This window comes from Homalodisca vitripennis, chromosome 1 (genome assembly GCF_021130785.1).
Source record: "Homalodisca vitripennis isolate AUS2020 chromosome 1, UT_GWSS_2.1, whole genome shotgun sequence".
Classification (NCBI taxonomy): domain Eukaryota; kingdom Metazoa; phylum Arthropoda; class Insecta; order Hemiptera; family Cicadellidae; genus Homalodisca; species Homalodisca vitripennis.
The window spans coordinates 75,311,440-75,521,790 of NC_060207.1; the positions used below are offsets into that span (position 1 = coordinate 75,311,440).

Genomic DNA, 210,351 nt, shown 5'->3' on the forward strand with positions numbered 1-210,351 from the left:
TTAGAATATGATGGTATTATATGATATGAACATGAAAATATTATGTGTGTCTGCCTTATTTTAATTTATTGGGAGTACAAGAAGGAGAACTTATTTATTTACAAATTGAAGGAAATAATAATATATATTTTTATAGGACGAAATCAATACTTGAAATCCATTTAGTAAATAATGGATAAATTAATATTAAAAAGAAATCAATGTTTGAAATATCTCTTTAAATGCCATGAACATTATAAATCACCTACGTCTCAGTCAGCCGCCATCAGGATGAATGTAGACTAATTAATACTTTCCAATATTGCCCTAAAAGTAATTATCAAGTTAATCTTTATTTCATAATACGTTTTCAGTATACAGATCTCGACAACATTAAATATCACAGTCATTTATGTTGTGCTTATCTCAAAAGATTTCTTAACTTTCAAATTTGTAATAGTCTTCAAAGCCTATCCCTTTTTGTAAATCCATTATTGTACAAAACCAACAAGGAATACGTAACAGTCGTTATCATAATACAGAATAATAGAGTTAGGTTTTTGTGACAACACTATAATCAAACAAACAGTAGGGGTATTGAAACTTCTGAGATTGATAAACAAAGGTAATTATTTGTACTTCTAGCATACAATAAGTACGGTTTGCTCTTCTGTAACGAAGGGCTTTTAACACGTTGTAACGTGCGTTGTGCAACTTTCTGTTTTGATCAAGTGCTTCAGTTAAGTACATCACGAGTGATGGATTGAAACTGGACCAGAGAGACTTATACTAAAAAACGTTTATAAGTTAATGATTAATTATAATACAATAATTACGTCTAATTAAAGTAAGTTTTTGACGAGATGAAGATGTGAAGGACACAGGGTTTCTTCAAACAATTGACATTGTCCAGAACACTACATTTCGAGATCTGCAAACTGATCTCTTCTTTAGTTGTAACTATCTAATACACAACTACAACGTCGGTTAAAATAAAGAAATCATACTTCACCAAAACATTGTGACACGCAATGTCAGGAACAACACACATGTTATATGTCAACTCCGTGTGTCTCTAGGACTTGCACTTACAAAACAAACACTAATTATTAACACTGAACTAATAATGTTTGAACTAAACTTAATTAAGTGTCTGTCTTAGAGACTGTGCATAGAGATGTAAATGAAATGTCTGCTCCTGACTGCATCTTTTACAAGATTGTCGTATGTGGTAGGTAAGACTAACCCGAGGAAGAGGTCAGATCGCAAATCTTGAAACGTAGGTATTGTTAATGATGGCACTGAGTGATGGCAAATTATCGAAAAATCCTGTTACCTTCACAATGTCAAAGGCTAAATATGGCGAATTTTCGGTTAGGCTGCCTAATGTTATAATATTATTCTTCTTTTCAACAATATCTTAACTTTTCCATAATTTTCTTGCTACGAATACAAGCTAACGTAATACCAAAAAAAGTCTTTAGTCATACTTTTTAAGATTTTATAATTTTTTGGTTAAACAGCATGGTTGTATGCCCTTTCACAGAACACTTAACTCTTTTTACTTATTTATACAAGTGTACCCACTCATTGTACAAAAGTCATGTATTTTATTGAAATACTATACGTTTTAAAACTAACTTAAATATATATGTATTTTAATGGTTCCTGTTAGTACGATCGGTGCGGGTGCTTCGATATGCGAGTGTACAGCCGAAAACATGTATATTTAAGAGAAGCCAACTAACCTAACCGGGTCGAGTGGACACGGGCTCGTCTATGTGGGCCAATAGCATTCAGACAGCGACAGACCTTGCGGATTGCTACACCACACAAGCGGGCTAGGCTGGCTGGGCCGGGCGGCAGGCAAGTTAGAGTTGATCGCTCAATTGTGTTGTCTTGAGGCAAGTTCCTTTACCGCTGCTCTCCTTACGACAGATTATAGAGCCGTTTCTGTCTTCCTCGTCGGAGTTTCACACGTAGGCCTGCAGTCATAGAGCAGCGACGTTGTTTTAGAACAACTATCAACCGGTGTATTACTGAGTTTTATCACGTGATTGAAACTCTTTTTTTCCCATCTCCCAATTACACTTCTTCCTATACTTACTTACCTTTCAGATGCGTATCCAAGACGCGATCCACAATGCACGCACGCATGCATTCATACATACATACGCATTATTAATGATCTTTTCTTCCTTTTATTCTTGATGATATACAGACGCCTTTACACTTCAAATTATCCCTCTTCCCCAAAAGAAATTATTGGGTACTCCCCTGAAACTTTGGTATTACTAAAAACAGTCACTCATATAACCCTTAAGCAAAATAGATATATTGTCAATTTGAGGTACTTTTTATATCAATAAATATAAAACAGCGGATGTTCATAAACATAGTTGAAGTGGATTTTGCTTATTACAAGGAATAAATTAAAAGATTGCTATAACAAATCTAGTAGATGACACTACAGATTTAACTCTTACTAATCTTAAAACTCGAATAGAGCAAATTTATCTTAAATACGTGACACTCACTTACTTTTACTTTTGTATAGATTATCCATACATTCTAAATTTTACGTATTCCATAAATTTAGAAAAGTTTATATACTGTCATATCTAAGTTTTCTGGTTGACATCGTTGTGGAAACATTGCAGACTCAATCCAATTTTTGAAATACGAGCTATATTAGCCTTTCATCGAGAGCCATATTCAGTCCTATTGAGGAAACAGCGAAACACATAAAGTACACGAAATGTCAGGATACTGAAAAACCATAACACAGTTTAAATTGATCATAAAAACTATATGACAAATGAAAAGTAAAACATTTCGTACTATTATGTAAGGATAATGATATACATCTCACAAAAAATTCAGAAAGAAGATAACTATCACAAGATAGCAATTGTTAATATGGTATGTGATATTGTTATGATATGATCGCTGGCGCTGTTAGTCCTAATAGTGGATGGTTATTCTTCGGTTAATCACACTATAGTTCAGTCTCTTTCAACTCAATAAGCCTATGTGTATTATTAGCAGTTTCAGTTTAATTTAATTATGTTACCATAGACGCGGTCTGATTGACGGTATGTCACCAGTTGTATATGCTTGGAATCATAATTAACCTTAGATCTAACAACGGAGATGAAACGAAAATGTTAAATGGTTTTTTGTACCACAAAGTAAAAAAGAGAGCTTTTAATAAATCTGTTTAGTATCAAAATGCTTGGGCGTGCCGAACACCGTAAGTCTATTTTGTTCTTATTCGTGGTTAAGTTTGGAAAAATACAATTGATTTTAGTCAAGCCACCCTTTTTATATTGATTATGTAATGTAATCACGAACTAATGCGCACTTCACCAGGTGTGGAGCGAACACCGAACAAAATGTGGTGAACGCGTTACACATTCCTGTCCACATTGGGGAACATGTGACATGTACAGTTCGCCGGTGTATACTATCCGGCGTTAAGTATGATTTAGGAGCATGGAGTCAATTATTATATCCAAAACTTTCTGGTTACTTGTGAGAATTACACGATTAGGGTTTTAGCATTTTTAGACCTTAATGTTCTAGTTTTGACTCCACGCAATCCACATAAAGTTTTAGGAATTCTGTTGCATATGCGCTTGGATTTCACATTAGAACATCACTTATAAAATTAGCATAGCAGTGTTTATGTTTTGCCGAGCAGTTGTCATTGACAAGAACTCTTAATTAAAAACCATTAAACGCGAACTAGTGTTGGCCTATTCAGGGCGCGATGCTTGTTTTATTGCTTTGTGATGTTGGCAACACTTGGAGATGACGCGACACTGGGTAATGATGAGGCTGGCTCGTTAGGAATTCCATGAAGGAATCCGGATACGTTTGTTAAGTGACGATTGTGATATGACAATTATATGATCAGTAGTCTTCGTTCTGTGATATTCGGACAGTTAAATCATTGTTACGTCATTTTTTAACAGATTGTGTATAAGACACTGTGAAATTATAAAACATGAAATTGTACACAGCAACCTTGATTTCCCCAATATGCTCCATTAAATTTGTTTGTTTAAAATTATTAAAACGCCGCGCCGCGTGGTTGTAATTGAAGTTAAAATATGCATTGGTCGTCATGTATAAAATTGCTTTACTCTTGGTGACTCGTAATGTTTTATATTAGTATGTAGACTGATTAAAACAGTAATTTTAGTGTGACTTAATTACTTCGCTGGCACAACGCATCTAGTATTAATGAAGAGCAGATTAACGAGAGGCCAGTTGTAGTATACTCATCACATCCACTTGTATCTGGCCGTCAGTAATTACGCGAATGTACAGGGCGCTTCAATAATATGTTAACATTTAAATGGTTTATTAAAATATTTGTTTCTACCTTTTAACTGTTAACATGACATTGAAAAGCCCGTATTACTGTTTGAAGAGAACTGGGAGCCGGCTTATTTCACGATTCTTTGTGTTGTCATCGTAGATCTATCTGCTATGTTGAAATAATAAATATTGCCGAAATACGGCATAAATATGTACTTGACAATATTTACTTTTCTACAGATTAGTTTTGTTCAGGTAATGAATTGGTGTTCAGTTTGTTGTTTTATGGTAAACATCATATTATAATCTTACCTCTTTACATTTAAAAAAGTAAAAGTTGTTTTGTTTATTAAATTTTCAAATTAAAATTAATCATACATTTTATGAACATTTAGAATTTATACGATTCTCTTTATGTTTTTAATTAAAACGTTTTTCTAAAATAAAAATATAGCCTTCATACCATTTTTGTGTAAGTGTTTAATTTTAATTTGTATCAGATAAATTACTATCAGGTTTAAATATTCAAAGGACAATTTATATTGTTGTATTTATATATCTTTCAAAATAAAACATACATATGGTTTAGTGTTAATTTTGTAATAAATTGAAATTAAATGTTTAGTTCATTTATAAAAATCGGTTTTGTGAGATAAAAAAACATTTGTGGGATACATTTGAACCAACTTGTGAAATGGTTTTGATGCTTTGAGCTAGTCGTACACAAAACCGTAACGGTTTTTGTCTCGTATTAGTTCCATTTTAGAGTCCCGTGGATTAGATGTAAATGAAACCAATAATTTGCTTCTTTTTGCTAAAGGTTCGACTAAAACCCTCTAAGTAATTTTACCCTCTAAGTAACACTCTCAGTTCGCTGGTGTACGACTGATAACGAGCAAGCGTCACCGTGTCGTGTGCTGGGGTGTCCCCGAGCAGTACATAACTCGCCATAGAAGTAAATATTTGTAAGTGTTGTAGTTGTTAACTGTGTCCTTGTACCCACTGGTCGGGTCGATCACACCGTAGCTAGTTTACACATACCTAGGAAGAACCAAACAGTAATTGTATCTGTGTGTGGACGAATAGCACGACTCGCCGGTGACTAATATTGACACTAGAGGCAGGTCAGTTACACGTGCAGAAATGATGTGTGGACAATATCGGGTTCAACAGGAAGACGACGGCGCGAGGCGACCTTCCGTAGCGCACACTGTTGTGTGTATAGCGCAGCAGTGACAGTCAACAACACCACGACTCAACCGTGATCCGCAACACGTAGGTGTTAGCTGCTGTGTGTATAGCGCAGCAGTGACAGTCAACAACACTACGACTTAACCGTGATCCGCAGCACGTAGGTGTGAGCTGCTGTGTGTATAGCGCAGCAGTGACAGTCAACAACACCACGACTCAATCGTGATCCTCAGCACGTAGGTGTGAGCTGCTGTGTGTATAGCGCAGCAGTGACAGTCAACAACACCACGACTCAACCGTGATCCGCAGCACGTAGGTGTGAGCTGCTGTGTGTATAGCGCAGCAGTGACAGTCAACAACACCACGACTCAACCGTGATCCGCAGCACGTAGGTGTGAGCTGCTGTGTGTATAGCGCAGCAGTGACAGTCAACAACACCACGACTCAATCGTGATCCGCAGCACGTAGGTGTGAGCTGCTGTGTGTATAGCGCAGCGACAGTCAACAACACCACGACTCAACCGTGATCCGCAGCACGTAGGTGTGAGCTGCTGTGTGTATAGCGCAGCGACAGTCAACAACACCACGACTCAACCGTGATCCGCAGCACGTAGGTGTGGGCTGCTGTGTGTATAGCGCAGCAGTGACAGTCAACAACACCACGACTCAACCGTGATCCGCAGCACGTAGGTGTGGGCTGCTGTGTGTATAGCGCAGCAGTGACAGTCAACAACACCACGACTCAACCGTGATCCGTAACACGTAGGTGTGGGCTGCTGTGATCCGCAGCACGTAGGTGTGGGCTGCTGTGTGTATAACGCAGCAGTGACAGTCAACAACACCACGACTCAACCGTGATCCGCAGCACGTGGGTGTGGGCTACTGCTGCTGCTTGTGACCACATCCAACACAAGGATACTTGGGAGGGATGCCAGGACTCAAAATAAAACAATAGGACTTTTAACGTGGCGTAATTGATATCCGTTAAGTTTTTTTTTGTAGATTTTATAAAATTATATATTCATAGACTTTTAAGATGAATTTCGTAAAGACAGAAAAATGACAGATTTACCATTCCTGACTAATTGTAGGAATATAAAGTATCGTTAGGAGCTAGCTTATAATCTGACCAATCAAATTGTAGTAGAAGGGATGGGCCAGTTTGGATAAATCTAGAATCGGATCATTCAGACTGTAGTGGAAGGGAGTGACTACTTTGAATAGAATAAGTCAATTAAACTGTAGTGGAAAGTATGTGGACAGTTAACGAAATTGTGTATCGCATCATTCAACTATAGTGGGAGAGAGGGACTGTGGCCGAGGCGATTACAATGCTTGAACGTTCACCATTAATGATAAGGCAAGTCTGGTTGCTGTCCTGAAATTATTTTCTTGTCAATACTTTCTTTTGCCGTTAAGCTGATTTATGATTCAATATGCTATTCAAGTGATAAAATATATCTTTTGGTTCTAAAATAAAACTGATTATTTCCCATAACGCATTTAGTTTATTTAGTGATTTAAGATTTACTATTTAACCTCATTACAATGCAATTCGAATTGTTTTATAAATAAAACATTATTTTAATTTAAATGCACTAGTCTGTTTTAATTGAATTTGACGAGAATTGAGTTGATGAGTTAATTAAGTTAATAAAGAATAATATACTAAATTTATAGTAATAATTCAAACAAATCATTTGAATCTTTAGTACTCTTAAATATATATATATATATATATATATATATATATATATATATATATATATATATATATATATAGAGAGAGAGAGAGAGAGAGAGAGCGCATATCTCTGCAAAGAATTCAATGGCTAGATTTGAGTTGTTATTGTCTCTCCAAGCAACCCAAATGCCAAGAATTTTGTCATTGCTCATGAACTACATAATACTAGAAAAATTGCAATCCTGTTTAAAGCGTTACATTTTTCAAAAATATTGTCTGCAGATCCTAAATAAAAGTGTCCTGAGTTAAAAGGGTTAAGCTTACAGATCCGTGGTAGTACATTCCCTTTGTTTATTGTGTGTTTTATTTATTCATTTATATAAGTGAAACATAAAATAATTTCTGTATATTATTATAATATATTAAATTTATCTTGAAATTTTAGTTAGTCAGTTTCAGTTTGGTAAGTGTCGACGTAATATAAAATGCACTATTCTTGTAACTATCGACAGTTAGTACACCCGGCTTCATGATGTCTGCATTGAAAGTTTAAATTCCTGATATGAATCTCAACAGTTTTCTATGCAGCAGGGAGCGAGTTGTACAGTTTGAGAACCGAGGAATAGGTTCCCAGTTTGTGCATTGATACACGTAGCAGGATAATTAGAGAATTTATATTTTTTAAATGGGAATAAATTGTTTGTTTTTGTAAAAGCAGATAATTTAAGGTTCAAAGTTTTTGATTTGAGTGTTGAAACCAAAACAAACGAAATTTAATCTGTTTGTCAACAAACTTATGATATATTTAGCTATGATGCTATCTATAAGTACACTCCAGAAACTTCTGTTGAAAATGAACCAATTTTATCACTTTCTCCATATACTCCTTATATACTCTTTATCTTTTACGATTGTTCACCGTGAAACCGTTAGGCTGATAATAGTTTTAGATGTTGCTGAAGTAAAGGTTGTGTGAATTGTAGAAGCCAATGTTGAAACGGAGTGCGAATTTAGTTCATGTGACGGCGATAATAGCAGATGAGTGTGATTGGGCGGAAATTGGACGCCTATGTTGGGAAACTCCGCCCGGTCCGCCTATCTCAGTGCCCTGCTGTTCTGCTGAGATTGGTAGGCTAAAATGATGAACTGGTCAAGTGAACATTGACGAGATCCTTGATATTGGTTCCTTCGATCTCTATTCAGTTCTATCTCCGTGCCTTTGCTGTTCTGCTGAGATTGGTAGGCAAGAATGATGAACTGGTCAAGTGAACATTGACGAGATCCTTGATATTGGTTCCTTCGATCTCTATTCAGTTCTATCTCCGTGCCTTTGCTGTTCTGCTGAGATTGGTAGGCAAGAATGATGAACTGGTCAAGTGAACATTGACGAGATCCTTGATATTGGTTCATTCGATCTCTATTCAGTTCTATCTCCGTGCCTTTGCTGTTCTGCTGAGATTGGTAGGCAAGAATGATGAACTGGTCAAGTGAACATTGACGAGATCCTTGATATTGGTTCCTTCGATCTCTATTCATTTCTATCTCCGTGCCTTTGCTGTTCTGCTGAGATTGGTAGGCAAAAATGATGAACTGGTCAAGTGAACATTGACGAGATCCTTGATATTGGTTCCCTATGTCAGTGTCCTGCTTTTCTGCTGAGATTGGTAGGCTATTACGATGAACTGGTCAAGTGAACATTGGCGAGATCCTTGATATTGGTTCCTTCGATCTCTATTCAGTTCTATCTCCGTGCCTTTGCTGTTCTGCTGAGATTGGTAGGCAAGAATGATGAACTGGTCAAGTGAACCTTGACGAGATCCTTGATATTGGTTCCTTCGATCTCTATTCAGTTCTATCTCCGTGCCTTTGCTGTTCTGCTGAGATTGGTAGGCAAGAATGATGAACTGGTCAAGTGAACATTGACGAGATCCTTGATATTGGTTCCTTCGATCTCTATTCAGTTCTATCTCCGTGCCTTTGCTGTTCTGCTGAGATTGGTAGGCAAAAATGATGAACTGGTCAAGTGAACATTGACGAGATCCTTGATATTGGTTCCCTATGTCAGTGTCCTGCTGTTCTGCTGAGATTGGTAGGCTATTACGATGAACTGGTCAAGTGAACATTGACGAGATCCTTGATATTGGTTCCTTCGATCTCTATTCAGTTCTATCTCCGCGCCTTTGCTGTTCTGCTGAGATTGGTAGGCAAGAATGATGAACTGGTCAAGTGAACATTGACGAGATCCTTGATATTGTTTCCTGCGATCTCTATTCAGTTCTATCTCGGTGCCTTGCTGTTCTGGCTAGAGTGGTAGGTTAGAATGATGAAGTGGTCAAGTGAACATTGACGATATCCTTGATATCGGTTCATTCGATCTCTATTCGGTTCTATCTTTAAAACCCCCATCGTTATTGTTCAAAATCTTGAGCAGTGTTATAATAATATCTTCACTTTGCATGAATATTTTTTTGCATGAATGTTTTGGTATTATTTATCCACCTTGTGTTCTAAGTCTCTTTTGTTGACGGCGTCCTGTGTGACAAACTACTCAATAACTGACAGAAACCAAACATTTGAAGTATTTTAAAGTCTAATAATCTTTAACAGTGGAATCCTCTGCATACCATTCCGGACTCTAGGATTTATCCACTTCCGTATAAAGGCTCTCTTGAAATCAGTGTTAAGAGCAACTGTAAAAGATCGGTCCATTCGGTAAAAAGTGTTTTAAAAAGTTTAAATCTGTTTAGTTTTCAATGTACTTAGCATAATAATTTTCATGTCATACACATTTATTATCTAGGCATGTATGTGTATTTTAATAACTAAATTAAGTATTAGATTATATTTCGGATTTAATACAGGATTTACTAGGTACAGTTGGTCGACTCACAGCGGGCGCCGCGCCGCTCCGTCCCTCCCACCTAGTTTGTACATGGTTGTCTAGAGGAATTCCTGTAATGTATTGGAACATATAAACTAGCTGCCCGTTTTTTCTCGAAATTTATTATTATTACGATTTTTAATCATAATTTATAAAATTTTATCAGAACCAACTGTTAGCCCACGACTGCCCAAGAATTGGAGCGGTGCATTCTAATTTTGGTCAGTAACATTTTAAAGTTACAACTCTTTTAGTTTTAAGTTTTGACATATTTTGGATCTTGTGTAACCATGCAATGAAGGATATTCCATTTGCTTCTGTTCAGTATATATATATATATATATATATATATATATATATATATATATATATATATAATAACGCGAGTGGTTTAGATCGTATGTATTTACAAACGTACATAACCTGCGGGTTACCTCTTGCATGGAAATTGTACCACACTTTCAATGTGGGAATGAATTTTAATGTTTGTTCCTCTTTAACATTTTTATGAAATGCAAATACGTGTATACTTGTTTTACACATTTTTCCTCGTTGTAAATTTTAAATCTCATGTTAGTGTTCAGGTCTTTGGTCGATTTCTGGTTTCAAATCTAAATGCCAATTTCTTTCAAATGATCAACTATTAAAACTTGTCGGCATTTGTCTATGCTCTAACGTTCTAAACACTGGATAGCATTTTTACTTTTCGTGTTCCTGACGAGTAGTACTGATATTCTATATTATCAATGCAAACTTTGGTTTAAAATTCAATACAATTGTTTTATTAGTTTTAATTTACTTTTCATTATTTTTCACAGTCTTAAACTTCACAGTGCGTACAATTTGAACGTATTTGTGTTTGTTTTTTTGTGATGGGGAATATTATGAGTTAAATAATATCTTATGGATAATACGTTTATATAATATACGTAGTAAAATCCAAGCATATGTCAAAAAACCCAGAAAATCTTCTGCTTTCGGTTCAATTTAGCATATGAATAGTAGATATAATATACATTTAAAGGTTTGTAAAATTCTGGACACACTTAATAAATTGAAATAAAGTAGCAATCTGCCGTATTAAGAAACTATCCTTTTGCAAGATGTAAGAGACGATTTTTTTAAATTTGCGATTATTTAGTTTTTATTATGTTTTAAATATATATATTTAGTAGAAAGTAATCATAATAAATTCATTTAAGATCAATCTGGAATAAATATACTTCTTATCGCATTAAGAAGATGACCAACAACACATTATCTTGACTATGTCTATAAATAGTATACTCTTACACCGTTCCACACAACACGTACTGAAGTTAACGTTCTTGTGAAACAGCGTCAATTGATCCATTGTTGTTTATCTACACACCCGTCGTTATCAGCAGATAAACATCCCAACTCCTCTCAACATTGACCCAGTTCTGTCTAGGGTACGTTTATCAGTATGATATTCAGGTTAATAAAATTGTGTTTGTATGAAACGTGAGAGGGTTTTTATATTGTTGTGGATGACTCATTTCAAATAATACAATCGTAATTTTGTTTTTAGATTCACTTGACCTGGATAGATCGTTTGTGTTTCAAATGCAAGCTGCACGTAATATACTTTTTCACTGTCCTGAATAGATTAAAATTTTAATTTCAAGTAATGTTAAGGTAAAAAATTGTTTTATAGCAACAATAACCGATAAGATTTAGTGGAACAGTTTGTGAGAAGTATGTTAGACGTAAAAGAAGGATTTATTTCCACTTTCCCTTGGCCTAGTTCTGGAGGGAATCTGGGTCGCCACCCCCAGCCAAGCCGCCCCTAACTCCCGCCCCCGTCGCCACCCCCGACCCAATTCATGACGTTGCTAGATGTGCTAGGACTCTGTTGTCTGTTAATTCACCACTTAGTACTGGACGCGCCAGCTGTTGTGGCCGTGACCCGTTTGTCACGGCATAATCAACGTTTTGGTGCACTCCGTGATGATATAGAGTAGCCTGTTCGAAATGGCCATTAGGGGATGGCGATGTCGGTGAAGGGTTATGATTGGAGTAAAAGATCTTTTGTTGTGGGCAAAGCCGTTAATGTACATGGTGTTTGTGGGTGACCTTACTGGGATTTCCATTTTTAAGTCGAGACACCGTAAATATATGAGTCTAAAATGGGTAGGGAATCTTACGTTGCTTTTTTTAGGTTAAGATACTGGGTTGTAATTTGGCATGGTTTCTTTATTCCATACTAATACTTATTTTATGGAGGAAAAAGTCTAGAAAAAGTGTTGTCTGGTTTTAAATGGGGCATAAATTAACCTGTTCTAAACAATAACAATAACATTCACAGCAGAAAAAATCGAGTGAAATATTTAGTGTTTCTGGTGAAATAATTAGTGATTCTGAAATCTATTCGAACTTCGGATTGCTATTCGATATGATTATATAAAACAAAAGCTATATGTAACCACGAGTTTTAAAATTATTTGCTATTTTTACGTGTTTTCTTTAGAATTTCTTTAGTGATGGAATTTGGTGTGACTGTCCGACTTTAACCTAACATTCAGATTGGTTGTTATATCTCGTATGTGTAACAATTAGAAATTTTCATTACAGCTAGAACCTATTTCAGAAACATTTTCAGACGACAATCGTATAAGATGAAATATGTTTGTTAGTTTCACGTTAGCTACAGTCCTTTTAACTATTGCTGAAATATGTAACACACATTTTCGAAACATAGTGAATCTTTATGATATAAAATTTAAAAAGAAGAGGGCGATATACTCACACCTCCCCCTCGTTAAACTAAAGATGGATTTGGGCCCCCAAACTCAAATCCTGGGTAAGTCACTGCCCCCACCATTATTAATTGAAATCATTCTGTAGTCCAAGGTATTTAAGATGTATTAGTAGTGCGACCATCTCGACTTTAGCCCCATAAGAACAATTTTAAAGTCCAAACTCTTTTTTGTCCCTGTTTTTATAATAGAATCAAATTATGGGACTTATTTATTTTAAAGTTTTAAGTATACTCTCCAAACGGCTTATAGTTTCTGTATTACAAAGGTAATAAAGCTTAACATCTGTTTATGTTTAATATTTGAAAGTATTGTGTTTTATTTATACTTACTAAGTTATTTATATTAATCATATATGTTTATGTTTTCGTTTGGCAGTTGACAGCTCTTCATTAGACATAACACATTGTGTCTCATTTATTGGTTTATTTTTCGGGTTTTCTACGTTATTTATTAATTATTGGCTATTTTTTAAATAATATTTTTTCATAGCTTAGTACTAACAATATATTTTATAAGAAAAGCCAAAAAGCGTGTGGGTGTTAAGCACCTTACCTTTAAAGGAGATCTCTAATAATACTACGACAAAAATATGTGCATGTGCGTAATAGTGTTCTTCGTTTCTCTACTGCCATTCCTTCGTTATATATAAATTCCTTTTAAAATTAATACTTGTGCGTAACTAAACTCCCTAGAAATTGTGTGTGTGTGTGTGTGCGCGTGCGCGTTCGTGCGTGCGTGCGTTTATGTATTATTACAGATTATTTATTTTGTATAATTGAATAAAAGGCACTGACGGCGCTTATCGTCTCCCCAACCAACCACTGGCTTCACTACTGTCACTGCTGAGATGAACGGCATGGTATGAGGTGATGAGATAGTATGCCTTGTAGCCAATGTGGCATGTGCAGAAGCAGTTATACAAACGACATTTTGAGGTATATTACTTCAATTCTGCGATGAGACGAACGGTATGGCATGCGGTGATGAGATATTTAATATGCCTTGTAGCCAATGTGGCATGCAGCAGCTGTTGTACAAGACAGATCACGAAATGAGCGACCTTTAGATAGATTTGACAAGCTACCTGTTCAGGTCTATTGCCTCACTACGACCGACAAAAACTAGACTGGGGCGGCTGGGGACTCCGGCCGCCATCTACGGCACTTGACTGGCACTCGTTCGTTACCTCTGCTCAGGATCTCATTAATCAGCTGTCTCATATCTCTGAGATAATTAGGGTCATTTGGGACATTAGTGTTAAACTACTTATCGCGTTACAAACTTCTATAAATGTTTGTAAACATATTAGTTATTCGTACGTGCATTTGTATACTTGCTTTAATAGTGCAGCCGCGATGCTCTGGCATTAGTAGAAGAAGCAAAGATGAGAACCCTTGTTGATAATGCCTATCCTGCTTCGTCCTGAAGGTGGTGCAATCGATTTTGAAAATTGTTTTGTGTTAAATTAATACATCATTATTGTTTAAGATAACTTCCGTGAACAGAGAAAGAGTAGAGAACTGTATTAATCGCTCTTCGTGAAATTAAAATGCATTTTAATTAGGCAATTTTGTAACCAGACTCAAATAAAATAAAAACTGCTGGAGACAAAACTATGAATTTTTACAGTACGTGTAAAAGTTATAATTATAGAAAGTGGCATGTTTTTATAAATTATTGTTCATAAAGGAATATTATATTTTTTAATAAATACAATTTAAGAAAATTGCGTTTTTTGTAATATGTTATCTTAATTAAACCAATGTTTATAAGTAGAAAACATGTCACTCCCTTAAGCTATAACTCATGTACAATATTGTAAAAATTCCATATTCTTATTTTCAGCCGTATAAACACTTATTATTGGTCACATAACTTTGAGAGGTGTTTCATTTTACAGATATTTATAATACACATTCAATCGCTTTTATTTTTTTGTAGTTTATATTTCTTGAATATGAGGAAAAGATCCGGATCAGGCACAGCGAGAGAGCTCAAGTTTCAGGGACGAAGAGCTCTTATTTTTATAACAACCATTAAGTTGCTTGGAGATCCAGCACTCCTCCGCTTACTGCTCGAAATTGTGTGAGGTGCGAAGGACATCTATAGACTTGTTAAGAACGTCCGATTATGAAAATGTTCGAGTCTTGCAATCGTGTACAGTGATAATGTAGCGAATTTAGTTCGAGATTGTGTTTCCTACAATATACATCACTGATCTCCAGGGGCCGAGATCAACATCACGTGAGAGTCCATAAACCGTGGGGTCTGGGGCAGAGAGACGCGATAGGATGTGGAGATGAAGATTTATGGCAACCACTGTCACTGAACTTGTATGCTTACTTGGGGATTACTTCATGTTCAAGTAAGGTTGTCAGTTAACAGCAAATTTGAACAGCTGGGATATAATGTAGGCTGCCATCATGTCTACGTATAATTTCTCTGTAGGATACATAAAAGATACCAAATACACGTTACAAGAGTTAAGTCTCCTTTTCTTAGCATTTGTAGCAATAGACCAGGAGTATTTATTTTATTTATTTTTTAATTTGTTTAGTGCTGAGCGAAACAAATCTGTCTTTTATCTCCCTTTCTACTCAGAGTTAATTAAGAAACCAAATTTTTATTTTGACTTTGGTAAAATATAGGCATGTTCAAGTGGATCTAATTACTATTTGGATTTTAAAATGAAGTTTATCGAACATTCTGTGTTCGGAAACTGGCAGAATTTCAAAATGGTTGTATGTTATGTATCGTACTTTAGACCTGAAAAAATGCAGGTGAATTAGCGTAGCTTCTACATTGGTTTGTAATGTTTTGAAAAGATATTGAAAAAACCTTCAAAAGAAAAGACTATGCTGTTTTAGCCTCAATATTGTACGTCTTGGACAGAATCAGCTTCACAGAATTGTTATCTCCACTTGCGTAGCGTGCAAACACTCCACTCACACACACTCCACTCAATACGTAGTTGTCAGCAATACGCAGGTTATCATCACCTGTTTCGCCATCTTCAAGACTAGAACAGGCTTGTCTTAGCCTCAACATTGTACGTCTTAGACAGAGTCAGCTTCACAGAATTGGTATCTCCACTTGCGTAGAGTGCAAACACTCCACTCACCACACTCCACTCAATACGTAGTTGTCAGCAATACGCAGGCTATCATCACCTGTTTCTCCATCTTCAAGACTAGAACAGGCCTTGTCTTAGCCTCAACATTGTACGTCTTAGACAGAGTCAGCTTCACAGAATTGTTATCTCCACTTGCATAGCGTGCAAACCACTCCAATCAATACGTAGTTGTCAGCAATACGCAGGTTATCATCACCTGTTTTCGCCATCTTCAAGACTAGAACAGGCTTGTCTTAGCCTCAACATTGTACGTCTTAGACAGAGTCAGCTTCACAGAATTGTTATCTCCACTTGCGTAGTGTGCAAACACTCCACTCACACACTCCACTCAATACGTAGTTGTCAGCAATACGCAGGCCTATCATCACCTGTTTTCTCCATCTTCAAGACTAGAAACAGGCTTGTCTTAGCCTCAACATTGTACGTCTTAGACAGAGTCAGCTTCACAGAATTGTTATCTCCACTTGCGTAGTGTGCAAACACTCCACTCACACACTCCACTCAATACGTAGTTTGTCAGCAATACGCAGGCTATCATCACCCTTTTCGCCATCTTCAAGACTAGAACAGGCTTGTCTTAGCCTCAACATTGTACGTCTTAGACAGAGTCAGCTTCACAGAATTGGTTATCTCCACTTGCGTAGCGTGCAAACACTCCACTCACACACTCCACTCAATACGTAGTTGCCAGCAATACGCAAGTTGTCATCGCCTGTTTCGCCATCTTCTAGACTAGAACAGGCTTGTCTTAGCCTCAACATTGTACGTCTTAGACAGAGTCAGCTTCACAGAATTGGTATCTCCACTTGCGTAGTGTGCAAACACTCCACTCACACCACTCCACTCAATACGTAGTTGTCAGCAATACGCAGGCTATCATCACCTGTTTCTCCATCTTCAAGACTAGAACAGGCTTGTCTTTGCCCTCAACATTGTACGTCTTAGACAGAGTCAGCTTCACAGAATTGTTATCTCCACTTGCGTAGTGTGCAAACACTCCACTCACACACTCCACTCAATACGTAGTTGTCAGCAATACGCAGGCTATCATCACCTGTTTCTCCATCTTCAAGACTAGAACAGGCTTGTCTTAAGCCTCAACATTGTACGTCTTTAGACAGAGTCAGCTTCACAGAATTGTTATCTCCACTTGCATAGCGTGCAAACACTCCAATCAATACGTAGTTGTCAGCAATACGCAGGTTATCATCACCTGTTTCGCCATCTTCAAGACTAGAACAGGCTTGGTCTTAGCCTCAACATTGTACGTCTTAGACAGAGTCAGCTTCACAGAATTGTTATCTCCACTTGCGTAGTGTGCAAACACTCCACTCCACACACTCCACTCAATACGTAGTTGTCAGCAATACGCAGGCTATCATCACCTGTTTCTCCATCTTCAAGACTAGAAACAGGCTTGTCTTAGCCTCAACATTGTACGTCCTTAGACAGAGTCAGCTTCACAGAATTGTTATCTCCACTTGCATAGCGTGCAAACACTCCAATCAATACGTAGTTGTCAGCAATACGCAGGTTTATCATCACCTGTTTTCGGCCATCTTCAAGACTAGAACAGGCTTGTCTTAGCCTCAACATTGTACGTCTTAGACAGAGTCAGCTTCACAGAATTGTTATCTCCACTTGCGTAGTGTGCAAACACTCCACTCACACACTCCACTCAATACGTAGTTGTCAGCAATACGCAGGCTATCATCACCTGTTTCTCCATCTTCAAGACTAGAAAACAGGCTTGTCTTAGCCTCAACATTGTACGTCTTAGGACAGAGTCAGCTTCACAGAATTGTTATCTCCACTTGCATAGCGTGCAAACACACTCCACTCACACACTCCACTCAATACGTAGTTGTCAGCAATACGCAGGCTATCATCACCCTTTTCGCCATCTTCAAGACTAGAACAGGCTTGTCTTAGCCTCAAACATTGTACGTCTTAGACAGAGTCAGCTTCACAGAATTGTTATCTCCACTTGCGTAGCGTGCAAACACTCCACTCACACACTCCACTCAATACGTAGTTGCCAGCAATACGCAAGTTGTCATCGCCTGTTTCGCCATCTTCAAGACTAGAACAGGCTTCCTTAGAGATATGCGTTTATTGATGTTAGTAATATGTACCACTAACGTTCAAATGTGTTCAGAGAGACAAGTTATTTTCTAAAATATGTACCCTCGCTTTCCAATTTTGCCTTAATTAATTTATACAACTATTTCAAATAATATATAACATGTAACAAACATTCCACATACTATTGTTATTGATTCACAAATTTAAAATTTTAACTAGAAATTTAAAAGTTCCACCATATTGTGCAGTAATAAACAGAATACTCAATTATCAATAAACCGAAACGTAATTATCATACAAATCAATGGCTCAAACGGTGTTTTACAATGGAAAAAAAATATTTTGAATCTTAATACAATACTATGATTTGTTTGGATTGCTGCTAATATACTAATAATTTTAATACATTTTCTTAAAACGAAAAATCTAATTTGTCCGTTATTTTGTATAAATAGTATCACTGTTATGAAGATTCTGTCAGTGTATTGAAATAAACTTTTATCATGTTAAATTGTATTACTTTGCTATCCACACGTTATTTTAGAAACACTACTTATTATAATTTAGTACAGATAAATTGAGTGTTTTAATGAACAAAAAGTTCCACTTTATTATAAATTTCTGAACCACAATCAGTGATACAATTTGTAAACATCTCATATATAAATTATAAAAATATATTATTGTATCTTCGGCGGGGCTATGAACCAAACGTGAACCACTATCAGTAGTGTAACAAGCGTTTGGTGCCTTGTGATCACAGGAAATAAGGGACATGAATGGGTGTCACAGAGGCATTAACGTTCTTACACTGTATTACGTGTTTAATCTGTTAACGTGGTAATAAATTTCGCCCATGACCCAGTTTTACTTTAGTGGCGTCTAAATTGTTAGTTCTCTGCGTGTATAATCCGAATATAACTTTCATGTAAAGTGAATTTATACGGAGGTACCAAACATTGTTAAATACTCTCATTTTGGACCAAATCAATGAAAGGTGAATGCGTGGGCCATCGCTTCGAGCTGTCGGGTTCAAATCTCAGATAGGTCATTAATACATAATTACTGAGCAACGTGATATACGTGCCGATGATAGTTCAGTGTGTGGTGGAAGAAAGTAAATACGTCAGCAACTTTACTGTCGAAATTTTTAAGAGCCACGTTAAGTGATCAGCAATTCATAATACGTTTTTCAAACAAATGAAACCCATAGTGAGATACCAGGGGAAACAATTGATCGCTTCACACGCTTATTGCGCCGGAAGCTTGGCGTGCCTCTTGGTTTTCCCGCCTTTGCCATTGCAAGATTCGTTACCAACTTACAATGCTGGTTGAACATTTTTGTTTCGAAGTACAATGTTTTATAAATGACAAAGGTTAAGGTAACTTGGTTAACAAAAATTAAAGAAATTAAACTTTCTAATTGCAGGTTTAAAAATACACTTAATTAATTTAATTAAGAAAACGAAAACTTGATTAATTGTTTTTGCGCCTTGTGTTTACGACTGACGTTAAAGTACGCGTAAAAATAAATCTATTTCCATTTGAATTTGTGTATTGGATTACAAGTATTGCAGAGGTATTATTTTAATAACTGATAAATATAGCCGTACATACTGATTCTGGGCTTTTTTACCCTAATCTTTAGCGTTTTACTGACGCTTTCGATCAAAGATTAAGTAATTAAGACAAGTCAACAGAATACGGAGGTGTTACGCATAATCCGCCAATGGTAATACTTGGCCGGTACGTCGGAAGCGTTGTCAGTTTTTGTATTTGCTTTTGACATTTAGATTTGGCCTTACCTAGTAGGTCATTGTATCTAGTCTTATCTAGAAAAAAACAATGACATTGACTGCTGTCTATATTCCACAACGCCGTGAACCTGTGATCGCCCGGTAGGTAAGCAGCCCGCACTCAGTTACAGGAGGGGGTCAGATAATCGGTTTATAATGACAGTCCGGTGTGATTATATGTGTGTAGCCACGACGAGTCATCCGGCCGAAGTACAGTGTGGACCTGCACTGGACTGTAGTATCCTCAGGTTCCACTACAGTAGATTTCCAAATAATTATAAAGTATTCTTGGTATTATTTCAATTCTCTGAGAAAATTTCGTTACACTTGCTATTCATTTATGATCTGTATGACTATATCATTTGTTATCATGGCGAGAGTGGCTATTTTATGACGTGCGCATACGATATCAAATATTTTAGTCAACAATATTCGTTACATTTTGTCAGACAATTAACTTGTGGTCTGTCTCAAGTAGTTAGGTTTTTAATAATAATAATTAGAAATATTATCGTTCGTAGATTAGGTTTTCAATATTGTTCACATGTCGCCTACTTTGCTGCGTCTAGAATATATATAAACTGGATGTATATTCAATATTATTTGTTTTAATATTCTTTGAGATTTCCATCGTCCACTTTTCGGCTATTGAACAATAACTTCTAATACCTATTCTTTCCGCCACCAAACATTCAAAACATAAGTATTTTGTTTTTGAAAATTCCCACTGTTATGAAGAAAACTACAACGTCCATAAAATACCTAATTTTCATCGTTGATTTTTCAACCGAAACTACTGGAAACACATTCCATTGTTAGTGTTGTCTGGGTAAACATAACCAAGGCGTGTATAAAGCTGTTGTCATAAATCTTTACAAGATCTGCCAGGAAGTAGAGAAGGACTGCACATTGTGAAATAGGGGCACTAGGTCCGAGCAAATAGAAGCTATAAAATAAAGGTCATCGATAGATGTGGAAGGAAGGGCGAGGTGCGAGGAAGGGAGTCGCGGCACGAGCGGCGGTTCAAAGAGCCAAGGGTGTGTTGACAAGCTTGCCACCCTTGATTTACAAGGGCAGCTCTCTCTTTTACAAGCTCTTGTAAATACCGACAGCACTACTCAGTTGACAGAGGTTGGGAGAAATTTGCCCCATGACAATACATAATATGCCTTAAAAGACCAAAGTATACATTTCACCAGTAAGGGTAAACGCGCACTAGCACGGCCAAGACCAAGACCAAGACCACGACCAAGAACGTGCAGCCAGGATAACCTGAAATGATGTGGAGCAACGCGCACTAGTCAGACCAAGACACGACAAACGCAAGACAGACGCACGACCACAGCTGTACGCTCTGGCCGCACAGACCAAACGCGAGACCAGCTTGACGTTGCGGCCAGGCTTCCATGAGCTGTTATAGAACAACGCGCACTGCCTACGGCCAGTCTGCGACCAGGAGTAGTTGAGAGAGGTTGTGTGTGCGATTGATTTGTTTATGATTTGTGAACAATTTTAGTAGACAGTATTGTAAAATGGCAACAGAATCAGTGTTTGATACAGAACGTTTGATACAGGAGGTAAAGGAAAGGCCTTGTTTGTGGGATTTTTCATCAGATGATTATGCCAATAGAATAATGAAGAAGCAAAAATGGGAAGAAATAACATTGCTATTCGATGGCGATGTCTGTACAACAGCGGCACAGAAGAATGAATTATGTAAGTAGAAAGTGTTTTTTTTAACCTGCCTCTCTGCTCTCAAGGGGTGTATCCAGTGTTTTTTTTTTTACCTTTTACATATTTACGGTACACATACACGGCCACTGCTATTTCCCCGACATCCATTTTCAGACTGACTGTTGTCTGTTTAGTACATTACAAAACTGTCTTGGTCTTGGTCGAGGTTGTGGCCGTGCTGTTCCAGACCAGTACTGGTCTTGGTCTTGGTCGTGGTCTTGGTCTTGGCCGTGCTAGTGCGCGTTTACCCTTAAGTGCGATTTTGTCGAGTAAAAAAAAGCACATATTTATAAATATGTATTTCTTTAACCATCGTAGCTGTTAGCATACCCAAAATCAATAATAAACTAATTGTTGTTATGATATTAAATCCAACGCAAATTTTCAGAGTTAATAAACTATTACCAAAACACAGTCATTCCAATGATTTTTCCCATGGATAAAAATGATTTCTGGAGAAATCAAGAAATCCACTTTTTAGTATAGCAAACAATTTGTTGAGATAATTAAAAAGGGGCTTCATACTGCCACTATGTAATGCTTTGGGTCCAAAGTTTAAATTACATATAACAAATCTTCAAGTAATATACTGAGATTACAATGATGATTATCTTGGGAATTAAATATTGGCTCTACTTTGGCGAAAATTACCAACAGCATTTATAATGATTTTAAATAAACGATACATTTTCAAAAAACAAAACTCGAGGCTTACACAAAACGAAAGTATTGAAGGGCGAGCAACCTACGGGTGGGGTAACCTAGAAACGCGGGTGGTTGGCCTGCTTACAGATATATCATTTGTATCTTGATTGTATCCGTTTTATCTTGATTTAATTCTTTGCAGTCGTAAACTTTATAAGGACTCCACTGTATTATCTGCACTTATACAGATAACGTTGACTATCTTCATTAGGACTGATAGGGCTTTTATTGTGATTGCCATGATGCTTATTGCAAGTCATTTGGTAGAATTGGAATGTCTTAATTACCGCGGGATAGTTCTGAGCAGAACTGGACAGGTAAGAGTAGCTGATGACGAAAATCTATCCCTCTCTCGTTACACGCGTGTCAAGGCCTTGTGTTCGCGACCTTGACTCCGTTTACTTCAAGTTTTGCCGTATTTTCAGTGTTGTACGTTGCGCGTTTACGTCAGAATAGTCATCACTTAATACATAGTAATTACTTTATGAATAATACAAAAATTATGTTGATATTTTTGGCGGAATTGGTTAGCATTTCCATTACGGCAATATATCCTGTATGGGTCATATAAATATTCACTGAATTAAATCCTTATTTAGACTTCTTGAAAGAATAAAAGAGGGGTGCTCTCTTTTGTGGCATTTTATTCAAAATGGAGGATTTTAGTTGCGAAAAATAATTTTTACGATAACTGTGTCGAGTGACACATGAGAAGAATGGTGCAAATTAGAATATTTGAAAATTGACTCTATCCAAAATAGCTTTAAATGGAATTCATAATTGTACCTTTTGTTCGTACTATACCAATATTGGTTATAGTAGTGATCAGATGTCACCTTTATTGTGTAATTTGTTTTATCTCACTCAATGGGCCATTCATTCCATTTGACATTTTCAGTTATTCCCCACCTCAAATTTCAGTTAGAGGGGGTTGAAATGTAACTAAAACGTCCTGAGGTCATGTTATGGCCGCAATGGAAATGTGAAAATTTTCTCAATCGTTCAAAGGTCGAGGAAGGTTTTTGTGATATTCGGTATAACATAATTAAATATTTGTTAATATGCATGTACCAAGTCTTCTATTTTTATATTTAATTGAAATTTTTACGGCGAAGAAGCGAAGTCAGTACAAAGTTTCCCTTCGAGGCGTAACGTTTCTCAGAAGGCTGAGTGTAAAGTAGTACCTAATCAGTTTTTTCAATATTTTTCACAGTTCGATCTGCATTATAGCGGGTATTGTTAGCACACCAGATCACACTCTGAGTCCAGATTATTGGGTCAATGTCAGCACTGATAACAGTGATAACGTGCCAGACAGCAGCGGTGTCTGGCTCTACTCTCAGATGTAGCTACCGCACGCAGTATGGTGTACGGCCACTCCAATTATTCTTCTTAATTTTCTGGATTTATTTGTTTGATTTTGTAGATTTAATTTACTCGGAACATCGATGGGTAAATTATATCTCCTAAATTCTTTCAACATTTTAAAATGGGATTTTTTAAAGTAATATATATTTATTTTTTTAATTCAATTTAATTGAACAGTTAGAGAATTTTTAGGGGCCACCTTTCAAGAAATGGACGATTATATTCATAATATTTCGTACATCCTTGATTAGGAGTTACGTACGTACAATTTGCTTACTAACCGGTTATTTAGCGCAATACAGGTAAAACAGTTATTTTATGAAAAATACGTTTCAGAATTGTGGATATAATAGAATTTGGCCGAAGCGGGTTACAGGTTGGAATCTAATCGGTATAGCCAATCATATGAGATTTTTATGCTCGAGTTCGATTCGCCTTGTCTACCAAATTATACTCTAGATTATACTGTTGACCCTTACTACTCCTTCTCATACGTAACACGTACACGGTATGAGAATGAGTCCTAGAGCATAGCTTTGACCAACCCACCACAAGCCGTAATAGAAATACACTGTATGTACTACATAGACAGTTTTCGAATGAGGTCGTCGGATGAATACATCTTAAGTAATGTTGCGATATACACGCGTATTCCATGTACGGTTGTAAATTTATACAACTAATAACAGTTAGGGAGCGCTCTATCACGATCGTGCACGATCATGGGCTCTGCGTCACGGGGCCCATAAGAGTTTTCGGGAGTATATGGCGATAACGGAGGGAAGTTGTTTATTTTAAAATTATTAACGTATACCATGAAGCATCATATACATAACAACCAACAAGTCAGGCTCTCCCTCTGCTGATGATGATTAACTCTAGATTGCGCAATGGGTAAATGTAACAAAACCTTTGCATGTTCAAAATTTTGAGAAATGTCCACTAAAGATGGAACCAAAACTCAAAATTTTAAAATTGCAATTCCGTACACAATTTAAAAGCATTTTGTAAAATAAGAGAATTCAAAACTTAGACGCAATTTGGAAGATTTTATCCTATATGAAATAATTCTTTTCTTAGATTTCAGGATAGAGTGTTTTGAGTATCAAATAAACGCAACGAAATGCAAATACGATTAAAATAAAAATATAGGAACAATCTTTAAAACCCCAAAAAATATTGTTGTATAACTTCGGCGTTATCAGTGCTAAATGTGGTCTGTCCTGTATTTTATCTTAAAAGTTATTTTTGCGCTCATTACATTTTACTCACAATGTCCTTTTCAGAATGTTTAAATAGGACGTGCATTATTTTAGTACGAGTATGTTAATATAAATGTTAAATTAATATTTTTATCTGAAAATACGGAAATTGAATAAATGTAATACCACCAGTTGCATCAAAATGATTGTTTGTTACTTTTCCAACGATATGATACAAAAGATGTATTCCAGAGTTTCCTATCTATATAATATAGTTTGGTTACCCTATATCTACGTTTCGTTGTTTGCGAATGTTAAAGAAAATAGTTTTGTAATTGTGTACATAGTTTTCTATCGCTACCTATTGCTTCTTTGGTTAAATTTTGGATGCTAAAAATGTAAACATAGAATTAAATGTTACAAATTATTATAGAAACGAAATAAGGCAAATTCAAACTAATCATTCAGACACCTGTTTCGTCATTACAACGGGTTAAAAGGATAACTCTAAACATCTTAATCATTTTAGATCAATTGAAGCATATGAAAAAAGTTTACCTAGTGCACTCGCAGAAAGTACAATTTGCATCTCAAGAAACTGTTTTTGAAAATATATATAAAACATATCTGTAAACATGGATCATGTAACATTTCGTAAACGCGTGCGATTTGTTAGTAGACCTACGAAAATGGGTTTTGCAGCCTCCATCAAGAAATACTTTAGGTATTAGAAATCGTTTTATTATTAACTTTACTTGCATTTTAATAATTAATATTTTTTTTCGGCTATGTTAATTTTAATCTTTGGACATTCTCGTTTTATGTCATTATTTTTATAAATATTTCTAAATTTGCATTCCTTTATTGATTGTTGAATTAGAAGAAAACTCAAAATCCTTATCGTTCAGAATTTTAGTTAATTGTACTTGTTTTAACATGAAAGATTCTACGAGTGTTTGAATTGTAATTTAGATAGGTTATTTACCTAATACATGTACTCAATTTGATGTGAAATAGTTAGTTTTCCTAAAATCTAAATTATATCCCCCCTAAAAAGAAAAGTAAGTTTCATGAGATGAAAACGAGAGTGAAACAACTGAAAGGAACCGGGAGGCTCAAAGAATCGTTTAGTTTGTTTGTTTAGACTGTCAGTGTGGTGTGTAAGGTTAGTGTGTGTGGAGGGATGACGCGCGGTGGTAGTGGGGTGCGCGTATCTGGGTCACTAGGCCGCCCCCCTCCCTGGCCAACTAGGTCAGGCCCGTCACTTTCACTACACGGCGGCGCTGCGGTCTCACTCGCCGTGTGACTTCGCTAGTGCGCGCACCTCCGTACGTTCGTGTCGTCCCGCGAGTGTAAGTGATGTGCTACCGGTACCTATCCTCTTGATTATGTTATTAGACATGGAGCAACACTCCGCCCTCGCCTCCCTCAACATGTCCCACTACAGCCTGAGCCCCGGCGGCGGCGGTGGAGGCGGCAGTCCCGGCACCGTGCCGCCCCCGCTGTACGGTTCGCCGCCTCTCTATACCGTCTCGCAGCCCCAGCACGAGTCGCCTCCCTTGTACACCCTGTCCCAACCGGCCCATCCGTCCACTCCTCCGTTGTATACCTCTAAACCCGTGGATACAGCGTGTCTGTTCTCGTTCCCAGGGGTGGGTGCCATGGACGTGTACCCTCAGACCGCCTCCCAACCCTCGGGCTCCGCCGCCAACAACGAGTTGCCCGACACCAAGGAAGGCTTCGAAGAACTGTGTCCTGTGTGTGGAGACAAAGTGTCAGGATACCACTACGGGTTACTGACGTGTGAGTCCTGCAAGGGCTTCTTCAAGCGCACTGTTCAGAACAAGAAGGTGTATACGTGTGTGGCGGACCGTAGCTGTCATATCGACAAGACCCAGAGGAAGCGATGTCCATTCTGCCGCTTCCAGAAGTGCCTTGAGGTCGGCATGAAGCTTGAAGGTATGTACCTGCATCTCGTAACTTATCTTATGAGTAGGGACTCCTTGACCATAGCGTAGGTGAACAAAATACTCTGAGTAGCAAGATCATAACTAACTCATTTAAAATTAAATGTCATTTCAAAATTTCGTTATACATTTTATGAGAATAGATCAGGGCTAATGTAATCACACTAAAGAATCACAAAACAAAAATTAATCTATCAGACACGACGCTCATAACGTTGTTTGTAAGTGATTTAATATATTAACCGTAGCCCCGAACAATCACGGTTGTAACACGGAGAGCGCGGAGTAACTGGGTCAAGAAATGTACCATTATAATATTTTTTAACTACACTACAATATTATGATGTCGAATTTTTAACATGTTATTATTATTATAAAGTTACTAACAAATTTAAAGTTAATAATGTTCTAATATTTCTTTTGGATATAAAACATTGAGTGAATAACTTTTGCTTTTTATATAAAAATGTGTGAATCATTTCATAGTATAAAGCACTAAAATGATGACATTTACTCAAACACCAGAGGGAGGAGGCAATACGATTGCCGATTTGTTTAATTTGTAGCATTTTATTCAAGTGGCCCTGACACAAATAGTCAAAGGCGTCGCACAGGGACGCAGTTTGCGCATGCGCCAATGTTGCTGCGGTCTCGTTTACTTGGTTACAATAAATGGTGCGCCACAGACTCGCTGCTAGGTGTTCGTCATTGTAATCATTACGTACTGCGTACTTGTACATTGTTTCAGCAGAAAATTGTTCATTGATAACTGATAACAAAGTAATTTCGTTTCTGTAAACTCAGCACTGAACTACTGTATACTCTTCATGTAGACCGAATCAATGTATAATAATTATGAACTAGCTAAATTTCTTAAATGTAAATTGAATTTGTTCCCTTTGATTTTGCCAGCTGTTCATATAACCAAATGAAAGAAAATATTAGGGTTATTAAAGTAATTCCGATTTTACTAATTGATTACAATGTTTCTACATTTATCTTTAATGCTTTTAGTTTAATATTATATCACTAAACAGTAAGATAGCAGTACATTCTTATTCACCCTAAATCAATTTTAAAATCGTCGAAACTTATAAATTATAGTTTAATTAACTATTAAATTCGTATCAACATTTTGTGTTATTTAGTGATGATATCGTTATCGTGATGGCATGTTTTATAAAACCGGATTAAAAATGAGGTTTTCAATAATACTTACATCCAGCAATACCTTAAATGTTTATATTTTTAAATTACTTTATAATATAATACAAAATCAATCTATGCGACTTAGGGAAGTATATTAAATGATTGTAAATTAAATTTGTCATCAATAATTTCACATTGTGTTTATTCACTAAAAAATGGGGTGTGAATGTTTTATTTAAAAATAATTTTTAAGAGCCGTGAATGTATTAAAATTCACAGATTTTTAGTTGGTTAGTAAAGTATAATAAAACCCTAGTTTCCTATTAAAACGTGTATTCATAAAAAAAGAACACGTTTAAGTTTTTAACACTATTTAATTATTAAGAATATTAGCTCAATTCGTAGACACAATCTGATAAATTTGTTTAGAACTAACCACAGACGAATTAAATATATTTAACTTTTAGTCTATTTAGTGTTTGTAAAATTGTCATGTTTAATTTTAAATTCTATCACGTTAAAGTCTATTATCTAATACTTATTAATCATAAAATACTCCCGTATAGGTTATTAAATATTCCGGTGTATGAAAATAGTAATAAGTAGTAAACATAATATTTGAGCTATTATGTTGTTGAAAATTCCATATAAGTAAGTAAACTGTGATTATAAGGTCAGAAATATAATTATTTGTCAAATTATAAATACATATACAGTAAGGCCTTTAGATCACTTACGTTCATAAGAAAGTTTGCACCGTTCAGTATAACCTAAATTGTCTTGAAAAGAAACGAGTTTTATGATGAATAATATTTTTTATAGGTTTGAGAAATCTTAAAAATCAAACAGAACATTACAGAGAAACACGAGTACGTAATGTAAGACACACGTACTACTATACTGCCTTATCTTAAAACCCAGCATAGATAAGTACTTTACCCGTAACAATTGGACCTGGCTGTTAAAAATACTATGCGTATAACCACTGTGATTTAATCTGTTATGTTTAGTTACTTGTCAGGAGAAGGCTCTTAAAATATAAGCGTGACATCGCCGTTAAAGAAAATTATATAATTTAGTGTATACCTTCATTTATTAGCTTCTTTAATACCATCGCTAAAGTTAATGAAATTGAAAAGTATGAGTAAAGAATAGGCTCTTTTGTATTCCTAAAAAATTGATTGATTTTGAAATATTATATTTACTGGAGGTTTAGTAACATAGTTGTGTTTTTCCAGCTCTCCGTAAAGGTCACAGTTTAAAGATGCTTTCTCTTTAGTTTTACCATTATGATATAAATACACACGCTATGTTCCAGCAGATATATAATATTTATTTATTTGCCTATAAAACAATGCCATGATATCAACACAGCCGTGGTACTAACACAAACACAAACAATCAGAGCAGTGTCGTGTGTAGGGAAATTAACCTTTAGTTACTTGCAGCACGCTCGATATAATACTTCGAAATCTTCAACTGCAAATTACTGTTGTTGCCAATTAAATACGGTGAAACTGGCGGGTTTGGAAATATGGTTTCTATTTTCACTATCGTCATTATAAAACGTATCTTTATTTTCCATGTATTTTTACATGATAAATAATAAAGTTAAATATAAAAAATCGATATTTGGAATATATGTTATTGGTAGAAAATGGTTCAGATATTATATATAGAATTACTAAGTCGGTATCTACTTGTGTTAAATTAAAATTATCAATAAACGTAAGATTGACTTGTCTGCACATGTAATTAGGGTGAATGCATGTTCTATTGATTCGCTGCACTTTGTCCCGGAGGATTCCGCGCAAAGACTAATACAAACTTTGTGTGGCCAAAATGTATTCTGTTGTTTTGTTCATGTTTAGTTCAATCGATATAACTACCGGTACTTATATATTATTAATTATGGATTCATTTTCTCTCAGTAAAAGTGTAGATTTATTATTAAAAAAAAAAAACAACAACAAAGAAGGATGTATTTAAATATTTACTATTTGTGAAATGCCATATATACACCACAGACGTTTAATGATATTACTTAAGTAATACTTTTAACTGTAAGGTTATTGTGCTTTCAATTTTATCATTTCAATACTTATACTATAAATATGCAATACTTGTCGCCATAAATGAATTCCAGATCTCAAGTTTTGTTATTTCATGAAAGAAAATTAACATAATTATCAAGTATTTACCAGTAAAAACTAAATAAATTCTAAAAATTAAGCAAATAAACAAGTGTTTTACGATACATGACTTCTAGTGTCCTTAAGTGTCACAAGTCCTTCATTCCGGGTTTTTTTTTTTTAATTAGGGTTGCTTAAATATTCTGAGTTGATATGGCATACATCATAGGGTATTAACAAGGAATGGAAAAAAGAAATAAAACACTGATATTATTATACAGATATAATATTATGTCCAGTTTTTTCAATGGCGATGAGATTCGTTAGTGAGGTGGTTTAACTAAATATAGTTCTTACTTTGTGGTCTCATTACTATCTAAGACAACTTGTCAGTAATACAGCCGTGTGGAAAAAGAAAACTGTATCATTTTGAATGTAGAATGAATAATAATATTTAGTTATTTTAGGTAGAGTTTGTATATCAGTATTTTGCAATCACCCTCATAGTGCCATTTAAGAAAAGTTTCTATATAACTATCAATATGGCCCAGAGACGTAAACCACCCCCCATTAAAAACGTATATATAGCGCGGCTTGTAGAACGAAACAGTCCCCCAAAAAAGACCAAACAAGTTGAAACTTGTTACAAGAATTATACCCTTCTTATTTATGGCGTGAAATATGGGTAGTGTAAAAGTTTGTCTAGTTTATACATAAAGTTGTTTGTTAACCTTTAAACATGCTCCATAGTATACTACAATGTCACAGTACCTAGTTAATAATAGCAATTTCCTCGTTTTAATGGTAGGTTACATTAGATAGCGAAATGGCGGTCTTTGTACCCGTTTCACCACGTACGGTCCTATCACACGTGAAACGTGTTGATACACACAGAGCACGTAGTGACAGATATCAGGCTCAAGGCAGTCACTGTTTCCCAGTGGAACTCTGTGTTGACGATTACGTGTGATAAACAGTTGGCAGGGTAAAGTACAGGTTGGCCGGGGCCGGGCCTCGCTGACAAATAGGTCCGATTTCCCAATTTGCTAGGCAAGGCAGTGAAAGTAGTGTCAAACATAGGCGGCCGCCGTGGCTGTGTGGCGTGTAGCTATGGGTGGACACGCACAGGGACGTACCCGCGGAGGGAGTTTGCAGGTAGTATGTAAGCGGCCTACTGAAAATGTAAATTAACGCTATACATTCTGACCATATTTATTTTATTTATGCTTTTGCTTTTGCTCTAAATGAAATTATGTTACGCTCTTAGGCACAAGAGTACAGTACGTTTATTAGAGAGAAATACTACGGTGTGTTAATAGTCTAGTTATCGTCAAATAACTCAAGTGGTTGGTGCCAAAATGGTTTTCTAATTTAGTAACGCATTACAACTGGATAAATATTGCACTGAATAAGTATCGTATATTTACAGAGAAGTATATGTCATTATAAACGTAAAATATCATTAAACATAGTCATAATTACAATACGTTATAGATGATCATAAATTATGATATATTACAATAACAGCTAATGCCATAAATAAGTACAATAAGTGCAAAAATAAAACTTACATGAACTGTACAAGTATAATAAGCTATATTCTGTAAGTAATTTTCAGAACAGGCAGGAGACATTAGTTTTGTCAATGAAGGTAGCTACAGTTGATTTCTACTTATTATTCAGTTATTTTTACCTTATTAGCAATTCTTACAATTATGGAGTCTTCGTATAAACTGTCGCTGCGATTTTGTTTCCCATAACAAATCCATGGAAATTGAGACATCATATAGTTTCAAGATGCGTCTGTTATAAGTTAGATACAAGAAACGTTACAGACGTTGTTTGGGAGAGTCAAACTTTTGCTTGGAAGTGTAATATTAAACTGAAGAACTGTTCAATCTCCAGTGCTGTAAGTATAATCTGTTGGCGTAATCACGAAATCTTCGCACCAACTCTTTTAGGACATCCTATAACTGTCATCTCTTTTGAAATTTTGAGGCATTTTAAATATTTTAATGGTCTTGATTGTTCACGAAAATAGCTTGTCACCCATCGATTAGAATAATATTCAAGTACAGTAGTTTAATTTTACCACTTTATTATACCTGCCAGTTTTAGTTCAATCCATGATTCGACCATTGCTCTTTATTTTTTACTATCAAATAAATTAAAACCGTACATTGATGTAATTATTGACTAAGCAATGTAGAAATATTCTTTCAATTCTGGAATGCCTTCTAGAAAACTATGTTTGCTCAAAAAGCTTCTTGAAAGTATGGTTAATATTAAATCAAAATCCGGTTGACTCTCATGCGTTTAAATTATAAATATTCATGCATAGTCGTTGTTGTGGATAGCAGGACTTCTGAAAAAGTCATTTAACACATGTTGTCTACTTTGAGTGAAGTATAATTATTTTAGATAAATTCAACTAGTCAGGAGTTAAAAATGGCATTTCCAAGCAGAAAAGTTTTGCGTTTTGAAGCACTGATAGTTAATCGCACGAATGTATGAGAATAGTACTTCAGCGGTATAAAACAACCCTCCTCGTTATTTGATCTCAGAAACTTTCTCCCGTTCCCCAACGTTGTCTTGGTACCCTCGTACATCGTCTACGAGGAGAGCAGACCATCGTACCTTGTCAGTCAGGAGTCAGGTAGGCCACGTGACAACATGTGCTGCTGCTATCAGCGCCAGATAACGGGCTTATATAACGCCAAAGCGTCGCGTCGTTCGCCAACCGACACTCGGTCGTTATAATTTGTGTTAAAACCTGTACAGTCGTTTACCTTACTCAACTATTAATCACTAATTATGACGTGCGCATTACACAGACATGGTTGACCAACGGTCATCGGCAACTTCTGTTGAGTTAAGATGAAACCTATTATATAAATCGAATGTTGTTATACAAGGATATAACACTGAATTAGTAAAATAATAAATTTGGTGTTGCTTGATTAAAGGTACTCTTTTTAGCCAGGAATGTATTAATACGTTGGAGATCCGTCTTGCTTCTGATTTTTCTTACCCCAAGAAACAGTTTTCAACAAAGTTACAATTAACCATTTTTAATAATATATCACACGTTCTTATTATATGAACATTATATGAATGTTGACAAAAAAAGTCACGTACCCCCTTTGAGTTTTAGCGATATGTTTGTTTTTCCAAAAGAAAAAATGTGTTTTTTGTGAATTCTATTTTTTTAGTTCCAGGCTTTTACGGCCCATACCATATAATTAAGTTTCCCGATCGCACCGCGTGCTGTAAGTGCTGTATTAATATAATCTTATTAATAACTACTTTCTCCAACTAATAGTTCTTTGTAGAACCGGACATTTCCACATTTGGTCATTGAGAAATCTAATTAGTGGTATTCCCCAGGGTTTACTGTTTGTCCCTGGATGTTTACAGCTGGGCCTAGTCTTGCCTTTCCAGATATAGCGTGGCGAGCAGTAGATGTGGCGGTGGTGTCATCTACGTTGCTAAACACACAGGCCATCGGCTCTCCTTGTTGTATAAATACTGAACATGTCCGTGTTATATGTGTATGTTACCAGACAAGAATGTAAAACAAAGTCTTTGTTCACCCCCTTGACACCAGGGCGATGTCCTAGAAATCTCTAATTAAACGCGAGACAAAAACCTTACAGTAACTATAAAAATACAACAAATACCATAGTTTCATTTGAAATAATTTTATTATTTTTAAAATATTATATGACAACCTTTTACAGTGTGGTAGAGATACCGTATATTTTATGATTTCATTATAAATTAAATTCTATAGTAACATTAAAGTTTTTAAAATACACTTAGGAAGCAAGGTAATGTAATGTGTACATAGACCTGACAGGAAAATGGGTTAAAATAAAAATTACCTTTAATATGTACTAATATATAACAATACTAGTTTGTACAGATAAATGAAAAACTAATTATCACAAAGATACATGGTGATATTTTGACAAAATTACAATTGCTTTTAGTGCATCCCGTGACTTCTTTAGAAGTTGTGTAGTTTTGTAAGGTAATCAGCAACTATAAACAGGTGGTTCTAAAGTAATGTTGAAGGTAACTACAGCTTCATTAGTAGTGCGGAGTAGTATAGACAACTCTGGGTAGTAGTGGAGCCTGGACGACATCTGGATCTGGGTCAGATCCGATCTCTACATTGATTAAGCACACCAGCACTAGCACACCACCACACAACGGTACTACACGCACTTGCTGTGCCTCGCCTTTGCTGCCTACCTCGTTGTCGTTAAACCATTATCGTTCATTCCATCGACTCTACAACGATTTCAATGATTCATTTCTCTTGAATATCATTTCAAAGTGGGTTTAATTTTTATTTTTGATACAGTGTACTTTTCAAGACCGTTTTGTATAATGTAAGGGTGTTGCTGAATTGGAAAGCAATTACATTTTAGATTATTTTCAATTCGATGTGTCGTTTGTTAGTTAATTATTAAAATAAAAAAATAATTTCTTTGATTGATTTAAAGAAGATTTTAAACTCTTGTGATAATGATTAGTATTATAAATTAAATGACAGGATAGCAGGTTTTTGGAAATTTGACATCGTTTTACGTTACTAAAATATAATAGTACGTTTCGAGTATTGAGATCTATCGTCTTCTTCAGATGTCGAAGAGAGGGTATTTGAAGAAGAGGATGGATTCCAGTTCCCGAAACTCAGTGTTCTATTTTTGTTACATATAACTAACTGAACATGGCTAATTTCCAAAAACGTATTATTCTTTTAAATTATCCATTATCAACTTGATTCTTTAATAAACTACTGTAGGTACTTGCTAAAGGTGTAAACATTTGAGATGTTTTAATTTACTCGGCATTTTGGAACATTTTAGAGTTTTAAAAATCAATGTAAAAGTAAAATTGGATTCGATGTTTCAATATGTACTAATAGAAGTTAAACCGTACATTGGCCAGTGAAGTACTTGACTTGTCGGAGAGAACGACAGAGCGCTGAGCGGGAGTGTAGTCCAACCGATGAATGGCCCCCCTCCCGTCTCTATTTACGAAATGGACCCAATTATGCAACCAAGGCCCACTCCAACATTGTTTCGCTTATTTTCGCGGCGGTGAGGCAACCCGGCGCCGAGCGCCACCTGCTCGTGTCGCCGTCACCATGACCTGGCTCTCGGGCTTAACTACTTTATCCGGCTCATGTGAAGTGTTGCATTTTCGGGTAGTTAAATAGGAATGATTTTTACAAGAAGGAGAAATTTCAAACCGGGAAGGGGAGATTACTCCTATTATCGAGTTTTACGTAGTGAAGGACATTGCGTGTGTTAAGCTACAGGGCGGAGAAAAAGTTCAAAATGTTTCTAACTACAACTGATACATTCGTAGTTCTGGTATGCAACCTTACTGAAAGTTCAATTGCTAGAAACGATGTGAGCGATGGGCTAGTCGGGGTAGGTAGGTCTTGGAGGATGGATAGACTTGTGTAAATGTATGTGTGTAAATGAAGCTAAAATGTATGTTTACCAAATTTGCTGAGTCACCAAGTAAAACAGTATAAGCCATCCTGTAGCTGGCCAGTAGTAATTTATTTTCCAAATGACCGTGCCACTCAGCGTGTTAGTAACATGTGTGCACCTGCCACTGCCGGAGTGCGGAACTGCCAAATAGACATGTTTCTGCACCCAATGGCTAGTGAGCAGTGACAGTGAGGAGGTGTGGACGCGATGTATGAGTCGCACGAATAGTCAGTCAGTATGCTACACTAGCACATCATAACGAGAGTAGGCTACAAGCCAGACAAAGACGTAGGGCGTGGCTGTCAGTGATGCTGAGGCAGCTCCTACCTCTCCGTGCGCTGCGATAACTACTGGCCCATTTCCAACTTGCACACATTTTCAAAATTCCAGTTGTAGTTTTAGTTTTTGATGTAATAATTATAATTTAGATACTCCACAATCATTGTAAATCAATAGTAAGTAATTGCAATTTTAACTGTGAAATGGTGCATTGGTTTTTCCATTAAATAATTAAAGTGAATTAGCTCTAAGCGTAATAAAAACGTATTATAAATATAAAACTACTGGTGGACCCAATTTGTCACATAACAACACGATATTTACTTATTTTGTATTTGTTCTAATAAAGTCCCTGAATAAATCTCATGATATGTTGAAATGTGTGCGTCAATATTACGCTAGAAAATAGTATCGTTGTGACCAGCAGACAAAATAAATCAGGTTGATGGAGTTATCAGTGTCCAGATATGGTGTGTAAGTGACATTCCATAAACTGTCCACAAAGTCGTTGTTTGTAAGATCATATCCTGGCTCCAAGAATCTTGAACTGGTATTCAGTTGTTGGCAAGTTCACTTCTCAACTTGTTCAAAAGTGTACAATTTTATCTCTGCCCAGAATTTGTAACTATCTACCTCAGGAAATAAGCTATATAGGTGAAAAACTTGGCTTTGAATATACTAGTTTAAATTACAAACAAACATGATTCAAATACCTATTAAAGACTTCATCTAGTTTCACTAAACTTAATTTTGAAGTGTTAATACTGAAATGTACTACAGTGTGAGCAAATTAAAGTTTATTGGGTTGTTTTTACAGCTGGCTTGGAAAAATATATGTTTAACATTTTAAGATAGACCCATGAGAGCTCTCCTGTATGTATTCAAAGTGAAGCGGTGTAGTGTGATATGTATCGTCTTATAATGTGAAAGAGGAACTCATTCTAATATTATTATAATTATAATAATCTACTGTATTATAAAATACAGTAATAAGATAATTATTCGGTCTATGTTTGAGATTCTTGTATTTAATGGATAATATATCAATAGAAGCACACAACTCAATTACTTTTAATAATATATTGCTCGAATTGACACATCTGCGTGTCGACAACTCGGTTTGAGATCTGTCGGCTGCGACACATTTGCAGTGTTGGTGAAAAATTCCATCTACAAAAGACTCGACCATTATCGAAAACCGGTTATACACACAAAGAAGGTGAACAATCTCAATATGTATGGTTCACCTTGTAATGTACTGGTTCACTGCCAAACCCGGACCCCGACTTAAACACTGCCTCAGGTGACACGATCAAGTTTGCCCAAATATTGACTCGGTGCCAGTTACGACTATGGTACTTTATATTCCAATACATAGCTAAAATATCTAATTCGACTGTAAAATACTGCAAAATGTGACACCATTCATTATCTGTGCTGTGGATAAAAGCACAGAAAATTAATAATTCAGTAAATTACAAAATGCTAACATAAGAAATAAACCAAAATGAATTTTTATAAACTAAATTGGAATCAATCCAGTTTAAATGGCAAAGTCTTGATACATTAATCTACAAAATTGAAATATAATTATCTTAGTCGTGCTTGAAGCATTACATGAACACAATTAAGTCTCCGATTTTAGGTTTTCTTATCGAGTTGAACAAACTGTAACGAATAACGATTATTATTTATCAGTAATTATAAAACTGTTTATTACTTTTAATTACAACCGACGTTGCCTAGGGCGATTTTTTTTAAAATAGGCTATTCGTTAAACAACAGCACAGTCTCAAAAACTGTTCTTCAAACAGTCAGTTCGTAAATCTAATTTGTTTATCCTCACAAATAAATTCACCAGGAAATATCATTGTAATAAATATTGCCAGTTTGGTCCTATGTACTATCAAGTAACACCATACGCGTCTGGTTGGAAATATACTTAAAAAATATCCAGCAACAATATGTTTGTCGAAGATCTATTTAATTTTGTTTACATAAACTGTATGATTTGATTGGATTAATTATTTTTATGTTTTAATTTACTTAATTATATTATTGCAGTTACATTCTATTCTCTTCTCACTATATACACTACGCTCTGAAACTATATACAAAACGCTCGATTGTGTTGTGATTACAAATGTGTACATAAATAAGAAAATTATGACATAGATGCGCCGTAATCATATTAAAAAACGGAGAATCAAATTTTAGTGTTAATAGAACAACTCAGATTCTGACATACAACAGTGTTTGAGACATAAAGTTATGAATAGAATATTTCCATGTAGTTTAAATCTTCCTTGTTGTTTATGATACCTCAACATTAAATAAATTATTGTCCACAAACGTTGATTTGTTTATGTGATAAAGTTGGCATAGTTGAGGGAGGGGTAACAAGGCAGGCCATATACGTATTTTATATGCCGGGTGTACCAACCAATACCCCACAGCTATAACCTGTAAACTGTTGATCATTTTCAAATCTAATATCTAATAAATGACATCGTAAGAATGTTTATTATTACATTTTTATGTTTTATTTAGTGTACATTACAGTTACTCCCCCTCCATATCCACCAAAATATTTTAACACGAATAAGCCATCGAGTGATACCTGAAATTAAAGGTCTTAGACCTTTAGAGGCAAAACCTACGTACGACACAACCTATCTAAGTTTTAACTTCAACTGGATACTAGGCATACGCAGCGAGTGTCATGACTACCTGTACAGGGTGTTCTGCCTAAACTGTGTTGGTCCTACATTTGTTGGCTATAGATATATTCCTCCACAGCGAGGCCGAATTATGTCCAGATTTGAATTGTCTCGGCAATTTGAACCAGGAATATTTTATGATACTATATTAGACGGAATTAAATTAGCGAGAACATTTTCACAATTCTGTTTGTTTTGTCATGATCTACAAGATTAAACATCACAGCATGGGGAAAGTGAACGTCAAATTATAGTATTCCCCCTATTTTCAGGAGGGGTTAGAATCATTGATCATAGAATATTGAGAGTAGGCCTATGTGTGACGGCTGCGGCAGCGGCAGCGCCAGTGCAGTGCAGTATACCCGGCTATCTATTGAGGCCAGCCATTGTGAAACATTTAACACTCTCACTTGCCGCTTGACTGTTTCACTCTCCACACTCCTCTGTTAGTGTAGGCTACCGACTACACGAAATGGCAATTTTGTTCTCACTACTGATGATGCGGGTACTTTACACCACTTGTGCACTTGTGGTTCACGGAGATGGTTGTTAGCTTTGTCAGAATTTCTTTGTCTAGCAACGATACAAGTGTAACTAGTATATTTAACATTAATATCAATATTTTGTGATGAAATCCAAATTAAACGCGAGCTATTCAATAATAGTGACTTGGTGTTCCATTATATCCATATGGAGGCATATAATACTGATCACTTTTCAACAAGAATGGTTTAATATTTTGAAAATTGAATACAAGTACTGTAGTATGTTATACTTATTGCGTGTTAAACATGTATGGGACTTTATTTTATTAATACTATTTATTCCCAACTAAAACTTTCAAATGGGATAACAGTAATTCGACCAATTTATTATATGTACATATTATCTTTCAGAAACGGTAAATCCTTAAAAATCAGTTTTAGTCGACTATCGCACTTCTCGAAGTTTGTACAAACGCAACATTAAAACAAATTTCGAGTGATAAAAAGCTTTTTAATCTTTTGAACAGTGTTTAAAAACATATAACATTTAGATTTTGTGTATTGAACTTCCATGTATGAATGTGATTCATAAAATCACATTGAACGTTTAGCTATAACTCTGTAGCTAGATGTCATAAATAGCTTTCGATAGAGGGAACGTGGTCTCTTCTCTGGCTCGAGACTAGTAAACTTTGTTCAGGGCGAGGACGCGGTTGAGAGTGTCGTAGACGTGTTACTGTTCGCACGGCGAGGTGCCGCATGCATTACACCGAAATTAAGCCGGTTGTATGCCCGGGTAGATCCTGGACTGTGACGTCAGCAACCTTGATACCTGGTGACGTCACGTCACCAGTTGCTACCTGGAACCGGCTGACTGGTAGACATCAGGCCAACTACAGTGGTGTCATGTCTATTTCCTATCCTCCAATTCCTATATAACTACTATATCTAAGTTTTTAGGAAACATTAAAAAGTAAAAATAATTATTGTGATTTATTTCAAAAACTTTACTGACAATTGATGATTTAATTTATTGTATAAACAGAATTTTCGGGATGACAAAGAGTATAAAGTGACTACTCAATAATAAAAAGTCAAAACTTGTTATGTTGAAAAATATAATATTGGTACAGATAAATTGTAGTGGTATTATAAATTAGCGAGGACGTTGAGCATACATAGTTTCTTCGGACCAGATGTGGATACCTTATGGTTCCTATGGCATCACTGGAACGAAACATCTAAAGTCGCACCATAAGTTATATTGTCAAAATGTATGTAGAAGTACGTATAAGCTGTAAATTTCTATCTATTTATTTTATGACACTTTTTACCAAAGCAAGAGGCCATTCAACAGTTTTATCGAGCGGGCAACAACCTCATAAGTCGCGAGATATTGCTGTTTGAAAAATCACTGCGCAAGGCAATATCCGACGTGTCTACGTTAAACAGCGGGAAATCTTACAGTGCAATGATGGGTGTAGTGACTACAGAATTAGTTGGAATTTGTTCAATAAACATAACATAACCTGTAAACGTACTTGTACCAATTATTCCTATGCTGTGTAAACTGTCTGATAATAGTGATTTCGGGTGGTTGAAAACCTAGAAGCATTGAAGAGTAATTCTATTATGTAGAAATAATAAGTACTTGGTTGTATTCTGTATGCACATATAATTTATACAGAAACGCCATAAAACACAAATATATGCTGTCTGTTTTGTCTGCAAAACGGCTAATGACTATCGGATACCAATGCGGTTGTTTCTATTTCGATACTGAGTATCGAATCAATCCGTGACTCGCAGCTGTTGAGCACTAGCCAGTCAACCCTTGAGCCATATACCGATATCAATATTGACGTAAAGCTTTACAACTCAACATCGAGTCCGCATTAAACAAGCCCACTTCTTGTTCTAATACCGGATGCTATTGCATACTTTGTACTAAAATAACTCTCGATATTGTATGTGAAAGATTAAACCGCCTTGTGTATTCGTAAACCATCAGGCGGTATTTGTTACATAGAGTATGTAATTAGTTCAATAATTTCATCAGTGTTAAAACACATTATATTGGGATGGTACCGTCATCTTATGGACATAATGTTATTGTCGTGACTGTTAACTCAACAAAGTTCAGATTGATATAATCTAACATTTGATACAGTAACCTGAGTGTTAGACATGGGTCTCTCTCCATCTAACGAATTATGTATTAATAGCACGTTACAGGTTCGAATATGTGTATTTTGATAACGTTACCATACAACTTTAAAGAAATGCAACGAATTAAAATTGTCACCTTATATACTTTAAAATACTGGATCCTAAAACACCTTTATTTGGTATAAATTTTACACACTAAAATTTACCGGGGGGTACATTAGAAATGAAGAAAGTTAAAAGCATTTAAATTTTAATATTTTGATTACTAAACTGTGTAAAATGAACCACCATATCCGGGAGTAGCACATTTCTGACTGTCGTATCCGTCCGTATGTGTGGCCGTGACGAGGATCACACACATTGTAGTGATATACCTGTGACGTCACCCTGGCGCTCTACCTAGATCTACAACATGCGTGTGAGTCACGTGACACTCGGTGGCAGAGAATAGAACACGGCTAAAACTGTTCCAAATGGCCGCATGCACATGATCTAGTGCTAGACCCTAATTAGTGGCCCATTTAACTTAACTGTGTCCGCGCAGCCTCCGGGTCTGGATCGTCCATACTGTACATTTCAGAAACAAGAATGCACGATTTCAAACATTTCATTAAATTATTTTCAGCTCAGTTTAATAAGTTTAGTTCAGTCGTTAGTACTTTTTCTTTGAATTATTTTTGAGCACATATAATTTTAATTATACACCTTTACTATTTTACAATGTTTTTGTATGAGTTAAATAATACGATACATAAATATGAATATTGACCTTGTTGATATTAGACTTATTAGAGTGCTTGGGATGATTAATATCACATTTAAACTATTCGCACGTCGAAATAATTAAACTAGTGTAACTGTGCATTTTTATTGTGTATTTAATTTGGAATAATGCGATAGTTCATATTTATTTTAACATTCCTTATTCAGGTATGGGATGGTCAATAAAAATGTTTTATGTTTCATTTATACTTTTAACAATGATATTTTTTGTCTCTATATAACGTAATTACTACTAATGTCTTCGTAAAATGTAAATATTAACTTTTAAGTGTTAAAAATGTTGTGATATGTGCTGATTAAATAGAAATTAATCATTTGATAACTTAACACAAAGTACGTGTTTTACACAATAAGCTGTAGAAATTGTAACAGTGTTACAACGAATAGAGTAAATGAGGTGCCAATGCAAATGTTGGCTATTTTGAGGTGGAGAGCTGAAAGTAAACAAACAAGGTTTATTGGCTGAGGTCGAACTGGCCAGAGCACGCCTGGGGGTGAAACGTAGTCCAGCATTGCACAAGAGATGGTGGTAATTGTAAGGGCTCTGTTTTAGAGTTGACAGGTTTCCCGGATTTTGATCTGTCATTCATTGACTGAAACATCGTACACCAACACGAAGACGTAGTTTTCAACCGTGGTCCCTTCCGGAGAATACAGCTTTTAATGGGGGCATTTGTGACACGTAGCGTCTTTTGGACGTGCACCATTTTGTTTGGACAGTCATCCCTTCAGTTACGGCTAACTTCCGATACTAGTACAGATTATCTTCTATATTAACAGTAATAACTTTATTCCACAAAAATAAACTTGGAAACGTCATTTAAATAGCAAGATACTCCTTTAAACTCGCTATTTAAACTCTAATTTTTAACTGGCTTCATCGTTTTTCTCCTTGCCGTGAATAAAGGACCGAGAGTGGACAGCGAGTGTACCGTCACTGTCTCGGAGGTTACAGTGCCATGGAGGGCAGGGGCTGTGAGGCTGGTCGTGATCTCGCGGACTGCTAAAGGTCGACACCGTCAGGACTCAAGAGTGAAAGGAAACCTTCACACACTCCTTGCAGTGCGCTCAGACTACAACCGAACTTAGTCCTGTGTTCGGTCTATTTCGCTGTTTTGGACAAATTTGGGAAGTAACACTTCATCACAAACTTCTCAGTGAAGCCTTGCAACTGATTTTGGTCTAGACTGTCTTCGTTTCCTTCGCTTGGATGCATGCATGTTAGCGTATGTTGTCAAGTCAGTAAGGTAGTTGTAATAAGTCAATGACGATTGTCTTCCTGGAAACGATACTATGTACAGTCCTGTTCTTTTCTGATAAGTTGCATAACTTATTAAGGATTTTATATCAATAACAGTGGACTTTGGTGGAATAAGTGTTCAGACTGTACCTTTTGAGGGAGGCTTTACATTCTTTTGGGTTTCATACACAATTACACATTGGGTAAGTACACATATCCAGTGAATATTGCGAATTAATCCAAGAAAATAACTTTTTAAATATTTAGTCGCGTTATATAGTACCAACCATCGTTCGACTTGATGCGTCATCTGCCGTGAGACGAGTAGTGCCTGGTAACCAGGGAGCGTGAATATTCAGATATTCGGAGGTGATGCCAGCTCGGCCACGGCCGGTGAACACACGTTTCCCACAGCGTAACAACGTGGACTAACAGGCCGGACGTCCGCCCCACAGACCCATCATCCAACAGCCGTCCACAACAGTTCCCATCGGCCAATTACACTCAGATTCTGTAAACTAGAGTCGTTGCGTGACCACAACACAATTATGAGCAGTTCATTAACTGCGTGAACATTAAAATGTTAAAACAAGATTTTTCTCAACGGATTTTTTAAATATATCGAAATTCAAATGATCCTGAGGAATTGCTAAAGATCCAATCTCTCAAGCATTTCGTAGTGATCAATAACTTGTTATTTCTTCCATCCATTACATACCTCGGTAATAACATCCAGACCTCCCAATAGGCATAATCACACGTTTGCTGCATTTTGCTCTGTTGAAAGCGTTTAGAAACAAATTGCGTTTTCTGTTGCAACTCGTTCATTTCTAAAAATATATTTGTTTTTAAATTATGTCATGGTCACTTTTCTGTAATCATTGAACTTTGGTACACGTATAAAATGTGACTTGGCTGTGGAATGTTAAGAATGTTGTTTAGTAGGCTACGTTATTAAAATGACGAGACTGTGAAATGCTATTTACTGAGGTCTCAGTGACTTTAGACATTACTTTCTGATACGACACAACGTAAATTTCAAAAGCTGCTGGAAAACTTCAACATTTTTGATTTCATTACTTCTTGTACATATATTTTGTCGAATTTCCTGTCTCAGATTATATACGAAAAGACCTCTAAATTTAATGGATAATTTAGGGACTTATTGAATATATTTAAAACATATTCAATAGCTCAGTGTTGGGGGGAGGGGGAAGGAGTGGGTATGCTATTGGACTTTAAGATGTTAGATAGACTATACATGACGCGAGTAACGGCCATTTTAAACCGTCACCTTACAAGAGCTAATGTTTCTGTTATCACCGTCCAATTACCTGAGCGGTGCAGGAGGAAGGCGCGCTACGCGTACAAGTACACGTGGGGTTCGATAAGACAGCACTGTCCGCCACCCACGCTATAATTATTTATCGACTAGACACTCGAATTTATAGATCGACCACAAGATTCTTTCATCCCGCCCAAGCTAATTTGAATTTAAAATCTACTAACACCATTAAGCGTAACGACCGTCGCTCAGTGTCAGGAGTTGGCAGGAAAATCATTAGTCCATTCGGCATTTACTAGTGTTCGCTGTCGACTTTTAAAAATTTCTCTCTTGTTTTGTTGAAACGGAATCGTTGCGCAAACAACGACCTTGACTCGTTCTTATCTGGTTTGATTGTGTGTTAGAAATAATATTTTTTCGGTGGCGTTAAACAGTTGATTCGTTTATTCTCAAAGTATTTGAATTGAATTCATTTGTAAAGGTCGCTTGCTTGTTGAACGTTTCCTAACTGCTCTGTACAGTAGTTTAGGTTACTTCTTCCAGGCAATGCGTAACAGTTTACAGGATTACCTAGAGAGAGATAGTTACTTTTTATTTTCAGGGAGTAAAGTAACACATCCCACATTGTTGCTGTTAAAACTATCAGGTCATGGTGCCAAATAAAAACTTTTTTGACTTATTGATATATCGCCCTAACAGATTAATAGCTTCTCAGCTTATTATTCCGGGATCCGGGTTTGAATTCTGATTCGGACACTGCGTTTTCATTCGGTAACAATCAGAGCCCAGTTCGAACTAATGTGATGAACCTAGCGTCCGGCTTGGAGCGTCAAACATAGGAAGAGCTACATATGTTCTTACAGAAATCAGGCCGCAAATGTGTATATTCAAAAATATGTAGTACTTAGAATATAGGCAGGAATGGAGTTGATGTATGAAAATTATTGGTCATTGAAATTGTGATACACCCACGGGAGAGACGTTCCTTGTCACACTCGAAGGAATTGTTGTTGGCCCCGCCTTGTGTTATGAAACATCCCTCTGAGGTGATAAGGTGCCACTATCATACATTTTTTGGTCCGATTAAAAAAAGAAAAAATGTTCTTTGGAGCTGCATATGTACGTATAGCTATAAAGGTATTACTACAATTGCGTCTATGATATTCAAATAAAATTCCCAGTTGACTGCGCGCAAAGACTCCTTGAAAATGGATTTCTCGAAAATGGTGCATTGTGTCAGAAAGGGAAAAGGAAAATACATCCCTTTACAATTTACGAAAACCCATGATGTACGAAATATTCCAAGAGTATTAGATTACAGCATAGAAGGCCTATTTACAGTAGAATATCTCAAAATTATCCCTAAAACTTCTTATGTTCAATATCGGATTCTGCACTAACAAGTAATAAAATCTGGATTTTAATACCATTCAATAGTGTTGTCTCCAGTAAAATTGAGGGGTCCCGGCTGTCAATACATAGTCTACTATGAATATCAGACGTTCAGATTTACAGAACATCTCATCCAGTTATTTATTCATTATTTATGTTTTGAAACGTTGATAAAACATATATTTATACATACAAGTTAAAAGCATCAAATTTATCAAATATTTTTTAATTCTCAGTTTTATTAATGTTGAGAAGATCTGTACGCTATTAAATTATATATTTAAAAATAAATAGTTTTAATTTTTATTCTTGTTGACTTTATTTGAAATAATGCCTGAAAAATTCATACATACTGGGCAAATGAAGCCTATGTGTTCGATTACGTTCGGTACCGATTCAGTGGTTACATTGCCTTACAAGTCACACTTCGTCTGTGTTTCAAGACGGAGAAGTGGCAAGTAGCTGTGGAGTAGGGTCCGAGTGATAATAGAATTGGCAAAGTGAGTTGGTAGGAATGTGACCCATTTGTGGTGGCGCAATCTAGAGCGACTGCTCTTATCTGACCCACTTATCCTGTTATCTGGCTATTGATAAGACACCCCCCCCCACTCCCCACGGGTATTGTTTACCGGAGGCTGGTGCTACAGTGCGAGCCTCTGTGTTGGCCGAGGTTCCGTCTCGAGTCTGATAATCTGCCTGTAGATACCACACTATCATCGACACAGCCGCAGCCACTTGCTAAGGCTCCTCCCTCCCCTCCCACTCTCCTCTACAACTCTCCCGCCCTCCTTCTTCAATTGCTTGTTTGTCGCCTCTATTCCCAGCCGATTAGCATTGTTAGTTTCATTTTGGTTTTTTACCAGACCGGGTACAATTATTTCTTTAATAATTACACGTTTGCGTCTGCTGTTTGTAGCAATCTTTACTCAGTACGTTTTTCATCCTCTTTTCAGGTTGGGATGTTGATTCTACTTATCACTCGAGTCAGTACATGTAGAAGCTAAAAAATGTACAAAAGTTATTGATTTTTTGCAATGTGCTTGGATTTATATCTAGATTTACAACAACCATAATTTATAGTTTATACTGGAAAATGAAATTAGTTACATTTATACAGAGGATTTACGGTTTTTTGCCAAGTAAAATTTTATTTTGAGAATCAGGACAGCACAACAATTGCTAATACAATCCTTCGAAATAAATAAATATAAAAGTCATTTAAAAAAAAAAAATTAATTTCAACAGAAATAATCTTATTTACATTTATTTTAAAAGTCTAGTCGTGGACCTTGTGTGTTATGTCTATTAAAAGTTATTACTGTAATCGTTTGTAAAATATTCCAACCATTTGGCTGATAGGCTTATTAATTCCTATGTCGTACAAACTTTTGCTGAAATCATGAGCATTTGGAGTGTATAAATAGAACTCATTAACCATCTCCGCGGACCTCTCTCCTGTTCCCAATAAATTTGTCGAATAGCTCGATTTCTTATGTTACGTTTTACATTATGCTATATTGATCACTTAACCTTGCTTACAAAATTTAAAACACTGAAAATATAGAGAAATAACATAATGTTTGTGTATTTGATTTTATGAAATGCAATAACTTTCTTTAATTTAATATCGTGATATATAAATCGAAACGAATGCAGAGATGTGGACGAAAAAATCTAGGCATTAGTTGTGTTATCATAGTGTATAGTTATCGATAATTGTGTGGCTAAAGCCAGTAAAGGAGCCTGACAGTGTTCTGGTCGGTTTTGGCGGGAGAGCAGGTTGGCGCTCGTATTTAGCACATGTACGCGGCGCGGTGTATAGTGCGGTGTTGCGCAGTCGCCAAATGGCAACAGTGGCGATGACGAAACGGAACCGGTACCGCGAGCCGCCGCCGCGCTATTACAGCCGAGTCTCGGTCGCTGCAGATTCACTCTCGCCTGTCTCGTCTCCGCACAGCCACTTGTTGCTCTCTGGGGCGGTGGACTGCCGCAGGGATCATACACTGGAACTTGATAATTCAATTTAGTTGTGGGTTGTGTTTTTGCGTTCTTGTCAAGTAGGTGGTGGTGTGGAAGTGTTACGGTTTTACTTTAAAAATTAGCACTTTATTAGGCCACAAGGTGCAAAGAGTAAATGAGTAGTAGCCAAAATGAACAAACATAACTTCCAGTCGACACGTTTAAATAAATATTTTTAAATCGTATTTTTTTAAGCTACCACACGCCAGAGATAGTTTAATATGAATCTGTTATGAGTGAAGGATTTATGAATCTTTGATCTTCCAAGGGATCAGTTGCATCTTTGCAGACGGTTTGTCCAGTAAACATTGAAAATCAAATAAATCCCACTTATTTATGAAACTTAACTACATAAATTAACTACTATAATACTATCAAATTCGTCTCTTTCTTCGAAAACGTTACAAGTAGGTTAACTTCATTTTAGAGATTGATAGATAAAAGATATTTGAATTATTTATAATAAGGACATATTTTATCATTAGCTATTTTCGGTGTTTGTGTCTTTACATTTTCTTTTCTTCATTTTGGTGGTTTCTACAGGTCTCGAAAATCCCGGTTCGAAAACAAAATTCAAGTGTAATGTACTTGAACTTTCCTCTCGTATCCGTATGGATAGCAGCTAAGTGTATTGTGTCAGAGACCTGGTGTACGAGTCAACGCTAGTTATACTAGTGGGGGGGGGGGGGGTGCTCTCACGCTCTTTGTATCAAATGTCAACATGTAGGCGGTATCTGAACATCGGCTTCATCTGTTGCAGACTTCCACGATTAGCCTTTGCTCTCGCACAGATTTACAGTGATATCAATTTTCCATACTTCACACATTTCCGCATTTAAATTTTAACCTAACATGTTTTTGAAAGTAGGATTGCTCTCAGACCTACCTAGAGAGGCCCACTGACGTACTTAAGGGGATCGATGTCAGGATGTATTTCCTGAAAGATTAAAATGCTTAATAATTTCCATTTCGATATCCCATCTACTGATAACTTATATTCTGATATAGATAAAAATTAGTTCTTGATAGTCTAGCTCTTTAATTGGTTCTTTACTTACAGTACCATTTATTTTGTATAATTTGTTTCAATAATAGCTATAGGTTTCGTAGAGTGTAGTATTCTATTCTAATTCAGGCCAGTGGACACTTAAATTTTAAAGAGGATGTCGGATTTCGCCCCTTTCCCCCTTTGATTGCCAGACAACGTATTGATTACACGTACACCAGGACCAGGTTGTTGTTCAGCTTAGTCATATGTTTAGACTATATAAAATCATAACAAGATTTAGTTTTTATGTCCAGTTAATTTCGTATTCAATAAAATAACAAAATGTACTACGTACAGATATTAAATGTTTCATAACCAAACTATTAATTTATGTATTGTTTATAACTTATCTATTTATGGCTATTTTGGTCGACTATACAATTAATTGGAAAATTATTATTGAATTTGAAAATTGTTCTCAGAATAAAACCACATATTTATACGCTAATTGGGTATTAATTTTAAATGCTAACTGATTGATATATAACCATGCTGCTCGCGTATTGTTAATTTAAAACTTAAACTATTGTCAGCTTGATTGACTGATAATAAAACAAATTTTTCACAATTATTTATGTAAATTTCGATCAAGTAATTTTTAATTCACAAATATGTTACATTTTGGACATTCCTAGTTGTGGCAGTATATTTCCGCATACTCCTGCTCACGCGCTTATCTACGAGTTTTTGTTATTTGCTGACGAGTAGGTACAGCGGCACTGGCGGCAGCGGTTATCACGGTAGGGGGCCCCGTGTTGGGGGCTTACCTGTGCCGCCGCGCCGGCCGCCACTTGACCACCTGTTTGCGGCTGTCCTCCAGACTGTCGGCCGGCACCAGTTTTCATAGTTTTGTTATACTTGGAGAGTTGAGAATTGTTGAAAACAAAGATTTTCTCTTGGGTAATAGCAGATAACGCATTGTAACACCTCGTAAATCAAGGAGACACCCTCCTCATTATTAGTGAAGTTGACCCACAACATAGTGGTTGTAATTCCTGACTTAGGCGTGCCACAACGCTTTGGTATGATTTGTTTATTTTAACCTAGCTTGTAATTATGTATTAAGTTAGTTATTCACCCGAAGAAGAGATCAGATTGCAGGTCTCGAAACATAGTGAAACTGATTTTTTGTTTCACTGACGGAATGTCCGGAAAAATCCTGTTTCCTTCACTCCTCATTATCAACCAGTTTTGCATATTTTTCCAAAACGTCTTTTTCACATTTAGTTCTATCATAAGTATTGGACAGAACTCAATAATTACACAGTATATTATTATTTCATTCATCACTTCCTGCTTAGTAAATCTGTTCCTTATAAAAGAGTTTCAGTCTTTTTTTATTTTCCTAAGTTTCTACTCCTGCAGTAGCTTTAATATCTTATGTATTGCCCAATTATCCCAGAGTTTACATCTTCTTCTTTAGAATTTATTTTTCCCTAAAGGACCAATGTTATGCAGTTGATACCAGAGAATTTTGTCTTTAATTACCGCATCAAAATTCTCATTTATGTATAAGACTTAGCCTCGTTGCCCCTGGCGCCCAGCTTATTCACTGATGACTATGGTCTCACGGTATGCGGAACATCACCAAAAGACCATCTTCAGAAGGTCTCTCCAGCTGTCGCCCAAGGAAAGTTTCATCCACCTTAGATTGTTGGATTGTGTAGTTTGTGTGGAAACGCGATCACACACTGGTCCGGGTACCAGCAGATCTCAGATATTAGGCAAGCTTAGACACGGAGGGAATGAATATAGAGGTAACGCCCGCCATCATTATACATTTTTAATATCAGTTACATAAGCAGATACCTGCACACAATAAATATGCATTGCATATAAAAAGAATGACACTTAAGAAAATTTAAAAGGTGCATTTATCTTGTGATTTTCTCAACTCCATAGTTAGTTTGATATAATATCCGGTCACTTAAAGCTTTTCAGCTCTTCTTATCAAACCATTCCATGTTTGATGTTTATATTACGCCTTATAGTTTTTAAGCTCTCAGACGACCTGGCTGTTTAATATTAATAAATATTCTGAACAATAATACGACCATAATACTATTTAGCCATTTTTAATACACATTTAAAGCCTGTTTTTCAATGACTTAGTAGACAGCAGGCAGCCCAGTCTTACTTTAAGATATAAAGTTATGTGTTGGCCAATGATCAGATGGTCAGAGTCCTTACTTTGAGGTCATTTGTAGTGTCCAACTAACTTCTTTGAAGTCGCTTCATTGTTTTACTTCTATAATGTAGCACAATTGATTTGATATCGCATAAAATGGAGAAGTGCTACAATTATGCTGTTTTGTGATCATGTTTTTGCGTGATGTAATAGTTCTATAATCAACTTCTTTGAGGTCGTAAGTAATCGCAGAGGTTTCGTATAAGTTATTTGCCTTTGCTACAATTTAAACAGAAACGAGCAGGATAAAAGGTGGAGATAGGAAAAGAAAGATCGATGGCAAGGACGGTGGTACCAACAAATTTGACCTCACATCACCCTAGATTTTGGAGGTCGAGTACAGTGGCGTAGTACTGCAGCCAAAGTTCTTGGGGACCGTATGTCGTGGAAATCAAACCCAACACGGTTTGTATTTCGTTCTCATCCTGGTCGCCGGACTGCAATAACTCTTTTCCTGAGAATACCCTTATAAGACTACGCAGCTCGAACGTTAATTTTGTAGTGCCTAAAAATAACCACGATGGCGCCTACCGATGTGAACTTCAATACGTTAATTTAAATATACAACTTAATTGAAAGACTTTCTCTTCCTATAGTAATTAGTGAAGATACGGGTAATGGGGTAGAGGTGGCCGTAGTCCAGGTGCTGCAGCGGCAAGTGGTAGAGGACCCAGGACCGGTTACGCAGGGCTGCCACTAGCGCCGCACGGATGGGTACCAGCAGGCTAGCCAACCTTGAGCTCCGGCTACCCACTGCCTACCTGCTACTTATATAACTTCACCTTAACATTGACCCAATATAAGAACTGTCGCTAGTTACCTACCCCCTCCCCACCACCAGCGTACTTTCTGTTGACACGTTTACTTTCTTTTGGCCGAGAAATGGTTTGATGGTTGCAGTCGCGTCAGTTCCATACAGTGTCAAATTAAACAATTACTTTATTCGGCAATACTTTGAATCCATTCAGTTTGGTTCATTTATTAAATTCTGCATTTGAGATTTTTAAATAATTATATTTGTCTTCACATTGAAAAGTTATGGTGAAAAGTTATCATGTACTTTGCAAATTGTATTGGTTTACTGGAATAATTTTTACTTCCCTTGAATTTATTACTTCCATTCATATTATTCATAATCTTTTCATTTTCATACATTCCGTTTGTAAATATACAGTTGTATACCCTTTTGTTAGATCCATTAAAATGATTTAGAAAAATGTACACGGTCTTTAAAATCTCGGCATATGACAATGATCAAATGTTCATTGTACTAAGTCTTGATAAATGACACTTTGCGAGCCTACTTAATGCGTAATATGACAGTAAAGCGATGTGCGAACTGCACGCAAAGGATATAAAGGATCCGCTCTAAATATTTTGGTTAGCGTAGGGTAAGATTACATCAAATATAATGTAGGCCTGTGTGATGTCAACGAGCATATACAGTCTATTGACTTGTGAGCATTCCCCGTGTAGCCTAGCCAACGAATGCGGAATTCCATGGAGGCTGAAACCTTGAGAAGACGTTCACCTTGGGTGGGATGCGACTTCCCAGTCACAACAGAGGAGGACTCAGTCAATGGATGCTAACCGTCATCAGTCGTTGCTTCCGGGTGGTGAATTGCTGAGTTAGCTCGGGTCACAGACCCGTGCTGATATGACAACAGGCAGTAGTCAATGGCAACAAAGAGTTCCGGGTGACTCGGTGCTGGGTCAGCAGTGGTGTCGCCTTGCTGAGTTTCTGAACACAGGGTCACGGTTACTCGCTGCTCTGACCTTGGTTTGTGTGGCAATAGGTCGTGTCCGTGTTAGCAACTCTGCCGCTCCTCGGAGAATGAAAACAAATAATCATTCGCAAGGTCGCTCTACAGTCAACATGTTTCGTTCAAACCCTTTCAGGGTTCAATGGGAGACTTGTACAACAGAATGTTTCTTCGAGACTCACGAGAGTCAAAATTGAACCCTTTGCGTAATTCTATTTACAGTTTTCTGGAGTGTGAAATTATATAGAGGTAGATGTGTGGTTATCTATTCAAACTACTTGACAATCAGACTAATGTTTGGGTAGGATATTGGATGTCGTGTCGCCTGGACCGACATAGAGGCTCATGGATTCTGGATAGAGGCTCATGTGTTCGAATCACACCGTTGAGTGGTGAAGGAATGAAATCTATCTGGCATTGAACATTATATTTTAGAAATTAACCAGGAATATTACATCAAGGGACGGAATCCCCTGGTTCACTGAAGACTTCCCCTCGTTGCCATTTGTATTTGTTTGAATATTAACGACCGTGGCTAAGGATTTATTTACCTTAACTAAGAACAAGGTTTTATGTCATTCGCGTTACTTGGGTGCGACAGCGTTGCTAGCCATATGTAATCCTGTTGGCCGGAATATACTTCTCAATTAGTTTGTTTATAAATACAATTCCTTGATTACCACGCAGTCCAAATATGTACTCTTTAGATGCAAAGCCTGGAATAATTAAGATTTGAATTTGGTACGTCTCGAAGCGCAGCTGGTGAAGGAACTTTCTACCCAGATGTCATAGGTATGCAGCGGAGATTCTTATACACAATGGGAACGCTAGTCCATGCAGGACTGTACGAGTCTAGTTTATCGAGGGACTTGGAGAGCCGCCCCGAAAGGTCACAGTTCTCCAGTACCGCATACTTCCCTCCCACTGCCGCCTCAGCGCCGGGCCGTGCCTCTCCATGCCTTGGTACCGAGTGTAAAATATCCTGTAAGGAGTACATAGTGCTACAGTCATGCAGGGCTGTACGAGTCTAGTTTATCGAGGGACTTGGAGAGCCACCCCGAAAGGTCACAGTTCTCCAGTACCGCAAACTTCCCTCCCACTGCCGCCTCAGCGCCGGGCCGTGCCTCTCTATAACTTGGTACCGAGTGTCAAATATATCCTGTAAGGAGTACATAGTGCTACAGTCATGCAGGGCTAGACACCATTATTGTAAGTCGCTTTTGTTCAGTACAGATAAAATATTTCCTGTGTGTTTGTGCATATTTTCCTCCGAACCGTTGTTCAAACAAAACGTTGTGCAATGATAAACAGTGTTTGTGTGTGGTGTGCGAATTCACGTAGAGGTGAAAATATTTATATTAGAACGGCCTTGAGCTCTATTGCTGTATTGACATAATATCAAGGTTGTTTTCAAGATAGCTTGAGAGCTTTTAAATATTTTTATTTCGTGAGTTCTTTGAAAATTTGAAAAGTGAAGAGCAATTATGTCTCTAACTTTGTATGTGTATGTCCTTATATCAATTTTTTAAGGATCTTATACATATACATTGTGATATTTCAACGTTCTTTAAAGAAAAGAACGTGCAAGTATGCAGAGGATCAGTGATTATGCTCTGTATATGAAAGTTTGCTCATGCCCCGTAATTGTAATAGGATTGAGGTAAAATACCATTGTTACTTGTTACTATAGTCAGTACGATAAAGTGTCAATGATCCGTTATTTATTCTCTTCTTCATATCCTAAAACGTGAGAGTAAAATGTATCAAAAGTACATGACCAGCATCACAGAAAATAGGAAATTCAAAATGTCTCCGAACATGACAAATTTAACTCTGTAACTCTATGCTGTGGTGCAGTCCTGACATTTGTTGGTTTTCGAAATGTTTAACATAACATTATCCGAGAATATCCGAGAACCGTCTGTGCAATCCTGAGATTGGGGAATGCTAAGATTAGTTAAACAACGCTTGTTTGAATATTGTTTGTACTATGATATATAATGTTATTGATTAGTACGCCGAGAGCGGTGTTTCCCAGATCCCAACAGGTGGCGAGGGGCCCAGGGGATGTCCACCCAGAAATAGTGATGCTGCAGGGCGACTGTTGGCCAACTCTTACCCAACCGGCGGGATAGGGATGTTTGTGTACAACTTTCACCACTTGTTTGTCCTCTGTCACCCAGGCTTTTGTGAAACTCCCGGAAAGTCACATTTACCCCTGACGCCTGCTTATGGGCCGCCTTGGTTCATAGTGTTTGTATCGCGTTCGATATACGAGATAACCAGCATGGTGTGCGTGCGTCGCGTAGGTTAGCGATGTTGAAACATTCAGAATATGTTGAAGAACATTCATAGTCCTCAAATTGACTGAACATTCAAGTTGCGACAGAAGGCTCCAGTCGTTATGTAAAACTTGAACGTTGAGGTATATTTTATATTTAGTTTTATCCCGGATTATGGCAAGGATGGCATAATGCCAAGTTGATATTGGAATTTCGATTACATACTTTACTTGTCGGGTTTGTATTAAGAACAGTTTTCTATTTCCATGAACTGTCTGCATTTTATTGAACTTACAATTTCAATGCATGTGATAGGCTTTTAAAATATAATTAGATCTTGAATCCATGTCATGTTACTAGTATAAACTCTCATGGCTTTGTGGTTAAACCATACCTCCTGTTGTTGAACTTCTTGGGGTATACAAAATCGGGAAACAATACATTATTGTCCAGACTTACACTGAATGGACACTGAATAAACAAATTGAACGCAATGGGTTTCCAAGGTTTATTTACGAGCACCAAGTGAAGCTCACAGCTCCTACAGACTCTAAAGACCAGTCAGGAGAAAGAGACTCGACAGTAGACGTGAAAAAGAACGTCTGTCATCATTCAATACCTCGAGAGACCTTCTGGCAAAAAACATCCTCCCTCCTTTATCTCATAGTGATTAATTACCGATGCCAAGTCAGTGTTAAAAACGATCCTCTCGGTGTCTTCGCGAGCGTGAGGCTGTGTCTGTCCCTTATCACATCATCCCGGTAACGGGTGAACCGTTCAATTGTAGGGTCAGAGGGTGGGAGGTATATAATTAGGTGGTCTAGCCTAGCCCGGGCCGTCCTCACCGACAAAGGGCCAACTTTCTCCCACGTGATATGACCGCCGCCATATTTCTTTGTTTTCGACATCCGCCCAGCAGCGACTAGCGAGCGTCGGTATCATCATTAGTATGGGAGTAGGGCCGAGTCGAGAAAGTGGGGACTGTGTGTGGCCTACAATCTCTAGATTATTATCGGAATGGGTAACGAGTTTAATGGCATCTTTTAAACACTTTTATGAGTGCCGTACTTTTTTTACTTATTTACGATGTTCCCACAGGAACGTGCTATCTAAGAATGCGGGACTTTCTCTTTAGAATTTCCAATCATAAATTGAGATGCAACGTTTGTACCAACCGGCCAGTCTGTTCCTTTGTTTTAACATTTGAAAACTTGAAAGCTTGCATTTGGATTAATAGCGTCTTCAATAGTTGAGATTATTTTTCCAATTGCAAAGGGATGAATTATCATTTTAGTCGTAGAAGTTCAAAAAGAAAAAAAGTTTAACCCACGCAATATAGAATATTTAGAAATATTTCCGGATATAATAGAATACAACAAAACATTATTTTGTTGTTAGTAGTACATAGTCGCTGGCAACATGATGATCTGTGAAATACAAATTTTTAATAAGGGAAGTAGATACTTAAATTCCAAGAAGAAATTAACTCACTGTTTCCCAGTAAGAATTAACTGAAGTTTTAACAAATTTAATTCCAGAAACTATTAGGAAAACGCATATATATTGTAGCTGCCCAGTTCCAGTTGTGGTGGAGACTTGAACGGTGGGTCGGTCAGGCGTCGCGCCTCGCAGTGGAACTCCAATTAGAAATATTTCAAGTGAAATTATATCAGTCGGACGAAAAGTAAGAACAGTGATCGCCGTAAATGAGTGACTACATCCATTTGAAGGTCAACCGGTTCACGTTGTTGAGCGGAAAATTGAGACGCGTGAGAAACCTAAGCGCGTGACTTGTTTAAGGTCACGCTAAATGAATGCTTTATAGCGGGCAAAGTATGGGAAATTTGTAATCAACAGCTAAATAATTAAATAAATAATAAATCAGTCCTGTACGCTTTATTGTGCTGAAAAATTCATAATTTGTATTACAATGTGATATGTGCATAATGTTTGGCAGTAAGAATATCTAAGACAAGTTCGCACAATCGTCAAAAATAAGTTAAAATAAAATTTGAGTCTTCATAAATTTGTTATGCTATAAGGTTAACAAAGTAACTTTTTAAGTAGCGGATTAGCGATTTAAATTAAATAAAGCAATGCAATATTAGAATGTGATTTCTATAATTTTGGAGATTTTTGATAGTTATTACATGATTTTACTATTAAATGAATGCCGCCGAGTTAACTTTCTTACGGTTTTTTTTTGTTCATTTTAGTTTATTTCAAAATATTGTCCGGAAAATATCGCCGAAGACAATTTGTAATACACGAAGTGCCGCCATTTACTGTAACAATATATTTATTCACTGGCAAAGATTTGATTCTAAACATTTTACTGATATTCATTAGTTAGAAGAAGTATAAAAATAGCAACCGTTCGTGATTATCGTGCATTAATGTTATAATTTCGGGATCGATAAGTGACGACCTTGGAGATGTAGGAGCGCCGCGCCGCGGCAGATAAGCGTGTAATCAGCGGCGCAGGACCTTGCGGCAGGATTCGCCGGCGATGGCGTAACATCTGCGGGCATCGAGGCCAAGGGCAGGCCACCAGATCTCGCGATCCCGCACCGCACACCGGCTCCACAGCTATGCAAAACACACTTTCGCTTCCTTCCACGGCCGCCTTGACCACGGTTGTCGGCCGACACCACGTCACGCACACCCCCTCCTACTGATTCTGCGACGATAGTATCCCCTGTAGATCTTACAGCCGTCTGCAACTCCTTTCTTGGTCTTACCAGCAGATTCGCCCACGGGCCCCGTATTATGGGCGGGTTTATCTTTCGCTGAGATTTATTTCGCATGACATCATCGTGGAAATTTACAGCATTATCGCGTGCACTAGCTAGCTCTCTAGTATTGTTTAAAAAAGCTTTCTGCAACTGAGGGTATTTTAATACAAAAAAAATTCGTAAATGACTTTAGCGGATTGAAAGATTTGTTAGCCAGAATTTTGTCAGTAATATTACTCCATATTATTAAACAACTTGTACATTATTATGCATAGCGTACACCTTTATAAACTTATAAAGAATTTATACTGCTTTCCTTTATTATAAAAAAAACCTTTTATAAGGTTTTAAGCAGCAAAAACGCCATTTACTGCATACAAACTAAATTTATATTAAAAACATGACTCGTTCGGAATACATACTATCTGGAAAGAGTTACAAATTTGAAATGTTAGATTACTTACACTTTTAATGGACAATATTTTTATTCCAGGTTGCAATTTCTTGTGCTTTTGCGCCAAGCTTTCTGCAATCTAAAAGCCGTGTCGTAGTATAGATCACTGCAATCTGTGATCGACACCTACCTAAAGAGATCAAGTAAGATCAAAACTGATTTTTCAGTAGCATTCCGTGGATCGATCGTACACTAATACGTTTCTTGTTATAATGGCAACGTAAACATCTTTGCCTCTTGTTATTTATTGCAATATGTGCTTTATTATATTGTGTAAGTTGGACAGGCATGAGTAAGCGGGATGAAACCTCAGGAGGCTTATTATAATTCTACAATTGGTTATATTGCACAGCCACACAGGACGGCTACAGGCTATGTGTGTGGCTAGTGTAATGAAGCGAGAGAGGTGCTGGTAGACGGTGTGCGCTTGAACCAGTACCCCGACAGTAGACTGTATGCTAATACAGTCCCAAATTGAGCCCTGGGTCCGCTCTCTCCGCGCGGTGTGTTAATCTCATTTAATTGAGCTTTAATCGGTGTAATTGAAAAGAAACACCACTCCATTGTTTCCTGTGCAAATGGAGAGAGATGGTTTGCAAAATTAATCACATATGAAAATTCACCACAGTCTAAACACCCTTTAGAATATGTTTGTTAAAAAGTGTAAAGTGTTCCTTTTATAAGCAAGTATAAAAATTCTCTTGCGTTGATATCTAATAATCAGTCCTATGATGACACAAGTTTAGCATTTTTATCTATAGTATGATAGGAAATTTTGTAATTCGGTGTTTGCTAGGTAAAACTAAATAGCTACATAAGTAGATTATTTAGGTGTTGCATTGCCTTTATGGAACCAAATCGAATCAATTAACATACTGAGTGCGGTAAACGATTCGTTACTCTACTTGAGATTGAATCGTCTTAGTGCGTAAGTCTGAGAGACTATAGAGTCATTGTGAGATACGGCAGAATTGATTAGCAAAGTTGAGAGTGCGTTTTATATCCTTGTCAGATAAGGTCCAAACTAGGTGGATTTTTCACAATTAAAGATGCAAAAAAAATAGAACAAGTTGATATAGCCAATAAAAGAAAAGATAATTATATAGCACAGATACATTTTACTGTTTTAGTGTATGATCACTAATAATCTGTGACTCTTGCAGGGATGCAACATGTACGATTGGTGTCGTATAACAACGTACAGTTTTACGATCAATTTAGACAGTTTCCAAAGCTCATTGCGTTTGATATTGTTGAGTTCAGCCTGGAGGTATTCAGTAACTCTCGTAAGGGGATGTCCGGATTGTTAGTTTCCCTCCCCGTTATGGTTTCTCCATAAGTAATTATACAGGGCGGTATTCCCAAGGACTCTCTCCTTCTGCTGCTAATATAAACTCTAGGCGGACACTTCTCACAAAGTAGAAAGTAAAAAGAATATCTCCAAATTTTGCTCAATTTCCCCTCCTAGTTCCGGCCAGTAAAGATGACTAAGATTTCATCACAGCCGGTGAAATGGCGGCACTGTAATTCGATCTACTGTTGTAACCGGGGTCTCCCCAAACCTCCTCGGTTCGGAAGTACGGACCGGGGGATCCTGGGAGTGACAGTCTGTCCTGTGACACAACGGTTTCATCACAGCCGGTGATGCAAAGCCGCCATGCTCAGCATACTAACCTCTATTGCGGCTACGCTAGTGAAAGCCAACTGATACCGTACCTTTGCACCCGGCCAAACTCGATACCACGTTCATTGTGTATCAGAATTTGATAGATCGGTGCAGTCCAAAATATAAATTTATGAGGGGAACGAACTCCTGACTGCATTACTTTCCTCAGAATTCAAATCTACATAGATAATATGGTTCACTACATTTATACTTAAGTATTAACATCTAGAAAAGCCATTTCCCCTGACTTTCCTTATTTCCTCGCTTGCAATTAGAGTAATATCGGGTTTGCTTAAGGTTATTATCCCAGTTAAAATACTCAATCCGTAAGACTAATTGAATTTTCTATATCAAGTGAATTCTCCAGTTGTTCTACCTTTCTAACCCAAAAAGCACATGTAACTCCATCTACATCAAAAGACGGAATTCCATACTATAAAACCATTTAAGCTTTAAAATAAAAATTCCCAGACTAGTCCTCAATCTTGATATCCGGGAGAAGCTTTCCGGGATTATAAAACTTTTATCTGAATATTGTATACTGAACCTTTGTCTTCCTCCTCGTTATGATTCCTAGCAATTGTCGTTAAATTTATACCAGTTGTTTTGTTCTCATGTGTCAAATCCTATTCATGACCTCTCGACCTTCCTCGGACTTGTGGGTATCTCGAGGCCAGAGCCTCACCTTCAGTTGACGTGTTCCAGAATCCTTTATTCAGTACATTTCCTAAGGCTCCCCTTATACCCATGGTCGAGTAAGCACTATTTTAAATTATTTACCCAATATTTAAACCTTAAATCTTTTACAATTTACAGTAGAATTAACATTGATTTTCAATTTATTTTGGTCCTACGTAAATCATTGTGATCAAGTGATAATTAGTTTAGTTTTACAACAGTCAGGACAAACTACACTATTTAAAATAATATTCGTTAGATTAATTGAAAGAATAGGTAAACAGTTGAATTGTTACATACTGTACTAGTGTGATAGCAAGGAAACTTCAGGTTGTTTGATCCATTCGTCAATAAATTAAGTTATGTATGCCTACACGATCAAGTAGACAGCGGGTATAGTATTAGTGCGTGTGTGCACAAGTAAACGGTGATCACAGTACACAAGAAACGATGCGGGAAGCAGGTGAACAGTCCAGTGGAAGCCCGACCGCCTCGTGGACTGTCTGCCTCAGGTTCAAACCGGGTCACACGTGCACGCCGCTTACAAAACCCCACTTTCTCGGCCGGGGAAAGGGAAATCTCTGACCTTGGCTGCACTTTTTAACTGGTCTCTCTCTCCCGTAATCGGCCGCTTGTGACGGCCAGCCATTATTCGGTTTTATATAACAGGCCCCAATTGAAGTCTCGCCTCCATTACAGGGGCTGACGTTGCGCAACAGGCCATCCGTAGCCACAGCCCGCTTTCTTCCAATAACCCTTTCTCTGAGTAGACGCAGCGGGCAAGGGCACTGGGGGAGAAAGCTCATTTACAACAATATGTAGCCTGTAAGTGGTTTCGTGGTGTAATTTGTGACCGGAATAATGCAGCGCTCTTAATTGAGTTCTACGCCTAGTAATATTGTATACGAGATGTAATGTTGTTGTTGTTGTTGATAATATATAACAAGTTTCTTATAAACTGTTGTATGGTGTTGTATTATTGTAGCAATTGTTTTCTCATTAGTATTTACTTATTACTTTGATAGTGTCAAACAGTCCGATACTAACTCAAAATACTTACATAAAAAAAGATTATCACATTCTTTTTAGGTATCGTTTCTTCTTAACAATTCGTCGAGATTCCTAACTTAAGCTATTTTTTAAGTATTGTCGACCAATGAATTGAAAGTGACTGCCGGAGGTATTGCCTGATAGAATACGCGGGCTCGTGCAGTGACAGATGATTCGCTATGCGGTACTCTCGCTTCTTGTTGATTCATTCGGTTATTTCACGATAACCTCTATACCCAGTAAACGAGCTTGACTTTAGAGATTAATTTATTTAAAATTAATACTACCATACAATATGTGAACTCAGTCCAGTTATTAATACCCTGGTACACATGTAAATTTGATATTTTTCAAACTACTATTTACATGATGCAGATAAGTGACGTGTAATAACATATTATACGATCGTTTCATTGTGTAACAATGCTGTATGTCATATACTATAAATCGTTTTCTTACAAATGTTTATTTTTTCAGGTACGAGTCTTCTAATTAAGCAGTCGGTATATGTGAGTAGACGTCTATAATCACTACAATCACAAGAAAGATAATCTAAGAGAATTAAAGTTAAAAAAAGTTGTACATTTTTTTAAATTAGAGTTTCTTATGTATCAAACTCAACATTTTTTTAATGGCCTTCTCTGAGAGCATAAACATTTGTACGAAAATTTGAGTAAATAAAACGCCACTTTTAAATTCCCCAATGCATTTCAGTAGCAATGAATGAACTGAAAACAATAATAGAAACGTAAATAACGTAAATTTAGCGGATTTAATTGACATAAATGGAAACATTGGAAACCATTTGCACGTACAATATACAATAGTTGTGTATGATCGGGGGTCGTGGTTGTACATAGTTCAATAATGTATGGTTTACTGTGAATAAGTTTAATGACGCAAGTATGGGGACATACTGTGGTATACATGACAAACGTCGTTGCACGCTCCATCTGCTACCTAGTCTGTACTAGTCCGGGCTGCATCATCAGTATCTCTCTACACCGCACCAGCCTTGTGCAGATGTGCCAAGATAATGAATGGACTCGGGGATTTCCCTCAATGTTGTCTCCCTAAATACGAAATACTGACTTCGTAACATTTTTGAACATTATATTGAGTGTCTACTATTGTAACCTGGCATCCCAAAGATTATACGTGTACTATGTATTTTTCGAATAGATTTGTAATCGTCTAGAAGTCTTCTTTAATATGTTTTACTTTTAAAAAGTAAACTGTCCTAGTGACCCGTAAGGAATGAGTCACCTTATGGAGGCGTACATAACCCGGGCCAAGGGGCAGGTCACGGGTCAGGATGGTATAGCCAGAGAGTTGTGTTGCCGCTGAGGTGCGGGTGGGGGTGGGGCCTGCCCGGCTGCCCTTTGACCTCCACCTTTGTTTTGTCTCGCTGCCCTGTTGCCCGCTGCCGTGCTTTCCAATGTATAATGTTGATATTTAGAGTGTCCGCCCACATCAAAGCACAGCGGTGACGGTGTGGCAACCTCAGGCCCACCACCACCTCTGTCCGAGTCGCTTCTGGTCGTCTTCGATGTGATCCGCGTCACCACGTTCAGAACATCCCTCGTTATGTGTTCCAAGAATAGTATAAACTTGTCGTGTCGCTTCTAGTGATTGTACCAGCACAGGTTTAGAACAGTTCATGAGTGGACTCATTCTGAGAAGATGGCATGGTAGTGATCTCTGAAATCGTGTTCTCTCTATCAATTACTCACGGTTCCTTGACCAAGTGGACGTCCCAATAGGAATCAACGGGTGCATGGCCTAACTGTCACATCAGCAAGTCAGTTCTTCTCGTGGTATCATTATTAATCGTAGTTTGATACATTGAAAGAACTGGATATCCGTTACTTCCGATCCGTTAGTAGTTATATCAAAGGTTATATCAAAAGCTGTTTTATTATTTAGCTGTTGGTTAATGGGAATGTTTCCAATTCACCTACAGTTGTGTTAAAATACTAGTTGAGATTGCTGTCAAATGGATGTCTCTCACCTGCGATTTGGTGTTAAATCTTTATAAGCTTAAAGTAGCTATATATTCTGTTGTTTGTGGAAGTCATTACTTGGGTTTTCAGAGAAAATCATAATCACTACTTAAAATGTGAATATGACATGGTTCAGAGGGATCATGCAAGTGACAATGGTGAAGTAAAGCTGCGCGAGGCGGCGAGTGAGTGCGGTAAAGCGGACGGATGGTGTTCCTGTGTCCTGGGAAGGATGTGTTGAGGCAAGCACGGCCGCTGTGCAAATCACCGTGACGGAGCAAGCGCGGCAACGCCGCTATTGCGCAATCTTTCAAGGACACGGGAAAGTTGCAATCGTAACCCACTGTGCTCCCGGTCCCGGTCGGACATTGGGCACAGGCGCATGCGCATTCTTCCCCCGTCATTTGCGTGGCGATCGCGTGTTCGGTACGGGGTTCGTTAGTGTAAGCGTACCTGCGCGCCGCGGTGGGAGGACCATAGACCTTGGAAGATCACGACAGCGGCATTCCGAGTCGTGACAGATGCGCGCCCTCCGTTCACCGCGGCTCTCACAGGTTCCCAGAATACTACACGATCCTAGCGTTTCCCAGAAGAAAATTCTACAATTCGGATCTACAACCGATCACACCGTCCAGCATGTACTGTTTGCTTAAACTTCTCTCTGTTAACGTTCTAGTTCCACGTGACAGAACTGGGACTTTGTGCCAGAACCAGTTTCCTTCCCAGATCATAAACGGGTTTTTCAATCACGATGCCACATGTCCCACTTGATCCGACTTGACAGAGTGTCTATGAGAGAAGTCTCTTCTCGGTATAATTAAGTTGTTCTAGATTAATGCAGGATTTGACATGTCGGTTGCTACATTTCCAACCCTTCTAGGAGTGATCTAGATATTAATCGTGTTTAAGTGTGAACAAACCAAGATAGAGTGCATCTTTAATTTTGGATTCAAGAATTGAATCTGTTCTCCTGTCTTCAAAGAAATGTCTCTGCGACTCTCCGGAAGTCCCATGACTCAGCGAGCACGCTGGGCTAGGCCGGAATGTGACTGTGGCCGGTGCCAGAGGCCAACACTAAAGACGATTGTTGGAAAGTGTGTGCGCGATGAGCCGCTATATTTAACGTTTGACTGCGGACCTTGGCCGGAGCTCTGGAAGTGTAAGGACAGTGCAGCGTGCAGCTTGCAGTGATGTATGGGTACAGTAACAAACTGACCTGTCACGAGATGCTCGCTTCCGACCGATAATAATGTATTACTGTCAGCAGTCAGTTACTCAACGTTTTATACGACTTGAAATGTTGCAATGGCCTTCACAAAATCTTTCTGACTCTTGCGATGATTAATCTGATAGTCCAATTACTAAATGTAGCTTAAAGAAATTCCAGTTGTTGGGACGTATTAAGACTGATGTTTGAAAGACACGTTTAAGTTCCAATGCCAAACGGGACGATATATGATACTCTGTTTTAGATAAATAGCCCGCTCAGACAATTGAGGTTGACCTCCATCAACTGAAATGACTGTAGAGGCTATATGACATCGGTGGTGAGAAATGTATATTTCTTGCACTGGTTTTACATCTATACATAATAATTACAGGCAAACATGTTATCTGCAAGTTCAAAAACCGCTATCATTAAATTTTATATATTTGGTTTATTGGTACCTCTAAATCACTCCGCATTCACATTTTAAATCTACAGAGATTGGACATGTTGAGTATTCCGTTGTTTCATATATGTTGAATATTTCCAAATTTAAGGAAGAAATAACCCCATGTTTCTGCGTACTTCCGATACAACTTTTCATGGAGATGAAATTTCATTTACTGCAATTTCAATGTAACTTTGCTCATAAAGGGCGCCCTGTGAGTTTCTTACTAAAAGATAGATTTACATACGAAAGCAGACATAATCTTGCGTAGTTTCTTCTGGGTAGAATATATAAATAATATTGATTTAGCTTAGACGATTATCTACTTGTACTATAAAGCCATGATCTATCGTTTTCGAACTCATGGGACTGAGATGTTGCTCTGTGATCTAGTTGAGGTGACATGCTATTGTAAGGCAATAATGAAGTTCAAACAGTATTGTACTAATAAGGTCACGATTGAATAACGATTACGCTCCAACGCAAGAACATAAGCAAGTTACGACGACCGTGTACTGCAAGACCACGATCAAAGAGAGATGATTATCTACTGTATCGCTACTGATATGATGCTATACTGCAAGATCGTAGTCACGCCTACAGGATGCTCTACTGTAAGATCTCACATTCTAAGATATGTAAGATGATGATCAATCTGAAATGACCATTATCGAGCAGGTATCACATTCTACTGTAAGATGATGATCAATCTGAAATTATGCTTTAATGTAAGACCACGATCGAGCGGAGACCGTACGCTCTGCTGTAAGACCATGATTGAGCTGAAGTAATACTGTAATGCAAGACCGTGACCGAGCTGAGATGATGCTCTAATGTAAGATCATGATCGAGCCGCAGGTCGCCGAATGCGGTCAGAGGGATCTGTGTCAGTGTCCCTGCCGTGTTGCCAGATCTCCCTCCGCTAGCCCAAGTGGATGCTGGCTAAGTTACACGCCAACTGGCATAATCCACTGCTCAGCTTTTCATTTCCAAAATTAGTTTGTGATAAATCGGCTTCGTTATTATTGCCGTGATGAACGCTAATGCCTTATGGATTATTTGACATTAATAGCTAAAAAATTAACAACTCAGCATGGGTTCATATTCCAAATAGATATTGAACATTTAAATAGAAAATTTTTGGAAAGAAATACTAAATTTTTCATAAATCTTAGTTTAAGTAATTATTTATTTTCCTTTTTAGTCTTTGTAATAGAAACAATATAAATAATAATAATAATAATAATAGTTGTCTCGTGAGATTTTTAGCAATCAACGTTCTCTATTGATTGTCCACACCATAGAACAAAAAACAATTGCTCAACATTTGCAAGAATTTTGTTAGGTTACACGCGGTTGTTAATACACCTTGTTAAAACTTTTTACGTCACTTGATTTAAATTATTTAAACCAATCGTAATTGTTCTTGTTATTATTTAAGACATAAAGAAGTTACCAATTTGAAAGAGTCGTTCGTAAAAGGAGATTTAATAAAAAGTTACGAGGATAGCGTGAGTAAAGTGAAATTAATGTATAAACCTGGCTTTTCTGGCCAGTTATAAAGAGCCTCGATGAGTTTAGTGAGACATCAAACAAAAAACAACTGCTCTTTTTCGTATTGGATAGCAAGGAGTCCGAGACTTGCTCATGTGTTTTAGTTGAATATACAGCCCTCATCAACCCTGTGGAGAAAATGTTTTCTGTGCTTCTTTTTTGATACTTCGTGGGCTCTTGGTTATTATTTGTTGGGCAATGATTTCTGTCGATGGTGAAATTCTTTCCATACCCTGGAAATCGACAAGAAGAAATCTATTCATACTTCTGAGTTGTTTCTTGTGGCACGATTCAAAACTGTTTAATGCTATGTGTTTATTCATATACTATATACAACGGCTATTCTGAATCTGTAAGTTTAGATGATTGATGTGTGCTACCGATTATAAAACTGTATAAATTAAATCACACTTGCATATAGGCGTTCAGTGGTTGCCGGAAGAAGTTAACTTTTCAGCAATATTCAGCTTAAACCACAATAGAGTAAAAAGACAATTATTGCCAGACAGTTAAGGATCTGACTCGATATATTTATTACGTCTCTGTGCCAGCCAGCGTATACCAAAATTTCATTATTGGTGGTATTAGGTTGGGGTAGCATTATAAAAATTATTGCATGTTTATTTGAAATTTCACGTATTTAAAAATGGTAGTTGTCAAACGAATAAAAAGAACCTAAAAGTTACACGTACCTAAAAGTTTGGTGTCTGATCCATTAAAATTACATTAAAAAACAACTAGTATGCATTTTTGTTGAAGAATATAGAATAATTTTTAATTCATTTAAACGTAAATCCGTAATAAAATCAATTTTTCAGTTATCTTTCTTTAGATAATAAGCAAATGTCATTATTGCTGTCTCTTTTACACGTTTAAATGTTTCTAGGATTATTCTATAACTATGTTTGTTTTAGAGTAATTTTGCATTAAAATTATTAAAAATGACTTTTTGGTATTAGCGAAAATGCAATGTTTGCAAGCCTGAGTCAGGTCCTAATAATGCCATTAGTATTGTCATGCATTGTTAATTAAAATAAAGATGGTCGAACAAACAAATTGTAGTTGTAACCGAAGTGCTCAAGAAGTAATGAATGCCCTCAGACATGTCAGTCATTTAAAGTTAAATGAAAATTGACATTCCGTTTGTGGTGACATTGTCGGCCCCACATCACACCACAGTGCGCACCGCCCGCGCCTGCCCGTCGCGCCAGGTAGCCTAGGCTATCTGACCATCTCCAGCGTTGCCAAGTCTCCAGCCCCTCCAGACGCGTCGTGTTTTTGTTTACCGTAACGGTACCTCCACCCTCGTCCCTTCCAATACAACTTTTTGTCACTTAGGATCCGTCCGATTAAATTGACAAATATCCCCTCCCTCACACCACCTTTCTCTTCCTTGTCCCTCTAGGGGTTGGCTACAATTTCATTCCAGGAATTCCATTTCTTCTCAATTAATATTGAACATTACTGGAAACGTTACAGCGATTATTTCTTATCTTTAAGCTTCTTACCGGTGGTTTTCAATTTTTTTTTAACTACATACAGTCTTATGCTACTGCACATTTGAAGTGGCTTGTTAATTTAAAAGGGCAATAAGAGAGAAGTAATACATTTGAGCTGTAAATTTATGTTTGGGTATTTGGATTTACAGTAAAATCATTTGCTTCTGTATAGACCGCTTTTATTATCAGAATTTCTAAACTTTCAGTTTCTCTCCTAAGCTTATCCTAAGATTTATAAAATGCCCTGATGGCATCAAGAATAGCTTTTTCTATATATTGATGTACAAGTTTACATTTTTATGAGTTAAACAAATACAGTTGGTTCCATTGAAAGAGAGTAAATATTTGACTATACAATAATGATAGAAGTAGTTAGTTGATCATTAATGCAATCATTTAAGTGTAGTGAACAAAATAATTAATGCAGTTGAATGAGGCGACCTTGAAGTTCCTTGGTTGTATGAACCACCCGTTGAAAACAACTAGTAAATGTTATGGCAGCGATGTTTATGAAGACAGAAACAGGTGTGAGTTTCTTGTGATGAGAAGTTAAAGATCGATTAGTTGTGATACGACAGGAAAGTTAACCCGGGGAAGGTTGGACGTTGTTTGTAAGGGTGGAGGGGGACGACAGGCGTGTCGAAACGGAATAGAAATGTCAATATTACACCACGTCAGAGAAAGTCTGCATACATCTAGCACTCGGTGTGAATTTCAATAGCTCTGGAACCTTGTCAGGGCAGAGGTCCTTGTTTTAACAGCGATCATTTGTGAGCACAGTTGAAAACTGAGTTTCGTCAGCAATAATAACTTTACTGTTAAATAAGCAAAGTCTGCATACATCTAGCACTCGGTGTGAATTTCAATAGCTCTGGAACCTTGTTAGGGCAGAGGTCCTTGTTTTAACAGCGATCATTTTTAAGCACAATTGAAAACTTGCAGTTTCGTTAGCAATTGCTTTACTGTTATTTTGTCATTTAAAACATGTTACATCATGTCTAAAATTACCGGATCATTGAAACTTAAACATTTTAAATATTGTGTTAAGCTATGAAGAATGCTCTCCAGCAGTTTTTGAAATGTGCAAAAATAAAGTGCAAAAATATTGTTTCCTTTATTGCTTTAAACGTTCTCCATCAAATGCCTAATGGAATTAAAGATTTTCAGATTTATAATTTTATTCATCAGATGAATAATAGGAATATTTTAATAAGCGGCATAATTAGTTATATATTTTTAATATACTCGTATTTTTATTATCATTTAAAATTTTTCATTTTTAAATATGAAATGCTTCAAAATATTACTTGGCGTACTTCATTATATTTCTCAATAGTTAATTATATTTGTTTAGTAAAATGTAATTTAAGAAAATTATTCGTTTGTAGTAGTTTTTTCCAAGAAAGAAATTAATTTCTTTTGAATAAAAACATTACCTTCAGCTATATTTCAAATACACAAAGTAAAAAATTCATAACGTTACTGTCTTTGGTTTTTCTTTGGTAACTTATGATCAGATTCCTCTGCAAGTTCTGCTTCAAATACCATTCCTCGTGAAATAAGCAAAAAAATATACTCCACTATGAGCAAAAAATGTTTTTATACTTTTTTTGTCTTTAGAAAAGGTATTACAAAAGGCTTTTTGTGATACAAAAATGTTAAAAATTAACCAAATTAAAAAACTTATCGACCCGAAAACAGATTGCTATACCCTTTATATGGTACATATTCCGAGCGCAAAGGGAAACTTATACTGAACCGATCGTGCATGTGGAATGTCTGAGGGATACTAAATTATGAAATCTTTGTCAATTTACGAAGTAGAGTAAGTTTTGAAATAGGTTAATGATCCAATGGTAATCAGTGTCCCAGAAGTTCGTTAGCATTGTTTAGACTTTGCTGAAAACGTCCCTGCTGGTCCAGGAGCGGTTACACAGAATCTATTATAACGATCAGGTGTTATAGCAGGCCATTGTTCCGCCGCACAGCCCAGCCCGAGATATGCCAGTTACTGATAATTCTAAGTAGGTATAAACTATTCCATTAGTCTCGATAACCGGTTGTGTGACGTGTTTACAGCTGAACTGGTTCGCGGTACCGCGCGTGTTCGTGAGCGCGTCTGCCACATGACGTCATCCATTCGGCACGCATCCTATGCTTGTGCTCGGTAAGATCTGAAAAGATGCATAACATGGGAGGTATCTGGAATGGACAATTTTCTTGTCCTTTCTAATGGTATCATATATTACTAAATAATTGTTTCGGAGAAAACTGTTGTTAATATTCTCCTTATCTGACAATAAGCATAAGATATTTCTAATTTCCCATTTAGTTTTTACAATCAGAGAAATCAATAAGAAAAAAAGTTACAGTCGTGGCACTTGGTCGCCAAATATTGTGTAAGATACGTAGATCAGTTCTTTATTTACAAACTACCACACAACTGGTTTCACGGTTTTCCAATTCATTTTATTTAGTACTCGTGGATCCCAGACTATGTGTTGTCGGTTACATTCCATTTTGTCCCAAATCTTGGAATACAAAATGCTCCCGGTCTTGTGGTCGGTCCCGATGTCTGATAACACCGAAGATAAGTAAAACCAAAGTTTCCTGCACAGCGTGACGACCGGATCTCGCGCCAACTGGTCGTGCCCAAGTAAGAGATATTATTGTATCTACACTATAATTTTGGGGCGAATACAACTCGGTCCGCAGTCTAGTCTGTAAGGCCAGTGACGTCACCTCGTTCAAGTACAAAGTAGCCTTTCCCGTTGTCATTGCGTAGGCCGGGACCGAGAACCTCTATTATTGCATTGCCCCACAGAACGTTATAGGTCATTGAATCCAACAATTTATAGACAATAGTTCTAATTCGATTGTTTTGTCGCAATATCTCGGAACTTAATTTTCTCACGGCTTTTATAAATAATTGCTATTTCAACTTCTCAATAAAACCTTTTGTATTTCGGCTTCGTTATATAACATGTGTTTATTTTCAGTTTGTCAAAGAGGACAAGAAGGAAAATCAAATAGTGTTTTGAAACTTTTGCAATCGACAACGGACGTTTCTACATCAGCAATGTCATCATCGGGTTAAGACCACTTAATGCGAAAACAAGCAAACAACACTTTAAGAGTTGTACTAGGAAAGGCGGTGTTGACATGCTGTTGATGTTTTCACCTGATTGTTAATGTTGAAAGTTGCACCAAATAATAAACATGTCCCAAAAAATTAATAGTTCGTTTTTTATATAGTTAAATCGTAAGAAAATATTAACAGTTTTTGTTTTTTTCAAATGGTTCAAGAAACTTTTTAACTGCAGAATCCTATCAGTGGTATTATTAAATAATGTCATGCGTTTGTTATTTTCTTCGTATGTTTATCGCAATTAATACCATGTCAGTGTACGGTTTTTCAATGTTGAGAAATACGTGCTTTTTAAAATTAAAATTTCTTAGTAACAACATTTTCATTATTATTATTTTTAAGTATGACGTATTGTTAAGAAGCACAAGTAGTTTTCAGTTGACTTAGGTATGTATACACACAATTTGACTACATTCACCTCTCAATAATGGGTTAATCTCTAGCGAGTTAGAGTGTACAGTAGACCTCTGGAGAGGAGCTTGACCTCTGTGATTTGGCCAATGTGAGAACAGAACCGATTTGTTAGTGTTGGCCACTATGTCTGGCCTCCTCCTATATTTCTGCAATAATAATGCAAATCTGATATAATTATCCAAAATCTAATTGTTCAGTTGTTCAAAGTGAAATATTACATAGATTAATACAATATTGTTTTTAGATTTTTCTACACATTGGAGACAATTAATAGACTGAAATATACTTTTAAAATGTTATATATATATATATATATATATATATATATATATATATATATAATAAAATGGTCTAATTAATCGTTGTTGGTTCTAATTACCGATTTCACAAACTAGCTAACGACGATATATTGTTTCCCCCCCAAAATTCTGTTCTTTCTTTGGATAACAACATATTTTACCACGCTTAAAATGTATATATTTGGTATTTTATGCCGAATCCTTGCTTCTCTTCTGTTATCTGCTTTTGCGGTGCCAAACATGGCGTATGTGTTTCAGAATTTTGTTTTTGGAGGAACAGATTTCATTAGTGGTGGTTTTGTACCAAGCGATTATTTAGGACGTTTATAGTGTTCAATTCTTCTCATTTTTTCACTGTACAACATCTTGTCATAGCGATTGTGGTAGAAATAATACTGTATATACGTCATGTGATTGTGGAAATAACTAATATAAAGTTTAAGCGTATATCACTTGTATTAAATTTCTTATACGGACTCGGTATATCTTCGTACAAGTAAACTTGTCAGAAAAGTATCATACTTCAGTAGTGAACCGGAAACCAGTTACTTTCTCTCACATAATACCGTGGCATTCCTAGAAATGAGTTATCTCTGGATCCGCGTCAAGCTTAGGCCTACAATCGTGACAAGAAGGTTGTGATGTACTCGACTAAGGTCCTACGGCCGCATAACACATTCAGAATGAAATGTCAGCAAGTTTTTATGACAAGGAAGAGAAGAGTGGCGCTGAAGAAAGGACATGAACAGACAGACAAACAACAGAGTAGTCGGTAGTGGCCACAGCTAGGCCAGCGCGGTAAACAGGAAGCTAGTACCACTGCGCTGTTGTGAGCTCAAGGATACGTGTGAGTTGTCAAGTGTCCAGGGGTTCCGGGTGGCCAACAGTGATACAAATCTGGTCACATTCGTTTAGATGCAGAAAGAATATACGTTATATAAGAATATATTGTACAGAAACTTATTTTGATAACTCTAGAAAAGGAGTTAAAGGTTAAAGTCCTGCAGAATTTAGAACATCTTCAAATCAGACCAAAAGAACTGTACGAAGTTAAAGGTAATTTTAGATATTATATATGTTTCAAATATGACGGGAGTGATTCTTATTTATGGAAAAGTCAGTTTACCTTTATAAGTTTTACCAAGAAATATGTTATATATTCCACTTCTAAACGTAATCTCTATGAATTCCTAAAAAAACTTTGTCACCCACTAAAACTAAACCTTTTTTGATTCCTTGTACGTAGTATGTCAACATTTTACCTTCAGCTGTTTTTATGTGTCTGGCTAAATAGATTTCCTACTTATCCTGATATTTCCTACTTATCCTGATATTTCCTACTTATCCTGATATTTCCTACTTATCCTGATATTTCCTACTTATCCTGATATTTCCTACTTATCCTGATATTTTCTACTTATCCTGATATTTCCTACTTATCCTGATATTTCCTACTTATCCTGATATTTCCTACTTATCCTGATATTTCCCGAGTAGAAAATATTCTTGTATTTTATTTGGAGGGAAGTTACCGTAAAGGGTTAGGGCTTAAAGTAGACCTACTGTAAATTATCCCAACGAAAAACCGATTCCATTTCCTTAGAGCCCAAGCATCCAAAGGGTTATGAAGCGCTAACTCCTGATAACTTACCATGCATCTATTGTAGATAAGTTCAGACATAGTATACATGTAGTACTGGTAATAAGTGTATATTATAAATCTTGAAGTAATTGTTACGTTTCTTGATTAGTATATAAATTATAAACAGTAAACACGAGGTGGCTTGTTTGTTGTGGAGGCAGTGTGAAGTACGTGTTCTTGTGCCGCAAACTGTGAGAGCAGACATAGTAGGCTATACATGTTGTACTGGTAATCAGTGTATATTATAAATCTTGAAGTAATTGTTACGTTTCTTGATTAGTATATAAATTATAAACAGTAAACACGAGGTGGCTTGTTTGTTGTGGAGGCAGTGTGAAGTACGTGTTCTTGTGCCGCAAACTGTGAGAGCAGACATAGTAGGCTATACATGTTGTACTGGTAATAAGTGTATATTATAAATCTTGAAGTAATTGTTAACGTTTCTTGATTTAGTATATAAATTATAAACATGTAAACACGAGGTGGCTTGTTTGTTGTGGAGGCAGTGTGAAGTACGTGTTCTTGTGCCGCAAACTGTGAGAGCAGACATAGTAGGCTATACTGGTAATACCTTAAGTGTATATAAAATCTTGAAGTAATTGTTACGTTTCTTGATTAGTAGTATAAATTATAAACAGTAAACACGAGGTGGCTTGTTTGTTGTGGAGGCAGTGTGAAGTACGTTGTTCTTGTGCCGCAAAACTGTGAGAGCAGACATAGTAGGCTTATACATGTTGTACTGGTAATCAGTGTATATTATAAATCTTGAAGTAATTGTTACGTTTCTTGATTAGTATATAAATTATAAGCAGTAAACACGAGGTGGCTTGTTTGTTGTGGAGGCAGTGTGAAGTACGTGTTCTTGTGCCGCAAACTGTGAGAGCAGACATAGTAGGCTATACATGTTGTACTGGTAATCAGGTGTATATTATAAATCTTGAAGTAATTGTTACGTTTTCTTGATTAGTATATAAATTATAAAACAGTAAACACGAGGTGGCTTGTTTGTTGTGGAGGCCAGTGTGAAGTACGTGTTCTTGTGCCGCAAAACTGTGAGAGCAGACATAGTAAGGCTATACATGTTGTACTGGTAATCAGTGTCATATTATAAATCTTGAAGTAATTGTTACGTTTTCTTGATTAGTATATAAAATTATAAACAGTAAAACACGAGGTGGCTTGTTTGTTGTGGAGGCAGTGTGAAGTACGTGTTTCTTGTGCCGCAAACTGTGAGAGCAGACATAGTAGGCTATACATGTTGTACTGGTAATTAAGTGTATATTATAAATCTTGAAGTAATTGTTACGTTTCTTGATTAGTATATAAATTATAAACAGTAAACACGAGGTGGCTTGTTTGTTGTGGAGGCAGTGTGAAGTACGTGTTCTTGTGCCGCCCACTGTGAGAGCAGACATAGTAGGCTATACATGTTGTACTGGTAATCAGTGTATATTATAAATCTTGAAGTAATTGTTACGTTTCTTGATTAGTATATATAAATTATAAAACAGTAAACACGAGGGTGGCTTGGCTTGTTGTGGAGGGCAGTGTGAAGTACGTGTTCTTGTGCCGCAAAAACTGTGAGAGCAGACATAGTAGGCTATACATGTTGTTTACTGGTAATCAGGTTGTATATTATAAATCTTGAAGTAATTGTTACGTTTCTTGATTAGTATATAAATTATAAGCAGTAAACACGAGGTGGCTTGTTTGTTGTGGAGGCAGTGTGAAGTACGTGTTCTTGTGCCGCAAACTGTGAGAGACGTGCGCTGGAGATGTTGAAGATAGTGTCTGGGTTTCCTGCAATTATTCAAGAGCGGTCAACCGTGTGGCCACGCTGCACTGGTGTCGGCCCTGGCTATCGAGGCAGCAGGTGCTACACACTATCAAATATTTTTCCTGCTAAATAGACATTTTTTCAAATTAAACATTACAATTTTTGAAACTGTCGTTATTTCATGAATAGTAAAATAGCCGTTATATTCTAGTAGCAGAGAGCCAATTTCTATTGGAACATAATCTGGATGTTCTTGAGATCGACTCAGGAATTTCTCCTAAGAAGGTAAATCGTCAGCCACGATAGTTTTGATAAAGATCGGAATAGGAGGGTATCAAAAGGATTTAAAATGCCGAACTATTTAGTATCGTATTTATTTAGCTTCATACATTTAACGACCGTTCCACACATAAATACTACTATTTTCGCAGTCAGACAACTGGGAAAAGAGATAGAAAGTCGTCACTTTCTGCCATATAGTCGGTCTGCTTATGGTTAGCTGGCGTTCATTTAACATTTATTTACGTATCTGATGTTTGGTTTTAAGTAAACAAAACTAAAAGTCTTAGAAATGTTAAACGCTATCGTAAGATGACTTGATACGCCTCCACTTCTACCTCCAACATGGTTGACGATCCATAAGAGACGTGTATCTATTGATTTCAAGAAAACATGATACATTTTGAAGTCAAAAGACGTGGAAAGTGATAATTATAGTGAGATACGAGGCCATATAGCTTAAATTTGTGTTTGTTTTAATGTTTGAAATTAACGTTTAAGTTAAGGTCTTAACAATTGCTCATGTGGATTCTAACTTCGGCTGGAATAATCTTGTCTTACTGCTGCATATAAATTTAAATAACCACGTACTGTGGGCCCAGTGACGTGTGCTTCAATAAACAACTGAAGTCGTCATGGCAGTAGTACTTATAACTGAGATGCGCGCATTCGAGGAAACCCCGGAACGATATTCGCGAAGCACCACGTGACAGGTACAAGTGTTTGTTGGTGGCAGAAGTCGTTATGTTTGCTTCCTTTATAACAGACAAACATGGGAGACATATGTTGCTGATAACAAACGTTTATGTGTTTGTCTCGTCTTGTATCGCCTCGTGCCAGAGATGTCCAGCTCCTGACGATTAGTAAAACATTAGAATACGTGCGGAGTATTCACTGTGGCGTTTCCTTCTTTCCACTAAATATACGTCACAAACTTCGGTCATAGCGTCGTTCCGAGAAGTATTGAATACAACTTATTTTACTTCTTCATTCACGGAGACCATGATTAAACATTAGCAATAGCCAACTGACACCTACGATCCCAAAATAAGCTACTATACAACATTTATTAGATTATGGATGAATGATCTACTTTCGCTGGCTTCACCTAAATCAATTGAAAATTCACAGACATAATGGCAACGCACAAAACCCAGATGAACGGGTATTGATATTTATTAAGCTGAATTGGAATTTTAATTAATTCAAAATTGCTCATACATCTCAGTCATTATCAATCATAACTCAAGAAATATCATAAAAATATAGAGTAATAATAATTAGGTCGACGAAAAATATAAAATCCACAATAGACCATACGTTTAGAAACGAAGGTAGAAACAAAAGTGATGACAATGTTGTTTAAGAGATATTACAGACATATTCCCGAAAATTTACAGCCCATTTTATTGCCATGTCTCTACCGCCATGTCATTCCCTGGCAGTAGTAAGTAACAATAGTGTTAATGACGTTGTAAGTGTGACGCGACTATAATGTTTGCATTGCGAGGTGGTCTTTGTTCTTATCACCCGAGCAAACACTCCTGCTACCACTCCACTATCTCTGCCACCACTACTGTATTGCCAATTGCACACCACCTATGCTGCGACTGTATCCACTCCATTCTAGTGCTGTATATACACACCAATCCATCCTGTCGAAGTAGAATCCTTACTCTACGTCACGCCATAGCCTAGCAGTAGTTACAATTCTGTTAGTGACGTTGTAAGTATGACGCGACTGTAACGTTTATATTGCCAGGTGGTCTTTGTCTTATCACCCGAGCAAACACTCCTGCTACCACTCCACTATCTCTGCCACCACTACTGTATTGCCAATTGCACACCACCTATGCTGCGACTGTATCCACTCCATTCTAGTGCTGTATATACACACCAATCCATCCTGTCGAAGTAGAATCCTTACTCTACGTCACGCCATAGCCTAGCAGTAGTTACAATTCTGTTAGTGACGTTGTAAGTATGACGCGACTGTAACGTTTATATTGCCAGGTGGTCTTTGTCTTATCACCCGAGCAAACACTCCTGCTACCACTCCACTATCTCTGCCACCACTACTGTATTGCCAATTGCACACCACCTATGCTGCGACTGTATCCACTCCATTCTAGTGCTGTATATACACACCAATCCATCCTGTCGAAGTAGAATCCTTACTCTACGTCACGCCATAGCCTAGCAGTAGTTACAATTCTGTTAGTGACGTTGTAAGTATGACGCGACTGTAACGTTTGTATTGCCAGGTGGTCTTTGTCTTATCACCCGAGCAAACAATCCTGCTACCACTTCACTATCTCTGCCACTACTACTGTATTGCCAATTTCATACCACGTATGCCGCGACTCTTACCATTTTAGTTTTACTCGTAACTATAGTCCTCCCCCTCCACCATCATCGTAGTAGGCCCAACGCGACAGTTTGTTCGACCATCAAACGGTGAATTCTGTTATATATGACTATTTTAACCCTAACGAATTTGAGACTTTTAATCGAGCACAGAAATACTTCTGACCGTGAGAGAATATTAAGATTAGCTGAATATTGAAAATCAAACTTATTCGTGTAGTGTCTGGGAATTGAGAGTATTAATTAATACTGGAATTTCAGAGCTTTGGAATGTCAGCGGGAGTAGTTTGTTACAGTAAAATCCCAGAAGTGACGCGATTGCGGTTGGGAATATTTGTACTCGTATTTTATATAAAGAACTGTGTAAATTACTGTATATTCTAAAAGAATCTTCATCGATCAGAACAAACCAGAGCTCTGTAGCAGTGTCCATGTCGACCAGGAACGTTCGTATGGACAACTGCAAAAACTTATCATACCTCGATAACTGGTTTAAAGTTCTGTCCCTCACTACTTGTTAACTTAATGTAATGCAATCGCCGTTTGGTTTGGATAATTATTGCAATAACATTTGTATTTATAACCTATTAAGATATAATTTTTAATAACGAGGCAAAGACGAAATTGTAGTATTGTAAAGTATTATTTAATGGGATAAAGCTGAAACAAACATGGTTGAAGACGAAGATATGAATTTATACGATATGTTTATAAAAAGGCTGAAGGAAGATTGGCGTTTTCTTTATTATAAAAAGGTTAATTTTGATAAAATTTCTGTTAAAAACCATCCCATACCTTAGAGTTATAACAAATATACATAATGCACAAAATTAAAATTTAAACCTCATGTTATTTATGTCTGGATACAAAATTTCCCAACCTTTTCCTTCTTAGATGTCTATAATTCCTCTTGGAGTGATAAACAATGTTTTCATGTACGTTCTGTGTTCGGGGAATTTATTATAAAGGGCTTTGGCATTTAAAATATTTCAACCAAGACCTGATTACACCTCGTCAAGAAATGACAGTTCGCCGTTATTTTACAGATCCGGAAGTATCGGACAAAGACTTGGAAACTGTCCAGATTCTATGGAAGCGTACGGTGGATGTAAGGAACGGTGAGATGAAGAGACTGCGTGCACATGTACGGGCCGGAGTTACTGTCCGAGTGCGGTGTGAGGCAGGCTCGCCTTCTGCATACTAATCACAGCTAATATAAAGATTGGCCCATCAGTCGTATATACTGCAGAGGCCCTGCCACCTGACTTATCTACTGCGTCGTTGTAATCGCCGTCGTCTCGGAAATTACAAACCAATAGCGATTTTATCAACGTTTTCAAAATTTATCTTCCACTGCGATTTAGTGAAGGTCACGATCGGTGCGGGATTTTCGCTTACTTAAGACAATAGAGTTGCGCCTTGAGTAAGCCTTGACCTGAGGTCTACCAGGCTGGACTGGTGTAAACAAAACATTCAACAAAAGAACAATGTGATTCTTTGTTTAGTATTTTGTGATGGGATATTTTGACACAACATTGCCATCTGATGTTATATTGCGTGCAGTGACCTCGCATGTTTGCAATATTGCAGTGTCACTTTACCCCCTCCCATCCTACTTCTTTCTATCAACCATCATTGTAGGCCTCACTACCATGTATATAGATAGTAGTATGTTTATTACGTTAAAATCGTAGATTTCTGTTTGTGTAGTAAGAACAGAAAATTATGAAGTACAAATAACAATATATAAAATATGACCAAACTCGTGACTAGGTTATTACTCGTGACTATATTTGTTATTTTCAATGTACAACATTGGGTGAAGTAAATGGAAAACAAAATCAAAGTAAAACTAGCTATGAACTAGCGTTTAGATGGCAATATAGAAGGTCCTATACGAGTTTGTGTGGTCTGGTAGACAATAGTCGTGTGTCTACTCCGTGTTTTCATATTCCCATAGGTGTATGATGGTGTGGAGGAAGATCCGATGGTACAATGCTCAGTTCGGCAGCAGTTCCCATGTATGGGAGCCGATAGCCACTGCGTTGTCCTTGGCGGATTCTCAGGTTTGTCTGCTGCAAGGATATCAGGATACAATCTTGTAGTGAGGGTCCGGACACGACGGGATGATGTGAGAATCGCCGGACAATACAATCACCAGAGTTCACTGACTAAGTCGTCAAACAGCAATTTGCCTGTTAACACTTCTTATGTACAAGTGGTGGGAATCGAGTGTATTTAAAAGTTGAGAGCAAAGATCTCGTTTTTCGTGTTCGTTCGTGTAACAGTCATAATTTAATAATCATTAAACTTATTATATCTTACTTCCTAGGTAGGGGAGGATCCGTTAAAAAATTATTTTGCTATGTTGGGGAGACAGATGATTTTGATACTACAGTATTTTAACAAATTTAATTTTAATCAACGGGAAAAATTTCCCTTGGATAAGTGCTACAAGTTTTACTTTAATTTTCAGACTGAAGGAATTTGTGTAGGGAAGAATTCCCTAATTGTTCTATGGAAATGTGAGTTGTGTTAAAAAGTTATTATTGGTAGACATGTTTTCAGTGGACTTTGGTCTGCGGCTTGTCGCCGATTGGCACAGAGGTGTCAGCTGTCCAAGTGAGAGCGGCTTGCCGCTTGTGTCAACGCACGATAATTGCTGTTGTAACCGGCGTGACAGGGGGTGTGGACAGAAACCGAAAGTTCAAATAGAGGAGAAGCTACGAGACGCTGACGGTGGCTCGACTCCGCTACGATCCAATATCCAATTCAAACACTCACTTCCTGCCATTGTGGGTGACGCGATCGTGTCCGCTACCTCCCGCCTTCGGTTACAGTTAACAGTAAGATCCCTGCTCAAACTGCTGTTTAACTCTTATACGTGTTAAATGTACTTTTCCTGGGATCCACCTCGTTTTAAATCAGCGTGGTAAATTCTCCTGTGTTAATCATTTCGACTCAATGAGTAGAGCCTGATAAGTACCTTACATTAAAAGTATCTATTTATGTATGAATTATAGTGATTATAGTATTGTTAATAGAGAACTGTACATTATTTTAGTAGCACAAAAGTTGTTGAGCGAATACAGACAATCCCGCGCAACCCTTTACACCAAAGTTGTCCATGTACTTCAGTGTGTTATTACATATTGTTAATGCATCCATTGGACTGTTTGACCGTAAAATCTATACAGTTCTTCCTTGGAGCAAGAGGAACCTATGTGCTAAGTTCCAAGTCTTTAGGACTTTTCTATCACAAGTGTTTTCGCATAGACGGACATACAGACAAGGGCACGATTTAAAGAAGGGTCGTCATTAAAAAGCCTATGTACTGTAGCTGTTAAAGTATATCTAAATTATATGAATGTAGAAGCGTACCTATTGCTCCATGGTGCAAAATATAGCAATGAAAAACAAATCAAGAACTGTGTCATGATAACGAAATTAAAATTATCTGATTTCTAGCTTTGTTGTTAACAGGAGTTTTTTACATTTAGAATCACGAAACCGTCGGTGAAGTGCAAAGTTGTACGAGTAGATGAATGAAGTTATGTTGGAGATCGGAACTGTGCGGTTATACCAACAACGACATTGTGGATCGGTATTAATTTAAGACCGCAATGGTTTGTAGCAAAGTAAAATGTATTCGAATTTGCGCAATACATGTATAATTTCCCCTCTAATATTTAGTTTTTGGAATTTGTCGTGGGGAGGAAAACATTTAAATGGACGAACAACACATTTCTTATGGATATGTTCTAACTGGCCAGTTTCGGGTTTCGTAAATTCATATGTCAAGAGAGTCAAGTAACAGCATTGTAATATTGTGGAATATTGAATAACTTCACTGTATAAAACAACAAATACTACTGTGGCGGTCCTAGAATATTGAATGAGCAGCGCTGTATCACGCGAGTCTCCTGCCTCTGTTCTACTGACTGAAGTAGTGGCCGAGCCTGTTCTGGTGAAGGTCGCCTGTTATCAGTGACTAGGTCTTGTGTGGGCGTCTGTCTGTCTGTCTGGCCCTTCCACGGTTTCCTTGTGCATTCTACATAAACTGCACTGTCTTGTGATGCGGAGTGTTTAATTTAGCACAATTTACAAGTTTAAAAAACTATGGGTAGAGTCCCAAATGCATCATTATCTTCTTTCCTGAAACCGATATAGTATTACCAGGGGATATCACTGAAAGGAGAAATAACGGTTCCAGTTAATTAAGATTATGAGGATATCCGCATTATTCAGTGTAATTTATAAATTATTGTATTAATTGACAGACCTGTTTGGCCGCAGTGTGGAGCTGTCAGATAGACGGTTTAACTGCAGGATAAGAGCTAAAGCCGCCCGTATAACAGAAATAGATTGTTCACGTCCAATACATCGATATTGCCGTTATATCGTCTGTTGTCTGTGACGCCGGCGCCATCTTCTCTACTGTGTTTTAACTACCGTGGATTCAACTCGAATTTATACATTTGTTATGCCACCACATCTTCTCAACTGTCAAGCTCGACATTTACTGTATCCAGGATCTGGCAAAGAGGCAGGAACGATCAATGCGGGGTCTAACTGTCAACCCTACAGAGTACCATAAACAGAGGTATAGTTAGGATGGTTCTGGTGTAACGGTTTACTTGTTAGCGTATTTTAAGAAATTAATGTTGATATATTTTAATGGATGGGGTTAAATCACTACTGGTAAAAAACTGATGAAATATTTTATAATGGCCAATGTATTGAATAACATTCTAATTTTACACTTTTTTATGAATAAATTCCTCTAACTGTACAGTTTTTATTGTGACACCTATATGAAGGGGCTTAAGTGACATAAGCTTAGAAGTGAAAAGTGATATTACATTTTTTTATTTCGCATCGCTATGAATGAATTGTATTTCTAGGTTTGTTGCTATTTTACCGGTTCTGAGTTTTATGAAATCCTACAGAATATCTGTGTTTGCCTATACACTACCTGTATCTGAGCTATTGATACGTACATATTCAACTTTTCATTTTCGATACCGCACTATATAACGAGTATCATTAGTTGGGGATGTGTTAAATAGGTGAGACACATGTCTAAAAGCTCAACTCTTGAGTTAAACGTACACACATAGATAGCGTGTTGCTGCTCTTGTTATGTGTAGGACTGAGGGTAGCAGTAGACAAGTCAATGTAACCCACCAAAGCATAAAACACAACTATGTGGAGATAACTCCAGGCAGGTGATTACTCGTACTATTGCCAACAGCAAGTCAACATCGTAACTTGATCGTCTCCGCATTCCGGGAACAGGGCTCCCTATCACCAGCTGTTGTTGTCAGGTCGCCGCGACGTGGCGTTGTCAGGATCGATGCGATGTCGGTATTCTGCCACGGTCGATGCGCTGTGGGGTAGGTCGGGGTCACCAGGGGTTGCCGATTGACCTTGACTGCCCTCGGGCCGCGGTCACGCCATCGCCACTATTTGCAAGTCATATCGGTCAACCGGCGCATGCGCCATCCCCACAACAACCTGCATGTTGATACAGAAGTGCTATTGCATGCACGCCTTTCTCATCAGATTGAGTCACCATAATATACCTGTTTCATTTTCTTGGCTGTGTAAAAGTCAAGTGCGAACCTCCCGCTTAGCTATCTGTAGTTTGACATTTTTTGTCAGTAATATCAGCGTGACTCACAATTACCATTCAGCCAAGCGTAATATGTGTGCCACAATATCTTTTATAAATGTCAATGAATACTTAATTAATATCACACGTTTGTCTTATAACATAATGAAGTTGTGATATCCAGAAACTTGTAATTTAAGAAAAAAACTGTTTGGAAATATCTTTTTCTTAACGAGATAAAATAAGTTTAAAAAACATGTCACTTCCTGAAGCTGTAATTCATGTACCGTATATATTGTGAAAACTTCACACTATTATCTTTAGACGTTTTTAATTTGACCTGTTTAAAAATTGCTTCGATTTCTTAGTTAATGTGCCTGTAATTTCATGTGGATGGTGAAAAAATGATCTAACTTTTCTGTATTCAAGGAAAGTTATCTTGAAGGGCTATGAACTTAAAAAAATATATATATTTTGATGCCCAAAATTGTTTGCACTGCCTTATTGAACTAAGACCAATTGAGATAAGGGAAGTTTTTCGATTATGCTCAGTGTGGACGCAATTCGGTCCCCAGTGTTTGTGCTTGGTAGACTACCATACAAAATATGTATGCAGTTGTTGGACAAGCCCAGCTCTACGCCGAGCCACGACGCGGCAGATGACCTTGGAGCCGCCGCCGCCACGGCCACGTAATAATAGTCTACTTTGTGCGTCGCGGCTCAACTCTGAGGCTCTGTGGCAAAAATAGAGGACCTTGACATCGCGGATCAGATCCTGGCCTAACTCACATCCTCGTACACATTACTCCACTGCATCGCGCATAACGGCATTTTATCTCAATAATATGGATTTCTCTGGATACTCTGGAATCTTAGAAAAAATTGATGATCAATCCTCCTCCTCTATGCATGCAGCAACAGTACATCATACATGGCTTAGTCCAGCATTAAACTGAGCCATCTAAGATCCGCATTTTGAAGATCCACAAAACAATGACTTGCTGTTCAGAAATCTGTTGTGGATTTTGAACATGTTCTTAAAATTAATGGCAATATAATATGTTGAGTATTCATTGTAGCATTATATGATAATAACTTGTCTTGTGTGGAATAGTGTAAAGATAAAAGTAGAAGTTATCTTATCTGACGGTTTCCTTCACCAGTATGTTCATGTGAATTGTCACTTGGAAGCTCCGACTGACACGGTGATATATACAACTCGAGTCTTGGAGGAAAATGTTAGTGCTTAAAACATAGGCTACTCTCTTCGCCGGGGCTCGAATCCAGATCTTACTTTCCGAGCGAGAAAGCTGAACATTCCACTACAGAGGCCGCACTACAATTACATTGTGTTTAAATACCGCTTACACTTACATGATTAAAACTTAAAAGTACGATTTGTTATTAATTTTTTGTTTTTATTTATTTATTTTTTGACTCAATAATAAGAAACAACTCAGATATTTCGTGAAAGATTTTTTTTCATTTAGAACGAAGTAGTTTCGAAGTTTTAGAGTGATTTTTGGAAGCAAGATGTTCCGCTGGAGGTCGAAATATTTACGAAAACCAGTATGATACATTTTCCAATAAATAACTATGAAATATTGAATACAAAAATATAGTAGTTGGATTAATTATATTGCTTTACACATTTTCACATTTATAAAAAGTGTCCAATTATTGGAAAATGTCTAGGCAATGACTGTATGCGGCGTGATGTGAGTAACTGAACGGGATAATACAGTTAGGGTCGTATTTGATCATATGGTATACAGTATTTTGTAAAATAATCCTATACTCCCGAACTTTAATTAAGTTTTGTTTATGTCGGTTTACTTGAGCATGTATTATGTACTTTTATAATCAATGTGTACACCATCAACAAACTGCTATACCAAGATCAAAACGTGTAAAGCGTAGGCCTACATTCACCCATATAGGATAGAATTATTTGGTAAAGTAGTCCTACAACTTCCAGTTTACTTCATCTTTCCTGAGAGAATCTGTAATTCTTCCATTTAGATATTCTTCTCAAGGTGGTAGCTGAGTAACTGATAACAACCGGCTGGTTGAATTAGATTTTTAAACATATAGAGTAATTTCAATTCGAGTAGCATATGAGAGTCTCAAATTAGGCATCACGTTGAGACGAATTGGAATTTTAGATTAGGACAGGACGTTTTTGTTTGAGATTAAAGTATTTAGTTGTTCTGAAATTCGGGTATGATTTGGAAAGTTAGATGGATGTGGAGAGAGAAATATTACAAATTTCTGTTTTTGTTGCAGCTGTGCGGGCGGACAGGATGCGGGGTGGCAGGAACAAGTTCGGTCCGATGTACAAGCGAGACAGAGCACGCAAGCTGCAGATGATGAGACAGAGACAGATCGCAGTGCAGACCATCAGAGGGTCCCAGTACGCGCTGGGAGACGGTGTGACGCTGAGTTACCCCGGCAGCAGTTCGCCGTTCGCCAGCCTCCACATCAAACAGGAGATACAGATCCCTCAGGTGTCTTCTCTCACGTCCTCACCCGACAGTTCGCCTAGTCCCATAGCCGTGGCGCTGGGTCAAGCCGGGCTGGGAGCAGTGGTGACGGCGGGGTCCGTCACACAACCACAACCCCAGGCCGGTACCAGCAACCAGCCGCCCGAGGCCAAACTCTGGGGTCAGCCCAACTCTACCACCCCCTCACCCCACTCACACTCCCACTCGCACTCGATATCCCCCAAGACGTTCCAGTTCGACGGGGGCTCGTCCGGCTCGAGCCAGAACAAGATCTCCTCACCCATGATCCGGGACTTTGTGCAATCCTTGGACGACCGCGAGTGGCAGAACTCTCTTTACGGCCTCCTCCAGAATCAGACGTACAATCAGTGCGAAGTGGACCTGTTCGAACTCATGTGTAAAGTGTTGGACCAAAACCTTTTTTCCCAAGTCGATTGGGCGAGAAATTCGGTATTTTTTAAGGACCTCAAGGTAAGTGTAAGTGTCTTTATATTAGTGTTGAGCAGATAAAAATAAGATAATATAGTATCGATCTGCCATTATAAAATATGCTCTATTCCCAGCATTGAGCTAGTTAAAATCAATCGCATTTCGTTTTTTCTTGAACGTAAAATGTAAAATAATATGGCAGACTTAATTTAAGTTAATTTTACCTACATGGTTCCTTAATACGGCACCATAGACATATAATTTATTAGCCAAAATTAATTTTATGAAGAACCGATCTAGAATTCACTTTTGTATTGACAGATTATTCAATGAGAGGCACAGCTTCCTCACAGATTATGTCCCCGTATTTAATTCCACAATTTATGTTAAATCTGCGAGAAACATTAGTAAATAATAATGAATCAATTATATATAGCATATTTTAGATAAAAGTGAAAATATATGCCCTCTTTCCAAATTTAACATTTCAGCTAATATTGTTATTAAATGAACATGAATTTAAAAAAATTAGAATTATGGAATATACCTAATAAAGTTATTACTCAGTTTTACAATTGATTTGTTAAAGATAACAGTTTATTGTTCATTTGAGTCGCAAGCATTCAATCAAATATTTCTGTTCGGTGTAGTAATCAATTACTTTCACTAAAAGAGCCAACAAAGTATACAGCTTGTATGACGTGCAGGCCGTTAAGTAGCAATGGATGTGTAGTCTAAAAGTATTGCTTATCAACTGAAAGTGAAAGCTACTTTTCGCAACTGAGCGCAACGGCAATTCTTCATGGCTTGCCATAGCACTTGCTTCACTCCTGATAGTTGGCTGCCACGTCGCCATCGTTGTCCTACCTTTACCTTGCCCTTCTCTTCATGGTTTGCTGTAGCACCTGCTTCACTCCTGATAGTTGGCTGCCACGTCGCCATCGTTGTCCTACCATTACCTTGCCCTTCTCTTCATGGTTTGCTGTTGCACCTGCTTCACTCCTGATAGTTGGCTGCCACGTCGCCATCGTTGTCCTACCTTTACCTTGCCCTTCTCTTCATGGTTTGCTGTAGCACCTGCTTCACTCCTGATAGTTTGGCTGCCACGTCGCCATCGTTGTCCTACCTTTACCTTGCCCTTCTCTTCATGGTTTGCTGTAGCACCTGCTTCACTCCTGATAGTTTTGGCTGCCACGTCGCCATCGTTGTCCTACCTTTACCTTGCCCTTCTCTTCATGGTTTGCTGTTGCACCTGCTTCACTCCTGATAGTTGGCTGCCACGTCGCCATCGTTGTCCTACCTTTACCTTGCCCTTCTCTTCATGGTTTGCTGTAGCACCTGCTTCACTCCTGATAGTTTGGCTGCCACGTCGCCATCGTTGTCCTACCTTTACCTCGCCCTTCTCTTCATGGTTTGCTGTAGCACCTGCTTCACTCCTGATAGTTTGGCTGTCACGTCGCCATCGTTGTCCTACCTTTACCTTGCCCTTCTCTTCATGGTTTGCTGTAGCACCTGCTTCACTCCTGATAGTTGGCTGCCACGTCGCCATCGTTGTCCTATCTTTATCTTGTCCTTTTCTTCATGGTTTGCTGTAACACCTGCTTCACTCCTGATAGTTTGGCTGCCACGTCGCCATCGTTGTCCTACCTTTAGCACCTGCTTCACTCCTGGTAGTTTGGTTGCCACGTCGCCATCGTTGTCCTACCTTTACCTTACCCTTCTCTTCATGGTTTGCTATAGGGCCTGCTTCACTCCCGATAGTTGGTATTCCATGTTGCCATCGTTGTCCTACCCTTACCCTTCTCGTCTATTTATTCTATATGCTAACAAAAAGGCTCATGTTGATATTAAAAATAGTAATTCATTAGATCTATTACTGTCTGCCTCTTCTCGTATGTATTTTATAGCTTCAATGTGTAATTTGTTTTACATTTTAAATGCGTCTTTATCTTGTCTTCCTATACATATATTTTGCTTAAAGCTCTTTTCAATTTAATCACTGATCTACCCTTACCTCACTTTCCCAGTATCGACACGTTACTGTTTACGTTAAGATTTAAATTTCACTGTTTGCCCGCACTTGCTGATTCCCATGATGAACTTCATGGCTTACATTAGCATACATCACTCACACAATGGCGGGATTGTCATTGTATTGTTTCACCCTTACTTACTCTTCTCTCGTATGAACCTCATGTCTCATTACACACTAGCTTGTCATCTCATTGTTATGCCTTTATCTCTTACAATCTTTATGACTTCCACTAATATATTTCCCTCAAATCGCAGGGTTGTAATCTCATCGTTCTACCCTTACTTGGCCTTCTTTTCTATAAACAAGCTTCCTTAGAATACTTCGTTTCAATAGTGGGACCCGTATACAGCTTATTCTTCTACGCTTACTCGCCTTTGTTAGATTTGAACTTTGTGGCTTTCATTACAATACTTTACCCCAGTATGATAACTACCACCACCAAATACCCGCATGAAAGGCAATCTCCTTCTATTATTACATTTTTCTCGTGGTTTTACCCTTAGTTACCCTTTTACATATAACGTATATAGACATCATAACCTCCAATTAGCATACTTAAGGCGTTGTTTGCCTTTGCGTTGACCTATTCTTAAATGCCCTATCTCGTATGTAGGGACATCTAACCACCATTAGTATACTTTAGTTTGTGATGGTTTTGTATTTCTTAGTTTACCCTTTTGGTCGTTGACAAACAAGCTTAGTTGGTTTTGATTTTTAATTTCTAAATTTCATAAAATTGCGAGCAGTTGGCTACATCAAAACCAGTTTTTGTGGACGTAGTAATCAATTTTTATCCTGAAAAATAAATATACTAGTACTAAAAGAGAAAAGTCATTGATATATTATTTGAATTTGATTCCTTAATTTTTGAATCGTAGGAGAGTAGCATTGAGAGGTTCACTGTAACCGGATAGCTAGAAATAAATACGAATTGTTAGTAAAATATGAAGTTCCTGTCGAAGTTTGATGGTACCGGTATATGATACTTCCCTCCACGTGTCTCTCAATGTAGCGCAAAGTCAAAACACACTTCAATGGTCTAACTAGGACTAGGCCGACTCGGGTACCGCCGCGCCGGTAAGATACAGCCCACTCACACACTGTAAGTGCAGTATTGGCTATAAACCACAATTGCAACGATCGCGAGTGTGAGGTCTGGCGAGGCGGGTGGCCGAGTACCGCGGCGCGGCGGTTTTCGCGGAGTGTAGTGTAAACATTGTTATCGATAAGACGTGAGTGGAGGTGATGAATGGCTGCACAGTCTGGCAACACTGTACACGTGGGCCTCTGCCCTGCCTGCCGCAATAGTCCGCCCATTACGCAACGCGACGTTGCCGTCATCTCCCGCTGCCCGTGCCCACTCCCGCACCCGCACGCCTGTACACCGGCAAGCTGTTTTTTATTTGTTTCCTTCGGAAACCCGCAGATTTTTTAGTTGTGTGATGACAGATTCTAGGGTTTTCGCAAACTTGTCGAACTTACTTCGAATTAATTCCTCTGGAATAGTTTCAAGTTTTAGGTTCTGTTCGTAGATTCCCGCGCTTTTTTCTTGCAGTTTTGGCTGATTTATTGTGTGTTTAGGGTATATTTAAAAATATTGTTCATATGGTGCCGTATATCTTATTTTAGTGGAGTACCTTACCATTGTTTAAAATGTCTTGTTATCTTAGAAGTTATTCAAAATTTAACAAACAAATATATTGGTTAGTTTTATCCACAAACTTGAAACTAAGAAGTAAGTACTAAAAGTACGTCAAAAATTGAATGTTTCATAAAAAAGTACTTGTAAAATAATAAGTACTACTGTACCAAACAATGCATATGAAGCCACAATGAAAGTCTCATTAGAAGTTAATTGAATATGTTGATAATCAAAGATAGTCTAATAATATTAATATTTACCAATATTATGTGATTGAATCTTCCCTCAGTTTTTTTAATTGTATCAGAAATAAAAATAAATAAATATTTGGGCCAGTATATGAATTTAAATATTGAAAAAAATGTATTACTGTGTTTTAATGAGTACATGATTATTTAGTTTATAATAGACTAATATAACATTGGTTGTGTGTTGCAATCGAAGCACTGCTGTCTGCGTGTGGACCAGTAGACCTATAGCCAGTAGTGTGCACGTGTCCTTGGTGCGCGAAAAGTGAAAACGGTGTCAGCGGCGAAGGGGGCCAAGTTCGCGGCATTACGTCAGACTCGGCAGGCCGGGTCGCGCGTTGTGGCGAGCGGAGCGAGTGAGAGCGACAGGATGTGTATTGTCTCTCTCTCTCACTCTGCCGTCAAGTGCTGGGACGTTTGTGTCCGTCAGTCCCTACACACACTCGTCACCTGGATTATTGAGCTGTTTCAGTGGACTATTAAGTCCCAATAATACCAGTACCGAACATAATGTTCAAGTTTATATGCAGTTCGATTCGCGTAATTGAAACCGTACGCTATTTGGTTTGGAAGTAACCGAACAGCTTTTGAGCAAATAAAATGCCACGAAAGATTCATGAGTACTGTAGAGCCAAGGAATGGTGCAAACTCTCTACATATACTAAACCTAGACGTTGTATACCTTCACTATCAAAGTATTTATTATTGGTTGGGATGTCTTTCGGTCACCATTACATGTTTATATGAAGTCGTACTAACACCCGAGAAGAAGATTCGTAGTTTATCATATTGTGAACATTTAGTTAAAGTAGCTAGCCATTTTATTTAATCATTGCACAGTAAAATTAATGTTTCTAACAGTAAATGTGTTTTAACAAATGTTTGTTGGAACATTTTAAATATTAAAATCGTTCCAAATCGATTGTATTTCACTCAAATATAAAATCCAGTCTTTAGAAACTTTAGAATTACACTTTTAGATTAGTTTGTTATTGGACAGGCAGATAATCATATAGAAAATATATTTACATCTCCCCGGCAAACAAAAGAGAAATTGTGTTAGCATACTAAGTGAGGCTTCAATAATGCCCAGTCAAATTCCATGATTGGAAATACACCATGTTTATGTATAAATTAAGTTTTATGCAAAATGTAATGTATGCAGACGAAATCTTTTTCAAAATATCTTGCCACATTATACATTCATATTTAGTTCAAGTTAACTTTCATAGCAGTGTTTAAATAGCAAAGGTTCCTGTGAGTTCTATACCACCTCGAACGCAGTTGTGTGCTATGAAATATTGTTACCGACATTTAATATTGACTTTCTATTTTATTATTTTTATTTTAAAATAAAAATTTTACATGTCAAAATCTCATATGGTTGTACTCAGTTTGTATACAAATTTATTCATTCTACCATTTTCTCGTTACCGGTCATGGTTACCAATTAAACAATGTAAACATGTTTTTAATGCTAGCCGAATTCCATGTTGGAACATGCAGCATCATCGAACTCAGTGTTTCCTACATAGAAATGAAGCTTCGTGTAAAATTTCAAGTCTATAGGCCAGTTAGTACTTGAGATATCGTACAAACAGACATACGTTTTTCAGCCTCTTCGCTGACGTTCAGGCATTAATTAAAATATTTCAGAAAAATCCAAAGTTACTTATATCATGTGTTTAAATAACTAAATTGTATGAAGTCTTATTGTCGTCTAAAGTCTATGTACATGTATAGAATATACACATAGTAGAACAATTCCTGCTCAGGAGGTTTAAATTAGGCTGTCACCTCAGCCCAAAGTATAAAAAGAGAAGAAAGAACACATTACCACTCGCACTTTTCAAGAAATGGCGATTGTCTCCCAACAAAAAGAAAGACAACAAACAGCCATATCCAAGGTCGGGATACTCCCCGCGGAGTGTGGCGAAAGGCCTTTACTGAGCGCTTTGTTTACAAAAACCGTGTTTATCAACAAACAGGACACCCGCTGGACACGATTCTCCACTAGTGTGTTATTGGGTCAACACGGTTACCCCACTGACACGTATATTACCCTGGTGGTCACTTCTCTGAATTGTGTCACCAAAACTAATTTCACTCTCAGACATTCCCTTTCATCCCGTGGGAAGTTCGGTCCGCCCTTGAGTTGTCCCCTCGCCAACTTTTCACTTTCACCTATCACTCTCTCCCTCTCTCACTGGTGTTCTCCACGGTCATTCCCTTTCTGTCAAGGAATGAATTGTTGAAGGTTGAGATAAATGTCTTGCATTGTAAAGTAGAATACTACGGGCTCTGTTTGTTTTGAAAGTGGAAGTCTCCATATTTACGTGGAATCAGTTAGGCTTGTCGTGGTAAATTTTAATTGTATCTGAATGGAGAACTTTGCAATTCCTCTGAGAAATTGTAAACTAGCACGGCGTGGCGTATTTACCGGATATAAATTGGATTTAAGGAATTATAATTATAAAAGAAATGAAAATTTATGAATAGCAAAGATTGTTGTGCACTTTTTAATTTCGGGCGTGAGGCAAATATCTTAAATCATTTGTAAACGTAACCACAATAGTTTACTACAAAAACGATTAAATTCATGACCTAATACTTAATAATACGAATTTATTGTTCTCTCAGTATATTCGTAAATGATTTTGGTTGTATAACCTTCAACAATAATCAAATATCTTCTGGCAGGCTTAGATCGGTAGAGAATACACGATAGTCTGGTGATTTTTCGGCTGTTTTAAATACACTTGTGCTCCATAAAATCACAACCTAGAAATTTTTCAAGTACTGTTCTGAGTTTATTATTACAACATTTAAGTAACTTTTTATACGAAACCTGTCCTGCGCAATAAAAACTTTCCGCAGTATGGAATTGCAATATTGGCAGCGTTTAGAGTGTGTTTTGACGATAAAATGGTCTGAGTTGTCTTTCTGTATCTTTGTGTCCGCGTGTTAACTCCTTGGAGCCTTGAAGCGTCGGATGGAATATAGGCATATGAACGTTCAGGTATGGGTTGTTACTGGATGAGGCTAGACATTGTTGGAAACAGCATTAGAGCAGTCTTACCAATGTAGCAAAGCTTGGAATGGTGTGTAGACATGTGAAGAAGTCCAGGTCTGAGTTGTTAGTGGATGAGGCTAGACATTGTTGGAAACAGGATTAGAGCAGTCTTACCAATGTAGCAAAGCTTGGAATGGTGTGTAGACATGTGAAGAAGTCCAGGTCTGGGTTGTTAGTGGATGAGGCTAGACATTGTTGGAAACAGGATTAGAGCAGTCTTACCAATGTAGCAAAGCTTGGAATGGTGTGTAGACATGTGAAGAAGTCCAGGTCTGGGTTGTTAGTGGATGAGGCTAGACATTGTTGGAAACAGGATTAGAGCAGTCTTACCAATGTAGCAAAGCTTGGAATGGTGTGTAGACATGTGAAGAAGTCCAGGTCTGGGTTGTTAGTGGATGAGGCTAGACATTGTTGGAAACAGCATTAGAGCAGTCTTACTAATGTAGCAAAGCTTGGAATGGACATGTGAAGAAGTCCAGGTCTGGGTTGTTAGTGGATGAGGCTAGACATTGTTGGAAACAGGAATAAAGCAGTCTTACCAACGTAGCAAAGCTTTAAATGGTGTGTAGACATGTGAAGAAGTCCAGGTTTGGGTTGTTAATGAATGAAAATAAGCATTAAAAAGTGGATGTTGATTAATTACTTTTATTAAACCACCTGTCAATATTAAAAAGTAACAAGGTCACATGCCCTATTCACATTGTACACTCACTCATTACTCGTCATTCATTTCACAAACGTATCGATTATTTTTTGTTTACAGTTCATTGTTGAAGGATTGATGATTTAAAGACTATTTGCTGCAATTAAAAGTTATAACAGAAATATTACATTTGACATCTGATGTCTTCTTGGGGTGTCACAACTTAAAATGTAAGTTTAGTCAAACAAGAACAACACAAGAACAACACACAGTGATCAACGCACTGTTAAGTAACATTTGGCATACTAAACATAACATACCTAATCTGCAATCCTGTTACATCCACTGTTATCCCAAATGGCAACAATCTAGATATACGGTGTCGGTAGATTAGATGTGGACGTAAACAATACTTAGAATTGGTTTCGTTGTTAACTTTTTATGTTGTAATTTACTAACCAGATTAAGATTCATATATATATATATATATATATATATATATATATATATATATATATATATATATATATAACGTTAAATGTATTTGTTGGGTGCTGACAAAAGTCGCATTTTATCTAGGATATTTCAATTCAATTTGCACATTTGTCTTTATCATAAACAAAGTAAGAGGACAACTACACTTCAGGGCACGATTCACGAGAAGTTCTTGAATAGAGTTTATCTGTAAGTGCAAACCCAGTACGAATATAAAATATATAAGGTTGTTAGGAAGACAAAAGCTGTGCTGTGAGGGTAAATATTTTTGATAATCCTAGCATCTGTGAAGTGCAAACCCAGTACGAATATAAAATATATAAGGTTGTTAGGAAGACAAAAGCTGTGCTGTGAGGGTAAATATTTTTGATAATCCTAGCATCTGTGAAGTGCAAACCCAGTACGAATATAAAATATATAAGATTGTTAGGAAGACAAAAGCTGTGCTGTGAGGGTAAATATTTTTGATAATCCTAGCATCTGTGAAGTGCAAACCCAGTACGAATATAAAATATATAAGGTTGTTAGGAAGACAAAAGCTGTGCTGTGAGGGTAAATATTTTTGATAATCCTAGCATCTGCGAAGTGCAAACCCAGTACGAATATAAAATATATAAGGTTGTTAGGAAGACAAAAGCTGTGCTGTGAGGGTAAATATTTTTGATAATCCTAGCATCTGTGAAGTGCAAACCCAGTACGAATATAAAATATAAGGTTGTTAGGAAGACAAAAGCTGTGCTGTGAGGGTAAATATTTTTGATAATCCTAGCAAACAGTGTAGTTGTGTAAAGACATTGATTGCTATAGTATTTGACCACATTAGTAGGAGTTCTTAAAATACAATCAAGAGAACGCTCCATGTATGAATAAGTGTACTTGTAGTAAAGTTGCAGTGGCTAGCGCACGGGGACGGTCCTGGAGCCTCCAGCCACCGGCCCGGGCGCTGCGACACTCCAGATATTGCAGGCTCTCGGGTGACCTTGACCTGTTTACCACATCGTTACACCATAGTTGCAAAACCGCGCTAGCTGTGCGCCCCGCCGCAGTCACTCCGCTCCTAGTGGCTGCAGCAGCGCCGGGCCTTTCTCCGCTCCCAGTTCCACTTGCACTTGCACTTGCACTCCTTCGGTTCCGGTCACTCTCCTCGTCAGTCTCGCGACGGTACATTTCTATAAGTTCTCGACCACTATTATCCGTTAATCTACCTACAAATTCGTAATTGTTTAAAATCCAATAATGGTTTCTCACTACTATCTAAATACTAAACGAGTTATACCGTAATAATTGGAGGTCTAGTTATAGATGCAGATCAGTAACCGCTAAAAGTTGCATGATTTATTAGTGTTTTACGCATTATTTTCGAAACAGGAATAGGTCTATACACAATATAGGTCTATTAACAAGGTACCTTAAAAATGTCCGTGTACAATTTCAGCACAATCGGTATAGTGGTGTTTACGTTACTGAATGACACACAGAGAAAGAGAGAGATAAGATTTTTATATAACAGTATAGCTAAAATAGAGACAAAGATATGCTATGTATAAAACATGCTCGTAGTATTAAAAAGTATTATAATTAAATTTGTTATGACGACATAACCTAGTAAAAGATGTGTAAGAGTAAAGGTCAGTAATTTTAGACGTTATCTACAAATTAGTGTCCCCTATTAAACTTTTAACGAAATTGAGACGGCTTGTTCATTCAGAGACGCAATCGTCTAATGTTTTGTTGGAATAATTAAATAAGTTATTTTTTATCTATGTTTCTGTGTATTTATCAAAGCTTAATGTTCAGCATTTTATAAACCCTTGACGGGCTATCGAACAGCTCATACAAAAATGTTAGATATATACATATAACAGAATAACCACGAGTACATAATATATGCCAGAGAGAAAGTAGATGTTAGTAAGTTAGTGTCACGATTATTGCTCTACCCCTCTGGTACTAAATGTCGCACATGATGTTTGAAGGTGCAGGGGCAAACTTTGGTAAATAAATAATTTCAAATAGATATGAATTATTTTTATTAAAATTGGATTGTTTATCAAGGATAAACAACTCACCACAGTCATGTATCTGATTTCAACTCGTTCAGCTTATGTCTTGTCTATATTATTCTTGAAAAACTATTATCTTAAAATAGTTAAGATATAATATAATTTTACTTAAACATCAATACCTTTGTTAACAACTATACGTTATTGTCACGAGAGTGTAAAGTACAATATTGTGCGCGTTAACGTTGAGAACGATCAATGCAATGTTATCGTGCCACAATACAATACTACTGTCAGATAAATTACTCATTGTACAGTACTATAACGACAATAACATGTACTGTTAGGGGAACAGAGTGGGAAAATAGGATAAGGTAAGGGTGGAAGGTAGAGGTCAGTAGGTTAGTAGAACGATCAATGTCACGTTATCCTGGTACACAGCAATCCTAAAGTCGTACTAGTACTCAGTCTATAGTACTGTAATGACAGTGATGTGTACAGTCAGGGGGTGAGAGTTGAGAGGCCGGGAAAGGTAAGAGTGGAAGGTAGAGGTCAGTAGGTTAGCAGAACGATCAATGTCACGTTATCCTGGCAGACTGCAGCCCTACTGTCGTACTAGTCCTCAGTCTATAGTACTGTAATGATAGTGATGTGTACAGTCAGGGGTGAGAGTTCGAGAGGCCGGGAAAGGTAAGGGTGGAAGGTAGAGGTCAGTAGGTTAGTAGAACGATCAATGTCACGTTATCCTGGCAGACTGCAGCCCTACTGTCGTACTAGTACTCAGTCTATAGTACTGTAATGATAGTGATGTGTACAGTCAGGGGGTGAGAGTCGAGAGGCCGGGAAAGGTAAGGGTGGAAGGTAGAGGTCAGTAGGTTAGTAGAACGATCAATGTCATGTTATCCTGGCACACTGCAACCCTACTGTCGTACTAGTACTCAGTCTATAGTACTGTAATGACAGTGATGTGTACAGTCAGGGGGTGAGAGTCGAGAGGCCGGGAAAGGTAAGGATGGAAGGTAGAGGTCAGTAGGTTAGTAGAACGATCAATGTCATGTTATCCTGGCACACTGCAACCCTACTGTCGTACTAGTACTCAGTCTATAGTACTGGAATGATAGTGATGTGTACAGTCAGGGGGTGAGAGTTGAGAGGCCGGGAAAGGTAAGGGTGGAAGGTAGAGGTCAGTAGGTTAGTAGAACGATCAATGTCACGTTATCCTTGCACACTACAACTTTACCTACTCATTTATTCTTATACTGAGAGTTGTTTAATAGTAGAAACAAGATTTGTATCAAGTTCCGTTAGCAACAAATAGCATACCATATCGACAATCAAATATTTGTCGCTTCGATTTTGAATACTCATTTAGGGGTACGTTTAACGAAAGAGTTACTTTTTTGATAGATAACCTTTTCATTTACATCTAATGAACTGTGGTAATATTGACCAGAATATAGGCTTATGTTTGCGTATAAAGCAATAAAATATTTAAAATCCTAAATACAGAGAAGTGTGACAGTATTTGTTTTTGAGAAGCTGGTTATTAGCCCAAGCTGTAAGAAAACTCATTGCCTTATAAAGCTTTTTTATTTAAAAATTATGTTTGTATATATGGTTTTACCCAAACCCATACAAGTTTTTATTTTGTAATAAAAAAATATTAAATCATAGTTTACTCAGTATTATCTTTTAAAACTGTCGAAAGAAATTATTATTAAAATTACGGAAACAATATGTGTTTAATTTCTTAATTTAATTTTATACATAAATATGAATTATATGATGTCTGTAAAAATTAAATGTAGGTGATAGACTACATATTTTGAAAATGTAACGAGTTGTGGATGACCTCTCGTTTTGTGCAGATTAAAAGTAGATATTTTGATATTAAGACTGATTGCTAATCAGGTACTGTGCAACTAACGTTCCTTGATGTAAAGTTGAATATTTTATCTAATCATCAAACTATCTATTGTACTCAGTTTGTTTACAATTTTATTTATTATGGGACTTTCTTGTTGCCATTAGACCAGTGTAAACTGTTCGCTAACACTCAGCCAAATCCCATTGGGTGACGTACCATTATCGAAATCGATACTGCATATTTTTAAATCGAAGCTGCATGGACACTTTCAAATCTGTAGGCCAGATCGTTTTTTGGGATACAGACAAACACGCTTAGCCAGTAATTACATATAGTTTTAAAAATGTACTTTTATTTTTTATAAAAAGTAGTAAAATTTTTATTATTACAGGCAATTTAGATAATTTGTGTAGTTCTCTACTCATATGCTTGCAATTATTTTTATTTATTTTCTAGCCCACTCTTCCGTGTACCGTAGCCTACTGCTTTGTTTTTACGTACCATGTTTTTTCAGAAACATGATACTGGAAAAGTAACATAATAAGTGCTGTAAAATTGATAAAAAATAAATCAAAATCCTCATTTGCCGTATTTAATTTCATTTATGTAATATTAGCAATTATTGCTTATATCAACAAAGAATTTGATCATAATTAGAGGATTTCCCAAATTTCAGTATGTTAAAGGGATAAGTTTTTTATTCTATATTAAGCTTGCCTTTTATATTTATAGTGAACTATTAAAACATTAATTAATTCCATTAATTCATTACAAACTAATAATTTGCGTTAGTGTTTTTCTGTTTCATGTCCTATAGCTAATCCGTTTAATCTATCATGAAGAGTTTTTCACGATAACCATGTGCCACATAATTCATCGGAGAACCAAGAGCTTCTTTCTACTGTAAACATTGTCCTCCGAACGTTGAGTCTTCTCCGAACCCTGGCCCTAAAATCGTGTTCGTCATGATGACAGAGTCGGGGAGTGTGACGGAATCGTCCGGAACGGGACTGTGTGGTCGCCGATGGTGATTCGGTCAGGTGATTAGAACAGAACTGGGCGGCATTGTGTAGGGCACCTGTTGGACCGTGCGGTTATCGATGGAGATTCGGTTAGGTGGTTGGAACAGAACTGGGCGGCATTGTGTAGGGCACCTGTGCGACCGTGCGGTTATCGATGGATATTCAATTAGGTGGTTGGAACAGAACTGAGTGGCATTGCCTAGGGCATTTGTGGGACCGTGCGGTTGTCGATGGAGATTCGATTAGGTGGTTGGAACAGAACTGGGCGGCATTGTGTAGGGCACCTGTGGGACCGTGTGGTTGTCGATGGAGATTCGATCAGATGGTTGGAATAGAACTGAGTGGCATTGCCTAGGGCATTTGTGGGACCGTGCGGTTGTCGATGGAGATTCGATCAGGTGGTTGAAACAGAACTGGGCGGGATTGTGGAGAAGGGTTGTGTACGGCACCTGTGCGTGTGTGTGAGCGAGCGTGTCGAAACACCTCGGTCCCTCGTCGCTCCACCGCCCAACCGGAACCTCCGGCTTGGATTCGAATAATGGCTCTAATACGGCGCGCGGTACTATGGGAGGGGGCGGGGGGCGGAGGCACAATCAGGAATGTGAACGTGAAGCTGACGTGCCGTGACTGTGGTGTGAGTGAGGCTGCAGCGGTATGTCCCGCCCGCCTCCTGTCCTGTACCGTATAATACAGTACCTGTACACACCGGCGTATTCTCCCCTTGTCTCTCTCAGAGAAGTCAAACCGATGGAATTATTTACGAAGACAGAAGTTAGGATATTTAAATCGGCTTTAATATTTCTAGTAATAAAAGATGGATAAGATACACACCGGAGGTATTTTTGGTCTGGTACCGTTTTTTGTGTGCTCCATAAAGAAAGACTACCGACTACTTCGCAGGCAACCGAAGAGATATTTTAAAACGTTTAGGTTAGTCCAGGCATTATTAAAGGAATTATTCGTATGATTTAGGCTCACCGAAGACTTATGGTTTTCATATGGACGATTTCATTTTCTCAAGTTCTATATCAACGTCGTATGTGTTTATAGGAGTAGTATTAACACGTATCAGGCCAGATGGCAAACTCTGCGAGGTGTCAACATACCCCTGTGTCCATTTGTCTACACTAGACTGTTAAGAGTTAAATAGAAAAAAAAAATTGTAGCGGCTACCGTCTTTCAAAATATCCCTTACATTTACACGTAAGGAGTCACGTTTTATTGCGAGAGTTGAATTTTTTATGAATTATAAAATTATTTTCGTAGACGACGTGAAAATATATTAGTACTCGATCATATTGTTTGTACATACTGTTTTGTTATGTTAGGTCTCGGAAGGATTTGATGATTGTTAAGGGAAATATTATGTTTCCTAACACTTGTATGTATCACGATAGGTTTTTAGTTCTGGTAGGTCAGCTGTGTTGATGTGACACTGTTGTTGCCTACAAGGAAAGAATGACTGGTGTAGACACGGAACCGGTAGTCTGCTGTCTAGTAGAGTATGACGTGTTGAGGGTAGCTGGTAGGGGTAGGAAACTGGCCTACAGTTCCGCACTCCGCAGTGCGGGGGGACCTTGAGGACTCAAGGCTCTTCCTTGCTGGCCCGGGTCTACTGCGCACTTTGTGTCTGGGACAATTTTATTCTTTTACTGAATGTGGCTCCACTCGACGTTTTAGTAACAAGCAGTAACTGATTCAACTTCCAAATCGATCTTGTTTCGTTATCATTTTCTTGAAAACTTTGTATGGTTGATTTAAAAAAAATAAATCTCTTAGTGTCCTCAATTATTTTAACGTCGGTTTATTTTTACGTAAACCATTACAATAATACCCTTAGTTTTTCAGTGAGCAAATTTGAAATAAAATGTATTTATAATTAATTTTTAGTCTTCTATTGTTTGTGTATGCTGGTGATTAAACTAAATAACAGTTGTTTATTAATTGCTATATTGCCATTGAATCACCTTGGTTAAGCAATTTCAAGACTATCATCACACATTGTGAAAGCAATCGTAGTCAACTATTACTTATCAGATAATTTTTTCACTTCTATCAACAAAGCAAACTTACAACACAAACATACTGTAGACTCTAACAATTACATATCACATTGAGAATTTATTCATTTATTATTCATAATATATCTATAATATACACTTGTGTATGAGATGAAAGTTGCTGTTCCAATATATAACATGATAAAGTACTCAAATACTTTAAAAATGGTTGTAAATAATTGGTAAATTAAATGGTAATAAATCTCTGTTTATTATTAGACTTCTGTTTGATTTCTAAATTCAGTATCAATCACATTTGAAATCTTTGTTATTAAATAAGAAATTTAGTTTATCTAACTTCCAGACTACATTGTTAATTTATACTAGTATATTTTTTTATTATTATTATTATTATTATTTTTTTTTTTTTAAAGGAGAAGCCGATCTCCTTTTTGCCTTATTCTGCCCTGTCCTCATGGGCCACTGGCCTGTGCCAGGATCTTATCAAACAGAATAAGGGGGAGAGTTGATACAGATGACTGCAAATTGTTAAAATAGATTCATTGAAGTATCATGCTTAGTTATAATAAAATAATGTTGTATTAAAAATAAGCTTTAAAATTTCAAATTTTTGTCAAAGCTGTGTAGACAAACAAATGACAAGTCAATTATTCAAAATAAAAAATCGTTGTGTTGTATTTCTGTCAACAGGTGGATGACAAGATGAAGTTCCTGCAAGGCTCCACAAGATGAAGATCCTGCAACTCTCGTGCAATGCATCAAAGCATGGATAAAATGAGATGATGCAGGCAGTTCAGTTATTCTGAAGTTTACTCTTTGTTTTATTTCTGTCAATAGGTGGCTGATGAGTTGGAGATCGGGCAACACTTGTGCAGTGCATCACAGCAGGACCAAATAATAATGACTCAGCCCATGAGATAAGGCGGACCAATGGGGCTGTTCAGTTATTCAGTTTTGTTGAAGTTGACTCTAACGTGCGGTAATTCTGTCAACAGGTGGACGACCAGATGAAGCTCCTGCAACACTCTTGGTCGGACATGCTGGTGCTGGACCATATGCACCAAAGGATGCACAATAGTTTACCCGATGAGACGACGCTTCCCAACGGCCAGAAGTTTGACCTGCTGTTGCTGGGACTTCTCGGCGTTCCCTCCCTATCGGAACACTTCTCCGAGATCACGCATCTACTGCAGGAACTCAAGTTCGATCTCAGCGACTACATCTGTGTTAAGTTCCTTCTTTTATTAAATCCAGGTTGGTATCAAGAGAAAGGTAAAAAAAGCCTTCTCTCACAATTAAATATCTTATATTTTACAAAATGGAAATATACTTGAAAATTATTAAAACCTCCTCTTTTAATTAGTAATACAAATGAAACTTTATGATGAATGCCAGTGAGTCCTATGAGACCAAATAAATGTGATGTGTATAAGTTTTTTCGCTTAATGAATATAAAATGATAAAAAAAATAAAACTTTAGTAGTATTTTATAACTAACCATTTATTATATTTTTGTTCTAATAAATAATTTATGACAAAATTTGTTACAAACTTTAGATTTTTAGTAATTAATAGTCACTTACAGTCAGTTATTGAGTGACAAAATTAAGATCTTATATTATAGCCAGTGCCAGTCAGAGATTTTGGTCCCTTTTTATTCCTAAACAAATACTCAATTAACTTTTAAACAATGTTTAACAGCCTGTCAGATTCCTCTTACACATAACTGAGATGGATATCAAAAGTATCACCACTATACTTGATACATATTATTATTGTATACTAGGTCTTATAATGTTGATATGAACTCTACAGTTCTTAAAGCAAGTGTATAAATAAACAGGGAGTTCCTGAGTTAATTAATTGCCTCACAGAGATTTAAGCACTTTAAACTCTGTGATAATTTAGAGTAGATTTGTTTTTGCCAAATTATAAAACATTTAAAAAGTTACCTTGTAAGTCCGTTATATTTTAAGTCTGTAATAATAACTTCTTTTAAAATATTTTGTTAATTTAATTTACTATTTTATAATTATGTATGTTTTGTGGTATTCAATTGGAAACAAAATAGAATTTTCATGAACTTTTACTCATGAGTTTTCACTAGAGGGTGGATTTTAGTAGTTCTGAATATTATTTAGTATATTGAATATAAACTAACTCCATATTTCATTGTTTTTATATATATATATATATATATATATATAAATGTATCAATTAAGAACTCTGAACTATCAACAGTGGGGCAAGAAACTGTTCTATGAGTGCCAAAGTCATAACTAAAAATAAGATCGTATAATGCACTTTTTGTAGCCAAATAAGATTAAAAACAATAAGCTATAGTATTGTAAATTGTGACACACTTAAATTGTGTTAACTAATTACCTCTTAGGGATTTAAAATTGGAGGTAATTTTCCAACAAACCAATAAATATATTGGAGTTTTGTAATGTCTTTAATAAATTATAGTCAAATGTATTATTCAAATTCAATATTTATATTCTTACATTATTAACTAACCAAATGACTAATATATAAATATAAAAAAAACATGTTCACAAAAGGATCTGAGGTGGTCTACATTGCTTTTGAGAATAACCATTGCAAATACATTAATGCAAACTTATTTGAGAGATATAACAGTTTTTGAATGTTAAAAGTTGTTAATCACTATCATATTCATCAGATAGTTTTTTATTTTACATGTTCTAGATATTTTGGCGTTTTCGTCAAAAATTTATTTCTTATGTTTTGTCTTGACACTTGATATAAATGTATCCAAAGAGTAAAACAATGCATGTAGGAGGTTTGCATTGTACATACTCAGGATTCTTTTCTTGTATCTAATCCCCACGGCTTTTTATGATAATTTCTAACCAGCAATGGTGCTGCCCCATGAATTAGTTTTCTGTGAACAATATAGGACATACTGTACCATGGATAAAGAGTGGCAAACAATTTAGCCATATTCAAAGCGTATATTTCATAAACCTTAGAATCCGGTTCATAACTGCCAGATAGTGCCTTTAGTAACACAACAAAGTTCTATGAGATTTACATCCATCTTGGTAATTATAGATGGTATCAATTGGAAAATATAGTGTTATTTTCATAGTTTTCTTGCCCCATAACCCCAGGTTTTAGAACATCAACCAACAGTTCCATCTGTGTTCATAGTTGATTTTGAATATATTTGTTCTTTTTCATATTTTCTTTCTCTTTTTGGTCTCTAATCTTGCAACTCTTAATGGCTAAATGATATGAAACATGTAACAAACACTCCAAACATCGTGTGTGCAGTATTGAAAGTTCATACTCATAACTAATTACATCAATTTGCGGCTCTTGTGTTCATTTCTTATGTAATGTCTATCATAAATATGTAATTTTAGGAGAAACAAAATTTAAAACAGCATTATTTTTTTCCCCAGGTGCCTTTGTTGTCTTAGATAATAAAAAGATCTTTCCTTAAAATTTATATATAACACGAAAAATATTAATATTATGTACCATTCGGCTGCAAACGGTTACATATAATACTTGTATGAACAGTTAAATGGAATATTATAGTTTATACAAATATCAAAATTGAAGTGGAATTGGTTAGAGATCTAAAGTTATGACTGCCTTTTGTGAGTTCAAAAGGGCAAAGTTCAATTTAGGCAAATGTGATTCTTACCTCACTTTGAGTTAGTTATCCAAAAATAATTTGTTTAAAACATTTTTCCAAAATCAATAAGTATATAGATATTGCAGTTTAAAAAGTCCATTAATTAACCATGGTTGTCGATGACTTTGTTCTGGTATTCCACACGATAGACACAAAGTGGATTGACCTGATAAATATTTATCAGTTGCCTTAGATATGAATTCTGAATAAATGGATCATGTAAACAATACCTAGGTCCGACTTTAGCTTCTTGACTTTTGCACCACTAGATAAGTAAACTGTCCCACTATGTGTTAGTGGTAGAATGTATGTTCTAGTTAAAGGTATTTTTAATTATTTATCCAATGAGGAGCTATTTATCCTGCAGTTTAAACCACAATAATTCATTATACTTTTGGAGAAAGTTTGACCTTCAATTTGACATTTTGTATTGAATTGAAAAGAAATCTGTTGTTGTCTTTTCAGACGTTAGAGGGCTGATGAACAGGAAACACGTACAAGAAGGCCATGACCAAGTTCAACAGGCGCTGCTAGAATACTGTGTCAATAGTTATCCCCAGCTGACGGTAATTCATTTTGCCTACTACAAGTTATTGCATGTTTTTTGAGTTGGCTTGCTCACAACTATCCCTACCTATTTCTGTAGAGTTAAGGTACAAGAACATTTTCGCTACCACACCTAAAACTGGACAAATTTAACCAAAACACATATGTATGGTGCATTGTTTTCACCTGTACGGTGTGATATTTGTAATGCTCTAGTAGTCTGATAATGATTTATAGCTATCATCTAAATTTTCTGTGTTAAAAAAATTATAATTGTTTAGAGCGATATAAAAGATAATGATGTTGCTGTTTAATAAATGATGTTTGATGAAATGCCGTAATTTCAATCATTTTAAATTTTTTGTACAGAGCCTGCAGTCTAAATTAGATGTGTGAAGAAATTAAAATGAATTTTACTTGTGAAATTTCTACATTATTAGTATTCAAATGGGTTAAAAGAATTATAATTACAATAAAAATGTTGTTCATTTTATTATTAATAACTCTTTTATTGTGTATTTTTAAAGGGACCTCATATATGCCAATGATTTATTTTATACATCACATATTTTCTCTAGTAGTAAAAAACTCATAGAATGCTGTTGTCGCATATGTTTAATGTGTGACAAAATCTAATCTAAAATACAAATGCACTAAGTCTGGTAGCGAATGTGTTGGTGCAGGTGTAGGCAACTGCTTGGTGGTTGGTTAGGAGTGATTGGTGACAGTATTGAGGCGGATGTACAGAGTTTAACAGGGTAGTAATTCTCGGTAGTCGGTGCATTGCTCCTGTAGGGACTCGAACTATGTTATTTAGGAACGGTTATTTAATTAGAAAGTCTAAAGCTGTGGAATATAAACAAATTTCCTTTCTATCATTTTGTCCAAGTTACTATACTAGCATACAATGACATGATTGCATTAAAATGACTTGAAGAACATAATTCAGTATGTTTTATAACAAATTTTCCTCCTAATTCTTTTGTTTCCAAATCCATAATTTATGTCAGTATTTAATCCAATGTAGTGATTTACTTAATTTACTGTAGATAACTAACAGATCAGTGCTGATGTTGAAGGCATTATCAACACAGTATTGCAGGTTGTTAGTTATCTCACAGTATATATCGCAATATAGAAGTCAACTAGAAAAAAAAACATGGCTGCCTTTGTATGGATGACCTCAGAGACATTCTGTCTTTGCCCACTCAACCATAGGTGGTGGTTCATAAATCATCTGGAGCGTTGTTTTGTTGTAGTTGCACAATAAAAATGGGGACAGTTCTCTTTAGAAAATTGAAACAGACTGTTCCTTAATTTGAGGTCTCCCACCACCAATGTCATATACTCGTAATAAATTAATTTATCAAATCCAATCTAAGCCAAGTGGGTTAATTGATTGGTGTAACCAAAAATTTTTGAAAATATTGTGCTGAAAGTCTAGAAGAATCTAAAATTAATACATATTTTAAAAACTTATGTGTTTCCAGAGAGCCAGCAGTAACCATAGGAAGTCCATGGCTACTAAAAAATTGGAAATGAGTTTTCAATGAGAATCTTTAATCGTTGGTATTCATGATCAAGTTATATATTGTGATGAAACTTTATTGCCAAGAATATATTCAGTGTTTACACACATTGCTTAAAAAGTGATTACAGGAAACTGTATACTGAAACTGTACTCAGATGTATACTATTTTCAAGAAAACAGAATCAATAATTGTATGCAGTGAAACTATGTTTACTATCAATTTATTCCGAACTACAAATGAGTAAAATAAAAGTGCTGGAAAAGATAGTTTAATAGAATCTCTGAGTAATATAAATTTTAATAGTAATCCAAAAAAATCCTTTAATATATTTTTGGGATTAGATTTTAAAACTGCCTTATGTTCTGGTAAATGTCAGCTTGAATGACGAAAGGAAGTGAAAGATTCTACACTTTTATGATTATTATAACTGCAGACCTCACCTACAACATTGCTTTAGAAGGGTTAAAAATATGAAATTTAATAATCCGTTAGTAATTTATCAAGCAATATAAAATATGTTAAATCATTATAAAATTTAGCATCCATTAAAAAAAATATAATATATAAAACAGCTTACTATAAAATTAATAAAACCAATGCAAGCCAACTCAGTTTTTTTTTCTAACCTAAATTATCTACTTAACGATAATTGTAAGTAAATAAATCTGAATCACAAAATAAAGTTAGTTTAAGTGAGGGCAGATTTAAACATGTTTTTGGCATGTTTGCAGGTTCTGAGTCGTCATGTCTCGTCGGCATACCCTCACTTCTTCTTTGCCTTTAAGCTTAGTTTCTTATACTTTAGTAATGCCTGTTGTAATGTGGTGGATTTACTGTTCCTTATTATCACTATCACTGTGATATTAGTTGTTTTCACTCTCAGGTGTCAATTTAAATGTGAACATTTTACAGATTATAAGAGTTTGTCAGTCCATATACACATTGTATTTTTATTTGCTATTTACATATAACAATTGTCAAGTTTTTTCATATTTTCAATATTGTTGATTGGCCTGTTATGTTTTCATAGTTTTTAATTATAAACTGTTATTTCTGACACAAAATAGTGATTAATTTATGTATTTAAAACTCTAGGCTACTAGTGTTGGCAAGATTTACAGGGTTATTAGGATTACAGTGGATACGTTACAGATTCAAGAATATAAATACAATATTTATCATCATCAGCGTGTGACAATGCAACGTTTCTTAGAAGCAATATTACAGCACTACTGGCACACTATATAGCAACTTCACGGCACACAGTATTACACCAAAGAAGTCACGAATTGGTTTGTTTACTGATGTGTACCATACTTAAAATTTTACATTATCAACCAATATTTTTGCTTTTATGTTGTTAGTAATCTGTTACATTCCTTACATTTTTCAAATTCGTTAAGATATAAATGAAGTAGTATTTGTTAAATATCGTATGATGGTAATTGATAAGTTTTAAGCTTGCGTAACTCACTATGAAATATAATCGAATGACCACAGACTGGAATAATTTCTAGTTTGTAATGTAAATAGTGCCCTGATACATATACAATAATCATGTAAAGTAAAATTTCCTACAAAAAATTAACAGAAGCGTTTTAAGTTTTTATGGTTGCTGAACTCTGATATGAGTAACATTGTACATGTCTGTTCAGAATTATTATAAAAATAATTTCAAACCCATATATAAATGGTACATTCTGTTTATGGTCTATTTAAATCTTGTTGGTTTTGATTGTAATCATTCATACAAGTAAAAATAATTTTTAATTGTAGATGAGTAGAATGTATTTGTGTTTCATGAAAGTGCTGTGTAGGGAAGGACAATGTGTGGATGGATCATTTGTGAGTGTTTCCCAGAAGTGATAATGTGGACTGTAAACATTCTGTGTGTATCCTGGTTTGGTACACAGCCATCACAATATTGGCAAACAATCTGAGGAAATGTGAACAATTATTCCTGTGTGTGTAACGACATTTTATTTGTCTTGTCTGATCGTTGCAAACAAAGACAATAAACATCAGAAGAATTAACAAAAACTGTAAGATAACATCTTATTTATTGTTGGACAAATGATATTGTGTCATGTCTACAGAAAGATTTAGTTACTTTGTTGAGATTCAGTGGCATAACTAGGGCTTGGGTTTTTGGGAGGAGGAATATGAATCTAATTGTAAAGCACACTGCACCTAGTGGTATTGAATAAATCTAAATGTGAATAAATTAGATAACCCAACAAAACAAAATTGCTGGTAAACAAATATTTTTTAATTTTTAGGGCTCTTAAGAAAGGATTCTACCCCCCTCACCTCCACCATAGTTATGCCACTGTTTAGAAGCATATATACATTTTTGTGTATGTATGTATGACCAAGTACAGTAATATAAAAATCTTATAGTTTTCTATATCTATGTATTGATAAAACAAACAACAGTTTATAGAATTTAGTTGGTTCAACCCTTCAATGTATTTTTTTATCAATTTGATTTTTTCCTCATAAATTAGGAAATTCTGGCTGGATTTGAGTTTCAAATTATAATTTACATGTTTTTATTGAAATTTAGTATACTATATTCGATGAGATAAGTTTTACAATATATATATATATATATATATATATATATATATATATATATATTACATATATACATGTATCATGTATATATATATATATTAATCATACAGTTATTAAATTGATTTTACATTAATATCGATTTTGTCCATATTAGCTTGTTTTATACCTTATAATTTCAAATGTAAATAATTTTGAGTGGAAGTCCGTGTTTTGGTGTGTGTCGAAACATATAGAGAACGTCAAAACATAAACAAAGAAATTGAATAAAAGAAAGAATGTGTAGAATGAATTAAAACACTTAAAAGGATTAGAAAAGTAAATTATTGAATACCCTTAAGACTCAGTGGAACGTATAATAAACAGCTTATTAATTAAAATACTTACAGTTCGAGTCCTGGAGGAGCAAAACTGACTTAATTTAGACTTTCTCTTAATTTAATTTCGACCATATTCAGAATTTACAATGTGAAAATTCAAAAATCTATAATTCCAAGTTTGCAGTGCAAAAAGTTAATAATTTATCCATATATTTCATATGGGGTATGTTTGAAACCTTTTTATTCATTAATTTTGTCATTTAATGAATAAGAATTAAGAATACTAGAATGTATTATAGTTACGTGAGCTTGGAACATCATTAAGGAGTTTTTACAGAGTTTAATTAACTTAATACATTTTTGTACTAATAACTTTCTTGGTCCAGGTATTATTGTTATGGCCTAGTAAACTTAAAATATTATTACATGAGCAAATAAGTAACTATAGGTTTATAGACCTTGTTTGAGTTTGGATCTTGATCTTGTTAACATATAGTTGTAAGTGTAAATATTATTTTACATAGCATGAAATTACTCTGTCACTACAGATATAGTATTGTAAAATATGCTGGGGAATTTATACCCCACTCCATTGTATCGTAATAACAATATTTAAAAAGTACTACAGTAACAGCTGACTGGGTATAGACTAATGATAAGAATCAACAAAATTTGAAAAATTAAAAAAGTATGGAGCTTAAGGAATTGTGGCCTGAACTTCAATTTCAACATGTGAAGAAATGATCCAACTTGGAAGTTAAGTCTTCAAAGATAATGTTAATAATAACTCTGGTCAGCCAAGAGGAAACTTTCCACAACAGTCGCACAGGCGGTGATCTCTGTTCAGTGGACTAGTCAGTATGTGCGTGATGGGGGTAAGCCAACCACCCGTAGGTAAGAGACGAGAGTTAGTTACTGGTGAGTTGGCACTACTGACTTTAAACAAGAAGTGAACTTTAGCTGTCTCAGTCAGTTTGTAATGCCCTTTGTTATTTTCAATTTTAATGTATTAATGCACTGCGATTCATCGTCTAGTATTTCAGTTTATCAATCACTAATAGCACTCAGCTACTGACCTAAAGCCTCGGTTGAAACGAGGGGTAACAAACAATAATAGTTAAACTGAGGGTGATCTGACGTTTTGCTCATTTTGAGAATATAAAATTGCTTGGATATCCTATATCCTAATTCCCTCTCTAGCTTATATATTTTTTAAATACGTACGAAAACATACAATGTATGTATGTATGTAAACACTGTCTGGTATATATTTTGTAAATAAGAGACAAAAGCATACAGTGTATGTGTATAAAAACTTTCACGTCAGACGAGTTTGAGATTAAAAAACAATACATATTAAACAGTTTTCTAAAATTTAATGGAATTGATACTCACAATGAAATTATGTTCTGAGATTGTTTTACTCGTCAGGATTGTAATTTTGTAAGGATATTGTTAATGTATCCTTAATAAACTGTCATTTTGAATTCATCCATTACTTGAAATGAATTTAATGATCACCATTCAAAGTACTGAAGTAAACCATATATTGTTCAGATGTTACAAATAATTTGATGAATCTTTTACTGAGTGCCAAGCATTTGAATTGAGAAAAGTAAATAATAGCATAAATAGCTAAAGTTTGTTGGTCCACTTTCAAGTAAAATTCACTATTTAATATCTGTGTGTAAGGCTAACTATAATTAATTAAATATTATATGTCTAGCTTTAAACTTATCATTAAACAGCAATGTATAGATCAACCTCTGTGTAACAACTAATTTGATAAATTAACTCTTAACAGGCTTTATTTTTAAAAGAATCAACATTCCTGGATAGAAAACACGATCTAAAATGTGAACAGAATTAAAGATTTTTACTGTTTGTCATCTGAGATGAAACATATACATTAGAATCAGATTGTTAAAATATTAAAAGTAAATTATATTTAGTGAGCATTGATTACAATTTGTTTTTCTGTGTAGGACAAGTTTCAAAAACTACTGAATCTGATGCCGGAGATTCATTCCTTGGCGAGTAGAGGGGAGGAGTACCTCTATCACAAGCATTGTAATGGCAGTGCGCCCACGCAGACGCTACTCATGGAAATGTTACATGCCAAGCGGAAATAACCATCACGTAAGTTACCTCAAAAGTATTATTGTTAAATTTTATAAATCCCTAATATAGAAACTGTTGGAGATTTGAGACATAGACATATTCTTTATTTGCCATTTCATTAAGAGTGGCGTAAGTGCTTATAAGGAACAAATACAATTCTGAATGAACGTGGAATGTTTTGGGGAGGTTGGCTCTGTTAATACATGGTCCCAGGTATGGTATTCAAATTTTACAGGTTCAAAAATAAGGATTTGAACTTCAATTTTGTCCTTTCACATTTCTGAGGAACATGATAAAAATTTGGATTGAAATGTTGGGAAGATATATCACAATATATATTGTGAATATATTGGCTTTGTAAAACAAATTTCAAAAACTGCAGTAATGATTCTTGGTAAATTTTAAATGTGGCGTAGTAACAATTTTAATGCCCATAAATTTTACAATATGTATGAATACAAAAGATTGTGTTTAAAGTAATTAAAAATTCTTTTTCTTTGTTGAAACTCAAATATACTATAACATGTGCCAAAGATGTACAATAATTAATACCTTGTTTTAGTATTATCTATAGAAGGATGCATATATTATTGGTATCAACAGAGTAAAGTCAGGAAAAACTATACAATTATAAATGAGGAATAGCAACTTAGACATAATAAGGCAAACATTAAAATTAAATGTAGAACATTTGTCTTATTGTAGGATGATAAAAGAGGTGAAAGATATAACTTAAAATAAATTATACTATTGCTAGATCAACACTTTCAGTAGATGAATATATGACCCAAGTACAAATGAAGTTTCATAAAATGTGATCGTTAAAAGTATGTATTCTCTTGAGTCCTTGGAAATGAAACAACACCAAATATTGCTTTTAACTAACAATGATTGCAAATTATTCATCAGAACTAGACTGTAAGTTTATAATTGTTGATGGAAAAGTTGTAAAATGCAGAAGGTTGATGTTTTTTTTTGTTTTCAATTCTTACACAGCCTCATTGAGTTATGGTAATTAAAATTAGAAATTAACAATACCCTAATTAACTTAATAACTTAATTAACTTAATTTTGAAACATTGGCCCCCTTTAATTTATAATCAACCTAAGATGCTGGCTTGCTTGCATGTTTTAAGGGAGAAGGTTTCTAAGATCGAATAAGTCTTAATCAACAACAATCAGAGGAGACATACAGTTTTACCTGTCTTGGTCTTTCATACTGGTGTCACAGACCAAAGAAAGAAATAAACTGGGCTTAGGTGAACAGCAAGTGAAGCCAGGTCAAATCGGTGTCACCAATGAGGAGTAGGTAGAATTGCATGAGTCACTCATTGGAGTTTCACCCCTCACTAACAGTTTCACTACTGTAAATTATAAGAGTACATTAACATTATGTAAACTTCAACAATGATAAACAATAAACAATTTTTTGTTACTCCTTCACATTTAAAACGTGAGAATGTTGTATTTATATTGGTATTATGTTTACAGCTGGAGCAGAGGGGCTCACTGCGTTGAGAGCCCAGCCAACAGCGTCATGTGCTCCGGAAGAGTGCAATAACAGTGCTACAGCTACAGTATTACCAAGATCTTACGTGTGCGCATCGTGACAGTGTCCGGTCGCCTGCACCTGCCTAGAGCAAGATATGCCTTCAAAAAAGAGTACAAAAGTCATAAAAAGTATAAACGAGTACCAGAAGTAACTAAAGGCATTATTCACTGTGTAGTATTGTGTACAGGCTAAGTGTAGAGCCGGGGCTCAGAACCAACTTTCATACCCACGTTTTCAGTACATTTCAAAAATGTGTAAATTATATTTTTTTAATGTTGTTATTTATTTGATATGTTGTTTTATATGGTGTACATGGTTGAAGTTTTGTATATAGAGAATAATGCAAATGTGGTAATGTTTTGTTTGCTTTTCATAAAAGCGCACAAGATGGAAAATGTCTACCGAAGTTTGAACTGTGAATGATCTTGGTTCTGGGCCTCCGCTGCAGCAAACTGTTGTTGCTCATTTAATTTTAAAATTGTAAATTATACTGTATTACGTTACATTCCAGTTTGTCGCTCTGGAAGGGATTGTTTGGGCATCAGATCTTTATCTTCACTTCTTCCCTAAAAATTGATCTAAGAACGCTTCTTAACACCTTGCAGTTCTCGCATTTCAAAAAAAACCTCTTCCACTTTCGAGTATTTACATTCCAAACTCCTTCTTTTTCTCCTCTTCCGATCCCTTTCCTTTCCTATCTTTACGAATCAAATTCGGTTACGGTCGCTCTTTCGGCATTCACTTTTCTTTCAATTAATATTCCCGACTCATTAACACTCTGGGATCTCGGTGTTGGGACAACAAAAGTTTCCTGTAGATTATGTTAATTTAGAACTGCTGCCTCTAGGGCGTATGTTCAATGTTCATTAAGTTTAATGTAAAGAATGTTATTGTACTTGAATAGGTTTAACGAGTGAATGAAAAAACTATTGTATTTAAATTTGTATAAAATATTGTTAATCGCGCAGTAACCTAAATGTTTTGTCACAGTTACCTTATTTACCTCGTTGCACACGACTCTCTCTGTGTGCCTTTCCCTCCCTTGTATTAATACTCGACCGACAGTTGTGTATGGTGTGTATGTGTATATAGACGTGTGTGCGTACGAACAACGTGTGTCGTGAGAGCCCATGTGTGACGAGGACTCCTCCACGTTTTCACTGCCACAAATCCACGATCTGGCAACTTATCCATTTGTACATTTGTTTTATAAATTTTCAAATAAATGTGCTATTTTGGTATGTAGAGTATATTTTTATGGTTGAGAACTTTAAAAAGAAGCTGGCCGTGATTTAAATATTGTGATGAAAAGAGAATTTATTTTTAAAAGTATCTACAGTTGACTTGTAATCCGGTTATAGAAGTTTATTGTTGTTAAAATAAAAATTTGTAGTTTTATAGTATTTTATTTCTGTATTTTGTAAATTTTAACTAGGTGACATCACAATTTCCTTTTTTTACATACTGAACAACTATTGTTTTTTATAAATATAAATCACCAAGCATGTTTAAGAGTTTTGTATACTTTCATATAAAAAGTATTATAAAGTCTTTAGATGAAGGATAAACCCTATGAACCATTGATATGATAAAGTTACTAGTATTACAGGCTCAGCGTTGTATGTGTAATGTCAGTGTCATCCTCTTAAGTTCCGTATTGTGGCACTTGTTTTATTTATCTGCTACTTCTTATTGTTTTTATTTAGACCACTATATAATATTAAGAAACAAATTTTGTTACCTCAGTTTGTTGTACTTGTATTTACCATTTACAAGTGACCATTACCATGTTTTACACTGTATATAGTGTGTGTATCCGTTGTAAGGATACTCATTGTTCATTTTGTTCCTGGATTCTGGTGGTTCACAACATCATTTCTCACACGATAACATGTTGTAAAAAATAGCTTATATTTTCTAAAATATTTATTAATTTTTTAGTCTGATATAAAAACCAGGTGATACTGTCCAGTTCCAGCAGCCAAATGTATTCCACCCCCCCCCCCCCCCACCCCCCCCCCCCCCCACCCCCCCCCCCCCCCACCCCCCCCCCCCCCCACCCCCCCCCCCCCCCACCCCCCCCCCCCCCCAATGATCGATTTCTGTCTCATTGATGATCTCAATGATGTTACTGTAATAGAAATAATGTACTTTTACCTTAAGTTATTAAAACTTAACTTAAAAGATATTAAAGAAACTTCACATATATTTGTTCTATTCATATTGTAATTTTTGTTCAGTTCAAGTTATAAAAAAAATTGTGATGTAAAATTAATTTAATCTTGTGCTCTAAATCAGCAGTTTGGATCTTAATTGGACTTCTTTCTTTCAGCTTTTACTATCTTCAATCATCAGGGTAGTAAAAGCACGTCTTAGTAGCTGTTGAGATTTTACTGTATAACTTAGATGGTGTTTGATCCTTCTAAATTGTTTAAAAATATTTTAGTTCAAAAATAATTTAACAGAATAGAAAACCAAGCACTGAGTTGTTCTTTATTTAATACAAAATAACCTGTAGTGTTTTGTTTTAGAACAGCGCCTGAAGAATGAAATAAAGACCACGTTATCACGATTTCATATAAATCAACTGACAAGTGAATCAATTGTCAGTCTGTTTGAATTAGAAACAGTGGAAATAAACCACCATCTTAATGAATTGAAATTGCCTTTCAAGAAGCAATCTGTGGTTCAGCTGCTGGGCGTCAGAGCTAGGGTATGTATATTCAGTATCACATTTATATTAATTATATTAATATTACAGCATTATATGCCTACTTGTCACATGTGTCAATTTTTATAATATCTTCATGTTCATGGGGTCTCTGAGCCCCGACTGTGAGTACCCCATTTGTACGCACCTGGGATTGTCAGTTAGCTATGTGCTGTCAGCACCACAGCAGAATTCCAAAACATAGTCTTTGCAGCATATAGGGAAGTGCTCAACCTTCCCCTTGATTTTTTTTCTTTCAACTCTATCTATAACTTTACTGACAACATGTGGTGATGTTTTACAGTCTTATTTTCTTTTGAATTTATTAATCATTTAATGAGATGACTGATATTTAAATGCAATTCTCAAATAATTTACAAAGTTTATTAGCTTTCAAGTTAAAACTTGATTGGTTACTTATTATTTGGTTTTAAACTAACCAAGTAATATATAATTTAAGTTATGGCTTGATCTGCTTTAAAAGTATTTTTATTTGCAGAATAAAAATACAGTCAGTCTCTAGTATGCCTCAACTATCAAAAGAATATGAAATCATTTCTACATTTTAAGCATTATCTCCACCAAATCCACTAGTATTTTAATAAATTGATGGATACACTGTAGCAGCTTCAGTGACACTGAGAGTCGGATTAAAACATTGTTGTATTTAAAGTTTGGCTTCATCCTGGATGGTTGAGAAATGGTGCCAATAATACTAATTTTCACACAGCGTTTTGTTGTATTTAGTACGCTGTTGCGTTCTCCTACCTTGGCCTTAGGGTATTCAAAAGTATGTACGTACCACGTGTTTTAAAACACATTCTGTATTATGAAAGGTACTTTATACTAAAAGTGTGAATTTCTATCAAATTTAAACTTTAATTACAATTTATTTAGTAGTGACCTGGGGTGGATTTATTTGATAAATAACATACCAAATAGCAATTCCAACTAGATTTGTACCTGTTTTTAATTCATCTAAACACATGTTTGTACATTTAGTTACTTTCTACCAGTACAAAAAACAAACTATCCAAGAAATTTGGTTTATGCATGATGGGGCGCCAGCTCACTACTCTGAAGTGGTGCAACGAACTCTGGATGAGAAATATCCTCAGAAATCAATTGGAAGAGGTGACCTGTCAACTACCCACCCAGATTCCTAGATTTAACGTGTATGGACTAACACTTGTGGGGAAGGTTAAAAGACTGGGCTTATGCATCAAGACCCCTGACTCAAGAGGACATGCTGCAACGAATCAGGATTGCTGTTCAATCAATAATTGGAGAAGAGATATTAAGGGCTGTAGAAAACTTCAGTTGCAGGGTAGAACTCTGTTTGGATTACAATTTGAACATCTGTAAATAAGGCTAGCTGAATAACATAATTGTTTAAAACCGAAATAATTAGAATCTAGATAATTGTAGGAATAATATTTATTTAAATTACAGTATCTAGTGGAGAAAATTTTTTTAAATTAATTCACTAAGAACGTCTATCGTAATAAAGTTTCTTTTTGAGTAAATTCATTCCAATTTTATTCATTTAATGAAATGTTCATAAGAAATGTTTATTAATCTTGATTGCAGGCATTTTCTGTTGAAGAACTTAGTGACCTGCATGGATTACTTCAACTTTACAGTAAGTTAACAAGTGTTTTTGAGTGTATATGTGTATTATATATATCTTCTTATGTGACGGTATAGTCTGATATTGAATATGTAGCTGTGATACTTATGACCACTTATACAAGTAAATTATTGTCAATAGAACGTCTTCAGGTTGTGCCATAACAAGTGATGAGTGTTTCAAAATTAGTTCAGGGCATAACAATAAGAAAAGTATCAAATGGATGTACAAATTTAATACAAAAAATATATTTCTCTTTTTTAAAATGCTTGAACTTACAAGACTGAAAATTGATACCCTTAGTGTAATAAGTTATTGTGTTGTAAGGTTATAAATACGTCCTGTAACTGATTGTTTCACTAAATATACAGCACAAAAATTGAGTGCTATAACACTGTATTTAATGATTTTGCACCAAACAAAGTGTGTATTATAATGGTTAACAGCTGTCAATCTTGACTTTTTTGCAATATTCCTACGTTTGCGTGCGGATCCACAAAATGTCCATTGAGGTAAACAGGTATATGAGGTAACTTTATTGTATGTATTGAAAGGACCAAAACGAATACATTTTTGCATTTGCTTGTGATACAGCATATTATGGATTCGACGTCTTCATTGTCAATATCATCTTCTCTGTTTGCTTTATAATTTCAATGATCTGTCATCTGCACGAAGTGTTTATTAAATAAACTTTATGGTAAAGCAAAACACACATTCTCACGAACTGTATCAACTGCCATCAGTCTACTGATATGCAAATGTGCTACTATTGAATGATCTGTCATCGACATGATACAACTTGAACAAAGTGATGCAGCATATATATTTTATCACATTTATTTATAAATAATCATATTGCAGTATTGAAATACAGAAAGTATTCAATATATCCCTAATGTTGACAACAATGTAATCCAATAGGCAATATTGTGACAAGATCAGTAATTATAGATGAGTCGCTTTGAAAGCGATCTGTGCGAAGATTTCTTGGGGGGGGGGGAGGAGCAGGAATTTGACCACCACGCCCTCTTTCACTGCTTGATCAATTTCTTGCTGGTGCTTTGCTTCCCTGTGTTCCCGGTGTGTTGCTGTGTTTTGGAGCATCACGCTATGTTTAGTTATTCTCATTGTTACATAATAACAGATATTATTATTTTATAAAAGAAGTATTTAAACAAATTTTTATTGTTCACAGCTGTTATTATTACTGTGTTTTTAAAACAGCTGTTATGTAAAAATACCCTATGAGTGGTAAAGTGACGACAGAGGAGTGGTTGGTAAGGAATGTTGAGGGGGAAGTGAGTCCGCGCTTGTTTTCCCTCTCCACATCTCTCTCTCTCACTTCTCCCCTCCCCACACTGTTCACTTAATAGGTCAAGTGTGCTAGTTCTAGGTGTTTTACTGTAAGCATATCTTTTGGCCAACATACTTATATTTTAAATAATTGTATTTTTTATATGAATTGATAAAGCTAACATGAGATTTCTGAGGTTGGGAATGGTTGGGGGGGAGGGGGTTGTGGATGTCTCTAATGAAGAACATGCACAAGCCCCTTCCTTACCATGCTAACTGTTTATACCATACCCTATCATATTGGAAGCTATAAAAAATATCAACTTGAATTTAAAAAAGGGACCTTTAAGTTCCCAGTTTCCTAATTAATAAAAAACTTCTTTGTACATGTGTGATAAACTGATTCTTAAGCATTACTAAAATATTTGTATTTGTAAGTTGTATTAGTATTAAATGCTTTAGAGCAGATTATTTATTCTGCTTGTTTTTAATATAATTTTCTATTTAACTTATTATAAAAGATCTACTATTCCATTTAAGAATTATATAAAGCTATTTTTGTTATTTCTAGGAATTGCATATTTCAGTCATACAAAGAACTGGTCACCGTTGAACCTGTTAGAACCAGATGATAACTTGCAAAGCCCTGCAGATGAAGAAATAATCAGACGAAACTTGCTTCAAGCTTTCCGAATTAAAGGCCTAAATGCAGTAAGACTATTTTACTTTAATGAAAAATTTATTTGTGTATGAAACCCCACACTGTTGTCTACTTTTCTACACACTCAATGTCAATACTAAGGCACTGATCATATCTAAAAAACCTTTTGTATACTGTCATCATAGAAGATTGCCACCTGATTAATCAGTGACTGTAACACAATCATTTCTACACTATTGTTTTTATTGCGGTGCTGACCCTGAAGATGGTTCTTCTCATGAAAAAACAAATTATAGTCACTGGGCGCAAAATTGGGGCTCTTTGGAGGATTAATAAATTATTGTTAACAAAATGCTGTGATGAGATCTTGAGTTAGTTTTGCTCCATGTGGACGTGCATTGTCATGTAGCAAAACAATAGTTTCTCAATAATTCAAACTATTCAATAAAAATATCATAGAGAACACCTCTTGAAATTTGAGAAAACTCCTCTGATTATGAAGAAATTTGTTCATTTTCATTTTATTATTCACTTTTTACACCAAATCATTAGTGATCATTCAAGATTGTCCTCTCCTTTCCTTGTCATGAAAATTTTTCTGATCATCTTTTGTCAAGCTTTAACACATCTGAATGCCATTCCATCACTCATAATATTTGGTCCATACACCTCACAGTATTCACAGTGAATTTAAACTGCTTTTTAAAAGTTTAGCACCAAGATAACAAATAACAGCACATACTTCCCAATCAGCGAGATTCTCAATCGATAAGGATATTTGAAATATGCACTAACAGATGTAAAAACAATTGATTTTTGGTGTAATTGTTTCTGTGGCTTGCCAAGGCTTATTGGTAGACAGTGCGTAAGCACGGGACATAGACGCAGTGGCAAAATGTTAACACACATTCCAAATTTGATACCAACAAAAAGTGCTTTATATATTTAGATGAAAAATCAGTATTTTAACCCTTTTAGCTGTATATAGGCTCAAGTTAGGTTGTTGGTGAAACACAAAGAGCAGACATTTAGGCTTGGACAAGTTCGGTCATTAAGCGCCAAGAACCTTTATTTAGTCTCTCAACATTTTCATGCAGTACACAACCATTTATTGAGTAATATCAATAAAATTAGTACTGATTTATGCATTTTATGTAAAATGTACTATAGCAAGTAGCATTGTATAGACATTCATATAATATTCAAACAAAATAACAATACACGCTAAAATATTTTATCTAACGACACATGCGTTTATATGGTAAAAGACAGTTTTATACTTTGTTTACTAATAAATATATAAATCTGTAAATTGTAAGTATTATTTTACCAAATTTTCACAGGTCTTTTTCAATTAAATATGTTGCACTATAATACAGAGGTTTGTTGAGCAAATATTTTTTTCAGGCATTTATTGAGCTCTTAATTTACAAAAAAGAATTAAATCAAGTTTCTAACTTTTAAAGGTATACAATTTTAACAGATCAGCATTTCATAAATTCCATTACATGCCATTGTTCTCCTATTAATGACAAAAAACTTTAGACCAAAATCATTAGTTTATCATAAAATTTAGTGAAATGAGAACGATTTATATTTATGTGTGTCATAATTTGTAAAATTGGTCTGGCGCTACTGCTACACAGCGGCTATGCCGCGGTGCCTGACGGGAAAACCCACACCAGTAACTCTGTCGTTATATGACGTGACCTACCATGCTTGTCGCTAAAAGGGTTAATTCATATTTTTGTAATGGTATAGTACTGTTTAAAAATGAATTAAATCACTCCTATTCTTTTTATTCTTAGAATTTAGAACTCTAGTTTTACGATGTAAAAATATTTTATTTTATTTCAATCAATTAACCCTAGTACTGCAACCATGCTAAATCTGTTAGATTTTAACTTTGAGCAGTAAACAAAAGCTTGTAAGAAAATTGTAATCTAGATGAAGAGATATTCCCATTGTCTCACAGGTGCACAGTTCAGTGCTCTACGATGTTTTAAAAATGATCCCAAAGCACAGCTGGCATCCAAGTTTTCTACACATAACGTAGCATAATCTTTTCCAATGGACCTGAACTCCAGATTTTAGGAATCATTTCCGTGATAGCATCATATTTCAGACTCTGCAATAAGCAGAAAGTAACATGGAGCTGAACAACATTCTCATTGAATCAACTCTCCCCACCATAGCTATGTTATGTGTAGAAAACTAAGTTGCTTTGGGATCATTGCTGATGAGACAATGAGAACACTTGTTCATCTATATTACACTTAATTTTGTAGTATAGGTTATTGCTTTTCAAACTGTGCGGGACGGCACCTCAGGTTTAAGCTACAGAGGTTATAACAAAATAACGTATCATGTGAAAAAAGTAAAATATTCATTATTACCTTTACTTTAGTCTAGATTTATAATATAATATAGAATTATTTAATTGCCATAAATATACAGACAGCTCCATAAAGATAATTACACGACCAGATTTCCCACCATAAAACAGTTGATTGAAGAAAATGATTTGACTGTGGAAGATGAGCTTAATGACATGTTCTAACAGTATCTTTCCAAACTGAGAGAGAGTTTTGTAATAATATCTCCCTATCAACTCTATGATGTGGGTGTCATATCCATTCAATGATGAAATGCCTCCTCTGTATCTAAACGTTGAATAGACTGGACAACTGATTGATAACCAAACAGACACTTTGTTAAAGACTGGATTGAAAATTAACTCCTTGCTAGGGTTTTGGTACATCATTGAAAAACAATACCCACAAATTACTATGAAAGCATTGCTTATGTTGTATGATTTGCTAATTTTGACCTTTGTGTGGCAGGTGGCAGTTATCAAATCAAAATACAGACCAAACTTAAAAATTAATAAAGATGTGTGTGTGTTGCAATTTCAAATATAAGTCCAGATTTTGATGTAGTAATTGAAGAATAACAACTTCATCCTTCATACTAGACTTGAATTATTAAAACAATATTTAAAATGTTAAAGGTTTTTGTTGGTTATTTACTTGTTAACAGTAATAATGATCTCCAAAAATCATCACCAGTGCATTATACCTAGTTGTGTATAACTTATTTAAAACCAATTTTTACTTGAGATTTTTGTGATGGTTAGTTCACAATAATGTGCATAAAGACAAATACACCAATGTGAATTAATTATTATTTGAAATATAATTTCACAATACTTTATTGATTTTCTTCATCAAATCTATTGAGGTGAGCTGAGAGTGTTTGGGTGGTGTGTTACGTATGAGACGGTAGGGGTGTGGTGCGGCAGAAAGTAATACAAACCTAAAGGGAGCCTTCAGTCTAAAAAGTATGAGAATCACTGAGCTATGTGTCTCTGGTCTCCGACTTTTTTTGGACGTGGGCTCCAGATTCCAGGATTCAAGTCTGTTATGCATGTATATTGTTTAGATATAAAAATTAAACACAGACATATTTTTATTCCAAAATACTACTAATTATAAAAAAACCTATTCTAGATTTTATTATTTATCAAAATACCATGTCATAGTGTTGTGTTAATAGTTATGACAATATTATTTTCTAGTTTTTATTATAGATGGCAACAGTGACAAATTCAAACCATTTCGTTTATTTCGGAAAAATTAGTTTTTTTTGATATTATGGAACGGCATATTTGCACTTACTGAAGGAACAAAAATGTGGGTACTAACATGACTCATTAAACCATTTGCTCAATTCAGCTTCCTAGGTACTGCATGACTTAAGAAATATTGTGATGAATGGTAGTTGAGCACCTTCGTTGAATTGAGGTAGGCAACATGCACAATATCAACTTAGTTTTTAATATTTAACATATAGGTTGAATTTTCCAAAGCCTATATTATATTAGAGAAGATATGATCAGTGAACAGTACTCTTGTATAAAACAGAACTCTTGTATAAAACATATCTTAAAAATATTTTGAAGTACTCAGTTTGATCATTTGAGATTTAAACAGAAGTTATAAAGTAAAACCATATAGGTTTAAAATGTTAACCTTTATACTATTTTATCAGACTGTTACATAGTAATTACTACAAGTAATTAATTCTAGTACTTCTTTAATTTTACAGATTATAAATGTGATAACCCATGATGAGTTAGTTTGGGTGATGATCGTTGGCAAGAAACTGACCAGGAAGAAAGGAATCAGGTTGCAGACTCCACTCTTTCTCTGCTATGAAGTTGGTACACCTTACATATTTGTTGCTTCTCCAGTTCCAGTTTCTGTTATGGAAGTGAGTATTAACTATGGATTGTAAAACAATATTTCTTTGGTATATTCTTTTGATATTCAGGTTCTCATCGATATTTTGAGAGATTTTATTGCTCTTTAGTGTTTATTGCTATCATTAAATTTAATGTTTGTTTTATGAGTTATATAAATAAACTAACATTGTACAAAAAGTAATAACATCATTTTTTAATAAGATCTTCATTCAAAGTAAATATTGTCTAGAAATAACCAATACTATATTGGTCCCCTAAAGTTAAGGATATGTTTATAACTTTTTCAATATATTTTAATTCTAACAGTTTGTTATGATTGCATGTACTAAATATACACTACATAATTCTTTTTTATTTAACAAAAGTTGTTTCATTAAATATTTTGACAATAGTTTCATCTATTAATGATGGTTTTAAAACAGTCCTTAACAAGGATGGCTGATCTTAAGATTCTTCTTCAATATCCAGTTTGATTACTTTGTGAAGTAGGAGCTTTGATAGCTCTTATATCACCACTATTTAAATTATCTGTAATTTTTCACAGATACAGTAAATCAAGTGACAAAAAAATGTAAGTAGCTAAAACATAGTAGCTGCATTGTTGTTCTATTTTCAAACGGATCTTGCCAACCCAATCAAGTCGAAATTATCAACATAATATAAAAAAATTGTAATATATAAAATGTATAAGAGTGTATTAAATTAACATCAAAATTTTAAATAATTGAACAAAACTAATAGTAAATGTTAGTAAAACAGTGAATCCTCAGTTGAAGCCTAATAACAGTTAACATATTAAGAGAATGGTAAACCTTCTATCTCTACACAGCATTTTCCCATCACAATTTATTGTAGTTGTAGTTTTTTCAACTATTTAGAGTTTATTGGGTAGCTGTGTGATGGGGTGAAGTGGAGTTTGGCTTTACATAAGGAATGTAACAAACTCAGCTGATATTTTCAATTTATCATCTGTAAATCATTAATGAGGGTTTGATTGTTTCATGTACCTCTGCTAATAATCATAGCTCACATGGGGATGTGGTTTATTGGATCAATGCAGTTCTGTAGATTACCTAAAATTTTGTACTTTTGTTTTATGAGTATGTTATTTAATAACAATTTTAAATTTAACTTTTTACTTAAAGAGTAAACATCATTTTAGAATTTATTTTTAGATAAAGAGTAACCTTTGGAAGAACTAATCTCCACAAGCTACACAGCAATAGGACTTTTAGCTCTCATGATGGAGTTTATCTGCTTGGACACAATAGTTTTTGTAGTACTGTTCAGGGCTCTGACATTCCGGAACCTGTGGAGGAGGGGATCCACACTTTCCAGTAGGCTACGGTTCGGTATCTGTTTTCTATAAATCAACTACTGGTACTACTCGTTTAGATTTTATTTTTATCATGTCCCATATTCTACTTGATAAGGATATACCAGGGCCATGGTCATCATATGAACAACACCAGGTTTGTTGTGTTCATTTTGGTAATGAATTGAAAAGTAATAATGTAAGCCATCAATAAGTTAATAAACAAGTTTCGTGAAAACAAGTATAAATTATGTAAGAGGGGGTACCCAAAAGAAGCCGGAATAGCATTGCTGTGGGCGGACCTTATGTAGAATGCATTTCTGCCTCTAGGCGTGAATAGCGTAAGTCATAGCCAGTTCAGTGCCGCCTGCATTGGCAATTTGGCTTGTTCCGTTCATCTTTAGAGATTGTTTTTGCTAGTGCTGCTTTGTTCTTGTTTAGTTTTTTATAATGGCAAGTTTAAGTGAACAACGTGCAGCTGTGAAATTGTGTTTTCTATTCAGTAAAAATTATGCTAAAACTGTTTAAATGATGAAAACAGCTTAACCAAGATGACACTATGGAAAAAACTCAAGTGTACGAGTTGGATTGCTCGAAATCCAAAAAGATTATTGATGGCGAACCTCGTTCTAGATGTCCATCAACTGCCTGAATCGACGAAAATATTGAAAAAAAATGGACTGCAAATGCTTACAGACAGTCGATAGACATTTGATCGACTGTCAGAGATTTGTGGGTTATCTTAAAGGGGTCTTCAGCGAATTTAATGGAAGATTGGGAAACGAAAAGGGTTGCTGCCAAGTTCTTCGGGTTCTGACTGACAATCAAAAGGAACATCAGAACATTTTTGGCTAAAAATAGCATGGTTTCGCTACCCCACGCACCTTACTCTACTGACGTGGCACCGTGCAACTTTTTCTCTTTTCCGCACATGAAAAGTGGCATGAAAGAATCAATTTGTTAACATCGAATAGGTCAAGAAAAAACAAGGGAGCCATATGTAAAGATGAGTACAAAAAAATTTCTAACAATGGGAACACCGGCGGAACAAATGTATTAGTCGTAATGGAGAGTATTTTGAAGTATATAAGGTATTTTTTGTAAAAAATATGAAAATATATACCTTTGAAAAAATAATTCTCGTTTCTTTTGGGTAAACCCCCTCATACAGGGGAGAAAATGAAAGTAGCAGAATGAGAGTAAACCTTTCAATTAACAACTATTATAATTTTGTTTTACTGATAAATTTATCTATGTCTATGGGTTGTAAAATATCAGCAATAAATGAAATTTTTGGTACACCAGTCAAACTTATTGTCAATGAAGGAAACAGGATATTTCCGGACATTTGCCATCGTTCAGTGAAACAAGAAATCAGTAACACTACGTTTTGAGATCTGCAATCTGATCTCTTCTTCAGGTAAAGAACTAACCTAATACATAATTACAAACTAGGTTAAAATAAACAAATCTTACCAAAGCGTTGTGGCACGACTAAGTCAGGAATCACAACCTACATGTTGTTTGTCAACTTCACTAACTCTATAAACATGCACTTAATAAAAAACTATACAAAACACTAATCATTAAAACTGAACTACGGAATGCAGGTCACAACATGTCTTCACTCGTCTACTAACCACCTACGACTGACCAGAGGGACTAGCCAATGGTAATCGTCACGGCTGGCTAAAACAAGATGGCGGAAATAAAAGGGAAGGGGGACAGGAATGGGCCCTTTCGTTATTATTGGTTCATGCGAGATGAACTTCTTAAAACCATATTGTGACTCCGCATTGGTTTATTACAAATATCTGATCCGTTTGATACTTTTGGTTTTCTCTTTAGTTCATTTTTTAGAATTGGCAACCAAATATAACGGAAATATCCTGTTTCCTTCACAATCCTTCCATCGTCAAAAATAACCTTCAAACAAAGAATTATTGTCAATAATGAAAGCTTTTCACCAATATTTGCTTGTTTCAGTGCATTTTGAAGGCTATGCAGTACAAGAAGCATAAAGTACACCATTTGGAGGGCCGAAACATCAAATCTTTGCTGTTTTTGCTTAGGAACAAGGCAATGAATGTTGGAAAAAACAAAACTATTGCCTATGAGCCAGGTATGATTCAAATTTACAATAATATTGTTGATACCTGATCACTAATGTTATTTCTGCTGCTGCAACAACATATAAACCTTTACTTGAATTCTGATTTGAAAATTATTGCAATTAAACAATTTAAAAAAAAATGATAAAAAAAGGTTTTAAAATTAAGTCTCCACATCTCAACAAAACAGCAGAGGGTTGCTCAGGCAGAGTTAAATGTTCACAAGTGTCAGAGTAAAACATTTTACAATACACTAAAACATGAAACGTCAGGAGATGGTTCAAAAGAACACGTTTTAGCACTAGCGTTTGATTTCATGAAGACAATAATCTAGTATAAAACACCAGTTCAACAACTTTCTTACATGTGTCACCTGTCAGTAGTTTTTACTGTGCACAACATCAAAGACGGAAAAAGTCATATAGAATCAAGAAGCTTTATTGTCATTAAATACACAAGTGTACAATAGACAGTGTCATGAACATAGTAAACATGTACTATAAATAAAAACTATATTACAATACAATTTTATTTTCCTTTAAGTAGTTCATGAATTTTTTATCTAAAGATAAGCATTATTCTAGTGTTAAAAATTAAAAAATGTATCAAATAAAAAACACAATTTATCAAATAGAAATACACAAAACAGGAAGAAAAACAATTAAGTACCATCAGTGTGACTAAAGACCTTCAACGCTAACGCTTAACTTCCAACAGTTAAAATTATCGCTTAAACACACGTATGAATAAAAACAACGAAGTTAAAAACAGATACAATAATTTAAAAAAATAACAAAGTTTACGGTTTACATTAAGGTACTTGTACACAGTTAGAGTAGACAATCTTTATTTGTCATAAACATTAATAACAATGTATAACGAGGGTAAAAAAAAAAATAAATGTTGCTAAGCTACATCATGCTGTCGTCTACATCTAAAGTCTTCTACATTGTAGATACAGTTCTTTATCACCATTTGTTTTATGTGTTTCTTGATCAAACTGACTGGCATAGTTTGATTGAAATTAGGTAGTACATTATACAATTTAATCCCTTGGTATTGGAAACTTTTCTAGTTAAACTAAAGGTACACTTGCTATTAAGCAGCCTATGCTTGTTTCTTGTGTCATGATTGTGAACTGCAGCTAATTCCTTAAATCTGTCTAAATTGCTTCTAACAAACATAAAATGAATAAAATATACATGGATGGTAATTTTAGTACAATCTTAGTAAGGGTTATTAGCTTAGAAACTAAAATGGTATGGTCAACAGTGTCAAAGGCTTTTGACAGATCAAAAGATCTAAAAATAACACTATTCTTAGCTTCAATGTTTTCAAGACAATTATTTACAAATTTATATATATTTGTAGCATGTAGATCAAGGAAGAAAAGGACCCATTAAAGTATGTACTTTTTTAAAGATTTTTAATCCCAGTTCCACCTAAGTATACTATGCTGTAGTTGTTATCTGACAATTGTAGTGGACAAAACAAAAACCAAACCCTTTCACGTTATTGTCTATACTTGACTGACAGTGGAAGATTTGCTATATTGGAACAGTTCTTTCAAGTGAGAAGACAGTTTCCTCCCCTGTAACAGGAACTTCAGTATAATGTTGTTTATAAGTTTTGAAAACCCATGACCGTCATTACCACATCCATGAACTTACAGAGCTTATTATTAGCTGTTCAAACTCAGACAAATTTACTGTGAGAGAAATCTAAGATGATACTTAAATTTTTAAACTTGAAGTAGTCGACATTACAAAGTTTTCCATTTCCGAAGAAACTAGGAAAAATACCTCTAAAGAACAATAGGTACAATTTTCCATTAGTATTCCATTAGCAACCTATTTAATTTTGTGTATGATCAGAGTAGAAAAGCCTATATCAAGGGATTTACCAATATGCATGGTTTGGTCGTCATACGATCTTCATGGTCAAACGTACTGGTGATGTACCTCAAGTCATCACTGTCACATACTCTAGTGGTAAAGTTACTCTTGAAAGAGCTAAGGTGGAAAACTTAAAAAATTAAATAAATTTATACCGGACTCACTTACTGTAGGAAGTTTTATAATGAACTTTATGGCTGGCCAACTACTTAAGTTGGAAGTCTCCCAGACAGCGAAGCGGAATAAACTCAGGCTTCATGTTTATTGATGTTTTTTAGTTGCAACCATAAATTTATTCATGTATTATACTGATCTCTTATTTAAAAATACTGTTTTAAATATTTTTACAATATCCAGAGTTTTGTTAATTGAACTTATTGATAACTTTGAACTAATTGATAATCAATTATTTTGTCTTTAAAATACCCGTTTTAATTCTTGTTTAACAGTGTTGACCAATGTGAAGTGACCTTCTGAACAACAGCAGTCAAATGGGCATTGTTGTAATTAATATTTGACCAGCAAACGTACTATTTTGATAATAGAAGATCATTACTGTAGGTTTGGTTCAATAAAATTCAATTTGATATACAGTCCGGTCAAATTGTGGTTTTCATGTAACAAAATTGTGTTACATGTTAGAAGTTTATAATTGAGAGCCATTGATTAAATTTAAAAACTGTTTACATGTACATTCATATTGAAATCATCTATACTTGTGTGATTGTTGTTTCCACATATTTGATATTTTTGCAGCTGAAGCAGAAGTTGGACGACGGAACATTGACTTTACAAAAAGAAAAGCTCGTGAGATTTATGCCAACAATGTTTTCCAAGCAACAGATACAGTCATGCTAGAATCTTTAAGTCTTACTGTGAGTATGGTATAACAAGTTGATACTATTTTAGATTGCTTTGAAATGAGTATGATACCAATGATTTATCGCTTAATATACAGGGTGTTTGAAAAGTGTGGGTACGGCTTTAATATTTAAAAAAACCATAGGAGATAACATCTATAAACTTTGCACATTGTCATATGGCTATGTAAACTATTTTCCTTGCTATTACCATGACATGCCAACCATGGGGGGACGGCCCACAGAGGAAAACATGGAAATCTTAAATTGAAGCATGTGTCCGAGTGATACCTCATTTGAAAGAGCTCACTTAGTAGAGTTGAATGCCGCAAACCGCATCTCAAAAGGTTTATCCAATCAGAAATGGCGGGTTGTTTTAGGTACACAATTGTGAAGTACATTATGCGCTGCCATTTCTGACTGGATCGTCGTATTCTGATGCGGTTTGCGGCGTTTCACTCTACTAACCAATGTGTTTTCACCGACTTAAAAAATAAAATTAAAAAAAACATCGGTATTTATTGTGTTATAAATTTATGACATAATTTGCTAATTAAAAAAAGTCGGTGAAAACACATTGGTTAGTAGAGTGAAACGCCGCCCAAACCGCATCAGAATACGACGATCCAGTCAGAAATGGCAGCGCATAATGTACTTCACAATGTGTACCTAAAACAACCCGCCATTTCTGATTGGATAAACCTTTTGAGATGCGGTTTGCGGCATTCAACTCTACTAAGTAAGCTCTTTCAAATGAGGTATCACTCGACCCATGCTTCAATTTAAGATTTCCATGTTTTTCCTCTGTGGGCCGTCCCCCCATGGTTTGGCATGTCATGGTAATAGCAAGGAAAAATAGTTTACATAGCCATATGACAATGTGCAAAGTTTATAGATGTTATCTCCTATGGTTTTTTAAATATTAAGCCGTACCCATACTTTTCAAACACCCTGTATTTCTAATATTAGTTATGAACTGTCACCAGTTCAGTTATGATGAGTGTCAAATTTAGCCTCAATAGACTCAAAGCTGGTTAATATTGTTTTTCAGTTAAAGATTTTGTTTCCAAATAAAAATAATTTTGGGTCAGTTTTGTTTTATTGAGAAACTTATTAAGGTTGTATTATAAGAAGAGATTATTGTGTTGTAAGAAGAGGGTATTGTCTTGTAGGTAGAGGTTAATGGGTGGTAAGAAGAGTGTATTGTGTTAGCAATGTTTTTACTTAATGTAAACTTATATGATTATTGTTTGGACTTATATCATCTTACTGATCATGCAGTACTTGTTGTAAGGTTTTAACAATAAGTTCCTAGCGAATTCATTACTAGTGATTTCCTATAGGGTAAATGAGCATTCTCAATCATTCTTATGCCCAATAGATTGAAATATAATCCAGTTCTAACCCATATAACATGTTGTGAGAGGAAATATACATAAATGTAAGTAAATATTAATGAGCTATTTATATAGCAATGCTACAAGCCTAATTTTTAAACCATTTTCTTCATAATAAGTACATACTTGTCTATCTCCATTCTGAATGCATTCCTTGTAGATCGTAATATTCATGACATTAAAATGGAATCTGACGTGACTGACTTTGTTGAGTCTGAAGTAGAAATGTTGTAGCTTGTTTTCTTTTTTTTTTGTTAATTTCGAAATAAACAACTGAGTTGTACACTGTTATACATCAGCTAACTTCATAAAAAGGTAGAAAATCACATTGATTTCATTGTGTTGCTTAGCAACTGAAAATTGGTAAAAATTTGCCACTTTGCTTCATTTCAATGTAAACTTAAAAATTATTTCCATTTTTATTTTTGAATCTCATAATACTGTATTTTTTTGTGTTCACAACTAAATTTCCTACAGTTTAGCTATTTCGGACTGTTGAAACATCTTATACAGATGTCAAATACTAAATACAATCAATATATGGTGTAAAAATAAATTTATTTTTATTTTTACTTAAAACCTGTAGCATTATTCTCTGATTCTTAACAAGAAAAATTTTACATATAACACTTTAAACATATACTACATGTAAGATCTTTTGTAAAATTTACAAAGAGACCCTGTAAAGCCTACAAAAATCAGTGCACACTTAAAAACTTCTGATAGACGCTTCTAGAGTTAAGGAACACAAAAACTTAGGGACAAAAAGTGTGGTGATGAACTTGCCACAAGTACCACAAACTAAATTTGACAAAAAAAAAATTGTTATATGGCAAAAATCAAGCATAGCCTATACTTGACTGATGAGAATAAAAATTATGTTCCTGCACAGAACTAAGAGCACTACACAACACATGTAGCTTACACCAGGAAAGACACAGGACTTGGAGAAAATCATTATTGGCACTTCTTGTGGTATCACAGTACATCATCTGGAACGAAGAGAACTGGAAGGGAACAGACATTGGTCGGGTGGGGAAGGGGTAGAGAACTGACATCTTTTTTATTCTGGATTTGGATCTCAGAAGTATAAATTCTAATTTCTGTGTTTGTTTGATTGTTATGATATTTTAGGTTTCATATAGCATTCATTGTCATTGTTGCAGGCTGATAGTACTTGGCGAGACAACGTAATAGTACCTGAGATGACAGGGGAACCATTTAAAGCAACTCTGCAGTTGAAATCAAAAAATCTCTTTGGGATGATCAAAGATATGATCGCCAATAACATGATTGTTACTCCCCTGCCAGAATACGTGCAGACAGTTTTGCATTCAGGCAAAAACAGAATCACCATGCGTCCACCAAAGTGACAATTATTGCTTGATTAATATCATTGAGTCTCAGTTATTTAGTTTTAGCTGTAATATTTTAACTCAGTGAACATATATCATAATTGTAATGAAATAAACCATTTTATAATAATTTTGTATGTTATTATTGTTTATAATCCAATTAAATCTCCATATAAAGGCTAAACAATCATTATTGTTCTATTAAAACTCTTTTTATCTCAGCTGTAGTTTTATTTTGGAGTCGTTTTATTCATAATGAATTGGAATTAAAATTAATTATATATAGATATAATATTAACAGTGACAATTCCTTAACAAGAGTATAAAAAATAAGCATTTATTACATATTTGTATAATTGATGTATTCATATAATTACAAATAACAAAATTGCCATCAAGTATTATATAATATATTTTATATGTATAACTGGAAGTGTGCCTTAACCCTGGATTTGGCTGTTGAATTTTCTGAAAGGTCATTCACTATTTTGCTAGTAGTACACATCAACATTCAGCAAGTTTATTATTGAATTAAAGCATATACTATTTTATATTTCAGGACATTTACAAGGAACATTTATATACAGTTGGATCTAATTTTGTTAGAATCCAGTTGTCTAAATTTGTTTTGTAATTTGTTTGGTATTACAAATTAAAAAAGAAAAGTAAACAAAACAAGTTCCAAAATAAAGCCTTATAAAAATACAAAACTTCTTTGTTTATTTTAAGAAATATCCAAATAATTGTGTACAAGATTTTATATGCAAAACATAAAGAAACTCCATTTTCCACGTACTAATTGTTTTTTGTGTATAGAAAAATAATAAAATTTGGAATTTTCTGACAAACACATCATCACATTCAAACATTTTTAGACATTTTCAATATGGTTATTATATTTCAAAACTTTAACTATTATATACCATTTGATGGCAAATTTCACAATGAAAAGTTTTATGTCACTTGATACAATCACAACTCCATAACAAAATAACAAAATACTAGCGACTAGCCATTTGGCATTATAGAAATGTGTTTGCAGTGGATGCCTTACTTTGGAGGGAGAGTAATAAACAGATTTTGAAGCAGATGTTCTTGTTGAGGAAGAAATTCTGAACATAATGATGAAGCCAACCTTTTACCTGGACAAAACTTCCCTTGTTAAAAGTAGAAAACAAAATAGTTTTTTGCATTCTGTCGAAGTTGGCGAGCAGAAACAGCAAACCAATGTTTTGTACTGTAACTTTATAATTTCGGTGTGTATACTTATTACACATTACTATTCAATAAACAATACATTAAATTAAACTGTGAAGAATCCAATACAATTTAATTCACAAATGATGTGTGTATTTAGATGATTGTGAATTAACCTGATATACAGTAGTTTGTCCTACTTAAATCTTATTTACAATAGCAAAAGATTGATTAAAAAGATGACTACATAAACGACTAGTTGTTGACATCAGAGAAAAAATGTTAAGAGACTAGTCACTAGTTGTTTGACAGATCCAGGGTTAACCTTTAAAGTACAGCATACGGTTATGAACATACCATCGGATTTGCACTAAACGCGGCATGCAAGAATATTCGTATTGTCTTGTTTTAGTTTATGGTGGGACTTAAGACAAGACTTCTGTGTTAGCTTTATGTCTCTCTGACTGACCTGCACTAACGTCCAAGCTGTTGTATGGTGGCCAAAAACAGAGTGGCGACTTTCATGTCATCCAAGCAAAACAATGTGATGTGATCCAAAAAACACTTACATTGCCTACTTCAGGTGTTTGATTGTCATTTGTGTTGATGTTTTGGTGTTATGATGGCTTGTATTAAACATTTAACTGTTCATTTTTAACTGTAGCATTTTTCTGTTCATGATTACAAGCATTTTATTTCAAAACAATACTTATTGCGCAGTGGCCAGGCTGGCAAGTACCCAAAAGATTATCTGCCTGGCTATCACTGATGCCTTCCCAAGTGCTTCCTTGATGACTGTTGTCTTAATCTTGTTCCTTATTGTAATTCAGAATGTGGTCAGTGTGCTTACTGTCTTCAGCAGTTTGTACAGTCTTGGGCTGAGCAGCAGGAATTGTAAAATTAGCATACTGATTCAGAAAAACAATACATGATCTTTGATCATATGCCTCAAAATTTTCCTTCAAGCAATCCCTCAGGAGTAATAGGTTGTGATACCTTCTAGGGAGGATTGATTATAGGGAAAGAAACCGCTTCCACCACTGGAGCTTGAATGGTGTACAGGTGGTGGAACTGTAGAGATGGTCAGACCATGTAAGTGGTGATTTCTATGGGTTCTTAACCCAGAGTCTTTTCGGGCAGAAGTTACAGTCATAATGAAGTATGTTCATCAGAATCTTCATATGCAATATAGGAGCAAGACAATCAGTATTTTCACTGATAGCAAGGTAGCCCTTGCTTAACTCCAAACGTGCCTGGTTTTATAATTAGGTCATTCTTCTTCTTTGGGCAGAATCAACAATGTCACTGTTTGATGTGTTATGAGGCAGACATTGTTGAACTGAACAGAGGTGGAATAAACTAGCTAACGTCTTGGCTTGGTGGATAATATGACAGGGCCTCAACTGTTTTGTGGAATTCCTAGTTGTGAAGCCTTTAGAGCTGTCCCGAAGTGGACACTGAACATGTAGAGCATACATCCAAGTCTAAGGATGAGTAGGCTGATTCTATGGTATCTCCTCCACCTCCTTAAGTAGACTGTTGGCTTCTCAGGTTGTGGGTCTGATAAGGGAATGTGGGCATCTGAATAAACTCCTCCATAGAGTCAAACTTTCTATGGACAATCCGTTCTGTATATTATGTAATGAGCAGGGAGAAACTGCTGAATACCTGCTTTTTGTCTACTCTGAGATATATATATATAAGGAATATATATCTGTGCTATTTTTGGCATCGAGGACAGAGGTGGTGAATATCCTCAAGAGGACTTGATCAGGTGTTTTGTGGGATTGCTGAAATTGTAAACTGGTAAGCTTCACAGTACACTTCCAGGGTTCACAAATGGTTCTTCATGCCATAAATCACATGGAATAACAACATTAAGAACAAAATGTTCTTTAGTATTCTTATTTCTTAGTCTCATACCTACATTCAGTTTTATCATTTAAGTTTTCCAGGTCATACTGCATGCAGCACAGTAAAGCTGTGTTCTGCAGACAATTGTTGGTAGAAGAATTTCAAGAGGCCCTGATGCATGAACCCTTGATTTGTCAGGGTAAAGTATTTAGGGTTTTTCATTACAGGGATTAAAATTGTTACTGCCCATGTTGATAATGCCAGAGCTTATATTGCTGTAAAAAACAAGATGAACAGCATCTCTGTTCTGGAATTTTGTTCCAGGGATCACTCCAGTGTGGAATTGGTAATTAACTGCAATGCTAACTCGCATAAAGGTTGTGCAGCAGCAACACAAACAGCTGAGGTAACTCACTTCTGGATTATATAATGTCCCGCACCACATCTGCTTTAAAATCAGAGACCTAGAACTTTAAAAAGTTCAGCATAAAAATCAGAGAAATACTGACTGGGTGTCATACAATGAAAAACTAATGATGCAACTAGAATTCAACGGAAGTAACCGGAAACGATTCACAACACAGTACAGCTGGGCACATCTTCCGACATTCTGTCTTCTGCAACTGTGGGTTCATTTGATCTCAGTTGACCTGTTAAACAGGAGGAGATCCAAAGTAGACTGGTGGAGTTCTGAACTAGCCTCTTTGGGCAAAAGAGTTAGGGCTTTATTCAGAAAAAAGAAATTGGTGTACTTGGGAGACCTACCATGATGATCTTGCACTGTACGACTGGCTTAGGAATAGCCTGGAAAAAATTCTGCACTGACATTGACAGTGTGCAGGGATGTGCATAGATTCAGAAAAATATCCCATCTCATCGTTTGGTGGTCTCAAGGATGATCAAGATAGATAGATAGCTTCATGGCTGGGATGGTCCAGTCCCTGGTGACCGCAGAGACGGCTGGTGATCGGCGTCTGCAAGCCTGGAGCCGGACTGTTGGGTGTGGTTGAGGGGAGTCAACCTCCTCCCCCGGGAAGCTGTAGCGTTCTGATTGCCGGAGCGAATTACATCGGAGCCGGGTCGGTCGTCTACCATCTACCAGCAATTGGAAAAACCAGATCTCCATGCGCACACCCGTACAGCCAAGGTCATGGTATCAACAGTTGCCTTATCGCCACGACCTCCCCCCCCTCCCACCTCGTTAACCAAGAGACGGACTTGTGTTAACAACTACATAAAGGGAGCTGTGTATCAGGTGTAAGGGGTCTGTGCTGCTGGATTTCAACGCCATCGGAAGGTGACACTTCACTCGTTATGGCCAGCACCTGACTATGAGGGGAAAGCGGATGCTTGCCGAACTGGTGGTGGCCGGCCTGAAGAAGGCCAGCTTAGCCATGATGACCAGTCACCTTCACCACAAACGTCTTCATCGCCACCCCCACCGCCACCGCCTCCATCACTGCCGTCGCCGCCGCCGTCTCTGCTGCTAACAGAAATCTGCTGCCGATGTTGACTGTGTACCGCTTGGTCCTGATGGGCCTTGGACGCTACCTTACAACAGCTACGGCGGAGGCAGTAAAATCTCCACCGCTGATGACCAATGGACGCTCTGCGGATCTTGTGCAAGCTGTGAATTGACTCGGTTTTTTTTAGGGACCCCACTTTGAATCAGCGGACAAAAATTAACTACTAAAAACCATCAGAAACACACAAACACTCACAGACAAACGGAAGTAAGGAGGCTGCTTCATCAAAATTCTTAATTTTGCAACCAACAAATTAGATCAAATCCAACTCATGTGCGAGGATCTGAAAGCAGATCTTCTTGTAATAACGGAAAAACGGTTTCAACAAGGATAACATCGCACTGTGCAAAATTCCAAATTATAAATTGGTTTCCGCGTATTGCCGATCCCACTCCAGAGAAGGAGGAGTTGCCATTTTTCTGAAACAAAATTTTGCGTCTGCCCCTTTCCGATCCAGGATTCAATCGGAAAAGATTTCGAAACAGTCGGAATCAAACTACAAACAAAACATCAAAATTCTTCGTGATCGGAATTTACAGGTCTCCCAGTGGAAACGAAGACACCTTCTTTTCAAAATTCGAAAAATTACTGACATGTCTGACTAACCAACGTCAGCATTTTGTCATTATGGGGGATTTCAACATCAACGCGTTGGACAACACTCACCATGCAACAATTCGTTTGGTCGATTTACTTAGGTCATTTCAGCTTGATTTGCTAGTCAAATCTCCAACGAGAGTGACGGCTGCAACCAAAAACTGTAATCGACTACATAATCACCAACCACCCAAGTGTCGCAGTGTCTGTGGTGAATACAGCTATATCTGACCACTACGGCCAAGAGGCCGTCATTAGTGGGATACAACTCACAAAGGGAGCCCAAAATTAAACAAACAATAAGAGACATAAGGCCAGAAAACATCGCTCACCTTAACGCTTCCCTTTCTAAAGAAAGATGGAATTTTCTAAATTCATCTCAACCCGTTGAGCAACAGTTTTAAATTGTTTACCAACACTTTTAATTTCCACGTTAACCACCTGCTGCCCTACAAAAACAATTAATGACTGTGACAAAAATTCAAAAAAACAATTGGATCACACTAGGAATTTTAGTTTCTAGAGAGAAACTGAAATTTATGTCCGAAATTTTATAAAAACACTTCTAATGAAACAGTTCAAAATACTTTTCAGGAATTATAAAAAAGTATATAAGAAAGTGATCCAAGCTGCGAAAGCACTCGATGTCTCCAAATCAATTCTCTCTTCAAAAAACGTTTCTAAAACAACTTGGGGCATCATCAAACAATAAAACAAATGCATACAAACAAATCAAAATTAAAGTTGGGGATAGGCTTGTGGAGGATGAGACTGAGATTGCCAGAGTCGGTTTAACGAGTTCTTCGCATCCATTGCTGACGGGCAAGGTCCTCGGCCATCTGACCCTAAAGTACGCCCCTCGCGAAGGCAAAGCCAGCAGCATCAATGGTGTTGGCGCCTGTTGTTGAGGATGAGCTTCACCTAATTATCCAGCAGCTCCCAGCCAAAAAGTCAAACGACCTTAATCTGATGTCCCCATGGCTCATTAAAAAATTGCTGCAAGCATTTAGTGAGACCCTTAACTGAATTAGTAAAATTATTCATTCCAAACAGGAGTGTTCCCCTCTCTCCTCAAAATTGCAAAAGTGGTTCCAATTTTAAAGAAAGACGATCCAACCTCTATAAATAACCTGTCTCAATTTTGCCAGTATTCAGCAAAAATTTTTGAAAAGCTTTTTCTTATAAGAATGCTTCACTTTTTGGACAAATACAATCAGCTCTCAAATGAACAGTTTGGGTTCAGAAAGGGTAAATCGACAACCGACGCAGTCGTTGGTCTTGTCGATATGATTGTAGAGGGGATTGAATGTCGGAACCACACAATGAGTGTGTTCCTGGATCTGTCCAAAGCATTCGACTTGCGTTGACCACAATACACTGCTCGACAAAACTTGAGTCCCACGGCATTCGAGGCGTGCCTTTTAAATGGCTTAGCTCATTTCTAAGCCACAGATCCCAAGTTGTCCAGATATCAAATAAATCATCCAAAACCAATAGACCTTACATATGGAGTCCCCAGGGGTCTATCCTCAGTCCTGTGCTTTTCCTGCTTTATGTCAACGACATAGAATCATCGCTTCTGCATGGAAGAACAGTGCAGTTTGCAGATGATACGACTCTTTTTTTTCAATGCAAGATCAAGCGAAGTTTTGTAACAACAGGCTTTTGTTGATATCAACAACTGTGTCCAATACTTCAACAGCCTCAACTTCACAATAAACTCTTCAAAAACCAACGTTTTAAATTTTTCTTTGCGCACTGCGGGCAACCAGTGCGGACCTGCCATCTTGATGGCTGACTCCACACTGGACGAAAGTCTACTCTTCAAAATTCCTTGGAATGTACCTTGATCGAGGACTGACATGGAATGTGCACATTGATCATGTTTGCGCCAAAATCTGCTCAGGATCTTTGTTCTGAGGTCTTTAGCAAAATACTGCCCGAGGTCAGGTACTGATTACGGCGTATTATGGCTTGATATAACCCCCACCTGGCCTATGGAGTGATTCTTTGGGGAGCTTGCGCTAACACTCAGTTCCAAAGAGTTTTCAGACTCCAAAAAAAAGCAATTCGAATCATCGCTAAAATCAAATTCAGAGAGTCGTGCAGGCAAGTTTTCAAGAAATTGCAGCTGTTGACTCTGCCATGTCTCTACATATTGGAAACAACTATGTTTTTGTGTGAATAAATGTACCTTAACCAGAGGACAAGACATAACATGTATGAGACACGTGGCAGAGCAAACTACCGAAACTGGTAGACACAGAACGGTGGTTTATGAACGCCTCCCTTCACAAGCGGGTGTTCAATTCCTCAACAGACTGCCCAATCCAATCAAAGATGCTCCAACGCCAAAGGCGTTTAATACTCGCCTAAGACGCTTCTTGGTGTCTCAAGCGTTTTATAATGCAGGTGAGTTTTTGGCTTTCAACTGGGAGGCCGCCCAATTTGAAGAATGACACCGCTGTTCGAAGTGGGTTGCATTGGCGATGAATGAAAGAGGTGTGACTTTAAACATTGTATGTCTGTATGTGTTTTATAGTATGAATGACTGAAATTTTAGGATATTATTATTAATTGACGTTTGCCATACAATGTATTATTTCTCTCAGCAATAAAACAGATTTGATTTGATTTGAGATATATTACTGAATCGGACAGAGTTCTAAAAGATATGATGGGAACACACGTTCCGGGCTGTATTATTTATGACCAGGATCAACCACTCAGCTGTGGAGGCAGATCTACAGAGCGCACCACTCACTCACAATGGAGTTTGACATGTTATGTATTAACCTTCAGAAGGATTGAGTGGACAATTAACTTGTTTTGTCTATATAAAGTTCCTGGGGGAGGTGGGTTGAGACCGATTTGCTTGCAGCGGGAGTAGACATTATCCTTCCCCTTCTGTTCAGAGCCTCTGTGGCCCTCAGGTACATTTCTCTGTCCTGGAGGGTAGTATTTATACCGAAGCAGGTTTAGCCTGGATAGACCTAAGTACTTTAGGCTTATATGTCTGTCCTTTCTTCTCAATACCATGGAGAAGAGTATAGCTAGGTTTGTTTGGAAGAGATCTCTCTTGCAGCCCCCACTACATCCAAATCGACATGCTTACACTCCAGGAAGATCATGTGACTCAGCCAATTGGTATGCAGGATTGAGAAGGCGCTAGCAGCGAAAGAAGTATCCATAGGGTCTTTCTGGACATTAAAGGCACTCAGGTGATTGTCAATGCGGTCTCGAGACATAGTATTTATGGTCAAATATGTGACTGGATAAGAGCCTCACTCACAGACAGGGTGGTTAGTACCACTCTTATGGTAGCAAGCGTCAGTGCAAGGACTACGAGGGGCTATCTCCAGTGTGGCGTCCTTTCTCCTCTTCTGTGGAACCCAGATACGGACAACCTACTTGTGTCTTTGAACAGCAGTGGTGTCTTTGTACAGGAGAACGCAGATGACATTTTGATTCTTGTGAGTGGCAAGTTAAACACAACAGTCATGGAACTGACCAATGCGGTGGGAAACTGGTGTGATGGGATGGTCCTTAGTATAAACCCCACCAAAGTTGCCGTGGTTGACTTTACAAGAAGATGTCTGAGGAAATTTGTCAATTCTTATTCTCATTCTGGGTCTGAGAATGGTCCTGCAGTTGCCTTTCCCAGGGTGGCATCTTACCTTTTCTCCTTAAGTAGATCGATATCTTCTCGGGTTATGGGTATAATTATGGGGCATGATTACCTGAGGAAGCATCTGCACAGAGTCGGCACTCTCCAGGGATGATCTGCTCTGTAGAATGTGTGACGATCTGAAGGAGACAGCTGAACACCTGCTCTTTGATTGTCCTGCAATAGCAAGGGAGTGCTATACTATCTTTGGTAGTCTGGACAAGGGTGGTGAATTTCTCCAGGAGGATCTGATCAGTTGTTTTCGGCGATTTTTAAAACTCGTAAACTGGTTGGCCTCATGGTACACTTCCAGGATGCACAAAAGACACAAGGCTTAAGAGCATGGCAATAGACTTAAAATTCAGAATGACAATTCTTAGACGAAGGGGAGGGGGACTGAGAGCCCCAAAAAATTGAAATACCCCACTGAAATGAATAAGTTTCTTAGCTTTCCTGAGGCAAGTGATTAAAACTGTAAGAAACCCCCATCCCTGCACTAATCTCACTGGTCCAGAATATTTAATACTTATGTGTTTGTCTACCATGATCAGGGCATCCTCCTGCAGCAGATGTTGGAACAGCTAGCACAGAATGATAGGATTTTTATTCATAAACATATAAACTAACATGCGAATAACTTGATGCATGTGAAACCTCTCATCATCAAAAGTATTGTCACTGTTTGCTTTCTACTTGTTCTAAAATATTTACACATTTGCGTACACTCCTTCATGTTTACACAATTAGTAATTTTATTTCAATTATATAGAAATGATTGTTGTTTTGGTAAATATTTTATTTATTGTGAATAAATACTACTGTCGCTGCTATACATTTAATCTGATCAATAAAATTTTGACAAGGAACAAAGCTTTAGTAAACCAGAGCAGATTGGCGGATAATGACTTCTCGTTTCTTGTTCACCACTCCTTTCATGTCCCAGCGTACTGCAGACGTATTGAAGCAGAAGCTTTCTTAGGATTAGGTAACCTGTACACAGTAGTCCACCCCAGTCCTGCCTCGCCTTATTTTATTATCTGTCTATAATTCAATTAAGGGATTCATCCAACATGACTATGAAATGTTGGATCTGTATAAGCAAAATAAAACACCTCACTAGACCCTCCAATTTTTTGTAAAATGAACGAAAGCAGTACTTTGAATAGTGCAGTCTAATCCAAATGGAATGGGTGTCTTAGTGAGGTCTAAAAACTATGTTAAACTAATCCTTAGTGTTTAAGGTTAATGATTAAATATAATGTAGGGTGAATAAGAGCATTAGGCTGGTTATTTTTAACACTGACCTTGCTATAAAATTATTAGACAAGTTTAATAAACTATAATGGGGTATTCAGTCATCAGTTATCCAGACTTCACTATGAAACTGCTTTTCTCAAATTTACTCTTATCTGATTACAATCATAACTTTGTAGTTCCTCATGAGTATAACTGCTTAGTTATTAAAAGACATTTAAACTAAGATTGATCGTTTTGTTCATTGGAGAGAAGCATACAGATGACATGAGTGAACACATTTGTATCCATAAATAACAAAGCGAATTTGGACACCTAGAATTACAATTCACATAACAAGAAATGAAATAATTATTTTCACAATATCATGTTCTATTTCTTATCAGCAATTTATTAAAACTGTTCCTAAATGTACTTTTGATGCTATAAAATATGTCAAGGTACTGCCTGTTATAGAGCACTTGTCATTTCGCCCTTGGTTGTATTAGTGAGCCTTCTTTATTCATGAAGCCTTCAAATACTGCCTCTCCTAATGGTGTTCAATGATTTATAATTAATAGAGTCTCTCCAAACTTGACTGTTTCTGAATTATCCTATCCAGATGAACTACCCTGGGAACAATAAAAACAGGAAAATTTACTACATACTAATTAACATTAATTAATTAATTAACATGATCCAAGAGCTGATCAACTCAATCCTGTTACAAATCATCGAGATCCTGGAAAGCGTTTGTTTGCTGTGGAAAATGGTGAGAGTAAGTTTGTTTCCATTAGTGTCAAAAGAAATCTATTAGCCTGGTTTAGAAAATTATCACTAGACTGGTTGACATGTCCCCCTCCTCCACTGAGCGAAGTGAGCAACAATCTTACAGATATGGTACAAAAATCCTTAATTAATTTTTACGTTAATATTGTCAAGTCCCTTGCCACAGTGTCCTGTCTGGTAAATAAAACTTTGGATATTCCCAAACAACTGAAATATTTAAGCTTTCAATTTAGCTTCAGATTTTGGTAACTCAATATAGGAAGAGGTCATTATATTCATGAATAACTCACTTTTACTGTTAAAGTGAAAATTAAATAAAGGATTGTGATTAAGGGGCATAATTGAAACAACAGTTATCAACAAATTAAAATATGTGTTTTGGTTTTTATTTCATTTCTACAATTCATTCACAAATACATTTGGCTGCTGGAACTGGACAGTATCACCTGGTTTTTATATCAGACTAAAAAATTAATAAATATTTTAGAAAATATAAGCTATTTTTTACAACATGTTATCGTGTGAGAAATGATGTTGTGAACCACCAGAATCCAGGAACAAAATGAACAATGAGTATCCTTACAACGGATACACACACTATATACAGTGTAAAACATGGTAATGGTCACTTGTAAATGGTAAATACAAGTACAACAAACTGAGGTAACAAAATTTGTTTCTTAATATTATATAGTGGTCTAAATAAAAACAATAAGAAGTAGCAGATAAATAAAACAAGTGCCACAATACGGAACTTAAGAGGATGACACTGACATTACACATACAACGCTGAGCCTGTAATACTAGTAACTTTATCATATCAATGGTTCATAGGGTTTATCCTTCATCTAAAGACTTTATAATACTTTTTATATGAAAGTATACAAAACTCTTAAACATGCTTGGTGATTTATATTTATAAAAAACAATAGTTGTTCAGTATGTAAAAAAAGGAAATTGTGATGTCACCTAGTTAAAATTTACAAAATACAGAAATAAAATACTATAAAACTACAAATTTTTATTTTAACAACAATAAACTTCTATAACCGGATTACAAGTCAACTGTAGATACTTTTAAAAATAAATTCTCTTTTCATCACAATATTTAAATCACGGCCAGCTTCTTTTAAAGTTCTCAACCATAAAAATATACTCTACATACCAAAATAGCACATTTATTTGAAAATTTATAAAACAAATGTACAAATGGATAAGTTGCCAGATCGTGGATTTGTGGCAGTGAAAACGTGGAGGAGTCCTCGTCACACATGGGCTCTCACGACACACGTTGTTCGTACGCACACACGTCTATATACACATACACACCATACACAACTGTCGGTCGAGTATTAATACAAGGGAGGGAAAGGCACACAGAGAGAGTCGTGTGCAACGAGGTAAATAAGGTAACTGTGACAAAACATTTAGGTTACTGCGCGATTAACAATATTTTATACAAATTTAAATACAATAGTTTTTTCATTCACTCGTTAAACCTATTCAAGTACAATAACATTCTTTACATTAAACTTAATGAACATTGAACATACGCCCTAGAGGCAGCAGTTCTAAATTAACATAATCTACAGGAAACTTTTGTTGTCCCAACACCGAGATCCCAGAGTGTTAATGAGTCGGGAATATTAATTGAAAGAAAAGTGAATGCCGAAAGAGCGACCGTAACCGAATTTGATTCGTAAAGATAGGAAAGGAAAGGGATCGGAAGAGGAGAAAAAGAAGGAGTTTGGAATGTAAATACTCGAAAGTGGAAGAGGTTTTTTTTGAAATGCGAGAACTGCAAGGTGTTAAGAAGCGTTCTTAGATCAATTTTTAGGGAAGAAGTGAAGATAAAGATCTGATGCCCAAACAATCCCTTCCAGAGCGACAAACTGGAATGTAACGTAATACAGTATAATTTACAATTTTAAAATTAAATGAGCAACAACAGTTTGCTGCAGCGGAGGCCCAGAACCAAGATCATTCACAGTTCAAACTTCGGTAGACATTTTCCATCTTGTGCGCTTTTATGAAAAGCAAACAAAACATTACCACATTTGCATTATTCTCTATATACAAAACTTCAACCATGTACACCATATAAAACAACATATCAAATAAATAACAACATTAAAAAAATATAATTTACACATTTTTGAAATGTACTGAAAACGTGGGTATGAAAGTTGGTTCTGAGCCCCGGCTCTACACTTAGCCTGTACACAATACTACACAGTGAATAATGCCTTTAGTTACTTCTGGTACTCGTTTATACTTTTTATGACTTTTGTACTCTTTTTTGAAGGCATATCTTGCTCTAGGCAGGTGCAGGCGACCGGACACTGTCACGATGCGCACACGTAAGATCTTGGTAATACTGTAGCTGTAGCACTGTTATTGCACTCTTCCGGAGCACATGACGCTGTTGGCTGGGCTCTCAACGCAGTGAGCCCCTCTGCTCCAGCTGTAAACATAATACCAATATAAATACAACATTCTCACGTTTTAAATGTGAAGGAGTAACAAAAAATTGTTTATTGTTTATCATTGTTGAAGTTTACATAATGTTAATGTACTCTTATAATTTACAGTAGTGAAACTGTTAGTGAGGGGTGAAACTCCAATGAGTGACTCATGCAATTCTACCTACTCCTCATTGGTGACACCGATTTGACCTGGCTTCACTTGCTGTTCACCTAAGCCCAGTTTATTTCTTTCTTTGGTCTGTGACACCAGTATGAAAGACCAAGACAGGTAAAACTGTATGTCTCCTCTGATTGTTGTTGATTAAGACTTATTCGATCTTAGAAACCTTCTCCCTTAAAACATGCAAGCAAGCCAGCATCTTAGGTTGATTATAAATTAAAGGGGGCCAATGTTTCAAAATCTATTAAGTTAATTAGGGTATTGTTAATTTCTAATTTTAATTACCATAACTCAATGAGGCTGTGTAAGAATTGAAAACAAAAAAAAACATCAACCTTCTGCATTTCACAACTTTTCCATCAACAATTATAAACTTACAGTCTAGTTCTGATGAATAATTTGCAATCATTGTTAGTTAAAAGCAATATTTGGTGTTGTTTCATTTCCAAGGACTCAAGAGAATACATACTTTTAACGATCACATTTTATGAAACTTCATTTGTACTGTACTTGGGTCATATATTCATCTACTGAAAGTGTTGATCTAGCAATAGTATAATTTATTTTAAGTTATATCTTTCACCTCTTTTATCATCCTACAATAAGACAAATGTTCTACATTTAATTTTAATGTTTGCCTTATTATGTCTAAGTTGCTATTCCTCATTTATAATTGTATAGTTTTTCCTGACTTTACTCTGTTGATACCAATAATATATGCATCCTTCTATAGATAATACTAAAACAAGGTATTAATTATTGTACATCTTTGGCACATGTTATAGTATATTTGAGTTTCAACAAAGAAAAAGAATTTTTAATTACTTTAAACACAATCTTTTGTATTCATACATATTGTAAAATTTATGGGCATTAAAATTGTTACTACGCCACATTTAAAATTTACCAAGAATCATTACTGCAGTTTTTGAAATTTGTTTTACAAAGCCAATATATTCACAATATATATTGTGATATATCTTCCCAACATTTCAATCCAAATTTTTATCATGTTCCTCAGAAATGTGAAAGGACAAAATTGAAGTTCAAATCCTTATTTTTGAACCTGTAAAATTTGAATACCATACCTGGGACCATGTATTAACAGAGCCAACCTCCCCAAAACATTCCACGTTCATTCAGAATTGTATTTGTTCCTTATAAGCACTTACGCCACTCTTAATGAAATGGCAAATAAAGAATATGTCTATGTCTCAAATCTCCAACAGTTTCTATATTAGGGATTTATAAAATTTAACAATAATACTTTTGAGGTAACTTACGTGATGGTTATTTCCGCTTGGCATGTAACATTTCCATGAGTAGCGTCTGCGTGGGCGCACTGCCATTACAATGCTTGTGATAGAGGTACTCCTCCCCTCTACTCGCCAAGGAATGAATCTCCGGCATCAGATTCAGTAGTTTTTGAAACTTGTCCTACACAGAAAAACAAATTGTAATCAATGCTCACTAAATATAATTTACTTTTAATATTTTAACAATCTGATTCTAATGTATATGTTTCATCTCAGATGACAAACAGTAAAAATCTTTAATTCTGTTCACATTTTAGATCGTGTTTTCTATCCAGGAATGTTGATTCTTTTAAAAATAAAGCCTGTTAAGAGTTAATTTATCAAATTAGTTGTTACACAGAGGTTGATCTATACATTGCTGTTTAATGATAAGTTTAAAGCTAGACATATAATATTTAATTAATTATAGTTAGCCTTACACACAGATATTAAATAGTGAATTTTACTTGAAAGTGGACCAACAAACTTTAGCTATTTATGCTATTATTTACTTTTCTCAATTCAAATGCTTGGCACTTCAGTAAAAGATTCATCAAATTATTTGTAACATCTGGACAATATATGGTTTACTTCAGTACTTTGAATGGTGATCATTAAATTCATTTCAAGTAATGGATGAATTCAAAATGACAGTTTATTAAGGATACATTAACAATATCCTTACAAAATTACAATCCTGACGAGTAAAACAATCTCAGAACATAATTTCATTGTGAGTATCAATTCCATTAAATTTTAGAAAACTGTTTAATATGTATTGTTTTTTAATCTCAAACTCGTCTGACGTGAAAGTTTTTATACACATACACTGTATGCTTTTGTCTCTTATTTACAAAATATATACCAGACAGTGTTTACATACATACATACATTGTATGTTTTCGTACGTATTTAAAAAATATATAAGCTAGAGAGGGAATTAGGATATAGGATATCCAAGCAATTTTATATTCTCAAAATGAGCAAAACGTCAGATCACCCTCAGTTTAACTATTATTGTTTGTTACCTCGTTTCAACCGAGGCTTTAGGTCAGTAGCTGAGTGCTATTAGTGATTGATAAACTGAAATACTAGACGATGAATCGCAGTGCATTAATACATTAAAATTGAAAATAACAAAGGGCATTACAAACTGACTGAGACAGCTAAAGTTCACTTCTTGTTTAAAGTCAGTAGTGCCAACTCACCAGTAACTAACTCTCGTCTCTTACCTACGGGTGGTTGGCTTACCCCCATCACGCACATACTGACTAGTCCACTGAACAGAGATCACCGCCTGTGCGACTGTTGTGGAAAGTTTCCTCTTGGCTGACCAGAGTTATTATTAACATTATCTTTGAAGACTTAACTTCCAAGTTGGATCATTTCTTCACATGTTGAAATTGAAGTTCAGGCCACAATTCCTTAAGCTCCATACTTTTTTAATTTTTCAAATTTTGTTGATTCTTATCATTAGTCTATACCCAGTCAGCTGTTACTGTAGTACTTTTTAAATATTGTTATTACGATACAATGGAGTGGGGTATAAATTCCCCAGCATATTTTACAATACTATATCTGTAGTGACAGAGTAATTTCATGCTATGTAAAATAATATTTACACTTACAACTATATGTTAACAAGATCAAGATCCAAACTCAAACAAGGTCTATAAACCTATAGTTACTTATTTGCTCATGTAATAATATTTTAAGTTTACTAGGCCATAACAATAATACCTGGACCAAGAAAGTTATTAGTACAAAAATGTATTAAGTTAATTAAACTCTGTAAAAACTCCTTAATGATGTTCCAAGCTCACGTAACTATAATACATTCTAGTATTCTTAATTCTTATTCATTAAATGACAAAATTAATGAATAAAAAGGTTTCAAACATACCCCATATGAAATATATGGATAAATTATTAACTTTTTGCACTGCAAAACTTGGAATTATAGATTTTTGAATTTTCACATTGTAAATTCTGAATATGGTCGAAATTAAATTAAGAGAAAGTCTAAATTAAGTCAGTTTTGCTCCTCCAGGACTCGAACTGTAAGTATTTTAATTAATAAGCTGTTTATTATACGTTCCACTGAGTCTTAAGGGTATTCAATAATTTACTTTTCTAATCCTTTTAAGTGTTTTAATTCATTCTACACATTCTTTCTTTTATTCAATTTCTTTGTTTATGTTTTGACGTTCTCTATATGTTTCGACACACACCAAAACACGGACTTCCACTCAAAATTATTTACATTTGAAATTATAAGGTATAAAACAAGCTAATATGGACAAAATCGATATTAATGTAAAATCAATTTAATAACTGTATGATTAATATATATATATATATATACATGATACATGTATATATGTAACATGATATATATATATATATATTGTAAAACTTATCTCATCGAATATAGTATACTAAATTTCAATAAAAACATGTAAATTATAATTTGAAACTCAAATCCAGCCAGAAGCTCAAAATACAGAAATTGTCTTCATGCTTCTTGCTTTACAAAATTAGTAGGTTTGTGTCATGGTGAAGAATTCCTCCAATGTGTATAGCGGTCGTTCCACCAGCCCAGTCCTGTAGTTGTCTCTTCAATTGTTGGGTGGTTCAGGTTCTTCAGTTGATTCTGGTAGTGCATTACACAGTTTACGTCCGATGTACGACGGCCTTCTTGCTGTACTGTGTAGTGTGGTGTAGTGGAAGTATGTAGTCTTTTGCTCGTCTCGTCTCGTGTTGTAGTGGTGGAATATTCTCCCCTCGTCTGTAGTCCTGCTGGTGTGTGTGGGTAACAACAGTGTGGATATAGAGACTTATCACTGTTAGAATTCCTAGTGCTTTGAAAAGATTCTCTACAACTCTCTGTTGGTTTTAGATCAGCAAGTGTTCTTATTGCTTTCTTTTGTAGGACTAGGATTCTATTTAGGTTTTGTTTTGGTTGTGCCACCCCACACTATCAAACCATACCTAATGTGGGATTCAATCAAGGCGTAGTAGGCTGCTTTCGCTATATCGAGTCCTCCAATCCACTTCATTCTTCTCACAACAAAAACCCTGATGCCAGCTTCTTGCCTCAAATTATTTGACATGAGTAGTCCAGGAAAGATCAGAGTCTATGGTAACTCCCAGTAATTTGGCTTCTTTTTCTACCAAGGAGATCAGGAATTTTTGGTATCTCGTCTCGTCCAGTCGCCTACTAAAGGTTTATGCAGGTTGTCTTTTTTGGATTTATTACCAGGTCGTTTTGGGAGACAGTAGTGAAGTGTTTCTTGCGTTGATGATATTATGTCAGAGTGGAGCTCTTCAGCAGTATTTGTGGTTAGAAGGAGAGTAGTGTCATCGGCATACATTACAGAGTTATAATTTATGGAATTTGGAAAATCATTGGTAAAAAGGACAAACAGAAAAGGGCCCAAAACTGAGCCTTGTGGTACTCCCTCTATTTGAGGGTTGAAAGGTGGATTTGAAGGATGTCTTCTTACCATTTGTTGATGTTTGTAATTCTACAAGCTGTTGGCGTCCTTCTAGGTAACTCGCTATCCAGTTCCCCGACCCTCCCCTGACACCTAGAGTTGCCAGTTTAGTTAGAATGAGGTCGTGTCCCAAGCAGTCGAAAGCCTTGCTATAGTCAACCATAACAGCTGCTACAAGTTTGTTGTCCTCCAGCTGATCTGTGACAAATTCAACTAGGCTGACTAATGCACTTAGTGTTGATCTTCCTTTTAAGAAGCCGTTGCTGATGTTTTGTTAGCAGCTCTTGGTTTTGCAGATGTTCAGTCATCCTTTTGATTGCAATTTTTTTCTATTATTTTTTGAAAATGTGGATATCAATGAGATTGGCCGATAGTTCTCTAATTTTGTAGTTGTTCCAGTCTTGTGTTTTGGGTAAATCTTCGATAATTTTAGTAATGATGGGAAGTGTCCTTGTTCAAATGATTTATTTATCCACAGCAGCAAGGGGGGCAGCGAGTTGTTCAGCACAATGCTTGACAGCCTTGGATGGTACCTCATCCAAACCACATGATAATTTTGATTTGAGAGAGCTAATTATTTCTAAAACTTCTTTTTCATTAGTTGGAGCAAAGTTGAACACTTCGATGTATTGCCTAATGGGAGGGTTTTGAATTGACTGCGGGACATAATGCAGATCATTTCTGTTTTTTATCAGTGTATTTTCTGCTACTTCTGCAAAAAATTTATTTAGGTTTTCAGCAATCAACGAGGGATTGTTTTTCAAATGTACCATTTATTTCCATTTGAAGAGGTGTTACACTTGGATTTTTAGCCTGCTTCTCTGAGTTTATTATGGTCCACAGTGCTTTTGATTTATTGTCGGATTTATTTATGTATTCTGTTGCTGCAGTACGTTTAAGGTTTCTAAGCTTGAGGTCGTAGTTCTTTTTTTCTTAGTGATCATTTCAGCCTTATCTGCAGCATTGCCAGTTACTTCATATTTCCGAAAGGCCCTGAGAAAAATTTCTTTCAATCTCCTGGCTTCTTCATTGTACTTGCCATTTTGCTTAGATCTTTTTTTGGTTCTTGATTTCTTATTTGGGCAAGTTAAGTCCAGATTCAGCCTTACATTCCTGTAAAAAGGCATTGTACATTTCTTCAGCATCAGGCTCATTATACACACAGCTCCAGTCTACTTTCATAAGCTCCGTTTTAAGATTTTGAAGATTTTGTTTACTGAAATTTCTTCTGTGTTCACTCACTGATGTTTGTGGGAATTTTACTTTCTAGGTGTAAAAGACATTGTTGGCCTGTGTGATCTGATAAGCCTGTTTTGAAAAATATTGAATTTGACAGTTGAATTGGGCATGTTAGTGCATATGCAGTCTATAGATGATTTTGCAAGTGTTAGTTATGCGTGTTTTCTGGGAGAGGGAGGGCGTATTATTCCATGACTTAGCAGCTCTTCTTCAAAATGTTGGTTTTCTGGATTGTCAGTTAGTCTGTCAAAATTAATGTCACCCATTTAAAGTATTGGATTTGTCCTCTGCTCGAATATTTTCCAGGATACTAGCTATCATCTCGATTGCTTGTTTACTTTGTCCTCCTGGAGGTCTATAAACTCCCAATATATGTAGTGATTGTTTGTTATATTTTGATCTTTATCAAGGCTGCTTTCACACACTAATTCTATGCAGTAGTTGGCAATATCCGCTGCTTCTCCCTCAATGCCTGATGTTTTCCTCCAGGATATATCGCAACTCCTCCAAGTTTATGATTGCCTCTGCTGAAAGCTGTAATTAGTTTATATCCATGAATTGATATTGAGCGTAGATTATCTTGATTTAGCCCATGTTCAGTTAATATCAGTACTGTTGGGCGCAACTGTGTTCAGAAAATGATTTAGCCTCTCAACTTTTTTAGACAGTCCCCTTATATTCTGGTGGAAAATTGAGATTTCTGAGGCTGAGTCCTTTTTTTTCAGAGTGGAGTTGATGAAAAATCCTGTGGTTTTGTATGTTTTTGTGTCTTTCCTGTTTTTGGTTGGCAGTTTTCTAAAAAAAGCGTTTTCATTTTTTGAGGCGACTTCCATATTGATGTATTATTTGTGGGGGTTGACTTTGGTTAGAAAAGTTTTTACTGATGGGTTTATTTTTGGCGTTGCTGGGTTTGAAAATGGTCATTTTCTGAGCATCCCCTTGAGGGCTTCAAGTTCTCTAGTTACAAACTCCTCAAGGGTTTCTCCACTTGGGAGGATTTTAGCACTTCAGTGGTGGTTTTTTTCTCTCTTCTGATCCCTTCAATTAATCCTTCATTTACAGTAGTCCTTCTCAAGCCTGTTTCTACATTGGCAGGTTCTTCATGCCGAGCTTTGTTTTTGGCTCCTACTTATGTTATGGTTTTTTAGAACAAGGAAGACTCCTTTGCAGTGGGTTGTACTTTGTGTGAGTGCTGGTGGTGTTGCAGGGTTTGTTTGTTCACCTTGCTTAAGCAGTTTTTCTTGCAAAGTTACCACAGAGCATTCTAGTTGGTCTTGTCGAATCTTCAGTTGAGTCAGCTCAATTAATAGAGAGGCAGAGTAGTTTGGGAACATTAAAATTCTGAGTAATCTGTTTGTGTTTCTGAAGCGCTAGTGAGTTTTAGGTGTCTGAGGTAGGCCCGTTTTGTCATCTTGGTTTAATTTCGGTTTGTTTATTATTACATGTAAATTGCTTCACTGGTGTTGGACTTGACGGTGCTGTTGTGTAGGCTGTGGCTGGTTGTATGGTTTTGCGTTTCTACATTTTTGAATTTCTTTGAGTCTTGTTGGTTTTTGTCCAGCAAATCTCTTTGTCCAGATTTTTTCTCTTTTGAGATTAAGGATTATTTGTTCCTAGTTCTAATATTTTATTTGCTTGTTCATCAAAAATGAGAGTCTGTCTTGTGTCATGATCCTCGGGTAAAAGTTCTGTAGTTCTTGTCTATTTTGTTTTTTCCTTTGCGATCTGGGCTATAGCTTCTTGTAGTTTTCTTCCCGATTCTTCAATTTTTTGTAGGTATTTTTCCTCGGCTTCAGTTTCGATCTTCCAGTGTTGCCTCCAGTTCAGCAAGTTTAGCCTCCAGCGCTGAGTTTCGGGTGCTTAGGTCCTCAGCATCCTTTTTCAAGCTCCAAGTTTTCAGCCAAAAGAAGACTGCCCACCTCTGCTGCCAATGCCAGAGATGTCTCAAGATCATCTTCCTCTTGTCCCTCTTGATCTTTTACCTTTGTTTTTACAGCACTCAAGCTCAGCTCCAGATCAGATATAACTGTGTTTCTATTTTCCTTGACCTTGTGGTATCCTGATGGGCTGGGTGTCTTAGATGTGGGGACGTTGTTCTGCTTCTCCTATTGCCACAAAGGTTAATTCTGACATAGAAGCCGTTTTGGGCAGTCATTGAGGTCTTACAATTTTCACAAGTCCATGTTTTTAATTTCCATCTTGGGTCAATTTTTTTAGGTGCTTGTCAGATATATATTCACACAGCCACCATCGTACCACTGGCTACAGGACCCACTACATATTATACCGGAGTATCTTACCCCGATACTGCAAACACCACAGGGGTATTTGGACGTTTCCGAATTCGTTTTTGGCATGTTAAAAGTTCTTTGTGACAGGGGAGGTTCAGAAAACAGTAATGATAAAAGTTGATCAGTTTGATTTAATTCTGTTTGGCTGGTTCAGAATCTGTCAGTTTATAAAAATGGTTCATTGAGGAAGAAATTATCAGTATTAATAAAAATAATAGAATTATTAATAAAATTATTAATAAAAATTGATCAGTTTGTTTTAATTCTGTTTGGCTGGTTCAGAATCTGTCAGTTTACAAAAATGGTTCCTTGAAGAAGAAATTATCAGTATTAATAAAAATAATAAGAATTATTAATACAAATTGATCAGTTTGTTTTAATTCTGTTTGGCTGGTTCAGAATTTGTCAGTGTATTAAAATGACAGCAATTTGTGAGAGAAAGGGTTTCCCTTTATAGAAAACTATAAGATTTTTATATTACTGTACTTGGTCATACATACGTATACAAAAATGTATATATGCTTCTAAACAGTGGCATAACTATGGTGGAGGTGAGGGGGTCCCCCCCCACCCCCCCCCCCCCCCACCCCCCCCCCCCCCCACCCCCCCCCCCCCCCACCCCCCCCCCCCCCCACCCCCCCCCCCCCCCACCCCCCCCCCATCGTTTTGGACTTCGGCACTAAACGAATGGTCTGTCTATGAGACAGATTACCGGTTTTGGGTTCGTCTCATAGCTACTTGACCCGAAATCGAAACCAGTTTGCAATTCCAAAAGTAAACTTAGAATTTAGAAAAAAAAACCCATTAGTAGCAGGTATAAAATTTTTCAATAGTCTTCCGCAAAATATTAGAAATATTAATGACATTAAAAGTTTTAAAAAACTCAAACTTAAAAATGATTTATTACATAAAACAATTTATTCTTTTGATGAGTTTTTTTCTGAATGACAATACGATGTAATTTATTAAGTATATTTAAGTGTATATTATGCTTCATACCATTATTATTTAGTGATCATTTAGATACCATTATTTTTAAATTAAGCTTCTCAATTGTAATTTTGACGCCATTTTGTATTTTTGTATATTGAATAATGTATGATGTACAAATTGTAAATAAAGATTGTTTTTGAATTTGAATTTGAATGGTAGCTTTTAGCGGTAAAAGCGGCAGAGCAGTAGTAACTGTGATACAAACAGGGTTTTTTTTTGTACTTAAGTATTATTCAGTCGTCAAAGGGGGGTTATAAACAGGTTTAATAATTTGGTTCGATGAGTAATGTATGTTTGACATATCCGGTTTTTTTAGTATACCAAAATTTCAGTTGGATATTTATCAGGCCTGATAAGATATATATTTTGGAGAAGAAAATAGTGGGTAAGCTATAACAAGTAACACCAAAAAAGGTACGTTTGCTTCTGACATGTTGCACAGCAATGACAGAATGAGCTGATGGCTGAGCGGCAGGAGAAACATTTATTGTCTAGAATTGGCGGCAGATAAGCAGCATCGTGTGGTACCGCCCTGCCCTGCCACTCACGTCTGTCCGATTTCGTGCGTTCTGAGCCTCCAATTAAAGGTGATTAACTCATGAACTTTGGAACTATCCCAGCACAGTAGACTGAGTTATTCGTGGCAATTCTAAATTCTAAAAGGTGAAAAGCTGTCAGCTATCACTGAAGATAAGTACAAAAAATATTTATAATAGTGGAAGCATTTATTGAACAATTGTATCAAATGTAATGGAGAGTACTTCGAAGGGAATAAGGTTGTTATAAAAAAATTAAATATATAGATTTTAAAAAATAATCTCTGTTTTCCCCCCTTATAAATAAATCGTCTAATTTTATCAGATGGTTGAGTAAGTAGCTAGTCTGATTTTTAAACATTTAAAATCTCAGTAACAATTGAGTTTGATCAAATTTTCTTATTGACAAATCAAGTTGATTTTTAGATAGATTTCTGTAGTGTATCTTTATGAAAATCAACTGAATTGAGATGAATGAATGTGGTGTTCCAAATTTCCTTAGGTTGCAAGTTAAAATAAACCAAATGGTTTAATCTGATAAAGACATTTCATTCTTCCTTGTTTAATAGGTAACTAAATTATTAAATTTAAATAACTAAATTTACATTTCTGATTTGTACAGATATTCTGGTTGATACCACCAACAGATCACAATATTGCACTGTACGAGAAATGGGTCTTGTCCGGACAGCAAGGAGATATTTTCTTTGGTGACACAGTGGAGGGATGTGGCCGAGTCACACTGCAAGAGGGTTCCACGTTCTTCATCCCTTCTGGCTGGATCCATGCAGTCTACACGCCGGTTGACTCGATGGTGTTCGGTGGCAACTTCCTGCACTCATATTGTATCAGTACACAGCTTCGCATTGCACAAGTAGAAGAGACCACACATGTAAGACCTACCTCTTGGGTGTGTAGAATAATTCTATTGATCCCATATATAACGTTTTAAACATTCAACACAGAAGACAAACATGTAAGACCTGCTTTTTGGGTATGTAAAACAATGAAATTGATCCCATATACCATTCTAACATTCAACACATTATTTCCAGATGAAATTCCTTTACTAGAAGATGTAATTCTGACAAATTGTTTATAGTTTTAATTGATATTTACTTCACTTAAACAAAACAAATATTATAACAACATCTCTTATTCACTGTGAAAACTATCCATCCTTTAAATTGTTTCTTGTGCTTAAGAAAAGAATAACAGGGTGGTCACCTGACCGGGAAACCGGAAATTTAACGAACCGGGGAAAAAACCTCCTTATACCCGGGAAAATCTCAAAAATAATTTTTCGATTTCCTAGAACTTATGAAATCAAGAATAATTTGAGTCTCCTTGAATCAAGACCTGATTGTCTTAAAATATACGTGATGTGGTCCATGAAACTGTGAATTAAGATGAACATATTTTCAAGAGCCTCATCTGATGCTGGTGACGAGTTCGGTTCGGTGAATATTATCATCTGTTTGACAGTTTTATAAGAGATGCAATCCAGTTTTTGACTACATCAGAACGTCATACAATATTACAGTTGTGTATTTGGTTTGAAACTAGACCAGAGAATCAGTAATTTGAAGAGAGGTTTTGAGTGGCCGGCCTGTATAAGATTATTTAAGTAAAGAAAGTGTATTACGGTATTCTTTTTCTTTCACCATTTTATTATTTCTGCATAACAGATCTCACTCACTTTAGCTGTAAGGAAACCTATCAATCTGATCCCAAATTTTAAATAATTAGTACAAGGTTGAACTTGAATCTCGAATCCACAGCAACTCTGAAAAGGATTCGGGTTTGAGAATTGATTGACGAGATTTAATAATCAAATCGTGAGTCTGCTGACATTTTCTTTGTCATTAATTATTGAACAGAATTCATATTCATAATCCATCACTTTCTAGTAACATAGTAGCAGGTGAAATTCTCCCTATACTGAGCTATTAAATAATGAAGAATTTGAACTGAAAAATAGTCTTGTGTATTGCGTCTGCCTCTTTTGATGGTCGACCGATATTGGTAAAGGGCCACAAAGGGAAATTTAAACTGTATAAACAAACAGATGATTGATATTTTTTTGTTATCATCATAATTTGTGTAGTTGTATAAATATGTTCTCTTTAGAATAAATGTATCTTTATATGTTATAGCTTATATCTTAACAATTTTTAATCGTAGCCAGGGTGGTTTGACATTTTTTAATCATTGTACATTTTTAAATACATTTTATGAATAATGTGCCCATATTACTTGCAGATAAATACATACAGGGTGCCCCCCAAGTAACCCGAGAAACATCTCAGGTGGTTTCCTCTCGTCAAATTTGTTAGCGAGCTACGGCTAGCAAAAGATTTCATCAGATTTTCTAGGATAGGACAGAAATAAATCAAAACTGATGTTTTTATGGCGTAAAGATTGTTATTAAATTTATATGACAAGGGTTTTTCGTTGGACGCAGTGTGTATTTTTGGATGCACATGTTATAATCCATCGAATGAATGTATAGAGTGCACGATATTACTTGGTTCTTAACCCTTTAAGGACCAACCGTCTGATTTATCACCGGCAGCGTACTATGCGAAAAGGACCAGCCGTCTGATTTATCGCCGGCGGACTTTTCATATTTTTTTAAGAGATATTTTAATCTTCTATATGGAATAAATATACTATTTTTCTATTCCCTGTATGTTTCTTACTATGATATCAAATTTTAAACGTCTTTGGAATCATCAGCTTGGTGAAAAAAAATATTTTACGGCCATGTTGCATCTTAATGTTGTCAGGGTACTTTGGGATTATACCGACCACACCCAGACATGAATCGTTATTTGACATTTTGCTTCTACTGATTACTAGATTAGCGTAGAACAATATTTCGTCAATATAAAACAGGAAATGTCTTATTGCAAACCCCTCCCCATCCTTAGACAGAGGTCAAAGTCGAGCGGTCTAGTAGATAACGTGATTGCAGAGTCTCGCCGCCCGTTCAGCTGGTGCGTCGCTTTGTTGTACGTCCGTGTTTTACCCCTACATTTCTACAAACACAAAAATTCAACAAAAACAAACATTACCAAACAAAAACTAAACTCTTTATTGAAAAAAACACACAAAACTTGTTTTTATGTACCGTACAAAAAACTTAAATAATCATGTGAAGCTACGTTTTCCTAGACACGCATTATACAACGCTGCGTATTTTCCTGCGCCGCACATCTAAATACGTTGTCGACATTCTGTGATCGCGGGAATTAAGTGTCTTCCTAGACGCGCAATATCGGGGCGCAGTGCAGCAGCCTGGTCCCAACCTCAAGTCATGTCGGACTATATACATGACTTCTTCTTCTTCGCAGCTTTACTTGCCGCAGCTTTACTTCTTCTTCAAGAAACCACTATAGACATGGAAGTAGACTGTGCAGTTTTACATACGTTAATACCTAGCAGAGAATCATGCAGAGAAATGTTCAAAGAAAGAGATCACGAGGGAGCTTACACTATTTTAGTTAAAAGACATTTGCTTACTGATGACGTTAAATTTAAAGAATATTTAAGATTTACGCGTGGACAGTTTTCACACATTACCGACCTCATACGTGAAGATGTAACCGTGCAGCCTTCTAATCGTGTAAAAAATCCCATAACTGCTGAGGCGAAATCCCCAAATGTGAGAGTAGTATCACCTAATTCTTCTGGTAGCCTTTTTTACAACTTTAAAAATTTCTTTTCAACGGTTCTTTTTGCATTAGTCGACGCAAACTGTAAGTTCCTTATGGTGGATGTTGGTGCTTATGGCGAAGAAGGAGATGCAGGAATATTCCAAAAATCAAAAATGGGCAAACTTATCAATGAAGGTGCCGTATGCCCACATCCAAAAACACTGCCTTCTGCGGATATGAAGCTTCCACATGTCATAGTAGGGGATGAAGCGTTCAGGTTAGACAGTCATGTTATGAAACCTTACCATCACAAACAGTCCCTAGAAGATAGGTATAAAAGAGAATATAACTACGTTTTAAGCAGGTGTAGAAGAGTCACGGAGAATGCTTTTGGCATTATGTGTTCAATTTTTAGAATATTCTTCACGCCTATCAACTTGAAACCAGACACCGTAGACTTAGTAATATTTGTATGTTGTTGCCTTCACAACATGTTAAGGGATGACTTTTTGGCCTGTAATCCCCCTAACTCTGAAGATGTAGCCAATGTTAAGTGGGAGATGCCTGAAAAAACATGATACCTGTAGCCTGGGTTGGTGGTTTCACTAAAAGTGAAGGGTTTCAAGTAAGGAGCAGATTCACAGAGTATTTCAATTCTCAGTTCTATAAACAAAGATTAAGTACTGTACTGTCTGCCAAGAAGAAAAGAAAAACAAAATAACTGATGTTTAAGAAAGGTGCAACTTGGGTGTTTAAAACGAAAAATTGCAATTGCACCCATGATAAGTACAATTTTAAACTCGAATTATTTAATGCGGGCCCATTTGTTTAGATTTATTCTATTTAAACGAACTTGGAAGTTTGAAAACATTGTTCTTATGATGAGCATCGCATTTCTACACAACTCCACAGTTCCGGGTAATGAATTCTTAAAATTATGCCAGTTTTTAGAATCTATATGTGTGCAATCGTTTGTAATTTATAACAATTATTAATACAGTAACTGTATGTAGAACTTATAAACAAATATTTCTTAGATAGTTTCTTCCCTATTAACTCCCACTCCTTGTCCTTCTTCAACACAATCTTGTATTCTTTTCTGTTGTACACTCCACAATATAGGTCATTCTTGAACTTCAAACACTAAAAGTTCGTCTTCTTCCTCGGAAAACTTAGCCGATTTAGCACTGGACGCGATGGTCTCCATGGTGTTGCGCGGCGCAATGAAGGTGACTGACTGCTCTCGGAGCAGTGGTGTGGCGTCGTTGCGCGGCGCCGTATATCGCGCCGACGCAGTGACGCGCCTAGGAAAACAATTCCACTTGATTCTGTACAAACCAGTGCTTGGTTACGCGACGCAGTTAGATGCGCGGCGCGGGATAATACGCGGCGCTGTATAATGCGCGTCTAGGAAAACGTAGCTTGATGCCGCGCGGCTTGCCGTAATCGGGATTCTCGAGAAAGATAAAATAACAGCGACAACAATACTGATCACAATACCTGGAAATGCTTGTTGATTGATGGAATGTTAGTTATGTTACTCAACTACATCGTTTTATAACGTTCTAAGTTCATTGAAAAAAGTTTAAGCGTTGGGGGCATATAACAGAATCTGACCCTATTAACAATTGATAATCATTGTAAGTTTGTAATTTTGTTACTAAAGAGTTGTTTTTTCGTTCTATCATGTTTGTTTCTATAAATGTATATTTTTGTGGTCTTCATAATGGTGTGGTCGGTATAATCCCAAAGTACCGAATAATATCCTCAGTAGCCTGTAAGGTTTTGTATGTTAGGCTAATGCTGAAAAGTGTGTTTTAACCAGTGTTACAAAAAAATTTAATTCATTTACAAACTCTTTATTTTTTATTCCAGGGCTTTCAAATTTTGAACAGTTATAGAGAATTATATGTAGAACTAATAAATACCATTTCCCACGGGTAATTTATTCTTATTTTTGGTAGTTATTGAAGATCAAACTCATTTTTTACAATTTTTTTCTTTTTTTTTATTTGATAAACAGATAAATCAAATTGTTTTTTGCTATATAATGACTTAAATTTATTTTTTTACAATGAACAATTTAATTATAAACATTTTTTTATAAGCCTAAAAACAAATCTGTACAGTAATTAGTTCTGAAGATATGATTTTTCTCTCAAACGCTTGAAAAATCGCACATTTTTAATATGCACAGTTCTTGGAGCATGGTCAGAAAAACGCAAAAATTTTCTTTGTACATGTCAAATTTTGGTCTGGTCCTAAAAGGGTTAAAATATAGCCATTTCTATGACCCTCTGCAAAACCTTTAAAAATAAAACTTAGGCTAAAATAATGTATTTACAATTAATTAATGAATCAATTTTTAAGATTCAGAACTGTTTTTTAAAAGGTTAAAATATATAAACTATGCTTTTAATTTTGTTGATTTTCAAGATGATGGAATACTCTCTTGCACAGGAATAACAGTTATTTTTTAACTCATAATAAAATCTAAGATCAAAGCATCATACCAATTCTGTTCTTCCTCAGTTTTTCCTAATCTTGTTTTCTCCTCTTCTCTCCTTAGTTTTTGTGACCTCCATTCCTCTTTTTCTCTACTCTTACGATTCGACTGTCGGAATTGTCATTTGTATTGAATTGAGTTTGTAAAACCTCTGTGTGTGTGTGTGTGTGTGTTCACAGTTCAAATCATCTTTATTTCGAAAAAATACAAAATACAGTACAAATGTTGCTATAAAACAGTACAGTACAAAAGTGCTATAAAGCAACACGTGTGGCAAAAAATATTGTTGGTACAATTCTTAAAAGCTTAAAATGTCTCTGGTCTTGTGTGGAGGCTATGCTATACTGAGAATAACATTTGCAAATCAAACAAAACAAACAATTATAAATAATTTAACAAAACTGGAGTAACAATAACAGATAAAGAATAACTGAGTGAGAATAACAAAGCAATAACAAGAAAATCAATAACAAAATGAGTGCATAACAAGAAAAATGCAACAATAACAGGATAAATACAACATCAACAATATAAATGCAACAACGACAAGATTTGCTTTAATTTTAAACTTTGGTTTACCCTCAAACAGCAATGTACTACCATACTTGAAGAGAAACTTATTGAACAACTTAACACCAGAATAACAAAACTGCCTTCTAGAAATTTCCTTTGAAAAATGAGGTAATAATAAGATTACATTATTGGAAGAACGTGTGTTCATTATATTTTCTTTAAAACTATAATTTTCAATGTTTTTCAAAATGTGGCAAAGAGTACATAAAGCATACAACGGTTTAAAATTAAAAACATCTTCTTGTTGAAATAAGTATGTAACAGGATCAAACTTTCTTAAATTATAGATATTTCTCACTGCAAATCTCTGATTTAGTACTACAGGCTGAAGGATAGTTTCATACGTACTACCAAAATGAATAATTCCATATCTTAAAGTACCCTCGAACCACGAGGTGTACAGTTGTTTTAGATGTTCTGCTCTAATAAAATTTTTCATGTGGTACAATGCATAGTTAATTTTTCTTAACTTAACACTTAATGCATCAATGTAATAATTTAATTTTAAATTTCGGTCAATTATTAATCCTAGATATTTAACTTTATCAATTATTTCTATTTTTTCACAGGTACAGTTCTAGTTACATATATTTTTATGGCAGAAAACATCAAATTCAATTTCTTTACAATCTTTATCTCTATTTGCTTTTTATTAACTATTGTGATATCATATTTAAATCGTGACTAATTAACATTTTCAACCTTTCTTTGTGTGTGTGTGTGTACACGCACGCACGTGCGTGCGTGTGTGTTTGTGTATTTCAATTAAAACAACTATTTCTTTTAATTTCAGGTGCCTCAGAAATTTAGGTATCCATTCTTCACAGAGATGCTCTGGTACGTGTTAGAGCGATATGTCAACTGTTTGCTGGGTATTTCACATCTCAAGGATATCTCCTCTAGTCCTACCAAGGAGCATGTCCACCTTACATTCCAGGTTAATATTTCAACTGGCTCAACAAAACATAACTCACTAAATTTCTGTATTTATTTAACAGACCAACTGTTGTCTAAGATGTACTTTACACTTCCCTGTAATATAAAAGGTGCATCATAAGCAATTACTTTTTAAATTCATGCATTTCTGAGGTAAGTTATGGTCATTAGAAGGTATACCCCTTCTCTAAATACAATTCCGTATTGTATTAAATTGAATTAAAATTATTAACCCTGGCCATTATATCAAATGATGTGCCAAAATCCCTAGCCATTTTAGATAAAATGTATTGAGTTTAATAATTTTAACTTCATTTAACTTCTCATTCTGACTGAGTTTCCTAGTTTTCTTGTTTGGCATTTTCGAAGCATGTTCTTTAAAGTAGGCTATTTTTTAAGATATCAAGCAAATTCGTTTTTTAGTTTTACTTCTTATTAAATGTAGTTCACAAACACACACAAAAAATAATATCTTGAAAATTATTTATATTTTAATATTTATACATACAGTAAACCCTCCGTTAACCGAGATAGTTGGGGGGGGGAGGCTGTTTTGGATAACAAGAATTTTGGTTAAAAGTAACATTGTTTATTTTTATTTATGGTCAAAGTAGGCATTAAAAAGTACCATGAGGTCATTTTGTAATATTTTCTTTAATACATATATAAATAATAATATAATATAATATAAAGGAAATAACACGTTTAAAATGTTTTTTAAAAAGAAATCTGCTATTTTCTCTTGTTTTTTCCTTTGAAAACGATGTTTTGCAGCTACATCTTCCATGGTTTCATTGGCAGAATGTCATTTAGTTTTGCCTCATTCGATTGTTCAACTAAATGGAAAGCAATCTGAAACATTATGCTATAACAACAACAATTAAGAATCTAGTCATTTACTTAACCAATTAGGCCTACTGTATAAAATTCTTATCTCTAAGGCATTGAAAATCTCGTCGGCAGTGTTGAGCTGCCTGTCATCTGCTGCATCTTCATCTTCTGATACGCTAAGGTTGTCTGGATGAAGAACCATATCAATGAAGTCCTGGTCGATTAATTCACTTTCTGAGTCATCGACTGCTAACCACTCATGTATCTCTTCCTGGTTCATTTCATCACATCCTGGCGAATTTTTATTAAAAATTAAATTTCTTCAAAATTTTCTTCTTCAGGATTGTCAATCAAAAAGTTTGTTCCAGCATTTTTCCAATGTTAAAGTTTTGATCTTGGCTCACGACTCCAAAAAACATGTTTCATTGTTACAGATTTGAGAATTTCAGGAATGCTTTTGGATTCATTTGTCTCCTGTAATAACAGATGTCTTAAGAATACTCCTCTATAATGTCTATTGAAAGTCTCTTATTACTTCCTGGTCTAGTGGCTTAAGCTTGCGACATTTGGTGGCAAAAATATGACAATTATGTTACCATTTTTTAGAATTTGAGGGTGAGTTTGCGATGCTTTGAAGGGAAGATTTTTTATTAAAAAGAATTTTACAATCGGGACGAATTCATTTTTGAAACATACTGAAAACAGAATGGTCAACATCCATGAGCTTTTTTGGCTTATATAAATAACTGGAAGTGCTTTTTCTGAAACATCTTTTAGAGCTCTTGGCTTTTTCAATTTCCAGTCCTCAACCGGTGAGTTCTTGCTACAAAACAGAACAGTTATCCATTGTTTATTCATTTTTAGGCACTGTGCACTGTGTTCATGTTTTCATGCAAGTGATTTTTGGGCAGCATTTTTAAATTTAATCCAGTCTCATCTGTGTTGTAAATTTGATATTTAGAGTAGTTTGCCAATAACTTATCCATTTCAGTTTTTAAAATATTTACAGCATCATGGTCAACAAATAGCTTTTATCCACACAAATTAACTTGACTAATAGCGTACCTATTTTTCTATCTGTCTAGCCAACCTGAACTGGCTTTACCCCCTTCCCACGCCATAGACGGATATAATAGAATGGTAGACATTGACCAAAATGCCAAGTACAGTTATATCCGATATTATAGATTATGTCTCTTGGAGAGTTTTTTAGTTCACAAAAGGCCTTCGAAATGCCCGGTGCATGCTCCATGCTTATCGCGGTTGCCAAGGAAGTAGTTATAAATGACCCTCACTCTGTGGGAGGGAGAGGGGAGCGCCCTTTGTCTAACTCCAACCACCTGCTCTTCAGTTCTGCGTCTCCTACAGAGCCATAACCAATCATATCCGTGGCATGTATTACTCCTTTCTCGGTTGTCACAATTGCGCATCTACTATGTATCTCATTATTATTCTTCATCGTATGGTAGTGTTGTGATTAGTTTGAAATATTTATCTTGTTTTATAGTGTGACAAGGTGTATTTAGTTTAATTTTAATTTATTTGAAATAAACAGTTTTGTAAATAGTTCTTTTTTTATTTTTATCAATAAATATACTAATTTTAAGTCCATGTTTTATACCTTTCTTTGCCTTTACGTTTTATAATTATTTAAATGTAATAAAAATTAGCTTTGAACTTAAAGACAAAAATTCTTTTACTTGTTTTGGCATTATAGGAAAGTTAATGGATTTATTAGCGGTGTGCGAAGGGTTAACCCTGGAACTGGCCATCATTTTTCCCAAAATGGCAGGCACGTTTTGGTGATTTTGTAAAGGTTTTGTATTTTAATCACTGCTCATCTATTTTTTAAGATACAAACATTTTAAAAACATCAATGTCTTTAGAAATAAATTGAGTTTCCCAAAATAATATTAAATATTGAATCATTTCAATGTATTTTTATTTTTTTACTGATTAACATAAAAATATTAGAATAAAAAGAATAAACTTTTCTCAAATGAATAACACCCTCTCAGGTAGTATGACATTTTTTAGAATAATTCTAAAATATGCAAAAGTTTGCTTATATATCAGAATTACAAATTACAAAAAAAATTAGGTAAAAGAAGTTTATTGGTACTTTTGAATAATATATCAATAAAAACTACAAAATCTGAAAAAAAGTTTGTATAGCACTATTATGTATAACATTGTGACATTTTAGAATCTATTGAGTGAAAAAATATATTTTTCTAAGAGATAAATATATTTAGAAGAGAAAAATATTATATTTATAGAAATATACATTGTATAAGATATTTTTATATGGCAACAAAATTTTTTTTAATTTTTACAAAAGTCAAAATTGTGAAATAAATGTCTAACATTTTTATCTAACAATTTTCTTTTCATCCAAAAATTATTTATATAGATAGTACATTTATTGAAGTTTACAAAAATGTACAACAATGTATTTTTATCTCTATTATTTTTTGTTAAAAAAATAAAACAAGCGATGGTCATAGAAATAAAACGCTAATACCTTCAGAAAAAGTAAAAAAAATATTGTCTAAAATACATGAATATGCTTTTATAATAAATACCTTTCCATAAATTTAAATCAAAATTTAATTAAAATTGTCTACAAAATAATAAAACACTGAACCTACGTGAACATAGGCTTACTTTCAGTTTCACAAAAATCCAACCTATTCACTAAAACTTAACCTAACCTCTAAATTTTTCACTTCACGAATTAAAAAAAAACACTAAACAAACTTTTATTTATACACACTAAACAACGAAAAGTTTAAAATATCCAAATAAATAGCAAGCAATACACTAATACCGGCATTGGCGTAATAACAACAGAGAAATCAACATGGCAACCAAGCGATGCGTTGTTCTCTACTGGCTGAGTCGGTGATTGTGCAACAGAACAAAAATAAAATACTAGTTTATAGTCTTCGTTGACGATACTGTTGCTTAGAGCAATTCTTCTTCTTTGTTTTGATATGATTTTCACTATTTCCAGACAACGATAAAGTAACAAAAATAATAAAATTTAATTAAGCTATTTTCCACGCATTAGGCATTTTGGGATTTTACAAAACACGAACTTTTCAAACGCTTATTTTATAAACATTTATTTTCCTACTGGTTATTGAAAAGATGTTTCTGAAAGCCAAGAATACACTGTTTTCAATGACAACACTTACGATCGTGTAGAACGTAAACTCACGATAGGGAATTTTGACAAACACGGTAATTTTAGCGTGTTCGGAAATTACGCAAACAAATGGCAATCGGAACTGTGAACATCCAAGTTTAGAATTTTATAATGAAAGATTTAACGTAACTATAGAACGTTTTATGATATAATATGAAACCTTGGATCTTTATCTTTAGATTTACGTATGTTTTACTTCAAACAAAGTAAAAATAGAATTGCTGTGAGAGATCATATTACGACATAGTTAATGCATCGAAAATAGCTTAGTGCCATTTTGAAACTGTAGTTAATGTGTCGATAATCGCTTAAAGCCAGTTGCAGGGTTAAATCCTTCACCTTCATCGTCCATCATTTCGAATAACATTAATGCCTTCTCTTGAGTTATTGGTCCAGATAATGCTACTCCTTAGGCTCATTGTTATGTGAACCACAAATAGACAGCTTTATTTAACTTCACATTCTGACTGAGTTTTCTTGTTTGGCATTTTCGAAGCATGTTCCGTAAATTTGCTTTTCATTTTAACCCAATCGGAAACTTTAGAAATGCCAAAATCTGCTGTAACTGTCAGTAAAATGTCTCTATTTTCAATCCTTTGGATAGCCTATAATTTCTGTTCAATCGCAATCACAACACCTCTCCGTTTATTTGACATGTACTGTACACACAACAGATGATTCAATGAAATTAATGTAAAACACACAAACAAGTACTGCACCAAAGAACAAAGTGAGGAATAAGATGTCACCCTCTAAGACAAAGGTCAAGTGGAGTAGAGTGCGGGAGGGTAGGGTTATGTTCGGTGACAACCTACCTGGCGGCTACCTGCACGCTAAATAAATAAATGTGTCGTAACAGTGAGTCATCGATACCACAAAGTAAACAAGCAACACGGCTGGGACAGTTCACACTGGTCGGTGGCAAAGCTTTTTTAATATTTTATTTTAACATACTGTAGTACGAACACATATTAAATAGTATAATTAATTAAGTATAACTCCAGTAATAAAAAAACTTTTGTTGTATATTTAATTGCGTTCTTTAGTTGTATGAAGACAATGTTGACAAAATAAAATTGAATTATTTACGTTTTACGATAATAATTTACTTTTTAAGAACTTTCATTAGCCGTTTCGGTTAGTTAGAAAGGTTCTGGTTAATGGAGGTTTTACTGTGTCAAAAAATTAAAATTTCAAAATTTCAAGTTTGTTGATACAAACCATGATCGTAATAAAATATTTGACATACAAATGCCTATTTATTTTATGTTAAATTTCATTCTTAATTTAAGGAAACAAAAATTATAGGCCTACTTTATTCATAAGTTGAGTAACATACATTTTTGTAAGGATGTGTCATCATTTTTCCTTCTTTCATTTCTGTGCAAGTAAATGTAACACATGCTTTTTGAAATTCATAGTACTTAACATAAAACCAAAGTTATTTCTGATAAAATAATTAAAACTGTTTATATAACCTATATTTAAAAACCTTTCAATACAGTATTTAAATCTCTAAAAAATGTTTTCATAAATGTCAAGATAGCTATCAAATTTTGTCGTCACTGCCCACATCCACGCTACTTGCAACTAAGTTAGTGGTTGGTGTATTTTCAATTACAGGAGACTTTGAACAGTTCAATTTACTCATTTTCAAATAAGATAAATAATAATCTAATATTTAACTGTCGTACTTTAAACGGTTTTAACCTAAAAACATTAAACAATATTCACAACATAATGAAATACAATTGTGAGATGAATTGCAATTTCTTAATCACATACTGACAAAATACAAAGTCAAAGCTTTACGAACTATTATATTTTGATGTAATACATCTTTTTGCTTAAGTCTGTGGAATATCAAAGCATTTGGTAAAATAGGTGGCCAGTAAAATAATAAAAAGCACATATTCGCACTATATGGACATCAGGGTTAAAAGTGTTAATAATTACAAACTTTAAGGTAACATGAATGTCTAAGCCAAATTCTGTGCCATTGGTTAAAAATAATCATTACGACAGTGATCATATCCTTAACTGTTTACAGCAGTCATTATTTGCCTTGTCATTACTGTAATCTTAATTATTTGTTTTTTAATAATAACAGCATTTTTATTTAGAATGTTTTATTTTAAAAATTGAATGTTAGAGATTACACTTTACGTCAAAGTTATAAACGATTAATTTGATTGATTATTCTAGCATTATTAATTTTAAATTGGCTTAAACTTTCAGGAGCTCCGAGGTATCAAGTCAATTCTGTCGTACTTGCACTTTATACCTGCCAACAAGAAGTGTGTGCCAGAGCTTATCACTGATCCTGTGGCCCTTATCAAAGACGTGAGGACACTAGTGGAGAGGCACCGCAATGACAGTCCAGTTTCTGCCATCACAGGACATGCAGTGTTTAAAGCTGCACAACCTGTTAAAGTTAGTAGTTGCTGCTGACAATGAGAACAGCATTCTGTCATTATTTGTGTTAACTATAGGGACACAGTTATCTGGAATGTGGTTATCCAAAGTATGTTAAAACATTTTCCATAATTCAGTCATTACTGATATAAACCGATTTAAAAACAGTAACCGGTTTATAAACATTATCAATTGTTTTACAATACTACAGCATGAAAGTCATATCGTTTGACTACAAATAATAACTTGAAAGATTGACGAGATATCTGTTCTCTACTTCGAAAATATGTATAGTAGTTTTAGTGTCATGTCAAAATTGGTATTCTTCTGGAATAAGAATCGGTGTTGGAGAAAAGGTGACAATATCCTCCTATTTTCAAATGTAATTCAATTTTAGTAGTGTTTTATCAACATTAATGCAATTTACAACTTTCAAGTAAATTATTTTCTTAATTACAGGTACATCGCAAGAGCAAAGGTATAAAAAAAGTCTCCTGGCGTGAAATTCAAGGACAAGACAAACAATGTGGGCATGGAGAAAGCATTCCCAAGACGCAGAAGAACAAGATGTAAAAAATGTATAGCCTGTAACAACTCAGACTGTGGCCAGTGCAACTTCTGTAAGGATATGATCAAGTTTGGAGGGACTGGCAAGTCAAAACAGAGCTGTATCCAGCGCCAGTGTCTTCAGGTGACTATTAGATCTCACTGAGTCAATTATTCACAGTCTAATAAGATTTAATTCAGACAAATCCAGAACATAACTATACAATATATACATAGGTTTATACTAAATGCTAAATAGGTTTACTTTGGGTAAAGTGGTAAATAATGTGACAAGAGAATTTTGGTGACAAAAATACATTGGTGGATTGGTGTGTTCAAGAAGTTCATTTTATTTGGAAACAGGAATGTTGATAACTGTGTGCACTCAATTCTGAAGAATTCTGTACATCTTCCAGAGAGAATGTTTAGGATGGGTGTCTTAATCCTTCCACTTTCATTAGAGGAAGGAGGATGATGCCCTGGACATTAAATCACTTAGGAGAAAGAGCATGGGCTGGGTGATGTCACCAGACAAATCAAGCTTGAGAAAATGTTTCCCTAGCTGTAGACATAAATAATAATTAGTCTAATAGTTGTTGAAAATTTATTTTTTTGTAATAAATAATTATTAATGTTTTACTTGCATTAATTGCAGGTTTGTCTCACCTGTAGAATTTGTTAATGCAAAAGTTGATTGCACTGTTGTCTATCACAAAGTTATTTTGTATTTTACCCATATATGATTAATTTTTGTAATAATATAATTTAAATATAATATTAATTACTTTATAATAATTGCTATCTCTACATTAAAACAACACAATTCAGTTTTCTGCAATAAAAACTACTAAAATGGAATCTAAAATCTATTAAAACCTAGTAAAGTAGTGCTAACAAAAACACTTAACAAAATGAATTACTATTACTATAATATGATGGAAAACTGAATATAATAAAACTAAAAACTCTAAACAAGGAATATTCACAAAGTATCTGAATTGGCATTATTAATAGAGAAGGGTTTGACTTATGCCTTTTAGACTTATCCTTCATAGTAGTTCTCTTCTGATACACAATCCCCCAGCACAGTTTCCACTGTGCGAAAAAGGTTTTGAAGTCCCTTTTTAAAACCTTAAAAAGTTGCTGCTTTTACATTTTACTGTATCTCCGGTAAATTTTGAATACTGTGTACTTTTAGCTGACGTTCGATTTTTGGGAACAAAACAAAGTTACAAGGAGCAATAATACAAGTAGATGAGTGTGGGGGCTGTTGGACCTGAGTAATTCTATACTTAGCCAAACACTGGTGGACAAGTTGTGATTTTTGAGTTGGAGCTTGATATAATGATGGAGTTGCTAATTCCCATTTAGATGCATTTGTGGTCTTTGTCGAGGAATACGTGAATGGCATCCAGAAATGAACAGAACATTACACAGTAGTATTCTTTAGTAACTGACTAATAAAAGCGGACTCTAAACAATGCTTATTGGTGGAGGAGATAGCTAATTACCAAGAATTCACAGGAGAAGTGGGGGTCAGAAGTTTTCAGTTCTATTTTTAACTCATAAAGAGTCCAAATGATTCAACCTCAACACCTCTATTGGACTCAGTTTCCCTTGGAGTCGTAAGTCAGGATTATGTTCATTTTGTTTATATTCGATTCACCTCTCCTTACAAGAATACAAACTACTGGATGCTGGTTGCCATATATTGAAAACTCCTGGTCACATAATTCAGTTGCTTCGGAATACACAAGGTCGGTCACCAAGTGTCATGATATTAAATAATACATGATAATAGTGGCTTTATCCAATGTTGGCTCATCACTGATGAAGGACATTGTAAACCTGGTATGGTCAAAAAACACTTGATAACAGAATTTTATCACTTTTTAGCCTTGAAATTTTTAATAAGTTTGGTCAGTATTATCAGTACCTTACTAATGCTGCTGAACTGTGGCACCAACAACAGTATTTCTGAGTATGTCAGTTTTACTAATGAGGGACATGTAAACTAAATCTGTGTTGCAAAATAGTACCTGTTTTTATTGATATTCAACTAGTGGTTGTTGTTTCTGTGATGACTTGACTAATTTAGTTGTTTGGGATTTTTTCAGCCCATGTTGCCTGTGAACACCACCTGCTCATGCTGTGGCAAGGATGGTTGGGGTAACAATCCCTCTGACACAGACACAGACACCCGTGAGGCCCAGCCCAGTTCTATAATGGAGTGTTGTATCTGCTATGAACTCGTACATCCAGCGTGCGTGGAAAGTTCGGTAATGAGACTGTGTCACTTAATGTCTTTTATTAATTTTACAGTTTAACACTTGCCACTACTAGAATCTAGATCACTGCCATTATATAATTTGAGGTAAAGCTGCTTGTAATCTGATCTATACTGTGTTAATCAATTTCTACTTTCTTTAATTTTGTAAAATTATTTTATTTATTACCTGAGCTATAAAATAGTAAATTAATGTTCACACTGTCTAAGAATATTATTCTAATTGTGAATCTGTCAAATTTATTAGTTAAAACTTAAAATTACAAGTTGCATCTTTGTTTAGGATATGATTGTTATCAAGTTGCCTTACTGTATAGAAATTATTTTACTGCATCCAGTTATTGCTGCAGATTTTTTGTTCTGCAAAGCACTACAACTTGTCATTTACACCACTGACTCGAGTCATGTATGTTAGCTACCTTCCCTGTTCTATTCAACAACTCTTCTTTTGTTACATTCCGATCAGACTCCATTCGGTTTTTAAGTATCAGTGACTTAGCTTATATTAATAAACATGACTCTTGTATATCTACTACACATAAGTAGGGATGTATAAATTCATTACAATCTTTATTCAATTTCACAACAATAGATTTCTGTGTGTTTCAGTACCCAGATGTTGTGGGTGTTGTTGACGAAGACTTACCAAGCAGCTGGGAGTGTCCCAAGTGTTGTAAAGATGGGAGGAACACAAATTACAAGGTTTGTATTATTTGTGCTAATCTATGGATATCTTTGTTTCATATTATACTTGTAATTAGAGAATTCAGCTAAATAACACAAATATTGTGATTGTATATTTAATATGGCTGTGTCACAGCGTAGTCATAACAATTAACTACATATAATTTTACATCTGTTTGATTTTTAGGATAATTTTTAAAATCTCTTGGGACGGTATTTTTTGTGGTTATTTTCTTCTGATATTTCTTGCTTCTAACAGATTAATTGGATCGTATTTTGCAAGCTTACCTGGTGATGTCAATTTCATCCGTTTTAGCTTGCTGATCAATATTTTTGGTCCCTACCTTCATTATTTTCCATCAGTTCAAATTGATACAGTTTTTGATCAGTTGAGGACTGATTGCTATGCGATTGTCTACTTCCTTTCCTCATAATAATCCAACAAAAGTTAAAAATGAATATTATAACCATAGGAACAATTGATCTTGTTATAGTTTTCACTTAGATTTAAGGTGATTTTGTATACAAATTCAGGCTTATTGCTATTATATTCATGGTGGTACTTAGCGAAAATTTTCTGCATAACTTCACAGAACATCACCTCCAGAAATCAACCTCCCCCCTCAAATAAATCCAAAACAAGTTTATACTTTTTTTATCACTAAGAACTGGTGAAAGAAATGCTGTAACAAGTTCAAACTTGTTACAAAAATGATCTTATAAATATCTTGACCAAGTTCATTGGGCAGCTTGGTATACCATTTTGTTTCAATAATAGTAGCTGTTCTAACTTTTAATCCTTCGCATGCCACTAATAAATCCATAAACTTTCCTATAATGCCAAGACAAGTAAAAAATATTGTTTCTTTAAGTTCAAAGCTAATTTTTATTATAACTAAATTATAAAACGTAAAAGAAAAAAGCATGAAACAGGGCATTTTACTTAAAATTAGCATATTTATTCATAAAAATAAAAAAGAACTATATACAAAACTGTTTATTTAAAATAAATTTCAATTTTACTATAAAACAAGATAAATCTTTCAAACTAATTACAACACTACCACATGATGAAGAATAATAACAAGATACGTAGTAGATGCGCACTTTTGATAACCAAGAAAGCAGTGATACATGACACGGATATGTTTGGTTATGGCTCTGCAGGAGATGGAGCAGGTAGGAGTTAGACAAAGGGCGCTTGTCTCCCGCTGCCACAGAGTGAAAGTCATTTATAAATACTTCCTTGGCAACCGTGATAAGCAGGGAGTGTGTACAGTGTGGGAAGGGTTAAAAATTTCACATCTCTCTTACTTATGAACTTACACAAACAAAGAGTGATCTAAAGGCCTGTAACTATTTCTAAACATAACATAGCTATGATTGTTTCAATTTGATTCTTGAGTATAGTTCCAGTTCACCTTCCTTTAATTGCAGTGTCAGAAATCTGACACTTTTGACTCCTGGAATTTGGGGTCATATTCGTCTGAAGACATAGGACTTTATTCAAATTGGTTCAACAATGAATGAGGACTAAAACCCAAGATGATATATTGGATCTATAAAGCCATAATAAAACCATGGTCACATATGCAGTCTTTGTGTGGTGGCCAAAAGTACAACACAATACAGCAGCCAAGAGGCTACAGAGTCAAAAGTATTGTGATGTGTCTGACAAAGATAGCCTTGCTATCGAAAGGCCTCACAAACATAAAGTATTAAATATTGGTTTTATGTGTTTAAATGTAATAAGTTAAATATCACCTTACATGATTCAGTGGAGGTTTTCACATGACATTGTTTACTAACGCTGTGCTTTTGCAGCCCCATCACTTCAAAGCAAGAAACAAAGTATCATCTGTACGTGAGTCTGTAGTGTATTTAGTGTGATAAGTACTAAGTTGGTAATGTACCCATAGTGATATTTAATGTCTGCACCAGTTATGTTGGCAGTATGTATTGTCAGGCGATGTAACATTCGATGTGGTCTGATATGAATAAAGAATGCTCATAGGCTACTCTTCTGTGACGTCACATCACGCCACTACCCTACAACCAACGGTCCAAGCTGGCCAGCCAGCAGTCCACCCTGAGTCCACCACCAGACACCGTCATGTAACCTCCGTGTCCCGTCCGTTCCTTTACGAGCGGTCCTAGAGCAATAGTACTCTAAATGTATCGTCTAATTATTCTTCCCGACCCATAGAGTTTACAGTGTCGACCCGCATACATTACAGAGTCAAGTAACCTCACTTCACAAGATTCAGTGGAAGCTTTCACGTGACATTCTGTTTAAGAGTACTTTGTTTTTGCAGCTCCAACACTTCAAAGCAGGAACCAAAGTTTCATCTGTATGAGAATCGTAACACTGTTTACTAATACTGTACTGTTGCAGCCCCGCCACTTCAAAGCAAGAAACAGTTTCATCTGTACATGATTCAAGTAACCTCACTTCACAAGATTCAGTGGAAGCTTTCACGTGACATTCTGTTTATGAGTACTTTGTTTTTGCAGCTCCAACACTTCAAAGCAGGAACCAAAGTTTCATCTGTATGAGAATCGTAACACTGTTTACTAATACTGTACTGTTGCAGCCCCGCCACTTCAAAGCAAGAAACAAAGTTTCATCTGTACGTGAGTCAAGTAACCTCACTTCACAAGATTCAGTGGAAGCTTTCACGTGACATTCTGTTTATGAGTACATTGTTTTTGCAGCTCCAACACTTCAAAGCAGGAACCAAAGTTTCATCTGTATGAGAATCGTAACACTGTTTACTAATACTGTATTGTTGCAGCCCCGCCACTTCAAAGCAAGAAACAAAGTTTCATCTGTACGTGAGTCAAGTAACCTCACTTCACAAGATTCAGTGGAAGCTTTCACGTGACATTCTGTTTATGAGTACATTGTTTTTGCAGCTCCAACACTTCAAAGCAGGAACCAAAGTTTCATCTGTATGAGAATCGTAACACTGTTTACTAATACTGTACTGTTGCAGCCCCGCCACTTCAAAGCAAGAAACAAAGTTTCATCTGTACGTGAGTCAAGTAACCTCACTTCACAAGATTCAGTGGAAGCTTTCACGTGACATTCTGTTTATTAACACTGTGCTGCACTTGTGATCTCAATATTTTGTCATAAAATGCCTCAAGATTACTATTAAACTGTGAGGAGAACCTTCTACAGCGAGTGTGTAACGTAGCTAAAATGTTAAGTTACAGTTAATAAGTTCTGTTATTTGAGATTTGTTATTTAAAACTATTCATTTTCTGTGATTTATTTAGATCAACGTTATTTAGGATTTTTAACTTGTAGACATATCTGGAAAAGTAACTACCTTGTGTGAACATGTTGTTATAAATAATTTAGTTATTTATATAACCTATTTTTAAACAGCTTTTAACAAAATAATTACCCTAGTCTGTTTCCTTTATTTTCATCAGTGATTTCTTTCTATTTACAATAGTTCTAATACATGCCACTCAAAAGAACAGTATGAGGTACAACTCAATAATTTGTTTAGTATTGATTAAATCAAAAATAAAACACAATAAATACAACTGTGTGGACATTTAATATTGAGGTATGTTAAAAGTAGTTTAAAACTCACCTTTAGTTGTATACTAAAGTAGTGGAATTTGTCAAGTTACAACATATTTAGCAAAGTTAACCATAAAAAACTTTCCCACAGAGGAGACTTCTATTTTCAAAGTAGTTTATTTTAGATATTGTTATGCTCTTTTAGCTACTTTTACCTAGTATCTGTATATTTTAAAGTTACAATTCAATTATAATTTGTAAATTTAAAACGCTAATAACAAATATTCTAGTATTGGTGAAATTAAAGTTCACTTTCCCTATTAAACTGAATGTAAGTTATCTGGAAATAGCTGTGTAAAAAAATAAATGTAAGAAACACTAAATGTTTTATTGTTTAACACATTGATAGTGGCAGACGCCTTAGGGCATACTGACAAGTATCACTCATAAACCAGCAATGAGTGATGCCCAATGAGAACAAAGCTTTTTAAATGTCAAATACCAAATTTTCTTGTACAGTTTTGTGAAGAAGTAATCTTTAAATTTGAAAAAAAAAATCGCATTGATAAAACCGAAATCGTAAACTTGCGGTAATTTTATTATTACTTTAACCACACAGATCAATTCGTTACAACCGAAAACACACATTTTGTTTCCTGTTGTGCAACATTTTTAAAGTAAATTATACCTATAATGTGCTTTATTTTCATAAAGTTTCCACTTAATCTAAGCCAACTAAAATCTTTAAATGTTTGGCAATTCGAAAATTACTTAATAACAAAATAAGAATTGTTAATTTTGGGCATTTAACACCTATCTATGTTATAAGCACAAAGTCATTGTATTACAATATGATTACTAAAACAAACAACTTTGTAACATGTTACAAAAATAGAATCATATAAAAAAGAAAACAGAGTGGCAAGATATGTGATGTTTTAGTATTATAATACTTATAAAATTATGTGTATCTTAGAAAGAATCTAACTCAATAAATTATTGTTTCTATGAACATTTATAAACTTCCTGTTTAAGTTCTGATTTGCTTGTTTATGGTAGTCCTATATTTGGTGTACCTATTTTATGTGAATATGCAATATCTTCTTTATCCCATAAATCATTGTAAGGATAAATTATTTTGTGATATATTGTTCTACAAGATTATTGGTATTATTACAATTTTCAGTATTAATTAACCATACTTAGTACTACAATGGTGAACCATTGTTTTATTTTTACTGTTCTATTGCTTGTGAATAAGATTTTTGAAGAAATAATTATAATAAATTAAGTTTCATTGTATTTTGCAGTAAACTGGCAAAATATAAATAATGTTGTATATAACCATATTTTATAGTTGCAATCATTTTGTAAAATGTACCTTTTGGTAAATATTGATTGCTTGTGTCATTTAGTTAACTTGTTTACTGACTAATTTAAGATCTGTTATTCAATAAACTACTATGTTGAAAATTGAGTTTTTATCCAGATTCCATTAGAAAAGTTAAGGGCATGCTTAATTTTCCATTTGATTTCAGTTACGATTTTCCCCCTTATATTTCAAGCTTAAGATTTTCTTGAAAGAAATTTAAATTTTCAAGACACTTGCCAATGATGTATACTATCCATCACAATTTATTTAGTCTACTAGACTGTGATGAACAGTTTCTGATTAATCCAGATTGCTTATTCCATTTTGATCTATTTTGTAAGTTTGTATGATATACTCAAGTGTAAAATTATTAAGTTATCAGACAGAGACATTAATGTTGTTAGGAGATATATAACTCACAGTAAGTTATAAGAATATCCAAGAACATTCTAATCTTGGAATAAAAAAGCATGGGTAAGATTAATCTTTTGTTTTTGACGTGGGACCTAAACAACCCGATCTTGCAACTCTAATGGACCGAACTTGATTGTAGGACTGTAGGTCCACGCCTAGTTTTGACGAGGGTGGCTGACGTCACTTTTCTGCAGGGTAGGACAGTTAGTCCACGCCAACGCCCGTGTACTAACTGTCCTACTTTTCAAAACTGACCTGGCCATGCATTAGTTTTTCTACCTGCATTCATTATTCATTCTGATCAGTGATGCTTACACTACATTCGCACAGCGTTGAGGTAGAAAATGTTAACAGTTTACTCAAACCAAAACTCAAGCTATCACATATTAAGTGGATTACTAATTAGGATTATTTATAAACAAATTCCACATAGCATTATATTACTAACTGAGTAACTCGGCATTATCCTAATGAATTATAAACATCTACAATAAGTTTGTATTAATTATTTCTTGTCTTGGAGGTTCATCGATAGTATAATACTGTAAATGCAAGTAGACACGTTACTAGTAGTTCACATTAATTGAAATGGATGGTTTATCGTTTTATTAACACTGATAATAATTAAAACAACCATTTACTTCATATCTAATATATCATATTTATAATTAAAATTACGTTAACAAAATTACGAAGACAAAATGTATTTTACTACCGTTAATAGTGGCTCTTGACCTATAAACCAAAAAGTAAACAAAACTAATCTACCTTCAGAGACATACTAACTTACATGATAGCGACTGTATGCCGCTAACTATATGTTGTAAATATCACGCAAACAGCAATTCGATGAAGACCGGATAAAGAAATTGTCTAGTTTCATTCAAACTTCCAATTGCTATTTATCGCTATATCCCACTGTAACAAAGTGTATATTTAATTCAAATAGTGACCAGGAACGACATGAGATGATATGTTTCGTTACTAGCAGTTACCAGCGACTTCGAACACAACAAATTCTTAAAAATATTCTTAAACCCTATTAGTGTTATTCTCCTTTAAAATAACCATTAACATTTTAAAATGTTAAGTTCAGTTGATAAAAAAACAAATTCTGTAAGGTTTTTGAGAGGTACATGATTACAATTCATTTTAAAACTAGTTCCCCGCGCTTTTGCATGCAATTTCGTAGGCTATCGTATGAGCACTTCTGGCTTAAGTGAATCATATATACAATCATTTTGAGATTTCCTTGTTCATACGATCAAGGAAGTATGTCTTAAAGTGTATACATAGGGCCATTGTAATTTATTCCAGGCTTAATATATGTTGTGCTTTACTTGTTGTTTCGTTTCCCCGATCAAGGAAATATATATATATATATATATATATATATATATACATACAAAGGTTTGAGAAGCAGAAGCCTGCTTCAATCAAAAGTCAACTAAGATGCGTTTTATAACAGTCTTTAAATTTCTAGAAAAAGGTATATAGTAAATTTGTCTTTGATATCTGCAGTACAGTTCACAGCATCACCAAGCACTGCATCCTCAATTTGTCTTGTGCTCAACAGTGGTTCCAACAAAGGATGAAATAAGAAGTGTTGTTACTCTATGCTTTCAATACAAATTAAAATAGTGTTTAAATTAATTACACATACGATTGTGCTACCATAAACAATGTTTACACAGAACAGTTGACTAAAGTTAACAGGCTCTTATACTATTATATGAAAGTTTTGTTTTCTTTGCCTGATTTTTTCTATGCACGTTTACGATACTTTAATCATTGTTCTGTTAGTCGGGATGAAAACGTATCCAATAAAGCAAAGACCATTATAATCATTACAGCCATTCTTAAGTTAGAAATGGTGTAACTAACCCAACTTTGTTTTATGTACAAAGATTTTATTTAATTCGATCTGTAACTGTCTTCTAAGCCTACAGAAAAATATTTAGCAGATATAGATTATAGATCTGGAAACATCCCTCCAAGTGCTGCAGAGTGAGTATGACAATGCCTTGTCAAACCCTCGTCAAAAGCAACCCGTAAGACGGACAGTGAGTCCCAGGCCGGGACCGTGGACCTACTGTCCACCCCTTAAGAAGTAGGTAAGAAATGGTCCCGACAGTTTTACGACGTGGACCTACAGTCCGTTTACCACCGAACTTGTAGGTCACTGTAAAGTATAGTGTTCAAGTTGGCGTTGTCCTTTCTCTACAGCTTGTATCGTTCAACATAAATTAGATTAAACCAAATTTATCCATTTTATCTGCAATTTATATCATTAATTTAAGATTTGTAAATAATGATCATAGCTCCCAAAACTTAGCTCATATTGGTTTTGGGTTCAGTTAACTCCAAAACGGTTCTTTCTGTCCTATGTGTAAATAGGTTTGAGCTTCAGTTCGTATCCCACAAGTAAATAAATGTTTGCATTACATGTGTTACCAAACACAGTACCATATTTGTCATTATACAATCTTACATTTCTTAATACAATCACAGTCTAAAACACTCGCATGTACAGGATGTGAAAAGTCAGTGAACGAAAAAAGTAGTTAGCTATTACTTGTAATAATCACATCACCACACCAAATGCCAGCCCAATGCAACTCCTAGGAGATTTAGGTCCTAAGATACGATGTGAGTGTTTCTGTTAGTCCAATAAATACAATTATGCCAGTTAACCCGTTTAGTTTAATAAGAGCTTCATCTGACCACAATATTTGCTTATAGTAATTATTGTTATAAGCTTCTAATCATTTTAGGTATTTATCACAAAATTAAACATGTCGGTGTTGTCATCCTTGGGTCTGTATGGCTTGAATTTTAAATCCAGGCGTAAAATACGCTCAAGGCTTTGATCCGAGATATTCACCTCTTCAGAGGCCTTTCTTACAAATTTTTGTGCGAATTTAACTAACTTCACGGTTGTCCATGATAGACTGACTAGTTAAATCTTACATATAAATTAATCCAGACTGTATCTTAAATTAGATAAGTAGTGACACAGAATAAACAATGTCCCTCACAGACCCGCATCAGTTAACTTACTTTTTGCCACCCGTTATGTTAAATTGTATTCTTAAGCAATGATGTGGTAAATTACTAAGTTTGTTCATTTATGTGATTGCAAGTGATATTGTTTTTGTAGTGAGAAATACTTATAGAGAGATATTTAAATGCTAATATATCTAGATATACTCCTATCTGTAGATAACAAGGGAGGAGTACGCCACTAGCCACACTATATGTTGCTTAATAGACTTTGCTGAAATCTATAGCTCATTTCATTCTCGAGATGTTTTGCAGACAGGCAATAATCAGACACAAAAGAAATTTTCAGTCCCCAGACAAAAAACAAAATCTGTCGGCACATTTAGTGATAGGCTTCAATGACACTCAAGTCAAATTCCATGAATAACCAGACTCATTGAAAAAATCATAGTATTAAGAAATGAAGTTTTATTCAAAATTTAAATCTACATAAGAAAATTTTTCTCAATTTATCCAGTGGATAGTTAGACTCTGCCCACAATATTCAATAAAACAACACAAGGTAATTTTTAATAATACAGTACCTACAAAAACAATTCAAACTTGTAAGTCTAGCTGAGGTTTGTATTAGTGATGCGCGATTACGAGATGTTACAATCGAAACGTTTCGATTGTTTGGACCTCTCGAGACATTTCGATTGTGATTCCCTTAACGAGAGGTTCTTACCGAGAGGTTTTTGCCAAGATGTTCCTAGCGATTGTTTCATTGCGACACGACATCTCTTCTCGTATCGGGCATTCGAAGTGTTTGACGAAATGTTTGATTCCATGATCCATAACTTTATTTTTGCGATACACCATACACGCTTGACGAGAGGTTCCAACCGAGAGGTTTCTAGCGATTGTTTCGTTTACGTGTACGATCTATTCCATTCTTTAACTAGGCAATAGAAATTCTAAGGGAGATATGTTTGCCGATCGACAGAAGGATTTAACTGAAATATAAATTAATTCAGTTACTTTTTTTTACTGACTTGACTTCCGAGTTTATTTAATGAATTATTATATTAGCAGCTACATTTAACATTATACTACATTAAACGCTTATTCACGTTACAATAATGACGTAAAACATCCAAAAAATAACATGGTACAAAATAAAAACATTTAATATTTTAAAATAATAACCAAGAAAAGCTATTTATTATAATTCAAGATAATATACTCAATCTTAATGCTTGAAGAATTATAATTTACATTTTGACTAGACACTATAAAGTAAACTATAAAGTAAAAGAGTGGTGCAAACCAATATATAGAACGTAAATATGAAAAATAGTTTGAGACAGGCTCGTGAAAAGTAAACAATAACAAATTGGCTTAACGAATGCAACAATCGAGAGAAACCTTTCGATTGTAAAGACCTCTCGCTAAGCAATCGAAACAATCGTTAAGCAGAACCTCTCGAGAAGGAACATTTCGATTGTATTAACCTCTCGCAATCGCGCATCACTAGTTTGTATCTAGGACCACCAAATCCGTCTATGTCAATGTTTTTTGTTTTTTCTTCAGATAGTTGCAAAATGACGAAAGTCAAACCACTAAAAAAGAGGAATGAGTGGAGTGTGAACTATGATAATAATAACAGTAATAAATTCTTTATTTTCTCAATTTGCTAAATACTTTAGCAATTTCTTTAATACAATCATCAATACATAAACAAATAAAACTTTTACATAACAAACTTAGATAAATAAAATGTCCGTGCCAAGTCTGACCAAAAAATAAAAGGAAAACTCTAAAAACAAACAAACTAAAAATTAATCTTAAATACACAGAATAACAAAAAATTAAAAATTACTTAACAATTAATGCTTTTATTATTGTATTATTGAACAAAGTATATATATATATATACTTATATATAACGACGTGTTGTATGTATATATATATACACACATACACATATTCTCACATACAAGTCAATGTGCAATATATTTTCATTTTGGAAGCTTCCTTGTTTTAAAGTTTATTAATAATACTGGATAAAATTATAAAGAATAAAACAAGCAGGATTTTGGACATTGCCATCATTTTTTTCCAAAATAGAATACTACATATTGAGGATTGGAATCTGCCTTAGTCTTTAGATGCCAACAAAACCTGAAGGTTAAGCAAGCAAAACATTTTAAAATAATAAATTTATATTTATTAGCTCACAAAAATGTAACTTGACATCATAACAAATTTTAAGATGTAAAATAAATCTTTGAGGATACTCACTGTAGTATTTTCAGAAAAAAATATAAAATTTGCACTCATTAATTTTATAAATGACTCGGTGCTAGGGAGGTTGTACATGCCTGCTTTGGTGATATCTCTACGGTTTTTGCCTATGTTGACTCGGCTATTCTCACTTTAAAACTTATCTCCATGGTCATTCAACTTTAAACTGTTTCTTCTCATAATAAAAAAATTGATTTCAGATTGTGAAAACCAAGCATGCAACGAAAGCCAGGAGTTAAATTTAACACTCAAAGCACAAATTCATTCAGGGTGGGGTTCCTTAATGCTCAATTCTGGAGCCTTCCTCTTTCTAACCTATGTAAAAAAAGTATCATCATTGACTTGATAGAGAGCGGTTACTTTCGTTCACTAATAACACTCATAATTAGACAGAGAAACCAAGAGGCACTTGAAATTAATTCTTTAAAAAATCTTGCGCAATTCTTCACAAAATGTTCTAAAATGGAATCCATTGTAAACAAAGTACATGATTATCCTAACCGTGTAAAAAACAAAAAAGCACTTCAAATGTCCCTGTAATTTTTATTGGATGACAAATTTGAAACGATAAAACAGCAGAATTATGATCGTTTTTGTGAGACTAACCAGTTGGTTAAAATATAAAACAAGCTATTGAAAGACATTTTTTCCTACTTTTCAAAGTCAAATTATTGAGTTCTTGAAATGTATCAAAAACTCACCCTTGTTATTATAAGCAGAAGTTTAGTTAATAAGTTCAAAAATAGAAAAGTTCCTTGATACAGGGAAATTTTTATTCTCTAACAGAATCTGACAAACACCTCATCTTTGCCACCCACACATCACCCTCTACATAAAGGCACACGGACTCGTCCAAAGCAGCCTTAGCCATTTGAACACAAGTAAGGTAAGTAAAACAATATAATAAGTTGACAATGTTAGTTCTTAATCGTATATTTGGCACTTGAGAATTTGTTTATTTATGACATCAAGGAAGAGCTGTTTTAGCACCCTTAGTGTACGCCGTGAAGTGGCTGGCTTCTTACTGTACGAGTTGGTGAACAGCTGGCCGGATTCTGATGTCATTCTCGACAAGAACGTAGCCAGCGAAGGTGTCCGGACCTCCCAAAATGTCAAATGTTTCCAATTACTTATTTAGCAAACGATTATTATTAGCTACATAATTCAGTATTACTGAAATGTATTGAAAGATCATTCTCAACATTGAAACATGCACTTCCCTAACTTTCTGCCCTCTGCGGGAAAAATATCAGTCGTCTTGATCCCCCTCCCAACAATTTTTTCCCCGGCTACGTTCTTGATTCTGGACGAGGCCCGGAGGATCCCTATACAAAAAGCTACATGTATGATGCACCTCCTCCAAGGCTTACTAAGGAACGATGCTGCCTCCAGCTCAACTTCTTCCAGGAAATGAGCTCCTCTGAATCTTTACTTGGTTAATTGTACGTAGTGCAATAGTTACACCAAGTCAATCTTACTCTCTTTTCCTCTATTTTTCTTTTGTTGAGTACACCCGTTTTTTAGTAACGCCTCACCAATCTCTCATGTGTCATAATTTCCTTCCCTTAGTAGTATATTGCCACAACTGTATAGCAAGTACTCTTGCAAATCTCTAATTTACACTGTCATTAGTCGACCGTATTAAAAAAAGTTTAACTGTGATTATTGATGCACTGATATGTTGTCATGACATCTTTAGAAATAGAAACTACAGTACTTATTGTGATACGATCACAATAGTTGTTTAGTCTCAGCCAATGCTACAATTTTAAGAATGCCAAATCAAATTCTTAAAAATACTAATAAAAAACTATGTTATTATTTATTAACATAAAGCAACAACGAACAAAAGAGGACCTGACGGTTGCAGGTTTTTAATTAGATGATCAAAATGACAAACTAAAAAAGTAATATTATAAATCATAACGTAAAAAACATGGTCAGCACAAAGATGAAAATTGGATTATGATGATGTGGACTGTGGTACGGCTACGCTAACCAAAACAAAACCTAATGCGAATCCGATTCTGGAACGATGTCGTCAATCGACAGTAGTCATTTTACATCTGCTTTGAGCTGTCAAAGCCAAATAGGTTATGTTTATAAAAATTGAAACTAAGTGTTAAGTGTTAAACCTAAAAATGGTGACTTGTGAGAAAAAACTTTTGCAGTTTGTTCCTTTTGAATCATGTGTTGAACCAACATTTTGGCATAAGTTCACCAAACTTAAATTAGACGTTGATATGCTAGAAGAAAAGGTTAGACCTATTTGGGGAAGCTACTCTCCTCAATATCACAGAATATTAAATATCGATTGTACTTCTTTCAACAAGTAAGTATAATAATTAAAATTTAATAGGATGTAGTCTCTCTCTTATTTTGACAATTTTTGTTAGGCTATAGCGTAGGTATAGTGCAAGTTCCACATATTTTTTTAGATGGGGTACATTTTTTACTAACTTGTTTCATATCTTTAAAAACCAGATATTGAACCATACTTTATTGTTATTAAGTTAAGATGATATTATCTCAATTGGTACTTTCTCGTGCCAGATCGTCCAACATGGTCGGGAATGTACTGATCCGAAATGGCCCTGGCTATTATAGGAGAAATTGCGGTATCAATTTACATTAACGTGACCATGGAAAGGTATGTTCATTTTTTTTTAAACTACAATTTTTCCTGAAAACAATATTGAAGAAAAAATTCGTCGGCAACAAAAATCAAAGGAGCTACGATTTTTAAAATCCTCGGAAAACTCCGTTTTTGACAGTTTCCTATAACTCCTCGTCTGCTCAAACTCAGTATAGCCAGATTTTAAAAACCGATTATCATACCAACAATGAGAAATTATCATACTTTCATATAAAATAACCGTACCAAACACATTTAATGAAAAGTATGTTATGTTCGTATAATAAATTATGGGTAATTATCATATTAACCGCCGGGGCGGAAAAATACGAGTTTTGCGTTCTTAACTTATTGGAATCGTCCTATATAAAAAAAAGTATAAGGTTTGATGGGGTGGAAATGAGAAATAACGAAGTTCTAGAAAATAAAAAATTAAATAACTTTCCAGTAATATCTCCATGTTCTACATCCACGTCTAGCGTCACGTGACCTTTTGTGGCCAATGATTGAACCTCGTGATGACGTCATCGGTTGCGCCGCCATCTTTGCAAACGTAAATGAGAAATTACAGAAATGAGCAGAATTTTGATCAAAATTAATAATGTTTTTCTTAATTTCGAGAAAAAAATTAATTACGAGTGCCTCCGGCCATCAGCGCGGGCTTCGGCAGCACCTTCGGTGCTGCCCCGCGCTGATGTCAATAAAAGAAAAACATCCCTCGAGATAGTACCTATCAGTAAAATATAAAATTCTAGAGGGGCTGATCAAAAATATAAATTGAAATGTAATGCAAAGGCAATTATGTAAAGTTTAAAAACTAAATAAATCATGAAAAACTCAAATATATAGATGGATATTAACAGAGAACACTTACCATTAGTGTGTTGGCGGATATAGCTAAACAGCAGCAACAAAAAAGTGGTCTATTACAACGAAACGACACAGTCTCCCGGTTTAAAAACACCACTCGACCGCACGACGAACAAATACACTCATTTTTAAAAATGCCCTGTTCTATTAAAAAAGAGATAATTTCGTTTCGGTTAAAACGTAAGCTCTTTACGTGCCCTACGAAACACTCCGACACACACAATTCACTAGGGTTGGTTGAACTAGTGGATGGTTGATTCATCATTGTAAACTCACTCACTCAATCCGACCTACTGAACACGATATCTTGTGTAGAACTGACCTATGCCCCGGACAACTCAGATAACAGGTATGCTATCAGGCTGCTATCAGTCCCGGCCGCAGATAATATTCAAGTAAACAGATTATCCAGACACAGCACACAAACTGAACATTAAAACATTAGAAACTTTACCACTTATCAATATACCCCCTAAAATCATGTTATTTGTCATTTGCACCCCCTAGTACTATATATATTTTTTGTTCAGGAGGGTGAGCAGAATACGTTGGTAACGTCAAATTCGTGATTTGCCGCCCCGGCGTTTAATCTTACTGGTACCAAATTATGTTATAATTAACTTTTGGTTTGTTACTTGTATACATTTGTCAAAAATCTTTCATGGTACGATAATAACTACCCATCGTGTATCTTACGGTTGCAAAACTGTACCCACCTGAACATTAAGGTAAGTTATAAGTTACTGAAATTATGCTAATCCTGTTAACGATGCCTGCCCGCAGCGCAGTGCTGTGCACTGCTTGCTCTTTTAGGAAAAAAATTAACTCGAGCTTGCAAATGTCGAATCCCAGATCACGTGATGCCCCTGCTCCTTAACGCAATAATGTCCGAAAGGCATCAATATAATACAATAATATACTTTCCCCCCAGTTCATATGCACCTGTGATAATAATACTTCGGTTATAAATGCCCAACCCATGAAAAAAAGTCCATATTTTCCATGGTCAAGCTAATGTAAATAAATACCGAAATTGCCTCCACTCCACACTTCTGGTGAAAAAAAGAAAACCATTCCTCAAGACAGTACCTAAATTCAAGCTCAGCTCACGTCAGCACTCATAAAATTTAACTTGATGGTTAAATATGTTATAGAAACTAGGTATGAATCACTGGCCAATAGGAGGGTTCATCACTTGTATTTCTGCTAATGTTAAAGATAGAACAGTAATTTCAGTGACGTTTTCTTCACCATTAAATGGACTAAAAGTACTTTTTTAGATATAGACTCTAATTTATTTTATGATATTTCTTGTTTTCTATTTAAAATGTGAAAAATTACTTATTGTAGAATTTTATAAGGCAAACTCAACTATGACATAGAAATATCTTAGATCGATAGTAGATTACAAGAGTTGGAAGTAGATGCTTTTCAAGCAAAGTAGATTTCCAATAGCTACATACATATATAATTTTTTTATTAGGCCAATAAGACTAACTCAACTGTGGCACCTTAAGTGAATTCAAACGGCTGGAAATAGACACCTTTTGACCGAAGTACATTTCTTAGTTCTACGTATGTATATAATTTTTCTACGTCGAAACAACAAGGCAAACTCTACTGTTACTGGAAATATAGTAGACTAGAAGTATATAACAAGGGCTAGAAGCAAACGCTTTTTGACTGAAGGTTTTTGACACTTATGTGTATTTTCTTGATCAAGGTAAAAAGACAGACTTAGCTGTGGCTTCGGTAATATAATTGATTAAAACCATAAACACTCCTATATGTGCAAAATATGATAAAAAAGTCAAGTTAAACTCTGATCCTCTTAACCATGACTACTGAAACGATATACAGCCTACCTGATGTACACCTTTATAGGCCTATGTTTGACAAAATTACTAGAACTCCACCATATTACATCATAAGTGCTTTTAATAAGTAGTATAAGGACTTTGATAATTATAATTGTATCCAAAGCCACAGGTACCAGCTAGTTTTAAATAAAATAATCAATATTTATTTACTTCATTCGGTACTTTGGGATTATACCGACCACACCAGTATGAAGAACACGAAAATATAAATTTATAGAAACAAACATGATAGAATGAAAAAACAACTCTTTAATTACAAACTTACAAGCATTTCCAGGTATTGTGATCGGTATTGTTGTCGCTGTTATCTTATCTTTCTCGAGAATCCCAATTACGGCAGGCCGCGCAGCATCACATGATTTACACGGTACATAATTGCCATTCCATTACAATTCAATTTATATTTCTGATCAGCCCCTTTAGAATTTGATATTTTACTGATAGGTACTATCTCGAGGGATGTTTTTCTTTCGTCGACATCAGCGCGGGGCAGCACCTTCGGATAAATTTTTAAGCAGGGCTTCCGCACGCCCTTTCGCCCTGCCACTCCACCCACTGGAGAAAGGGGTAAAAAGCCACCCACTGAGAAACAGGGGACAGGGACAATAAAATGGTGAAGACATTAATATACTGCCCTGATTGATCAGAGGAATTTTGAGGTTGAGCTTGTTAATTGTAATGGACAAAGAGAATGTACCATAAAACAGTCAAGATACAAAAATTATATAAAATTGCACAATGCCACTTTGACTGCCTTCAGAATTTACTTTCATTATCAATGAAGTCAAACCTTCTTTAACTACATGTTAGCAACAGATACCAAATGAGACACAGGATAACAGACACTAGTAGATCCCTTAAGAAATATTGTCCTGGATTGTACAGAATATGCTGGAACCCTGAGGCCAATCTCAACATTGAGATTTGAGCTCCCATGGAGTACAGTGTGGTAAAACAAATTCATCAGAAGATGACCATTCTCTATAGTCAAGAGTCCTAGTTCCTGCCTTGCAACATTTTTCTCAAGGCCAGTATAGGCCCCAGGAAACTGAAGGCCATTCAAGAAAGAAACATTTTCTAAACTCCCTCAACAGGATTACGGGTGTACCCCTTATCCAGATGATAGAGGCATATTTAGGATGACAACTCACCACAAGTGATTTATACAGCATCACACAAGTCTCTTTTCTATGAAAGTGTTTCACAATCCACTTAATAACTTTCTATCGTTTTGCTTACATACTGCAAAATCATTGTGCTGAGACATTAACCACTTAGAATCAAGCAATACAGTCAAGTCTGAAACAATCATCTTTTGAGCCACTGGCTAGTCATCAATAATATAAGGAAAGAGAGATGTATATACCTTCTGTATAAAATACATAATCACAGTCTTCCCTAGATTCAGGGGTAACATATCATCCTTATTCGACTAAGGAACCCAATTAACAGAGTTTTGAAGAAGATGATGATCATCAATAGATGAAATTAGCACAGAGATAAACACTGCATTCCAAAACAGATGTTATATTATTGATGAAAAGATGGAAGACTAATGGACCAAGATTTGACCCCTGTGGCACCCCTGAGAACACAGTGAAACAGACATCACACTCCTAACTTTACTCTGAACAGCCTATGTTGTAAATATAACTATATCCAAATATTAAGATCTGCAGAGAAACCAAAATCAGATAGTTTTCTTAGTATTAAATGATGGAGGAGCTTGTCAAAAGCTTTCTAGCAGTGAAAATACATGTATCAACTTGTCCATGACTTTCAACCACTAGACCAGTAAGAGGCAAAAATAGGCCAGATTATATATTGTAGAATGTCCACTTGAAAAGCCATATTGATGAGGGGAAAGAAGATGGAGTATTTTCTGAAAGGAATATTTGAACATGGCTTTCTCAAAAATCTTAGGAACAATCCCAACAACAGAAATAGACCTAAAGTTGGAGAGGGCGCTGGGACATTTTTTCAGAATTAGCTTTACAGAAGCAACTATCTTGGGTAAACCCCTGTTGTTAAACTCCATTTAAAAAGCTCAACCTTGACATCTTCTCTGAGAGAGGAGAAAATTGCATATTCGTTTGGTTCACCAGTCCTCCGGAATTTTCTATGGGCTTTTTTCTTCTGCTTAAGTAGATTAATATAACGCTTAAGATAAGGAGAAAACCACTTACAAAACTTTCCCGATCTTAGCCCTTTCAGAGGTATACTATTTTTTATACCATGAATAATAGCGACATTAAAATCTACAAAAGCAGCATCAACAAAAACATCCAAGAAGACATCAGGCCAATTCTCTTCAGCAATTCCATTACAAATACCTAGATAGTCCCGGGAATGAAAGTTGAATTATTCATCCTTGTGAACCCATTGCATACCATCCAACATAATTTCAAGATATATATGCAGCCTATCCTCGTAAACAAAAGGAATAATATTGCCATCAATTTCAATAGGATTATAGCTAGTAATGACTAAAGCAAGGATATTCATACCAACCACACCGGGATTGACTTGCTGAAGACCCATGTAGGCCATAAGATTGAGAATAGAATTAACCCAAGTTGATAAGGATTACAGTCAGCGTTGAAACTTCCTCTAACCTAACTATAACCACCAGCATTAAAATCACCAAGCATAAGTATGTGAGATATTGTGATATTAACTCTTGATAAAATATTCTCCAAATAGAGGCCTCTACGGTATGGAGAGGACAGAAGGTGCAAAACACAGTAGATCAAAACTTTTTCACCAGGGATATTAAATTCAATCTAGACACTCTCTGGGGCAGCTTCAAGATCAGATCTTCTGCACCTAACAAGCTTGTCTGTACCATAGCAAGAAGAGTACCGCCATTGTCATAATTTCTGTCGACTCTATAGACGTCATAGAAAAGTTTTGGGAAAAAGAAGGATTAGGGTAGTTAGTAGAGAGCCAGGTCTCGGGAAGGACAATCGTTGTAGTTACTATCAACCTAAGGTGCAAAGAATTCATCAAATTTTGTACGAAGACCTTAAATGTTTTGGTATAGATTTAAAAGAAATGTAATAAAACTGCTTAGGACAAGAAGCTGAAAAATTGCACTTAGTCCTAAAAGGACCTTTGTGCTGCTTCTGGAGTGACAAAATAATCCGAATTGGTATGGTTGGGGATAAGGGCAGTCTCCTGTCGAGATCCACAAAGAAGGATATTGGTTATTAATTTCAGTAATATCTCTTCAGAAGAAGAGAAGGCTAGCTCTGTTTTAGCCTATTCAACAAATAAAATTGGCTGGGGGAAGGTACTCCCTCATGTTTAGACTGGTAAGAATCTTTAACACTAAGGGAGCTCCATCCATTCCAACAGTCATCCTCCGCAATTCTGGTTAGTGATGTGCTGCTCCTGTACATCCTTAGGGTTATCCAGATTTAAGTGACATTCTTTTATGTAGGCCAACTGGAAGGTATAGACCAGCCAGAAGTGAAAAATCCTGGAGTTATAAAACTGCTTACTAATAAACTGAGAGATGCTTTCAGAAGACCTTAATATATTGCGAGAATATAAACTCACCAAACTAACTGAACTGAGAGCTCTCCGTGAACTCTCTGAGAACCTATTGTGATCGGACGGAAGCCCAGTATTGAGATTAACTTCCTCCTCCATCTGACTTTCAGCACCCTGGTGGGTTTGTCAAGTTACCAGTAACTAAATGGACCAAGGGAATCAAATTTTTCATTAGGCTGGTACTGATTTCCCCTATAATTAGATTTTATCAATTTCGCTGACTACTGTAAACTTTACTGTTATACTCAGATGTACATGTTTGAATCTTACAACTAACTTAATATTATTCTTACATTTAAATTTGATAAATATAACATTTAATTTAATAAGTTGTATAATTGGTACAATAGTTCAGTATTGGATAACAATGAGATAATATGAAATGTACTGTTTTACATTATAAACTTACATATATACATGTACGAGTGTTTACATATTCTTAAGATGCTGTTCTTAAAACATAGGGAATATCTTTTTCCATCTGAAAATCAATAGATATTTGTCACTGAATATTTCATTTTATTTATTGGCATAATTTTGCAGACACAAGTGAACTCTGTCTACTTGTGTACAAAACTTGTACAAGGAAATGTTACTATAAATTTACTCATTTTTTAATTTATGGTTGTGCTCTTAAAACATATTTATATATTTAAGCGGCAAATTAACAAGTTTAATTGGTTGAAAATTTAACACAGTCTCACCCAAAAATTGATAACAAAAGTAGATCTTTCTTTATGTTCGACTGTTTCTTTTAAATAAGTTACTTTTAGGAGGGATGAAATTTGGTTTGAAACTTTACTTTTATATGGAAATTGAAAATGATAAACATCAGTCCATTGGGTGTCATACTTCAGGCCAGGATTTTATCCGATGTGGAACGAACAAGAAGCCTCCCGCACTGAACTGAATTCTGGTGTATGGTTAATCTTGTTTTAAAATAGATATGTTTGTTTATCTTTTCTAATTTTCTCAAAAATTACTCCAAAAACTGCGCCTGATGTAATATTTTGTTCCATTCTAATCCAGACCAGTTTTGTATGTTACCCATAGTTGAACAGCTATTTAAAGTGTTTTGCAAATGTACACACAGAATTTATTTATACGTTTTTATTTCCTGTGTAATAATCTAGAGCTAATTTTGTACTTATAGTGTAAATAATTTGATTTATAACAGTTTTGTTACAATCATATAACAGGCTCTCAAACTCAGCACTTCGTTTTGACTACAAATCATGTTTTCAACTGACTTCAGCTGCAGTCAATATACATTAACAACTATTAATTTTTCTTTTGCTTTATTTATTTATTAACTCATTCTTTGCCCTTGCTTAACTAGCTATTGATATAAATAAATAGCTATTGACTTGTCAGAACAAAACTGTAGTACATCATTCAATTTCTTGAAATCTAATTAATTGTAGATCTAATACAGGTGCAGTTCGTTTGATAAAATACCGCTTTTGTGCAGTTAATAAAGAGCTCGTTATGCACCATTATATGTTTTGTTTATGATTCCCAGGTTTTCCCATAATTTTATTTTAAACTTGTGCATTAAGGCTATCATGACATGACAATCATGTAAACCATTGTAATAATAACCGTATTTTGTAATACTTTTCAGGGAATTCAACTACACAGCTAATAACTGGAAAGCTCATGGATATCATTTAAACATGAACACATCTGATAGTTTTAAAAAACATGACAAAATGAAAATGCTTGATGACTATGGTAGAAGATTGAGAGCAGCTATAAGTTCTGGTGAAGCTATTCACTGTCCGTCTCTACTAGTCAATTTTATAGTATTAACCTTTGCAGTAAGTTTATTTTTTTATACTATTTGTTAATATTTTTCAATATTATTGTTGTTTTACTGTAGTTAAAACAGTATTTTAATTTTAAACAGGTAAAATAATGTATTCTGGTAGTGATAAGTTTATAGCACATAGTTTTGTGCATTTTCTCTGAGTTCAATATTAGTTAGTAGTCATGCATAGTTTTCATAAGTACTCCTCCCTTAATATGTTCATTACCAGAGGCTATATAACCATTATAGACATTGTCTGATCACTTCAGAAACTAACCTGTTAATACGAGTATTGTATGCTATAATAGTGTAGTGTGCATACTGTTAACTGTTAATTAGCTATTCCTGTATTGTACTATAGTGATTTGAATTTCCAGGCCCTTAGTTCAGAAAGTGTTTCACAGCTTCCATACCTTTAGTGTGGTCAATATTGGTATATAAGGAAGTTACATCAATCGTTACTAACGTCATGTCTGTTGCAATAGGTTAGGGAATTTCTTTTAATTTTTAAATAAAAAGATCTGTGTTCTTCAAATAGGATGGTACATGTTTGACAAACCCCTGTAAATGTTCATCTACAAAGCCTGATATTCATTCTGTAGGGGATAATATGGAGGTGACTATAGGATGGCCAGGTGGTGATATCTTTTGTTTTGTGGACTTTAGGTAGTAGGTAGAAAACGGGTATTTGACAATTTATATTTATTAAGATATCAAGTAGCTCTTTTGGCTATCCCTTTTTATTTGGCAATAATACAGTTTTTGTTTCTAGAATGTAGTTATTCCTTTATTGAAATAGATTGTCCTATTAGATTTTAATAACTGATAAGTGTCTTCATTTTTCAATTGACGATTGGCTTCTTCAATGTAGTCATGTTCATAATTACTGTTCATCATCACCTTTGTTGGCAGGCAAAATTACAATATTTTTTTGTTTTATTTCAGTGATGAAATAGCTTTAGATTCTTCCTTAGAGGGATTGGTTGACGGTAAATCATCAGGAAAATTTGGATTATAAATTTTAGATAAAATTACGTTTAAAAAATTGTTCAATGGGATGGTCTGGACTTAGTGGTGGTGGTTCCCAACTTGATTTATCATTAAAGTGCTCAATGAACATTTTCATTTCATCGTTCAAACAATATAAATTTTTACTATTTTTCATGTTTATTTGAGAGTCTTTGTTATTATCAAAAAGATATTTTAATCTGAAATTTCAGGCAAATTGAAAAGTATCCATCACTAATGGAATGTGATCAATAGTTGGAGTTGGATCAAAGTTAAGTCCCTTAGACCATATAGAAATTTCATTTTGTTGCAGATTATAATATGGCAGGTTAATTAAACTTATCTCGTCACATTATGTTGAAAATTGTGTAAGCATATTGTTTTGTTGAGATGATGGAGGTGGCAATGAGTATGGGGTTGGGGATGAACACTGTGGCGGTGGTGGAGATAATCTGGAACTATTTAATAGAGTCAAGTCTGTAATTCATTTGTTACTGAGAATTGCAAGGTTAAAGGAGTTTGTTTTAATTGTCGTGTATGCAGTATATTTTATGTTCCTACTTAATGGTTTTGGACTGTGGTATAAACTCTCCCGAACGTAAAATATTCTTATAAATAGAATGTTGTACGTACACATTTTGTGCAATGTTAAAATCATAGGTATAATAGTAAAGAATAGTAAATTTTCACAGATGGATTTTCAATTTTGTAGAAATTAAATTTATTGCATGTAGTCTGATTTCATCAATAAATGGTAGGGTACATGGAAGGGTATAGTATAAAAATTGTTGAAATCTATATCCTTGATGAAAATGGAATGAAAGTGATATATATATATATATACATTATATATATATATATATGGCAATAGCCTTATTTAATTTCAATATATACATTGAATCACAAAAAGTTATATTATGAACTCCACATTATAGGATTATCTTTATGTTAGAATAATAAATCGTAAACTAAAACCCTTTTAAATTCTTTTATTTCACACACGTGTTTCGGTATAAACCATCTTCAGTGTGAACATTAACCTCTAATTAAATTATAAACAAAACAAATAAATATACACCTGTCGACTATTTAAACAGATGTTAAACTTATATGACACAGTTGTAATTTTGATTAAGATTCTGTGTTTGATATTTTTTCAAAGATAGGATTTGTTTTATTTTTTAAATTGCTATTTAATATGTTGTGATAAGTTTAACATCTGTTTAAATAGTCGACAGGTGTATATTTATTTGTTTTGTTTATAATTTAATTAGAGGTTAATGTTCACACTGAAGATGGTTTATACCGAAACACGTGTCTGAAATAAAAGAATTTAAAAGGGTTTTAGTTTACGATTTATTATTCTAATATATACATACATACAATTAATTATACATGTCATATTTGATTTATTACAAATTAATTTTGTGTTTTCGTTTTACAGTATTCAGGGTTAATTTATATAATGTAAAAAAGGTAATAACTATTATTTAAGTAATCATTCACTGTAATTAATTCTGGAGTAATCTAGAACACTAAACATTAAAAAATAAACATTATGCAATAAATATTGTGATATCTACAGCAGCTATTGTAGCCACCAGGTGATGTATGAATGATAAGGGAAATTAAAAACTGACGACATTCCAACAAACAACAATACTAAGATATGTTTAACTTTTTCTGTGCATTAATAAAAATTATATTGATAACATTTATTCAGTAAAAAGTTACATAATATGAATGTATCATAATATGGTGCATAGGCAGTGATGCTACTTACTCTGTGGCCTAACTCATCACTTACGCCACTTTTAGGGTTAAGCCAAATGACACCAATAGTAGATAGATAGTATTTTATGGAACAGGTGTTTAACCCTAGAACTGTTAATCGACATAATTATGTCGGTTAATGCCGCTTTTGTGGTGTTAACCGTCAAAATTTTGTCGGTCAAACATTCCCTCGTATAATTACTTTTTATAATATACTCCGGTAACGTATCGATATAATTCATGCACCATTGGATTCGGGAAGAAAAATGCTAAGGAACAGATGAGTTTTATTCCTCTTTGTATTATGGTTATGACGTAGCAAGCTTGTTATTTTGAACGTAAAAGAAAACGCGACGCCGTTTGTTGTGACCGCCATATTGCCGCTGCCGTTCTGTATCACTTTCGTGCCGGGCTGTGGATATTTGTAAGTTTTAATACTTTTACGCGTGTTTTAGTGTCGTATTTAATGTGTGGTGTGTTGTTTGATATCGTAGTAGTGTAAACATATATATTTTAGAATAAATCAATTTCTATTTACTGAAATATGTTTGAGAAATTACCGGCTTTGTGTAGGCTATGGCAAAATGACTTGGCTAAAATTCATTTCACATAGTTTGTTATTGTTTTCACTTACTAAACGTTATTTATAGCACTCTTTTAGCTCTGAAGTAACTATTTATTTTTGGTAAATAGATAGTTTTCACAATAAAATATATATTTCCTGTAATTTCTTTGGTTATATATAATAACTGTTTGGGTTATTCTATATTTTTTCAATATCTTTAGTTATATTTATAGTTTTCTAACTACATAATATTTCCTATTACTTATAAACCATAAATTTATAAATTTTGATATAGTACAAGCTTTAGAAACTATTTTATATTTTGCTGAATGAAAATTTTTCGCAAAATTTTTGAATAATGGCAAAATTGAACTTTTTTTACTTTTCAAAAAAATAATTTATGGTAATTATTTCATTACTACTGTATATTCTATTTTATTCTAAGTAATAAAATATGCAAAATAACATGTATTCATAGATAAATGTATTAGCAAAACTTGTTTTACCAAAGTCTTACGTGTACACCCGATTTTCAGAATTTATACGCATCGCTGCTTTTTGTTCTATAGCTTTATGATGCTTTCATAAATGTGTATAATGTTTATGTTTTTCTGAAACTAGATAAAATTTGACACAGAATGGCTATCTCACTTATAAATATTTCTCACTATAACTTCATTTGCTAGGTATGGTCCCCCCAAATTTAAGAAATATTTTTCGTAAATTTTATATTTGATTAAAAAAAGTGTTTATTAGAAAATTTTTGATGGTTAATTTTACAATATAGTGCAATTCTACGTTTAATTCTGAACACAAAAATATATACTCTTATTTATATTGCTTTTATTTTATATTTTTAATATTTTTTTTTAAAAAAAAACCTTGCGCGAAGCTCCAAAACAGCCCGACACTACAGGATGAAATGACCGCCAGTTCTAGGGTTAATGTTTCAGCCTTCAGTTCAGTAGTGGAAAGAGAAGTGTAAATTTACATACAAGTATTTTGGGATCAAAAAATTATTTAAGACAATAGTATTTTTTTAACCAAAGTAGTACAATAACTAACAGGAGTTCTTAATTTATGTGAAGAAGGCAAGGTACAAATTATTGAACTACTCACATGTTTAAGTAACTTTATTTTAGATGAAATTTATTTTAAACTCAAAGGTAAAAGCGTTGGTGGTTTGTACATTACTTGTGATTTTTCAGGATTTGAAGAAATATCACTTTTATTATTGGTTTGCTTTTATTGCATCTGCCAAACCATTATGTTTCTTAACAGAACCAACATGTGAACTTTCTAACCATTTCAACAATGACCAGGTGAGACATTTGATTTATTTTATTTAAAAAAATAATGATTTAATAACATAAGTGAACAGAGAGAGTAATAGGATTAAATTAAGTGAAGGTAATGTGTGAAGGGTTCTTGTAGAATTAATAATGGCTTCTTTCAACTGTACTGTTTCCCACATGTGAAACAGAATCACACACCACATTGATCGATGCATGAATTGTTCGACCCCGAATAGAAGGCACAGCCCTTATAAACACCTTATTCAATCGAAATTTAATGAAAATCAATGAGAACAGAAAATATTTGCCAAGACACATTAAAGATTACTTGTAAAACGAACATTTCAATATCTCATGTGTTATAAATAAATAAAGGAATATATGTGAATTTCTGTGCAAACCACTTCAGTCAAAGTAAAGCATGGTTTTTTTATTAGCACACATTTATACAGTTATTTATTATCCTTTTATGACAAATAAGGTATTAAAATTTGTGTATTTTTGCAAGCTATCTATTATGTGGTTTAAAAATTGTTACTTACCATCAGTTATCATGAAATTTTAGCTTTGCTATTTTGAAACTACTAACGGTTATATATATAATTTCAATAAATGTTGAACCACAAAAAGTACTTGCTCCGCCGGGACTCAAATCCAGATTTCTCACTTGCTGGGTGAGTGTGCTACCACTACACAAAAGAGCCCTTACTTTTTACAGTTCAATTATATTTTACTTGGCCGTTTCTGTCACATATGCATTTAAATAAACAAACTAACATATGATCAGGAGACCAAGTACCTGTCAATACATTTTTTTGTGTAATGGCAATAGCCGAATAAGCAAATCATTTCATATAATGTTGTATGTATATATATTTTTGTGATCGGGAAAAAGGCAAAATCAACTATGGGAAAAAAAAACTAACAACGGAGTAAACTGCAATGGCCATAAATATACACTTTTTTTACATGTTTTCTTGATTGTGGCATGAAGGGAAAAACATTGACATCAGATATATAGTTCACTTAGAACCAGACATCAGATATATAGTTCACTTACCCCCCCCCCCCCCCACCCCCCCCCCCCCCCACCCCCCCCCCCCCCCACCCCCCCCCCCCCCCACCCCCCCCCCCCCCCACCCCCCCCCCCCCCCACCCAAAAACTTTAATTTTTTTAAAATTTTTTTTACAAAACCATCTTAAAATTTTTTTCAACCCAAACCCCTAAACATTTTTTAAATTATTTTTTTGAAAAATTTTCAAGTAAAAAGGGTTTTTTTTTTTTTTGAAAAAAAAAAATAAAAATTTTAAAAATCCTTTTTAGGGATTTTAAAAAAAAAACCCCCCAGATATGAAATTTAAAATGGCCTGAAATAGTGAAAAAATTTTAATATTGGGGGGGAAAAACCGTAAGACTAAAATTCTTACACAAAGGGGAATTAAAAATAATAAATTTAAAAAAAGGGGGTTTTTTTTTAACCCGGTTTTTTAAATTAATATTTACCAAAAAAATTTTTTTAAAATTTGGGTTTTACCCCTCTTTTTTATTTAAAAATTTTAAAAACTAAAATTTTTTTTTACTTTTAAAATTTTAAAGATGGAGCTTAATTTACACAAAAACAAAAACTAATTTTTTTTTTTTTTTTTTTTTCCCCTTTTTAAAAAAATTTTTTGGGTTTAACAAAAAAATTTTTTCCCCCCCTTTTCAAAAAAAATTTTTTTAAATCTAAAAATAAAGCCAGAAAAAAGAGGAAATTTTCCCGATAGCAAAAAAGGGGGCTATATTTCCAAGCCCCTCCTCAAAAACAATGGCCGTTTTTTTAAAAATTTTTGAAAAACCACCCCTTTAATTGTGAGGGTAACACAAAAAACCCTTTCCAAAAAGCCACAGTGGGAAAAAGGGAAAACATTTATTATCCCGGTTAAAGGGAAATTTCCCCCCTTTAAATTTTTTAAAAAAAAAAAAAATTTTTTAAAAAAGTTTTTTCCTTTTAAAACAAAATTTTTCTAAAAAATTTTTTATCCGGAAAAACCCCTTTGGGGGGGGAAACAAGAAAAGCCGAACCTGGGAAAAAAAATTTTAAAAATTTAAAAAAGGATAAATTTTAAATCTTTTTGGGGTTTTTTTTTTCAACAAAAAAAAATAAAATTATGGGGGGAAAAAAAAAGAAATTTAAAAATTTCGAAAAGGATTTTTAAAACAGCAAAAAACCTTTTCAAATTTCAAAAAAAAAAAAAAACAACGACAACCAAAGTATTTTTTTAAAAAAAAACTCTTAAAAGAAAACAAAAAATGACCAGAAAATTTCACAAAAAAAACAATTAAAAAAGAAAATCCCAAAAAAAAAAATCCCATGGGGAAAAAAAAAATCCCAAATCAAACAAAAAAAGTTTAAAATCAAAAAAAGACAAAAAAACCCAAGGGGTTGGCCCCCCCGGGAAAAAAAAAAACAAACAAAAAAAAAAAGTAAAAACAAAATTCAAATTGAAAAAAAAATTTACCCGGAAAGGGAAAAATTTCCCAAAAGCCAGAAGCCCCTAAAGAAATTTTTTTTTTTTTTAGACACCAGCTAATCCGGGTCCCAAAGAAACCAAAAAAATTTTTTAAAGTTCACCAAGGAAAAAGAAAACATTTACACACCCAGAAACAAGGGAGGAAAGAATGGGAAAAACCCCAAACATGCGGGGGGGGGGGGACCAATTTCCCAAAGGGGGCACCGGGCCCCTCCGGGGGGGCCCAGGGGGGGCCCAAAACCCCTTCCCCGAGTCCTAAAAAAACCCAATATTAATAAAAATTTTTTTTGGGGCAAATAAAACCAAAAAACCTTTGGGAAAACAAAAAGCAACAATTAACTTTTTAATAACAACAAGGGGGGGGAAAAGGGTTTAAAAATTTAATTTTTTTTTTTTAAAAGGGACTTTTAAAAAACCAAAAAAAAAAGCGAAAAAAAAAAAATTTTTGTTTTTGGGGGGGGGGTTTTTTTCCCCTTTTTAAATTTTTTAAAATTATTTTTGAGTTTGTTTCAACCCCAAAAAAAAAGTAAAAGAAAAAAATTTTGAGGATGGAAAAAAGAAAATTAAGGTTTTATTTGGCCCCAAAAATTTACTAAAAAATCAAATTTCATTTAAAATCAAAGAGTTTCAGGTTTAAAACAAAAATTTTTAAAATAAAACTTTTAATTTGGGCCAAAAAAGGGGGCAAAATTTTTTTTAAATACCTTTTTGCGTAAGCGCTAAAAAACCGTTCTTAAGGAAAAGGAAATTTTTAAAAAAATATTTGTAAAACACTAATTTTCGGGCCCCAAATAAAAAAGTTCGGCCAAATTAAAATGTTTTAAATTTTTTAAAAATTTTGGTAAAAAATTTTTAAAGCAAATTTACAACTTTAATTTTACTTCCCCTTTTTTTTTAAACTAAAAAAAGGCTTTAATTCACAAAAAAGGTTTGATTTTTTTTTTTAAAAATAACCCTTTTTTTTTGGGCTCAAAAATTAAAAAAAAAATTTTTCCCCTTTCCAAGCCCTTCAAAAAAAAATTTGCTTTCCCCTTTTTTTGCACTTTTGAAAAGAGGTTTTTTTATTGCATAAAATTCCTATTTTTTCAAAACCCCCCAATAAAATAAAAATTCTTTTTTCACACAACAAAAAAATTTGACCCCCCAAATAAAAAAAACCCAATTTTTTAAATGAAATCTAATTTAAAACACTTTCCATGTGGTGTTTTTGGTTGCCAAGAGTAAAAAACCCTTTTTAATGTTGAAAAATTTAAATTGATTTTTTTAAATTTTTTTTAAAGTTTTAAAAAGAGGGTTTAAAAAAAGGGAGGTTTCCCTTAAATTTTTAAAAAATTTTTTAAAGGGAAATGTGTAGGGGGGAAGGGTTTACAAAAAAAGGAAAAGGTCGGAGTTTAAAAAGGGGAATTGTGGTGATATAGTAGGAAAAAATTTGGGGCCCCGGTTGGAAATGGGGTTTGGGGAAAGGCTTGGGTTTTTGGTTAATTTGGGTTGAGTTTTTGGGGGGAAGAAGGAATTTGGGGAGTAGGGGGGGGGTTTGGGGTGTTTTGAAATGGGTATTTTGTTTTTAAAAAAAAATTTTTTAAATTTTTTTAAAAAGTTGGGTGGAGGAATTTTTTTTTTTGTTTTTTTTAAAGGTTTTAAAAAAGGGGTTTTTTTTTTTTTAAAAAGGGCCTGAAAAACTTGGGTGAAATTTTTGAAAAAAGGGGGTTGTTTTGGGGAAAGTTTTTTTTGTTTGTTTGGGTTTTGGTTTTTTTGAGTTTTGTTTACTCTCTTCTCCGGCTGGGGTTGGCTTTGAGGTGTGTCTGCTGGCGTTGTAAAGAATTTTGATTTTTATACTGTATCAAGCCTAAGCATGTTTTACACCAGTTTACCTGAAAAATTTCAGCACCATTTATCACAAATGATGTACTCTTCGGTAAATTCCCCAAATGCCATAATAATCCATCTTCGACGATGTTTGGCCACTATGCTTGATTGGTTGCAGCTCGGATGCGGATACAATAAAGTGGTATGTTCGTTGAAAACATCCAGTCACAAAATAGACTTAATAAATACTTGTACCCAGGCACTAGACCGAGGGGGAATTGGCCCAAGAAGGTCGCAGCTGCTATCATTTGCCATTGGTACATCTACCCCTCTTTCTACTTCCCTCCATAAAACCAGCTGCGCTTCAGGTTTCCATCCTTTGGTTCCTGTTGGGCAATGTGCGCGACAATGAGAAACATATTTGGAGAATGTCTTTTCGCATTTTTTGGCCAATTAATAACTCGTTCTTGAACGCGAGAGGAGAACGTTTTCTCTGAACCCCCTAAATGGTCCTGCTGTTGGTTCAATGCATGCTAGCATTAGCACAAAACAGTGTTGTAGCGTTCCATACTTAGGCACAAGCTTCCTTTCCATTCAGGAAGTTGAATTCCATTGGGTCTTTAGGGAACTGAGAAACTAATTTGAACCAATCCGTCCCTTATCAATCTCTCCAGAGAGGGTTTATTTATCACTCTTTGCTCGAAAAAAAAAATCAAAATTCATTCAAGCCCATTTTGAGAGGGGGTACCCAATCTATCATTTTGTTGACTGATTCACAGAGGGAAACGATGAACGTTATCGGCGATCTCGACAGATCTGGACAGGCCAAAAAGTCCGGAACCACGGTTGTTCCTTACCCTCTTCCTTATGGATTAAGAGGTGATACGAGTAGGGTATGGAAGGCGTTACAAGCCCACCCCCACCTTTGCCCAAACGACCTTGAGGGAATCTCTTAAGGTTTGTGGAGGCCACAACAAAAACTGTAATGGTCTGTTGATGGACCGTGAAAATGTTGATCCCCCATGTCTCCACATAAGGTACCATGATACCTCTCAATTGCCCAGATCACCGGGCGAGACCCACTCTCGTTCATGTCGCGGAGTAACCTGTTTGTTCAGCCTATTGACAAGGTTCCTACTGGGCATAAGCGATAACCTGTTCTCCATTATCTCCCTTGTTGGCTAAGCACGACCCCTGCCCGCCCCAATTCCAACTCCTGAGGGCAATCCACGACCGAGGATAAACAAAACTCCTTCTTGAAAAATCTGGGCACTGTCAATATCGGAGCTTTGATGAGGGCAACTTCCCTAATGTCTCATCGAAGGCTTGCTGCGCTGCTTCGTCTCCACACAAACTTTTGAGTTTCTTCTTTAGAAGCCTGTCGGTGAGGCGGATTGATTAATCTTGAGGCAAAAAATCCGGGATAAAGATCGACAGGTAACGCAACACGAAGCGGGTCCCGCCAGAACTGACGTACCTGCTTCTGCGGTGTGGTTGGGGAAAACTGCGATCCGGAGGATTGGCCTCCTACCTTCTCCCCCCCCCCCCCCCCCGTGGATCAACCTTTAACCCCCGATGATCGTACTACAATATTCCTAAAATATGCGGCAGTCTCAGAACGGACAAAGGTGGGCACTTTTCTTTTACTTAGCGGTTACATTTGTCAGACTTCAATCTTCTTTAAAAATTTTCTCTTAAGGGATTTCCAAGTGGTGTTCAAAAAGTCTTAGTGACAACTGAGGAATGTCGGTCCCAATATAACACGAATACATACGGTTCCAAGTCAGGCGCCCTATGACAGAATTTCGAATTGAAGTCATCTCGACAGGTGTGCAGGAGGGAGCATTTGTGTAAACCAAAAGGGCATCGTTGTGAATTTCAAATAGTCCCAAACGACCTGGGGGACTAGAGAAGGTCAAGTCTTTTTCACGACTATCTTTAGAACAACAGGAATTCCATTGACCAATAAGCAGATTTTTTATATCCAGAGGATGGAAAGGAAATCTGGCATCCCTGAGCACTATCCAAAATGGACATGTATACTTGTGGTGAGTGGTGTAAGCATCACGGGCTTCGTAACCATGCTTAACTTTCCGAAAAGTCAATACTCAGAATCCGCCTTAGGAGCCATCGGGCTTATCCTAAAAGCAACAATTGGGACTTGGGGGGGGGGGGGGGGGGGGGGGGGGTGGGGGGGGGGGGGGGGGGGGGGGGGGGGGGGGGGGGGGGGGGGGGGGGGGGGGGGGGGGGGGGGGGGGGGGGGGGGGGGGGGGGGGGGGGGGGGGGGGGGGGGGGGGGGGGGGGGGGGGAGGGGGGGGGGGGGGGGGGGGGGGGGGGGGGGGGGGGGGGGGGGGGGGGGGGGGGGGGGGGGGGGGGGGGGGGGGGGGGGGGGGGGGGGGGGGGGGGGGGGGGGGGGGGGGGGGGGGGGGGGGGGGGGGGGGGGGGGGGGGGGGGGGGGGGGGGGGGGGGGGGGGGGGGGGGGGGGGACCCATGCACTCATTGGATGGTAACAGTAATCAACGTACCCAGTCTCGAGTCATTTATCTAGCCATCCTCAATCGATAACTATTCTTATCCTGTCTAGCCGGTAGCAGGGATTTAGATTGTTAATAACCGTTGCTTGATAGGTTGGGGAATTCCCCAGTAATCGATCACACACAGATGTATCGACTAAAGAAGTCCGGTCCCCACACTTGTGTAGGGATTAGCATCAAATTTCCGTTTCAATAAAATTCCTTAAGTTTTTAATTTCATCCTCTGAAGTTAAGTGTTCTTCCACCCTTGATCCCTTGATAGTTCTACTGAACGGCAATTCTTAAGTTAGATGGAGCGAATTCCCAAGTTTTGTTTGATAGGGTTTTTCAGGTTACCAATTGGCATCTTCTCACCAGAAGTCAATCCCTAATAATTAAAAGTCTGGCTCAATGAAGGAAACTATATAATATTTCCAAGCACCTAGTCCCTGTCTTGGTAGAGTTTATTGGTACAATCCATACGTCCTCTTGAATTGACATTGCTTTTCTGTAAATCGGGCAGTTTCCACCCAAAACGATACTTGTTGTTGGTTTAACTCGAGGGAGGGGGCGGACCTTATCCAAGAGGCCACATCCCTATCTCGTCCACCCCCCAAGAACGGGTATGAGAAGCACCTGAGGTCAAGCAAAGCTTCTGACTCACCTTCCCAAAATACCCCGAACATCCAAAGTAAGGCCTCGGATCATTTACCCACAAGAAATGGAAGCTGAAATTGGATTAAAATAATGTTTGTTTTTGCCTGTGGATTCTGGGAGTCATCCTGAGGTTTTCAAGCTGGCATCGGGGCGCCACCCCTCCCTCCGAGGGGCCGCGCCCCCCCTCCTATCCAGTACCACTTCACACCCTCCCCCCAAATCTATAAAAACGTTTTTTTGGAGAGCATTTCAAAAAACAATATAGCTTTGACTATACGTTCGGAGACCCACATCCATAGCACAAAATTTCTTTGTGATTTTCCTGGTTTTACATGTCCTAAAGCGATGGACCCAACGATCCACACATTCCAACAATTTTGTAGATGAACTGGCTCCAGATGAAAACCTTGCTGAACGCAGCAGCGGTGACCTTGCCTGGAAAATTACACCTTTCTTCCGGTATTGACTCTGCAATATGCCAAGGTCAGGTCTCCAAATACGGAAAAATTTCTGGGTGCTTGTCTAGGTAGAGAAGCCACGGTAAACGTACCTGCTTCAGCTTCTTCTTCCCATCATTCTAAGGATCTTCAATAGTCCTTAATCTCACAAAGTGGAGAACAATCTATTCTTGGAGCGTTGAGTAGAATTCATATTATTTAATATCTGGGGCTAGCCCGGGATTCTTCAGGAACCGGGTTTGGGCTAATCTGTTGTACAACTCACTTCCATAGATGGCAAGAGAAAACCATATCAACGATTCAAAAGTCTCCCTGATACTCTATTCTGAATTATCCCGTTGAAGCCTAAAATCGTAAATCTGGAGTGTTGGAGAATTATCAAGAAGGCGCAATCTCTTGTACCCACAAAAAACACTCTTCCCATGATTTAACTTCTTGACTGAAATCCGGAACCTTGATTACCAAAACTAATGATTGACCTCTGAAATAAGTCCACCAACAGCTGTACCTCAAAGAGGTTTATCATGTAGTACTGACATCGACGTGCTCTCCTTAGTTCTTCCCACTGCGCTGAAGAAAAGCCCCATACACTTTGTCCGGACTCAACATCAAAATGTATACCCACTGTGTATACAGGTACTGATATAATTTTTATAGAGCGAGCGACTTCCCACTGCATACTCATCTGAGGCTGGTTAGAAATAGTGTTCCTGGTCGAGGGTGGTGGACAAGTTAATGAATCCAAAATTTAACATTAGGTGTATAAAAATATAATCCTATCTTGATTAACATGCTGGTGGCATGCACGCTGTTCCAATGTTAGTGTCTCTACAGTTAGTACCCCACATTCCTTAGTTGATCTGCGCCATGTTCTAGTGCTCTGGTCTGTACTCTTTGTTCCAAGTCGATTGTCTCTGGTGTTTTGTTGATCATGCTGCCTGTCTTGCTTAATGTACTGGGTTCCTTTCGTGAGCTAGTGTTAGTAAAAGTGTCCAAACATATTATTTGAGTCTTCCTTCAAAAAGGTCATCTTTCAACTGCGCTGGTTCGAGGTCCAAAGAGGGTGCAATAGGTATTCTCTCTATTCGCATTACTAAGTAATGAAGTCTTGCGGTGATCCGATTACATTCATTGTCACTGAAGTTACCTTCATAATCTTGAACCACAACTGATAGATCTGAGAATGTTCCTTCGCACTCGCTAAGTTCCTGTTCGGGGTCAAGTGAATTCACCACAGCCTGATTAACCGGGATATTATCCGCGCAACATCGAGAGAATAATTTCCTTAATTCGTTGGCATTGCCTTCTGTAGTCAATCCACGAATTTTCAATTCATACTTAATCTCAGCTTTTCTTAAATGATAGGCACTCATTTTTTAACAAAGACAATAAATTATACAAAGCGACAGAAAAACTCATAAATTCTAAATAAATCCAGGTTTAGAACGGCCAAGCACAAAACCAAAATAATCTTGTCCTGAGTAT

General features: G+C 35.5%; 4 protein-coding genes and 1 long non-coding RNA gene across 6 annotated transcripts; 4 read left to right on the forward strand and 1 right to left on the reverse strand.

The window, feature by feature from the left end:
* Positions 1 to 26,140: 26,140 nt before the first annotated feature.
* On the forward strand, positions 26,141 to 115,653 carry LOC124364848 (nuclear hormone receptor FTZ-F1). Of its 2 annotated transcripts, none has more exons than XM_046820633.1 (6): positions 26,141 to 26,826; positions 86,402 to 87,096; positions 103,093 to 103,351; positions 106,233 to 106,333; positions 112,725 to 112,878; positions 114,352 to 115,653. In XM_046820633.1, the coding sequence occupies exons 1-5, from the start codon at positions 26,256 to 26,258 to the stop codon at positions 112,869 to 112,871; spliced, it is 1,773 nt and encodes a 590-aa protein (XP_046676589.1). In that variant the 5' UTR covers positions 26,141 to 26,255; the 3' UTR covers positions 112,872 to 112,878; positions 114,352 to 115,653. The 2 variants fall into 2 exon arrangements, with proteins under 2 accessions (XP_046676589.1, XP_046676598.1); XM_046820642.1 differs by having other exon boundaries at positions 86,402 to 87,090.
* A 1,283-nt stretch (positions 115,654 to 116,936) lies between these two features.
* On the forward strand, positions 116,937 to 134,036 carry LOC124364858. Its single transcript, XM_046820653.1, has 7 exons — positions 116,937 to 117,125; positions 118,713 to 118,764; positions 120,620 to 120,759; positions 124,817 to 124,981; positions 128,275 to 128,410; positions 131,051 to 131,169; positions 133,718 to 134,036. The coding sequence occupies exons 4-7, from the start codon at positions 124,856 to 124,858 to the stop codon at positions 133,922 to 133,924; spliced, it is 588 nt and encodes a 195-aa protein (XP_046676609.1). The 5' UTR covers positions 116,937 to 117,125; positions 118,713 to 118,764; positions 120,620 to 120,759; positions 124,817 to 124,855; the 3' UTR covers positions 133,925 to 134,036.
* An 11,086-nt stretch (positions 134,037 to 145,122) lies between these two features.
* Positions 145,123 to 151,311, reverse strand: LOC124364866. Its single transcript, XR_006922674.1, has 2 exons — positions 148,699 to 151,311; positions 145,123 to 147,233 (listed from the first exon to the last, which is right to left on the reverse strand). It is a non-coding gene; the product is annotated as an uncharacterized LOC124364866 (long non-coding RNA).
* Positions 151,312 to 157,879: 6,568 nt separating this feature from the next.
* On the forward strand, positions 157,880 to 177,800 carry LOC124366442 (jmjC domain-containing histone demethylation protein 1-like; the record flags this gene model as incomplete). Its single annotated transcript, XM_046823040.1, has 7 exons — positions 157,880 to 158,158; positions 164,798 to 164,941; positions 171,221 to 171,397; positions 171,888 to 172,088; positions 174,061 to 174,222; positions 174,840 to 174,932; positions 177,509 to 177,800. Coding segments are annotated over 7 exons (1,146 nt in total), but the record flags the coding sequence as incomplete, so codon positions are not given.
* Positions 177,801 to 187,234: 9,434 nt separating this feature from the next.
* LOC124364901 (ubiquitin-like modifier-activating enzyme ATG7) lies at positions 187,235 to 200,987 on the forward strand. Its single transcript, XM_046820711.1, has 3 exons — positions 187,235 to 187,859; positions 196,092 to 196,287; positions 200,832 to 200,987. The coding sequence occupies exons 1-3, from the start codon at positions 187,669 to 187,671 to the stop codon at positions 200,970 to 200,972; spliced, it is 528 nt and encodes a 175-aa protein (XP_046676667.1). The 5' UTR covers positions 187,235 to 187,668; the 3' UTR covers positions 200,973 to 200,987.
* The last annotated feature ends 9,364 nt before the right edge of the window (positions 200,988 to 210,351 follow it).

Coding starts and splice junctions, on each gene's coding strand:
- LOC124364848 (XM_046820633.1), top strand. CDS start 26,256: ATGTTATTAGACATGGAGCAACACTCCGCCCTCGCCTCCCTCAACATG. Junction 26,827..86,401: donor GGTCGGCATGAAGCTTGAAG/GTATGTACCTGC, acceptor TTTTTGTTGCAG/CTGTGCGGGCGGACAGGATG. Junction 103,352..106,232: donor CCTTCTTTTATTAAATCCAG/GTTGGTATCAAG, acceptor TTGTCTTTTCAG/ACGTTAGAGGGCTGATGAAC.
- LOC124364858 (XM_046820653.1), top strand. CDS start 124,856: ATGATCGTTGGCAAGAAACTGACCAGGAAGAAAGGAATCAGGTTGCAG. Junction 124,982..128,274: donor TTCCAGTTTCTGTTATGGAA/GTGAGTATTAAC, acceptor TGCTTGTTTCAG/TGCATTTTGAAGGCTATGCA. Junction 131,170..133,717: donor TAGAATCTTTAAGTCTTACT/GTGAGTATGGTA, acceptor TCATTGTTGCAG/GCTGATAGTACTTGGCGAGA.
- LOC124364901 (XM_046820711.1), top strand. CDS start 187,669: ATGGTGACTTGTGAGAAAAAACTTTTGCAGTTTGTTCCTTTTGAATCA. Junction 187,860..196,091: donor GATTGTACTTCTTTCAACAA/GTAAGTATAATA, acceptor AATACTTTTCAG/GGAATTCAACTACACAGCTA. Junction 196,288..200,831: donor TTATAGTATTAACCTTTGCA/GTAAGTTTATTT, acceptor GTGATTTTTCAG/GATTTGAAGAAATATCACTT.